General features: G+C 39.1%; 12 protein-coding genes across 21 annotated transcripts in view; 7 read left to right on the forward strand and 5 right to left on the reverse strand.

Moving 5' to 3' along the window:
- Positions 1-3,680: 3,680 nt before the first annotated feature.
- cotl1 (coactosin-like F-actin binding protein 1) lies at positions 3,681-9,161 on the reverse strand. The gene is made up of 4 exons (XM_066685161.1): positions 8,753-9,161; positions 8,380-8,462; positions 5,419-5,576; positions 3,681-4,645 (listed from the first exon to the last, which is right to left on the reverse strand). Exons 1-4 carry the CDS (start codon positions 8,827-8,829, stop codon positions 4,535-4,537), a joined length of 429 nt encoding a protein of 142 aa, XP_066541258.1. The 5' UTR covers positions 8,830-9,161; the 3' UTR covers positions 3,681-4,534.
- A 1,669-nt stretch (positions 9,162-10,830) lies between these two features.
- On the forward strand, positions 10,831-16,441 carry klhl36 (kelch-like family member 36). The gene is made up of 5 exons (XM_066685170.1): positions 10,831-10,959; positions 12,159-12,242; positions 12,504-13,577; positions 15,200-15,357; positions 15,459-16,441. Exons 1-5 carry the CDS (start codon positions 10,957-10,959, stop codon positions 16,039-16,041), a joined length of 1,902 nt encoding a protein of 633 aa, XP_066541267.1. The 5' UTR covers positions 10,831-10,956; the 3' UTR covers positions 16,042-16,441.
- Positions 16,442-26,140: 9,699 nt separating this feature from the next.
- On the reverse strand, positions 26,141-34,532 carry tat (tyrosine aminotransferase). The gene is made up of 12 exons (XM_066685054.1): positions 34,475-34,532; positions 33,006-33,367; positions 32,159-32,263; positions 31,910-31,977; positions 31,630-31,788; positions 30,078-30,216; positions 29,883-29,935; positions 27,721-27,873; positions 27,490-27,618; positions 27,319-27,402; positions 27,012-27,110; positions 26,141-26,870 (listed from the first exon to the last, which is right to left on the reverse strand). Exons 2-12 carry the CDS (start codon positions 33,349-33,351, stop codon positions 26,730-26,732), a joined length of 1,476 nt encoding a protein of 491 aa, XP_066541151.1. The 5' UTR covers positions 33,352-33,367; positions 34,475-34,532; the 3' UTR covers positions 26,141-26,729.
- Positions 34,533-36,035: 1,503 nt separating this feature from the next.
- Positions 36,036-41,495, reverse strand: LOC136709805 (uncharacterized). Its single transcript, XM_066685321.1, has 7 exons — positions 41,110-41,495; positions 40,259-40,482; positions 39,804-39,902; positions 39,585-39,686; positions 39,291-39,401; positions 38,755-38,863; positions 36,036-38,669 (listed from the first exon to the last, which is right to left on the reverse strand). The coding sequence occupies exons 1-7, from the start codon at positions 41,216-41,218 to the stop codon at positions 37,435-37,437; spliced, it is 1,989 nt and encodes a 662-aa protein (XP_066541418.1). The 5' UTR covers positions 41,219-41,495; the 3' UTR covers positions 36,036-37,434.
- Positions 41,496-42,081: 586 nt separating this feature from the next.
- On the forward strand, positions 42,082-43,958 carry zgc:112052 (protein C19orf12 homolog). The gene is made up of 3 exons (XM_066685031.1): positions 42,082-42,237; positions 42,741-42,938; positions 43,075-43,958. Exons 2-3 carry the CDS (start codon positions 42,779-42,781, stop codon positions 43,338-43,340), a joined length of 426 nt encoding a protein of 141 aa, XP_066541128.1. The 5' UTR covers positions 42,082-42,237; positions 42,741-42,778; the 3' UTR covers positions 43,341-43,958.
- LOC136709640 (cytochrome b-c1 complex subunit Rieske, mitochondrial-like) lies at positions 43,783-45,749 on the reverse strand. Its single transcript, XM_066685030.1, has 2 exons — positions 45,501-45,749; positions 43,783-44,460 (listed from the first exon to the last, which is right to left on the reverse strand). Exons 1-2 carry the CDS (start codon positions 45,661-45,663, stop codon positions 43,850-43,852), a joined length of 774 nt encoding a protein of 257 aa, XP_066541127.1. The 5' UTR covers positions 45,664-45,749; the 3' UTR covers positions 43,783-43,849.
- Positions 45,750-46,224: 475 nt separating this feature from the next.
- On the forward strand, positions 46,225-50,444 carry rxylt1 (ribitol xylosyltransferase 1). The gene is made up of 6 exons (XM_066685052.1): positions 46,225-46,760; positions 48,247-48,417; positions 48,658-48,760; positions 49,025-49,339; positions 49,449-49,619; positions 49,728-50,444. Exons 1-6 carry the CDS (start codon positions 46,622-46,624, stop codon positions 50,128-50,130), a joined length of 1,302 nt encoding a protein of 433 aa, XP_066541149.1. The 5' UTR covers positions 46,225-46,621; the 3' UTR covers positions 50,131-50,444.
- Positions 50,445-52,589: 2,145 nt separating this feature from the next.
- srgap1a (SLIT-ROBO Rho GTPase activating protein 1a) lies at positions 52,590-148,861 on the forward strand. 3 transcript variants are annotated; one of them, XM_066684548.1, is made up of 22 exons: positions 52,590-53,150; positions 81,180-81,375; positions 90,860-91,022; positions 97,248-97,310; positions 101,733-101,915; positions 103,253-103,381; positions 106,869-107,090; positions 107,787-107,888; positions 113,269-113,466; positions 113,628-113,712; positions 114,690-114,717; positions 118,203-118,236; positions 119,544-119,604; positions 121,037-121,114; positions 121,701-121,835; positions 127,825-127,930; positions 128,140-128,364; positions 130,408-130,487; positions 137,643-137,823; positions 139,261-139,395; positions 142,767-143,157; positions 145,832-148,861. In XM_066684548.1, exons 1-22 carry the CDS (start codon positions 53,081-53,083, stop codon positions 146,216-146,218), a joined length of 3,252 nt encoding a protein of 1,083 aa, XP_066540645.1. In that variant the 5' UTR covers positions 52,590-53,080; the 3' UTR covers positions 146,219-148,861. The 3 variants fall into 3 exon arrangements, with proteins under 3 accessions (XP_066540645.1, XP_066540647.1, XP_066540646.1); XM_066684550.1 differs by lacking the exon at positions 118,203-118,236 and adding an exon at positions 117,401-117,503 and having other exon boundaries at positions 53,081-53,150; XM_066684549.1 differs by lacking the exons at positions 52,590-53,150; positions 81,180-81,375 and adding an exon at positions 84,759-84,851.
- A 15,380-nt stretch (positions 148,862-164,241) lies between these two features.
- On the forward strand, positions 164,242-172,904 carry LOC136709489 (protein mono-ADP-ribosyltransferase PARP12-like). Its single transcript, XM_066684762.1, has 12 exons — positions 164,242-165,177; positions 166,861-166,996; positions 167,130-167,427; positions 167,553-167,654; positions 168,520-168,652; positions 168,842-169,010; positions 169,665-169,785; positions 169,892-169,988; positions 170,110-170,185; positions 171,360-171,490; positions 171,908-172,059; positions 172,315-172,904. Exons 1-12 carry the CDS (start codon positions 164,861-164,863, stop codon positions 172,593-172,595), a joined length of 2,013 nt encoding a protein of 670 aa, XP_066540859.1. The 5' UTR covers positions 164,242-164,860; the 3' UTR covers positions 172,596-172,904.
- A 1,949-nt stretch (positions 172,905-174,853) lies between these two features.
- LOC136709490 (protein mono-ADP-ribosyltransferase PARP12-like) lies at positions 174,854-182,353 on the forward strand. Its single transcript, XM_066684763.1, has 12 exons — positions 174,854-175,094; positions 176,816-176,951; positions 177,093-177,369; positions 177,796-177,897; positions 178,978-179,110; positions 179,380-179,548; positions 179,743-179,863; positions 179,980-180,076; positions 180,330-180,408; positions 180,728-180,858; positions 181,154-181,305; positions 181,408-182,353. The coding sequence occupies exons 1-12, from the start codon at positions 174,892-174,894 to the stop codon at positions 181,659-181,661; spliced, it is 1,854 nt and encodes a 617-aa protein (XP_066540860.1). The 5' UTR covers positions 174,854-174,891; the 3' UTR covers positions 181,662-182,353.
- A 6,900-nt stretch (positions 182,354-189,253) lies between these two features.
- tbxas1 (thromboxane A synthase 1 (platelet)) lies at positions 189,254-274,290 on the reverse strand. Of its 5 annotated transcripts, none has more exons than XM_066684824.1 (14): positions 274,265-274,290; positions 269,814-269,944; positions 241,396-241,489; positions 231,063-231,115; positions 226,894-226,990; positions 224,940-225,056; positions 215,923-216,011; positions 215,102-215,250; positions 214,698-214,828; positions 212,781-213,116; positions 192,398-192,486; positions 192,045-192,182; positions 191,578-191,740; positions 189,254-191,030 (listed from the first exon to the last, which is right to left on the reverse strand). In XM_066684824.1, exons 2-14 carry the CDS (start codon positions 269,912-269,914, stop codon positions 190,932-190,934), a joined length of 1,656 nt encoding a protein of 551 aa, XP_066540921.1. In that variant the 5' UTR covers positions 269,915-269,944; positions 274,265-274,290; the 3' UTR covers positions 189,254-190,931. The 5 variants fall into 5 exon arrangements, with proteins under 5 accessions (XP_066540921.1, XP_066540923.1, XP_066540920.1 ...); XM_066684826.1 differs by lacking the exon at positions 274,265-274,290 and adding an exon at positions 274,203-274,219; XM_066684823.1 differs by lacking the exon at positions 274,265-274,290 and adding an exon at positions 274,076-274,200.
- A 2,023-nt stretch (positions 274,291-276,313) lies between these two features.
- Positions 276,314-288,358, forward strand: part of hipk2 (homeodomain interacting protein kinase 2) — a 117,357-nt gene continuing 105,312 nt past the window's right edge. For all 4 annotated transcript variants that reach the window (XM_066684794.1, XM_066684795.1, XM_066684796.1 and 1 more), the window contains exon 1: positions 276,314-276,680. In XM_066684794.1, coding sequence (XP_066540891.1) covers positions 276,662-276,680 — 19 coding nt within the window. In that variant the 5' untranslated portion in view covers positions 276,314-276,661. The remainder of the gene's footprint in view (positions 276,681-288,358) is intronic.

A 288,358-nucleotide genomic window follows, 5' to 3' on the forward strand; every position in this document is an offset into this window, starting at 1 on the left:
TCTCATCATATGATTTCATTCCAGATTTTTGCTTTCTGGGCTTGATTATGCTGTCACTGATGATGAGGCCCTGGCATCTGCAGGTCGGTGACGATGTTCTTTGCGCCAATTTGGTGGTTGGTTGCAGCTCAGCTCGTTAGCGGCTAACAAAAGCTGCACTGTGCCATAGCTGGAGTGGCACACAGGAGCATTGAGAAGCAATCCATTCACATTCGCATTCTCTCCCCCAATTCATTTGGCCTGAAAAAGACCCCCCTTTGCTCGCCCCAGACCCTCCCCCTGCCTAGTTCTCCCAAAAACGTGGGTCATCCAAACAGGCTGCAGTGCTAAGTCTAAAGCAGGCTGCCCTTCAGTCCTCTCCTGAAGGCCTGGGTCTTTAAAACGTGCAATGACTTGCTTTATACAACTAGCCTTAAGCCAAAGACTTTTGCATGTAAATGCATGTGCATGTGTTTGGATGCATGCAAATTACTCATGGACAACATGGTACAAACTTCCAAGGACTGAGCATTTAAAAGTTTCTTTAAGAAGTGCATAGCCACACTGCTCTGTGTTTGGGTTCCTTTGGATTTCATGGGCAACACTGTATGCTAATCTGCACGGTGCTCAGTTCATTCATTCCTGCATTTCCTCACCAACACATTTCAGTATGAACCCAGAATTAAAAATCAATTATAAAAAAGCTGAGCAAAGTCAAAATATCAGTTACTTGCTGAAAATCAACAATGTTCAACAATACAACTAGCCAAATTACAGACAAGCAGATAAAATATCTCCTTACCACTATTAGCACACACACACACACACACATACAAAACACAACAGCAGCACATGACAGCAATGTGAGTGGGATATGAAATATTCTGGAACTGGGAGGCCTCTGGAATGCAGGAAGAATCTGAGCAGAATAGCTAGCAGGGACTTCCTTTTGAATCTTTGTGTGAACATTATGCTAAAAAGCCTTTCGAAATATGTGCTTTCTTTCAAACACACAAACAGGTTTGTCTTTCAATGCTAAGTGTGAGGTCATACAAAGTACTGGGCCAAAAAAGTCAGAGACATTGGAAAATCTAGGAATTAACACAAGAGAACAACATTACAAATAACAAAAATAACTACTTAGGATTAAGTTAATTTGATATGACACTTGCCGTACTTAAATTAAATTTGAATTAAATTAAGAACATACCAAATACAGAGAATTCTGAAATATTTGCTAAAACAAACCAACAAAAAAAAAAACATTGTACTTAAATTGGTTTGCTGTTAATAGAAGTGGAACTAAAAACTAAAAATCTAAACTTTAAAAGCATTTTAGCAGACTTAATGGTTTTTGGGGAACAGAATATGTCTTATATTCACATTACCTGTATGTAACTATCTTTTTGCAGTAAGAATAGGTCTAGCCTTAACCCTCAGGACTACTCTCAGTAACCAAAAATAAATGTTTTTGAGTTTTCAGTTTCATTTAGAGTTTTTTCATCCTGACATTTTAGATTATACCAGTGTTACGTTGTTTTTAAAAACATTTTTACAACACTCAAGCAGATCTAGATGGGGACAGAAAAGCAAACAGCAAAAATAAGCAAGATTTGGTAGGATCCTTGGAGCTGTCTGGGCATGCATCTCTCTAGCATCTCTGAAAACAAGCAAAGCGATCACAGCCAGTCTGCTTGGGTTTTATGGAGCCGAGTGTGAACACACAGCTTGTGACACAGTGAACAGAGACTAATCAAAGCCCAACAGTCAGTAATCTCATTAATACTGTCCCAGCAGGCATACAGCAACACCTGTCCTACCCTTAAACACAACAACGTTCAGCTTAAGCCACACACTGCAAACAGTGATACAATTGCTTGTTCTCATTAGTGTTCAATCAAGACACTCCAGTGAAATGTAAGAATTGAAATAATTTTCTGGGATTTTTTTTCTGTATGAAAAAATTAATTATATTTTTGGACAAATGAATGGCACATTACATACTGTGATTTTCTTGATGACTTAAAACATGCTCCAAAATGATTTAATAACATACTTGTGTTCCAGTTTAGATACATATTTTTGTTATGGACAGGATTGGTATTTAAAAAGGTATAATAATTTGCTAGTGTTACATGATCTAGTGCAGATGCTTTAATGCAGTGCAGTGTCATTGCTGCATAGCCTCCAAGCCTCTCCCATACTCAGTCCCTGTCATTGATGTTCCTAAAGTAATTTTTTTTGTTTACTTGCTCTTGCCAAGGCTTTAATGTGATATCTTAATTCAGAATAGTGGGTAAAAGTGATAAATGAACATGACTATACAATGGCATAAATAGGAATATAAGGTGCCTTGTATGATCCCCCTGCCTGTGTTAGCAGTGGCTGCATTACTGCTCCTATAGTAAGTGCTGATTAGCTGCCTCTGCTAAATCCTTTCCTTTTGCAATCTATGCTTACACTTGTCAACAAGATCTAAATGTCTCTAAACAGAACAACTCCAAACATTGGCCCCTTTTTCAGGCTTTCTTTTACATATTCCACACATTTACTCTCTCTTGTGAACAAAACTCAGTGTCATAAAAGCCTCAAGAGGCTTATAGATTAAGTAATTAGGCAGTCGAGTTCACATCTGTTGGACTAAATGGTGGACAGAGAGAACAACCAGGAGGGATTGGGGGAGGGGTGAGAGAAAAGGAGGGGGACAAAACAGCAAACAAGATATTGAGGGGAATGCAGGAGGAAAGAGGGTTAGTGGGTTGAGTGGAAGAGGAAAGCACGGGCTGTTATTGACAGATTTTGGAGTAGAGTGGCTCGGCTTGAGTCTGTGATTGGCTGTCAGACTGACAGAAGTGGTGACAATGACAGCCCATTGTACTCCCCTGGGGCAGTTATTATGTGAGCAGTTCAGTAGTATTGTGATGAGTGGCTTTCTAAGCTAAGCCAGACCCAACCAGATCCAACTGAACAAGCTCAGGATTTTCATTTTCCTTTTTCTTTTTTCATACACTTTTTACAGTATATATAATGGAGAACATTTAACTGTGGATAGCCCAGTGCAAATATTTAAACATTACTTTTCAAAAATGTTATATACAATGCTCGCCTGTACATAACTGTTTATAGGTTAGACACATTTTCAAAGCCTAACCATAAGCGTAAATGGGGTTCCAGTCATAAATAATATTTTCTAGCACAGAACTGAATTCCTCAACCTCATCAGTTTGCCTGAATTCAAAGTCCAATATTTATTTCTTCTTTTCATCCATTAATGTTCTCCCACCATGATATACATCAGTAACTGGCAATATGGATATACACTGAATTAGAGGCCAACACATACAGGACATTATTCTTGGTTTCAGAAGAGGTATTTCTATGTGATGTTAGCTACTTGGATTTTTTGTGCATTATATAACTAGCTAGAAAAATCACAATCTAGGCCAACTTCCAATATCTGCCTTAAGTTTCTCCCACATCCAAAAGCATAATCTGAAGAGAATTTTCTGTTGGGACTGTCATAGGATACAGCAGCTGAATACTCTATTTTATAATGAGATTCCCTTTAAAGAGGGAAGTACATTGAGAATTGTAAAAATGAATAATTACTTCCGTGTTTTATATTGATTTCTCTAAGAATCTGTACACTGCTCTCTGGGAAATTATTTTTTAAAAAATTCACCCACACACAACAAAAAAAATGTGATTTTTTTTTTATTCGGAAATGATTGGTTTTGTTTGTGCCCATGTCAATGTTTTTCTTTCTTGTCTCATGGTTCATCAATGACATTTGTTTCCAAAGAAATACCACATAATTTTTAAAAGTAAATAAAACCTGCTGTAAAAAACATTCTTGTTGTTTTAATTCAAATGAAAGAAATAAAAGAAAGGCTACACTCAGAGAAATGGCTGCTCCACAGCTGGGTTGAGTGATAACAACACAGTCCATCAAAATAAACTGAGGACTGGAAACTGTCTTAACCCTCTCCCCAACCTGGAGACTAAGTGAGTCACAGTGCAGTGTCTGCAAACACACACACACACACACACTCACACACTCACATACACACTTAAGAATATATCAGATGATAGCCCTCTCTCCATGGGAGATGAAGGCTGTAAACACAGTGATCTGTATTAAGGAAGTAGCCACAGAGAGTGAGATTTAAAAAGGAGGAATAAAAACCCATGGTGAGATGAAAGAAACTGCAATTGATTGTAGATGTCCAAACAAAATCCAAAAGAGCCTCTTCACATCAAAAGTTGAAATTGTCCAATTACAGTTCTACAAAACAAAGCCACCTCAGACGAAAACGAGGTCAGCACTCACAGCCCAGCTGAGATGAGAGTGAGATGATGCACAGTACAGTAGATAAATCAATCATGAACACACTGGAGAAAGGACAGAGGAGTGTATATGTATGAGTGTATAATGCATATGACTGTGCGCATGGGTGTGTTTTTGAATGTGTCTTAATAGAGATTATGTTTCCCCTTCCTTTTCCGTAGTTTTGATGGCCCCCACCCCATTCCTCTGCGTGCACCCTGCTAGAGTCTACTCCGCCTGGGCATCGTAGTTGGCACCACCAGCCTTCTTCAGCTCGTTACGTAGGTAGTCTTCATCCAACTCCCGGCTATCACTCAACATGAACTCTTTAGCAAAGTTCTGCAAGAAATAAAAGAAGCTCAGATCACAGCCTAAAAATGTTAACAAAGCTATATACTCCTAAAATTAAAGGTGCTACAAAAGGTTATTTGAGCGATGCCATTGAAGAACCACTTTTGGTTCCACAAAGAAGCATTTTTGCTAATATGTTTAAATGGGTAAAGAACCTTAAAATCAAGTGATAGATTTTGAAACCTTTAAATGTTTCTTTACACACACACATCTCTTAAAGAATCATGGTTCTATATGGAGCCAAAAGTGGATCTTCTATGGCATCACTCAATAGCTATATTTTGAAGAGTATACTTGTTAATTAGTGGCATAAATCTGCAATTTCACAGTGATTATGTTTGATTACAAATTTATTAGAAAATGACTCTAACTTTACAAAGATTCAACTAATCTGGTAGGAAATAAATGTATTTTTAAGGTTGCTCTGAATTGACTATAAACACAGTAGTAAAAAAAATAAACTGTACTAACAATATATCAATAATTTATAAAATTGGAAATAATATCATTTTTATGTTGAACATCACAATTAAGTTTAAACTGCATACAGACAATGCAGTTTAATTAGCCCCTTTGTTAGGGTGCATCAATACATGTTAACACCCCTGTTGTTCACACATGTTCTGAGGGTGAAGGCATTTGCATGTAATAACTGATGAGCTTAGAGTTAAGGTAAACAAATGAGATTGGTTTGTGCAGTGCAGGCTAAAATTCAGTATAAGTGCTGACATGAAGAGACTATGTGCATTCTCGAGACTCACCTGAACAACCTCTTTCACCAGTGTTTTGTCCGTGCTGATCTTAGCCCGCTGCAGTCCACTCACATTCTCCCCTATCCAGGTAATGAGGGTGAACTTAGCCCGTTTGCTCATGGCATCTCCCGTTGTGATCCGCACAAATCCAAACAGACGAACATCATCTGGGTGAAGAGCAGAAAGCAGATATGAAATCGGGAAACTTGGCTTATTACAAACATATAGTATATGAGTGAAGTGTTGCCAGATGTCTTTTTTGTGTGGGATAATCAGACTAATTTGTAAGAAGTATTTCTTTTTTCTTTTTCATGGCCCTTGGGGGAATAAAGTGCTGTGAAGTAAAAGCCTGTAGGGCTGCAGGTGCTAAAAATAATAATACTTTGTGTAAGTGGAGGAGGAGGCTGAGTAACTTAAGTCATAAAGAAGTGTAATAACCATGAATCCAGGCATACTTCTGGCTTTGTCGAAGAGACAAACATTTGGCCTTACACCAACCAAGTGTGGAAGGGGCAAGTATTTAGGTAAATGTAACAAATTAATTAGAGAATTAAGAGTGCAACCGTGTGCACGAAACAGTTTTGTTCCTCTTATTGCTCCTGCTAACTCTCGACTATTAGTTTCTGCTGGCAACAACTGCATTGCAGTGGCCTTGGGACACAGTTCAGGAAAAATTCAAATCCTCTCAGTCCTACAGGAGAAATCTCCGCCAACTGCTTTCCCTGACCTCTCTGGTGCCATTATTCATGACCTGCACAAAACAGCCCTGCTCAGTTTAACTCTTTACAATCCAGTATAGCTTATTTAAGACATACAGGCCAATTCATGCACAAAAAATTTAATTTAGTGCAGATAATCACAAATATATTGACTTTTTAACACATTAAATGCATTCAGCATTACTGTTCTAAATACTCTCCTATTATTACACTGTACTTACAATGAAATATAACTCTTTCACCCATGTTATCCATTACTATTATAATTTGTGTAAGGAACAGTAACAGACATGTATTGTTCTGCAACAGTAACCATAATGTTCTAAAATGTAACTGTAAGTTCATGGGATCTGTAGCTTGTAGACTATAACAATGGAAGTGAAGTCAAAAGAAAGAAGTAAAAAGTAAAAAGACTGTGTTTAACTTACAAAAATCTTAGTGTCTTGCTCTGCACTGACCTGTGTTTATAGAAAGTAATGTTCAGTCACTGCTTATAAGAACCTAACTAACTGTTCTTGCCAAGGAGAATTCCGACCTTGCTACCCTGGCACCACTTCCCTCTGCAGTATATCAGACATTAAATGTCATTGTTCATTAACTAGGTTTAATGTTAAGAAGCTTGGCTGTTAAGAAATAGGTCACTGATGTCATTTTAAATACTGCATAATACAGAGCTATCAAAATACACAGTTACATTGAATGATGTACAATTACAATGTTTACCCAACATTCTAAAAGACAACTCTCACTTTCTTCAATAAAACAAATCCAGTCTAACAGCATTTCTGGGAAACTAAATGTCTTATATGTAACCAAGAACTACAGTGAAGTTTGGTTTAAATGCTTCCTGTTGCATGATGATTAGACCTTTCCCACTTTTACTTCCTTTAAAACTGCCACCCTCTCTGATTCAGTCAGCCTGCTTACGCTGACAATGCACCAGTCTGTCCTTAGATCAACAGGGAAACTATGATGATGCAGCGAAAGGGGGGATACAAAGATTTTAACCCTTCTAAGTTCTCTGTGATGCTCAGTTGCTATGCAGATATTAGAAGGATTATAAACTTGAAAAATACAGTAATAAACAAATGCCAATATTTACCAATGCTACAACACACAACAGAAAATATGGAGTTCAGCATATACAGGTTTGATCTGTCTGACATTGGCAGATTTTCTTCTCAGTTACTGACTCCTTCCTGATCAAAGGTCTAGAAAGCAAGCTTCTACCAACTAAACAAATCAATGTCACTCAATCAGTTATGTAGGCCACTTGCGTCATTCTAGGCCAGTGTTTCCCAACTGTTCTCTGCAGTCACCCTACACTGCATGTTTTACTGTTCTCCCTGCTCTGGCACACCCAGTTAAGGCTCAGGAAGACTTTGTCAAGTAGCCGATGAGTTGAGTCTATAGTTTCAAAGCAAGTATAGCACATAAAACTGCTATTCAGGTTGGTATTGCCAGTTTTAATACAGCCAAATCATCAATAATTAACCTAAACAAGAGTCCCCACACTTGGCTGTCCTACTGGAACTTACAATTTTAGTATCTCATAGCACACAAGATTAGTTACGCAAATTTTTTTTGGTGCTCCTCTACGGCAGCGTTCATTCTGGACAAACCACACCCAGATTCAACAGCTCATTAAAGGGGGCCGGTGGAGGTAGGAGGCTGAAATCATTCTCTCTCTACACTCAGATTATGATGTCAGCCAATCATGTCATGTGAACCTAACTTGAAAGACACATGAAAGATGATCTTGTCAAGTTCCTACAAGAGTTGCACCTCCTCTTATGGCAGGAGTTCATTTTCAAGAAACTGACACAAGGCATGAACCACTGTCAAAAGAAAGCATTTTATGTCCAGGGTGCAAACACAATCCTTCATAATGAAATTAGGTCATATGAAGCTGAAGATTACAAATGATTGTCCCAACAATGAAAATAGTTTAGAGTCTACATAGGAAGTTGAGAAACTTGTGGTTGTTGGTCTGTGAAGGAATAATTTAAAACAGTGATGTGAAACTATGGTTCAAGAAGCCAGATATGGCTAATAAAACAATATACAGAGGAGTGAAGTACTGCAGGGTAACATGAGAGCACTCATTACAGTTTGGAAAGCAGTGAGGGCTTGGCAAAGATCAAATAAAGCAGGTGAAAGGAGTGCAGTTGTGGGGCTGACTTGAGCTATGTGTGAGTCTAATGTAAAGGATCTAATGGCCAGAACATGCAGCAGCAATCATAGGTCTTACCTGTACATAGACTTTTGAATTCTGCATAGTCGGTTCCGTGTCCTGCTGGAACAATCATTGAGCCCTCGTACTTAAACGCTGCCCTAGGGGCACATTCAAGCAACAGAGACATAGACGTTATTTCAGAGGCTCGTTACAAAATCGAGACCAATCAACTGTCCAGTCATTCAACCTTAAAGCAATGAAAGAAAAGGCAAGCAACAAACACAGCTCGTTTCTGTTTTCATGTGTTTGATATGAATGCTCAAATATCAAAGCAAAGTGTGGCTTGTAGCACAGAATATATGAAAAAATACTTTGTCAAGGCTAAAATACGGCTGGAAAACATTCTATGTGGATATATGGGCACTGAATAAAGGGTAAGCTCACTCACCAGTTAATGTCTGTGGTGTCATCTCGGACCAGGTTGTACGCATCCCTGCAAGCCTCTTTGTCGATCCTTGTTGCCATTTTGACGGGCGCTGAGGGAGGTATAAAGAAGATGAAGGGACAAAGAAAGAGCAGGAGGAAAGAAAGGGCTGTAACGGGTGTAACAGCTGGAAAAGGGCTGATTAAATCCCTGCAGAAACGTGCTGGACAATGGTCGTGTGGAGTGCAGGAGGGCGGAGATGCTGGCGGTGAGTGTGTGTGGGGAGTGTGTACTCTCAGCTGTGGTCTTCACGGAAAAAGACGACTCTCTCTACTCGATTCATTTCCTACTGCCGGGCTTATGGGCGTTGGTGATATTTGTCAGTCATGCCGCTATTCGAATGAATCCGGGTGCTCTCAAGCAGGGCTCTCCTCCTCCTAATGGCCAAGCAGGGGATTCTGCAAAGTTAAATCCACCCCGTTTCCATTGTCTTTTTACTGAGTGAATTTTTCTGCCATCTTGTGGATAGTGGATGCCATTATTCATGTTTCTGAGAATAGTACATGCCTCTTAATAGATAGATAGATAGATAGATAGATAGATAGATAGATAGATAGATAGTAAGTGTGTGTGTGTGATAGTAAAAACGTACAGAGCAAGTACTGGTGACAGGCCAATAGGATAACACTAAGGGGTGGGAACGATGTAATAATACGTGGGAACGAGTTAGTTGTGTGTGGAGGTTTTATTTTTTAAACCTGGTTTCATAAAACTTGATTTCTTCTGGCACATGTACATGGTGTGGTCAGGAACTGACATAAACTGTGTGAACTACGGACTCTTGTGTCAATTCAAGCTAGTGCTAGTGTTGTAATGGTCTGACAAACATATACTTGGCATGCACTGGACACTCTATTTTGGAGCATCTGTGACTGTTTCATCAATGTAAGTATAGCTGATGTTCATGTGCACAGTCATTGGCAGTAGTGGTACGTCATTGGCAGTGGTTTTAAAAGAAATTCTGATGTAATGAATATATAATAATTAAGTTATAATTTGATTTAAAATCTATGTTTATGGTTGATGCTTAGAGGCTCCAATTCTGCATGAATATCTGAAACAGAAGTGTGAACATGGAGCAAAGAAGATATTGCAGGCCATTTACTTACCATTAACTGAAAAACAAGATTTTAACTTTTTAATATGATCTTATGACTTATGATAGATTTTACATCTTACATTTAAAGTTACTTATATAAAACATTATTTTAATTATTAATAAATAATGTATCTGTGGGGATATTAATCATATGAAGAAACAATGAAATACTTCAGAATGAGTGTAAACTGCATTAACATATATTAAATTCACATTCACTATCTGTAGCTTCTTATCTAGTTCAGGTTTGCCGTGGGAGGGAGCGCCAGTCCTTCACAGGGCGACACACACACACACACACACACACACACACACACACACACACACACACACACCACACACCTATGGACACTTTTGAGTCACCAATCCACCTACCTACATGTGTTTTTGGAAAACCAAACAGACATTGGAAGAACTTCCCAGGAGCTGTGTGACTACCTGCTGTGCCACCGTGCCCCCTACATATATTAAAGAGTCATAAAGAGTTAAAAACTAGATTTTTGTTTTTAATGTCTTGATATGGTGATGCTTACCCTCATATATATATATATATATATATATATATATATATATATATATATATATATATATTAAATTAAATAAGCAATCAGTCATATATATATATATATGATAAATCATTTAGTTGAACAGAGATTGGATTTAATGTCTTTATAAATGACTACACAGGGTCTTAATTTGTCAGTAAAATCTTGTAAACAATAAATAAAAGAGACTGACAATCTTACAGTCAAGAGTATCAAATATTTTAAAGGAGCTGTATATATGCTACTGTGTTTATTTGTGCAGTGCGTACTCTACTGTTTTAACTACTTTAAGTGTCAATGTAGGCAAAGAAGATAATCATTAAGGCTTTGAGTACCATCTGTTTCCCTGGGATGACTTTTATTTTGAAACGTAGAATACCAAAAAGAGCTGTGGTGTTGTGGAAATGAGCTTCAGCTTCACAGTTCCTCGAGCTTTTTACGATCGAGACTGGACAGTAAACCCGTCCTGAGACCTTAATAACACCTCTATTAAAGAGTCATTTCACCGGCAGGAGCATGGCACGATGGTAAAGCGCCTTTTCTGCTCTCTACCTGGCTGTCATCACAAAAAGCCTAGTAATTCCTGCAGCAGTGCTCCTCATCTAGGGTCTTCTGAATGAGGAAATATTGTGTTGAAGAAGCCAAAGCTGTTTTTTCTTCCATTTCTCACTTACATCTTAAATAGAGTACGCTTGTATTGTAACTGCTGTTTAATGTGGAACGAAAATTCGGTTAGAAAGCTGGTGAATAAGACCTTTCATCCTCCTGAAATTTTCCTGACTTCAGTGCACAGCAGGCGGGCAGTTCACGTTAGTTTTCGTCGTTCATGTTACTGCCTCGCCCGTAGTTTCAGCCTTTGCTGGATATTTTACAGTTACAATGTAAAGTTAGCTTTTCTAAACAATCTGTAGACTCTGATTATTGAAGTCCGGGGTGGTATACGTGGACATAAATATCACTTTTTAATAATGATCCATATATGTCAACATACAAATGTATCAGTCTATCAATGTGTGAATAAATTCATGAACCTAATCCAGTAAAATTGTCCCAAGTCTCAAACAGAACTGTAGACAAAAGCCACCCATCGGTCATAATAAATGTATCCCATTTGACGACACATAGTTTAAAATGAAAGAGACACGCTTTAACACACACACACACAAAGTAAACATTGTTGCATTTGATATAAAAATGCACACATGCATCCAATAGCATTGTCAGCGTGGTCTCCAGAGTAAAATTAATATGTTTTTTTAAAAAGGAGGAAAACTACCTTTTAAAGGTGATAGAACCAAATCATCATCAGTGAAGAACAACAGGAAAGACCAGTCATAGGAGAAGGATTTATCTAAAAGCTTTCGTTAGCTTAGTAGCTAGATCATTATCTCTATGACTTTTGCTGCTTCCTCTGAAAGGATAAACTTGGGTCTGTGATCTGTTTAGAACTAATAAAGGAAAAAAGTATTTTTGTGATCTATTTTTAATTGTGTATTCGTTAAAATATTGGGCACGTATTGATAATTCTATATTTTAGGAAAATTATTATTTTTGTTGCTGTGTTTTGTTATTGTATTCAAAAGAGCTTTACATTGCACAATAGTTCTTAATTAAACAGAACATTTGAAAAGGATTTATCTGCATTTTTTTAAACCAATACCAACAAACCATTGAAAGCTAATTCTGATACCATCATGCCTCTCTAACATTAACTTAATTTTTCTAGATAGTTTTAGAGGGAGATGACACAATGGATGGTGGGAGGCAGGTTCGTCTTTCACGCCCACATCGTATCAGCGAATCTTCAAAGGTTTGTTTTCGTTCTATGGAGTGTCATAACTAAAATTGTCCTGGGGAACATCAAATGCAAGCATTTTTGATATAACCAAGTTTTCACTACACCTAGGCTGTGTTTTTTTTTGTTTTTGATTGCTTGAGTCAGGTGTTTGAAATGCAGGGAACAAACAAAAATATGTACTATTTGGGGCCTTCCAATAACTGGTTTGAGAAACGTTGTGTTGTGCTGCTTTGATCTTTGTTTCACCAGTCTCTCCTTTTCCACTTGTGATAGGTTTATCGATGGGCAGACCAAGCAAGCTATCTCCTGCAGGGTTTGAATGAACAAAGAGCATGTGGTCAGCTATGTGATGTGGTTTTGGTGGCTAATGAGCAACGAGTTCCTGCACATCGAGCTCTGCTTGCTGTCTCCAGTCCTTACTTCCAAGCCATGTTCACCCTTGGCATGCGAGAGGAGCGCCAATCCGAGGTGGAACTGGTGGGTGCCTCTTACCTTGGTGTGAAAGCAGTAGTGGACTTCCTTTACAGTGGTGAGCTGCCTCTGGATGGTGGAAACATTGACTATGTGCTGGAGACAGCTCACCTGCTGCAGGTTTGGCGGGCAGTGGATTTCTGCTGCCAGTACCTGGAGAAAGAGGTAAGTGAGGAGAACTACCTGTACCTGCAGGAGCTGGCCTTACTTTACAGCCTTGACAGGCTGGATGCCTTCATAGACAGCTTCATCCTTGAGCGGTTCTCCATTCTCTCCTTCACGCCTGAGTTTTTGAGAGACATACGTTTACCTAAGCTTTGTTTGTACCTGGCCAGTGAGCAGGTGCACTATGAAAGTGAGCAGGCCCTACTTCAAGCAGCCTTGCAGTGGCTTAACCAGAGGCCAGATCGCCCAGCCTTAGCCCGGCAACTTTTGTCCCACATTCGCTTTGCACTCATCCCCCCAGAGGAGCTGATGGAGCATGTCCTACCAGCTGTGCGCTCTCTGCTACCTCCAGACTCTGGTTGTGAGGCTCTGGTGGAGGAGGCTCTGGACTATCATTCCCGCATCAGTGCCCAGCCTGTGCTCCAGAAGCCTTGCTCCAAACTAAGAGGTGGGGTTGAACGTCTCCTGCTGGTTGGAGGGGAGGTGTATGAACGTGGGGAGGAGCTGAGCACAGAGGTATGTTGGCTAGATGAAGAATCAGGGACTTGGGAAGTGGAGACTCAACTTCCAGCACAGAGAAGCCACCACTGTGTGGCAGTACTGGGAGGATTCATCTTCACTGCAGGAGGAAGCTCTTCAAGAGACAATGGAGGAGGCGCAGCAAGTAACTTGCTCTACAGATATGATCCACGCAGCAACACATGGGTCAAGGTGAGCAGCCCCAGACCATTTCATATGGCCTAGTTTACGTTTGATAAGTGTATAGGAAATGTTCAGGCTTAACTAGTAGGTTACTGTAAAATCAATTTGAGGGGACTTAAGAAATCATTAGTCATTACATGGTTGGTACCTTAATTATACAACTTAGATTTGGAATGGAGCCATGAGGCTAAATGAGTCATAGGAAAAACAGTATGATAAATTATTATACCCTTGTCTCCAAAAATATTTACTCCTTAAGTATTCACTAGTAGATCTGATGTGGTCTTATAGACAAATTGGGTTTGTTTGTTTGTTTAAAAATATATATATATTTATAATATTTATAAAATATCCAGGGTTTTGCTGAATTTTTTACCCAGTTATTAATCTTTACCAACTTTGCTTGTCAGTGAGTATTGCACATAGTGCCACTATCCCTGGGATGTGCCTCCCCCCAAGATATATGAGGTCAACCTAGCACTTGATTTCAAACTGCTGCTAATGAAACACCACTGAACACACCAGAGGAGAATGCAACCTGCTCAGATATGTCACATCAGCTAATAGAGGGTATGCATTGATGTCACTATTCGGCCGGGACACTCCCCTCAGTCGGACTGAGTGGCAAAACAATCAGCAACACTTTTATATAGAACCATGAGCTCTCAGAATCCATTTGAATGCTTAAAGGGGTTTTCCACCATTAAACCATTCCTCAGATCCTTGAAAAATGTATAGTTTATGGTCCTATATAGCACATTTTTGAAAACGGTTCTGTGCAGCACAAAATAAAGTTCTGATATTGTTACAGTATGAAGTTGTAATGGTAGAAGAATCATTTTGGTGCTATTTAGAACCATTAAAAATACACTATAAATGTTTTTATTTTCCATCGGCCCTAGAAGACATTTCAAAACACTTGAAAACTTGGAGAGCTGCATTGAAGGTAGGGACAGTTCTGACAGACATGTGTACAGCAGGACCGAGAGACATGTCCTCATGCAGCAGTGTTAACATTTGTATGTGCGTCCGGAGTGAGGAGACACACCATGTACATCATTGCCAAGTCTTTTGCTTCTGTTTTTGCTAGTGTTTTGTCGCATGTAAAAAGGCAGCTCTGCATTCTTGCTGATACTATACGTAAAGTCAGTTACAAACAGCTCTCCTTTAGACATTTATTGCTTATATTAATTTTTCCTTAATTCACATCCACCCAGAGAGCAAGGCTCATTGTGTTCTCAAGCACTTCAGATATCTCACACTTGCAGTCACATTATGATAGTGCCAAACAGAGCAAGTATGTCACATTTAAAAATGCTTTTAAAAATTAAGAACAAAAGTTGTTGGTCAGTGTTTGACGGAAAGTAATTCAGAGATGAATCCTATTAAACAGGAACAAGTATATTTTATGCCGCTATTTGTCTTTACGACAGATGATACGTGTGACATAATCAGGATAAAGACATAGTTGTTTAGGTCAGCCCTACAATAAACTTACCCAAGACATTTTTCACTTCAAGTTTATCATAAAACTACATAAAAAGTGTTTGATTTCTTAAGTATGGTTTCATTGTCTAGCCTTTCCAGGAATTTGCCTCAGTTTGTAAATCTTGTTTGTTCTCTTGCTACAGGGAGCTTCTATGAACCAGAGGCGGGTGGATTTCTATCTGGGCACCATGGGGGAATGTCTGATCGCTGTTGGAGGACGCAATGATAGTGGTGCACTGTCGTCTGTAGAAGTCTACAGTCCTGTTGAGGATAACTGGGCCTATGTTGCAGGACTCCCCAGGTCATATCTCTATTCACAAACATTGTTAAAGTTAATTTAAAAGAGTATCTTTTAAATTTTCATCTGTTGTTCCTTAAATTGTTCCATATATCCCCTTTTAGATTCACATATGGTCATGCAGGAACCACGCACAAAGATATAGTGTACATCTCAGGGGGCCACGACTATCAAATAGGACCTTACAGACGTGACATGCTAAGCTACAACCCGACCACTGGTGACACGTGGATAGAACGACAGGCAATGACCTTGGCACGAGGCTGGCACTGCATGACATCACTGCAGGACAAAATCTACGTCATCGGAGGCAGTGACGACCATGAGGACAGCATGGAGCGCTTTGATGTCCTGGAAGTAGAAGCCTTTGACCCACAGACTGACCAATGGTGTCGAATAATGCCACTGAGGTATCCCAATAGTGAAGCAGCTGTAGCAGTATGGAATGGCAAGATCTATGTAATGGGAGGCTACACATGGGAGCACATGGACTTCTCTGAAAACACTCAGGTGTTTGTTCCGGAGAAGGGCCAGTGGGTGGTTGGACCCAACTTGCCTAGGTACATTGCTGGAGCCTCAGCATGCGTTTGCACTGTCCGCTCTCAAAGGTCATCAAGCACAGAGCAAAACAGGACAGGACAGAGAGAGAAAAATAAGCAAAACCTGAGTCAAGGACAAGACAGATAACTGTAGGAGATTGCCCTAGTGTTTTATAAAGTGCTAAGATGGCGGATGTGTGTATCCTCTCAACATGTAGGGCATAGCTTTAAAACCATGAGCTGGTCTGTCATCAGTATTTGAGAGCTGCTGATGGAGATGGGCTGGACTGAACTGATGCATTGAGTGGTACCTGAATTTGTTTGTTGCAATAATAGGAGTGAGACATGCATTTGCAGGCCTTAAAAATAAGAACAATGGTTTTGTTTGTAGAAATGATGTGCTGTTATATTTGTTAAGCTGCTGATGCAATTTTTAAAAGCACAATCTGAAGATGCATTTTACACTATGGGATTATGTGTAATGCTTGCCTTTGCAATTAACATTTCAGTGGACATCTTCACTATGTGGACTAACATGGGCAAATATTTTCAGTATTACATTAAAAAATTAAACATCTGAATGTGTTTTCAAAGATTTTATTCTCTTACATTTTTCGAATGTCTAAGATTATTACTGTGAAATGCAAATTTAAAGCAAAGATTATATTCCAAAATATATATTTCTTCTTTTATGCAAAAACAACAGCAGCATTTCAAAATCGCTCTGAATTGAAACAGATTCCCTCTTGTCTTAGCTGTGAAGTACTAAATAAACTTCACTTAAAAGGACAGAAAGCCTGAAGAACAGAAACACACAGTGGTTAGCTAGTAAGGAAATGTGTTTGGGACCACATTGATATAATCAAAATGAAGCTGGTACTAGAATAAGAAGCATATGCTCTTACTGATCCAAAAGGCATGCCCTCCAGTCATGATTTAGAGATCTGAGTGTTCTCATATCCTCCTCATCCAGAGGAAAGTTAAAGATCTGCATTCAGATACATTCAAAAGAGTATGGCAACTCTGTACTCTATAAAAAGTGTCATACTTTTTGAGTATCCTTGTCATTACTATTTAATTAACATGACATAGTGAAATAATCGTCTTATTTGATTTTTTTAAACCTTAATTCAGTATGCAAAAAAAAACACATTTTGCCAGTTACCATTTTCCATGCATTAAATGCAGTCTTAATCTATACAAATTTTACATTTTAAATACTGAGACTTTATTGAGATGTGTGAGTTTCACTGGGCTTAATGCTTTTGGGAATTACTGCAAAGATTTTTTCAATGTGATACCTTAACAAACTCTGCAAAACAACCAAGATTCAAGATGAAAATATCCATCCATCCATTATCCACCGCTTATCCGGGTCCGGGTCGCGGGGAAAGCAGTCGGAGCAAAGAAACCCAGACCTCCCTCTCCCCAGCCACCAACGCCAGCTCCTCCGGGGGTATACCGAGGCGTTCCCAGGCCAGTCGAGACATATAGTCTCTCCAGCGTGTTCTTGGTCTGCCCCGGGGCATCCTCCCCGTTGGACATGCCCGGAACACCTCTCCAGGAAGGCGTCCAGGAGGCATCCGAACCAGATGCCCGAACCACCTCAACTGGCTCCTCTCGACGTGGAGGAGCAGCGGCTCCACTCCGAGTCCCTCCCGGATGTCCGAGCTCCTAACCCTGTCTCTAAGGGAGAGTCCAGACATCCTGCGGAGAAAACTCATTTCAGCCGCTTGTACCCACGATCTCGTTCTTTCGGTCACTACCCAAAGCTCGTGACCATAGGTGAGGGTTGGGACGTAGATTGACCGGTAAATCGAGAGCTTTGCTTTTCTGCTCAGCTCTTTCTTCACCACAACGGACCGGTACAGAGCCTGCATTACTGCTGACGCTGCACCGATCCGCCTGTCAATCTCACGCTCCATCTTTCCCTCACTCGTGAACAAGACCCCGAGGTATTTAAACTCCTCCACTTGAGGCAGGATCTCACTTCCAACCTGGAGAGAGCACTCCACCCTTTTCCGACTGAGTATGGACTCGGACTTGGAGGTACTGATCCTCATCCCTACCGCATCACACTCGGCTGCAAACTGGTCCAGCAAGAGCTGGAGGTCCCGGCTCGATGAAGCCAACAAGACCACATCATCTGCAAAAAGCAGACATGGGATCCTGAGACCACCAAACCGGACACCCTCCGCCACTTGGCTACGCCGAGAAATTCTGTCCATAAAAATTGTGAACAGAACCGGTGACAACGGGCAGCCCTGACGGTGTCCAACTCCGACTGGAAACCAGTCGGACTTACTGCCAGCCATACGAACCAGACTCCTGCTCTGTTTGTACAGGGACTGGATAGCTCGTAACAAAGAGCCCAGTACCCCATACTCCCTGAGCACCCCCCACAGAATACCCCGAGGGACACGGTCGAATGCCTTCTCCATATCCACAAAACACATGTAGACTGGTTGAGCAAACTCCCATGCACCCTCCAGGATCCTAGCGAGGGTAAAGAGCTGGTCCTGTGTTCCACGACCGGGGCGGAATCCGCATTGTTCCTCCTGGATCCGAGGTTCAACTATCGGTCTGACTCTCTTCTCCAGTACCCCCGCATAGACCTTACCGGGGAGGCTGAGGAGTGTGATTCCCCTATAGTTGGAACACACCCTCCGATCCCCCTTTTTAAAAAGGGGAACCACCACCCCAGTCTGCCAGTCCAGAGGCACTGCCCCAGATGTCCACGCGATGTTGCAAAGACGTGTCAACCAGGACAGCCCCACAACATCCAGAGCCTTGAGGAACCCGGGGTGAACCTCATCCACCCCTGGGGCCCTACCGCCAAGGAGTTTCCCTACCACCTTGGCCACTTCAGCCCCAGTGATAGACGAGCCCCCCCCCGGGGTCCCCAAGCTCTGCTTCCTCTGCGGAAGACGTGCTGGTGGGATTGAGAAGATCCTCGAAGTATTCCTTCCACCGTCTGGTGACGTCCCCAGTCGAGGTCAACAGTTCCCCACCCCCACCATATACAGTGTTGGTGGAAAACTGCTTTCCCCTCCTGAGTCGCCTGACGGTTTGCCAGAAACTTGCCAGAACTCCTCCCACACCCGAGTTTTTGCCTTAGCGACCGCCGAGGCTGCGAGCCGCTTGGCTCCTCGGTACCTGTCGGCTGCCTCCGGAGTCCCCTGAGCCAACCATGCTCGATAGGACTCTTTCTTCAGCTTGACAGCCCCCCTCACCCGGGGTGTCCACCACCGAGTGCGGGGATTGCCACCCCGACAGGCACCGACAACCTTGCAGCCACAGCTCCGTTCAGCCGCCTCAACGATGGAGGTCCGGAACATGGCCCACTCGGACTCAATGTCACCAGCCTCCCCCGGGATGCAGTCGAAGCTCTGCCGGATGTGGGAGTTGAAGATCTTTCTGACAGGTTCCTCTGCCAAACGTTCCCAGCAAACCCTCAACACACGTTTGGGCCTGCCAGGTCTGTCCGGCATCCTTCCCCACCATCTGATCCAACACACCACAAGGTGGTGATCAGTTGACAGCTCAGCGCCTCTCTTCACCCGAGTGTCCAGAACATATGGCCGCAGGTCAGATGATACGACTATAAAATCGATCATCGAAATGCGGCCTAGGGTGTCCTGATGCCAGGTGTACTTGTGGACACCCTTATGTTCGAACATGGTGTTCGTAATGGACAAATCCAAATCCAATAACTGAACACCACTCGGGTTCAGATCAGCGGGGCCGTTCCTCCCAATCACGCCCCTCCAGGTCTCACTGTCATTACCCACGTGAGCGTTGAAGTCCCCCAGCAGAACAATGGAGTCCCCAGAATGAGTGTTCTCCAGCACTCCCTCTAGGGTCCCCAAGAAGGCATGGTACTCTGAACTGCTGTTCGGTGCATAAGCACAAACAACAGTCAGAGCCCTTTCCCCAACCCGAAGGCGCAGGGAAATTACCCTCTCGTCCACTGGGGTAAACCCCAACATACAGGCGCTAAGCCGGGGGGCTATGAGTAAGCCCACACCTACCTTACACCTCTCACCCTGGGCAACTCCAGAGTGAAAGAGCATCCAGCCCCTCTCGAGGAGATTGGTTCCAGAGCCCATACTGTGTGTCTAGGTGAGCCCAACTATATCTAGTCGGTACCTCTCAACCTCGCGCTCCAGCTCAGGCTCTTTTCCCACCAGAGAGGTTACGTTCCATGTTCCAAAAGCCAGTTTCAGTAACCGAGGATCGGAACGCCAGGGCCCCCGACCCCGACCACCACCCGATCCACAATGCACCAGACCCGGATTACTACCTCTCCCACAGGTGGTGGGCCCATGGGAGAGTGGACCCATGTATCCCCTTCGGGCTAAGCCCGGCCGGACTCCATAGGTGAAAGTCCGGCCACCAGGCGCTCACCAAGGAGCCCCTCCCCCAGGCCTGGCTCCAGGGTGAGGCCCCGGTAACCCTGCTCCGGGCAAGGGAGGCTGTGTCCTCGTTATCTTTTTCATCTGTGTCTTTATGGATCACTCTTTGTCTGGCCCATCACCTAGGACCAATTTGCCTTGGGAGACCCTACCAGGGGCTATTGCCCCCGACAACATAGCTCCTAGGCTCACGCAGGCATGCAAACCCCTCCACCACGTTAAGGTGGTGATCCAAGGAGGAGAAGATGAAAATATGACACACAAAACCACATTGTCTGCACTGTTTAAATGAGAGCAGACAATGACCTGTGCAGGAGTCTGTCTGTGTTTTGCAGCAATCTTCCCAGGGACAGCGTCTGCAAACTTTGTCTCCTCTGTGGCTGGATGAAAGAGATTAGTGAAGAGCTTCAGAGGGAATTTCACAATTCATCTACCTGTCCCTGCTCACACTCATTCTTATTGGTTGACGTGCCTGCACAGTATGATCAGTTACAGCAAAACTTTAAATGGTTTGGATTGTTGTCAGCCTGAAGTTCAGGGTCTGTTATGGTTTGGGTGAGTATTGGTGCACATTGCCTAACGCCTATGAATGTCTAAAGCATTGTGTCATGGCATTCATTTGGATGTTACAGGGCCATGTACCATTTACCTAAATGTTGTTGCAGTCCAAGTATACCCATCAAGCCATTGGTATTCCATAAATGTAATGGCCTCTTTTAAAAGAATAATGTGGAATGCCACATTGCCAAAGGTTTTCCAAGAATTGCTTGTGGAACAGGACAAACAGTTCAACATGTTTACTTGGCCTCCAAATTCCAGAGATCTCCGTCTGCTCAAGTATCTCTGGGATGTGCTGGAAAAACAAGTCTGAACCATGGGAGTTCCACCTAGCTACGTACATAAACCACAGGGGCCTTTATCTCACAGTGGAATCATGTGGCATTGTACATACATTTATTAACTATTTTTCTGCTTCATCCTGATAAGGTTCAAAGTGGGTATGGAGCCTACCTGGAAGATTTAGAGCAAGGCAGGAACACTCTTAAGTAGCCACAGTCCATCGCAGGGCATGTGGCATTATGAAATAAAAGAAGGCTTGGCACACAGTTGCAGAGCTGAAGACGTGTGTAATGTAACAATTGCCACCAGTATATTTTTAAAACTCAATCAGTTTGTATCCTGAGTCCCCAACTTAAATGTTATTTAACAGAATTAGTGATAATTATTTTCCAGTTTTTAAATGTTGCAATAATTGAATTTACAATGTGTATACCCACTAACCCCTCAAAAAGCTCTTAAGTTAAATCTTTGTTCTGTTTGCAATTTTTTTGTGTTTTCTGTCTGTGATTATTGAATTTTTGAAAACACATGCTGCTTTCTAGACCATTTCTTTTTCAGGGCCTTATTGCACAGTGGAATCATGTGGCATTGTACATAGGTTTATTCATTATTTTTCTTTTATTTGTTTGCAATGTTTTGTGTTTTCTGTCTGTGATTTTTGAATTTAGACTAAAGAAGAGCCTCATGATTCGCAATAAAGCATTTCAGTTTGATAAGGATAGGTGAAACCAGCCCAGAAGTCAAAGTCCTTTAATTGTACATATTTGCCACAGAGGTTAAAGATTAAGTGAGATCAAATAAAAAAAAGAGTGAGGTAAAAACTCCCAGCTCTTTGGATCTGTCTGGGGAGTTAAGGGGACAGTATGTTGTGAGAGCAAGTTTCTTTGACTTGCAAAATTCAGTAATATCAGATTGCACCAAGTATGGATGCATCTGCAGTAGAAAATGTAATTATTGTATTATTTTTTAGCTGATTATACTTTAGATTAGATTAGACATTAACATGGGATATTATTTTTACATGTGTTGATACTGACATGTTTCACAAAATCAAAAATTATGAATGGCGCAGCAAGTAGTGCCACAGTCACACAGCTCCAGGGACCTGGAGGTTGTGGGTTCCAGTCCCGCTCTGGGTGACTGTCCGTGAGGAGTTTGGTGTGTTTCCTCTGGGTGCTCCAGTTTCCTCCCACGGTTCAAAAAAACACGTTGGTAGGTGGATTGGTGACTCGAAAGTGTCCCTAGGTGTGTGTGTGTGTGTGTTGCACTCTGAAAGACCCACAGCGACCCTGAACTGGATAAGCAGTTACAGACAATGAATGAATGAAAAAAATATTTTTGAAAAATACTCAGTACCTAATGCAGAGCTAAATGGACTTTAGCCACAGACAGCAGCCTCCTCAGTTGTGGGATTGAGAAATTTGCCAGAAGCCTTCAGAGCTTTCATTTCTTTTACATGTGCATGAACAGAGCAGTATGCAATATTAAAGAATCTGTTTGCAAGATGTGTTATGGGTTTTTTGTTTTGTGTTTGGATTTCACAGATCATATAAACCTCATCTTCAATGTCTGTTTGTTTCCATTCTTCTGAGTAAAAAGGTCCAGGTAAACAACCAGGGTTTGTATTCTAGTGTCTTATTTGAACATGGTCACAAACCATCAGATCAATCTCTGTGATAAAGTTATCTGATACAGTGCATGCAAAAAGAACAATTAACATGATGTCTGCCCTTAAATGTAGCCCCATAAATTTCAGGAGCTCCGTCTCAGATGGGGACATGGAACCATGCAGTACACATTTGTGCAGATCCAGGACCAGTCTGTAGGGTGTCCCATTCCTCATGTTTTGCAAAAGGGACAAAGATTTGAATGTTCACCTGTAATGTTCCCCTAGTCTAGTCTATCACTTCACATTTTTTTAAGAAAAGAAGCATATAACAATATGAATGCAGTATATAACCTGTACACTGCCTGGGATGTGCATCAGATACAAGTCCAAATAATCCAGTTGCAATGAGAGATTTATTCAGACAAACAGGGATGTCCTCAGGGGCATGATAAGTGCACCACATCTAGAAAAAAGACAGATACTCGATCAGTCTGTCTGTAGAAATTTTGCGGTAATTAGTTGGTTTTCACTGGAAATCACCAAAAATCCTCTCTGCCTGACTTCATACAGCGGAAAGCATGGTACCAGATGGATGAAAGTGCTAAATGAGATATATTATTGGGTCATAGAGTTTCTATTCACCCAGTTGACACAAGGCTTGCTGTCATATATAATCAGAACCTGCAAACAAGGAGCCAAATAATTTAACAGATAAAGATCGAATATTTTTTGTTTATTATAGAATAAGATGTGTGTCTACTCTATGTTCTACTCACAATGAATTTGTCCAGGCGCCAGATGATACCTTGCTGCATCTTTGAGCCGAAGGCCCTTCCCAGCTCCACCTCATTCTGATACCCGTGGACTGTGTCCAGGTGATGATAGCCCACAGGTATTGCTGTCTCAGCTTCCATTTGACACTGCTTTGAAAGTATACTCTGAAGACAAAAATAAAGCTTCTCTAGTTTCAGTGTATATCCCGGGTGATGGAAAGAGGAACACAGTGCTGGTCAGAATCAGCATCTTTATTAACCAAATAGCATATGTACAGGAGAATTCTCTTGGTTCAGGAATCAGTACATTTAAATAAATGTAAAATTTACTTAGAAGCAGCAAAAAAAAAACAAAAAAACATGACTTTGGTATTTGAAAATGTTCTTTTTCAAATTGTAAACAAATCTAAATTGTTCAGTGCCACCGATGAGTTAAATGCAGAGTCTCAACTGTCTCTTACTTGTCTTTAGTGAATGTCAATTCAATTATCAATCAATTTTATTAACCTATAAAAGAGTCTTATTCTATTAGCAGATAAATTTAAATATTTCAACAAATATTACCTGAAAAAACAAAACTATCTTCCAGTAGAACAAGCCTAAACCTACTTTTAATAAAAATTAAAATTTCCATAAATATGCTTAAAGGGCGGCACGGTGGCACAGCAGGTAGTGTCGCAGTCACAGGGGCCTGGAGGTTGTGGGTTCGATTCCCGCTCCGGGTGACTGTCTGTGAGGAGTTTGGTGTGTTCTCCCCGTGTGCTCCGGGTGCTCCGGTTTCCTCCCACAGTCCAAAATCACACGTTGGTAGGTGGATTGGCGACTCAAAAAAGTCCGTGAGTGTGAGTGAATGTGCGTGTGTCTGTGTTGCACTGTGAAGTACTGGCGCCCCCTCCAGGGTGTATTCCCGCCTTGCGCCCAGTGATTCCAGGTAGGCTCTGGACCCACTGCGACCCTGAACTGGATAAGCGGTTACAGATAACGAATGAATGAATATAGATTATAACATTACAATCCTACTTCTGTCTTCCATATTCCCAGCCCCAACAATGACACAAAGTTGCCGTCACTGACTTGTATCTTCCTGGGATGAGCACCATTCTCATCCATGGGGTACTGATTAGTGCAATGTAAAATAAACATCAAACAAAGAAATGTCTGATTGACCCTTCCTGGGTTTTTTTTTTTTTTGTAGATCCTTCTCTCTTTCACTTTCCCTTCTCTTCTTCCCTCTTTGTGTCCTTCTTTATGCTTAACAGTTAATCATTGATTCAAATTATGCAGAAGTGGTGTGTGCATCTTATCCTATTTGTACGTGTTACCACTAATGTGAATGTATGCACTATAGCCTGTTCACAAAATTGTGGCAAGTGACCTTAACATCCAAGACCATGTGACACTGCCATTTTGTCCAGACCAATATTAAAATAAGGAAGCTACTTACTGACATGTTTCACAAAATCAAAAATTATGAATGGCGCAGCAGGTAGTGTCGCAGCCACACAGCTCCAGGGGCCTGGAGGTTGTGGGTTCGATTCCCGCTCCTGATGACTGTGAGGAGTTGGTGTGTTGTGTGTTTTCCCCGTGTCCGCGTGGGTTTCCTCTGGGTGCTCCGGTTTCCTCCCACAGTCCAAAAACACACGTTGGTAGGTGGATTGACGACTTAAAAGTGTGTGTGTGTGTGTGTCTGTGAAGGAGTGGCGCCCAATAATTCCAGGTAGGCTCTGGACCCACCGTGACCCTGAATTGGATAAGTGGATACAGATAATGAATGAATGTGTCCTAGTTTGTAAATACATTGACACCTTTTATCTTGTTTGAAACCAGAGGCATAAATATATATCCATGCCCTGTAGTGTAAATGTAATATTCATATGACTTAAAATTAAAAATATAAACTCCCTTTTTTCCTTTTTTTTACTGACCTCTGATGACAGGCAGTCACAATTGATTTGTTCACTGGAAAGGTTATTGGCCCAGATGCCAAGTTCAGTCCACTGAAAGGGTTGACAGTCTTACATAATGCTTTGTCAGCAAGTAGTCAAATGAAATGTTAGGCCCTGAAAACCGTCTTGTTGAACTTGAATAAATCAAGATATGTGACAATATGCATTATGTATGTATTTACATTTGGGTGGGACAAAAATCACAGAGGCACTCCCACTGTAATTGCATTAGCACATGTCCGATATCAGGATGTGAGTCTGGTATATGATTATTAGCAATACCGTAAACACTTAATTCTCTTATGTTTGAAATCAGTGTATGACTCTTATGTGGAAGAAATCAAACTGTCATTTTTTTGGCTTATATTTGTTAAATTATGTAGTATCAGGAAATAAGCTACATGAAGGAATTCAGCTGCTGTAATGTCAAGTGATGGCGCACTGTTCTTTACCGCGGTGTTAGAGTTTTGTTTGATTTAAATCTAACCAACCAAAATCAATGAAGGACATAAGTACTTGTGGTTGAATGCCATTCAAATCATCACAGAAATGTTCCAGCTTCTAGTGTAAGGCCTCCTTTTAAGTTACACAGTTCATCATCATTTGTGTTTAATGTAAGAATACTCTCTGTGTTCAAGAAGAGACATCATGATCAAATTGGGTTATAAACTATTTTATAGTATGTATAACAGTTTGAGTTGCATGTGCACATACAATTGAAACATGTTTATCTTTTAATTTTATCTTTTAGAAAATATCTTATTTAAATAGTTGTTACATCATGATACTGAGAAGATCTCTATATATAAAGAAATAGGAATGTACTTGAGCATGCAAATAAAGCTGCACAATCTTTTCAAATACACTGTCACCAGTCACCATAAAAACACAATGCATGCATACTTAAGGAAGTGGTCAACACCGTGGGAAACTGAACTCCAGCAGGGACACTTGTAACTGCAAGTGAATAGGTAACACTGTGCCAGCCTCTGTTGTTCATGTGTTCCATATGAAGTCAAAGCATAGATTACAATAGTTTACAATGATAAAAAAAAAGATTTACATGACAGTTTTACTAGTTCATACAAAAATATAAATATATGGTTTACATAGCATGAAGTACAACAGCAATACACAATCAAACTCTACAAAGTCCATGTCTCTTTTCTCATGCATAAAATATTGAACATTATATATCACTACGGTCCATTTGTCATTGGCTTTGGGTTGCGTTGTTGTCCTGTCATAGTCTTTCATTGGTCCAGGTCATTGCTATCTTGGCTGCGAGGTCTGTAGTGGCGCGCACAAAACTCCCTGATCCGTCCACATGCCTCTACCATCAGTTCTTCTGGAACTGTCACCACAATCCGGAAGAAATTTGGATATTCAAATGCCTGAGGAGAAAAGTATGATGGAAATCTCACTGTGTGTAATGAAGCAATAATACACATAGATACAGATAGAGTATGAATGTAAAACTACTGAGAGGAAGAGCAAAGAGAGAGAGAGAGGAATAAGAGAGAAGAGTGAGGTACCGTGGCAGGTAGACAGAATACAGATTGTTCAGTGACCAGTCGCTCTGTAAATTCCACATCATTCTGGAACTCTGGAAAGTGCTCCATTTCAATCCCAACCTAAAGTTGAATACAGATTTAAGTTATCTTCCTTATTAGGAGTTGCTGTTTGTCCCTGTGCACCAAATTGCATCAGCAAAGCTTAAAAATTAACCATAAAATAAAGGTTTGATTAGTCTCAGTGTGTTGCTGGACAAGTATTATTTAATTTTCCTCTCATACCTGCAACTCATTTTTACAATGCACCAGTAAAAAAAGTAGAGCTCACCATGAGGTACATGGCTCCAGATGGCATCACCGGATTTAGCCCAGGAACGGTGGACAGCTCTGAGTAACAAATCTCCGAGTTGGACTGGTAAATTGACACCAAGTGTTAAAAAAATTTGTTCACATTTTAATACAGCCTCCATCCTTTATCTAAAGTACTTCCTGGTCTTACCTTAAGAAAGCCAATTGTTCTCTGATAAAACTCCACTGGGGTGTTATTTAGGATGCTCTCTAGTGCCCCCTGGACCACAGTGCAGGCACCCAAAATGCGCTGGCTGAGTTTCACCAGAGCTTCATAAATCTTGGAAGTAAATAAGAAATCAGGGAATAACATTATTTGTGTGTTATACATGTTGTAAACTCATATTAATGTGAGGGCTTGGTGCAGCATCAGTCAGCATACCTCTGTTCCAAATATGTTGTTGTGATCGTGGATGAGGATCCATCCCATTCTCCATCCAGGAACAAGCCAACGTTTAGCCAGACCACCACAGGAAAGAATAGGCACATCACTGCTGAGAGGAGCCAGGGTGTGGAACTCACAACTGGGAAAGACCTGTGAAATTATTAGAACAATTAGTAACTGCCCAGCATCATCAGGAGGGGATTTTCCTGGTTTTAAAAACCTTAAGATCTCGTACTACAGAGAGCTGCAGCTCTGCTGGACAATGTTAGTATTGCCTTTTTTGTCTTTTTTGTCCAAACAACTGGCATTATTAAAAGGAAGTCAAGCATTTTTTAACCACATTTGAACCATTACGGGTTGGTTATGTAACCTTTGGTTTTCTTTTTTCTTGCTCTCGTGCATGTCTGTATTCTTGAGTGTCTTCCAAGTTTAGGAAGAGGGCGTGAGATGGGAAAATTATGCAGAAAGGAGAAGAAAGCGAAATTTACTGCTGTATCCTCTGCAGCCGTATGTCTGGCTTTCATTAGAGTTGGGGCTTCATGTTGGGTGGATGGATCCGCCTCACCTTCCATTGGTTGAGCCAGTACAATTGGCGGTGCTGGCAAATGGCCATCTCACAAGCTCATTAACAAAAATCAGCATTTCTCCAGGACAGACATGTCCTTTTACTTGAGGTTTAACCAGCAACAGGGTCTTCATGACTCTAGACATCCCCCTCCATGTTAAAACCAGCATCAATAGATGCAAAATTCAGCTCCACTGAGCTCATAAATACAGGCCACATCCTTTAACGGAGCTCCTCTCATTCTCTGCCTTCCTTCTCTCCCCATTCACATATGTGCTAATCACAAACACATGCCAGGAAAAATGCAGAGTCATTGTGATGTTGTGCATCAGGAACACAAGCTCTGAACATCACCTTGCAAATAAAAAAATACAAAAATAAAAAATAAAAAAAAGCCAAATAACCTTGTAAAGGATTAAATTAAAAGGATTTTCAAAACACAAGTTCCTGAAATATGTTTATACAACACTAAAATGACCATTGCCACAAGATGGAACATGCACAGTCATTGTAGTGTTTTCAAGATGTTTTACAGTCACATTAATTGAACTCATGCTGTCCCTGTTTACAAGGCATGAGTCCAGGATGGGAGTTAAGAAAAAAAAATACTTTATCCCTCTGGATAGTTCATTGTTTTTCTTCTGTTCACGGGTCTTCTAGGCATAGTTTGAGCTGACAAAGCCATGAAAAACCCTGATTAAATGTAAATATCAACAGCTCATACTGATTGAATGCAGTGGCCCTCTATTGGCTTTAAAGCTTTGAGATTTTAGTCACTTCTTAAAATGTTATAAAAAACAAACAATACTTATTTAACATAAAAATATATGATAGTAGACTGTGCAGATTGTGTAAAGTACAGAATTGGAAACAAGAATTGGAATCTGATTAAGTCTTCAATTAGCCCTTCTGTGCACCTTTATTAAGACATTTGCATTCTTTAATACTGCATTCTTAAGGAGGCATTCGGTGTACGTCTGGAACTTTTTCACAGGACATGAATAGTTGTGATTTCTTCATTCTCAGTGTGCGGACCCAGTGCCCTGTGCTTATCCTTCACTCGTCCTTGATGACCTGCTGCTTTGTGTGGCACGGTGTGTTGCCAACCTTCCATTCAAACACACTCTGCTCTAATCCCTCCTGTGCTGATGTGGTCTCCAGCGCTCAGCTGAGCCAGGGAAAAGCTCTCGGCACTTTTCCCTCTCTGTCACAAAGAATGTGCCTTGCTGGTATTACATGAGGCTTGTAATACCAGGACCAATTTCCACACTGGGCCAGCACCATCCAGGAACTTGCTCCCTGAGACTAACACCTTATTTAACTGCTAGTATGAAATGAATACCTGTACCTATTCCAAGGTAGTATAAATTAAAATTAAAAATATGTATTTGATTTTTATATTCAGTGGCTTCATGTCCTTGGAGTCCTCCAGTGTTAAACCCAAAAGAAAGAGGCTACTAATTCTGAAGTGAGTTTTGAGTGGTTTGCTCATTTCAAAATGCCAGCTTGATTGCTGGGTATTATTTAATATTAAATTGGAATTATCAAAATTCTGAAAGTATTCCATAGTGTCAGTCTTGCATTATTCACTCACCATGTCTCCATAGATTTCATCTGCAAGGATAGGGATGCAGTGCTTTGATGCAACTATAACAAAGAAAAACAAAGTTTAATACACACACAAACATTTATAACCCACTACAGAAAATAAAATGTAAATAAATATAAAGGAATGTATAGACTGAGCTGTAATAAAGTAAGTACATTCCCTTAGTAGCATTGCACAAACCTGCAAGAATGTTCTGCAGGTGCTCTTTGGGAAAAACAGAGCCACAGGGATTGGACGGGTTGTTGACAATCAGACACGTGGTTCGGTCATCGATCAGACTCTCCAAATGTTGCAGATCAATCTGCCAGGATTTCTCAGGCTAAAGACCCATTTCAAATCAAAAGAATAAATGTTATTTAACAAAAAAAGCCATTTGATCACAAGAACTGCAGACATATAAAGACATATATATATTGTATGGCTCTACTAAAGGTGCTATTACTCATAATTTAGCATTGACCTAGAGCAGATATCAGCATGAACGCTACCCCACAATAATATTACCCCTTTTTTTTGAATGGCTCTCACCAAATAACACTGACCTACAAAACTTTAGAATTCAGCAAACAGTGTCCACACTGTACCTTGTTTAACAAGAGTGGAAAACAACCTGTGCACATTATTTGTTTCATAATATTATTTCCACAACGTTGCTAAATATATGTTATGTCTTAACTATTAGAAAACTGCAGGATATAACTCACTTAATATTTTCATCACTGGTGTCTGATGTGTAAGCATAAATACAGTGCAGTTCATAAGAAACTTAAAAACATGGCTGTGTGTCTGTGAAGAACATTTCACTTTTTAAATGTGAAAGGATCCTATTGTTGTTCTGCTGCAGACAAAACCTTCGCCTGATGGGTTATGAAACACTAACTATTCTGTACACATTTTGAACAGTCTTATGGTACTATAGCCATATTATCTATAAAATGAAGAGAACCATTTCCAGTAGCAGTAAAACCTTGCCACCATGATACAGAAAAGAACATGCTTGTAGCATTCTTTGGATTGTGAGCACATCCACTTTTTTCACAAACCCTCTTAGATGATATTAGTGGGTTCTGTCCTTTATGGAGGTATTGGGCACTTCTATGTATTCATCTTGGGTACCATTATAAAAACTTTTTTTTAAAACTATAATCCTTTATCTACTTCTGTGATCCTTTATGGCCTACCAGTCTGTTACTCTTACAAAACACACCTATTTTTATTGTTCATAACAGTGAATTTGACAATTTAGGATCTTCACTGCACTGACACTCCCCTGCACTTTATGTTGAAAACCATTTATGTCTTTTGTGAATGAAATAATGAGGCAACAACACAGAAGGAAGTGGATCAGTGTGAAAGGTGTGTAGTATTTGTTGTATACAGACAAGTAAATTTCTTTGAATTAAAGCCTGCTTTCTGCACTGTAACCTCACAGTCAAAATCAATGTGATAAAGCACAGAGCCAAAAAACATTCCAGGTATTGACTGTACCCTACGTGTGCCTGCATGTGTGCACGTCTAGAATTATATCATAGCCATGTGACCCACTTTGGTACAATTCTGTACATTTGGACTTGGAAATCTAGTCCTGGACTATTTTCAGTTGTGATTTTCTAATGAAAAGAAGATATAGTCTAGGACTAGGCTTAATCCCTGTCTGGGAAACCACCCCACAGTATTACAACCCTACAGTTAAACTCTTGAGGATTTTGTATGTTCAGCTGAAGTTACTCACCAGCAGGTTGTAAAATTTGACCTTGATGCCCATAGAAACAGCCAGTGTTTTATAAAGAGAAAATCCAGGGCAAGGAACCAAGATGTTGTCTCCTGGGTTACACAAGGCACTAATGGCAAGCTCTATGGCCTGGCTGCAGCCACTGGTCAAGATCACATCCTGACGACATAATTACAGTGTTACTTTTCTTATTATTTAAAAAAATAGTTAGGTTTTAACTTGTTTAGCATTACTGAATACATTTCATCAGAGAGACATGAATTTGGCCTAGATGACACACCTTAGCTTCCAGTGGGGCTCCTGGTCGGCTGTAGAAGTTTGCCACAGCCTCCCTGCTCTTCAGGTAACCTAAGAATGATAATATTAAGAGATTAAATCATTTCATGTCTGAGGACTCGTTTTAAAAACTTTGTTACTAACTTTTTTTGTCTGTTGTGAGCAAAGGAACTAAAAAGTAGTTTTATTTTTTGAACTTGGAACTGAGTAAAATAATTCACAGGTAATATCTCTCTGATGGTTGTTGTCTCACCTACGGAAGGTGCATAGCCATTGTATTTGTGGGAATCTATAGCATCCTTCATCGCCTGGAGCACACTTTCATCCGTAGGCAAGTTTCCAAACACAGTTGGGTCCCCTGAGAAAAGCAAAGTTAACTGAAATGATTAAAAATGTTTACAAAAGCTAAAGAGCAAATATATTCTTAGTTTGGAGTTAAAATCAGGAGGGAATATGCTTGTATTCAATCAGTTTTACTCTATTTAATAAATTTCTTACTTTTTTAGTGCAGACTTTGATACAAATTTACAGATAATTAACATGGGACAACTAATAATATTCTTTTGCAATATTAAGGTTATAATCTGGAAAACGATGATGATCTGCTACAATAATGTACAGTACCTGACCACTTAAAACATGACAGATCAGAAACAAAGTAGGAGCAAGGAAAAAAGTATTTTACAGCAATAATACCACATTATATCAGCAGAACTAGAGCACTGTGTTTGAGGTAATAATCCTAATACTGGAAAACTAGTTAGAGGTGCAATTACTAAATAAGAATATAGTGGTAACTATGAATCAGGCATTTATTTTAGGGTCAAATACAATTTGTTACTATAATACTACAGAGGTTTGTGTAATATGAAACCAACCACAGTCCATTCAGGTTTCATTCACCTGTGTGAAATAGGCACAATGTTGGGCAGCATAGAAAAACAACAGACCTCTGATATATATCAGTCTCCCATAAAAAGCAGTTCCATGTGGTAAATTAAGTGTTTACAGTGTTACCACCAATTCCATAAGATATATGTTTAAAATGTAGTGTGTGTGTATCTGTGACTTTATTTGTGCGTGTATTCTTGTGACTGTACCGATGGATAGGGCGATCATGGGCTTGTCTGGGTTGGAGGTCAGCTTCATTCCGTCCACTATGGCTCTGATAGGGTTCAGTGTGTTTTTGGACATTTCCGAAGCTCGGACGCTCCAGCGCTGTCTGCGCGCCTTCAGTTTAGCCGGGCTCACGACGGAGCGCGCGTTCACGTGGTGCGGGGTTTTCCCGTTTAAACCGTTGCCGTCTATACCGTTAACTGTTAAACAGCTCCCGTTAATACTGTTTTTGGCCAAACCGTTCCTGTCGACACCATTTCCATTGACGGCTTCTCCGTGAACGCCTTTACCGGTTAACCTGCTGCCGTTCATTCTGATCACGTAGGACATAGTTCACACTTCACAACTGCAACATAATGCATACAAAGCACAGTAAGAAAAATCATACGTAAGTTTATAGATAATTAATGAATACAAATTTAAAAATAATACAAACCACGTGCGAAATACATGTCGCAGGTCATGTATTTCACGATAGAAGACAGTGGATTAAATTTACTCCTAACTACCAAAATGAAACTAAAATACTAAGACTAAAGTATAGTAACGGTTATCTTAGTAATGTGCCTGTTTGAAAAGTGCACTGGTTCGCTTTGGGAAGGAAAAAAAATACCCGCAGGTGAATTAATTAGTGCACATTTAAATCCTAGTTATTTTCTCTTGAAAAACTAAAAATATACTGGAGCATTCATCAATAATGTAGTCTGATTTTTTTAAAGAAATCTTCAGGGATATTTCCCCACACTTTTAAATTTCACTCTTAGAAAGTCCTTCAAGAATCTTCTTTGTTCCTCTACATTCTTCTGACCCATAATTCTGGGTTGATTTCTCGCAGTGGAGGGCGACAGAAAAGGATTTTTCAAATCAAGAGTGCAATCTGATTTTTTTCCCTCTCCCAAAGATGAATGATTTAAGTAATGTTTAGCTAGTGACATGTTTTTAAAATCTTGCATGGTTGATTGGGAATCCCACCTTGTCTTTACTTTTTCAATTAGGGACTTTCTTTTACTTATGTAAGTGAATTACTTTATATATAAGCTCATCATAATATATCTTCTGAAAATTTCACATAATAATCTAGGAATTAAGTAATTAAGGTCTCTAAGGATGAAAAGAATTAGTAGCTGCTATTACGGACATGCACAGAAGAGGTTTTAATACATTGTTTACTCATTCACAATCTCTATCACCTTCATTTTCTAGGATGTTCCATAAATTATGAGCACATCACTGGGCCATCACTTTTATAAAATCAGTAAAATACTAAAATATGCAGTCAACTGTATGAAAGAAGCACAGGACTTCACTACATGACTCACGACTGCAATAAAGAAACTACAAATGGAAATTAATAAATCACTATACAAGAGATAACAGATTTAATTAGAAGTGTCATTCATCTTCAATTGAACAAAACTGAGTGTAAACGTGTTTAATAGAACCAAATAAATACCTTTTCTAAATGGTCCAGAAGAAAGTTCACCTTCCACAGATTGGGACTAGGATGAGACACAAAGCAGTGAGATGGGGAATAGGGTCTCACCACCTTTATGTAGAGCCCCCCAGGAATGGGTGTAGAACCATGCTCTTTTCCTCATTGGTGGAGATTGAGGGCTGTTCCAAACAGCCCACTTACATCACAAACAAAAACGTCAAACCTCAAGTTTTCAAGCCAAACCCCATCATTAGGTTTAACTCTTTCCAGGTTGGGTGCATCTCAGCCAAGTATCTATCGCTTTTTTATTTAATAACTGCTCTTCCAGAGCCTGCAAACCAGTGCACACTATGCTTTCCAAACTAAAGTTGGCAGTTCATGTAATGTCTCAATTTTTGAATTATTGTTCTTTGTTTTTGGCCTAATTATTTTTTGGCATTTATTAATTTGCCTCAAATTAATAAAGAGAGTGTATATATGTATGGAAATATGATGCTGTGCTACACAATAAATTATATTGCTCACCTGTAGACTAGTAAACAATATGGATTAAGGGGTGTGTATGTGTGTGTGTGTGGAGGGGGGGGGGGGGGGGGGGAGGTGGACGACACCAAGCAAAACATCTGTCCTGCATAAGCAACACTTACGTCAGCCAAACTTTAGCAATGTTCTGGAGCAGCCAGATTGAATGACCTGCATGTAAACAGCTGTAGAGTGCAGTGCATTCAGGAGGCAATATTGATATGAAGATTAATTTAATTAAAGGATTATAGCATTAGATAATATAATGCGAGCATCCAATGACAAAGGAGAATCACATTATAATCTTTATTAGGATTTTCTAAATTTCATGAATGATCTACTATACCTCAGAGTAAATGAACACATCATTTTAAATGCCATTAATAAAAGGAAAATTCAGTATCATAGGTCATTGTTGGATTGTTGGACATGAAAAGGCCAAGTGAATGATCTGAGATTTGTAACTGAGGGGGAATCAAATGACATTATAATTCTATCATTAAGTTAAATACGAAGCCATTGAGTTGGTTTTGATGTGAATTAGTGCAATCAGAAACCACATCCTGTGGAGAAATCATCATGTGTACCAAATCACATTTCTTAGAAAGGGTTAGTGGCAGATGGTGATGATTTAGTTGTAACTGTGACAGTTATCACTTAATGTCAGAACTAAGTGAATGTAACTTGTATTTGTCAGGATTAAAAGTACGTTGACTGCCTGCATGTTCCATGATCAAAACAGCATAATTAACCTTGAGATAATGATATATGTAAATTATAAAAAATCTAAACTTCAATATAAATATTTAAAATCAGTATATTTACACAGTGTTAGTATATATGCTATTCCAGCTCCAAACATTTCCAATTTTAAGTAAAATGACACATTTTAATCACTTGAATGCAATAGTTTGGTTTTGTTTTTTCTAAAATACAAAGAGTGTTCTACAGGGCCCTCTGGTCTTTTCTATCTTTTAACTTTTAACAAACTTTTGAGAAAATAAAATACAATTATATCTAATTTAATGGAAATAGTAATTGAAAGGAAGAGCTTATAAGGAAGCAAATATATAAGAATGAACAAATGATGCAGTGCTTACATAAAGAGCATTGCATCAATTTTTAAACGCGAGAAAACAAGTTTACTTTTAAACCAGCTAAATACACATCAAAATGAATACCGCATTAGAGATCCAAGACACACAAAGAATATCCTTGAACTTTAACTCCCCCTAAACCACGCCCACCTCTCTTGCATTTTGTTCTGGAACAGTGCATTCAGAGTGATACATGTGCTAGATGGTAGTTAGTATGAATCTCAAACTGGGGGTCAGAGTGACTTTGACATATAATGGAAACTTGGTATGATATGCTTTAGTAGGTCAGAGAAAGTCACGTTTTGTCCAAGCAATCAATACCATGTGCCCTCATATAACTCAAAGTGTTCATTATCGTATATCACTGTTTGTCAAAGGAAGCATGTCAACATACAGTAAAGGTGCATTTGAACATATGGTGTGTACCATAACCTTCGACCGCAACAAACACATGTGTATATGTCACTAAACTAGCAGCCAATCAGATCTGTTGTGAATTGCACACCATTGGCCCAAAGTTTTGGTAAAGTGCCATCTAAATAAATATGCACTGCGCTGTAATTGGACATGGGTAATCAACTGGATTTTTTCAAAAGTTGTAATCACAAAAAGAGGTAGTCACAAATTAATTTCACAATAATAACACCTGCATTATCAATCAAAGTAATAAATAAGTATAATTTACATGAGGGGATTACAAATATTGCACAGTCATGTTTGCCTTAATTTTGTCTTCATTAAACACTATAGAGCAAAAACAATCTGTTTTCAGAAGACAAGATTTTAACTACTGAATTTGTTCCACTTTGCTGAACAGCATCTATTCTTCTGGGTAGTGTTACATTACAAGTTGGAACACTGCTCTAAGGTTTTGCATTCATGCACAAAAGCATTATTTAGTCTTGTACACTTGTTTGATTAGTTCTGACCACTCAGATCTCTTCAGTTCAACACACTGTTCCACTGCTCCACAGGCTAAAGCTGCATGCTTTTATGGCCTCCCCACACATTAAGCATGGTCATAATAAAATCACCAGTGATGTCCACAGTGGCCCCCATTTTATGAACAATGCTTTTCAATGTGTGTGAAATTTGAACACCTGGATCAGAAATGAAAGTACTTTAAAAGTGACTAATTAATTTGTTAGAAGGTGTAATTACAAACACTGTGATATCTAGTGTATGCCTTATTTTAAAATTAAACCTGGAACTATCCATACAAATGAATATAAAGCCAAATCCAATTGATCACTTTGATCAGCTGTGTGTGGAACAGCATGCTACCTCTGGTTAATGATCAATATGAGCCTGATTTCAAACAAATTATATAACTCCACATGTCATGCATGGTAATCCCTTTTATCTGTGCTTTGACGGAATATAATCTGAATCGTCAGAGTCTTGGGTGTCCGATTCAGAGTCTGAATAGAGCCAATTTACATCAAATGATTCAGTTTCTTCCACTTCTTCCTCCTCAGATTGCTGATCTGTTATGTCACACTCCTGCTGGGTCAGTCGCTGAAGCAGCACATGAGGCTGCAGCCAGTTGCTCATTAAAAGCAAGCCCTGAGTTTCTAAGGACAGTTTCAGGTTGCCTCTCGAGATGCTTCTTGATTCAGTGATTATATCTAAATCTTGTGTTGTCTCTGGACATGGTACAGAATTAAGGTCTGGGGTGGGACTTCTTGAGGATAAAGGGTTTAATAATGAACATGATTGATGACTTAAAGAGGCTGGGGAACTTATTTGTTGGACAGAGAACACTGGTGAGGAAGACTGCTGCTGAACTGAGGGCGAAGCCCTTGGAGAAGATGAGATGCCCTGGATTGTGGAGGCTAAGGGAACACTGATTTTGTTCTCTGTAAATGAGGAGCTGGCTACGGATTTTGATAAATGTAATAAGGGTGTTTGGAGTGACAACCCTGGAGAGGAAGACTCAGAGGGTGAATCTGTTGGTGAGGATGAGGTTTGCACAAAAGACACTAATGACAGGCTGTTTTGTTGGAGTAAAAGTGGTGGAGATGGTTCTGCTGAGATGGATTCTGGATGGGATGACAGAGATATGTTTGTAGAAGAGGAGTCTTGGAGAGGAGATGCTGAGGAGTCTATCAAACTTTGAGGAGTAGAGTGGAGAATGGGAGAATGTGAAGATGGTGTACTTTCTGAATGAGCCAGAGAAAATTCCTGTTCCTGAACCTTTGGCTCTTCAGAACATTCCTGAAAGATATTCTTCATTATCTTGCTGTGTCTGGAGCAGAGATTGTCTGTTATCACCTCCTTAGCTTCCCTCTGTCCTGAAGCAAGTCCAGGCTCCTTTCTCTGAAGATGCTTCTTTTGTAACACACACAGATCTGGTTCAGTTTGACATATATCTGGCTTCTGTTTCAGCATTCCCTGTCCATCCCAATCGATCTCTGATCCTTTCTGTACATGGTAAGGTCTTTTTTCTTGATACAGCCTTGAGCCCTGGGTGCATGTATGTAATAGATCATCATCCTCTCTTCTTTCCTGAGAGAGTCTCAGAATTAGGGAGAAAGGCCCAAATACTAATCTATACTGATCTGCATCGCCACAAATAGAGTGGTTTGCTAAAGCTGTAAGAAAGAAAAATATTTAATAAACAATTATTTAATATTCCAGTTTCCTTAACTCATACTTGAGCTAGGCCAAAATAATTACCACATCTTAGAAGTGTCTTCAGAGCTGTGGACTTGGATGTAGTTTTACAAGTAAGTAATTGATGGATTAACTGCTCCCTTTCCCCCAATTTCCATGAGTGCTTTAAAACCTGGGTTCAAAAATAAAAGCGCAAATACACACACACATACACACACACACACACACACACACACACAAGAATAGAAATAAATCCTTAATCCACACATGTAGTTCTTAATAGAAAATTGCATGGATGTGTTGACAAATAATGACAATAATTTTTCAATATTTCGTGAGGTATCCCTTGTTTTTTTTTTCAAATTCCTTTTTTTTCTTGAGAGGGTTGCAGGCATCAAAATAACAATTTTATATTTAACAAATAAAAATGTTTTTTTCACTAGAAACACTGACTATATCTGTTCAGTTGTTTGTTAACTAAAGGTTTAAATGAATTAACCAATCATAGATTTCAGTTATTTTATTGCATTTTTATAAAGTGTCCCAACGTTATTTAAGTATCATTTTTGACACTGCACTTTATTGAATGCAGCTCATACCTGATCAATACGGGTGGGTTTAAGGGCTTTGTCCAGTTGTTCTAGGTAGTGTAGCAACCTCTCTTCTAATTTCAGGGCATAGCACTCCCCATACTGCTCCTCCATCAAATCCTACCAAGTACAGAGTAGTATACATAAATAAACTGTATTTTAAAAGCAATAAGAAACCTTCTATAGCATAAATATTTGTACTGTGTAAAAAAAACTATAATGGCAATAACAATGTAATATATTGATTATAGAACATAATGAGAACCATTTAAAGACGAGGAAGAGGTAGAGATGTTCACATACTCTGATATAGGTTTTGCGCATGTCTGGGTTTCTTGTCAGAGAAAGAGCAAAACTCCTAAAATCCTGCTGAGTCTTCAGCATGAGCTCCATGTGTTTGAGACTCTATAAACAACGCAAAAAAGCAGTTTGGTTACCATGAAGATAACAGAAATGGATAACATGCCTTATTCTCCATTGTCTTAGTGACCTCTATGGGGGAAGGATACACAATGCACTTACACTTCTGCGATACTGGGAAAGACTGTCTGGAAAGAACTTTATGATTTTGTCAGTGATGCTGTCCACACACTTGTCAGCCCACAGCATCCACATAATAACCTGTGATATAGTACACTTCGTCATATTAAAGTCTAGACTGCATTAAACATGAATTAATTATTTTTATTGCCACACAACGTTAGTGGTAATTTTATTGAGAGCTATAAACAACACATGGGTCTTTTTAAAAAATAAGCCTACGGAGAATTTCATGATCAATCTATACTGAGTGGAACTCAGCGCAGCACATATATGATATTTATAGTTATACTTTATAAGTTATAATTCCACAAGTAAGCTTTAGATTTTTTTATTTTTTATTTTTAAATATTTAATACCTTGGAATTAATATATTTTTGTTCAATCTACATACATAATTACACTGTTGAACCCCATGCATAATCCCAATACCTTACCAACGTCTTCAGGCCAAATATAATCTTCATGTGTTTGATGGAAGACACTATGCGAGGCAGTAATAAGTGAGTGACCTCTAGGAACTCCATCACTCTTTCGAAGTGTTTCACATCTCTGGCCCGTATCACCATCCAGGCCTCAGCTGCCACCACACGGATTATGCAAGAATCCTCAAGTTTCAGACAGCTCCAGTTACCTTCTAACCAGAGAGGGGGGCCTAAATCTTCAGAGAAAACACAGGGTTATGGATTATGAAATCCAGTGGAGGTTTAAATTTAATCTAATGGAAATTATAAGGTTTAAATGATTTGCACATCATTGCCTTCTTTTTTTTAATAAAAAAAAAAAAATCAAAACGCCAGGAGAATTTCTTATGTTACAAATCTAAGAAACCAGTCCAGTCATCTTGCATGGTGAGATTTTGACAATAAGGATACAACACCATTTTAATTTAACACTAGGTATGTTTTTGGTATCTTTGCTCATGGACTCCCCTAAAGTTGCAAAGTGTAATTCACTTGAAATTCACTTGAGTCTTGAAATGAAGGTGGAGAGGTGGTGTACCCACCTCCAAAAGTACCAAAGTGCAATATCTGCTGTGCAGACCACTAAAAAGAGGCTCTATTTTACCTATTACCGACCAGTGTAACATCACAATGATTTTGAGGCTGTAATTTTAAGGTAAAAATACTACTTACTGTATCTTTAAAGAACTGAAGAGTTACAGGTGTTTGAGAGTTCAGGAAGATGAGGACTGTACACATTTTTCCAGAAACTGTATTAAAGAGCTAAGCAGAATATGGAACAAAATACAAGTGAAATAATCATTTATTACCGGGACATTTCTCACCTTCTAACACGTCTATCATTCGTTCACTCCAAGCGAATTCAATGATCCACAGCGGTAAATCAGGAATGAGGCTGGAGCAAGTTTTCTCAGTCCACAGTTTTTCATCCATGCCTCTCGCCCACTGCTCCTCTCAAAAACTTCTTCTTTGATGGGGGGGGGGGTACCTTGGTGAGCTCAATTTAACATCGGGGGGATCTGTTCAGACATGTTCACTTCGCCGGCGATCCAAAAAAGTCACAATACATCCCATTATGAGTAAAACTGCTGTCATTTCCACAGACCTTCCCAATAAACCGTATAATAATATATTGTAATAATATTATAATTATAATAATTATTATTATATAACTTCAGAAAGGCGGTTTATTTACAAACAAATTCGGTGAACTTGGGTACATCCAGTCAGTGGAGGCTGCAAATCTTTCAGAATAAAAGTCCCAATAAAATGTTAATTTTTTTCTGAGCACTTAAAAAACATTGGGGTGGCTTCCCAGACATGGACCAAACATAGTTCTGGACTATATCCTCCTTTCAATGGAAAATCACAATTCAAAACATAGTGTAGCCCAGGACTGGATTTAATCCTTGTCTGGAAAACCACCCCATTGTGTTATATATTGCTAAGCACAAAAACATACATGAGTTAATGTATCAATGCAAATCTAAAATAGTTTAAAATATATATGGCAAGCTATCTTCAATATATCAACAATTTAATGAATAAGATCATCCCAGTAGCCACAAGGAACCGACGTGGCACCAATGAAGAGTCCGTAAAACAAAATAACAGGCATTCACCGCACAGAGCCAGGCGACTAACGGCCTGCTCAACGCCGGATTAAATTGAACAATCATGTTTCATCATAAAACCGGGATACCAAACAATAGATATAGACTTTTATTTTGGACGATTCTGGACCAGAGCCGTAATGGACACATCGCCGGTGCAGCTGACTGCTTGATGGTGACGTCACGAGCAGGCCTTGCTGGGTGCAGCTGTGTGAGGGAGAAAGCTGTGTCAGTGAGGGACAGAAACACCGCTGATCTGAGGAAAAAAGCTGAACGGAATGGATGAAATATTTCTTTTTTCCCCTCTGGTGTCTTCACAGATGAAGTCTTAATTCCGAGGTGTGTATTGATTATGGTGTGATAAAATGTGTAAAAATAATCAACTGGGCCTATAATGTGAATAGTGCTGTAGAACCTGTATAGAATATAAAAAATGCTTTACATATGCCTTGCCCAGAGATACTTGGAACTATTTTTTCTTGTTGGTTTTCTAAATTATGGATATAAATACATTATACACAGAAAACACGTCAATTTTCTGCTCATTTTGTTAATTTTTATTTTCTTCTGTTAACATTATTTTTTTAAATATATGTAGAATGCCATAAGTTGGGAGCAAACTATATTTTATTCCCAAACATTAAGCAGTACATTCGGTTTTAACTAATTAAATCACAAGTTAGTGCTGTTTTCTATGTAAATTTTTTCCCCCCACTTAAAATCAACAAAAAAAATTTTAATGGCAATTTTACCCAAACTCTTGCATGATGACGTCTATTGTTTTTTTTATTATTGTGGTGTTTGGCTCTGAATCGCTAACAGCCCACCTGTCTTTTCCTCAGAAAAAGTTAATTATCCAGGATTCTGAACATTATCCAAGATGTCCCAGCGTATTGATGATGTGATGAAGCTGTGCTGTGAACTGTCTGCAGATCAACAAGTAAAGACAGCAGTGAAACATTCAGGGAAAGGGGCACTGACAGCAGGTGGCCTGGCTTTTGCTGGTGGTTTAGTTGGGGGTCCACTTGGCATTGCAGTTGGTGAGTATTACTCATGATAGAATTAGTCATTGATTTTTTAAAAAAAATAAGTAAATAAAAAAAAACAACCCACACAGACTAAAGCATCTACAGTCCTGTTTCTTACTATAAAATGGGTCTTGTTGCCTGTTGAAAGGTGGGGCTGTTGGAGGACTTTTGGGATGCTGGATGACAAGTGGTCAGTTTAAACCACTACCTCAGATCATCATGGAAATGACACCAGACCAGCAGCAGAAACTCTACGAGGACATCATTGCCATCTTAGGGTCAATAAACTGGACTGATGTAGCCCAGTTAACTGCCATAGTGATGGGCAATTCATCACTGCAGCAGCAAGTGACTGCTGCTTTACTGAACTATGTTCACAAGGAGCTCCAAGCAGAGGTACATTACATAGACTGACAACTAATTAAAAATAAGATCAAGAACTTTTTGCCAATGTGCATACAGATTGGTACATTGACATATTACGTAAGTGGACATATAGGAAATGTGTCTTTATTTATTTTATACATTTAAAACCATGTGATATCGTATTAAGGTGTCCGTTCATCAAAAATGATGCTGCTAATAGTTCATATGGATTCTCTGATGGTGTTATTGAAATATGTTTTGTGTATGTTATGTATGAATTATGCAAAATATCACTGTTTTTATCAAGCAAGTTCTACTTTACTAGATTTCTAGTAAAGATTTCACTAGATTTCAGTTTATTTAGCATTGAACCAATTGTATTTGAAAATTACTATCTGTAGTTTCCTGGAAAATTAATGTATTCATGCAGCCTCAGAAGAGACTTAGGAAATTTGTAATGACCCAAGTACACAACAGAATTAGTTGACAGGTTTAAGAATATATTTATTATGTGTTTCGGCTAGACATACATGAGATTAATTAAAGAATGTATACATCTACCCGACAATTACTGTTTCTTCATCAGGAAACTCATAGTAAGGCACCTCCAGGTTGAGAGGTGCAGGTCCCTTTCTGATCCTGCCTGAGGCATCATAATGTGACCCATGACAAGGGCAGTAATATCCACCATATTCACCAGCATTTGCAATAGGAACACAGCCAAGGTGAGTGCACACACCAATGACAATTACCCAAGAAGGATTAAGTACTCTGTCTTTGTCATGCTGGGGGTCTCGTAGCTCCGCCAGGTCCACGTCAGCTTCTGTTGCAATCTCTTTCTCGGTTCTATGACGAACAAACAGTGGCTTGCCTCTCCACTTGAAGGTCATATTCTTTCCTTCTGGAATATCACCCAGTTTGATCTCTATTTTAGACAAGGCCAGAACATCAGCAGAAGCGCTCATTGAAGAGACAAACTGAGTCACCACTGTCTTAGCTGCATACACCCCCATCACAGCAGTGGATGCGGTCACTAAGTAAGAGAAAGCCCTCCGTGTCTCACCACTCTCTTGAGAAGACTTACTATGGTCTAACACATCATGGCGGCGATAGTCTGAGAAGTCAGGGATCTTGATGTCAGAGTGGACAAAACAACCTCCAAAATGTCCTAAAAAATGAGAATTAGAATATATGTCAACAGAATAACACATTATGTATGATCATGAATTTAATCAAGCAAAGAAGTGGAAATTTAAGAGATTAGGTAAAAAAAGACTTTGCCTTTAATGTGTCCCTGAATTTCTCAGTCTGATTCCTAAATACCAAGTTATGGATTTGTATGCATTGTTGAAATGGCTGTGGGTTTGACATTCATGAAATGTTTATGTCAGATGAGATGAGCATTTCATGTGTTTGTGAACAACATTAAACAAATTGTCTCTGTGTGTAAACTTTTATCAGTCTCTGCTAACATAATTTATACTGATTGCACAAGTGCTTCATTTTTTTTAATCATAAACTTATAAACCTGTGATTGTGCAGATTGCAGTCATTAGGGTTTTGCATTAAGGGTCATTTATTATAGAGGATACAGAAGGCTAAACACCACCAGCACAAACACAAAGCGAGGCTGCTATAAAGATGTCCATTCTAAATGAAGTGATCAGTGATCAGAAAGTCAGGTGATTGTAGTGGGTCTACTAGACTCTGCTCTGCTGACTTTTTGGTACCTGATGATGTCATAAAGCCCCATCACTAAAAGAAACTGCAGGCATTGGAAACCACAACAATGGCATCTGTATGTTAAATGTTGTTTACTCATCATGTATTTGCTTGTTGATTTGTTTCAAATATTCCCTACTCTCTAAAAGATACATATTGCAATTTATGCAGCGCTGTGCCCAGGGTAGCAATGACAGAGGCTCTATTATCTCAAGAGATCAATGAAGCATCACTGTTATTTTGAAGTTGTCATTTTAAGGTAAAGGCTACCTAGTGTTCCTTTAAGTCATCCCCTCGCCTTATGAAATCGTTCTCACGCCTTATTTTATTTTAAAGGAACGCTGCCGACATTTCTCTATAGCTTACGGATACCACTAACAACTGAACATACTTTATCCCATAGTAACCTTTGCTAGGCTGTTTGTCTGTCTGAAGTTCTTTGAATGAACTGAACCAAGTGAAAGCCGCTGGGTCTCGGTAACTCACCATTGATTTGAACCGGTTCTCCGCTACTGTTTTTTGTACGTTTCAATGCCGCATGTCCGCTCACAGCTCCGGACGCTAAAGATTTAACTTGTCTGGACAGAAGAAACTTCGTAGTATTCAGGTAAGGGGAGAGAAACCCCGGGGCACCGGCTAAGGACACCATATTCAGCAAGCTCACTATCCCGCGGTCACAGCGACCCCTCAGAGGTAGAACTGGAAGTTCATTCCTGAAAAGAGTCGGTTCTTCGATTCGACTTGGACACGGAAAGACGACGTGGAGACATTTTGAAATTAACAGCATTTTGTTCGTAGTGAATTAATCTGTTAAGTACTTCTTCCATTCAAAATACATATGTATGAATTATAATACAAATTTTCCATAGCTTTTAAATAGGATTTACTTTTTGATACCCAAATTTACAAGAAGTATGAATAATAATATATGTAAATTAAAAATATATATATTTCTAAATTGTGTTAAAGTGTCTTCAATTTTATTTCTTTTTTTTACAATTCAAATACATCAACTAATGAGTTATGTACCGAGGTTTTATAATGGAGATTATTGAAAGGAATCTAGTCTTGGAGTCGATTCTATTCCTGTTACTATAAACTAGAGTCGACTCATCGAAAAGCTCACAACCCAAAGGGGTCCTTTATTTCACAAACGGAAGCCGAGTTTGGTCAAACCGTTTAAACTTGCTCCCTGCTGCCTGAGCAGTGCATTAAACGCTTTTCTTTCACAAACAGTGCGCCGAGCAGTCAGCTGTACATCACTGTTTGAACGCTTATTGTATTATTATTTGGATTTTTTTTTTAATATTGTTTTTTATTCTACGAAGTGCAGATATTTAGCTAAGATCCGAGCACAGTACGGCTAAGCCAGATCATAAAGTTAAATCGATCAGCTATTTAGTGGGGATATGCTTGTATTACTAACTGTATTTACATAAATATTTCCAGGAGGGGAATGTTTGTGGTAACTGGGTTAGTCTACTTAGCTTTCAGTTCTGTTTCAATTTTTTATGTACAGGCAGTGAAACATGCGGCTTTTAGACATGTCTGCAGCGAGTGTTGTTGATGCGGACCGCAGCAGGATGGGCTGAGAGTGGGGTTTGAGAATGAGATTAATCCGCAGGAAGATCGCTGTGGTGTTGGTGTTGGTCTATGTGTTTTTCTCGCTCTACGCTGCGTACAGTGTCTTCTTCAGTAAGAAGGTGGTTTCCCGTGTTCATAGAGTGGTGAAGAAGGGCTCGGCAGGTGCGCCTATCTGACCGCACGTTAGAGTTAAAGATGTCTGACTGCCTTCCATTATTTAAAGGACAGCTTCACCTTTTTGATAAATATATAGACAACGAAAGCACTGTTATTCAGAATGGTTTAATATGACAAGATTTACTGCTGAATTTGGGCTCTGTTGTCACTACGTGGTTTTTTTAATTAATCACATTTGGAGTTGTATAAATACAGAAATGTAACTATTAGCTAGCTCTCCTAAATGTAAAATGTAAATGTCACTTTTGAAACTCCGAAATACCACTATAAGCAGATATTTATAAAAAGAGCAAACACTAAAGCCTGTCTCTGCAAATGATGATGGACTATGGCTCACCATTTTGATGATAGTTGGGACGCTGTATAAAATGTAATTAAACCAGAATGTAATGATTTGGATATCATTTAAACTTTAATTGAAAATAGTACAAAGACAATATTTCAAATGAGAAGGATTATCATTTTTCAAAATACATTTAGAATTTGATGCCAGTAATTTTCCAGAAAGGTTTATGGTTATATATTTTTATTAATATTGGAAAACATTGGAATCATTGGAATGTGAATGCGTGGATTCCTTGATCAAGATGAAATTTTAGATGCCATGAAAAACATGGGAAACCAGTTTAACCAAGTTTATATTTTGTGCTTCAGGCACTGTGTTTTTATAACTCATGTTGGACTAATGTAATTTGATTATTAATTTTTAAATAGTATTTTGTTTGTTTTGAGTTGGAGGAACGTTATAAATTAGGTCCTTGTTTCCCAAAAACCTCTAAGTGTTAAGATTATGTTAGCAGGGAGAGTGTTCAATGTGATGCTCTTGATAACAGAACAGTTGTAACACACTTCTACAATGTTATTATCTTAGCTCCAGTACAATAAACTGAGAAGGAAAATTTAGACATCAAATATATTTGGTTCAGTATATTAGGAGTAAATAGAAAAGTGCCTACATTAAAAATAATAATAATCCCCTGTGATCCCATGATATTTTGATTGATGTCATGGAGCTGACACTTTTTCCATGTCCAGATGTTAAATATATGTAATTTTCACAAACACACATGAGGGTTATGTAATTGAAAGTCGATTAATGTCATATAAATGCTGATATTCTGTGCAGTATCTTAATGTATCTAGAATTAGAGGCACAAAAGTGGCTTTAGATTTGTCTTGACTTGAGGAAAAGTTTGAGCTCTTCCCTTAAAACTTTGTTACAAGAAAACTCTAAGCTTGATATCTCATGATATTTACTGCATGCATGATTTGTGCTCACTCAGTTATTTTTAGCCAGTGATGTGTTCCGAATACGAGAGGAGACCTCTTTGCATGCATGAGGCTATAAAAGAGATGAGCCTGACTAGTAAAATGCAGGTATGATGTTGCATTATTATGACTAGGTGTTACTGTGCCTGCCTGCATTTTATGATCCATTTTTATGATGATTGTTTGTTTTCTTGGTTTACAGACCTCACCAAGGTAGGAGAGGAAGAATGGAACCCCTGGGAGGAGGATGAACGTGCAGACTCTATCACTGTACTGCAGAAACGCAGGGAGGCTTATAGATCATATCAGGAGCGCATTGCTAAAAGTAGGCCCAAAAGATACAAAGTTCAGATCTTAGGAAAGGCAGCTATAGGTAAGTGCCCAACTCTCTTACTGGTTGCACATTAAGGTCACTTGTGCAGCTAATGGATACTTTCAAGCAAGTTCATTCAGTGAACCAAGACAGTTGTTTTAGCGCATTCCATCAATTTTGTGAGAAAACATTGATTCAGAATGAATATTAAGATAAATATTAGATTATATCTGTGGTGTTTGTTTTGAGTTTTATCTTTAACCCATTAACACAAGCAGTTTTAATTTGTGTGTTTTTTAGGATTATATTTGTGGGAACACATTTTGGAAGGGCCTTTAAATCCTACAGATAAAACAGGTCAATGGAGAGAGGGAGAGATCCAGTCAGGGAAAATCAATTTCAGGTAAGCTGCCAGCAATTCACTTAGCAAAGGCTAACAGAAACTTGAAATGTTTCTTACCAGAAGCATTGTCCAATATTATGCTGCATTTGCCCTAATCAGCTATAAGCAGTAAGGCTCAATACTAAAATATTGACCATGAGTGTTGTTCTGTCTTCATAAACCTATTTTTATTCAGATTAAAAGCCAAAGCCTGGATTGATCTAGCATTCAAAAATCTCAGATTTGAATGCTTATTTAAATGCTTCTTCTCTCATTGTCCTACAGTTTCTACACAGGCCCAGCAGTGGTGCAGGGTCATGTTCCTTTGGACACAGACAGTGTCGTCTTGGTGTTGAATGGACGAGAGCAGCAAAAGATCTCCTACTCCATCCAGTGGCTACAGCATGTACAGGCATTAGTCCAGGCCCACACCATCTCTAGAGTGGCTGTAGTCTTACTGGGCAGTGAACAGTGTACTAACGATTGGATTAGCCCCTATCTAAAGAGACAGGGAGGATTTGTAGATCTGCTTTTCCTTGTGTATGACAGCCCCTGGGTCAACGATAAGGATGTTTTCCAGTGGCCTCTTGGAGTAGCCACGTAAGAGAATTTTTAATTATTTGGTTAGGCTTGTTTAAGCAGATCCTAGGCTCTAAATTCTGTGCTGCATTTAGACTGGCATTACAGTTTCTTTCCTTGTGCTTATCAGGTACAGACACTTTCCAGTTGTAACTCCTAACACGCAGATGGTAAGCTCTGCAAGACCCTACATCTGCAACTTCCTTGGCACAGTTTATAAGAATTCCTCTCGGGAAAGTCTCATAGGCACCCTGAAGCAAAATGGCTTGGAAAAAGAATGCCTCACAAATGCACGAGAGAAGTAAGTTTTATGCAGAAGTGATGTCCTTTAACATTATTGCAGTGCAACAAATGTTTCAGCAAGATTTATGTTCTTAAAGATGCAATGCTTATTCCTCTCCTGTGTTAGGTGGCTTCCTCAGGAGACAGCAGACACCTCCAGACAGTACCAGATGGCTTTGGCTCAGAGTGACCTGACCCTTTGTCCAGTTGGAGTCAACACAGAGTGCTACCGCATCTATGAGGCATGTGCATATGGCTCTGTACCTGTGGTGGAGGACATCCTGACACCTGGAGCCTGCGCAGATGGACGCAGCTCCCCTCTCCGTCTGCTCAAAGATGCAGGAGCGCCCTTCATCTTTCTCAAAGATTGGAAGGAGCTGCCAGCCATCTTAGAGAAGGAGAGAGTGATGAGTCAGGCAGAAAAGACAGAGAGGAGAATGAGGCTGCTGGAGTGGTACACTGGATTCCGTCAACAGATGAAGGAGAAGTTCACAGAAGTTCTGGAGGAGGCCTTTTTTAAGCTGAGCTGAGGGGTGGTCAAAATATTCATAAAACAAAAAAACATGACTCAGTCACTTTAGCCGTGCTATGTCGTATGACCAGACCCAGTGCCCTGGATTTTAGTGGACTTTGCCATGTGACCCAATCCAATGTTTATCCACATTATTTAATTAGTTAATAACACTAAAAGTACATTTAAATATGTTCAAGCTGTTTGTTAGTTGTTTACATTTTATCTGTATTTGCTGCTGTGTGGTGTTATTATGGTCCTCTTAAAATTAAGTGTTTACTGTTCATGACTGTCCCATACAATGTTTTGAATGCTTTTATTTCGTATTTGCCATGCAATAGAATAAAAATATTTTAAAATCTGGTGATATTATCTGTGTTCATATAATAAGTAATATTATGGAAACTTGTAATTTAATTGCATGAACATGACTGCTTTAAAACCACAATGTCACAATGCTAAGATATATCCTTATATCCATTTATTCACCTGACATGAAATTACCTTGCCTAGTGTTTCAACTCAGCATATTTAATGAAACGTAATACAAGACTGTCTGTCAGTACAGTGGTTATTTAAATTCAGTCATTCATTGTCTGTATCCACTTAACCCAGGTTAGGGTCGTGGTGGGTCCGGAGCCTAGCCGGAATCATTGGGTGCAAGGCATGAACACACACTGGACGGGGCGCCAGTCCTTCACAGGGCAACACACACATTCACATTGGAGTCGCCAATCCACCTACCAACGTGTTTTTGTGGGAGGAAACCCACGCAGACATGGGGAGAACACACCAAACTCCTCACAGACAGTCACCCAGAACGGGACTTGAACCCACAACCTCCAGGTCCCTGGAACTGTGTGACTTCGACTCTACCTGCTATGCCACCTTCAAGCAATATATAACCATTGTTATGTACTATTTACATAATATATAAAAAGATATCAATGAATGCAACATGGAAAACAGGCTAATGAGGGACAGAAATTTCAAAGTGATTTGAGTCTCAAAACGGTAAAACAGCCAGTTTGTCTAACATAATTTCTATTTCTAACAACTTAAGGTGCCAATCCTTTTAACTTATATGGGGCTTTTGAACTGCAGACGAGCAACAGAAATGAATGGACATTGAAGCAGGGATATATTTAATGTAATCAAATTCTAAAAATGTCATCAGTTATGATAAAGATCCCTTGTTATTTTTATGATTGCGTTATTACTTAAATTCCTATGTGTTATAGTATGTATTCCTGTAATCCATATCTGTCGTTGGTCTGCTGACATTCAATTAACAGATCAATTTTAGAATAATTTAAAAGTGCATTGTAGTGTACAGTTGAGTCCACTAGGGGTCAGACTGCTTCTGTATGAGGCTGTAGTGTAATGTGATACGTTTCCCCGCAGAAGTACTTTACTTACAGACGCTACTTACACGTTTAAGAAAGGGAGAAGACTTGGGAGTTTTAGTTTTCATTTCTAACCGAGTTTGATGTTTCTGTGTTTCTTATTTACCTGCAATCACTCGGATGATAATCGAGTTTACACACGGCCCGATTCCTATAATTGCTATGGATATGTTATTGGCTTTTAAACAAATACTAAATTTGTATTAAAGGTTCGAGGCAGATTCATTTATGAGCTGTTTTTTTTTTTGGTGTTTTCTTTCTTTTTTTTTTGAATGGTCTGGGAAGTTGTCAAGCTGTGGAGCTCTCTCTCTCTCTCTCTCTCTTCTCTCTCTCTCTCTCTCTCTCTCCCACTCACTCAATAATATTCCAAGCAGGGTTGCCAAGTTAGCTGTTATCTCTCTAAATTACGCTACATAAAGGAATTTGTAAATTAATTCCAAAGAGCAGAGAGTAAATGACGTCTGTGTGCTGCTTTGAAAACTTAAATTCCCATTCTAATCTTTAATTAAACCCCTAAAATATAGGGAAAACCATTCTCTGCATGTTGAGGACGGCTTTATGACATAAGAAACCATGGCTGTCTGAATCCGCTAGGCTCTTTGGAATGCTCAGGCATGGTTCTGATGTGAATTATATACTTTCAAGCATAAACACAGTGGACGTGTTAGCACAGTAAAACACAATGTCCACTAGAGGGAATGATATTCTCTAATGGACTATTTCATAGGTTTGTTAAAAATTACTTCAACTGACACCAGAATTATTGATTCAGAGTAAAATTTGAATGCTAAATAGGCTATTGGATGTTCTGAATGAGAAATGCTTAAACTAACCAACACACGTATACACAGTAACCTTTTCTAAATTGTACTGTTCAACTGAACTCAAATAAACACTCTGAATGTAAGATGTTGTACAGTATTAGATGTTTGTCGCTTAGAGCCTGTTTGTTTTGCTAGTGGTACCACACAGGGCTAGTTTCAGCTGGGGGTGGGCGGGGTTTAACAACAGTTTGGGCAGAAGATTTTTGGTGGACCTGGCAACCCAGTTCCCCGGCTCTGCTACACGCTGCTGTTCATCAGTCCTCAGTCCTCCACTCGGGGCTTTGAGCCATAGTTCTCCGCTCCTTTAGCGCGGACAAACCCTGAGTTCAGGCGGTTAGAGAGAGACCTGACTGCGGTGAAGTCGGGACAGACGGCGTGGGTTGCGCCGCGGCAAGGAAGAAAAACTCAGCAACATTCACTGTCTCTGCGTCGAGGAGGACATTCATTCTTATTCTCTCTCTCTCTCTCTCTCTCTCTCTCTTTCTCTTTCTTTCTGCGGCTAGAGGGTCCAACTATTTTCCCGACTTCTGTGCGGTTGGAGTGGCTTGCTCGTTCTCTTTTAGCTGGGCATTCGCTTTGGTGAAGCTTTGTTTTCTTTTCTTTTCTTTTTTTTCTTTTCTTTTCTTTCCTCTGAACTCCCGCAGGGATGTTACGGTTGTATTAGAAGTGTTCGCTGTTCTCGTCTGGACTGGACTAACTACCCACAAACTCCCAAACACACACAGCCCCGGAGCTGAAAATGTCGCATCCTCCTACAAAGTTTAAGAAGGATAAGGAGATAATCGCTGAGTACGAGAGTCAAGTCAAAGGTAAGGACAGTCTGGAGAACAGGGCTTCTTTTGGTCCAACAGAGCCTGGCTAAAGCTCTGATGGAGGAGTAAGAAGGGGGGGGGTGTTGATTTACTCACAGCAGCAGAAAGATATAGTGCTTTAACATTTTTCTGTACTTGCTTCTTAAGTTCTATCTATCTATCTATCTATCTATCTATCTATCTATCTATCTATCTAACATACAGACACAGTTACTCCATGCAGAATTGCCATGTTCACTGTCTATCCCTTTACGGAATTCATTTGTTAAACTTGGTCAAATTTGCATGCTCTAAATCTGTCAAAAAATTCTCAAAACTAATCCCCTGAACTTCTCTGTGACAGGAAATGACTTTAAGGGACCATGGGTGAAATGGACACCCATGTTTTGTAGAACTGACTCATGCGTATTATCTTTGTGTCTATAGACAGATATGTGGATACTGGTGTGCGTGGTTTATTCCTCAGACTCATCTGACAGGAATGTGTTGCCCCTATTCACAGTGATGACTAAGACCCTTTAGTAGTAATCTTACACAGTCATTCACACAGCAACTCATTAAGCATGGGTATCCAGCCGAATAATAACATAGTGGCACTTCTACTGTAGACCAGTACACAGCCGTAGGGAAGAAGCAGCACAGAAGAGGGTTGATACTAACTAGATCTAGATACTAGATACTAACTAGAATATTCAAACTAAAATGAGTGTTTTGTCAAAGTGGAGTTCATACAGTTTTAGTTAATTACATGTGGTTTGCACTACTTCTTGTATCTGCTGCATTGTCACCTTTGAACTACAGCTCATCTCTTACTTGTTCATCGTTGCTTTGGTTGTTTGATTAAACATTGATTAGCCTTAACCACAGGTTGACCTTCATTTTACACTCTGTCCATTTTATCATTTAATTTTTCCATATGCTTTGTAGTTCTAAAAGACTATAGTCCATCTGTGAGTTTGCACACTTTGTTAGCCTCCTTTCACCGTGTTCTTCAATGGTCAAGACCCCCACAGGACCACCACAGAGCTGGTATCATTTTGGAAGTGGATGATTCTCAGCAGTAAATATAGGCTGGGTTTAAATTCTGAAGAGGACAGTTGCCAGTGTCAGGTCCTAATATTATTTAAGACCTAAATCTAGGACCAGAACCTGGACTCTAGGCGAGGATTAGAATGACTTTTCTATATTGATACGTGGAACCATGCTACATTTAACAGCTAATTAGTAGCATTGGAAACCTGATGCTGTCAAAAAAATTCTTTGTCACTGTTATTTGCCTCAAAACAGGTGGTAAAATAATTCTGTTTTTTCAGCTAAAACAGTGAAGAATGTGCTGACAGAACAGTAATCAGCTGTTATTTTTGTCTATAATTTCATAATAATAATAATAATAACAAAAAAGTTCCTAGTGATCAGAAAATAATATATTGACTGTTGATTTATTGGATAACCCAGTAAGAACCCATAACGCAGTGGATTTTAATTTGAGATTGGTATGATCATTTTGTCTGTCTTGGATTTCTCTCTGTAGCTGATGGGACATTGATTTTAAGGAAGAACAAGAACAGCCAGCCAAGCGCTCTTAGAGGACGAGAGTGTATTATATTATATTGGGGCAGGACTCTAGAGCGACCCCTTCCTACCTCACTGATCTTTGTAGAGTCCATGCACCCTGCTTCATCAGCACACAGCCCTGCCTTATCAATCACGTACATTCTATAGTACATGCATGAGTACAATAGAGAGGACGAAAAGCTCAGTTTTAGTCTCTCTCTCTCTTTCTCTGTGCCCTCCTTAGTGTTTATGGACTGCAGGAAAATGGTCAGGAGAGCTGACTGAACAGTTTGCAAACTTATTCAAAAAGTTTCAAAATAGCAGTTCTGCTTGTTAGCTGCTTGTCATTCAAGACCATACCCTGTAGGAGTAACAATGCATGGTGACATTCTGATGTTGCAAGGCAAAGTTGACAGAGTGCATCAAGACAGTGTGACAAGGCATTGTGGAAAGTGGATATTCTACTAAGTGTGGAATTTTATACAATTGCATTATGTGATATGGATGTTGTGCACACTTTTAGCACCATGCAATAGCTCACAAATTATTCCTAGCTCTAGTTTTATTAGTAAAATGTGCAACACAAGGATTATGGCTACTTTTACACTTCATTCCAGTTTTGTATAAAATGTGTAAGAAAACTGAACTGTAAATGCAGCCTTGAAAAGTGAATACAGCATGAAGAATGCAGTAGTTACGCAAAGTAAAATTCTTTGGCAGTGTTTTAACATAGTGAAATATATTTTAAGCATTACACTACTGTGTACACAGTTACTTTAGTCACATCAGTGTAATCAGTGTACCTGTTTTTTTACAATGATACCCATTTAGATTTGAATCATCTTGTAATCTTTCTTAGGGCAGAGATATACAATCCACTTGTATTCTCATCTGTGCCTGATTCCAATCAAGTTTGTTCTGAACCATCGTGAAATTTAATTGTTGTAAGTTCTGAAATTTATACTCTTACTGGCATGAGACATGATTTTTCTCATATGTATCGTTTAGGTATTTTGAGTGATTGCTTTGGAGAAAGTTCTGTATGATCAACAGCTAATGATGGATCTGTGGGAAAAGTTGCAGCTGTAATTTCGGGGCATATTAACATGAGAAATATTAGAGACAGTGTTTTAAATTACTGTTACTTCAGTTCAAATATGCCATGAACACTAGTGGCTTTTAACTGTCTGGAGAAGCCTGTTCTCAAGTCTTGCTTTGCTAATTCCATACTTTCTCAGTGGAAAATTTGGCCTTTCACATTAAAATCACACTGTAATTCTTAGATCATTAGCCAGGAAGTCCTCACTTTTTTTGTTTAGTTTGGTGATTTTCCCCTGCAGCAGGTGCAGAAAGAGAGTAAACATGTCACGCAGTGCTCGGGCCAGCTGAGCAGAGTGGCCCACCGTTGTTTTCTTTTGGCTGTTCGTTTGATGTCACTTGGATGGCATTCTGTTTGTGATTGTGGGTCATGGCCCTGCTGGATGTTGACAGGGGAGCTCTCCCCCGATGCCATAAACCCTGCCCTTCTGAACTTTTTTATGCCCTTATTTCCAATAAGGGATTCAGAATGGTACTGAGAGAATCTTTCAGTTCAGCAAAAGGGATCTATTTTTTTTTATTTCTTTTTATATCTCAGGCAATTCTAATTTGGAAAGAATTAAATGACCCTTACAGTGGAAATTTTTTACCGTATTTAAAATTTTTATTTTTTCATCATACACTTAATAAGCTGCAAAAAGCCTATATTTAACTGAAAGTATTTGTTAAATACAAATGTTCTCCTATATCCACTATTTCACTTCTTCCACACTAAATTTATTTGGGGTGTTGTAGCACAGTCTGCTTTTTGATTTAGTTGAAATGCAGTTTTCAAATCGAACACAGCTCATTGTGCAAATAGAGTGCCCTTAAAGGCATAGTAATTTAACAGCCATTCATTTTAATTTTGGCTGAACATTCTCATGGACTTTATAATGACATGAAAAGGATAACATAGGATATGGTCTCCTAAACTACCAGTGCTAGAAATCCCTCAGCCTTAATTTTAGGATGACCTCATGTGTGCAAAACGTCAGTGTGTCTCTTGCCAGGGCTTTGTTTACCTGAGCTTTTTAGAGATGTTACCAGCTCCTCCTGTGGCCTGAATTGCAACAGAATAGTAAGTGTGTTGTCTAAAAATGGCTCAAGAAGAGTTGTACTGCAGTGTCTCAAATAAGGTTAGGCCATGTGTATGCATTAGTCACTGATAATATTTGTATTCTGATGTAATGTCACTTGGATTGCCTCATTCCTCTGTGCTGTGTTTGGAGCTGAAAAAAATAGCGTTTAGATCATTAGCATGGCATGTTATTCATTTGAAGTTAGATGTCATTATGTCACATCCTACAACCACTTTAGAGCACTATGAGCTGAGATGTTGCTCTGGGTTACAGAGGAGAATCAGCTGCAGTTTTGGACACACTGAATACACACTGCTTTTATGACAGCTCTGTGCAGACATTTTTACAGATGCAGCCAGTTTAGAATACAAATTGGAGTAAGGGGTCTTTTTAAGGATTTTATCAGTATATAACTGCTTGCAGTTCTCCTACAGAGAGAGATTTACTCTGTGACTTTTGTGAAATTTATTGTTTATTTGTTGCTAATCTGGCTAATACATAATAATTGCTTATTAAATAAATAATGCTCAAAACTAAAACTAAACACTGTCTTAATTTCAGACTGTGTTCTAAATCCTTTCACTAACTCAATTAGATTCAATTAGACAGACTTCACTTCATGACAGCTGTCCCACTCAATCTTTCTGTAGGGACTCTGCTCAGTGAGCTCTCTCAGTCTGACTTCATGATTTCTACACTTCCTTCTGTAGCAACTTCAGATTGTAAATCTTCACTGGTGCACACACACCTACCATCTGCTGTGGCCAGCCCCTCAGCCCTCGTACTGCATTCAAGTGCTTTTGGGGTGTTTGTTCCCTCTTGGTGGCATTGTGGAGGGCGTGGGGTTTATTGACGGGACCATCTGTAGCCACTCTCAGTCTCTAGCGTTTGATAGAATAAACTGAGCTCCTGCTTGGCTTTTCCACGCATGCTGGGCTTTTCACTCTTGCTCATTAAAGCTGCTTCCCCAATGCAAAAACCACACCAGACAGTGGGAGTGTAATTTAAGTAGAAGCTGAAGCTGCAATATTTCTCTTGGAGTCTCAACGTGTCCTTTCTCACTGTTGCAGCCACCAGTTCCAGCTGGCCTTCTGAGGTTTAGCTGTTTATGTGTTAAATAGTGGAGTGCATCTTTAAAAAGGTGACTGTAAACATCCTGGAAGGCTAGACCCTCCCCATTTCCTCCTGTTCCTTAAACAATTGGCTTCCTTTTTCCATATTTAAAGCCCAACTGACCACAGCAGTCTGTCCACAAGCTGTTGCTGTTTCAGGCAGGTAGGCCGACTGTCTGTCCTGCTGTCTGTTTTAAAGGGCTTTCCCTTGTCTTAATATATAGCATAAAGCATGGGTCACCAATATTATCCATAAAGGGCCAGTGTGGCTGCAGGTTTTCATTCCAAACAAACAGTAGCACACCCTGTATACATGTTTAGAGACTGAGACTAGCTGAGTGAACAAGTAGAATCTTGTGTGCACCTGCTTAATTCTAATGAATACCTGCAGCCACAGCAGCCCTTTGTGGATAGGTTTGGTGTCTCCTGGCAAAAAGGAACACAATCTTACAAAAATTCCCTGAAGAATTTTGACATGTTGGAAAATAAACAATTTTAACAATGAAATTGTTCTCCCCGTGTCCGTGTGGGTTCGTTCCGGGTGTTCTGGTTTCCTCCCATGGTGGATCGGTAACTCAAAAGTGTCTGTAGGTGTGAGTGTGCGTGTGTCGCCCAGTGTTGGACTGGCGCCCCCTTCAGGGTGTGTTCCTGCCTTGCGCCCACTGATTCTGGATAGGCTCTGGACCCACCGCTACCCTGTAAGCGGTTACAGACAATGAATGAATGAAATTCTAACTGGTTAGAAATCACATGTTTTATTATATTGTAAATGTTGTAAACAGTGCTGCTGACAAAGTTATTTTAACCACAAGTCTCAGGCTTTCCTGCTGAATGCTCAGACAGGTCATGGGTCTTTACTGAGCCTCACACATCATAAGAATTTTGGCATGTGTGCCTGTTTACTGAAGTACATTAAGCACACTTAATGGCAATTAATATTCAGTTACAGAATAATTACATGTTTTAAATAATGATGTAGCCCTAATTGCTACATTTTGTGACAAAATGCATGAATGAACACTTCATCCATGGATTGTGGTTGAAGATAACTCCACCTGACACAAACAGTCATATCTGTCCAACTAGATGAATGCTTTTGACTCCCTAAGCACATCACACACAGGGAATATCTGAGATTAGCCTGCCTGCTCACACTGTACTCTGTAATGAATATGACTTTTGGCAGACTCGGTGTGGCTTAATATACAGTCAGATGATGGTTGTGTTGAAATTAATTCTTATCACCTACTACTTTTGCCCTTCTACAAATTTACAGCTCACCAGTCAACATGCTGCATGCATTTTTTATGACGAATCATGACAATAATCAGATCTAGTAAGCAATTAAGCTTATGCAGACCATAATAAGCCCTCGTTGTACTCTGTTGTGATGAACTTACCTTAACTAGAACTGATTTTAGTCACTTAGACTGGAAGCAGGTGGCATTTGTAACATGTTTGTTTGATTTAAATAAGCTATCAGAAATGATCAGCTTTGATTGGCTAATTTATTCAGTCCAATCAACACCATAATGAAGAGATATAGGTGATTAATTAGTCAGTCTCTCTCTCTCTCTCTCTCTCTCTCTCTCTCTCTCTAGTTCTCACTTCCTCTTTCTCTCACAATAAGCAGCTGCTGATGGTTGTGTATGTTTCCTAGGTGACCATGCTGATTACCCCCATGTTTCTAATCTCCCCCTCAAAGCAACCAGAAAGCTGAACACAACACCTGCACTGTCCATCCCCCACAGGCCCTGACCTCTTCATGGTCTGGGTTGTGGCCACAAAATGATGAAATAGATGACGTTAGTGTCATAAGGCTGTTTCTTTTCTTTCTTTTTTCTTTTTTTTTTTATATATATAATTATTATTTTATTTTGGGGAGAAAGACTTCTCGTACCCTTTTAGCCTTCAGTGCAAGTTTGTATTCCTTGTGCACCCCTCTGTGCTCAGTGAACCAGGGTCTTGTTCCCTCAGTCTTGCGTTTGGAATTCTGCCCAGGCTACCTCTTTCTATGTCTCAGATTTAAATGAATGCCATTTCAAACAATCAACTGTTTGGCAGGCACAACGACCCGGCAGCTTTTATTGTGCTAACATGTCTGCTTTTATCAAATGGGTGGTCATATTTCATCAAGTCAACAAAGAGACAAGCCGAGAACTCTTTTGAATCCCAGAGCCATTTGCACTTATTTGCTGGTTCAACTGTGGTTTCAAATGGCAGGGTTGGACTAACCATGAAAAGAGAAGAGTAAAACCTGTAGTAGAAATGATAGCACCATTTGCTTGTTCTCTAGTGAGTGGTTAAACTTGCCATGAATCCCACAGGGATTAGACCCAACAGATATCTGAGTTGCAGATTTGTTTTCATAAAGTCTTTCTACCAGCAGGTATCCACCATATTCCAGTTGGTTTCACGTTTGAGATATTCATTTCCATTTCTAAATTTGGAATTTTAGTAGATAAAATTGTAGTAGAAGTAGATGCATGAGTACCAATGCTGGTATCGTTTTTTTTTTTTTTTTTGCCCAATACCATGTTCATTCACTCATACTCGTAATCACAAACAAGACTCAGATACCAACATCCGATACCTTGTGCCAAGTGAATATTGCTGCGCTAATGAGCAGACAACTGAAATTATCGGCGATCTGGAATTATTTCAGAAGTTTGGTAAACCTTCTTTTCCGTTCCTAGTTAACACAGCCAGCTGCAAACTATTCGGCGCGTATACTCATGCTATTATGATAAATGAATATTGGCAACCGCATTGATTTGAGAAGGTAAGCAAGGCTGTAATATGTTTAATTCAAGTGTGTGTGTATATATATGTGTGTGTGTGTGTGTGTATGTATATGTATGCATGCATGCATGATAGTGTCCTGTTCACTGTGTTTTGGGGTATAATTTGTCTGGTATGGCGACCCCCTGTCAGAACCCAAGCAAAGAAATTTTCCCTCGTGCACAGAGAGAGAGAGAGAGTTTGGGGAGCTGTCTTTACTGTCCTCGAACAAGGTGGGTTTTTCTTCACTGAAAGTGTATTTTCCTCTCAGGAAATATTTTCCCGTTTGCGAGAGCACTGTTTGTTGCCTGACGTGGTTTTTCCTCAAACGAAATCATTTTCTCCGCTTGCAAATTTGAATTGGATTCGATGCCATAGATCAGATAAATAAACACTCCCAAGTTTGGAACATTTCCCGCCATGCACCCAGAGATTCTGGATCGGCTCTTGACCAGCCGTGACCCTGAACTGGATAAGGGATAGAGACAATGAATATATGAAGGTGCAGAACTGAAAATGTTCTAACTTTTCCTGTATTACAAGCCTTCCACTCTTCCAAGCGTCTAATGGATTAATTGCAATATACAGTTCAGCACTTGGAGTATTTATTTATTTTAAATCTTATTAATCTATCTTTTTTACTCTTTCTGCTTCTTTAAATGCTTGAAGTGGTAATGCCCCAAAAATGTTTTCATGACACAAGACATAGATGACATTTTTATTTTTATTTATTTATTTATTTTTTTGTGTTTGGAAAATTGTTATTTTCCCAGTGAAATGTTTCCTTGTGAATTTGAGTACATACTATGTATAGGTTATATAGGTTATATCTGGATAATTAAAATGTAATATTGTATAATAATGAACATTTGGTGTATGGAGTCTACATTTTTAGAACAATGTCCAAATTCTGATTAATAAATTAATAAATATAGAAAAACTTATCGTGATAAAATTTTTGGCCATATTGCTCAGCTCCATCTCTTACCCAGTATATTGTTCTTGATGATGAACAATTTTCGTTCATCAACAACAAGGGATTTCTGTGCGTTCTTGGGGTGTTAGAGCAGAGGTACGAAATTCCCAACCGTTATCGCATAACGGAAACTGTCTTACCAAAGATGCACAACAATGTGCAAATGCATATCCAGAGCTTGTTGCTCATGTTACTAATTGATAGATAGATACTTTATTGATCTCAGTGAGAAATTCAGTTTATTTGTGGTGTAATGCGGGAAAATGCTAAATAAAAATGGACAGTTCCCCAAATTAACAATGAAGTTTTAATTATAACTACGCTATTACACAATGCGCCTGATTGCTTAATTCTAAGCAAGTATCAGTATCAGTACCAGCAAGTACAAAAATACACATACTCATACTCGGTTGGAAAAAAATGGCATTTATACATCTGTAGTGATAACAGTTGAATCTTTTTTTGTTTATGGTACAAAGCAATTAAAGAGAACATCTGCGATTGTAGCTAAGTGCAGTTTTCTCTGGTTGTTTACATTCCAACACTAAGTGTCTTTTAAGGTGGAATGGCGTGTTTTAAGGGTAAAAAAAAGAGTGTTTGTATGTGGATGAAGTTTATCTTGTCTGTAAGGTTTTATTTGTGGTTTGAATTACCACAGAAACTCATTTGTAACTCGAGTTGTTTAGTTTTGTTGCACTTTTTGTAATGCAGTTGGCCGGCTCCTGGATTTAGAGACATTTTTACATTAAGTGATCCTACCATGCAGTGTACGCAAGATGCTGTATTGGACACACCAGATTATGTATCTAGTAAAGGGAGAAGCAGCCCCATATTGTGCAACATGCCAAACTCAGCTTACAATAAAACATTTAATGTCGGACTGTATTGATTTTGGCCACGAGTGGCAACAGAGTCTAACTGCCATTTATAGAATTATTCAATAATAAGAAAGCATCAGCACACCTAAAATTTCTGTCAGTAATGAAACTTAAGCAATATATATGACAAACTGATGGCAGCCTCAACATATCTAAACTAAAACTGTACTTGTAAATCATTTACATCTTACTACTTTTCTTGCCATGAACATGGCGTTATACACAAATTAACTACCTAACATTTAAGTGATCCAAAACAGCAAAAGTAAGTCAATATTACCCACCTATAGAGCAATATCATCATTTCGCTTCATGCTTTTCAACGTTTGGAGTTCTCTACATTGTCTACAATTACTTCAGATGATACCAGATAGGAGAGAAAGCCTAGGATACTGAACAGAGCCAGTCTGCCTTTTCACTCCTTTATAGACAGGCTTTTTAAACACATCAGACTGGTCTCCAGCACAAAAAAAACAGACTGGAGAGCTTGCAAATTTCATAAAATTTTGATTACAAGGGATTTTTGATTACATGAATTATGCCTTTAAAACTGTCGTACAATCGTCACACCGTCTCCATTTATTAAGATGGTATATGGTATTACAGTGGGGAGGGGTGCACTGCCAGGGTGTGCTGAGCCTCATATCTGTCAGCAAAATGTTGAGTGAAGGGTATTTGGAGTGTTTGCACTGAGCTGAGCCCCACAGCACACACCAACACATGTTTTGACAATAAAATATCTGAGAGTGTGAAGTCCACTTGGTGACTGGTGATGGAGGAACTGAAAAGTTGGAAAATAAGCTAAATTAGTTACATCATAAACATATGATTGTAGTATCTAACAGTTGTATCAGTTAATTGCAGTCTTATATAACTGTGATTAGGCAGTTACATAGTTACATTATATGTGACAGGTATCAAACAGTGGTGTTGTTTCATGGTTGTCTTTTATCATTTCTTATGCTTATAAAATCTTGTAATGTCTCCTTCAGACTACATATTCTCTTCAGACCCAGCTTATATGATGGAAAGCAGATTAATCTACAGCCTTGTCACCTCTGACCCTCCTCCCTTTTTCCTACCTTGACCTTTTGAACCTTAAAGGGGGCAGGGTCCTTAGGTCCAGCATAATCAATAGCCAAAGGCCATCTTTTCAGGAAAGGCTGTCTTGAAAAGATGTCTGGGGCCAGTGCAGTGAGCAGAGGGGGAGCTGATCCTTTAGAATGCAGTTGTCAATGAAATGGCAGGTGAAAGACCTTCCTCCTCTTTGTCTGTTTTAGGCCTGATTTATTATCACTAGAGGCAAAGGCGTGGCCCTGGCCTTTATTTATGTGTGCCATACAAAGCAGTGTCACCCCTCTGTATGAGGCAGAATGTCCCCAAAGACACTGCCTTTGGCCCCACATTTGGAGAAGTGTTTGCTGTAGGTCTTGCCTATCTTTTTGTGGTCTAGTGTAGAGCTGCAGTCTTTGGCAGAGCTGTACTACGCCTTCCCCGCAAGACAAACTGGAGCTAGGGTTTGGTTTCAGCTGCAAATGTGAAGGGCACTCCCTTTTTAAAAGTGCTTTTGCCGATCCAAAATGTGCCCCATGCTCTTATCCTACTTCCATTATGTGCTCATGTGGAGGTTTTTTCAGAACCACATGATGTATTGAAAAATAAATAAAATAAAAAGCAAATCACCTATGGATCTCATGATCAGGTACTCAGACATATACTCACATACTAATTTACTCACATGCATACTCACTCATATTTAGGAATTGTACCACACGGGAAGCTGTTTCTCACATATTTAGAGACTGCTCAACATGGAAGTAATATTGGAGAATGATAAAATAAACTCTCTTCTAATCTCCTTCTAAGGATTGTTATAAGAGCCTGTTCTTTCTCTTGAAGTGTCTTCCGTGAAAAGCCATTTGTGGTATACAGACGTTGTTAAGTTATTAACAGAAGTTTCTTAATTGGTGTCGTATGTTTATGGTTCTTGTCCTTTTGTGCGGAGATCCATCTCTCCCATGGCATACTCTCTACTGCAGATGGCCCATTCAGGGATGTTTTATTGGTGGAAGTAATGGCAGGGATTTGGCATTTTTGAAGAATTCAGGATCGTTCTTAGAATGGTCCGAGAGATTCACCATGATTATATCTGAAAGTCTGAGCACTTGCTTCGAACATACTCTTTTCTTGCATTAAACTGGCAATGTAACCTCTGTATTTTCTGAACTTTCCTAATTTGTCCAGATGACAGTGATAAGCCTTTCCACATGCAAGAAATGTGTAGAGGAGCAGAATCACTCCTAACAGCACAAAGTTTTATTTCAAGAATGTTTTTAACTAAAGTTGAAGTCATATCTAGTATGTCTTAATTCTGGTGAAAGGCATTGTTTCATGTTTTAGTGCTTTCCCTGCTTTGTCATCTACTTCCTCTCAATGGAGGGTTTTGTGCGTTGTGAGCAGGAGCAGCACTAAAATGTGCAAGGCACTGGGTGTCCAAGACTGGGGTTGGAAAACACTGCAGTAGGTGATATATTTTCATTAAAGTGTTCTTCTGAAAGGCGGCACAGTGGCGCAGCAGGTAGTGTCGCAGTCACACAGCTCCAGGGGCCTGGAGGTTGTGGGTTCAATTCCCGCTCCGGGTGACTGTCTGTGAGGAGTTGGTGTGTTCTCCCTGTGTCCGCGTGGGTTTCCTCCGGGTGCTCCGGTTTCCTCCCACAGTCCAAGAACACACGTTGGTAGGTGGATTGGCGACTCAAAATTGTCCGTGTGTGTGTGTGTCTGTGTTGCCCTGTGAAGAACTGGCGCCCCCTCCAAGGTGTATTCCCGCCTTGCGCCCGATGGTTCCAGGTAGGCTCTGGACCCACTGCGATAAGCGGTTACAGATAATGAATGAATGTTCTTCTGAAATCAGCCACAGGGCGTGTAGCCTGTGAAGTGAAAATCATGGCAAGAATCACTTTTGTTCCTCATGAACATTTTTTTTATTTTTATCAGCTGATATTGTAAAGTGCTTTCATATGTGATGGGAATCTTCAGTGGCCATAGACGATGTACTACAGTTTAAATATTGTGGTCAAATTTTCGAACTGTATCAACCACCCCTTTGTTGTCCTAAATTAGGTGAATATCATATTTGCCATTACAAATAGAAAAAAGAATTAAAGCAGTATTTTTTTGTTTTGTCTAATCGCAGCAGTATTATTGTCTGTCTGTTTCTTGTGTTCCTTAAATCCATTCCCACATCCCCATGTTTTCCAGAGAGCTCAAAATAGTTGGCAGGCAGCAGGCTGACTCATTCATATGATTTGTGACTCTTGAGTTGGACAGTCCATTCAGTTGTTACTCCATTTCTTTTAGTTCCATACAGAGTTTGCTTTATTTTCCACACACCGCTTTGTAACTCATGAAGACTAGAATGTAATAGACCTGTCTGTAAAAGACAGGCCCTCTGGGTCCCAAGTGCCATTTAGAACAGTTGTCCTGATTTAAGTTTGGCTTATTGTCCCTCCCTCTGTCCTCAGTGTGTGTGTCCTGCCCATGGGTGTTGCCTCAGGCATGGACAGCTGTGGCTTTGGATGCCCTGCAGTCATTCACATGCATTATTCACTACTACTTACATCAAGTTTGATACTTATACCGCAAGTACAGCAAATGTGTTTTGGTTCTTCACCTGTGAATGTGTGAGTGAATAAGTGAGTATCATAAAACTTCCAAGATAACTTATGATGTTCTCCAGCTATTTTTCTGCTGATTTATCTGTACAGCTACACTGAGCACTGGGGCTCCAGCATAAGAAGCTGGAGCAGGATGATACAGCTTGTACCTGCCGCATCCTCCCTGCTTTTATATAGGTCTCTGTTTTTCAGGTTAGACTGAAAAAGAAGTGCGGCAACATTCTGAAGCAGCTCCCAGAAGGCCTGGCTCATTTTCGTAATGGCTTTAAGGAGCAAGGATGACTGCAACACAAGTGCCTACTCTGAACAGTTACTCAAGGACACCAGAGCAACGAGCACTGAAAATAGACAGGGCTTGACACAGAGTTCCGTGCTGGAGTGCTCTGCTCCTACTCAGATCCCTGTTGAAGCGCTGCTCCTTTTAGCTGGAAGAGTAGCTCTTGAGTAAGAAAGAGAGCAGAGTAGAGCTAAAACATGTGCAACTCAAGCTCTGCTAAGAGTTTTAGCTAAAAGAAATAGTGCACTTTTGTGAATGTAGCTTGTTTTAGATCTTTATGAGAAGCACACTTAATGGCATATCCAGATTTGTAAACTGAACTGCTGCTGGGTGAGCTCTCCTTTTTATTTTCATTGCCTAAGGATTATAAGTTTCAGGTGTCGCGCCTGTAGCAGTTAAAGTGGAATCCCAGAAGGCACCATGCCCGCAGTCTCGGTGGACCCATTCCTATCTAGGTCCAAATGTAATTGGGATGTTTTGCTCTTACAGCAGTAGAAGAAAGAAAACAATTTGAATGTTTTGCTCAAAGTATCTTGGAGAGCACTTAAGCATAGCATTTACTTTGTGTTCATGTATGGTACATTTTGTCCACCGTTGCTTGCAAATTAATACATCCTACATTTTTTTCAGCACACATCATAGAAGCCCTGTTCCCCTAGGAATTTACTAATCTGTTGGGTTTATTGATGTGTCAGTGTGCTAATGGATGGGCAACTGGCCCAATGGCCCATATGTGACCCCAGAGCTGAGGTGGGACACCCTGGTGATGAGAGAGAGGGTGGGTCTTTGTGGGTCTTGCCTATGGTATTTGCACAGATAAGGTCCTCTATTTGTAAGACATCAGTGCATTTAATTTCTTAATGCTATGTTAGCCCATTCCTCGTAAATGCATAGCACATAAATAAACTACCAAAATATATGTTAAATTTCATTGTTCTGTTCAGCTTTAGAAAGTTTATCAATAATAAATATGTTCAGCAGAGACAAGTCTGTCAGTTACTGTGCCCTAAACATTTGAGTAACGCTCAGGTGTCAGGTTTTAGAGTCTAAACTCCAAATCTGAGCAGGGTTGCCTAGTTTTCCAAGGGTCTGCAAATCCATGGGAAAGAGGAAGGAAGATGATAAGATAGTGAACATACCCTGAGGCGACAGTTGCTGAAGATAAGAGGATGCGGGTATACTGTCACTTCCTCCATATTGCTTTCCACTGTAATTACCTGGGAATCCACACTGCCTCTGTGGAGTTTTGGAGCTGAACTGGTGGGAGTTTTGGGTGGGGGATGGGCCTCCCATAACACTTTAATAGCCTACAGCCGGGGTTCTCAACTCAAGTTCTTAAACCCAGGGTCCTGCATTGTTTCCTTCTACTGTTCCCTGCCATATCAGACATGTTATAACACATGAACGATTTGATGATCCGCTAATGATTTAGATCAGGTGTGTTCGGCAAGGAATACTTTAAACTTTGCAGAGCAGTGGCTTTACAAGACTGGAATTGTCTGGCCTACAGGAAAGCCTGTCTTTATTCTCCTCTGTGTGCCCCAGTACACTGTCTCAGATTCCAGCTGTGAACTCTATACCACTATGAGGAGAGCACATCCTGTGGTTTGCAAAAAGAGATGAGTCTCAGTGGTCCGGGAATGCATTGTGACTGTAACCTTATTTGAAATGGACTCATTTCAGGTTTTCTTTCATTTTTTAAATTGTCAATATAGCAAATATTATATTATAAAAAAATATAATAATAGTATTTCATCAAACTGCACTTTTGGTATCAAACAACTGTTAGCCCTTTTGATAAGTATAAGTTAGTTTTTCCGTGGCTTATGCACTTGGGAAGGACAAAATGCGCCAGCGAGTCTGTGTTTATAGTACACTCATTGTTCTTTACAGATTTTATTTTACAAGTTCTACAGATCCATTTTCTCTAAATTGGTCTTTATTATAATGCGATATTATGCATGCAGAAGGAATTGTAATGCATATGATATTATCAGAAAAGCCCTGTAGTATTTTAATGATCACTAATTTGCCCAAATTAAGCCAAAAGAAAGACTTTTGTTTCTTTCTTGCTTACTTCCTTAGTGGGAACTTTGCTATAATAGCCTTCTCTAGCCTATCAAATATATTTGGGTGCCTCAGACTGATTGAGGTTCTTATGTCCTCAGATGGAGAGACTGCTTGTCTCTGCAGGGTGAATAATAATAAAAACACTGTAAATATTGTCATGTACCAGAAGGTGTAATGTACCTAGGTTACTCACATTGCTTATCCCATCACACAGGAGACATGGCACCACTGCTGCCTTCAAACTTTTTCAGAGCTATATCTTTGAGAAACAGTAAAACTGAAGATTTTTGACTATTACATAAGGCAACTTGGAAACTGTTTTTCAAAACATATGCTTTAAACTTTTGTGAATGTGAGTGAAAGTACTGGGTTAGCATTGGCCAAGCTGGGTGTCTTTTTCCAAATTAGATTAAAATGCATCAACACATTGTTCTTTTGAAGCTACTTAAAGAAAATGCTTACTTAATGTTTAAAATTATGCAATTCCAATAGAGAGAATATGCATATTTTATGTGGGGATTCCTTATGGATGTTAAATATCCAAAAGTTTGTTAGTACAGTTGTTTAAATACATTCCAGACATTAAAACATGCATGTTGACAAAAAAGTACAAGATTGGTTAGTGTTTGCACTTTAGAGTCTGAAAGAGAGAGAGAGATTGAGATAAGTCTGCACATCGTGGCTTGTGCTTTTGGGTATAAGGACATCTCTGAACTGCCTGTGGCTTGTCTCCCAGCTGTTCCTTTGAGATAAGAAGTTCATTCACATCAGCCTGACCTCAGTAAAGCTCTGACCGGCAAACTCTCAAACTGTACCACAGCACAAAGACAGAGCTTTTTCAGTCTTCCTTTGTTTATGTTAATCATTATACTTTTGAATGGGAAGAATCCTTCCTATTGTTTAAGTAACAGAAGAAGTAACCTGCACAGACATGCACTGAACTATCTGATTCTATTTGTGTTTGGCTTGTCACCAGCTGTCTTTACTAGGGGAAGAGCCCTTGACAGGAAACGTCTACACCATTTCATTCAATTAAAGGTATAGTTGAGGGGGAGAAAATCTCAGATGTACTTAGTTTTAGCCATAAATCAAGATGTTTCATATCCAAAATTTACATTTGTGCTGGAACCACAGGGCAAATGTAGCTAACAAAAATATTGGAAGCTTATGGCTGACATTTGCATTCCAAAACCATCTAACACTTTCATTAAAGGAATATTATGGAATAAATTATTTTTATTGTTTTTTATGTCGAACCATTATATTATTACATGTAGAGATTACAGATTAACAATTCAAAGTTCCTCTCCAACCATCAATTAAATGACAAAAAGGTCTGCTAAGTTGCATTCAGTATGCAAATATTCCCTATCTGTGTCTCCACTTACCCCCCACCAATCACCTATAGTTAGGAAGCCCTGACCCACGAAGCTAGATTGGTTCCTTAGGTTTGTAATGTATGTAGTCCCACTGTCTGAATATGTACATTTGCTTTAAGAACACAACAATTTCAAAGTGGATGCGCTCGGCCATAGGGCTGATTGCTTATTTCACTCATATGTCTTCTAATGTATAAACAACATAGACACAAACAGTTTAGAAAGGTAAAAAACCTGATTTTCACAGGTGAGTGAAGATCCATTTTTAAATGTGCTTATATTATTTCTGACATTAATTAAATGCCATCTATTAAAATAATATTGACCCCAAGATGATTTATACATACATGTTATATGGCTCTAATAGATGCGCTTTGGTTACAACGGCTTTGTAGGTCCAGTGCTAAACTACACTGTCACTGTGGTTGTCCCTTTTAGTGTCATTGTATTGGTATCAAGGATACATATTCTGTATCTTTTAATTATGTACCTTTTTACAGGTACATTTTCACTGTTTGTACCTTTATAATGACAAGAATATACCTGTACCATACCTTTTTATTTATTTATTAAATAAAACTTGAAAGAGTCAACTTGATTTATGGTAAGAACACAACTGAAATCTTTTTTCCTTAGATCTTTTTCTCTAACAGTTCAGAGTAGTGCAGTGAAATGTCCTCTAACTTCTTGCTGTCCATCATGAGTTCTCCTCCTCCTTCTACCTGCTCACTGGTTGGTGCCCTTTTTAGTTTCGCCCCGGTGAGAGACTCCTTTCCCACATCTCTTGCCCTGTGGACAGGAATTCTGTAGGCTCTCTCATTTTACCTCTCATAATGTCCCTGTTATTACTTTGAATCTCTCTCCCCCAGGCTAACATAGCATGACAGATACTCTTGCACTGCAGTATAGGTCCTGAATATAAATGCTGTCCTAGGGTAGCTGTGCTGTTTTTGACTTATTCTGCTCAAAGAGACACAGTGTGTTTTGTGTATAGGGGTGAGAAGGGACTGAAGAATATAGAGATGAGGAGGGAGACAGAGGAGGGAAATGGACTGTTCTTGAGTAGACTAGGCCTATGGTGAATGTCCTGTTGGACTGGGTAATGGCTCTCATGTGGCCTGATGGTATTCATGCACTGTTGTTTCTCCTTGAAGTCTGTAATGATGTACTGCACTGTGTGGTTTGAGGTTGCCTTTCTGGCCCACATGCTGTCCTGCTGTGCATATTTTTGGATAAATAGATGCAGATAGCGGGCTCGCATGCTATTTTTGCCCAAACTTCATACAGTGCTAGAGTGCTGTTAACTATTTGATATTATTTAGACCTTGTCAGGTCATGTGTTTTGGCAGGTTTAACCTCAATATAATATATATATATATATATATATATATATATATATATATATATATATATATATATATATATATATATATATATATAAAGCAATTGACAACAAAGTTAGGTTACTGCTTTTAAGTTACATAATGTGGAAGCAAGCCCATGGAAGCCTCCAGCACCAAGACATGAGTTGTTGCCCTGGGTTATCAAGGTGTAACTTATAAAAATAACTTATGAGGCATTTAGACAACTCTAATGAATAGACATTGCTTTCCAGCATTAAAGAACACGGTCAGGCATGATCTGATTAGACTGAATGTTGGCCAGATATTGACACCTTACTAAGGGGTCGCTAAGGACCAGAGCTTCTGCAACAGAGCACAGCAGGGATCAAGAAGTATTTAAATCCGTTCAGCTTAGTGGATGGTCTTTAGCTGGTTTAAAGAACCAGGTGCATGTCTTTTATTTAATACGCATTCATTTTTAATTTCTTTCTTGTGTTACCTGTCAGTGAAAGCTGGGAAAAAGACAATCACCAGCTCTTTAAAGGGAATACTTCAGCGAAAATTCAAAATGATTTTCGAGTTGGAAACAATATGACACTGTTCCCGTTCTCTGTGCCCTCCTGATGTGTCATTGTTGGGGATGTCAGGTTGTGCTATTCAGACCTCTTTGAGTCTCTCTCTGGGCTTGTCCATCACTGTCTGGTCAGTGGGGCAGGGAGACAGGGAGCAGGAGTCTGGCAATGACTGCTGATTCACCCTGAATCCACCACCCTGCAGTACACTGAGCAGCAGAGGAGTCGGGGAACAATGGCCATTTTTGTGATTGTCAGTAGACACAACTAGCTAAACGTGTTCAGTCTTTTTAAGTTTGTTTATTATATTGAAATGTTTATGCTTACGGTGCTCATGAATACACAACTAAGTGTATTTAAAGTTAATGATGCACTTACATTCATTCACTCATTGTCTGTGACTGCTTATCCATTTCAGGGTCGTGGTAGGTCTGTTGAAAGGGTCCCACACTACTTGTTGTTTGCTTCTTGCTCAGAATCATTTGGAGCAACATGTCATTGATTGAACATTTTGACATGCTTTGATGTGTTGAATAGAAGGCTTAATTTATTTGCCACTCAGCAACTTTGTATATATTTTAGCCGTTAACTGTATTCATTAGTCAAACAATATTTTTCTTGGAATAAAATCTTTTATATTGACGTTTTTTTCCTTCTTTTGGATTTAGCTTTTGTCATATGGACCTATTTTTGATGATTACTTATGAGAATTAATTTAGCCAGTCATCACTCCTCATATGTATCTCGTCATCACAAGTTGAGGACATACATAGATTGCCTCTTTCGTGTGTGTGACATTGAGTAAAGTATATTTGAGCTGTGCAGGTGTTTGAAGGTTTTAAGGACAGTACAGGTGTGCGTTTATTAGAACATGTTCAAGAAAATGTACAAAATGAACCAGGGCAGGTGTGTTGTGTGAATGTGTGTGTCTGTGTGCCTTGTGTGTGGTCTCTTGGTCCTGCAGGCCTCTCTAGTGTTCCCTCAAGCAATGAACACTAAATATTTTTTAAGAACTCTTCCTCACTTCAAATGTTACAAACTCTGTGGCTTTTGGAGTTGAAGGGCAGTTTCCTAAAGACCACAGAAGTGCTCTATTTGAGAGCTGCTTTTTCCTGTCCAACTCTGCGCATCTTTTTGATCTCTGTGGTGTGGTCTGGTGAATGGTTTTAAGAATGGAAGAGAACTCCTGGATTTGTTTATACAGCATGCAGGCTTTTAAATACTGTGGGGGAAAACCCCAGCTAATTACAGGAGAACTGTCAGTTTGTCTCTACAGTGTAGTTGAGCTCATATCTTCTGCCCTGGACATGTCTTAGCAGGCTCTGTCCTCTGTGCGGCCAGTAAGCAGTCTACTGTAGAATGAAATCTGATATACAGCTCCGTAATCCCACTCTTCTCACTGACAAAGAAAATAAAGGAACCAAGCCAAGAAAACAAATACAGAGAATCCTCTTTGAGAAAACAGCATGTGTTTCTATGGCACTTTTTTGAATTTTTGTAGGCCGGCTTGTGTGTGTTGAGTTAAAACTCTTTGGTTTTCCATTAATAGTATGCTAGTCATGAACTTGGGATTTGTCATCATGTAAATAGAAGGGTGTTATGATTTCAATAAAGTATCGAAAACAAAAATACTGGTAGGAGTGTATGATGATAAACTTTTTAAAAAAATGTATTTCAATTGTATACATTTACAACCTGTAAATATGTGTATTGCTACATTAATTTATGGAATAATTCAATCAATGGAATCACTGTTGGAAAAACTACTGGTTTATCCAAGAAATGTCTTACTTTTTACAACCACTGGACCTCTCTGAGACACACAGAGGTATAATCTGTAATGGCTGATTGGAGCAGATAAGCCAAGCTACTGTATACCATATTTTAAGCCGACCGTAATTTTACCCTACACCCCATTAAGCAGTCTTGCCTTGTGCTCCCTCTTTTACCTTTCATTGGCTCAGGAGTGGAAGGCTTAGCCCTCTCCAGCACAAACAGACCCAGTGGATATCACAGAGCAGCTGAATAAACACCTTCTCTTTTGCAGTTTGCTTACTTCTCCCATGTCTCGTGCTTCTATGACTCTGCTCCTTTATTTGGCTTGGATTTGACTGATGACCCTTTTGGGCCACTGTAATTTTATGCAGTGATTGATGCTTCAAACATCTGCCTGGACTACTGCTGTATTTTATATTGTAGCCACTTGACAGCTGGCCAGTATGCCTGTGGAACTGTGATAAATGAATCAAAATTAACAAACAATCATTACTTTTTACCTGTGGTAACTGTTTACATTAAGAACCTTTCTAAGCTATTTCATTGTTCTAGAGGACAATCTCCAATAAACTTTATTTGGAAAATGAACCAGAGAAACAAATTACTCACAATTCAGTTTTTATTGCTGTGTGTGTGTGTGTGTGCATGCATGGGTGTGTGTGTGTCTACAGACGTCTCAGGAAATGGTAATGAGCTAATAGCTGTGCACAACCCCCAAAATCCCTGCCCTCCTGATGTGCCTGAAGTAGGCTAGCACTCAAACAAACAAAAACAATTTTATCAGACCCACTTTGTTCTGAAAGGAAGTGTATGTTTATAAAAAGAAACTGGACTGCAGAGTTATTTTTGTCTACAGAATATTAAAGATGACAAGAAACAGACTTTAGTTTTGAAATTTTTAGAATATGTCACATTTACTTGCAGTGTTTTGCTGAATGTGTTGAAAAAGAAGTTGAATAGAGGCTGCTGCAGTATATCACCAGATCTTTGTTTGAGGCTTGTGGTGTGACACTGTTGTCTTGTCCTGTTTGTAACACTTACATATGATAACTGTTTCCATTTCCTAGTGACAACCCAGAAAGGGCCATGACTGCACTGTTTTTGATTTAGAAATGGCTTGTGATAGCCACGAAGCTGTCAATAGCATGAAAGTGCTGTTTGATATTATGGAAAATGACCACATTAAGAAACTAGAAAGTTTTTTCCTACTCTATATTTTTCTTCATTTTTTGTTCTCTGTAATTGATGTAATGTCAGAATGGCCCCACCCACTCACACATTTTTAGACCAGCTGATTTGTCATAATATGTGGCCTGAGTAAATAGGTTACAATAATTAAAAAAGGCTTAAACATATGTTTTCAGATGGAAGCTGCTAAAATGTGTGCCTTCCTAACAATACAGAAATAAATGGAGAATTTCTTATTTCAGGTAATTCAGTCCCAATTTTTTTTGTGCTGTAAATGTTCAGGTGTAGGCATTGGCAGAAATGTATATTAAATATTGGTTAACAAATTCCATATTGGTGCATTTCTACTGTCCACTCTGTTGTTTCCAGTGTAACTAGTAAGCTTTGTGCCCTTGCTGGGGCTAAATATAATTCTGTGTTTGATTTATGCCCATTTTGCATATACATGGTAATCCATAAATATTCCGGAGTTTACTGGGAGGAGCTGTATGTGTAAACGTGAACACTGGTCCCATGTGCAAATGGTGCGGGATATGTTACAGTGCAATGTGCAATGCACTCTGGGACATTTTCGGACCCGATACGCTGGAGTTTCTCTAGAAATTCTTAAGAGTTCATGTGTGAAAGAGACTTATGACTGAATCATTGTGTATTCATGTGTGTCAAAGTCACAGTGGGAAACCCATTCAACCCTTATGACACACATATGATGGTTTATTACTGTTATCACTGTTTCTAGCTTATTCAGGGAGTAATGTCCACTCCCACCTCCAACTGCAGGAAATAAACTGAGTACAAGTATCCTAAATGACAGGAACACACTATATTCCTTATGTCCCAGTGGAGGTGCTGCTAAATCAGGAGTTAACTATAAGCCCCATGTTGCATGCAGAGAGAGCCATAATGAGGAAACCCATGAGAAACCCAGCAGCAGTCTAATCTGCTGCTAGAGGTATCAGAGCAGGGTGAAGGCAGGAGGTCTGGCTGAGAAAAGCAGGGTCCAATCAGGATGCACGTGGGTGTTGGTTTCTGGCCCCTGACTGATTCGGTCACAGGTCCCCAGCTGTTCTGAACTGACCTAAAAGATGATGAAAATATATTTGACTTGTTGACTTGTGAAGCAATGTCTTGTCACACAGATTCATTCAAGATCACATTTTGGAAGACATCCTTAGAGTAATATTTTTAATAACCAGCACATTGTCCTACCACTCTAAAGACGATGAGCAGATATATAAGATAATAGTGCTGATCGATATGAGCGCAAATCAATATCATCTTATTGGTCTGTATTGTACATTTTGCTGTGATTATGATTAATCAGTGATTATTTTGTTTTTGTACTTTTGACCCTTATAATTCAGTGATGAAACTTGTACTGTAAATATACTCCAGTGTTAAATATGGGATATTTTTTCTAATGTCGCTAGGAGCTTGTTCCTCTCTTGTTTCTCCTGAGCACTTTTTATTTGGTGTGTGATTGTGCTTTTGTGCTTTTTTAATTATAGTCAAAACAATGCATGTCCAAACCACAGACGCTTTGTTTTTCTTTGGTACTAGCTGCTTGGTTGGCCTCAGCGTTTAGGTTGCTTCCATGTGGCAGATAGGGGCAGGATCACGTGACTACAGCTTGGTAGTGTGATTTTAAAAGGACAGTACATGAACACACACAGTGAGGAAATAACAGATTAAAAATAATCGATATAGACAAGATTATGTCGATTAGATGTTCTGAATGTCGATTTTGATTAATTGCCCAGCCCTATAAGATAACATACATAACTTTCAAAATAAGTTTTTAGAATTAATTTGGTATCTATTTGTAATAGAAAACATTTAACTGTCATCAATTGACAACACATGATGAGCCTCTTTATTATGAGGGATGGTGCTACAGTATGATTAGTGAATATCATCATCATCATCATCATCATCATATTAGTGAATATACAAAGTTGTTTTCTGTTCAGAAAAGCCACTGTTCTGAACCACTCAGAAGGAAGAACTCTAGACCTAAGATCTTATAAAACCATTTTCAGCATTTTCCTGACATTCTCCTGACACTACTTTTTTTTTATTATTATTATTCCTAGACTTTTTGTCTTCTCACCATAGTAAAAGCATAGATAAAGTACAGTTTTGCTTTCCTGACAAGGCACTTTTTAAATATGCAACAAATCTGCCATGAGAGGAGGAGGTGAATGTCCACTCTGGCCCCATTTCCAAGGATGAATGGTGATGTGGCAAGATTCCCTTTGTGTAGCACAGCCTTCAAAGGGATATGTCAGCTGGCGTTTAGCAGAACAAAAGGCTTTTTCTGATTCTAACCTAGGCCTCTAAATGGACCTGGTCTCGGTGGTTGGTTCTCATAGCTCACACCCCTGAGCCCCTTAAGGTCTAATCATTTTATATAATTTATTATGTTCAGTCATCGTTCAAGACACAACTACAGCTCCCCTGTGAAACGTAGCCGGTGACATTGAAATACCCTATCTGTAACATGAACTGCTTGTTTGAAAAATACAACAACAATGGTGGTAATGTTGGGTGTTTTTAACTTCAGGTTTTCATATGGTTTTTTATTATTATTATTTATTTTGGATAAAACACAGATGTTATTGCACTTCCCTTTTGTGCTATTGTCTGCCACCAATCCAAGGAACACCTGAAAATCTGCAAAACACCATGCCATAATTTTATGAGCTGCTGTTGTGGGTCAGATAAAAACAAATGTGACCGCTGCTGTATCTTGGAAATTTTACAGATGGCTAGTTTGTACCTGAGGTCTGCATTTTGTGTTGATTTACAAGCCTCTGACCTATCAGCACTCTTAATATAGTTATGTTTAGTATCTGCTTAGCTTGCTTGGTACCAGGCATGAGCTGGAACAAAAAAAAAAGTACCCACTTTCAGGGACCAGATACCAGATTTGCCTAGCGGAAAAGCAAAAAAGCTGAGCCGAACAGAGTAGGTACCATGTAGTGGAAAAGTGTCATTTGAGAATTATCTCTGCAAGCTGGCAACAGATTTGCTCACCCTACTGCACCCTTCCCCTCTCCATCAGGCTTTTGTAAGCCATTATCTTGTGTAAAGCCCATCAGTAGAGTTCTGATTGCTAACTCCAAAGACCAAGGCAGAAGGTCTGATTAGCCTGCACTGTGGTTGACTCGTCTTACAGGTCTTGTTTGTGTAGGATTAGACTGGAGCACAGGTGTTTTCGTCTGTGTCACTGTTTGAAGTGGATCACAGGGGGCTTTGATCTCTCTCTCTCTCTCTCTCTCTCTCTCTCTCTCTCTCTCACTCTCTCTCTTTCTCTCTCTCACACACACACACACACACACCCTGGAGCACTAAGGCTGTTCACAGATGTTTACCATACAGATGACCTCAGAGGTCAAGGAATTTTCTTTGTAATCACAAGAGGGTCACTTGATACCAAGAGGTGCTGAAGGAAAAGGGACCAAGAATGAACCTTATACCAGCACTTTGAAGTGGTGATTCAAAGACTGTTTTGAATTTAAAAAAAAAAAAAAAACATAAAGTTGGTCATGCCCAATTTGTTTATGTAACAATGTGCACTTACCTGTGTTTGATTTTTATTTGAAGTATGCCCTTTAACCTTTCAGCTTTCCTTGGTTATCATTGGGCACTGGTGCAGTGGTTTGATTTAAAATAAATGAAATAAAGATTAGTAGAAAGACATCTGGACAGTGTTTTGACCAAGACCAACAGAACACAGTACTTGAGGAGTTTGGTAATTAGTGGCCATTGAAGGAAATTGCTTTTCCTTATACCCTACTAAAACCAGATACAACTAATACTACCTGCATTTGAACACTTCAGTGTTTGTTCACTGCCTTTTCTTTTCAGAAAGGTTCTTCTCGTATGTTTACATTAATTTGCCTTTCTGACTTGCATACTTCCATTTAAAAAATTTTTCCCTGGCTCTGAATGTGTCTGGTGCTGGCAGCGCAAACACTGTGATAATGAAGACATGGAACATAGTTTCATTATTCAAACGATGAGAAATGGGGCTTACTTTTGGATGTCTAATATTTCAGGCATTTTTAAAATGACTAGAGTTCCCAGTTGAATGTGTCTCTGTGGTTGTAGAATTAGCCTAGCCAGAGTGGGCTCTTTTCCTCTGCTTTCACACAGAGCCTCCCACTAGGTTCCTCTGGACCATGCCTGTATTTCCACAGTTTAAATTAAACTTTGGAACCTTTGATATCTTACTGTTAATAGCTTGTGGTCAGTGTGTTTTTACACATCTGAAATTGCTGTATTAATTCAGTGGAGTTCAGATCTCAGAATTGTCAGTGATTAAAACAGTTTTTTACTTGTTTTATCAATTTTAATTTCCTAACACTATGGACAAAGTGAGGCGTGAACAAATGAAAAACTAACATTAGATAATATACAAGGTGTTAAATACTGTGCAATTTTATATTTAAAAAAACTTTTAATAAAATGTACTCAATGCTGGAGTAATTTTTACGTTTTTGTTATGTATTCTTAAAGTACTCTTTACATGTGCACTCTGCAGTCTTTGTGTACTCCTTTGTGTTCTGCTGAATGCGAGTGAGCTAGTTGCACAAGGATGGCAGAGAAACTTGCACTGATATCTACAATGGCTTGCACTGCTAAACAAAGAAAAAGGTACAGAAGTAGAGCATCACTCTGCTCATCATGCTGCTTTCTTGTAGACTTCTCCAGCTTCAATCACGCAGTATGTGTTCATCTGGTTTGAGAGAGTGGCTTTAGAAGGAGAGCTTTAAGAAGGGGGTGGGTGGGAGTTTTCTTTATTTCATTTTTTGGGTTTGATTATATAATTAAACAACTTGCTTGCACTTATAGGTTTCTACATAGTTGCCTGCTTCAGTTGTAAAGGCTAATTAGACTGGAGAACATTGAGAGAGGTCTCTGCTTTATCTATGGTACTCTAGATGCTGGTATCAGCTTAATTTTACTGATTTCATATGTATTCGAAAGCTTGTGGCAGTTACTGGTTAGGTCCTCCATGCTACTAAATTTAGCATTCATGTTAGATTACAGAAATTAGTTTGTTTAAAACCCCATTGGTATTACATCATTTTCTTTATTTTTTCTGAACATGTGTGCTTTGGGATCACCTCATTAATCTGTTTCCTCCCAGAGTAGAAATGTCAGGGCCAGATATCCCACATTATGAGAAATACATTAAACATGGCAAGGCTCCCGGGGGAGCTGTGAGAGGAAGTGCTTTTAGCATGTGGAGTTCACTGTAGAGTGCTGAGGCCTCTGCAACCTTAATGAGTTCAGTTTATGACAGGTGAGCTGTCACATGAGAGAGTGGGTTGTAGTTTGACTTATGTAAAGAAACTCTTGTTAAGTGTGCTTGTGTCTGGTAGCATTTGTCTGCCATATCACACTGGAGAAATCCACACGTGTCCTCAGCCAAGAGATGGTTAAGGCCACTGCTCTGGGTTCCTTCTGAGACTGATTAGTAGTGTACAGCATTCATCCTTTCAGTTTCAGTATTGTTCCTCCATAATGAAGTACTAGACAGCAGAGCACGTGTTACAAGGAAACACTATGTGGAGCCCTGTGAAACTGTATTATTCGCTTGTAGCTCTGTGCTCCTTTATTAACACTAAATAGTGTTTAACAGACTAGATTTATAGGTAAACAGCATTGTGCAATATGTATACATGTACATATGTAAATGTATTGTTTTCCAAGGGGAAAAAACAACTATTATTTATTAATTATTTACCTTCAGGGTTTAAATTAATATTAGCATTAGAAAAATTAGGAAACTAGAAGACTCTTGTTCCTTTTTTTTTTTTTTATCTTAGTTAAGTTTGAAGATTCTCATGATACAAGTAACCTCAAACAGAGGTGTTGAGCTCTGTGGTTGTCCAATGTTGGTCAATATTCTGCGAACACTGACATCATCAGCATTTTTTTTTTCTTGGTAACAGTGTCTTGACACCTACACATTTTCAGATAAACGGTTTTTAATTTTTAAGTGGCAGGTTGATTAATCTACAATAGCTTGTTTTGTTTATTAGCGGTTCTGCTTTTTTCTTTTCCACCATATGTATTTACACTTATAATTTTGTTGTTAAAAGTTTTCTCTGGTCCTTATGCAAGTGGGTTATTAAAAATCTGTAATAATTCCTTCGAAATATCTCTAGAAATTAAGTAACCTAATGACATTTGTAGTCTTGTTTTGTCTTATGTAACATTTGATTGTGTCTTTAGTAAAATGTTTACATTTACATTTTTGGTTGTTTTTTGTGCAGAGATTCGAGCTCAGCTGGTAGAGCAGCAGAAATGTCTGGAGCAGCAGACAGAGATGAGGGTCCAGCTTCTGCAAGACCTTCAAGATTTTTTCCGCAAGAAGTCAGAGATTGAGATGGAATATTCCCGCAACTTGGAGAAGCTCGCAGAGCGCTTTATGGCCAAAACCAGGAGCACCAAAGACCACCAACAATACAAGTAAGTACATTTATGACATAGATCAGGGGTCATTGTTTCTGTTGTGGGTGTCCAGTACAGAGCAGTTTCTGGATGTGGATTAGTTGTGGAATTGGCACTTTGATGCTAATACAGTATACCATCATATTAGAAAAAGCAGATATTTAAAAGTGCTGGCAGTATTTAACAATTATATCATAGAAATTTTTCTATCTATATAAATGCAGAAGAAATGAGCAGATTCCACCACAGCGAGAGCCATTCCCAAAACACAGTTACACCACTGTAAAATGAGTAGCAAATTTTTACTAGCAAATTCAATGATTTATTCCATTGTGGACAAAAAAACAAAACAAAAAAACAGCACCCTGCTTCACCTCTGATAGTAAACCCCACTCTGTTTCCTCTGCAAGCTATCCTGGTGAGATTAAACCCTGCTTTGTGAGTTACCTCGGTGTGATTTAAGACTAATCCCTCCCACAGGTGGCATTACTTGTACTGTTGCAATGTGCAGTAAGGTTATGCCAATATAATAAAATGTGGAATGATCAATTTATTCAAGTACAAATAACAGGCTTCCTGTCAATCTCTGCATTGCCTGGGAATGTTCATTTGAAGCCTCAAGAGGGACAGCAAGATATAATTTTGCTGGTTATCTGTTACGCATTTACTAAATGACACCTCTAGAAATTACGTTCTGATGCCACACTTCATTTCCTTTCCTGCGCTGCATGAATTGGATTTGAAAAGTGGTTTTCACTTTGGTTTGAAAAATGTATTTACTCCTTTATGAATAAATAAATGCTTGGGAATTGAAATGCAGTGCCCTGAGAGGACAAGCATGCCTACTTGGCCTTACAGCATGAACCTATATCCATATTTTAGCCATTCCTCAGGCTTCTTCAACAGGCCTTTATCTTTGTTTTGGGAAGAGGTGATTTTTTTTTCTTTTTTTTAAGAGAATAGAAAACAGAATATATTGACTAAATTATTTCATCTACCTTTCAAATATTTTACCCTAAAATTGGTAATCTTGGGAACTGTAAGTTTCTATAGAAGACCATTTTAAAGAAGGTCTATGCATTTAGTTACTTATGTGACTTTTACGCACATAAATTGAGCACAGAACAACAGATATAGCTGCTGCTTTGATTGTAGCATATTAAATTGTGTGCTTTGAAGACCAAGGTTTCTGGCAAGTGTATTCTGCCACTTCTCAGTCCATTTTTGTTCTACATTAGTCTCTGAGCGATTAGAAGACCAGACAAAGTCAATGCAGTCTTGTTTAAATAGATAGAACTTTATAGTCAGGTCAAAAACATTTTATTTCAGCATGCTAGCTACTAATCATACATTTGAATATATCACAAGGAATGTAACAATATTAATGTTGTTTAATATAAACTAATGTGCTATGTTTAAGTAATTTAAGTCTAGAGATCACCAGTTAACTAGTTTGTTTCACATCGATCATATGTTATGGGTTGTGCTAGGACGGACTCTCGCCCAAGACAGTGGACCTTCTGGAATGTTTACATGCATTTAAAGTGAGCCTGTGGTCTCATTACTCTGCCAGAGTCTGCCATCATAGAAAAGAACGGGCTCACATTTGCATAATGTTTGAACTTGTGGGAAAGGGGGCAAAAATCTGTTGAGTATTTGCCCTGTGCTTCTGTAAATAGAGCAGGCGGCTTGCTGCCGACCCAGATGAGTCCAGCAGCTGTTAGCTGAACTGGAGCAGCAGAGAGCTCAGCCACGGGGCTGTGTACTTTTTATACTGACATTGAAAACATTGACGTTGCACGCCAGCATACTTGTGAGCTCTGGGGAGCCATGGGATGCTGGTTATAGCTTACAGACCAGGGCAGTTTAAAATCACATTTTAAAAGGTTGGTGTCAGTGTTTTTAGAAATATAAAACTAGTTTAGTTTTAGATAAATTTGATACATGTATCTGTGCTCATGTGCAACAGGTTTTAAAAGCACTGCATAAAAACAACCATTCATCTTCATTTATGTAATTTCCAGTCAGAACAATACTAAATGTTTTTTATAAATATGTTGTAATAACAACATGTATGTATGTTAGATTTGTTAGATGGTTATTTATAATCATTTATTTGAATTGTAACACTTTACGTTTTAAACAAATCATAAAGTGCTACAAGATATTTTTGAGAGAAAGAACTAAATAAAATAAGTAATGAATGTACATGGAATCTTTTTCCCATTTTTGTCTGGGGTTTTGTTTTCAGAGGAGAATTGTACATTCCTCCAAAGGTCAATCTTAAGAGACGGTTGCATTTTCTGCTTCTCTTGATTCAAGTAATCCCAAATATGTTTAGTGATCATAAGGTCTGGGCTCTGAGGTGGCCAGTCAATGTTATGAGATCAGAGATAGCTTCTATTTGCAAGTGTTCTATAGTGTTCTATTTGCAAATTGTTTCCTGTTTTATCTGTTTCCTTTACTTAGGATGAATTTATTGACAGACAAATACTTGGATAATGTTAAAACTAACCTTTTCAGAATAGAAAAAGAGAATGTTTTATTTTCTATGAGGCACTATAGTGTGTGAAGAGTTTGGTTTGTTTTTGTCGTTTGGGTTTCCTCCGGGTTTTTTTTGTTTGCTTCCACAGTCACACAGAAAATACACATTTTCATATGTGAATTGGTGAACGTGTGAGATGCCCTGGGATGGACTGGAGCCCCATCCAGAGTGTTTGCCTTGCTTTGATAGGTTCAGAGTGAATTCCAAACCCTCCAAGACCCAGAACAGGATGAAGTGGTTAAAGAAAATATGTATGGATGGATGGGTATGTGTGTGTGTGGCTTGAATTATAGAATGTATTAATTTTAATTTTCATAGATGGTGTACGCTAAGCAGATAGCAGTGTGAAACACTTAGCCCTGTGTGAGGTTGCCAGTTTCACCACTTTTTCTTAAAAGACATTTAGAGATTAAGAAGTCTTGAAAATGCTGCTGTAAGCCAGGCAGTGAGAGCTAAAACCAGCTTAACACTGCTGTGGGTGAGAGGGCGAATTAGTATTAAAATGAGCGTACAGATTGTATTGTAATTAGCTGATATTTCTGCGCCAGAGAGCAGAAGTAGCTGAGGCAAAGGAAAAATTTTAAAGCTTTTACTGTAAAGATGTTACAACAGTCTATTTGACTAATCCTGGAGGCTTCTTTCTTTTACAACACATGATTTTAAAGTAAAAATAGCAAGTCTAGAGCTACTGTGGCCACACACATTCGATCCCAGTGTCTGGGGGTACAAGACTACATCTGTGTACAAAGACATGAACATACCACTCCGTAGCATGTTTAAAGGAGCAATCTGCAACATATTTACTGCACTCAGTCATATCACTCACTGCATGATCAGAGACTGAGTAAAACAAGAGAAAATACTGGCCATGTGTTTGCAAGATGCAGGCAGTTTAGGAGCAGCTAGACTACAAAAGAAATCAAGAGTTGACTAATGTTCTTCTGAACAGGTAAGCAAGACATTTTTGGGAAAAAAAACAGAAGTACAGACATCTATATCTATATTAAAGGTGTAACCAGATTAAGCTGCGTTTCTCCGTGATGTGTGTGTGTGTGTATGTTTTAAACAAATGAAGGGCTAAGCCTATTTAAGCATACCTATCTATTGCCTATTTAAGGCAGATCAGAGAATTCAAGTTTGGTAACAAACAGGGTAGATAGATGTTTTAGTGATGTACACTTGGTTGCGTTTTAAATGGATTAAATTGGAAACATCAATTGTTTCAAAAAGAGTTTTAGTTATAATACCTAGCGCTATATTTATCTTCGCATAGTGGTCTATTTAAGGTGGAATGGCGTATTTAAGTAAGAAGCTGGTGAATAATGTGGAGAAGGCTCATAAACTTGACCCATCAAAGGTTTTGAATATAAAAATTGTGAATAAAAAGCCATAATCTGTCTTTTAAAAGCACATTTATAGTCGAAGTGAAAAATCGCTATTAACACTAGCCTTATCTAGCCTAAACATTTAAGGTGGATTCAGACAGTAAATGCAGGACAGCGGTGGCTTTCAATTTTAAAAGCAGGCACTGTCTAAGGTTAAAGACGAGATTCACGATTGTAGCTGTTTCCTCATCATTTGCTAGCTCTTCAGTCTGTTTGTATGCTCAAATCTGGTGTAATGTGTTTACGAATCCCCAGTGTCTGTAAATGAGTTAAAGCAACAAACTATCTCAGTCCGGTATGCTAGTCTCTCTCTCTCTCTCTCTCTCTCTCTCTCTCTCTCTCTCTCTCTCTCTCACACACACACAATGTAGAGAATAGGTGGGTAATACTGACAAATCAAGCACTGGTAAATCAAGCAGTGAATTAAAACTGACAGATAAGTTCAACTTCAGCTATGTACAAACAACAATCATTTTTTGCCATTCCACCTTAAAAGATGCTTAGCATCTGAATGTAAACAACCAGAGAGAACTGTGTATACCTACAATCATAGACATTCCCTTTAAGATGGAAAGGAGAGTTCAAAAAGCTTGTTTGAATACTAAAATTGTTGGAAAAATTCAAAAGAAATAAAAGAATAAAGAATATAGCACCAATCTTGAAGACAATATTCTCTCTCTACTTATATATTTAGAACAAATTATGAGTTTGAGGAAGGGGTATAAGGGTTTAGAAATGCGGTTTACATAATGCTAATTAACTCCAAGTGTAAAATTTAAAGAAGCCATCCAGACATAAAACATGTTTTGGCCTGTGAACTATATTTGGGGTAAGTTGAATATTGGTTACCATATTTTAATAGATAATCATATTTGCATGAAGCAGATGTCCTACAAAGACACATGAAATCAATAGTCACCCATGTGTACTAACCTGCTCAGACCACATCAAAATCTTTCAGTCCGACTTGTTAATGTGCTCCAGATTGCGTTATGACAAATTGTAAACAATAAAATCAAAAAGACTTTGTGTTAATGGATATTTGAAAATGTTGTACTGAGTTTTACCTTCACTTTACTTCAACATCCACAGACAAATCTCAACTTGGAATTTCTGTTGTTTTTATTTGTAAATAAATGTTCATTTAAAATCAGAAGCTAAAAATAGAAGCTTAAAAAGAAGAATTAGAAGCTTAACATTTTTAATAGACTGTTTTTAAGAATATTATTATTATTATTATTAATGTATATCCTGGCTTTAATGATCACTAGAATCTATATGGAGAAAACAGTTTGAGGAAGTTGTTAGAGGAGTTTAAATTGTGTTGCCTAGTACAGCATCAACTTGGGATGTGCACTCTTGGGAGAATAGGGCTTGGTTTCATGTGAGCGCACACGTTGTGTTCATGAAGCGCTTGTCAGGTATCTAAGGTTTACACAGAGCAATGTAAACAGACAAATAGAAAAGATGCAGTCGCTTTTATAAAGCCTTTGTCCGAAATGGTTCATCTTCTTTTGTAGAACCCTGTCTCTGGATATGGAGTGTCCTGGTCTACAGAGATAAAGCCTAGCAGAATAGCTCTGTTTGCTGAACTAACACATCAAGCTCTGTTTGCTCAGGGAGGTATGCTGGGATATGGATAGCAAAGATATAATTTGTGTCCAAAGTTTTCCTCCTGCCCTTAGAGCCATCTCAGAGATATTAGAGTTGGGTCGCTGGTAACGCAGCATTTCCTGGGTCTTATTTCAGGGTTTTTGCATCAAGCCTGTGGTTATATGATGCTCTATAAGCATTTGATAAACTGTGTTTTTGCTCTATCTGCATGACTGCTGCTGAAATAACTGCCATTCCATGACCTTGCTGCAGGTTGCCAAATCCATAATTATGCAGTGTGTCCAAAGCCTTCAAAATGAAAACTTCACCCTGTCACCCAGATTCACAGTTAACTTGTTTTCCTTTCCTTTAGTTAAAGTTTGAGGGTAAATCACTGATATCAAATTTGGCCTGTTTAATTTTCTGCTGAGTCGTGATTGCTTTTGTGCAGGCCGAAGCAAAGAAGCTTTAGAAGCTCCTTGGGGAAAGCAGGAGAATGGGCTAGATAATGAAAGATCCTATCTGTTCCATTGGTGCTAAACAACAATTTTGTAACAGAAATTATTTCTGTAGTGACAATGATCTTTTTTTAGCGTTAGACTGCTAGAAAGTTTGTTGTTTTAACCTTGCAAATGTATTATTTCAGTTTAAACATTTCACCTTGTCTGTGGTAATTTTGTCATTTATTATCATGTGGTAATTTTTCTTCCAGTCCTAATCTAAGCAAACACAAAGCCGTTAGGGACAGATCATATGTTTTTTTTTTGTTTTTATTCCACCCAGCAATGGCTGTTTTGATTGCAAGCTGAGTAACTGCAGCCTGTGTTTGTTACATTACCTTTAGGGAATAAACAGAACCATGGTGGTATACAGTGACTCAGATACAAGGAGGTACACTATGCTAAATTATTATTATTAAATAACATTTTGATTCATAAAAAGGCATTTTTTCCTCACTGGGCTGATAAATCCCATGCATGGAAGTGGATGTGTCCCACCACTTACTAATGGCGTTACTAATGGCGTTTGTGATTATATGCAAAAATACATTATAGCTTATAGTTATTCACTGGAAATATTGCAGTTCTGTCTTGACTTTCTTTTTTGATGAATAGCATTTTGATGCTTCTATCCAGTTTTCTTTCTCTCAGTTTCGCTCAGTCTGACCCTTTAATGCTATGGTAATATCAAGTCAAGTCAAGTGGATTTTATTTATCCAGGTTTGTCAAAAAGGAATGTCCTGAAAATCATACCCTGGGCAAAAGTGTCAGGTCAGATTTTATGGAAAATCAACAGACTGCCCTAGTTTTTGGTTAGATTTAGCATATGAATGCTCAGTAGGGCTTGACTATCCTGGCCATGTGAAAGGGGCTAGTGTGTTGTGTTTCCTATGATTGTGTGTGGTATGAGCCTCTGAAGGGTCACTGAGGGTCTGTGCGGTCAAGCCTGTGGGGGTAAGGCAGCATGGCTGGGGCAGCAGGTAGTCCCTTTAGGGAATGCAGCTGCTGCTGAAGTCTCTTGGCCGCAGTGCAAGGGGAGAGACCCCTCCCCCCTGTCAGTGTGGGTTTAAGCTATGCATTCTTAATGAGCTGCCTTCGTTAATGCTTTCTCTGTCATTCCAATGATTGTTTTATTTGGCAAGTTTTCTCTGACCCTGTTCTCAGCAGTTTTGGAGTTAAATTCCATTCTCTTCAACAGTTGGAACAGCACTATATGAATATGGTTGGGATGTCCTGCTGATATTTCCTTTTCTCCATGTCTCTTAAGATACATACGAGGATAAAAAGAGCGACTTGTACACCACAACTTTGCTGTGACTTGGAACATGCAGAGCACTGCTGTTAATTTTCTAATGTGTTTTACCCGCACTCTTTTACAAGTGCTTAAATATTGACTCTCTGATGTATAGAGTTAAGACACACTGTTATTTGTTTATGAAATGTAGTGAGGGAGACAGCACTAATTTCACTGGAATTCACTGAATGGGCAGTTTTTGGTGGTGAATTAATTTTGCACATGACTGTAGTTATCAGGTTAACCTTGGGTTAAACTAAGGAGAGAACTTTGTTTCATTGTGCCTAATTGCTGGTTCCATATTTAGATGTTGTTCATTATAGTATTTTATAGCCAATGTCATCTCTGTCTTATTATTAAAATCAGTTAATCAACACTGAGCTGTTCAGAGCCAGTCACTGGATAGCAGTAGTTTGCTTTTGTATCACTATGTCTTTTGAGGACATGGCATAAGGCAAATATTTGGCAGGATTTCATCTCAGTCATGTGTTCACTTTAGCCAACCCAGCAGTGTCACTCAGCTATGCTGAGTTCCATACATTACTCAGTGTGAATGAGAGAAAACAGACTGTGTGCTCAGGAGACTGACGCAGTCTTACAGAGGGATTTATGTTTGCTGCAGTGTGACAGGGCACGCCCAGGCTGCCATAACTCCCTCTGCAATCTCAAATCCTCCTGCCATGCAGCGTTCATATTGCCAGCCTTGCTGAGCTTTTAGCTCAATTAGATTATCCATTTGATCCAGTCTGGCATGACTTATCCTCCAATCCTGGCTTTTTAGTCCTGCCATTTACTCTGAAGAATGCTTCTTCTCATCTCTGGAGCTTTCTATACAATGAATTGCCCAAATGCACACATCATAGACTCATATTTACCACTTGAGTTATCTAAAGGGTTTTGCACTATTTTTTCGTTTAAAGAAAGAGAACTCCAAAAACAACAGCACTCCCTAACTGGACAATCCAAGATGCCTCCGTACTTGTCAAGTCAGAGAGCAATTATAGGAAGTGGGATTTAAGATGGTGCCAAGGTTGCATCATCTCATGATTTAAATCCCAGTGAGAACGTACTTAGTATATGTGTGGAGATGTAAAGTACAACTATTATACATGGGCTTCATTTTGATTACAAATGTGTGATTATCACATTTAAGAGCTGTTTTTTCACTAGCAGTGCATTAGGTCAATTCATTTGAGGTTTGATTCCAGTTCCTGTTTTTGAGGAATAGTGTAGTGTTGCCAAATGCTTAAATATTTGAGCTCAGAAATTCTGGATCCAAGACCTTGTCCCTCTCTTTCTTTATGCAGCCTGTGTGGATGTCCGTTTGGTTCAGGGTCGGGGATGTGAGGTGACAGCCACTCTACTGTTTTGTTGATGCCTGCCTGTTTTGCAAATTGAGCTAAAGTGAGATGTTCTGAAAACGAGCCTCAATATGTTTCCTGCCTCTCCAGGCCCAGGCTGTCAGCTGATATTATACTGTAATTTCAAACACAACTGACACATTAGTTACTTGACACGTCACTCATTACATGTAATTATAAAGTAAAATTCCATGAAGTAAAAGTAACATTACTACTATTTCTGATTCTATTGGTGATTTATGTTTTTTCTGAGGTGCCGTGGTACTTTTTTGTTAAACAGGCAGCCTGGCTTGACTATACTGACATGCTTAAGGCCTATAGTGTGGATCTACCTAAAGAAAACAACTAAAATATCACTGATCATAACCAAAAACAAAACAAACATACAAAAATTACCAGCCACTTATGCTTAGTGTATGCTTAAGTATCCCATAGCAGAGTTGACTGCTTTGAGTTCAATGCTATTAAAACTTTATTGGTACTGATGATGCTAAGTTATATGTAGGTTTTTTTTTTGTTTTGTTACATTTTGATGATCCTTTTGCAAGCAGCTGTTTAGGACCTGATAACATAAACATTTTCAGACTCTGTCCAGACTTTAGTGTGTATGTTAGAGTGCTCCCTGATTCTTGGTTCTTGAAGCTTTCCCTGTTAAAGAACTTGCTGATGGTTGATATGTGAGGAATTTTTCCATGCCTTGATCTCCGATACAGATGCACAGGTGGATCTGTCAGAAAGCAACAGAGAGCAAACAAGCCACAGCCTTTCATAACGCTCCAGTATACTTGAACTGACTCTCTCTCTCTATCTCTCTCGCTATGTAGAAAAGACCAGAACCTCCTGTCTCCAGTGAACTGCTGGTATCTGCTATTGAATCAGGTGCGGCGGGAGAGTAAAGACCATGCCACTTTAAGTGATATCTACCTGAACAATGTCATCATGCGCTTCATGCAGATCAGCGAGGACTCTACACGTCTGCTGAAGAAGGTAAGAGCTGCTGTACTCCTCTTTCCTCCTTCACTATGCCACATTAGAAAGCAATGGATCATGCACATAATATAGCTTTTCAAATAAACCTAATAGCTTTTAAAACTGGCCACATTACCCTAATAGTAATCAATTAGCCAAGATATTTCATATCCAAAGTCCACTTCTTTAGATTTACAATGCCTGGAGATGCTAACATGTAAAAACACTCGACTATGGCATCATATTCCAAGTGGTTACAATTTTCAAACATTTTTACAAAAGAAAACAAGTATATTTTATAGCTGTGAAGTGTAGAAATAGCCATCTTGAAGATATATTATATTTGGTGAACTATTCCTAGTCTGTTTCCTGGTAATTGCTGCTGGTTAAACCAGCTCTTGCAGGAATTACATTCCCTATGATAGACTTCCTTTGCCAGTTCCTGCTTTGATTTGTATGAGTTTAAGTAATTCTTACAATATCCCTCAAATACCAGACATATGCTCTCTGCTGGTACACTCGGAGGCCTGTACTGTACAATATCAACCACTCGCGGGATAGAGCTGACCTCTCTGCAGTTAGCCCTGCTGAAACTGAATCTGGTGCCTGTTTTTTTTGTGGTACATGCATATTCTGTGCCAGTATTTTTTTTTGTAAGAGTTGCGAGGTGGGTCTGGCCATATGGCTCATTGTGGGCTATCGTCGTTCTTGTGGAGAAGCTCCCAAAGAGAAGCTCTAATCACACTCCCCTCTGGCCCATTTGATCTCTGAGGCTCTCTGGCCGAAGCAGCGTGGCCCTGTTTTCAATGCAGACCACAAACCAGGGACAACTCCCAGACAGATCATGTGTTCTCGTATGGCAGAGTCACACGAGCTGACCGCAGCACTAAATTACAAGGCTTGAGCATTGGAGGGAGATGGTTATTTTCAAGTAAGGATCACTGAGGGGTTTCTCAGGCACACTTGGCCATGAGGCCCTGAGACAGTGAAAGAGAAGCTTTGTTCTTTGGGATGGAAAAGTGAGAATGATATAACTTGCATCTGGATTAAGGAACTGTTTGAAGGAATATGACTTTTTTTTTTTTTTAAACATTGGAAAATTTGCTTTATTAGGCTAGTAGTCAGATAGCTCATTAGTGATTCAATTTTCTCTTAATGATCGAAGACTACAAGGTAATCTCTGTAATTTTGACTTGGAGGCCCTGTAGTTTATATTATAATTTTTATAATCTTTTAGTTTGAATTATTTCCCCAGATGGGCAAATAATTGTTTTTCAACACAACCCGATGTCTGTAGTCCTGATGTGAGCAGCAGAGGTCTGGTCTACTCTTACTGTAGCCCTGTGAAATGAGGAGAAGGTGCTTATTACTGCGTGGGATGTTGAAGGGCCTACTATGACAAAAGAGCAGATGTTCAGTGTGTTGCACAGCTGTTTTTAACATTGTCTGTGCCTAATACTGTAGTTTAATATTTGGACATTTACAGAGACATGTACATTTACAGAGAAGCTCATGAGACATGACTCGAACCTGCCATATGAGAACGTTTGTTTGCTTTGTTGATTGTAAAGCTAAGTCGCCTTTAATTCACAACATTTGTCTTTTTCTTGCCTACATTCGCTCCTTTTCCTTCACTCATTTTTCTTTTCCTTTTACTTTGAGAAATTCTCTTGTTTTTCTTTGTAAAGGATGTCTAGTAAAAAGTTATGATATTATTATTATTATTATTATATAGTTGAATAATATCCAGTGTATTATTATTGCTGTTGTGTTTCTTGTGCAGTTAGGGTTCCTATATTTATTCATCTATTTACCATAGGATTACTATGAGATTGAGGTAAATATTATTAATTAATTAATTAGTTTTTATCAATCTATGTATTTAAAGTGCCCTTAACCACTAACATTTTTAACTGCACTATGAGACAACATTGTTTGTTGTAGACTTTCCGTAGACTGATATACAGTCTTTGCCGAAAATGTTGGCAGCCCTAAAATATTTCCAAAAATTAAGCATTTCTTCCAGAAAGTTATTGCAATTACACATGTTTATTTCCTTTGTGCGTATGGAACAACCCAAAAAACAGAGGTAAAATAAGCCAAAATTGATATAATTTCATACAAAACTCATAAAAGGGGCCGGGCAACCTCACCCATCTTTCAGTGACCTCTCTCTCTCTCTCTCTCTCTCTCTCTCTCTCTGTTATGACAGCAGAGCAGGGTTAAAAGTTCTGTGGCCTGTAATCAACCCTCAACACTGCCTTTGATCACAACATTTTCAGTAATGAGTCACAAACATAGATCCCTGCTGTCACCTCTGCCACATACACAGTCGGTTTCTCCCTCTCTCTGTCTCTCCCTTGCTTTCTCTCTCGCTCTCTTTCCTTCTATCCCTCATGTGTACACACACACACACACACACAGTTTACTGACACACATTGTTAATGTGTTGCTGTTAAGGTATTACTATTTAGTATTATACTGTCTATATGTAGTATTCCTTAATTCAACCTCAAATGGAGCTTGGCAGTAAAGCAATGGGCGCTCACTGCAAATATTGGTTTCCAGTGCGGAATTCCTTCATGGTTAGACTGGTTTTATTACATTCATTTTATTTTAATTATTTATTTGACTGGCTTTTTCCATACTGGCAGGTTATTTATGGAAGCAGTGGTGTAGTGGCAACTGAAGGTGGATTTATTAATTCATCTTTTTTTAGCCCTACAACCTCAGTGAAAATTGAAAGTTACTTTGGGTGTAGTAGTATTCAGTAATGGCCTTCCAACAAAAAAATCCTTAGTTTTTAATTAGCTTTGTTCTAAGCATGTGCTTTAGCACAGTAATAACATGCATGGTTATCAAGAGCTTGGAAAGTCTAAGCAAAACACATTTTTATCAAAGAACATTTACAGCAGATATTGCATCATTGATAACATTTAAACCAGGTCCTGAACCTTTTTATTTTTTGTTTTGTTTTTTAATTTACAGATATTGCTTTAGTTATTTTATTGCGTTTAAGATTTCAACTAACTATATTATGTCTGCCTGTGGTTGAATAGTTTTAGGAGCCCATCACATAATTTGCAGCTTAACAATTCACTTAAGTGCTATTTGGATGTGAGTTTTACCTGTGGATGTGGGATCAAGTAATTATTACCTCAGTGGTTTTAATTCCATTCAAATAAACCTTTTCCACAGTGAGTGTTCCCATTTCTGGAAATTCTTGAGCATTTTATCTAGTGTAAAACAAGCAGTAAAAATAAACCCAGGTCATATTAATCCTGTCTGAATTGACGTGTGGGTGAATGTTCTGACATATCCTGCGGAAAATGAGTTTAGCTGGCTTTCACGAGAAATGGAGGAGCTGGAGGAAGTGTTTAGTGATGAAATATAAAGTATGAGGAGAAGTTCAGCTGCTGAGCTACGCGTCACACTCAAATCCACAAAATGACCTAAAGTATCACTCGGAGAGAAGTTTTTTGTAGTTGTATTTAGGTTTTGTGCACAGTTGCAGCCTACAGGCATGTTGTGATCATTTTAAGTTGCCATTGAACTATTTATAATAATATTAGCTTTAATAACTATGTGAAGGATTAGTACCGACTTTTGCTATCTTCTTGCCATTTTATAATTTGAAGGACTAGAAGGTCATTGAAGGTTGTATATATTTTTTTAGATGGCTGTTCTCCCAGCAGCAATGACAGTCTAAATCGCCAGTAGCACTGTTGTGTATGGTACATGCTGTGTGACAGCAATGTGTGAATAAAGTAGCCACTCCCATGTCTGTTATATTCAAGATTTCTTATCCAGTGTGAATCCACCATAAATATTACTGACATCCTGTAGTAAAATTATATTACCCCAGCTCCCCAGGTAAAACATATCCTGTCTGTATAGGGCTTTAGTCAGTATCCCAACAGTAAACAACAGGAGGTCTCAGTGTCCCCTCCTGTTCTCCTAGCTCCGGCTCAATGGCCAGAATGCATGACCGCTCCTTAAATAGGCTTAGCCACTTTAGCCCTCTGTGCATGTGAGTGTGGAAGTCAGTGTGTGTTATTAGCTGTAAACGGGTGTGAGAGGGGCAGACATGGGCAGGTAAACACCTGATCTGAGGTCAGCCCCAGGGAAAGGCTGATTACAAAGCAGCCATTGGCACAAACCTGTGATTACTGTCCCTGCACCTGTTTGCGGCCGCATGCCTAAACCCTGCCCATGCCTAGTCACTGCAAGGAAGTGTTGGGGTTTACCACAGCCGATTGTATGGCTCTGTCATTGTTTGGCTACACACACCTGCTAGTAATTTATAGTACATGAGAAGCTACATGTGAGATGTGCAGGGTGTTTATTTGGATTAGAGCAGATCTCAATCTCTATCTGACACATGCTGGCTGTTACAACTGTTCAAATGTTCAAGACTGTTCTCAACAACAACAACAAAAAAGGTAGCACACCATCCGTTTTGCCTTTCTTTTAGTTTGCTAATGTAATGGTATTAGGGAAAATAATGTGCAATCATGCTTTATGATCATTGAAGAATAGTGCAATTAAATCTGACCCCTGCATTTTACCCATTCATGGCAGTGAAAACCCACGCATTCAAACAAGTGATTAGGGGCAGTGAACACAGCGGGCAGTCACCCTTGGTGCCCAGTAAGCATTTAGGGGGTTAGGTGCCATGCTCAAGGACACTTCAGCTGTTGGTTTTCCAAATTTTTGCTATGTTTTGCAACCAGCAAATTAGCAGCAACTTATTAACGTATACAAAGGTTTTTTTCTTATTTACACTTGGAAAAACAATAAAACATGAAGTTTGACAAGGTGAGTCTGAAATTTAACATCCTTTGGAATGTTTGAAACCATTGACTTATAATTTGAAGTCAATAATTAGAAATTATAGGTTTGATCCAAATGCATGATACAAAGTAATCTTTTATGATATATGTGTTTAATAGGGTTTTAATGTTCACTATTTCTGAATGCATTAAAAAAATCACTCAAAATCCCTGAACAATATTTTATACTGTTATGAACTCTTACTATGGCCACCTATTGTGTGTGTGAATGCCATTTCTGCACAGTGGAGGATTGTTCCTGGGAGGCTTGATTAATTGTTAACAGGCCACAAGCTTTAAGTGTTTACTGTGTTTTCACCAGTGTCACGACAAGATATGTCTATAGCTGTAGGGAGCAGATTGGCTTGCTGACTCTTTGACTGACTGATTGCTGGAAAAGGCCATCAGAATCAGATTAGTGGAGGTATGATTGGGTTAGTGAGAGATTAGAGTAGCCTGAAAGATGGCAAGCCTTCTCTACAGTGCTACTCATTCACATGAGTTGCTGCACTATGTAACATATATTTAAACTTAAAGCTTAGAGGGATTATGCTATGTTATTGAAATGCAATTTAAAAGTAGTTTACTCAGGTGTCGTATATCGGTATAGTCTGAACCCACTGTAAACAATGGATAAACCATGAACTTAACTTTATTCAGTTATCTGTGGTGCTGGCGTTGAATTCAGCCACAGCAACGCTGGAACTGAGCAACCCAGCAAAGCCCTTGAACCAGTGTTCTTTTAGTGCAAAAGGCCTAAAAGGAAGCATGTGTTTGCCATCACATGCATGTTTGTGCTGCAATGTGTTTGGGAGCAAAATTGTCTTGTGCTCTTCTCGATAGTGACTTTTTAATTGATTTTGTGCTTGAGGCACGCTGATAGCTGTGGTACATATTTTCCTTCTGTCTGTAATATTTTGGTTCTCTCAAAATATACTCTATTTAAAAATAATATATTTTGTATTGTGAGTTCCAGTTTGTAGCAGCAAACAAATAAAGCATTTGTTTTTCTTCAAACATAATGAGTGGTAACAAATACAAAATCATCACACTATTTGTTATCTTTACACTGTAGGTAAACATGAATACACATGTATTGGTACTGTTTGTTGTATTTGGGTTGATTCTGGTTTGGTGCTGTGTAAACTGCTTGACTGTTTTAACAGGCCGTTGTTTGTATTTTTACACACTCTCAAACAGAAACTTTAACACATACACACACACACACACACACACACACACACCATGTTGAGAGCTTTGTCTTATTTGATTTGACAGGATGAGGCAGATGTGTCAAACCTGTAAGTTTTTGTGAACCTGGTAGATAATGGCTGCTTTTATCTCTCTCTCTCTCTCTCTCTCTCTCTCTCTGTCTCTCTCTCTCTGTCTCTCTCTCTCTGTCTCTCTCTAGAGTAAAGAAATTGCCTTTCAGCTGCAAGAGGATCTGATGAAAGTCCTCAATGAGCTCTACACAGTGAGTACTTCAATCATTTCCAGTGCTCTTTTGCTAAATGCGTTTCTGTAACATCCGCCCATACTGTGTATCTATGTCTGTCAGTAAATACATGGCAGGTTTTCAAAAAAATACATCAGTTTTAAATAACTCAAACTGCCAAGGAACACTCTCTCTCTCTCTCTCTCTCTCTCTCTCTCTCTCTCTCTCTCTCTCTCTCATCACTATATCAGTGTGGACAATGCTTATGTAAAGATTTAAGACCCCATAGTTTGTTCCTAAAGTTTTCATGAATACTTGTTTGATGCTAGCAACCTCCTTTTAGCTAGGTTTCATCAGGGTTTTAATGGGTTATGTATTTACAACAGTACCTAGCACTGGCATAGAAGCCCAACCGTATGTTTTCACTACATTTCTAATTTTGATGTATGTTTACTTTACAGCAGCCTCTCTATGCTGCTATTATAGTTTAGGCATTCATTATTATATCCTCCCATCTAGCTCTGCCCTCAGGCAACAGCAGCCATGAGCTCCATGTCTTAATAAGTGCCCCCTCTACCCCTCTGTAAAGGGACCAGACCACTGCAGGCTTTCCAGGCTCACATGCTCTGACCTTGCTAGAGCATTGTGCTTCGACCAGTGATCAATAGTTAATTCCTCTGCTTTAATTGTGGACATCTGGCCTGCTGGGAATGCACTGAACGCTCTCGTCTCTTTCACATCAATTCAGCTCTGCTAACATGCTAATGTGCACTATACTGCCCGAGGCTATCATATAAGAAAAGACAGGCTGTTCTTTTTTGTGTGCATATAAAGTATTTGCAGTGTTTAGTACAGTAAATGACTAACATGATTTTGATTATCTTAGCATTAGTCAAATGTTCATCCATCTCTCTGAGTGCAATATTTAATATGGCTGCAACTAACAGCTATTTCAATAATTGATTAATCAGTCCATTATTATACTGAATAATCAATAAATGTATGCCCAGTGGTTGGGATTTCATTTGCACTATTATGGGGGGAAAGGCCAATTGGCCATAAGACTGTCAATGATTAACATGAAATGTTTACCATTGTTTGAATTGCCTTCAGTGTATGTGTTTATTTGAAGTCATTAAAATGTTGTTCACATTCAAACAAGCTATATTAATTCCTGAAATAAATGTTAGAGAAGATATAATGCAATTGTTAGAATATGACTTTTACTAATTACTGTTTCCATAATTGATTAATCACTCCACTATGATATTGATTAGTCAATAAAAAGTACTGCCTGAAAAGAGTAACCCTTTCCTTTTAATTATACCACTAGAGAAATGACACCTGGAACCCTGCTTCTTTGATATTTGACTATAAAACTTAGTCAGAGACTGGTTTATACGGCTACTGTTGGTGTCACGTGACCTGCAATATTTTGTTGAGATCCAGAATTATATACTGACTAACACAGACTTTGAGGATTGTATCAGTGCTGTCTTTCCACCATTTATATCTAATTGATCTTTGAATGAATGCTAAGGTTTAAATGTCAGAGTCCTTTACCTGCAGTCGTGGATTAAAACACAAATTCTTCAGTAAAATTCCAGCTCAGAGATGACCAGCAGCCAGGAAAGTCCAGCTGTGAATCACAGGCACATACTCAACAGGAAATGATACAGCTGATGAGCAGAGCTGATAAAGTGCTTCCTGTGGCCTCGCAGCATTTGATATTGTTCATCGGTCCTTGAGCGGCTGGCTGCATGCTCTGCATGTCATCCTGTGGTGTATAAGGTCTCTCCTTTTTTCTACTCTCCATACTCTGTGTCACTGCAGCTGCCATATACAAAGCCTATTTCCAGAAAATATGGGACGCTGTGCAAAATATCAATAAAAAAACACAATGCAATGATGGGTAAATCCTTTAAACCCTATATTAAAAAATAAAAAATATTTTTCAAAAGCAATTAACTTTCTAAAATTCTCTATTTGTAATATTGTCTTTGTATTATTTTCAAAAATATATAGGGCTTAAATTATTTACACATTATTGCCTTTAATTTTTATTTACATTTTGCACAACTGGACAAGAGCAAGCATCCATTGCCTGAGTTCTACATCGGTCTGGGTGGATTGTTTGCATTTGCATTCACCATACAGTGACTACAGAGTTTTACAAAGACATCACATGGCATGACATAATTTAAGCCTGTGTAAGAGTGTATCATCTTCTCTTGACCTGATTTAGCCTTTCTGTGAGGAATCTTCCCCCATGATAGTTGCATCAGAAACCCCACTCAATCAAGGCCACAGCTAGTAAAATAACAGGTTTTGTGTGCTGCCAAAATGGCTCATTCTAAAACTAGAAATATAAACACAGTTCCAGCCCAGTAAATGAAGAGTGAGGTCCATGGTTTGGTCAGCCATCTTAACCACAGTTCTAATTATACTGCTCTGGACAAGAGAAGGAGCCAGGATGGCCCAATGAAACCCTGTTCATGCTCCATATATCTACTGACCGTATTTGTTTTGGTGGCCGTCTTGTAGACATAAGGGAAGGGGAAGGCCTTACAGTACCATCTATTTTGAGTACAGTCATTCAATACAGTTGTCATGGCCTGGACTGACCTGCGTGAGGCTTTGTGAGTTTTGTGATCTGAAGTCAGGTAAATTGTCAGCAGACGCCTTGTCAGCAGAGCCCAGTTACAATTCACGGAATCTAAAATACATGGCTAAACCTTCATTCATCCTTTAAAATATCTCATTTTTTTCTTAGAATCCAAATAATTTTTTTTTCTTCATGTAGCACATGCGAGGAATGTCTTGGCAAAACTTGGTGGCACTCAAACATACAGTTTGACTTATAACATATTTACAACTCTGAAATATTTACAGTATTCTGGGAAATAAGATATGAACCAAAGACATAGCACACAAATAGAAATAAATAGAGGCAAATGTGTGTTTTGTAAGCAGCATAAAATAAACCTTACAGTGTGATATGCTTAATAAGTACAAGGATATGTACAAGATGCTTTTGGAACAGAGAGGACTTTCAGGCAGTATATATTATAATTTCCTTGAAATATGATTCAACATTTTTATTCAACATGCATTGTGGCTTTTTGTACTTAACCACACCCACTGTCGTTCATTTTTTCCACTTCATTTAAATTGAGTAAAAAAAAGGCATAATTAGCTTCTTTTTACATGCTTTGTGCGCTGTGAGTCATATCCTAATGCATGTTATTGAAGTCATGCTAGCGTTACTAATAGCCCACTAACAATAACAATGACTCAAGCAATGGGAAACCATTTTAACAACATGCTCTGCATGCTCATAGTTCCTTAATGACTTTTATGATAAGCATGTAGAATTTGATTCTGTATTTTAGACCCTTTTATATATTCTCTGTTTAAAGTTTTAATTTTGAATTTCATAAAGCTGCATCCTTGGGTATATAAGTGTGATTTAAATGAAATATGCGGTGTGAATAGCTTATTCATATTTTAATGTCTTATTTATTAACAGGGTCTTCAATCACACCCCATTAGCAGTTAGCTTAACTCCCTCATAACACATAATGCTACCAACACTGGGAGGGTGAGGACAAGCATGAGCTTCCTGCAATTCTAATGTAATGTCACTGAGCAGCCAATGCCCTAGAGGAGAATACAGTTACATCAGCTCACAGACGCCTGTGCTGGCTGGCACCGTTCTGTGTGATGAGGGAAGGGAGTGGGCTGTCCAACCCACCCAGAAAGCGAAGCCTATTGTGTTCTCCTACTTCTGGCCTCAGATGGTAGAGGCATCACCATGAATCAAACAGCAATCTCCCAGTGTTGGGGCCAACACTTGGATCACTGGGTCACTCAGGAAATGCTTTACTTATTTTTAATTACCTTCTTTATACACTGAGATCCTGTAGACATAAGAGTCCACAGTCTGTCAGGTCACACCGGATTAGTGACATATTGAATACTTTCAGCTCCAAATCCAGACTGGGATGCTGTGGCCAAGGGTTAACAAACAACTCTTCTGTGGCCCATTACATTTCTATTGCTGCTCATCCGACTGGAGCAAGAAATGAGGATGTCAGTCTATGGGCATACTTAAATTCACATTTATAGCAGAATTTCATGGAAAGTCTACCCTCTCTTACAATTGTGACAATAGTGATGACACCCTAATGACAATGTGTGGGCTTACAATCTTAAATTTTTTAAGCATGTAGGATGTCACACATGATGCCAGTGTTTTGTAAAACAAAAGTTTCATAAGAATTTTAAGAAAAAAATTCAATCTAAAGCTACAGAGGTAACTTGTAAACATACAGTTGTGATGTAATATTGCACAAATATATGCTCATGAGAGGTACACTTCATTATCGTAAATGATACCATATTAGAAACAGTTTTTTTCTGTTATGACTGGTATTGATCTTTGAACTGTGTGCCCCACAGGTGATGAAAACTTACCACATGTACCACACAGAGAGCATCAGTGCAGAGAGCAAACTGAAGGAGTTTGAGAAGCAGGAGGAGAGACAGATCAGCCGCTCAGGAGATCCGGTCTTCAACATAAGGCTGGAGGACAAGCCCCAGAGACGCAGCTCCGTCAAGAAGATTGAGAAGATGAAAGAGAAGGTACTGACGCCATGCCTCTTTCTAGAGATTTCCCTCAAGCAGCCCTGCTGAACCAAGTCCCTGCAACCTTTCAGCACAAGAATATTAATGGCAGTTTACATTGAATATATATATATATATATATATATATATATATATATATATATATATATATATATATATATATATATATATATATATATATATATATATATATATATATATATATATATATATATATATATAAAGTTTATTTATTTATTTATTTATTTTTAACATGGATTTGTTTGAGCCTTTGTAGGAGGGTAACTCTCTGTAATAATGAGAATACTTGTGCTAAAACATGTTGAGAAATACTTGTTTATAGCCATGTTTTAATAAATGCTTAAAGTTAAGTCAGGTACTAGTTTTGGGTGATTAATGTTTTTTTTAATCACAAACCATTATAATTAATTTCAGACATACTGAATGTTGTGCCATCACTCCAGAGAATGCTTTTCCATGGCTCCATAGCCTGGGATATTTATAGCTCTCTAGATTGGTACTGAGTCTGTTGACCCTTAAACTTGCTTGTAGATTTTTTTTCTTTAAAAAATTGTTTTTTAAAGAATCAATAAATAAACACTTTTATGTCTTAGTAATCAGTTTGACTTATTCATCTTGGCATTAATTATTCTCTTTCTCAGATAAACACAGTGGCTGACTCAGATGAATGCCAGTGTTACTTTTTTGGCGAGTTAGACCGTTTAAGAATGTCATCCCAGCTTTTCATGTGAACTTGTTTTAGACAGACAGGGTCACGTCGGTGAGGCCATACCTTATGTTCTCAACTGGCCTGTTTTCTGTTAAGACCTGTGACAAGTGGTTTTGCAGCTGTGGGAAGAAACATTTTTCCCACTTTGACGCTTCCTGGAATGTAGGACTGAAGTCTGTGGAGTTGTTAAAATATGCGCGTCAGGATGAGTCACTGTCTGTTGGTCAGTTACATGACTAACGTCTTTTGTAGTGTCAAGTGACAGAGAATAAACAGCAGCAGCCAGCCAACTATCTAGGATGAGTTGTTTGTTTACTGTGTAATCTTTGCACTTTTGTCCCAATTAGGGTTATTTTTGTCTCTTGTTTGTTGTCTCTCTGATCTTGCTGTGTTTTTAGGTTGAAGATAGTTTTTATATTTACATATGATGCCTTTGTTGTGTATTTTTGGACATCAGTTTTTGCCAGTCATCTTGCAAGCAATATTAAAAAGTGAAGCATTTGCATGGACATGAAAGCATGATGATGTGTCTAGAATTATTATTCTCATTATAAACTCTTTGCTTACATTCTTTTTTTTTCTCTCTTCTTTTCTCTCCAATCAGAGGCAGGCCAAGTACTCTGAGAACAAACTGAAGTCAATCAAAGCCCGCAATGAGTACCTACTGACGCTGGAAGCTACTAACTCCTCCGTCTTCAAGTATTATATCCATGACTTGCCTGATTTAATAGATGTAAGTACTAGAGAAATGCCACCATGGTTATAGATTCATTTTACGACAAGTAGAATGTTTATAAATGTGGTTGCATGACTCCAGGTCTTTTGCGAATGACAGGAAAATCAGTGTTGCTGCCTCATTTGCAGTCTGTTGGATTAAATCTATATTTTCTACTTTGCTTTTACACTCACTTTGATCTCAGGGAACATATATCCTCAAAAGCAGTCACATCTGTCAGACTGTGCTTAAAAATAAGCTCTTAAGACTTCAAAGGCAAAGGCCTTCAGACAGACTCAGAGAAATCGTCCCAAACACATTGCACAAAGTTGGACTTTGTTTAAAAATTTTGTGCAACATTATTGAGGAACAGTCTGTCAAGCCTTTTAAAGAGATATTTTATACTTCTGCCTGAGGGAAATGGGTTGAAAAGCATGTGTCTCAGATGAGGAAAAGAGAAGGTGAGAGAGTTCAGTTTTGGGAACAGACAGCACTCCAGGAAGTAAAGAAAGGAAACAGGCTTGCTGTGGTCATGTGGGTGGATACTGACCCCCCTATTTATGTCTGTCATTGTTCTTCTCTGCTGTGTGAGATCAGGGTATAATTAAGCTGGTGGATTGTTCTCAGAGCTGCAGTGACAATGACGTGTTGAGGGTGTTAGTGTGTGTTTTGCCGGTATCTGTGGATCAGACACAGCAGTGCTACTGGAGTTTATAAACACCTTAGTGTCAATGCAAGACTAAGATAGTCCACCAACCAAAACCATCCACTACCCAAAATTTCACCTGCTCTGTTGTGGTCCCATGGGTTTCCTGATCATTGAAGAATAGGGCTAGGGGCAATAGATGGAATACAATCTTTAATTGTAGAACTTCATGTACATATACTGTCAGTGGACAGAGTGTACCAACAATGAAGTGGTAGTAATATTATGGCTGATCTTTGTATATTTTGAGAGGTATGCATATATTTTTCTGTGCTGATTTATATTACAAAACGTATCGATATTTAATTTAAAAGATCAGTAGCTTTGTGTTTTCATCTGAAGTATGCATACTCATATTTGTGTGTGAAGTATGATTCTGTAGTTCTTGAAGCCTTGAAGCCAAGTTTTTGTGAATTACTTTAGCATCTCTTATAGGTCACATAAAATCCCGCATAATGTCTCCCACCCCCAAAAGAAACCTTTGTGTTCCCATTGTTGGAGCCCAGTAAATGTCCAGTATTTTGGCAATAGAATGCTACATGTCAAAGGTTTGGAGACTCTTCAAATTCAAATATATCATCATTCTTGCTTGCTTCAGATTTACCTGTTAAATAGAAGGCTGCTCTGTCCATCTGGTCAAAGCTAAAGCAGAAAGTGACAAAAGACTTGCCTTTAGAAAGATTCCAGACTTCACACATTTTAGCCTTTTGTCATCAGCAGGTTAGCAGCATAGTTTTAAATCGCCCCATTATATAGGCAAAGCCTACATTATTTACTTAGGGACAGTTTAAAATGAACAAAAATGAAAGATGATCAAAGGATTAGCAAATATGAATTTTATGTAAACGCTTTCAAATTTAGTCATGTATCTTAAGATTTAAGAAGGGTTTTTCCAAACTATCGCCGTGTGTTCACTTATTCAGGAAGGCAAGGTATCCTTAAACTGTAAGAGTATTTTTTCACAAGGAAATGTCATATTTCACTGCAGAATTCTTTGTAGAGTAATGTTCCTGCCTGCTGAATTCAAACTGCTTCTCTGATGAAGATGGACAGTGTGACCTTGCCTCTGCATCACAATATGACCACAGATTGAGCCCTGTCTTCCTGCCACCGCCTGGGCAGCCTCTACCAATCTCAGGATGGGTTCTTGCTCTTTACTGCAAGCGCCTCTTAGACTTGAGGTCTCATCTAAGTGAAAGAGGGAGGGAGAGAGGGAATGGACAGAGGCTTTAAGGAGTGAGAGTAGATTAAATTCAGCCCTCAGCCCTGAGGGGAAGAGTCTGCACTGTTCCATGTCAGCATGCACTCAAAAAGCACATCAGCAACTGATCCCATTTTCTCTCTTTCTTTCTCTCTCTCTCTCTCTCTCTCTCTCTCTCTCTCTCACTCACTAACACTAACCATCTAGAGTCGTTCTTTCAGAGTGTATTCAGTGATGGAGTCTGCTGGCACAGCTCAGTGGGAGCTCAGAGAGAATAGTTTTGTTGTTCTTAACGCTGAATTATTATACTTTATGAAAATGCATTTTGACAAAGTCCAATACTGAAATCACAACTGCATTTAAATATTTTTATTACATTATTTAGTATTTCATTGGCAAATTTTCACCTAATGATTTTGCTAACTGACTGTTTTACTGATTTCCATGGTTAAGCCTGGGTCACATTTAAATAAGTATGTATTTTATCATAACATTCATATAAATGTATTTACTAATAAAACACATGAACAAAATATAGTTAAATGGAATTTTAAATCTTATAAAAACAGTTGACAGGTCACCCTTAATCATTTTGTGTCTACTTGACTCTATCTGAATCTAAGACAAAATATGAACATTATCTTACAAAGCCTGTAACACTTACCCAACGTCTAAAATCGAATCAGTTTTCAAGGCCAAATAAAGTCGTAGCACACAGGGAGCCGTCACTGCAGATTAGGTCACCTATTCCTGATGAGGGACCTGAGGACTTTCAGGGCCATGGAGCTGATAGAGAGCATGTCAGACTGCCCTGGTCTGCCTGTGCCTAATGTAAAAAGAATGTCCAAATACTGTCCTTAGATGAACTCAATGGGTATAGCTTGATAACTGGTGTTGTGCGATAATAGCTTGAGCAAATACGAAATCTTACTTTTAATCCACTAGCTCCCAACATGTTTTTACGATAAAAAGTAATATTAATAATAATTAAAAAAAAAAGCTTGGGACAATTTGCACAATGTTTCATTGGTATATTTCCTCCCTAATTAAACAGGAGGATAAATATATAACTCATGCTTCATCAGTGAAACCAGGCAATAAGTGTGTCACATAGATCAACACAGTTGGAAAACACCAAATATGCTCTTCTATTATGTTTACCTACAGGCCTATGCATGGCCTAGCATGTGTGCTGAGTAATGTGGTCATCCTACCATTGTATAGTGTGTGTAGCCAGTCAAACCTGCAAAATTTTATGATAGGGCCAACATTAACTATTTATTTAGTTATTTATTTATTTTAACTGAACCATTTATTTATGTTTTATTGTAATACATGTTTCATGGTGACAAAACTGCACCAAGATGATAGTATCATGGGGAGTGTTTGTGCTTTAAATGCCATCTGATGAATGAAAGGTATTACAGAAATGTGCAGATAATTAGCACACATTAAATATGAGGGCTCTTTGAAGACAGGCTGTGTGAATGAGTGGGATTAAATAGCCTGTATCATCTTTGTGTGTGTGTGTGTGTGTGTGTGTGTGTGTGTGTGTGTGTGTGTGTGTGTGTGTGTGTGTGTGTGTGTCTTCTGTGCAGTGCTGTGATCTAGGCTATCATGCCTCTCTAAACCGGGCATTGAGGACGTACCTTTCAGCTGAGTACAACCTGGAGACATCTCGTCATGAGGGACTGGACATTATCGAGAATGCTGTAGATAGTCTGGACCCTCGCAGTGACCGCCAGCGCTTTATGGAGATGTATCCTACGGCCTTCTGTCCTCCATTCAAATTTGAGTTTCAACCACACATGGGAGATGAGGTTTGAGGATACTCTTGCAGCTTGCCCTTCCCACCCTTCCCACTTATACTGTGCAAAATACACAGCTACCTCCTGGAATCCTTGATACATTTTAGTATTATTTGGACAGTGTAAATTATGAAGGGAACATGGTTTCTTATTCACATTGGCTTACTCTTCAAATTTCACATAATTTTAGTAGTTGGTTTTATATGACTATATATATTAACCACAGAGATTTTTTCTGTACTTTTGGCTTTGCTTACAGTATCACAGTAGAGAAAGCATGCTAATTAGGTGTTGGATTAGATGTGGTTAGAGTGTTTTCATTTCCCAGTTTTAATATGTCTCAGCCACCAGAGCAACATTTACGAAGAGAGTGAGGAGCTTTCTCACCCTCAAGGTGTTTTTTTTATTGCTACTTTATAGAATTTTGCTCACTAATTGGCCACTTTGTCACTGATACCATGTCTCTGTAAAGTTTATAACAGTTGCTTTGTGGGGCTGGAGTCTGTCAGTAAAAGTAAATGGAATAGAAACGTGTTTGCCATTTTAATGCGACCATGATGATTTTTCCAGGGGCGGTTTGTCCTTTCCCTGTGGAGAAAATAGGGAAGAAATTTGTTTGTGATTTGGGGGTTGCTTCCAGCTGTCCAAGCTGGAGATTTGAGGGAGAGGGAGAGTTAGGACCCTGATGTGTTGATCTTGTTCTTTCAGGTATGTCAGATCACAGCACAGCCCCCTGTCCAGGCTGAGCTTGTGCTCCGGTTCCAGCAGCTACAGTCCCGCCTGGCCACACTGAAGATTGAAAATGAGGAGGTGAGCCAGAGTTGTCGTACCTCAGCTTTTGTGGTTCATTTTAGTCTTGATTAGGAATTGATATGTTAAATTATTTGTATAATTAAATAAAGTAAAGAATGTGTATTAATTAAATAGTGGAATAAATAAACATATTTGGATTAGCTTTCAATACACAATTACAGAGAATATCAGGACACAGCTGATGTTTTATGTTGTGTCAATTTACGTACCTTGGACAATGATAATGGCATTTTGAATTGCATTATAAATCACACACAAACACAACAATAAATCACTAAATCTACTTAAATTACATACACAAAACTGTGTAGCTACACTTTTGCTGCATCCGATTTATTACTGTGAGTGATTACATTATGAAGCTCTTGTTGAGATATCAATGCCAAGTCCTTGAAGACACACCATGTCCCTTTCTTTGGCATTAGAATGAGACAGCATTGCAGTAGATTTGTGTGCCTAATTGAATTGCCAAGAGCTAATTGTAGAAGAAGCCCTGGCGGAGGATAGCGGTGTCCTCACTGCAGCATTTTCTGCTGTCCCCTAGATAACCCCAGTGACGCAGGAGAAAGCTTCTCTCAATCATCCTTTCTTTTTTTCCAAAATCTGTCTGCTCCCCCCCACCCACCCCCCAACCACTGTCTGAATCTCCAATCCCAGGGCTGCTACATCTGAATTGGCCTTCAGACTACTGCTGATAAGTGCACACCTGCTGAATTGAAAGTCTAGTGGTCAGGAAAAATGGCAGCACTTTTCTTGTGCTGTAATCACAGACAGTGATCTGCCCTCTTTCTACACTTATCTCCATTCCTTCATTCTACCACTCCCTATTCCCTCACTTTTTTTTTGTGCTTATGTACAGAAGGCCAAACAGAGAGTTTGTTGTGCACAGTAAGAGTGCGCGGAAGAAGCAAGAATGACTGATGGAAAGCTCAGATTTATCCTTCAGTTGGCAGGAAAACTAGATCAATATCTCAGCATTCTTTCATTTGCAAAGCCATGGTGGTCTTTTAAATACTCTTCCTTGTATGTGTTTTTATGGCATGTTACCACATAAACATGCACAATAGTTCATGCCAGGGATTGCTGAATGTGCCTTAAAACTGGTCTTTATTAGAGCTGGTAAAATATAAAAATAAATGAATGAAGTAAGCTGTAATGTAATTACATTCATTTTCTCATATATTTAACAAATGCTGGTTGTGTTAGAAATGGTGATGATGCTCATGACACTCTTACAATATTACTATCTATTATATAAACAATATTACTATCTATTATATAAATATCATAATATTGCCCACCCCTGCTCTCGATTGTTTTGAGAGTTGTGACATTACATTCTTGGCAGTCTTGGACCGCTGAGCTGTACTGCTGGGCCTCATGGCCTGAGCTGCTTTCAGTACTTGTGCGGTGACCAGAGCTCTGTCCAGGATGAAAAGCCAAAAGGGAAGAACTGTAGGGGGCCATGGTCCTTCAGTGACCAGTGTGGCTGAAGCACACGATGCAAGGATATGAGGTCAGGGTACTTCCTGGAGTGCTGAAAATGCTGAGAGTATCATATGAGCACTGGTCAAGAACAATTGTAGTCGTCAGGAGAAGAGCACCCGTGTATCCTGGATGCAGCGCAAAGTATACTCTGGCTGAAACGTTCTCTTCTCTTGCTTTTGAACTGAGTTGGTGCAGCTGTTTCCTAGAGGCCACAGAACATTACAGTCCACAAAAAGATAGAGAAACTGATGAATACTTTATTAGCTTTCCTGACAGTCTCCATATACAACTCACCCAGAGACATGCCTCAACATCAGTAGAAAGTCCCTTAGCAGACTCTATCTTAATCCCATTCTCAGTTCCTCTTGCTTTCAGTTTATATTTTTTTCCATCCCACAGAGATAGTAATTTAATGAAGTACATAATGTTTGCTGTCGAGATGAGATATCAGTGAAATGAATGCATGCTTTACATCTCTTGCTCCCTCTCTCTTTCTTTTAGCTTCTTGTTCCCACCCTCCCTCCTTCGGATTTTCTAATAGATATTCTCTCAGCGTTCCTCACTGAAACCACAGCAGTCCAATCCGTCGCTCTCTGTGGGAAGTATCTGTTTGTTTTGCCGGAGATAAACCTCAGGGAGGCACATCAAAGCAGAGTAGATGTGTGCCCTGAGCCTACTGCCGTGTGAAATCACTGATTGCTGATAGCTTGTCTAACAGTTAGCCTTCTGCTGTTAAACGGACTGCTACTCCCCTTAGCACCAGCACTCATCATAACACTGCAAATAAGAGGCTCTCTGCTCATCTGCTTTTTTTTTCAGGGCTTTAGTTTTCACATCAAATAAACTTTAAAAAAGCCCTTGTGTAAATGCTGCAATCTTGATGTCAACTGTGCCGGTATTGGAATGAATAATACATCAAATCTAATGGTTTTTAAGTAGAGACAGTTCGTCTTATTTGTGTAAGGTCAATGCAGTTCAGGCAGTTGGAGTGTGATCTTAGCTAACTAAAAAAATACAGCAACACAGGATGGCAGTAATAGTCCTAAAATCTTAAAGAAGTAGTTTGTGAAATATCAAATTTTCACAAGTTTTCTTTTAACCCATGCAAGACATTTGTGGACTAATGAGGCTTATGTAGCTAACCATTACTCTGATCAAATGATCACTAATGAAGAGTGTGCAAATGTATACCTAAATTCATCACATATGTGTCTCAGACTTAATCAGATATAGTTAGACATTTGTACAAACATTTCCTTAAGAGTGATTTCAGCTACTTTAATGTGCATCTATTTCTGGCACAAGGTTGAATAATGTAGTAGAATGGAGTAGCTCTCTGAAATGGGAACTCTCTCTTCCAGAATTTAAAAAATGATCATTAAATATTGGGACAGACAACATACAATAATCATGTACTTAATATAATTTCTTGATGAGTGGTTGTTATTAGTACTTTATTTAATAAATTAATTTTACCCCAAAAAGTAAAGGAGACGTCCTAAATTTAATTGTCTGGTTTCTAATATTTCATTCTCACAGTTATAATTTATCATACATTTTTAATAAAAACAACTGTTATTGTAATTTACAGCTAATTTGTAAACACACCACATAATATTCAGGAAGAACTGAGAGAAATATGCACAGATACATCATTTCCTTGGGATTTAATTTTTCCCTTAGGCTATTTGGTTTTAATAACTGATTGTTAACATTATTGTGCTTTGAGAGGCTGTTTTCACATGCTTGTAAAAACATGCCAGAACGTCTTCATCCCCTTCATCAGCTTAAATGCCTTTTTTCTCTTCTCAAATGGTCTTGCATGAGAGGCACTGCTGGAGGCTCTGCGTTCCTCAGAGGGTTCAGTTACATGGGATGTGATTGATTGAGTTTAAAAATCACCTTTTATAGTGGCTTTGCAAGTCTCTTCCATTTGACACTCTTGATATATGTGAAACAGATTGATTTCCCTTTTTCTAGTGTTTTTTTCCTCCCTGTTTTGGCTTGCTGAGATTTGCCCTTGGTTCTGGGCTGTTTGAAGCTTGCCCTCGAAACCACATCCATTCAGATTGTGTATACAAACAGGTGTGGCATCGCTTTACAGGAGACAGTTTCTGAAACTCTTGCTGGAAGCTGAAAGACAGAGGAGTCTGAGACATGCGAATGACTTCCAGCTGGAACAAAGGCAAATGAGTCATCCGGGTCTAAATATGTCAGTTTATGAGACAGCTCTGATCCATGGTTTTTGAGATAGGACTAGGCTACTGGTCTCCATTAGTTTTGAGGTCATCCTCCATTGATTCACACTGGAGGCAAAGGCTTTAGGGTGTGGTTCAGTCTGGCCCTCGGGGCTAATGAGGGGCATGAGCTCACTGTGTGTACTGGATCTTTTTTTCTTTTTAAGGATGGCCCATAAAAACCCACAATGATAGTCATAAAGGTTTGTTTTTTTTACACAGCACATGTATATACATACACATTGTGTCTCAAACCAAGGAATCAGAAAAGTTAACAGGAAACTGTCCTAACACCCTTCCCCACAGCTTATGTCTAAAATCGAATCCTTGTGGGTGATTCTTTACTTTTTCTTCAGAGGTTGGTTTATTAAGCATTGATCACAGTGAACGTTAGTACTATTTTCATGGGAAAAAAATCAAAATAAAATAAAAGAATTTATTACTCAGGTAGTGAGTAATTTCACTTTGTGCCCAGTTCCTCTAGGTGATCCTTAACTCTGCAGATTTACCAAGTTTGGAAGCATGAGCCCAACAGAGCACATTGTTATCTTCCCGCTTTCTATCTCATTTGGACATTAGCTGCAAAGCACCTCTTGGTTCTGGTTTAAAATTCATACACTCCCACATTTACTCTTTTACTACAAAGTTCTTTGTTTCAGTGGCACGGAGCGTTCTTGTTTTCAGCGGAGTGACTAATTTATATTAGGCCCCTGGCATTTGAAATCCAAATGTTGTCCCGTAATTTTTAACACCATTTGAAAAAGGTAGTTAAACTTTTCATGTCACAATACAGTTTGGAGGGAGAGGGATGCATTGCACTACAGTAGTCATACTCAGTAGGTGGTCTCCACTCCAGGTCTGGGCCTAAATGCACTTTATTACAGATCTACAGCAAAACATCAGATAGTCTCAGTATCAGATAATCTCTCCTCACAATCTACATTTTGTCTTATCTTGTGGTCTGATCATGAACTTGTAAACCTATTTCCATAACAAAAGTGACATCACTCAGCAGGCAGTAGTTGGTCGACTACCTGCTGGTGGGCTAGTTGGTAGGCTAATATCTCATCCTAAAACTAAATGTTGTTATTGTTGTTTTTTAAGCCAGAACTGGTAGTGGAAATGTAGAGATCTTTGGAGGACTAATGCCAGCCCTGATCTGTAAAGCTCTCCCTAATGGGATGCTCAGAAACAGCCCTTGACATTTATAAGCTTATGGAAATGTTGTATGGCTAGCAGAGTAGTAGCTATGGAAATGAATTCTAAAAGCTTGAATACATAACATCCCTCCCTGGCTTCCTGCTCTCCATTCTCTCCAACTGCTGCAGATTGATTGCTGTGGTCTGGTGTCTTGTTCGAGGTCTGATGCATTTGTCACAGTGAATATGGCATGTAGGGACAGTTGGAGAGGAGAGTGGGTTACTGCATATTCTTGCAGTGTGTGTGAGATTTTTTTTTTCTCTCTTGTGTTTACACATTTGTTATGACATAGAGGTTTTGACACCACATTCTTGAACACATTTAGATGTTTTCTTATCAGCTGCATTGATCCTGAATATTAATAATTTTATTATTATTATTATTATTATTTATGTTGTCAGTCAGGTTTTCTTTTAGCGCTTTTACTCAGCCTAACTTTTGATTTCTCATAGATAAAGAAGACCTCTGAGGCCACTCTAACCACCATCCAGGACATGGTGACAATTGAGGACTATGACGTCTCAGAGTGTTTCCACCACAGTCGGTCCACAGAGTCCGTCAAGTCCACCGTGTCTGAGACATACCTCAGCAAACCCAGCATTGCCAAGAGACGTGCAAACCAGCAGGAGACAGAGCAGTTCTACTTTATGGTGAGGAAGAGTACTCCAGTACTCTTACTTATTTAATTCACATTTTTCATAGATTATTAGCATTATTAGGCAGTCAACACAACGTTTTCATTGTTGCCATGTGGTCTCTCCATTGTTTACTTCACTTCGTGTTTTTTTTTTGTTTTTGTTTTTTTTTTCAGAAATTCCGTGAGTTTCTAGAGGGCAGCAACCTCATTGCCAAGCTTCAAGCCAAACATGACCTTCTGAAGAGGGCACTTGGAGAAGGTAATCATCACAGCAAATTTGGACAAAGAGAACAATAGAAAATATTACAATAAATAAATAAATAAATTAAGAAAATATATATTATAAAAGAAATAGAAATTATATTGCTAATAATGGGGAATAAATCATTGAAAAAATACATCAGTAAAAATAATAGAAAATACAAATACAACAATCATAAAATTTCAATCTGAATTGAGCAAAAGGTGAAATATATATTTGAAGCTACTATTTAAAGTTACTTTAAAAAATATATGAGAAATAGGATGGCATTCCAAAACTAAAACTAACCTCGTTGCATCTTCTGCACAAAAGGCTATGCATTCTCAACCAAGAATTAGTCCTGTCTGCTATAATGTGCAAAATAAAACTTGTCAAATAAAATACCCTGATCAGATTTCTGTACAATAAGTTGTTTACCCACTTGAATGGCCCTCTAGCACACAGTTATCCACACACTCCTGGCAGGTCTAGAGCTGTGCTGCAGATCATTCTGCCCTGAAGCGCATCACAGATCCAGTGTAAACAGACAGCTGCACGCTGCCCACTGATGTGGGCTGCATGGGTGGGCTGTCAGTGGAGTGGATATGTTCAATTCCTGCTGTCCAGCCCCAGCCTGTCTGCCTTCATAGTGGTCAGTCAGGCTCTGGAGGTCATACTCTCCACAGGGCTGGCCCTGCAGCTCACTGCTGAGTAATGCCCGTCCTGTCAGGAGATAGCTGCTTTAAACCTGACAGTTAAATAGCTTCTGAGAGGGCTGAAGAAAGTTTGAAGTTGTAAAACTATCTTGAACTTTAAAGTCCGCAAAGTGTGGATGAATGTATGCATTTACCCAGGTTTTTGCCAAATGACATGCTTTATTGAGCATGCATTTGGCACAGTCATTCTTGCACATAATACACACTTTTTGTCTCTCTTTTTTGCTCTCTGTTTGTCTCTCTGTCCCTGTATTTCTCTTACCCTGTCCTTTTGTGTAGGTCACCGAGCAGAGTACATGACCACAAGGTAAACTCTTTTTGTCCCTTAATCAATGTCTTTTTTTTTTCAGCTAAGAATGGATTGAAGCTCAGAAATCATGAATTTTTTCAGTAGAATGCTTTTCAAAAGAGCATATTGTTTTCCATTTTCCCCCATTAAAATTATTGACTTTCATCCCCTTGTACCTTAAAAAAATGTGTTATGAATTTTATTAATGTATGCTGTTGTTCGTTTTGACAATATAAGGGCACACAATGCAATAGTGGAAGCATTGAAGGAAGGGCCAAAGACATCATTATACTGTTGCTATCCAATTAAAACGTGTATTTCCCAAAATAGTAATTTTATAGGAGAAGGAAAAAATATTACATATTTCAAGGCAAATCAACATAAACAGATTTTATTCCAAGTAATTTTGGAGCAGTTCTATTTGTCCATTCGTCATGAAAGTCTCACACAATGTGAAGGACTGCTGCAGTGTTCAGTTGATGTAGTAACCTAAAAATCCACAAAAATGGCAATACATGCTTTTAATTGGAAACTGACAATTAGCATGTTTGCTTTGAAAAGTTTACCTTAAAAATGTAGTAAGTTGAGCAGAATTTTTCCCTTGTCTTTTAATTTGGCCTAGACCTAGTATGGCAGTATTCTGGTCCCTATTGTTTCCTTCTTCAATCCTGTATTGTGCTGCACAACCAGAACTCTTTATATTTGACTTCACTCAGAGAAAAAGCAAAACCCTTCAGGCCCACAGCAGATGAAAATGCTCTCTCACCTGCTGCGGTATAGACATGGCAGCATTGTTTTAGACACTGAAGGTGACACACTAATGTGGTTCTGAAAGAGCTGACTGAATGTTATTCACTCTAAAGAAAAAACTTTCTGCTTTGATGAACACTTGTTTTGCCTTTGTGCCACCTTTTATGGGTGTCCAGGAAATTCTGAAAGTTCTGGCTTGTGTTGGTCTAGCAGAAAAATAAGGAAGCTTCAGGATGTTTGTTACCATCTCTAGGGAAATATTAACAGTAGGTCTTAGCACACATTTGCAATAATCTAACAGTCTTATAGTTGGGATGATATTCACTGAATTTTCTATGTGCTTTAAGTGTGAGGTATAAGCACACAGTTTATACAGTGCTAATAACTATTTATGTATCATTAAGTTGGATTGGAAGTGCCAACTTACGGTTCTTCGTTCTCAGTATTATTATTCTCTTTATGATATTTGGACTGATACTCCTCTTAGGGTTTTCAAGGTAGAGACATTACACAGGATTGTAGGACCTATAGCCAATTATGTTGCTTTTTGGAGCAATCTGACAGATTTCGCAATACGAGCTTCCACAGTGGGAATTTTCCAATAGGAATGCATTGGCAAAATGTCAAACTCTTCTAACTCTGCCAGTTTTTAAGCTACAGCCACAATATTCCACATGGTGACACCTGAGCACCCTAGGACCAGTCACATCAAGTTTCAGACAGATCGCACTGTTCTGTCTCTTTTATCCCTTGTTCAATACCCCTCTATTCATTTAAATGGGGAAAGCTAGAGTGGGTGATTTCATAATGCCACAGTATCTCAGATATCTTTCTGAATTGGCCTTTTCTTCTAAAATCCTTACACTTTCACTTCGAGACTTCATTTAAACTATTCATGATAGAAAGGTTTGCCCATTCTAACACCTATAAATAAGAACTCAAGATTTTTAAGGTGGAACATGAAATTACACCAACAGATTATTGAATGAGGCAGTCTAAATATAATATGAGATTATTTGAAGTAGTCATTAATTAATTTGGAAGGCTTTTAGGGTGTCACTATGTGGTCATTTATTCAATGTGGCATATAAGGTGTGTTTTAAGGTGTCACTAGGTGGTGTTTTTTTAATGTGGCTCTTTAAGATGGTAGTCTAATGTGGCCGTTTATTTAAGGTGGAAATTAAAATTACAGCAGCTGTTTATTGAATGTGATGGTTTAAATATAATGGGAGGTGTCAGAATTTAATGTGGTAATTTATTCAAAGTGGAACGGTCTTTGTTAAAAGGTGGCATTTTATAGAAATATATTGGAACTTTTTAAGATGTATTTTAAAGTGGTGGATTTAATATTCTACAGCTGTAACTTAAATTGTTAACAAGCAGATTATAAACTAATGTTGTGTTTTCCAAGCCAACTTCACGGTTTGCTTTACAAATTTCCCCCCTTCTAGTTACTTTTGTTGTGTTGTTGTTTATTTGTTTGTTTGTTTTTGGCCGGTGTATTTTTATCCTGTACTAAAGGCCTTGTGTGAATACAGCACAGCTCCCTTCAGCACTGCTGCCTCTCCCCAGCACCAAGCTTTCGTGCCTGGGGCTTTCCTCTCACACATGATGGCTCTTGCTGGTCCCAGTGGGCTTGATATTTTCATGGCCTTTTATGTGTGGTGGAAGTGAGGTATACAGGTGATCAGTGGGTGCAGTTCACTGAGCTGGGCTGTGTCCAGCTCTGCACGAGTCCTCCTGCTATTAGCAGCCTTATAAAGGGCCAGTCCACACATAATATTAACGACTTTTGTGACTTGCTCCTGAAGAGTGGGAAGTAAACGCTTTGAGTGTCAGAATGATGTGAGTGTCAGAATTTAATTTTGTGAACACTTTGTCTTTGTTTTTATATGATTGATATGATCCTCTGTTATAATTGTATATGTGTAAACTTCTCTCCATGTCCCAGGCCTCCAAATCTTCCTCCTAAACCCTATGGCACTCGGAGGCCCAGACCTCGTTCAGTTTTTAATGTTAAGCTATTTAATGGCAATATGGAGGCATTTATTAAGGTACTAAAATGTAGCAGTTCAAGCAACACATGCTGACTGTGGTCTGTGTCATAATGATTCTCAGCGACCTGCTTTAGCCTCAACTTTTTCCGGAGATCATTATGGTCTGTCCATTTAGCACATTCAGAGTCCTCTGACATGGGAGAAACATGTGGCTTTGTGATTGGCATTTTTTGTAGGCTCCAGCTGATGTTTTGTTTGTAATAAAAAATATTAGAAGCTAAAGCATATGACAGAATTAAGTATAAAATATGAGCAAGCTGAAATTATTTGTTTAAACAGAACATTTCTATTAAGTGCATTCACCATGGTGACAGTGCTATATGTCATGAAAATTCTCCACTCAAACAGCACTGTCAGCTTTTAATTTCATTGTTAAAATTGTTTCATCAAGAGGTTCTGACAACTATTAGTTTTGACAGTTTCTGCTCAATATGTGCTCATTGAAAATTATGTTGTATATTTTCATTTTCAGTGCATACACAATCCACAGCAGATCGTTATTAGACAACCAGTCTAACCCTTGAGTTCTCCCTTTGTGAAGCTGACTCTTCTGGTGCCTTTGGCAGACTGATAATAGCTTTGTAGGCTGATGTTGGTGGCTTTATAGTGCTGGGACCAGATAACTGGGATTTTGCTTCATTCTGTCACTCTTTCTTTCTCTTTTCTCTATGTTCATGCTCTCTCTTTCACTCATAGCCGTGGACGGCGGAACTCTCACACTCGGCATCAGGTAGAAACTCTGTCATGCTTTGATCGGCTCACACTGTGTGTCTGTCTAAACCAAAATCCTATTGCCCTGCCCTGCCCTGCCCACTATTGTGTCCAGCATGTTTGTGTTAATAATGAGAGAAGAGTTCCATTGCTTTTTTAGACTCCGATATCTAATTCACAAAGATTGTAATATTTTTAATATTAGCATTAGCAAAAACTAGACTGAGGTTTATACTAAGCTTTGCTATTTTTTTATTCGTCACTTCAAAAGATAACAAATCAATACGTTAATGTGAGACTTTCTATAAGTTCATCTATCATGAAAACCTGGAAAATGGAGGCACATGATTTCCTTGATCAGTGATAATTAATATTTCAGTTAGTAGTAGTTAATTACTTGATAATAATGTTTACTTCATGTATTGACACTGAATTTTAAACTGTGTAAATCTGAACAAATATACCCTATAGATAGTAATTACAATTACCGGTAACATGCTTCTTGATTTTCTGACAGTTCTCTGGCTAAGAGTAGCTGGTAAATTCAGTATACAGAGACTGCTCTCTGGTACTGCAGCAGTGTGCAGGCCGAGCACATTCCCTGAGTTAAAAGCAGATCACAGCATTATTAAAAGCATGTAAGAGAAAACCTAGCCAAACCCAGAACAAACAGCCCTGGCTTCAGCCAAAAGGCAATCTGATCACAGGATTCCCACAGCTCACACTGAGCTAAACAGCATGCTGCAGTGCTCTGCACGTCTAACATTGATGTCTTCAAGACTTGTTAGCGTAGCTTTTGTGTCTTCTTGATTTGTTTATCCCAAGCTATTACCATGCACAATGAGGCAAAGGATTAGATATGTCCCTTCATTATATTCCCCCACACGTTACAGACAAAAGTTTATTCTGAGCTAAACAAAATTGTTCCCACATGGAGTCTTCTCTCAATAACTAACAGTCAAAACACACCGTTTTCATTATAGTTTAACCCTTAGAAGTCTAGGGTTATTGCTGTCATACACTTAAATATGTTTTTGTAATTATTAAGTTAATTAAACAGTAATGTAAACAGTTATATTAGCATTCGTTAATATCTGATAATACAAAAATATCGGGGGATTAAACTCTTCCATGTAATTCAAAGCATCCTAATATATTCAGTGTTCTGCTTACAAAGGAAAATATAGTATGATTTATAATTCACAGAATCTTTTATTGTTGAAGTGATAACTGTGACTTCTAAAGGGTAGGGGGCATGCAAAATCTTGTGTTTTATGTTCAAAACAATACTTGCAGACATTTCATCACTTTGTTCTTATTTTAAAGGACTCTGGACAAGCGATTCCAAGAGTGGTAGAGAGCTGCATCCGATTCATCAATCTTTATGGTAATATGTATTCCACTGGTATATTTTCACATACTCACAATACATATAATTACAAGGAGTGAACAGGAGACTGTTGTCAGTACAGCCCAGAATAACTCATGGGGGAAGTTTACTAGTGCTTCTGTTCCGCTGTCTCTTTTCTTACCAGTTTAAGCTAACTTCCACCTGTCTTTTTCCTGGCCTAAACTGCTCACTCCAGCCTAGCTGTGGGCTCAGGACCAGCCATTGTCTGCATGTTACTATTAGCTGTGACTTTCTTTTTTTTTTTTCAGTTCAGCACTTTTGACTTTGTTGCATCCCAGGCTATAGTCAAAAAAAAAGGTGTTATGTTCCTATCTGTACCACACAAGAGTCGAGAGGAATAATTCATATACCAAAGTACCACCATACAACAAAAGTTCAGGGTCCATTCCAGCAGACAATTTTGGTTTGGAAAGAAAATCCAATCTGATCTGAACCTTTAAAAGATAAAGCCTTAAATGTCACAGAATTTCATCTTGCAAATATGAATTTGGCATGGTTTCCCTGAGAGGGATTAAGTGTAGACCTGGACTATATCTTCCTTTCAATGGAAAATCACACATCAAAATGCTATGTAGTCTAGAACTAGGCTAAATCCCAAATTCACTTTGCACAAATTTGTAGTGATATTACTGGGATTTTCTCTGTTATTTTCCTATTGGAACAAAACTTTGTATATGAAAAGGAGGAGAAAATATTTGTAACTTTGAAAAATGAGCCAAAATTTAAACATAAAGATAAAAATGACGTTTACATTTGATATGCAGTGTTTATCAGTAGACTGCGCTTGTTGAATACACCTATACTTTTTAGTTTAAGATGGACATGATTACTAGTTTATTCAAGCAGTTTAAGTATGAAACTTTGAGATTGCCGTCTTAACTAAATTGTTTAAAATATGAACAGCTTATTTCAAATCTATGTGTTATAGCTCAGATACCAGGTTTTAGTATCTATCTCAGGATACCATTATGTAATATTGCATCATAGTCAAGTAACATATTGATGTATGCGTTCTCTGTTGAGGGCAATGCGGTAATGCATTATTTCTCTGTGTGTGGCCATCTTATAGGAGAGACGTCCGGGATGATGTTTCTAATTAATCTGTGCCGACCCTGGACTATGCTTCTTATTAAAAGCTAATCCAGGCCCTAGGACGCTTTTGTTGAAGTTGATTGCAGCCTCCCTCTCCCTCTCATTAATTATCTTTGATTAGGGAAAGGGAGCTTTTCTAAAGCAGATGACTGGCCTTTTCAGTTTGCATTTCATGCTTCTGCCTGAGAGCTGGCTTGTCTTTTCAGCCAATTTGAATGGGCATCTGGACTAGACTGTGTGTGGCATTTAGTTTTCACTTTTCTTCTCTCTCTCTCCATCCACACTCATTCACTGTGTCTCTCTTTCCTTACCACAGGCCTTCAGCATCAGGGAATATTTCGTGTGTCAGGCTCTCAAGTTGAAGTCAATGATATTAAGAACTCATTTGAGAGAGGTGAGTGCTAAAATGTTGTCACAGTGTTGAGCTCATGGCTCTGTGTGCTAACATTACTAACACATATAGTTACTTTGTTATATAAGCCTAGTGGGTCTTATCAGTCATGACTCATATTCTGAGTTCATACTGTGAGTGAAGCTTACAGCAACTGCTCAACCTAGTGTATAATTTCCTGCCTTTTCTGCAGTCATTGTTATTTGGTTATTTACTGCTTCATTGTGACAGAGAAAGCATGTACGAACACTCAATATTTTGTACCACAAGTCTGATAACTTTACAGTAAATTTTAATGTAATTTAGTATAAGAAGATTATAATCCCATCATTCCCAAACAATTGTTTAATGTTGTTTAGTTTAGTCTTCTCTTTATTCCATTTGTCTTGCCTGTGTTTGTTTTGTTTTGCTTCTGTTTTTGTAATAAAGTATTCCTTGCGTTTATGTCCACCTCCTTGTCTTCTCCTGCCCAACCGTGACATGGCATTAGACACTTGCTCGAAGAACCATGTCTCCTATACAATGTAACATATTTGATTAGATATGTACTGCATATACATCATACTTTCATAATATAACATTTCCCCAGGTAACGACCCATTGACAGATGATGAGAATAACCACGATATTAACTCTGTAGCGGGGGTCCTTAAGCTGTACTTTCGTGGTCTGGAGAATCCCCTCTTTCCAAAGGAGAGATTTAATGACCTTATCTCCTGTGTCAGTAAGTACATTCTTTAATCTTTAGCTATGTTTAGATTCAATTTTAAGTCACTTGTCAACTTTTACTGAATTCAGTCATGTCTATCTGGGTTTAATATGGTTTTGATTGGCACATTGATTTACACAGAGAAACTATTCCAAATTTTAATGTGTGTTTGTTTTGAATGTCAGTGAGAGCATCTACACATTTTAATTTTACATGTTTGTACCTATAGAAACTGCATGATAGTGTGGTATGTCTAGTATTTGTTGGCTTTTTGGCAACGTTTTGACACATTTTTGTCTGTGTGTCCAGATGTTTTGTGTATGGTGTGTTTTGCTCTATATTATGTGTGCCTCCTATGCTTCATGCATAGTTATCTGTTTTAAAGGGTTTCATTCATTCCAATGGAAGGTCAGGATGTTGTGTGCTGTGCTTATGTTCTCACAATGAAGACTCACAGTAGATAAAGAGCAGGCAGTCATTAGCTCTTCACTAGTTGAGTAACAGTGGGTTTCTTCTGTGTAATTCCTGAAGCTTTCCTTCAATACTGGCTGTTTCATACACCCTGCTCTGTACAGCAGTGTGTCCAGCCATGCCATGACGCTTCCCAGCATCAGGCAGGCTTTGTCCTAGAGTGAATAGTACATTGTTAACTTTCTCGTTTAAAGGGACATAGTGATTGCTATACATCAGCGTGATCAGAGAGGCCTTACTGTGTGCTCATTGATTTGGCCATTACTTAGTATAATGGAAAACCATGTTGTGATGGAAAGTAACATTATTGGACAAGTGGGAGTGAAAGGCTATTGGGGGAAGAGGGTGGAGCAGTTTGTGTGTTGTACTTCGTTAGGACAAATTTTTCTTAGTCTGGAAAAGCTAAGGGGAAAAAGCAAGTTTTCTCAGAATTTTAAACTCAAAAACCTAAGTAAATATAGTGTTTTTTAAACATGAAATTGTATTATTGTTAATTTTATCTTGGTGATGTTAAGAGTAATATGTAGGATTAGGCTAAGAAATTAATTCTGGTTATGTATAAATGTTTTATATATATATTTACAAAAACTTAACATAGTGTAAGCCCACACTTACTGCTCAGATAATCAGTTTTAAACAATTTGACTAGGTGACTTTTCCATTGTACCACATAGTGACAGTATATAAACACTAATGTGCGTGTGTGTGTGTGTTTCTGAGGCAGCATGCATGCTGTAACGTAGTATGAGTGTGCATGCTGGTCAGTCAGTGTGACTGATGGGAATTCCCTGCTGTTTACATTCCCCTCTACTGCCCCACTACTTTCACAGTGTGTGCCTCAACACTGCTTACCATACAGTCCTCCCTCAAAGTTTAATTTTCAGTCTCAATAATGGTGCATATAGTGTTGCTCATAGTGGACCAAACAAATGAATGTTAAAAAATCTCACATTCTTTCTATTTTTAGTGTTAAAACCCTCATATAATTGGGGACGAAGCTGTGTTCAGAATTAACCAATCATGTTCAGACTTCTGTTAAATAGTAGTTGGCAGTCACCTGGCATCAATAAAAATGACTCTGTTTAATGGCTGTTTAATTCAGCTGATCTAATAGGAATTTGTTGACGTTTACTTAGTTGGACCTTACAGCCAAATCCACACAGAGCTTACAAAAAAATTAGAGGGATCTCATTCTTGAAAGTTTTCAGTCAGGAGAATGGTACAAAAATTTTCATGGTATTAGATATACCATTGGACACAGTGAAGATGGTCATCAACAGATGGAAAAAAGTATGGCTCAAAAATGACTTTACCAAGAACTCATTAAACCTCCAAATTTGATGAAAACTGGGCGCATACAGCTCTTGTGTACTACACGTGAAAACAATCACCTGTATTTTTCAAAGGTCAGGGCTGTGGAGTAGAGTGGCAAGAGGAAAGCCATTTCTTACCAAAAACATCCAAGCCTGGGTATGTTTTGCTAATACATACCTCATGCTTCTCAAAGCATGTGGGAAAATGTGTTATGGTCTGATGAGGCCAAGGTTAAACTATTAGGCCATAATTCTAGAAGGAAATTTTGTGCAAATACAACACTGCCCATCACCCAAAGAACACCATATCCACAGTGAAGCATGGTGATGGTAGCAGGATTCTTTAGTTTATGTGTGTGCATATTTAACTGTAAACCATAAAACCATAACCGAAAATACTTACATTTGTTTTTCAGGTTCATTGTACAGATTATATGTCACATTAAACATTGAAAGATTTCTGAACTGATCAACTTGTTCACATTTTTCTTGAATCACAAAATCCAGGCATTTTAACATGGTAGACTCTTTATATCCCCTGTATTGTCCTTGTAAGTTGTCCTTTACATTGTGGTAAAATGTTAACCAATAGCAATAGTCCAAAATGTAATAATATCATACCTTTTAAAAATCAAGGAAGTGTTAACATTTGCTAATAACAACACATTTACCAAATATATTGTGGTCTGTTGCACTTTAAGATAATGTAATTTTATCAGTGAATTTCTTTGTGTGTTTCAATTATTTTTCACATACAACTGTGTGTTGTATTCCGTTGAATGTTCACAGTCCACTATATTTATACATAGTCTGAGTTGGTATTGTTTTTTTCTGTGGTGCAAAAAAACTCTTGGCTCAAGACATGCAGCTTGCCTAACTCTAAAATCTGAACAGTGACAGGCATGTCCTGTGCCTTTATACAGTGCTTCCTGGGTGGCTGGGTCGCAGCTTTAGAAGAGCAGTTAGGTGCTTCTGTAATACAAAATAAAATGCCTGGCGTATTCCAAAAATCTCAAGCATCAGTCAGCATGGAAGGAGCCTTTTTGTATCACAGTGACATGGCTATTTTTAGCTGCTGTGACTGGAAGAAAAGATCTGCTCAGACAGAAATACATGAGCACAGATCCCATCTCTCTGTGTGTGTGGGTGGGGCAGTTTCAGTGTCTGGTAATGGCCAAATGTTTTTCAGGATTGGATCAGAAAACTGAACCCTCTACATGCTTTTAATCTGGCAATTTAACATCACAGTTCCACTGTATTGCACAGAGAAGAGGTTGAGAAATAAACTCTGAGGAGAGATGTTGAATAGAGTAGTGAAATACCCTGAGGAATATTGCCTAGATTTGTTCATAGATATTGCGGCTGCCAGTCTGAGTTCACATAGGCACTGGTATAAATAATGAAGTTCATTATGTTCCAGGCCTTGCCTCATTTCCTGCTCTGTTAATCAACTTTATTAAGGCCATGGAAGAGGTGCAGAAACACTTCCTTAAAAAGAGTATTTGTGTAGCCTTGATTGGCTGGACCATGGGATAACAAGACTGCTACAGTGAGTGATATACTACATAACCTATACACCACTCCAGTTTGCAGAACATATATCCATACACATACATTATACATTAAATATGAAAAGCTAAATTCCAGTTGGACACGTTTTATAGTATTGAACTGTAGATGGGATTTTGTTTCTTCCATGTATATAATCAGTTCCAAATGCAGATTTATCAATGCAGTCTGACTCCACTCAGCCCCACAAGAAAACACACATTCACATGAGTTTAGTTATTAAAATTAGGAGTAAAGTTTAAATGTAAAACAAAGTCTGAACATTGTAAATAATTTGATAAATCATGTGAATACTGCTTTAACCTTCACTGTGGTGTCCAGTTGATGATGACCATGGCATAAATCCCAACTACAAATCAGTGGCTGATTATCAAGGATCAGGCACATTATTTATAGCCGGTGTGGTGGCCATCAGTGAGTGGGCACATTCAGATGGAGAAGTGGCATTAGATATGCAGTGCTGCTAAGTGCCGTGGCTGACACGTTTTAGCACAAGGACGAGACTGAATAATCATCTGTGAATGTCACCATAATAGGACAGACTGAGAGTGTGACTCCAGCAGGGTTCTGTCTTTATTCCTTCATTTTTATAGAGCATATTATTGGGTGGGTCTTCTTTGTTGTTCTGTTGAGAAAGCAGGGTTTGAATAGTTATCTACAACAGAATCACTATGAAGAACAATGTATAGATCAGGGTATAACTTTTCAAAAAGTCTAGATTGGTATATAACTTAAGGAAAAGTCTTTCAGAACTGTGTATTGTTAATTATTTTGTGTCAATTTTATATTCTTGGGCAAATTCCTGGGCCATACCATGTGCCCCATATACAAACTATACATACAGCAACAATTTTTTTATTATCTGCCTAGCGCCCAGTGATTCTGGGTAGGCTCCGGAGCCAGCATGACCCAGCATTGGATAAATGGTTACAGACAATGAATGAATGAATGTCTCATTGTTCTAATGCAGCAAAAACAAATGTCTGAAAATATACTTTGATGTTTCCATTTTTGTTTATTACGGGCAAGGCAAGTTTGCAAATAGTGTACCATTCATACTCAATGGCAATTCAAATACTTCACAGAAACAGTAAAAGGGGCAGTACAGAAATATAGAAACAGTAAAAACAATAAAAGTATTAAAGCTAAAAAATGTAATTGACAGTAAACTCTACTATTTTACACCTAAACACATGCCATATTTAAGAAGAAAACTGCAGATCCTTGTATCTTTATGGCACAGGATGTAAATTCTGGTTTCTGTGTGTTAAAAAACTTGGCAGTAGACCTAAACGAATGCCAGCAAAGAGGGTGCAAAAAGTAAATCTATTTTGAGGAGTCAATAATATAAATGTACAAACAATTTGTTCTTTACAAAGTCCTGTTGTAATGCTCTAGCACAGTGTTTTCCAACCCTGGTCCTGGAGGCAATCTGCCCTGCATATTTTAGGGGTTTCCCCATATTAACACACCCACAGGAATGCTGAAAGAACTTGTTCATTAACTGGTGAGGTGAATAAGGTGTGTTGGAAAAAGGGAAAAAATAAGTGTGCAGGGATGGGTGCACTAGGACCAGTGTTGAGGAACATTGCTCTTGTTAAATGCTATTAGACACAGGCTAGCAAACTAGCCACTAGCTGCCATCCTAGTCATGATACAATACAATAAACCATCATACAATTTGATGCAATACAATATTTTTTGGGGGCTGCACGGTGGCGCAGCAGGTAGTGTCGCAGTCACACAGCTCCAGGGATCTGGAGATTGTGGGTTCGAGTCCCGCTCTGGGTGACTGTCTGTGAGGAGTTTGGTGTGTTCTCCCCGTGTCCGCATGGGTTTCCTCCGGGTGCTCCGGTTTCCTCCCAAAGTCCAAAACACACGTTGGTAGGTGGATTGGCGACTCAAAAGCGTCCGTAGTGTCAGAGTGTGTGAGTGAATGTGTGAGTGAATGTGTGAGTGTGTGTGTTGCCCTGTGAAGGACTGGTGCTCCCTCCAGGGTGTATTCCCACCTTGTGCCCATCGCGACCCTGAACTGGATAACCGGTTACAGACCATGAATGAATATATTGTGTTTTTATATATCTACCTGACACTTGTGCTTTTAAAGTACTTCTAGATTTATAATAGGTGATGATGTATTAAATGTATGAAAGGCCTGCATTAGTTGGTGCATGATTATCAGCACTACTGGTATATATGACAGGTATGCGCTTAAATGTTGTTGCTGATGACTCATGTAACACCTCCACACTCAAAGCTTCCAGATTAGAAATGTAAAGTGCTGCCACAGGCTTAGCTTTAAACTGTCATGCCATGTTGCGTGGAACTAAAACCCAAAAAACTCAGTCTTCTGAGTCAGGCTTGATTGGAGATTCAAACTCCTCTAAAGCCCTGAACTTGACTCTCAGCTTGGATTTTAGGCTTGCTTTTTTTTCTTTTTTTCCCTCCTCTTCCTCCCCTCAAGCTCTTCAACTCTAAGAATTTGAGGGTTTGCTTTGACTGTGCTGTGTCTGACTGAATACATATCTTATACTTTTACTATCCATTGCTTTGTTGTTTTTGAATCACTTCCCATTTACATTCTCTCTCTCTCTCTCTCTCTCTCTCTCTCTCTCTCTCTCTCTCTCTCTCTCTCTCTCTCTCTCTCTCAGGAATAGATAACTTATATGAGAGAGCGCTGTACATTCGAAAGATCCTCCTGACAGTTCCCAGATCTGTTCTCATTGTCATGCGCTACCTGTTTGCATTCCTGAACCAGTAAGTTTGAACATATATTTATGCATAAAATGGTGAACCATATCAGTAGGACCACTGACACATGAAACCTGTAACACTGATTATCTCATAAGAAATGAATTGCACATTGGAATATTGGAACCCTTATGTGGTCTGATGACTCATTTCAAACTCTCTGGGACTGTAGTATGTGTACATCATGGGGTCTTTTTCTTGCTGTGTTCTTGCAGTCTGTCCCAGTACAGTGATGAGAATATGATGGACCCCTACAACTTGGCCATCTGCTTTGGCCCCACCCTCATGCCCACTCCGGACATACAGGACCAGGTGTCGTGCCAGGCTCATGTCAATGAGGTCATCAAAACCATCATCATCCACCATGAGACCATCTTCCCTGACTCCAAAGAGCTGGACGGCCCTGTGTATGAAAAATGCATGGCTGGAGGAGACTACTGGTGAGAGACATGCCTTATGAGATAAAGCAGGATTGGGTTGGGTAATTACTGATGTGTTAGCACAGTTTTGTCCGGACAAGTGAGAGATTAGAGCACAGAGTTGCCGGGAAGCAGGGCTTGGACCACCTAAATTCTCCTGACTGAAAATATGTGCTTAAAAGATCTGAGTATGAGCCTATTCCCTTGATCATTTGTGCTACAGCTTTAAGTACATAAGTAATACGCTTTAAGTAATAGCATATTTTTTCACAGTAATTTGCCACCGCTCAGAGTTAGGGATAGGATGAAGAAAATTAGTTACACACAGCATATAACTACATCATATTTAGCTTCAAGATAATAATAATTTATTATTGCTTATGAACAAATTCATTTACCCCTTTTCACAGTCATGAAATTAAATTTGATTGAAGAATTTTCATTTAAACATGTCAGCATACTACTGCACATTTCTAAACCTTATTTGAAAGTTGTACTATTTTTTGTAGAAAGAAAGCTAATTTTGTACACTGGTTGTCTTTGTGGAGAGATTTGCATTGCTCTCACACATTCATTTCACTCATTTTTGCTCAGTAGCATCTCAACACAGTCGCATTTCACAACTACAGTTATAAATATAAAATATATAGGCAATTGTAATTTAGAATGATCACTATGTTGCATGCAAAACGAGACTTTCCAGATTTAAAAGACTTTTGATTGTCATCTATGTGTTGCTGTAGTAATTATAGTTATAATGTCTATGAATTGTATTCCAGATTTTAAATATTTAGCAGATGTTGAATGTATCTCAGGGTAATGTGAATTTAAGTTTTGTGTGAATGTGGGGATGTGGCTCAGCAGGGTCTGTTCCGGCTCTGGTGTCAGTATATGGATAATTAGATTAAATGATGAGGAGTCTGTAGTGAGAGATTTTTGACTGGACAGGAGAGTTTTTGTTGTGAATGGTTCAAACGTCTGGCTGAGCTGAGGTGAGACAGACCCAAACCGTCATGGAAATTACAGTCATTAAGGTGAGGAAAGCTAGCCAAAAAAGAGATGGTAATTCCTCTGTGCTCCTGAAAGAGAAATGGAGGAGAAGAATGAACATCATCTGCCAGGTCATACAGCTGTGTGTGTGTGTGTGTGAGACAGCGCGCGCAAGAAGGAGATTTGCTTTAGCTTGAAGATGAATTTCTGGGGAACAGAGTGTTTTCTCTAAGATGACAAAAAATTCCACCATCTCTTCTCTCTCTTTCTGAGTCTGGTTTTGCAGTCTCTTTTTGCCTTTGTTCTCTGTCTGTGACCATGTGACCATATGTGTAGTCAGACTAAACAAATCTGTCAGAAGGCAGATGTCAGTTATTCCTTATACACATATATAGATTTGCAGAAATGTGGTACACCAATTTGGGATCTTTTCTCTGATGTCATGCTATGTGGCTTGTATTGCTGAGTTCAAATTGTCACTGTGTGGCAGTGATGTTTGGATACGTGGAGTGTGTGTGTGTGTCTGTTTGCCAACACTGCGTCTCTGACAGCACCCTGACAGCAGCCTCCAGAATGCTAATAACAGCCTCCTTTAAGCAGCAGGATGAGAGAATTAGTTTACACAGAGGAAAACCTAGATGAGAAGGCAAACCTATGAACAGCTGATTTGATGACCTTTATTCTTACCTCAGGCATCTTAAAGTCTAAACCAGAATGCTGATTTATAAATTGCACTTGAATTTGATCTTAAATTTGTTACTGAATTAAGTCATCTGCACATGCATGCAAAGTTATCATCCAAGTGCATGAATTGCACACTGTAATAGCTACAGAACATTGGTGTGCTGGTGCCATGACAGATTGGAAATAAAATATAAAATATTATAATATAATAATATAATTAATATAATAATATAATAAAAAATTGGAAATAAATGAAGCCTTAGAACTAGAGAATGATATTTTTGGGCTAGTTTCATATGAAGTGTGTATGGTTCAATTGGTGTGTTTTTGTCATAGTAGTTGGCATTTCTGTCTTGGCATGAGTCTTCAGTGCTGTTGTGTCCTCTGCAGTGAGAGTCCCTACAGTGAACATGGAGTACTAGAAGAGGTGGATCAGGATGGAGGAGCAGAGATTCACACCAGCGAGGATGGTCAGTGTGCTTTAAGTTTCTAATCAAATACAATATTAAACAAATATCAGATTCATATAATATGTAGGAAGACATCAAATGTGTGTTTTCAGTATTAGTGGTGATCCCCCATTCCAATATAAGCCAACATATTTCTATTCTAATCAGCAAAAGAGCATCACTATTATTAATGTTCGTGTTCATCTTAGAAACAAAACTCTGAAAAGCTCCCTTGAGCTCTAGTGCTATATTAAGATTCTGGGAGCATGCTGCTGTGATCACGAGCTGGAAAGCACCTCAGAAATTCCAGCTCTCCCCTGGAACTCTGGAACATAGTGTGAATGCTTACGGTTGGGTTCATGTTGATTCTTGTTTTTTATGCTGAGAAATGCTCAATGTTGAATTTAATACTTTTTGTTGATAGCATGTGGTAGAGTCTGAATACTTTTAGTATCCACAGTTCACATTTACTGGCATCTGTAGCCAAGTCCATTTTTCATTGCTCTTAATGAAATGACTTGGCAATGGGGACAAGGAACTTGGGCCAGGCCAGCTTTGGTCATCCTTTCATATTCTAATCCCCCTGAGAGGAGAGAAACACAAGTACTGGGAAACAGAGTAACTTGTTCAAGCTCAAGTGTCCTCACAAAATATTGTGCAAAAATAAATTTTTTCTTCATGAGCAGATTCTGTGGTGGTGTTCATAGGGATGTCTTATATATTCTTTTTTTTTTTTTTTTTTTTTTTTTAAGTTTTATGTGCAGTTTAAGCATTACAATTCCCCTGTCTAGAAGGTCTGTTTGTAATTTTATTGTTTTGTGATTTTGAAAACCATCATACATACCCATAACTGCAAATTCAGTCTATAGCCTTTTAGTCTTTCCCCATTAATACTGAAGTTTGAAGGACTGTTTCTAGTTTTTGATTTAGGCATTATTATAGAGCAACCAGTAATGTCAGAGGTTATTTACATATATTTTTTATGGTTTAGTAATGAATAAAGCTTATGATATCTAGGGAATAAAGATTGATTGGAAAGGTGGACATGTACAGATAAGCTTCAACAGATTTTGATCCATAAACATCACATAAATTTCATGAGATGACTGTGGCGATAATAAAATAGTCATGTTTCCTGTCTTTTCCTCTGAAACTGAACTCCACTCATATGGGAACAGAAAGAAGTCAACTTTTGTTTTTTCTTAAGGCTCTTCAAACAGATCATGTGTGGTCACTGTTGGGTTCCTTAAACTTTGATGTTTTAACCATGAATTTATTATGAGTTCAAAAGGGTGTTTGAATTTTCCAAACTTCCACACTGAAGCAAAATTTTTTCTTTGAAAAGCAGAGATGAAGCTATTACATACATTTCAGTTACCTTCCAATTTATTTCCCAGTGGGAATCAAAACAAGTGTTTTACATGAATGAGCCTGAAGACAACTTTGATACAGGTCATGAACTAAAGATGAGCACGGGAATTTCTTTACAGTAATCTTTCGCTACTTTGCGGTTCATCTTTCGCAGATTCGCTACTTCGTGGGTTTTTTCAAGGGGGCTTTTTTTATTATTTACATGTATTAGACTAGGCCTGTAGGTGACAAAATATATCATTTACAAGTATTTCTTACGTACAGTACATGTATTGTTCATGTCCACATCTGAGTGAGATTTACTTACGCTAAGTCACAGCTTAGGAATTACTCTATTAAAGAAACTGGTAGGATATCACATGTAGTTCCAGCTGAAAAACATTATAGAATGACTGTTTAATGTAAAGGGTGGGTTTTTAACAGTAACAGAGAGGGTTTTAAAAGTCCAAATACTCGTTAAATACATAAAAATATATCTTTCCTCTACTTCGCGGAAATTCGTTTTTCGCGGGTGGTCTTGGAACGCATCCCCCGCGAAAAACGATGGATCACCGTATACTGACATCTGAATGTATCAAAAATTGTATTTGGACATTCGGCACAGAATTTCATTTGTAAGGTTTTTCAAATGTTTCACAATACCACAACAAAAATAATGAAATTATTAAAATATTTCCCTTTTGCTTTAAAATAGAAGACTCCAGACTCCTGTGAACTTGTATTCTCATGCCAGGGTGTATGTAGACCCCTTGATGGGAAAATTGCAGGAAGTTCACACAAGTTGTTCTAAACTTGATCCATGTCAGGCGCCAGTGTCCATACCAAACACCCCATCTTAATCATCTGTTTAATTAGTGATTCTCCAAACACTGCCAAAAAAATTAATCCCATTTCCATGGCAACTGAAACAGAATCCAGACTTTATTTACCCCTGCTTTGTTCTGATGATGCAAAATACAAGCCAGTCATTTATACTCATCAGTCATAAACAGATCCTTAGCAGCATGCAGACGAATTGTTCTCTTCTGTGTTCCCCTCACTGCACATTCAAACCCTGTGATTCATATGTATCCATTCAGACTCCATGATTCGAATCTGTTTATTTGTCTAGTCATCAGGACCCACAGAAACTTCTGATTTGCTGCATTTTCCACATGTTACCACAGATGTAGGCTATCACTTACTGGCACCATTCATCACTAGCCTACAAAAGTCTGAAATCTCCGCTGCCATGGTTTTGTTCTAAGTATTTCAGCCTTGGTGGGGTGATTATGAGGTAGAGGGTGGTCATCCTGGCACTCAAACTCAGTTGAACCCTACTGATTGCTTTGCCTCATCAACCTCTTTTAAGTTCTTATCCATTTACGCACAAACTACCAACCGTGGAACAGTACGCCATTCATAATGAGATGCTGGGGGCGGATTACTGCTATTACTGACCGATAATCATCTACCTCAAAAGAATATATGGAGTTTGTCACTCCATGATCATTGTCATTCTAGAACTTTTCCCCATCGGGCAGTTACAGTTGGCTGCAGATCAGTGACTTGGATCCTGAACCTTAGATCACCGTCTCACATCTGCCTTGGTCATGAGAGCGTTAGTTACTCTGTATGGGCATTGTCTGTCTGAGAAATTTAATAACTCTGCATGCTAGTCATTCTCCATGTATTTTATTGTTCTAACTGAGATGAAATTCATTTTAAGCAATGCCAACCCCTACAGAGCAGTCAGAGCTATTTGCTCATACAGGGGAAATGGAATGTACAGAGACGGCTATTAGAGAGGAAAAGCACACTTATGGGGGGGGGATCTCAGCATCTGAGTGGAGAGGTAAGAGTAAGGAAGATGGATGGGCCCAGAAATAAGGGAAGAAAAAACAAAAAAGCATGAGCTGTGCATTTTTATTTTAGATGAAGTCAGTCAGTGCATTTCGTGGAAAGAAACGACATGTTTACTGAACATGTAATAAATAGAATTAAAGGGAACATATTAAGGAAAAAAAAAACGGTTTAGTGTTTTAGCTCATTAATCTGGGGATCCGGAGTTCTGTCAAACCCACAAACTAAAAGCCAGCCTGTTTATGTTATCTGCCTAAGTCTGAAATCATGGAATAACATGAATAATTTAGATTTGTTCTTGAATCTTATGTAAATAACTAGCACAGAGTTTGCCCGTCTCATCCACTGAGTGTTCCCAATCACTGCAGTGGACACTCAAGTCTATCCAGTCACGGCTCTGTACTTGCAATTATGTGAGAGTGCATGTGAGAAGAGGGTAAATAGAGCAAAAGAGACAGACGAAATGCAGAGAACTTGGTGTATTTTTTAAATATGACCTCATCTGTATATTGTGAAACAAGGGGAATAATATGTCCCCTTCATTTGTACTGAGTACTAATAAACTGGAATAAACTGGTTTATGCATTTATATAAAATAAGTACAATGTAGTATTACGTATGTAGTAATATTAGCAAGTGCAATCTGTATTAAGATGTAGTGTTGGACTTGACCCACCTGTTTTCTTCATAGTGGTCAATGCACCCATGCCCCCAAGTCACAGTTCAACAATCTTTGGCATTGATGTACAGTTACAGTTCACAGTGCACGGCCTGTTTGAAGCTCTCAGTGAGTGTGAGAGAGCTGGAAACGTTAAAGCTGTGTGTCATTAGTTTCACTACATAACATGAGTCACTGGTTCTCCTCTAGATCACCAGTGAGCCCATATGACAGAGTGTGTTTAACTGGAGGATGTGATGGGTGCAGTGGAGCAGGTACTACACATTATCAATGGCTGGAAGAAATCACTGTGTCATGCTCTTTGTATCCCTCATTAAAGCTGTTCATACTTTTGGAATTATACTGTGGAATGTAGAATCTCCTGTATGGAAATTTCCATTAATTAAATGGAAGGTATGTTTCTACATTTCTTTAGTTATTCTTAAGTGGCCTTGAGATAGAGAATCTTATGCCTAGACCAGCGTTGCCAAAGTTAAACATGTAAGTATTATTTCATCTGTAAAACGTTCTCTTAAAAATGCCATATTACTAACCAGTTAGAGGGTTATGTCCATGTGCATTAAGTACCCCCTCAAAATATAGTAAAGCTCGAGCTGTGTGTCTGCTGAGAGAGAGAGAGAGAGAGAGAGAGAGAGAGAGAGAGAGAGAGAGAGAATGTAAATGGGAAGTGATTCAAAAACAACAAAGCAATGGATAGTAAAAGTATAAGATATGTATGACAACAAAAGCCAAGTGTCTCTAACGAATAAGGTAAGATTAGCAATAATCTTATATTAGTTCAAAATACTCCAAGGTTCAGGATGATTGTGAAATTTAACTAATATTGGGAAGATTATGATTATGTTGACGTATTATATGGATATTTTGTTGCTTCTGATCTACAGGCAGCTAGTATGCACTGTGTGGAAATTGTTTAAACATCTCAAGAGTATTTAGACAGTGTTGTTGATGTAATCTTTAATAAAACTTCAAGCTCTTTTGTATTTAAAGTTCCGCTCTTGCAAATTGTGAAATAAAAATTATTCATCTCTCAGCCATATTCCCAGTAAGTCCCATCAGTTAAATTAAGGTCCGCAACCCCAGGCTAGAGGGAGGGTGCAGCCATTCTTCCAGAATGTTCTGTGCTTCAGCTCCCCTGGCACTTTGTTGTGTGTGTTTAGCATTAATGATTGTGTCCTTCTGTATATATGTGTGTGTGCATGCAGACCTCCACCTGAAGGACTGCCTCTGTTTTTGTTTGTGTACTGTGTGGAGAAGCCAGCTGAGGACACTCAATGAATGTGTGTGTACATCAGACAGAGGTCCAGATAAAAACACAGACAGATGAGACAGAGACTGGAACATGGGACTACATTGAACCCCCACCTCCATCACCTTCATTACGAGAGTGCCTGGCCTGTCATTAGGCCTATTAATTGAGACAGACCAAATTCCTGCTCATCACATGACCCATTGACTATGCAATCTAACTGTCACCCCTGAGACGGAGACAAAGAGAAAGGCATGCCCTTCTTCTCGTTCGCATCAATGATGTATTAATTCAGTGGGCCCAACATGGGGCCTCATAAACATGATTATGAACAGCATAAAAAATAAATCTAATCACATAACATTCCTACATGTATTTATTTTTAAGCCATGACGTCCATAAAAGCTACTTAAAACATCTGTCATGTCAGATTTTAAGTTTTGAAGATACTCTGGCTCTTGTTGAAAGTAAAATTAAGGCTGTATATATGAATATTAGTGGGGGGGTTTTAATCTTTTGCAACAAAAACAAATATCTTCACATATTAAAAGTATATTTATATGTCAGAAAAATTATGTTGGTGTAATTTTAGGCTTGTTTATGTATATATATTTTATTCATCATAAATGGCTTGCACAAAATGCTGTGGGAGTCTTAAATATAATAATGAACTTAAGTTTTATGACAGTGATTCTGTATAAGAGCAATTATGTATTTAATTGCTCCTCTTCTTGTTTTTGTTTCTGCACACCTGTTTCCATGGTGTGCAGTGTGTATGTAGCAGCAGTGGAGTCAGTGCCCAGGGACCCCCTGTCTGACTTAATGGGGTTTGGGAGATAAAGGAGCGGCAGCTATTTTTAGCCCTGCTTTTCACTTGCCCAGCTCTCATTGGCTGTGCTTCTTCACTGCTGTACACCTAAGACTCTGCTTTTGCTTTCTTGTCTGTATTTTTTTGCGTTTGTGTTATTCAAATTTGGTTTTACAGAAACATTATTTTTCACTTATAAGTGACTTTATTCGCCATATCTTGATCCAGCTGTAGATATATGGTAGGTTGTGCAGAAAAACACAAATGATTTGATGATCTACTGTTTATCTGTGGAGCTGTGTGATGCATTGGGTTTAAGTGTCGTCTCTGAGAGCTCCTGATCGCAGCCAGGACACGATGCTAATGTGACAGCTCAGGATGGGAACAGTCAGTGCTGCCAGGACTGCTGCTACTTTACATGCATTGAAGCCCTCTGTCGTTGTTATGTCCTTACATAAAGAGGGTCACCACAGCAAAACCTGGAACTGAGGCTAGTTATTGAACTTAGAAATATCACTGCATTCAGACACTATTATTCATACACGGATTACTAACAGTCCACTATTCACATTCCATGTTCTACACCAAGGCAGCGCAGCCCCCTGTGTCTGGTGACATGAACTGTATGGATTTATTCCACGTGGGTTCTATAAATATCCGCTCCAGAGCTTGGATGGTTCTGCCTGTTGCCCCTTCAGGGATTATGTGCAGTTTGTCGCTACCACTGAAATCAGTGGATGCACACATGCATGCAGGCCATAGATTCTTCCCAGGATGAAAAGTCTAGGTACAAAATTTGCTTCCAAATATTCGCTCTTATGCTACAGTTTGTTTTTATTTTCTTTATTCTGTTAATGGTATCACTTTAAAGACAACTTTATATCAAAGTCTTTTGATTTTATTTTTCAAATCCACAAAGGAGACCTCATTCAAACATTAACCTTATACTTACCCTATCCCTCAGTTTCTTTCTTAACTACGACCCTATATAGAAAATGAAACCTTGTGTTATAGGTTGTTTTCATTTATTTATGTTATGAATATTTATTCTGTGATGCTTACACATTATAAACTATCATGGAACCAATATGTGGGTGTAAGTTGAAGTGTGAAATTACAAAGGTGGCCTTGGCGTTTAAGAGTTTAAATGTTAGAGCCTCTGTAATACATCAATATAAAGTAGATTAAAATATTTTTTTATGTCTGTGCCCTATATCTTCTATGCAGAGGGTGAGCCCATAGAAGCTATTGCCAAATTCGACTATGTGGGCCGTTCGGCCCGTGAGCTCTCCTTTAAGAAGGGGGCATCTCTCTTGCTTTACCAGCGGGCTTCAGAAGACTGGTGGGAGGGCAGACACAATGGAATTGACGGCCTGGTGCCTCACCAGTACATCGTCGTTCAGGATATGTGAGTATGAGGCACAGAGCATGCCATTGCTCAAAGTCTGAAAAGTGTTCAGTGCTTAAGATCTGGTCCTTTCCTATAACTGGACAGTGGAGTTGGGGCATCTTTTACATCTAATTCTTCACATATTTGTCTATATCATGATTTCAGTCTGTTTTGCAACTATTTAAGAATTACATTGATATTAACGCCCACATAGTTCAGTTTTGAAATCATGTCATAAATGAAAGAGGAGAAATTCAGGGTTCTGTCTAGACAGTGAATCTATATTATTGTCTGGTGTCCTCTATATTTATATCCGTAACTGAGCTTTAAAGTATGACGTTCAAGGAGAAATAGAATCTTGGTGAGTGCTAATCGTAGTTAAACTCTCGGTGATTATTCAGAGCTTAGTCTTCTGCTCTTTAATTACAACACTGCAGTTTACTCCACTCTTAACTCTTCCTTAAACAAATCCCGCTGCCTTGACAACTGCTGCCCTAGCAGCCTTTGTCCCATAATCAACAGATCAGTTCTTCCACTGAGTAGAAGCAAAATTGACTCTTATTATCTCTATATTTACTGTATCACCGTATTGCTTGTAATCCAGGCAAAGGGCAGAGAAACGTCAGATACAGGGAAAAGCAATCCCATCATTTTTATGTGTGTGTTCATCAATAATTCATGGCATAGCTCTCAGCTGCTGGGTGTGTTCTTAGATAATGGAGGTGAGGCTGAGAGAATTTACAGGCCAGGCTAGGGTGGGCTGGAGGCAGATGATGTCAGGCACTCTGTCCTGTAATGAGCTACATTTAGAAGGATAGGAAGTCTGTGGGATAGCTCCCACACAGGATTTCCTCCATAAGCATGGAGCCAGGAATACACTGATATGAAGAACAGATACATCTGACACGATGCCATTACTGATGTAGTGCACTGAAAAACTCATTAGACAGCAGAATCTGGTGAATTAAGTGCAAGTCACGATTTATCTCACTGATGCTACCATACTGGTTATGTGTGGTATATAGACATATGTTAAGCTGTGTTTTAGTAATAGATAATAAATTTGAATCCACACACAGTCCAGTGGCTTTGTAATGCAGACTGCAATGCTTTCTTTCACTTCACATTAAAATCTAAACATTGGGTTGCACATTGTATTTGATTAACATTACTGTATATTTTAAATGCAGTTTTATTTTAACATAATCATTGTTTACAGCATAAAATATATTTTTTTCATGAAGAATGCATCCATCCAAATTCCTTGTTATGCTAACAGTTTTCCCTTATCCACTACAATCACAAACTCAGAGACATAATGTTTTCATTTATTTGTATATTTCAAACTTTTGTTCCATTTACTTTATCTGCCTGGAATCAGCACATCATATGTTACAAGTATGAATAACCATAGTGAGTAAACAGGGTTTTGTTCTCCTGTGGTTTGTGACTCAGGGACGATGCCTTCTCGGACACTTTGAGTCAGAAGGCAGACAGTGAGGCCAGCAGTGGGCATGGAGGAGATGAAAAGTGCTCCAACAGAGATTTGGGTTCTCCTGCAGATAGAGTGCCTGATGTTTATATTAGCAGGTGAGATAACATTACACAGCCAACGTTAATGCTCAGTTATTATATTAATTTCCGTTCATCTTCATGTGAAAGCACAGTGTAATATTAGACAAGAATACACGGCCTGAACAATCTCCATAGAAAATCATCATCAGTAGGATGAGAAGTAATTGCACATGAGCACATGGTTACAGTACCCAGTGCCAAGTGTCAGCTTGTGGACTGCAAAGCTGTGGAATAAAATCACTAGTGTTTTTGTGGCTGAATGTAATCAAATCCTCATAGCAATTATTCAAACTTTTTGAAGAAATGTTATATACAGTGTGTGCAAAAAGGCAGACATTATGGAGTTGTGGCCCCCTGTGACAAAAGGTATAGCTTTTAGCATAAAGTCACAGTATGGCATTGTTATTTTACCAATAAACATACATCTTCCAACATATCCCTTAGTCATAGTTCAGACTTAGCCTGCACTATTTAAAATTTTCTTTAAACAAATATGTTCTTGCAGACTTAACTGTAAGCATTGGTGGTATTTAAATCTTGGTCAAATTAAGTTAAAGTAAAAATGATTTGTATGTTAGCATACTCCAGTGTGTACAATATAAAACAGACAAAAGACATGAATCTGGTTTTTATGTTAAAGTAATTTCTGTGACTAATAGGCAGTAGTTACTTGTATGAAAGCTGTTACGCATAGACATGTAGTGACATCATACAATTATCTGACTTTTACAGTGTGCAATAATTTTTCAAGTATATTAAATATGAGAAATTAAAAAAAATGCTTTTACTTCTGGAAAATAAGCAAAGGTACTCATTTAAAATTTTGAGTAAAGTACAAATATTATATACTAGGATACATGTTCATTTATTAAATTACATATGATTTAGTATTTTTCAACCCTTCCAATAATGCCTTTACTGATTACAATGTTAATATTATAATCTTAGTTCATTGTGTCAAATATCAAAAACACACAAATGGTAGAGGTGGCTCAGCATGTGCATACTCTCATCTCACTTCCATCTTCCATTTAATTCACCATTAACTGATTGCTATCAGTCATGACATGTCAGGAATCGAACATAATAAGGGTAAATTGAATGGCAGCAAGCTCATGACTCACGGTGAGAACATGATTCTTCCTGTACATTTGACTATAACTCAGCTGGGTGCATATTTACCACGTTATTTATATGCACTTCTTGTTAGTGTTTATTCTTTCAAATGATTATGTTTACAGAAACCTCTCACACATGGCTTTCATTTCGTCTTCTAACCTACAGTGTGCCTCTCTCTCCCATCTGTGACATGCAGTAGTGTCTCCACACTCCTAAATCATTCATTGCATTTGTCTTTATTTAGACATCCTTCTCCTTCCATGAGTACGGTTAAAAACATACTACCTTCAGGAAAGCGAGAGCTTTTTGTTTGATGCAATAAATTGCAGTAAACAGAATGCTAAAATAAGTATTCAAGTCTTAAAATATGATTTTCTGGTGATCTCCTAAAAAGATCTGTCAAAGCTGTTCCTTGTAGAGAAGAAGCTTATTTGTTAGACGTGGTATAGTTAGTTATATTTTAGTTTAGTAACAGAACTTAGAACACCACTTAAGCATTGCATTACAATATTCATATGTTTCTGCTGTATGTAGATCACAGTTTTATAGTTGTTATAGTATGTTTCATTGATTTGATTTGAAGCTGTTATTGTTGTTTTTCACCTCATGAGATAAAGAATTAAATTGCTTTTTAGTCTCTAAATGAATCAGTTTATGCACAATTCATGTCACACCCTGCCCCACCCCAATCCCCCATAATGCTGACACATGTCAGTGTAATGGTTGCTTCTTTACGTGTGGGGTCACTTTATAAACCACCAGCTTAATTTAACACTCATAGTGAAATCAAAGTAATTCATTTATGCATCTTCTGTATGAGCTTGATCCTGGTTAGTGTGCGGCCATAGCCTATCCAGAACAGTTGTGTGCAAGGCAGGAGCACAACCTGGATAGGGCACCAGTCCATTGCAAAGTAGCAATTTAATTCATTTCTATTTTTTTCCATAAAGCACTTTTTTACAGCTGTTGTCACAAACCAGCTTTACAGAATTCATTGCCCTAGCCCCAAATGAGAAAGTTGAGGTGACGCTGGCAAAGAAAGACTCAGAATAAGATGAGGATCCTAGAAAGGATCCAGGATTCAAAATGGTGACCCATCTTCGTCTAGTGGACACTGGAGCAAAATAAAATAATAAAAGAAAAAGTTTCTCCTTTTCCAAAACAGTGCCAAAGGAGTGTTTTACTGTAGTGTAGAGCACACTCTACTGGTCAAATAACACACTACACATTGCTGCCGTCAAATGGAGAGGGGTATCTCTGCAGGCCGGAGGCACCTCCAAGTGGAAGGGGCAACCTAACTCTAAACCTATCCACGACCCTAATCATAGCCTCCCAATTGCTGGTATCTGCTTACTTCCTGTGTATGCTCCCACATGCTGCTCTCCGGCCCGTATTTCCCACCCACTTGCTGGTCTCTGGCCTGCAGAGATATGTAGTTGTGGTCAAATGTGGAAATGCATGTATATTGAGAGGGCAGCACGGTGGTGCAACAGGTAGCGTCACTGTAACAGCTCCAGGATCCTGGGGTTGTGGGTTTGAGCCCTGCTTCTGGTCACCGTCTGTGAGGAGCTTGGTGTGTTCGCCCCGTGTCCGCGTGGGTTTCCGAAAAACACATGTTGTTAGGTAGATTGGCGACTCTATAATGTCCATGGGAGTGAGTGTGTGAGTGAGTGTCGCCCTGTGAAGGACTGGCACCCCCTCCAGGGTGTTCCCACCTTGCGCCCAGTGATTCTGGGTAGGCTCCGGACCCACAGTGACCCTGAACTGGATAAGCGCTTACAGACAATGAATGAATGTATATCCATGAGATATCCAAACCTTCCTATTTGACTTTATGTAGTAGTGTATATAGTCAGTATTGCTAGGTTCACCTCTGTATCTGTTGTATATTTAACATTTAAACTGCAACTAGACTAGTGACTTATACTAGTGAATATTTTTAGCAGATTAACCTGTTAACAGTTTGCTGTTGAAATCTAGTTTTGCTGCTAAAATGTCAGAATGATGATGAAAACATGAACAATTCTCACTGCGTGAGCTAAAGAGAAACATATGTTGAAGGCCAGACTGTTTTTAATTATATACAAAGAGCTATATTTGAAAGGTAAGAGATTATAATGTAGCTTGCTTAGGAACTTGCACTGGCCATTCTTCTACAGTTTGATTAATTTTAAATCTTTATAACTTACCAACTCATGAATTTGTATGGGTCAGTTCAGTTCAGTGAAGTTAATGTTATTCTTCAAATTTTCCTCCTGCTCTCTCAGCCGTCACAGGAAGCGGAGTGACCCCCCAACCCGTAGACCCCCGGCACGACCCAGTGATGCCCACTGCATGGTCCACCCCTCCCAGAGTCATGGCAGCCATGGTAGCCACGGTAGCCATGGAAGCCACAGTAGCCATGGTAACCCGGACCTGGGATCCCCCGTGCTGGGTCACTACAGTCCACGAGAGCTGCTGCGTAGCCGAGGTCCTGTGCCCATGGACAGCCCTGAGAGACGTCGGCGTGTGGGCCATGGCAGTTTGACCAACATCAGCCGTCATGAGTCCCTGAAAAAGATGGAGAGCCCCCCAATTCGCCGCTCTACATCTTCGGGCCAGTACACAGGCTTCTCAGAGCCTCACGGCAAGGGTCTAGACCCTGAGAGCATCGCACAGGTCAGCGGGAGGCGAGCGACGACGCCACTCACACCATGCTCTGCAGGCCCTGCCCTGTAACATAGTCAGTGACTGCCTCCTGTTACTAATGATTCACTGCTCCAACACACACACATAGACACACAGGCGTATTTAGATCTCACATAAATACACAATACAAACCCCAGCCACTTATGGGATATGTTCTAGGCATCACAGATGGTTATGCACACGTACAAAACGGCAGGTTGTATCAGCATGGTTTCTACTCAGTTACAGATTACATTATCCATCAAAGACATTATCTAATCACATTAGCCCTGTCTCCTAAGTTGATGGTATTGGTTTCTTATGTTCATGATGTAAGAAATTCTAGCTGTCTGAAATGCCTGGCTGGCTGAAATTCCAGTTTCTCAAAGTTATTTTCTGGTTCTTACAGTAACAGCTGTTATATGTTTACAAAATTTCAGTTAACCATTAGATCAGGTTTTTCATGGGATGATTGTGAGTCTTGAAACATCTTGTGCTACTGGCTCTTAATCCACATAGCATTTAACACAATCAGATCTACTGTGGATTGGGATAGTTACTTGTGCATTTCCTTTGATAGCAAAAATATATACAATCTTGTGTGTGTGCTGCAAATGCACATGTGGAGCAGCCACTGCGAGACAGGCAATATGGGGCCTGGAGTTTGTCGAGTAATACTGTATAATTAGCTCAGATTCTTGCTGGGCTCTTATTAGCATATCAGTAATAAGAAAGAGTGATTGTGCTGATGATGCTGAGCTTCAGTAGAAGGCTGTGCAGTACGCTAATGACAACATTTGAGTTCACACAGAGGACATTCGCTGAATCCATTACTTGACTGTCAGCTGGGAGCTCTTCACATTTTTTTTTCCTGACATCTCTATGTATTAGAGCAGTCTGAGGAAATGTGGAATCATTATATTGCAGTCTGATTTGTGGTAGTCTGCAGGCTGACAAGCATGATGGGTATAAAGTATTTTTCGTCTCTTTGCCCATCATTGCCGTTTTCTCTCCCTCTCTCTCTCTCTCTCTCTCTGTCTCTAATCCTTGTTATTTACTAATATTATTACTTTATTTAAGTAATGTTTTATTGTGCATGGTAAGATTGCAACTAGTGGTATGACCTCATGAATTGTATCATTTTATGCATCTCTGGGGTTCATATAAATATTACATAATCACCTGATCACAAATGTTTGATTGATGGTTGCTTTCCAGTGTTCTTAGCTGTTCTTCAGGACAGTTGAAGAAAGCCAGGCAAATAAATGAGAACTGTCCTGGGGTTAGAAAAACTACTAAACATCTAACTTTTCATGCATTTTTTAAAATGCAATTAATTATGTGATTTGTAAATTCTTCTAAACTCTTTGTATGTAACCGATAAAAGGACAAAAGTTTTCTCTAACAAACCTGATTGGGTTTTGTAAACATAAACAAATTTAGAATCTGTTGCCTGCAACACACTCAGTCAAAGCAGGGGACTAGAAAGGGTATAGAATGAGCATTCGCCAAATGCTTCATCTTTACAAGTGAAAATAGGTAATTGCTCATTACCTTATGGCAAAATGTTTCATGAAAAATTAAAAAGGAAATCTGTGTATATGTAAAGCTACCATTGACACAGAGGCTTATATTTTTGTTTTGGAGGGACGTATGCTGCCATCAAGACTGTCTTATCCCAGATACATCATATCTGTTTTAGCAGGACAATGTCAGCCCTTTTTACAACACACAGTTTACAACAGTGTGGCTTTATAGACATATATTACATGTACTTGAGTGACTTGCCTACAGTCAGATCTGTTTCCTTTTGAAAATGTATGGCGCATCATGAAGAGGAGAATCAGACAACGGTTACCACAGAGAGTTGCGCAGCTCAAGTCTTGTATACAGCAAGAATGTGCAAAGATTCCACTTGAAAAATTGTAACTATTAAAGATTAAAACTAAAGATACTATTATACGTTTATATGTGTGTATTTTACATTTAACAAATAGAATAAATTCTTTGTCCAATTGTCTGTTAAAGCAACACTAGGTAATATATTACCTTAAAATTACAGTTACATTATTATAGCATTATTATAGTGATACTTCAGCTTATCCAGATGTATGTAGGATGAGAAGTAACAGGTTAACAATAAAAAAAAAAAAAAAAATGTGCCAACAGGACAAAAATGCTTAAAAGAGAACAAGATGCACAAAACCAGAAATGTGACCCAATTTAAATGGTAATCATCATTTTAAACTTGAGCATATAATATACACATTCAGTAAATCAACATCACTGTACAAATTCACATCATGAGAGTCTGTTTCTCTTTTAAATACCAGACTGAACCCGACACACCTCAAAGACATGGTTTGTCTCTATAACTTGTAAACAACTCGTATATTAATGATACTTAAATATGCATTTATACCTATTTTTCCTCTTTTCTTTGTAGTTACCAAAAATACTATGTAATAGATGCTAAATATATTGTATATTTCAATATTCTACATTAAAAAAAAAATCTAAAAACAATTATTGCCATATTGCCCAACTAATTAATTAACTAATTAATAAATGTTTGTGCAGTTTTATATGTTCCAGTGTCAAATACAGTGTATGTCATCCAATACACTAGTAAGTTTTCTGACTGGATGTAATCATCTCTCCGTAGGATATCGAGGAGACTATGAACACAGCTCTGAATGAACTTCGGGAGCTGGAGAGGCAAAGCTCAGCAAAGCACGCTCCTGATGTTGTGCTGGACACCCTGGAGCAGGTGAAGAATGCTCCCACGCCGGCCAGCTCCAGCGAGTCTCTGAGCCAGCTGCCTGCTCTGCTGTTGCGTCCGCCAGCTGCGGACCTGCCCATGCGCCGCTCCACCAGCTCCTCCAGTGACACTATGAGCACCTTTAAGCCCACCTCCACCCCACGCATGGGAGTTCAGCTCAAGCCTCCTGCTCTCCGGCCAAAACCCATGGTTATGCTCCCCAAAACTGGCTCGGCCCAGAAGCCAGCACCTCCACCCCACGATCCCCTGGACAAATCCTGCACCATGTGAGCAACGGGAAATGAGGAAATGCAGTGGGAGCAGTACTTCAGTGGGCTTTAATGCCACTGAACATCTTTTGGCTTTCATTTATGGTTATTCAACTCTGTAATATTCCTTGCATATTCTGCAGGATGACTGATCCAAGTCCTGAAATATCAGATTGTGCTCCAGATTTGACTCTCTCCTAGCAGTAATCGGTATGAGCCAGAGGACTCATCTCACCCAGGAGCTAAGAATTCCAGCTGAAAACAATACAGGGAGCGAGTTGTTTACATAGTAGTGTAAGGTATTATCCATGTGCTATAGATAAAGTACTGGTCGATTATAAACTGTAACAAGGACAGCTGTGCCTGAGCATGGACAAATGGAGAATTAAACTTGACTATAGATACATATTTACCTGGTTGAAGGGTTGTAATTTTTCTCAACATTCTAGATGTGATCTGTCCTGCTGTTCAGTCTACAACAATAAACAGAGGCATTCTTAATTCTGATATAAATCAGGTGCTGTATGTAGGAAGCAGTTCTGGTGATCTGCACCTGAGAGCATTTTGCATGTACATAGAACATGTTAAGGTCTCCTGTAATTCTGTGTGTGAGTAGGTTAAGAAAAAATGATTTAAAGAAAGCAACAAATCACAAAGGCTTCCTGTGTGGTTAGGATAACCCAATTTTGGTAGTTAGTTTTTATCCACTAGAGGACTGCTAAATGTGAATAATACAGAAACAAAGCAGGGTCTGTTGTTTCTCTGTTTACAGCCTTTGGATTATGGGATATGTACTTTCTATGTTAGGAATGGACCTGAGCCTGCAGCTGATGAGTTAATAAGCAGTGAATGTGGTTTACTAGTAATAGAGCAGCACTGCCACATGAAAAGCTATCCCTGTCTCTGACAGTGTTTTAAAAAGGCTGCTATTTCTTCATTCTGAAAGGCAGTTGGCTTTTTTGGGCCAAAGTGTAATGGTGTGTGCAGGGCTTTACTTTGGAATATTATATTTTTGATAGTAATCATAGTAATATTATGTATATGTGCAGTTACCATCCATGAAGTTTAAATAACCATTATTTGCCTAATAAAATAGATGTTTCTTACTTTATTATGTACAGTCCTTATTGCAAAGACTTAGATTATATAATTAGAGAAAAAAAATAACAAGAGCTAAAATGCTTTGCTTTTTCAAAAGCTTTTAACCACAATCACACCAATCCTGAACTATTTTCTGGTTAGAAACACATAAATCTACAATTCCTATTAAATAATGGTTAGGAACAGTTTGAGGTTAGATGCGACAAGCTTTAATAAATAACTCCATGCACTGCTCTTAGAGATGGTACAAATTTCACTATTCAAAATGCGTAAATCACATTCTCTCACTTAAAACCTCTTAACTGTAGAGTGTCGATTCCAACACTTTTTTTTTTTCTTAGATGTCATATGCAAATAGTTTTTTAAATCTTGAAATCTCAAGGCAATATTTCTGTAGTTTCACCAAACAAAGGAATGATGCCAATAGCCATGGACTCACTGACTGTTACTGTAAAATTTACATGTTTTCAACATGCTACTAGCTGTGTGTCTGCTTTAGGAACTAATCGGGTTCATGTGACCAACTGCCTAATGTGTTGAACTGCAATGGCTGTTAATAACTCTCATGGCATTTTGTAAATTCACTTATGCATTGTATTTGGGGAAATATTTTTCAAATATGAGGCACACTATAATTTGTAGTGCCCTTTTGATAATTTAATTGTTTCCAGGTATATCTAAATCAGATAAAAATATTACCAAACCATTAATCGTATCAAAGTGGTTAGATAAATCAAAGCAGCCATTTGTAATTAGAAATGTGTTTCCTTTGCACATAATTTGCCGTACATTCTATAAATAATATTTATGGCCTTTTTCAAACTATTTATGCAGTTAAAAATAAACAAATGAGATAAAAAGCATAGGTTGAGCTTATATGGGTCTGAATGGTGTGTGTGTGCGTGTTTGTGTTTGACTGATAACCAAAAAACATGCCCATATAGAAATTTAGGTTTATATTCAAGTAAAAAAGTCTGTTACTGATGCAATGTTATGAGCTAGACTTCAAGGAAAATAAAAGTAATAACTTTCATAATGTATATTAAACAATTATTTTGCCTTTTAAATGACTAACTGTTGAATTGTAACATTTTAATATACTTTTTTTTTTCTTTTTTTTTTTTAAGTAGGTGTACTGAAGACAAAAAAAATGCTTTATTAGATTGATTATTTGTGTCAGGGCTTCATATGGACCTGGAAAAATATTTAGCCCTACACAGCTGTGCACAGTAGCAGAATCTTCCCCTGATTGCTGTTCTGTCAGTGTGTCCATGTAAATCTGTTGTATGGACTTGTGAAAGTGCCTTTAAAAGCTGTTTTAGAGGAACTTCAAGCCAGCATCATCTGTGATGTTGCGTTAGTTTTTCAGACCCAGTGTGTTACATAGGACAAGACAGTGAATGCATAATTAATCAGAAAGAATGATCAAATAAATGTACTGCTTATTAATTGTGACACCGCACTTTTATGTATAGGACTGTATATTTGGCATGTAACATTCTAACCAATGGTAGAGTTCTGTGGGAGCGCTGCTCCCTGGACTGTCTTTCTAATAAATAACTTAGTTTGGTCAGTCAGATGTTGTCCTGTAGCATCATTTATGAAGCTCATGTCTCATTTCCCTATTATATACAACTCTGAAGCAAAAGCCTCTGTTCACAGGGGTTTATTGACAGTTTTATATATGGAAAATGTTGACGTTTAGCAGGACACTGTTTCCCCATTGAGTGTCATTTTGTGCTTGCAAATTTACTATTTCCCTCTTTTCCAAAGGAAAACACATTTTCATGCAATTCACAAACAGTTTTGTCCATTACACAATTAATTTAAATGTATTAGATCATTTTTACAAAATGTTTGTATTAAGATCTATTTTTGCATAGAGGCCTGTTTTGCATATAGTCCTATTATCAGCAAGTCTCAGTCCGCTGTCTCAATATCCTGGTATGGCTGCCAGTTCTAATTAAGAATGTTATTAGACTAATTAGTTGTTAGGAAATACTTTTACTATTTCGTACAGCTGCTAAAACAGTATACTAATAAGGGACCTTAAATGAGAGCATGACAGTCTAGGTTAGTTTAGTATCTGAAGCATCAGCAGTTATTGGCTTGCTTACAGGCTCAAAATTACCAGACAGAAGCTTTCTTTAGAGACCCGTCAGTGTATTGTGTTAAGATGGTACTCAATGCGAGATATTGCAAAGAAACTGAAAACATCTTACCATGCTGTTAACTACTACCTTCACAGAGTAGCAAAAATTGCCTCTAATAAGGACAGAAAAAGGAGTGGGAGGCACTGATGCACAACTGTGCAAGAAGATAAATACCTTAAAGTGTGCAGTTTGAGACAAAGATGCCTCACTGGTCAACAACTGACAGCTGCACTAAATGGAACCCGTCAAGCCCCAGTGTCAGCATCAACAGTGAAGAAGCGACTTTAGGATGCTGTACCTCATGGCAGAATTGCGAAGAAAAAGTCATACCTCAGACTGGCCAATAAAAAGAGAAGACTACGATGGGTTCTAGAGAAAAGACACTGGAAAGAAGGTGTTGTGTATAGATGAGTTCAAGTTTCAGGACTTTGGATCGAACAGAAGAACATTTATGAGGCACAGAAACAATAAAAAGATGCAAGTCCAATGCTTAATGCCATTTGTCAAGCATGGTGGATGCTCTGGAGGTGGTAAAATAGGAGATTTATATAGTGTTAAAGAGACTTTAAAGAAGGAAGGCTACCACAAGATTTTTCGAAGCCATGCCATACCTGGATCTGAACCCTACTGAGCTGTTGTGGGAGCAGCTTGACCGTTTGGTACAGAGGAAGACTGCATCAAGTTAATCCATGTTTTGGGAGATGCTCCGGGAAGAATGTGGAAGAATCTCATCAGATTACCTCGAAAAATTGACAGCTAGAATGCCTAGGGTCAGCCAGGCTGTAATTGCTGCAAAAAGTGGCTTTTTGGTAAAGGCAATATTTGAAGTACACAGTAATCTTTTCCATTAAACTTCAATATTTATTACTCTGACAATGTCTGCATACCCTGTTTATTTGTTATATTTCCTAATCTCATGTTTTCATTATAAACAAGAACATTTCACAGTTTTTTTAAAACCTTTGAACAGTAGTGTGCATTTGTGTCCTTTTGCATGATATCATACCCTTTTTATGATATGAGAAGTTTAAATTTTAGAGAAGGTGTTGGCCAATCAACTCACTGCTGCTTTATAGAAATACAATATTTATGATAAATTTCAGTCTGGGTTTCGTAAGTGGCACTCTACAGAGATCTCTCTCCTGAGGGTCTCTAATAATTTGTTAATGATGGCTGTAATTATTGCAAATGATTATTCAGTGTTAGTATTACTTGACCTTAGCTCTGCGCTTGATATGGTAGTCGATCATATACTGATAAATATGTTACGTGACTGGGTGGGCATATCTGGCATAGCACTGGATTGGTTTACATCTTATCTCACTGAGAGAAGTTTCACTGTTGCTGATTTTGTGTCTGAGTCTACACCATTATCCTGTGGGGTTCCGCAGGGTTCTGTTTTGGGACCATTTTTGTTTAGTTTGTATATATGTTGTCTTTGGGGCAGATTATAAATATCTTTAATGTTGCTTATCATTTATATACTGATGATATTCAGCTTTATTTCTCATTTAAATCTTGTGAGGTGCATAATTTATGTAGGCTTAAAGCTATCACAGAATGGACATCAAATAATTTTTTGCAGCTTAAAAAGGTAGGTATTTAATTTATTTTTAAAAGTCCACAGAATCAACCGATATTAAAAAAAGGGGACAATGTGTTCCACAACTTAGGAGCAATAAACTCAAATGTTCGATCTCCAGGAGTCTTTAAGCGAGAACGTGGAACAGACAATAAATTTAAATTACTCGGCCTAAGAGAACATTCTGATAAGTAACGAGTGAAGCAGATCAACCACATACAGCGGAGCCTGACCATGTAAAGTTCTGTAAGTAAGTGTAAGAATTTTAAACTGAATCCTATACTTAACAGGTTGCTAGTGTAAAGATATTAACAAAGGGGTTACATGAGATCGTCCGTTTGATTTAGTAACTAATCTTGCTGCCGCATTCTCAACCACCTGCCAGTCACGAGCACACATACTAAGTGAAGAGAAAAGACCATTACAATAATCAATACGAGATTAAATAAATACATGTATAATCATCTCTATTTCTGCATTTAAAACTACAGATCTCAATTTACTTATTTTTCAAGTGGAAAAAACAAGATCTCTCCAGCTGCTTAACGTGCGTCAAACAATAAAGACTGATCAAATATAACACCCAAATTACACAGGCTAGTGTGGACAGGAGGAGAAAGAAGCCCAAGATTTTGTTTAATCATTGGGGAAACCTTTTCAGGAGCTACAATCAAGACTTCAGTCTGTTCTTAATTAGGCAGGCATTTGGATAATTGGACAAGGCAGCAATGTTATTTATTTATTTATTTATTGTATTTCATATTGTGTCATGTCTTTGTAAAGCACTTTGTGGCTTGTGTCTGTGAAAAGTGCTGTATAAATAATTTTTAATAATATCACACAGGGTGATACACACTCACACACTTTGGAGTCACCAATCCACCTACTAATGTGTGTTTTTGGACCGTGAGAGGAAACTGGAGCACCCGGAGGAAACCCATGTGGACACGGAGAGAACACACCAACTCCTCACAGACAGTAACCCGTAGCAGGACTTGAACCCACAACCTCTAGGTCCCTGGAGCTGTGTGACTGCGACACTACCTGCTGCCCCACTATTCCACCCAACTTTTATTTATTGTTATAAAAAACATAAGCCATAAATAAAAGAACCTTACCTAGCCAAATAAACTAAACTAAAGTAAAGAACCTCCTTAGCTGATAATTAACATATGAAAAAGGACTACAAATACAATGGCATTAAACATTACTTCCTAAATACTAAATTATTTTATTTTTAAATACTAAATTAAATTAATTTATTTTTTATTCATTCTCTGTACGCTCTTATCCAATTCAGGGTCGCAGTGGGTGGAGTCATTGGGCGCAAGGCGGGAATACACCCTGGAGGTTCTGGAGGAAACCCACGCAGACACAGGGAGAACACACCAAACTCCTCACTGGCAGTCACCCAGAGCAAGAATCGAACCCATAACCTCCAGGCCCCTGGAGCTGTGTGACTGCAACACTACCTGCTGCGCCACCGTGCCACCCCTAAATTTTTTTAATATTTACTAATATATACGTTAGATATTTACACCAGCAAACAAATCAAAATGGGTCAATATGCCATAGACATTATCAGGAGCAAATGTCAAAACACATTAAGAAACAAACGAGACAACAGCCACAAGTCAGCAGCTTAGGTGTTTGTTTAGAACCCTAATCTGATAGAACAAGGGTGATTCTGGAAATCTGGAGGTGGAATTGGCCTCATTTGGGGATAAAGGCTCTAGATGGTAGGAGGAGCAATCAGGAGGGAGGAAGCCTCTGAGGAGATAGGCTGACAGCTGCACCTGAAACACACAGCCCAAGCAATAAAATACACAATAAAATACAGCCCTAGCAAACGAATACGGTTGACATGAGTCAAATTTGGTTGTCCTTAGAACAAAGAATGCTTGGGTTTGATTTATAACACATTCACATTCTAATGTGTGTCCATTTGATAGTATCTACGATGTGATATATTTTGTCTTAGATTAAACTTAAAACTAGGTATGACATACTTTTTTCAAAAGACAAAATAAACAAAAAAAATGAAAACAAGTTACTTTCTACATTCAAAAAACAATATTTATCAATTCCAGAGGAGGATTTCTTCAACATTTTCTAGCGCTCCATTCTGTTTGCATACTAGAAACAAATCTGGTGAGTTTTCAAAGACCTGTGTCAGTAACAGTGAGTACCCCCAATGTGTCAGTGAAGGTTTAACTATATTAAATGTGCCATATCCACATGTATCATTTATAAAATAAAATAAATAAAAAAAACCCTGAATATACATATATGTATTTTCAGTAAAAATGCATTGATTTTGGCCTCTTTCTGAGGGGACTCTTACTCTAAAATAGAAGTTGCAGGAAGGGCATAGAGCTGTTTTTTTTAGCCCTAAGTTAATCATACTCAGCCAGCTTCTTAAGCTTATCCGAAAACTATCTGTAGTACTATTTTTCTGTCTTGATATCAAGCTGTTTGGGACACTGCCATTGTTAGACCTGTTCAGCGTTATTGCAAGCCCAGACCCACCCTCATTCAAATTTCATGTGTGGGAGAAGTTCGGCGAGGACATGTAAAATGACTTTCAGGTTGGCTCCAAGAAGATTCTGGCAAACCGTCAGTCGGCTCTGGAGAGGAAAGCAGTTTTCCACTAACATCGTATATGGTGGGAGTTGTTGACCGTGACTGGGGAAGTCACTGAGCTGTGGAAAGAATACTTGCAGGATCTTCTCAATTCCACTGGCATGTCTTTTACAGGAGCAGCAGAGTTTGAGGACCCCGGGGAGGGCTTGTCCATCACCTTCTTAAAAAGGAGAAATCTACCAAAACTGCTATCTCTGAAAAAATAACTTACAGAAGAAAATACCTTAACTTTCAAATGGAAGTGAATGTGAAAAGATTTTATACCAAGTAATTTGAGCATTTCTATTAATCTATTTATCATGACCATCTCACATGATACGAATCACAGCTGAATGGGGAATGCATGTTTTAATTGGACACCGACAAGATCTCAATGAATTAAGCTGTAAATCAGGTGCTACAAATATACATCAGATTTACAACTTGAACATAATTGATTCTTCCCTGACCTGTAATAGAGAATAGAGCCTGTGTCATTGCTAAACTGGCACAGAACAGACTGGAGCACAGAAACTGCGCTAAATTTGGTGGGCAGGTCCTGTTAATGAGAATGCTGTAAAAGTGAATTACACTTGGCAACTGCAGGGGGGAACCCAGGAGAAAAATACTAATTCTTACCTAGTGTACCTTTAAACTCCTCCAAATTTTAATACAAGCTTTTGTACAATTTGTGTATGCTGGAATAAAATCACATCGAGGGCCATAGAGTAAGACCAAACAGCATTACATTACACATAAAGTGCACATTTTAATAAGGAATTTATGATTTATCACAATGTAGTAAGACACCGTGGCACAGCAGGTAGTGTCGCAGTCACACAACTCCAGGGACCTGGAGGTCATGGGTTCAAGTCCTGCTCCAGGTGACTGTCTGTGAGGAGTTTGGTGTGTTCTCCCTGTGTCCATGTGTGTTTTCTTTGGGGGCTTTGGTTTCCACTCAGAGTCCAAAAAACACACGTTGGTAGGTGAGCTGGTAACTCAAAAGTGTCCATAGATGTGAGTGTGTCGCACTGCGAAGAACTGGCGCCCCCTCCAGGATGTGTTCCTGCCTTGCGCCCAATGTTTCTGGGTAGGCTCCCCACCCACCACAACCCTGAACTGGATAAGACCATGAATGAACAATGTAGTAACCAGAGACAAAAAGAACCTCTGAGATTCATAAAAGGAACCACTGAAAGCTTTAGCAGTAGGTGGCTTTGGACAGTTTAGTCCACACAGTCATAGAGACTTTAATCCCTCTAAACCATAGTTCAATTAAAATAGCCCTTTATTCTATTTTAATTAAACTGGGGACAGAGCTATTAATGAGCTCACTGCTTAGGTGTTGCCCTTGGGAACCTTTTACAGAGGGCATCAGGACCAATGATTTCCCTGCTGCTCTTCCTGTCTGTGACTTTAAAGGAAATGCCCCCGTGGCCCAGGCTGCTCTTCGTTTTGCTTTATTCCCAGCGCTGATTGAAAAGAATGCTATTACTTCTGCCCAAGTCTCCAAGGATCATTAAAACATACAAACAGGTGGTAAAAAGAATATTAGCACAGCTTTTTAATCACATTTATTTTCTTTTTATGGCATAGGTTTTTTTTTTTTTTTTTTTTATGATTAATCACAATTTGCTGTGATTAATAATGATTAATCTCACTGTCCCTTCTTAAGACTAAAACTAATAAATATTTAAATGTAAATAAGTTGTTCGATATAAGATCAACACAATTTAATTATAAACAGGAGTGTACAAATGTAGTGACACTGATGTGGTTGTTATGTGTACTGCACTGGTACAAGTGGATCATACAGCAGGCCACTCACTCTACCCTGTTAGACACACCTACCTTGTTGGTCTACCTTGTAAAATCAGAGAGTGTAGTTCATTTGTTGCTACACAGTTTGTGTGGGTCGTTCTCTAGTCCTTCATCAGTGGACATAGGATGCTGTCAGCTGGATATTATTGGTTGGACTTCAGTTAAGCAGTGACACAGAGGGCTTTGAAAACTAATAACGCTGCTATTGAAAATGTCTCTCAACCAATCAGTCTGGGTGGCTAGAACTAACAATTGTTTGACTGCAATTATACCCCACTTCCCAGCTCCTAGGGCTGGCCCCGAATATTCGGATATTTGTTCACTGGATAGGTATTCAATTTATAATTTTGAGAATCGAATATTAGTTTGTTTTTTAATATATGTGGCGATAAATGCAGCACTCCCCTCCACATGTATTCAGCCTTGTCAACATAAAAGCCTTGAAAGAAGCCTAAAACATCCTAACATCCTAACCGCTACAGCAACCTACTTGCAAACGAAGCATGGGAAAGCTACAGTTCACTTTGTCAGCTTTACACCTCAATTTAGAACACCTCCAAGAAGTTCTGGCTTATTTGTGTACACTCTGTGCCCTTAGTGGCACTGTGTAGCGCACGAGTTATTGAACGACTCAGTGAGCGGAGCCGTGCTGGGAGCAGCAGTGCAGCCTTCATTTTAAAGCGAGTGCTGAGCTCTGATTTTTTGAACAATTGCTGGCCCCAAGTTCTCAGGTTTTCAGATATTTATTCATTGGGTATGTATTCGGTTTATAATTTTGAGATTCTGATATTTTCAGATCAATGTGATTATCAATAAAGGCAATGCTCTGTGGAGTGAATTTTGTGTCAAAAGTTTTACAAAAGCAAAAATAAATCTGAAAGCAAAATTCTTAGAATGAAGAGCAAAGTATATACTGTGAATGCAAAACAGAAAGAAATATATTAAAAGTATATTTTTTAAAAATACTTGGTTACTTTTTTACTCTTTCAGTTATTTGATACTGATTTTCGTTTGTATTTTGCCAGTCTTTCATTATTTTTGTTCTGAAACAAATTTTACATGTGGGAGGATCTTAGAGGAAGGCGTTCACCTTGAATCTCCATTGGTCACTGGTGGGTTCTTTGAAACCACCTCTGGGACCTAGCTACGCCCACCCCACCTGCTTTCAAGCCTTTTCAAACATGGCAGAATGAGCTTTTCTCAAAAAAAATGACTGTAGTCACTCCTCTTTCGGAGCAAATTTCTGAATGCAGAGCAAAGTTCCACCGTACCTGTCTCTGTGACTAAATGACTCACGTAATGAATGTACCCCATATTATGTGTAACTGCATGACATCATTACATAAACACGTCAGAATCTCACAATAATCACAATATTGACATTTTTTATATAGTTTAAAAAAACTTTTTGCAATATTATTGCACACAGTACAATACGGCAAAGCCCTAGATGTTAGTGGATTATTTGGAGTGAGACTGTAGCAGCTGAATATTGGACATACTGAAGAGGGCTGATGATTTAATTTAAAATGCCAGTGAGAAGGGTGTTGCAGTAGTCCAGTGGTCATGATGAAAATGGGGTGAGGGCAAGCACTGAATAACCTCAAACACACACACACACAAACACATACACACATACACAAAAACCCTAAAAAATCTAAAGACTTAAGGCCTCAGCTACTTTTGGAAACAACATTCGCTTAGCTTCGGCACAAAATATGACGTAATTTAGGAGAAAACTTGCGGTGGCTTCTCTCGCCTTGTGGTGCACATTGAAACTAGGCAAACTTCACGGCATAAACGCCACGCGATAAAGCTTTTCATTGGTCAGTACAAAAGAGGCATGTTACAACACAAACATGGACAACGTTGAGGAGCAATTCTCAGAACATCTGCAGTAGAGGAGAGTACACAACCGCAGAATTTATGCGATTTGCAAAGATCGTGAATGCACCCAACCCTCACAAATTTTGTTTTTAATAGAAGTATGCTGAGGCCTGTGGTGAAGAATATAAGTGTTTAGAATTGAAATCTAACAGAGCATTTGCAATCAGAAAGTAGTTTATTAACTTTAAGGTGGTCAACACACAATAGCACAGAGTACTATGTGAATGTGGACAAAGAAGATGTTTTCACAGAGGGTTTATAAAGGTAGTTTATACGTCATAAGCATAAGATAATCACTCTAAGTTTCTGCAAGCTTAGTTTCCTTAGAGACGTCCCAGTTTGACAAACAAGATGAAGGACAAAATGTTTTGTTCTGATAAAGCACTGACCTCGAACTGACCTGACATACACTTAGTTTCTGAGTTCTGTTGACGATTAGAAATGAATATACAGACAAAATAAGCAGACAAGGTCTTTAACAGAGACATATAAAAAATTTCCATTACAAGGCCTTTAGGGGAAATAAACATTGGTTGACATTACAGCAAGGACCGTTTCCCATTAACTAACATAAGGGAAGCACAAATTCTGAGATTGTTGCTAGATATTGTGATTCAAAAGGCCACAGCCTGATGCAGTGAAAGACATGTTGACAACTGAGACAGAAGACCAGGTGGATTACATTTAACTTGAGAGGACAAAACAAAACCATTCCCCTGAGAGATTTAAAGGCCACATGCTCCTTAGCATCTTGTGATCCTGCCAATACAAGCAGTAATATAATCCTGTTTTTATATTTTAAACTTGGATGGGTCCTCATCTTGCTCATGCTGAACATTTTTCCTCTCCAAAATTATATGTTACATGTCCCCTTCTTTGGGCAAAATGGGCAGTAAGTTTCAAATCAATGTCTGTTCCATTATTTAAAGTGAGGCACAGAAAGAAAAAGAGGGATAGATTGATAGAATTGAGGAATGTGGAGATTAGGGGATGTAATGAGGGCTTCAGATCTCCATGATCACAACAGACTGACAACGTGGTAAGCTTTTCCCTGCCCATTGGTTCAGTCTGTAAAATGAAAGTATGAGTAATGATTCTCTCCAACAGAGAACTTGCATACTCTCAAACACACTTCCTTACATCTGGCTGATCAATAAATTATGACGCCATGACATTCTCCCTCTTCACTTCTAATCACAGCAGACCAGCCAAATTAACTTCAGGTCTTACAGAACACAGAGGAAACACAACACGCATAAACACTGTTAAGAGTCCCAAAATATCATGTAGAAATCTGCCTGAGAAAGAAAGAAAGACTATTCATGGATTGCAGCCACGTGACTTATTTATTTATTTTGGCATGGGCGACATATTGGGGACAGATTTTCTAGTTTCAGAGCACAGCACTAGTGTAAACAGGAAATATGGATAAACTTCTCATTCACAGCTCCTCTCCTTGTGCTGGAGAGAGATTTACAACACTAAAAAGCACAGACACACCACCTCTTCGAATCAGGGGCATAAAAGAAAGAATCAGAAAAAGAAACTTGGAAAAAGTCTATTAGGATTATTATCTGAGATATGCACTGTGTAGGGAATATGGTGCTGGAGTTCCTCTGACAGGAACAGAGCTGTTTACAAACATGACACAAATAAATGGGTATGGGATCCATACTTAATTTTCTCATTTTAACATCTTTAAATTATAGAGCTAACCCAATGATATAAGTATTTTAAATATTTGAATTATATTTGGTATTTGATAAACATGTGAGCTGGTAAAATATTCAAATTTGAAAAATTCTGATTAAAAAAATCAGTCCCATAAATTCAAATTTCTAAGGAAAAGTAAACTCCCACAGAGACTGAACTCAGCATTAACCAATCACAGCGCCCTCTTCTCACAGCAGCCAATCAGAGCTGTCTTGCCCTGTCCCGATTCAAAGCCTGAGCCCTGGCCGTCCTTGAAGTGTTCACTTTCATTATGTTGTGTAAGTGTGAGCAAACAGGGCACAAGTGTTCAAGTGATGAAGTGATGAAGTGACTTCGTCCCTTTGTGTCCACGGTTTAAACACGGTTCACTTCTGTGTTCTGCTGAGCTCCGCTCAACATTAGGGTTTTACTAGACGCTCAGACAAAATTATGTTGAAAGTTTATTTCTTCCATATCACCCAACACACTTCTCACTTATTGCCTTTCTGATGAGTGCAGCACAGTTTTCTGTTTAATTTTACCTAAAGACAGGGGAAATCTCTGCATTATTATCAAATCAAATCAAATTTATTTATATAGCGCTTTTCACAACTGATGTTGTCACAAAGCAGCTTCACAGAATTCCAGTAAGACAAGATTTGACATGAAATGTAAAGACAAATGTAAAACCCTCAAGTGAGCAAGCCAGGGGCGACAGTGGCAAGGAAAAACTCCCCCAGCTGAGGAAGAAACCTTGGGAGGAACCAAGGCTCACAAGGGGTGACCCATCCTCCTCTGGTCAATCTACTGGTGATGATAGTTAGTAGTCCATGAGAACTTCAGTGTAGGGACAGCTTCAAGGCACTTGGTGGTTGCTGGAGCGTGGGCAGCTGGTCTGAAGCGTGGAGGAGGATCTCGACAGTCATCCATCAGTGTCCAGACAGACAGGTGGGCAGTCGTTTACTCGGAAAGATGTAAAGGGATGGAATTAGTTTTGAACTGTTTTGTGTTTGTAAAGTAGAAAATATGAAAATTTCCAGAGTGTGGCTAATGACTCCGGCAGATCTGACTATGACAGCATTAACTAAAAGGAGAGAACCAGAAGGACACACAGACACGGGAGCATCCTGAAACACTGGCATCCCTCCGCTCCACCGTCAACAAACCTGAGTGATCGCGAGAAGCGGCGGGACGACAGCACCAGCGTCTCAGTATACTATACATTATTAAAGCCATGACACCAGAGAGTGAGTGGTTTGATCATGTAACAGTTGTGGACACTTAACTTGTTTACAGTAGAAAAATCTCTAATCACGACAGGAACAATTTTTCAATGGTGACAGTTAACATTACTAAACAAATACATTCATATATTATTAATCGGTATATGGCGTTGATAAATTAAAAGGGCATTACTGGGAGCTATTTATGAAGAAATACATTTCTGTATAAACTTCTGATTATATATATATGCAGATGAACTGGTCAGAATGCTGTAAATGGTAATCTTCTGTCCCTTTACAGAAGTGTATGATTGCCGGTATTACACCAAATTCTGTGACGGTTGAGTTCTGCGACCCTAGAGGGAGCTACTTCATAGCCTTAGGGAGTAGTGATGGGAATTTCGGCTCATTTTGGGGAGCCGGCTCTTTTGACGGCTCTTTCGGTTACTAAATGGCTCTTTGTTTTACCACCTATTTCCACTGGTACAGAACAATATTACCTACATTTTACATGACTATATGGACAAACTATTATTGTTCAATATTAAAAATAATAAATAGTGTTTGTAATGGCCAATTGTTTTTATGGCTGTCTTGTAATAACTCACTGATTGCACTCACACATTCAATTGTATAAATAACTGGATTTTTATTTAAACACCTTAATAAAAAATCGCTTGTAAACTCTGAAATATAGCCAATGGAACCCAAAAGGTAGGTATTACAAAATAGCTTGTTAAATTAAATAGTCATCGATTTCTGGGTAATAAAATAAACAAATACTCTGCAAAGTGCAAAACAGCAGCATTCAATGGAAGTAATTAAAACAACCACAACTGTCGACAAACATTTAACTGATTTAACATTTTCTTCAACTATTTTTTGGAAGGCAGATTGGCATTTGGGAAAACCAAGTGTCTCAGCTTGGAGGGGTTGATTCGTTTTTTTCTCTCTGTTAATATCTGCCCAGTTTTTGAAAAGATCCTTTCAGAGGGTACTGATGTCGCTACAATACACAGTCGCCCTGCCATCACCTTGACTAGCCGTGGGTAAACTGAGGCCTTTGAATGGCCTTCTTTTGCTTGTTCTTCTCTGATTGGTTGAATGACAAGCCTTAGAAAAAAATGGCTCGGTCTTAGACGGGAACCGGCTCTCATCGTTCACTTTAAAGAGCCGGCTCTTTGAACCGATTCGTTCGCGACATCACTATTAGGGAGTCATAATTTCTGACAGCTGCCGTCAGAATTTGTGACCCCCACTGAGTCTCCATTTAAACCTTATAAACATTCCGATTTAAGTTCATTTAGTTGTCAAAAATTGTGACTCCAAATGTGGACATAAAGCAGCGCCATCTAGGGTCACAGAATCTGGTTTAACACCGGTATTTAAGGTAGAATGGAAAACAAGCCAGCCCCCAAGACGCCAACTTAACATTTTCAAAACATAACTTAAAGAAAGCCCTCAGGCTTATTACACAGCCTGTTTGAGTCTGTTACATTGGGTACTTGATTCACTTATATGAAAAAGAAACACTCATAACCAAACCACGGCTACCGTCGAGGTGGCAAAGTTAGCTAATATAACAAAATGCCAGGCCAAATTGCCATAAACAACACATTGTTTATGTTGTGCCTACAGGTTGATCAGAACGATACATTTTGAGTTAGATGAACTATCATTACAACTGAGTTCTATTCCCAACTCACTATTTCAAGTATAATCAACTACTTAGATTTTTTACAGTGCATGTGTTCTTTAGCTTGTTATCCAACTAAAAAAAAAAAAATTGCTGATATGCTGATAATAATTATATTAGTGTAGACCAATAGAACTGTTCAAAAGTTTGGCATAGACCTAACTTTGTGTTTAAGTTTAAATGTTTAAATGTATCTGCAGGAAACAGTAATTATTAGGCATTTTATATGTTTATATAAGGTTAATTGCACTACATAACCACAGTGACTGATTTTTATATATTTATTTATTTTTGTCATATTTGTTCATATGTAGGTTTCACTGGAAAATTGGACCAGACAATGGAATGTGTTCTGGAACCCAAGACAAGTTAGGTATTACCAGTCTTTGTATTTTCTCTAAATATACATGCTGACATTATCAAGAACATATGATGATAAATAAACATAAATGGACACAGACAGCAAGTTAACAGGGCTAAATGTTACTAATCAAGTTATTGCTAGTCTAAGGGTTGTTCTTATTTGTTGTTGTAACTTTTTATAATGTACTGGATAAGATAACTTCTATCTGTAAACACTCTTAATGTATGAACAAATGTTCTCTTTCTCACCCTGCAGATAATCCTGAGAGAGCATCTCACCTTGCTGCTGGAGGGTTATGGGTTGACATTACTTCTCCGATATAGAACAAAGCTGAGGTTATTTATTGCCAAATTTTCTTGAAAAGTTAGCACATTATATTTTCCCTTTACATACACATATATGATGAATGCAATATTACAAGACATAATCCTTATGTTTAGTTGATAAACATGAATCTGTTTAAAAAGGTATATTCTAAATCATTCTTTAAAACGTCTAAACCAAAACTCATACTTTTGGATACAATAGCCCCAAGAATAGAACAAATAGATCACATGGTTTTGCAGTGTTTTTTCCTGATGGAGCTCATAACAAATGCAGCGACCAATAAATTCTTCACTTGTAATTTTCAAACTACATAATTTTAAATCCAACAGTTAACATAAAATAATGAAAGAACAGGAGAATGTTTGAGTTTTGAATTACAATGGTACATTACACACACACAAAAAAAACTTTAAAACACTTGTACATCTAATAAATACATTCTGATGTAGCAGGCAGAATGTCAGTCTAACCTGTAAGTTATTAAATAAAATGACCAAATTTATGACAAACGTCTCAAAACATTCAAATTGTAAAATTAAAATTTCCAGAAACACTGAGACCTTAGAAAAACTCCAGAACTGTTTTAAATATAATGTTTTTAAAAATAACTCAAAAATACTTTTGGCATGCAATTTATTTTAACATTTTAGATGATAATTTTACCATTTATTTTATAGGTATCATAATGATTTTATTAAGGAACAAGGCTACGCATTTTGATCTGAAATGTCGGTGTGCGGATTTACTCTGACATTACTTTATTATTTTTCTGAGATTCACAGGCAAGCGGACATTTACTCTTGTATAAAGTCATAAACTGCACACTGACTACTTGAATGTCAAAATCTGCAATATACCTTCAAGAAAGCTTTGTGTTTTAACGGCCTCAAATGGCTTGGGTAGACTGGAACAAAGCTTTATATGAACTGTTAAATAAAAATAAATACTTAATAAAACTGTTTGTTTACTTTGCAGGTGGAGCATACAGAGACCCACTAAAAAGTTTGGATTTTTGACTTCATTTAAATTTGATGATGATAATAATAATAAACATTTTTAAATTAATTGATCTTGCACTGATTTTGCCTCAGTATGTCATTATCATAGCAGGTGAGTTTTATCATTATTGAATTAGAACACCATAGAAAATCAGAGTGATTTGGAGAAAGGTTTTGTATTTTTTAATAAATGGGAATGTTAAAAGGGGGAATAAAAAAACTACATACTGAGAAAAATTAATGGAATATTAAAGGACCAGCCTTGCGCCCAATGATTCCAGATAGGCTCTGGACCCACCGTGACCCTGAACTGGATAAGCAGTTACAGAAAATGCAAAGGCAAATTCACCTTGAGGGAAAATTCTAGTGCAATGTTCCCAACAACCAAAATAGAACATTATGGTAACATTGTTAGAACGTTCCAAGACAATGATCCTAGAATGTCAAATTATTGGTGTAAATAAGGTTGAGGTAATGTTCCCTGAATGTTTTTGTAACTTAAAAAAAAACATTCTGAGCATGTTAAAGAGACTGGACAAATTCACATTGAGAGAATATTCCAAAGTTCCCAACAACCAAAATAGAACATTATGGGAAAATTCTAAGAACATAATTTTGGAACGTTAGGGGAACGCTGTGAGAATGTAATTTGTTTAGCTTTTAGAACCCTGCTGAAAGGGTCAGAAAGTTCCTCCCCAGAGATCCTTCTAAACGGACACTCTCCATCTATGACCTCTTGCCCTACACTCATCTCACACAGACACTACCAGCCTTATGTCCCTGACATAAATATGCATAAGATGCAAATACATAATGAACCCTCCATGATAAAGGGATCTAACACGTAATTCTGACAAGAATCAGAACTGTAGATCTCTTAAACTATATTTTAGAGCTCCATAAAATAATTAGAGGTATCTGTAAAACTATTAGGACTAGTCAGAACTATAACTGTTGATATCACAGTCGAAATGATTACTAGTTCTATTTCAGGACATGTATCCCTGGTCATTTTAGGCCATATGCCTTCGGGTTGCAGATTCCCCAACTCCTCCCCTCCAAAACCGAACCTCGCCCCTTTTCCTTCAGGGTGTGGAGGTTTCAGTTTCGTTTGTGAGGAAAAAGGACGTCAGAAGAAGGAGTTAATAGTGAACTTTACCTGTGTAGATCCACTGTAGAATCGTACGCAGTCAAGGCCATGTCTCACTCTCTGTCCACGTTTATTTACCAGGCAGTTTGCCAGAATGCGGCTAGTTTAGAGTTTAAAAGTCTTGACCAGATTTTACGTCAAAGTTTGAATGTGGCGGATGAAGTCCTTCTGGAAGTTCTCACCGACTGCGACAAGTTCGTCATTGTCGAAGGTAAAGAGAAGACTGGAGACAGGCTTTTGAAACCCGACAGTGTAATTCTCGCTAAAACCTCACTCCGAATTTGCCGGACTCCTGTTGGTCAGTGTGTGGACTGTCGGGATCTACATCTCTGCAGATATTTTGTGTGTGGAAACTGCAGATTTGGGTGAGTATGAGTTCATTATTTCCACAAATTTTAACCAGATAACAGCCCAGAGTCAAGGCTAACCATAAGAAGTACAAACAAGAGAAAGTCCTTTATCAGGATAACTCTTCCCATCCAGACAACATAGTCCAGGTGAAGCATGTTGGTAACACTTTATATTAAGGGTACGTGAACTGACAGTAAATAAAGGCATTACCGCATCAGTAAATAGTTAAGCATTAAACAGGAACAAATTATAAGTCATGCATTTATAAATGTAAAGTTAATTTAATAAACATTAACTAATGCATGTATGAATATTAAGGTAATACATTTTTATTCAGTGTATGTATATATCAGAAATTAACATGAGTTATGTTATAGTCACAATCCCCAATATAGTCAGTCCCCAGGATTGGCAGGAACATCCATAGCAACCACTACCAGAAACGTTCTCCTCTGTGACAATCATCATAGCAATCTCAAGCTACAGCAATCTCTGAGCTACCCCTTTCCAAAAATGCTGAAAAGAAAGGCAGAAAATAGGAGCTTTTTGGACAGCTGCGTGTGGAACTATGTCAGTTTCTGGAAAGCAAAGGGAAGGACACAACAGCGCTCCGGGACCAAAAGTTTCTTTGTGAGCTGGCCTTTCTGTGTGACATCTCGATGCGCTGAACATGCAGCTTCAGGCGCTGGGGTGCATCATCACAGACATGTACGCTGCAGTCAGGGCCTTCAAAACTAAACTGTGCCTGTGGGTGAATCAAATGCTGCAAGGAAACCTTGGCCATTTTCCCTGCTGCCAAATCATAAAAATGCAGATCTCTACCACAGTGTTCCCATGCGCACAGTTTGCTCAGTGTACTCAGCGCTGAGTTTAGCCGGCGATTTGCCGACTTCAAAGTCCAGAAATGTTGGATTGAACTGCTCAGTAATCCCTTCGCAGTTGATGTGAAAACTGCACAAACCAACCTCCAAATTGAGCTGATTGACCTCCAGTGTAATGACACGTTGAGGTCAAAATATGATGCTGTGGGTGCCACACAGTTTCTTCAGTTCATCCCTGACGCAATGCCTCAGCTCCGCACCCAAGCTGCTCAGATGCTCTCCATGTTCGTCAGCACTTATCTATGTGAGCAGATTTTCTCCTCGATGAAGATGACCAAAACATCTCACAGGACACGTCTGACTGATGAACACCTTCACGCGATACTGAGGATTTCCTCAGCTCAGAGCCTGAGCCCAGACATTGATGGACTTGCATCCAAGAAGAGATGCCAGGTGTCTGGCTTGGGCACATCAGATTAGATCACTGTATATCAAACTGAGCGATAAGTTTGACCTTTTCTTTATGCATATGTTTCTTGCTACTTCAAGGCATGAATGGTTGAATGCTTGATTGATTTATTACTGTTATATTATTTTTACATTTATTAACCTGTTGAAAAGGTTTATTTTGATATTTAATGTTAAAGCAAAACATGTTTGGACCATATTAAAAGGTTTATTTGTTCAATGTTGGCCCGCGATTTTATTCAAGTTTAAAATTTTGTGTATGCCCATTGTGTATTTGAGTTTGACACCCCTGCCCTAGATTAACCAGTTAGTAGTCTGACTCTTAGCCTCTATGATGAACTGTGCATTACTAACAGAGCATACAGGTGTAACCCGATAAGCTAAACTTACTGTTCTCTTCAATTTCAGAGCGAAATGCAAGAATGGCCATGTGACAGATTCTCCTCATAACTCTGTTCTCCTGAACAGAGAAGCGCTCCAGAACATTGGGAAGTCAGATCTTTTTCAGTTGTTGCTGCAGAATGACCCGTACTTATTGCCAGAGGTAAGATTTATTTATAACTGACTGTAAACAGAGTGGTGCTCATGTGTCCAACATCAGTATTTGAAATATTCAGGTCATGTTTCAAGGAGTCCAAGTTCTTTTCTAATTCAGGTCATCTTTATTATGGTTTTAGGTATGCTCCCATTATAATAAAGGGAGTGGAGAACATGGCAACTGTAAATATGAGAAGTCCTGCACCAGCCTGCACATCTGTCAGCACTTCCTGCAGGACGATTGCAGATTTGGAGCTGATTGCAAGAGGGCTCATTCATTTGATGCCACCGCTATGAAAATCCTGAATGGAAGAGGACTCAGCCCAGAAAATATTAACAACTTTTGCAAGATTTATAAACACAAATTTCTGATCTCTTCTTACAAATTAGAAGTGGTTGTTTTTCCTCTGAAAGAGAAACCTGCTGTTCCCAGTACAGGTCAGACATAGCTCAGACACTGGAGATAACACTGACAGCTTTAGTCTTCAGCTTGGCACACATTCCCTTTCCTTGTCCTCTCTAATATTAATGATTATATTTCTTTATCTTTTTATTTTCTCCAGCTGCAAGTGAATGTTCAAGGCAGAGCTCCAGTAGACCAGTGAGTGAAATAGACTCAAATGAGATCTGTCTCTTTTTCATCCGCAGAGGATGCAGTTTTAAAGGTAAACTATGGCAAACATCATATGATCTGAGAGGAATAAAAGACAAACATTATTTATATTTTCAGAAACTAGGTGTAGTACACACAATGGAATGTCAGGCATCATGCGTATATTATATGTGTAACTGACATTACGACATTGAAGAGCACATGCTGTAGAAAGTTTGGACTTTGGTCTTACTACTAGAACTTGTATTAAACATACTGAATTGGAACTTTAAGACACTACACTGAAACTATGACACTTTGGGTGTGCAACCCACATCTCACCTTATACTACAGCAAAAACAAAGACTATTTTCTATCGCAGATCTGTATAGAAGCCACAAGGTCTGGCAAAGGTCAAACATGGATTGTTTATGATACAAATTTGAATCTTACCATGATCTTATTACACTTATCGTCAGTATTCTGATTTGTGTTTGCAAGGAATCTTTTACTCGATACCCAGGAATCAATTATTTAATGGTTTAATTTTAAATCTATAATTCAACTTTCTGTCTTCACAATTTTAAAATGGTCTTTTTAAAAAATGTTTACAGAATATAACTCATCTCTTGTACGTTTTGTATTAGAGGATATGACTAAAATATTCAGGACAGTTGAATTATTAGTGTAAACCAACTAAGTTGGTAAACAAACCATTAAAAAAAAATGTTAGATCACAATCCTGATTTAAAGAAACAAAAACATTTGAGTCACAGTACCAACAGAAAACACATTTAGTAAAACCTTCAGTAAAAAGAGGTTGTTAATGTTGGTTCAGGTAAAGATATACTTGACTGTAGCTATTATATATATATATATATATATACACATACACACACACCTTTTTTAGCATTTTCTGGTGTTTTTTTTTTTTTCAGATAAATGCATCCGTGTTCATTACCACCTGCCCTATAAATGGCAAGTTTTAGAAAAGGATGGAAAGACATGGAAAGACTTGCACAATGGAGAGGAAATTGAGAAGTCTTTTTGTAACCCAGCTAATGATGTGAGGTATTTCATTAGCTGTTGATGTGATCTTTCACATGGAGGAGTTTTGATGTTTAATATTATTGTTGTTGTTGATGATGATGTTATTATTAATAATAATACCAACACATCAAGACAGCTAAACACTGATGTCTTTAAAAAATAATTAAATATATTAATAATTGAAATATTAACTTGAGTTAAATTCCTCAGTCCAGGGCCTCAGTCAGTGATTTTTGCCTCAATGACCTGTGGACGGGCAGTGGTTCGTCGTCTGTCAACAGCATCTTCTGTCACCAAACCTCCAAACTTTATCCTGACCACTAAGTGGCACTGGTACTGGAAGAATGACCAAGGAGTGTGGACCGAATATGGCCAAGGCGTGAGTAGCGTTAATTATGGTTCTCAGCTGGTTCAGTGTTGGCCAGTTTGAATATGCCTTTCACTTAATCTGAACAATGGCTTCTTTGGCTTGCTTGTCTACATAGCCAAGAATGAACCAGCCTCTCCCTAGCTTATGGCAATGGTCAAGATTCGGAATGCACCTGGAGCCCTTTGAGCTTCAAGTACAGCTCGACGTCATCTGCTCTCAAGCAGGTGACTCCTTTCAAGACTCTTTTCATTCCTGGTGCCCAGATGGTGGAATGAAATTCCACTAGCTGTCCAAACAGCAGACTCTATTTCTGACCCACTTAGTTGAGCACTAATCTAAGTGCTCACCGTAACAGACTGTTTTTACATTTATACTGCACTGAACTCCTTTCTTTCAAGGTACCACCAATGACTAGTTTTCCCTTCTAGGTTTGAGCACTGACTAGATTGTATTTTGTATTACACTTACTTTGTTTTGTTCTTTCTAGTTATCAGCACTGGCCTTTGTTCAGACAAGCATCTGAGCTCAGAGGGAATTTGGACCCTAACCTATTTGTACTAGCTAGGATACACACTCTGTCTGAACACTAAGCACTTTTGTGAGTCGCTCTAGATAAGAGCGTTTGCTAAATGCTGTAAATGTAATTTATATATTTGTCTGTAGATGGATACAGAGCATGCAACACCTCTCACTTCTGAGACGTTGGAGAACATTTACCATGCTGAACCTCACAGTGAAATTCCTGTCAGTTCTGAGAAACATAAATATATAATCTCCCTAAAAGGTACTCTATTTGAATAATGTATAAATTAGCTCTATTACCGTCCTTCATTACCTGTATTATGTTCCCTGCTTTGCATTGTTTTCATTATTTTATTTTTCATATACAGATATGTACCAGCAAAACATTCTCTACAAAACCAGGAGAGAGATCAGGAGAAGGCCACAATTTGTTTCTGCTCTCGAGGTTGAGAGAAATCTGAAATGGTAGTCAACAATAACAACTGAAATGACAAAATATTGTGGACTGGCATATTCACAAATGTGCAATTTTATTTCGCAAGCTAATAATATTCTTACACACTTTTCTCTTGTATTGTCACATTAGTGAAAAGTCCAGTTCTTCCACCGTAGCAGTTCCTGCTCATTGGAATAGAGAGGCGCTGCCTGACTTCTCTTTCAAGGTACCTCTCCCTCAGTCACATAATTTTGTAATCAGTTCCATACAAAACAGTGGTGTATAGATTTGATACATTTTTTCTTATATATTAATACTAATAGGTGTGGTTGAATATACGCAGGTGGTGCAACAGGTAGTGTCACTGTTGCACAGCTCCAGAGTTGTGGGTTTGAGCCCTGCTCTGGGTCACTTTCTATGATGTGTTTGATGTGTTCTCCCTGTGTCCCCGTGGGTTTATTCCGAGTGGTCCTGTTTCCTCCCACAGGCCTTTGTTAGGTGGACTGGCTACTCAAAAATGTTCATAGGTAGAGAGTGTGAGTGAATGTGTGTTGCCCCCCTACAGGTGTGTCTCCAGTGATTCTGGGTAGGCTTCAGACTCACTGTGAACTGGATAAGCAGATACTGATAATTAATGAATGAGTAAATGAATATACTCTGGTCAGCCATAATGTTTTGACTACCTCTTTATTTCTACTCTCTATTCTCCGTCCATTGTACTGTCCATTCTCCACTGACCTTGACACTGATGTGGTGGTGGTGGGGTTGTTATGTTGTGGGTGTGGTACGAGTAGATCAGACTCAGCAGTGCTACTGGAGTTTTTAAAGCCCTCAGTGTCACTACTGGACTGAGAATACCACCAAATAAAAATATCCAGCAAGTAGCATCCTGTGGATGGCGTCCTGTGTCCACTATGAAGGACTAGAGGACTACCAACACAAACTGCAGCAATATATGAGCTACTGTATCTGATTTTACATACAAGGTGGACCAATGAGTTAGATGTGTTTACAGGGTGGACAGTGAATGGACAAAAGTGTTCAAAATTGTAGAATTACAAAGTGCCCATTTCTCAGTGGAGCTCAGAGAATGGACAGTGTCTCTATTTTTGTTTATGGGAGTATTCAAGTTTATAAAAGGACAATATCTCAAACCAAGCTTTGTTTTACAATGCTGCAATATAGCATCCTAGTCACATACTCATGTTATCCACAAACCAGCGTCAAGTGTTTTTATGGAGTATTATATGGAATATTACTGGCCAGTTTGTTTGAATTAAAAGACGATTCATTGACCAAAGTCTTTGAAAGGTTTTGCTTAATGAATTTTTTTTTTTTTATTAGTAAGACATTGTATTTGTATTAGTAAGACAAAACATAATTCAAACTTTGTTTGTTAGTTGGTTGACTTGTCTAAGACTGATGCTGAATTCCTCATGGTGGAGAAGTTGTTCAAACAGACCATGCCCAACCACACCATCCTTGGCATTCAGAGAAACCAGAACAGTTCTCTGTGGAAGGTATTCCAATGGTAAGTTCAGTATCTATGTGTAAATGTCTAAAAGTTCAATGTCAAATACCTGAATGTCTAGTCATATTGCTTTGTCATAAAAACTTTCCTAAGTCACTTGCATTATGAGTTATCATTGTTTCTGAGCAGTTATGTTTACAACATATTGTACTGTATAACACACATATTATAGAGCATTTCATTTAATAATGGTTAACATAAAATAATTAGAAAATCGGAGATGTCTATAACACACAAATCCTAAACTTACACTCAGTTTTCCAGGGAATATGGGAACATTCTTAGTTCAAGATTTAGCTGTGAAATACAACAAATAGCACCATGTGTTTTTTATATAGTATTTGTTTAGTGCAAGGCTTACCTGAATATTCTGCTCCTCAAAGCTATGTTAAATTCAAATGCATATTTTCTTTTCAGGCAGAAAGAGCAGATGAAGCAGAGGAATGGAGAGAGAGATGTGGATGAAAGACTCTTGTTCCATGGCACTAATCCATCTCTCATAGAGGCTATCTGTGAGCAGAACTTTGATTGGAGGGTCTGCGGACTTCATGCCACGTTATACGGCAAAGGTAGGAGTACGTTATTCTATGATTTCTGTCAAATCAATGCTAAATGACAGACAGTGGTAATACAATAAATATAAATTTTACCCATTTTACAATTATTTAAATTAATCAGTGACGTGTATTGTGTAAACACAATGTATACGATGAACTCCTGTAAACACTAATGTGCAAGATGATATTTTGTTACAGCTCGAAATTTGTCACTTTTATTTTGATTTTTTTTTCACACTATGACATGGTTTTTTGCTCCTTACTCAGGGAGTTATTTTGCCAGAGATGCTTCCTACTCCGATAATTACATTAACTCTTCAAACAACTTCAAAAAGATGTTTGTGGCACGAGTTCTGGTGGGTCACTACACCTGCGGCCACCAAACCTTTGTCCGTCCACCTGCTAAAACACCAGGAAAAGGCTTTTACGACAGTTGCGTTGATAGCAAAAATAATCCAAGCATTTTTGTTGTTTTTGAGAAGTACCAGATCTACCCTGAGTTCATCATTGAGTATGGTCCAGAGGTGTCAAGATGTTTGATTTCATGAGTGTATGTTAAGTCTGATGTTTTATGAAGTATAGATCAGTGTACTTTAAGTTAGTAAAGCATTTGTAGTTACATAATATAATACACAAACACACAGAGTTTTACGTTTGATGATAAATAATAATGAATCTTTAACATTCACTAGGTTTAATTGATCATGTTGATGATGATGATGATAATGAAGGTTAATTTAAATTAGTGTTGTTATTATTATTATTATTAGTAGTAGTAGTAGTAGTAGTAGTAATATTAATGCACTTTCTTTCTGATCTTGTTTTTCTTTACTTGCTCTTAATAGATTTTTATTGCTTCTGATTATACTGTAGCACTTTGAGATTTCCTTGAAATGTAAAGTGCATTATAAATAAAATGTATTATTATTATTATTATTATTATTATTATTATTATTATTATTATTATTATTATTATTAACTGATCAGGAGGAGCCTCAGTGCCTGAAATAAATTTGATTTCTAGTAACACTAGCACTACATATGTACATCAATCCAATGTCAAACATTTTAGTTCAGGTGTCCTTTCAAATTGCTACTAGAAAATATTTGATTCCAGCTGTAAATAAACAGATAACTTTGCTGGTGCTCCAGATGTTTAAAACTGTAAAGAACAGTGAGGAAATTTTAACTCCTGTTTATGTGTGTTTAAAGTTACTCACTCTTGAAGATAATGCTTATATCTCCCTCTATAAGCTACATGTGTGCTGGTCTATGCACTGATTGTTCATATTTTCTCATTAAACAGATGATCTTTCACCTCTTTACACCACCAAGGGCTGCCAATATGTTAATATACTAGACAAAAATGCTGTTGCAATGAACATATGCAAACATTAGATTAAAAAAAACTTTGTTTTGCCACAGTTAGTATGATAATTTGTGACTGGATTTGTTTTATGCATTCATTTAGAGAAATTACATCTCATCCACACCCAAAACAAGCTAAATATTGTTTAAAGTCACAATTTAAAGTAAACGTCTTAAATGCTGGTGTTTATGCAGGAGAAGCTGGAGAGCTTGTTCAACTCCACAAGTGTTTGTGCAGCACAGAAACGTTCTGTTTTGAATCTGTGGGAGGAGCCTGTTACTATAGCTGTGAGTTTAGTATTACTTTCTCTGACAACCAACTTGGAGAACAAAGCATTGTATAAAGAACTGGAAAGATTTTCTGTATTATGTTGCTAAGTATATTCCATATGTGCGTGTACATCAAACAACACTGAAAGACGGCAAACATCATTCATTTAGTTAATTTGCAGTTAGAAAATCCATAGGTGGGCCTATATGTTTTGAAGAGATTAGACATGAAATAATATTGGGTTGACCTGCGAGATGGGACGCAGCCATACTGCAAACAAGCAACCTTGTATTAGTTGCACCTAAAAGATCACAGTGAAGAATGGTGCCAACCCCAAAACAGTCCTAGGTTGACCTGCAAGGCATGCTGGGAGCTACCCCAGCCACAGCATAATACACAATGAAGGAAATAGTCAAAGGTAAATGAGCTAAAGAAAGAAATCTCTAGAACTTGAGCATTGATGTTTTTAAAACTGTTGGTTTAAAAATACAGTCACAAACATTCTGGTGGCCGGGGATTTCTGTCATAAGCCGAACCAATCATCAGCATACAGGGTGGGGTTTTTGATATGCAAGCGATTGGTTCGGTGCCAAGTGTTAAGAGTCAGTGATTAATTGTATACTCAGGTCTCCATGCATTGAATGAAATCAGAGGTTTAAGCTGCAGCAACCTTATCGCTTATATATTTTCCTTCTAATAAATCTAAGCAAGTCATTTTGATGGACAGAGGCTAATTTATAAGGGTTTAAAAAGAGAACCCACCCATAAAACATAGACCAGTAAACCTGTGACCATTAGATGAACACGACTTTAAGCTTTTTAAGTGACTCCCACTTAAGATCTGAAGGTAATCCACAATTGTTTCTATCCATCGCTCAGTGGTTGAGGCTGTGGGTCTGAAAAGATGTGAAGTTCTGAAGACGCTGTTTTTGGGACAAGGAAATAGAACGAAAAAAAAATAGTCCAGATCTTTAAATACGGCCGAGCTTTCTGACTTTTGTGCAGTCCTTTTGTATTAAGAAAAACACTGGTTTTAAGATGTAACTGTGTAAATGAAAAATGAAAAGCAGAGGTAGACTGATGTGATAAGGGCTCAAAATGAAAAACAGCGCCACTAAGCGTCAACATGAAAGAGTTTTTATAGTTTCGGTTTCTGGGAAACGAAAATAGATCAGCAGTCAGGAAGTTCGTCTGTAGTTTGGAGAATGGCGAGGCTGGAGAAGGATTTCTCGGGGCTGATGGCACGGATGTCCGAGTGTAGGCTCGAGCTGGAGCCGGGTCGGGGCTCTCCGCCGCTGCTATCCGCTGTCACCCCGCTGCGAGTCTGCGGCAAATCCGAGTCTGACTGCGGAGACTGCGGGCAACTGCACATCTGCAGATACCTTGTGTGCGGAAACTGCAAGTTCGGGTAAGAAACCGGCCCATTTTTATTATTGTATAACAGAGTAGTTCACTGATATTCCTGCTGCCAGACAAAGATATTGATGTATAGTTACATTTAAATTAAATTAAAAACTAAATCAAATCAAATAATGACAGTGACTAAGCACTGCCTGTTAACTGAGTGTATACTCCATTATCAACATGACATATATGTGGCTTAAAATATATTGGTCATCGGTTGATGTCACCTGCATGTTGTCCTGCTATTTCTCAGAAGGTAGAAAGAAATGTGTTAATTGGACTCCTCTTTTCAACCATTTCCCAAAAGATGAGCTCATCAGTCTGACCCTACTCCTTCTCCAGGGGAATGGTGTGGTGTTCCCCATTTGGGGGAATCAGTCTGACTCACACAAAATTATTCGGTATATGATTTCAATCCAATAAATATATAGTAAAATTCAGCAAATATTTTCCAACCAAGAAACAAAAAGCCTAACAGAGCTTCTGAAGGAGCACTGAAGGGAGGAGTGCATTTGCACATCAATAGTCAATCAATCAATCAAATTTTATTTATATAGCGCTATTCACAACAAAAAGTCATCACAAAGCAGCTTTACAGAGATCCAGGTCCAAGACTCATACGGGGAACCCATCCTCCTCGGGTCGACACCGGAGACACAACAGAGAACAGAAGTAAAAGTGAACTGATGACAGATGAAGGGGTTATAGTAATGTGAATGTAGAATATTAATGATATACGAGTCTGAGGAAGGAGGAGGTGATCAGTGATTCTGTGAGAGTTAAAAGTAGACGCAGAGTTAATTTGAGATAAAACAGCATGACCAAGCATGATAGTGTAGATGAGACAAGGCCAGGATCTTGTACAGGACACACAGGGCCTGGACCAAGGCAACACCTGGAGAGCAGCAGGACATCTTAAAGCATGAGAGAGACAGAAAGAAAACCAGACAAAGGGAAAAAATAAAATTAAAGAGGTTAGTAGGTTCATGTTAAAGAACAGGCAAAATTGCTTCCACGGGTCAGGCAAGAGAACCCAGCAACAGACAGCGTGTTGGTGGTTACCAGAAAGCTAACTAAAAACGCTGTAGCTATGGTAGTATATGATATGAAAACCAGCTCGAACACCAATAGAGAAGGAGTAACCTGAAAGTGAGTGATTAACCTAAAGCTTGTTTGAAAAGGTAGGTTTTTAATCTGGATTTAAAGATTGAGAGTGTGTCTGAGCCCCAAACAGTAACCGGAGGCTATTCCAGAGTTGAGGAGCTTTGTGAGAAAAGGCTCTTCCTCCTGCAGTGTTTTTCTTAATGCGAGGAACTAAGAGTAGATGGGCGTCCTGTGAACGTGACGGGCGATACAGTATGAGGAGTTCAGTAAGATACTGCGGGCCTAAACCATTTAGGGATTTATAAGCTAAGAGAAGTATTTTATTGTCAATGTGAAATTTTACGGGTAGTCAGTGTAGGGACGAGAGAACTGGGGTCATATGGTCGAATTTTCTAGCTCTAGTGAGCACCCTGGCTGCTGCATTTTGAACTAACTGAAGCTTGAATAGTAATTCTCCAGAATTCTCTGCTTTTTATTTTAAAATGCCTGTAGAAAAAGATGTTCTCCATACTTTTTACACTTTCATTCAATTCTGTTCCTTTAGCTTAATGTGTTTCCTGCAGTGGCTATCTCTGATTGTTTTTATTATTCTGAGCTTGACCTCTGCTGTGTCACATCCAGATCTAAATGCAAAAACTCCCATGATTTGAAGTCACCACATAATTCTTCACTCCTGAGGAAAAATAATCTTCATGGCCTTAGAGATACACAATTGTTCCAACTTCTGCTGCAAAATGACCCTTCACTTCTTCCCGAGGTGATACTAGCTTGTTTTTTGAGTGATATTAATGACCTTTTACCTATGAATACACACATCACCACACTAATGATCATATAATTAGATGTGCAGAAATGATCATGAGTTAATATATCATTTATCACCTTGTGCTGTTCTAAGGTGTGCTCCCACTATAACAAAGGCAACGGAGAACATGGCAGTTGTAAATATGAGACATCCTGCACCAGCCTGCACCTCTGCCTGCACTTTCTACAGGACGACTGCAAATTTGGAGCTGCCTGTAAGCGAGCACATTCACTTGATTCCACAGCCATGAAAATGCTAAATGGAAGAGGATTCAGCCAAGAGAATATTCACAACCTTCATAAAATATACAAGAATAAGTTTCTGCTCGCTGGGAAGAATGACAAACCTGCGCCTAAAGGACCAGAGAAAGGTAAGGCAGATTGCAGATATCAGAAAATATTTGCTCCTATGAAACAGATTAGCAAAGGTATAAGTAACAGCTGGGACCAGTGAAAGGTCTAGCACTGGGCTTTTAGCTTATGGTTAAATAAATGTGACTGTGCAAAGTATTCAGATAGAGACTTGTGTTAAAAGTAGAGTCAGGTGCGCTCTTGTTGACTGAAGGGAAAAAATATGTCCCCAAAATTTGACACTTCTGCAGTAACTGTTTACCCCTAAAAATACATCTGGTGTATTAGCACCACATGCTCACGATTTATCTCAGGTTGTCCTAAGGTAGTCCCAGAGGAGTGGATCATTATGATCTGTGTGTTCTCCCCTCTTTTTTCTTATATTCTATTCTTCATCTTCTATTTCCTAATTTCTTCCTATCTGCCCATCCTCTCCTCTCTTCTAGTTAGCAAACAGGCCAAAAGGCTGCATTCCAGCAACTCAGTGAGTGAAGCTGACCGTAATGAAATCTGCCTATTTTTTGTTCGCAAAGGATGCAGTTTCAAAGGTAAAAATACCATATTTCAACAACTATTACAATTCTTAGTTTTTTTCTGAATGGATAAAATATTATAGTGAAATCTGCCGCTCTTTTCTCAAAACAGTAACCACACACCCACAAACCCACACCTGCAGCTACATTCACAAAGCCTCAAAGCAACTCAAAACTATTTTCTTTTGTGCAAAATCACTGATGTTAGATGATACACAAAATCATTCAATACATTAATACTCCACTGCAACAATTACACACTACATAAAGCAAAGAAAAACACTACACACTTGGCAGGACAAAAAAACTATTAGAAATGTTGTATAACAACCTATATTTAACCCTATATATTTATGTTTACTAGAATTCCTTCATAAAAAAGAATCATATTTTAGTTATTGATTGATTTATATTTGTAGGTCTATTATGCAACGTCAGTCATCCATTCTTTATTAGACTAAACCCAGCTTCTTCCAAAGGCCAACTCTATGGATTCCAGTCTCATGATCTGCTTTGCATACCACACAGTGAATGTATTTGTATAAAGTGTAACTGTTCTGCACATCTATTGATATTGTGGTTTATCCACACATTGCAAGTTGTACTAAAGGGGTACTTGGTGGGTTTGTTTTACCCATATAGGCTTTTACTGCATGGGTTTGTTAATCCCTGTTGATCCCTTAGTATGTCTATTGTCTTCAACGCACAGTTGTATCAGTTTTATTTCCTGAAGTCAAACTATTATTCTTACTGACTACATCAATAATAAGAATCCCATTTTGTTGTGACAACATGCTATTCTCCACCCTCACATAGCCATTTTTTCAGTTCTAAACATAGAGGGAATTCTCAAGTATTAGTTTTACATACTGTTAATCTTCTACTCCTCCTCCTTTCCCATTTGTAGGACAGCAATGCACAGAGCCTGTATAATTTTACAGCACTGAACTCTGACTTTCTCATTCCAAACACCATAACTGATTTCCCTCTCTGACTCTGAACATCACTGTATCCACGTTTGCTAATGTCTTGCTTAAGCAGTCACATTTTATTAGAAAACTAGCATCTTTTCTTGATTCTAAATGTCTATGTTAGAGAAATGTGTCCGCGTTCACCACAATCTGCCTTACAAATGGGAGCTTTTGGCTAAGGATGGAGTTACATGGATGCCCTTGCCTTATGAAGAGCACACAGAGAAAGCCTACTGTAACCCAGCCAATGATATGAGGTATTTCTTAGAACAATATTAGTTCTAAGACTTTAATATGACTTTAATATACCATGCCTACATGATTTGTCCTATAACTTTTCATATGGAAATATTTGTTATATAGTTCTTCTTGTCTTTCGTCTTATCTTTTTATTGACATTTATGAACAAACACATTCTCTTACAATTTAACAGGCTCTGCCTTTAAGGATAATTTATGTAAATAATCCTCGTTGTTATTGGCCTGTCTGCAGCCAATAAAGGGTTATGTTGTGTACTTGATCACAGCTCTGGACCTCAGCCAGTGAATTTTGACAAAATGACATGTGGAGGGTCAGCAGTTCGCCGACTTTCTACAGCATCCTCTGTTACCAAACCTCCACACTTTGTCTTGACCACTGAGTGGCTCTGGTACTGGAAGAATGAGCAAGGATCTTGGACTGAATATGGATATGGGGTAAGTCCAATTAATGTCTACATTTTCTACTGGGAGTGTAAGTATTAATTTTACACACACATTCACACACACACATACCCCTACACATATGTATATAGAGTTTCATCAAACATGGTCATAACTGTATATCTCAGCAACATTTCATACATTTGGAATTAGTCTTAATTAAATATTGTCGTATATTTCATAAACAGGATGATGCGCTAAATGTGTCACCACTCAATTCAAAAGCCTTGGAAAATCTGTACCTTGCTGAAATTGAAACTGAAATACCATTCAGTGTGGGGAATCATGACTATGTGCTCAACCTGAAAGGTAATGTAATATGTTTTGATTTATATAAATTATAAATATATATCATTTTCTATAAATTATAATCAATTAGAATGTATTATATACACTTTAAAATAATATCAACTTTCAATTTCCAGATATGTATCAGCAGAACCTAAGATACAAGACCGTACGACAGGTCAGGAGAAGGCCTCGATTTGTTTCAGCTCAAGATGTTAAGAGTAAATTGAAAAGGTAGCGTCTACTTAATATTTTCACAATAGTAATTCATGTTCACACTATTCCTGGGATGTAATTAACCTGTGAAATTTTCAAGGGTTACAGAAAATTTAAGTAGCTAAAAAACCTTAAGCTGGTTATATTATTTTGCTTTCTGTTCATTATATTAGTTTTTATTAATGTCTGTAAAAAATTGTGCTGCAATACATTCTGGAAAATTGTGCTGCAACACATACTTGAAGCTAATAATAATAAACACTATCCTCAGTGATTCCCAGGCAAACTCCAGTTCTTCTGAGGACGTACCTGCCCACTGGGATACCTGCACACCGGGATTCACCTACCAGGTACAAGTACAATCATAGCAAATTATACATAAAACATCACATCTGTAAAAGCAAACTGTCTTAGTGTAAAACTATAACATAGTGCAGTGTTCCAATGGGACAACACTGATGAAAGCAGTGCAATACAAATAATGGAGCTGCAACAAAAAAGTGGAGCTCCCCATCCAAAGCTTATTACCTTCAGTAATTTCAGGTTATTCTCAAATTCAACAAGCAAATAACTGAAGCTGGGATTTTGTATTTGATCTTAAGCATGTATGTGTTTGAAACACATTAAAACACATACATTAAAACTGTAAATGTTAATTTGTCCTTTCAGATTATTAATCTGTCAAATACTGCACCTGAATACAAAAGAGTGAGCTTACTGTTTAAACATACAATGCCCACAAGCACAATTCACAACATCAGGAGAGTGCAGAATCCTTCTCTGTGGAAGGTCTTTCAGTGGTAAGTACATTTCTAAATTCTTTCAGTGATCCCTTTTATGGGGAGGACAGATGCTGTAGAATTAACAATGCTCATATAAAGACTTGTTATAACATTATATGGGAAAAAGGTGTATGTTATTCCATTTTAAATACTTTTTTATATCCTTTACTTAAAAAAAAAAACTCAACAAACATAAGTGCATATTACTGCTGTGTATATAAAACTATGTACCTCAGTTTTTGTTTTTCTTTTGTAAAAACAATGCAATGAAACCTGGAGCTAAAGGAATATTTTTTCTGGCACTCTTCAATAGGCAGAAACAACAGATGAAGGAGAGGAATGGAGGGAGTGAAGTGGATGAGCGTTACCTCTTCCATGGCACTGACCAGTCTTTAATAGAGGCCATCTGTGAGCACAACTTTGACTGGAGGGTCTGTGGAGTACATGGCACACTTTATGGGAAAGGTAGAGTGCTGTTTTGATGCTTAATGTTAGTTAAATATGACAGTAAACTCAGCTCTGACATTTTACACATTTTCTGTGACACATTTTTAATCTTCTGCACAGGAAGTTACTTTGCCAGAGATGCCAAATATTCGGACAGATATGCGAAATCCAGAGGTAACTCTAAGACCATCTTTGTTGCCCTCGTGCTCGTGGGGGAATTCATCAAGGGTAACAGCAGCTACGTCCGACCCCCACAGAAAAAGAGCAAAAAGGCCTTTTATGACAGCTGCGTGGACAATGAGGCCAACCCTGCTATCTTTGTGGTCTTTGAGAAGTACCAGATTTATCCTGAGTACATAATTGACTACACTTAAGATTCAACATGTGTACAACATCCCTGTCAGAACAAAGCCTTGTATCTCCAAATTTTATATTACACTGTTTATAAGCTGCCTATTACACTGTTTATATGTTACATGATTATGGCCAAGCAAAATGGTCCAAAATCATTATGGTTGTTGGTGGGTATGGTGGTACAATTCTTGGATTCTTTTGCAGTAATATCATTAATACATAAGAACATTTTTCCCTTTTCCTGAAACTGTACCATTTTGGAGATACAAGGTTTTGTGCCAAAACTGGAGATATGCTCTTATGGGGAAATGATGACATAAGTATGACTAACCCTACCCTCATTTATAATGTATGTTTTATGTGAAAACTACACTTTTTAATAGAGGGTTTTTGTGGTTACTAGAGGGTCACTAGACCTCTATAAAACAAAACAAAAACAAAAAAGAAAAACTAAAACAAAAAAGCAAAAATAAAAAACACTTTGTCCTCTGTAATACAGCACATTGTTGCTACACTCTGGTTATTGGTACCATTACTGTTCCGTTTTAAGCCATATTACAAGCTTTAAGTAGTGGGAGAACAGTCTCTACTAGTTCTGGTGTTGACTTTGACCTGTAATATTATTAAACATGATTTATTCTTGTTCTTCTGAGAAATGAGAAATTTTAATCCTGTAACCATTACTACTTCATGGCCTCTGAACAAAATAAATGATCTAACAAATCATTTGTAAAATATCTTTCTTTATAGTAACTTAATCTAAGTCTGGCCTCAATAATGCAGTTCAACTTACCATTAGTTACACTGGTTAGCGGCCATTTTTCTGGACACCTCATTTCTAACCATTTTTCCAGGGTTTTAAAAATGAATTTATTTAAATAATGTAAGACTTGTGGTAGCCTCTCTCAGTTTGGGAATCAACCTGAAGTATAAGCTGTGCTGTGTAAAAGTGAAACTCATTCATTCATTATCTGTAACTGCTTATTCAGTTCAGGGTCACAGCGAGTCCAGAGCCTACCTGGAATCATTGGGTGCTAGGCGGGAGGGGGGGTGCCAGCCCTTCACAGGGCAACACACACTCCACCTACCAACGTGTGTTTTTGGACTGTGGGAGGAAACCGGAGCACCCGGTGGAAACCCATGCACTCAGGGAGAACACACTAAACTCACAGACAGTCACCTGGAGCGGGAAACGAACCCACAACCTCCAGGTCCCTGGAGCTGTGTGACTGCGACACACCTGCTGCTACTAAAGTTCAAAATGCATGTATTTACTGAATGTAGTCCAATTACAGCTTCGTCACTAGTCTTCGAGACTAGTGTTTTGTGAGAATATTATACAATTGTCTAATATAGTGTGACATTCCCACACAAGATACTGGGGCACATTTTTTAATACAGTGAGTCTTTAAAAGTGTGACCTAGGGATGGGTGGTATTCACATTTTTCATACCGATATACAGTCTCAATTTTATCACGGTATACGGTATTACCGTGGGGAGGGTGTGGGTTTGTAAGGGGTTGCACTGTCAAGCCGCACTGAGCCTTTTATCTGTGAGCACAAAGTCGAGTGAAGGGTTTTCTGAGTGTTTGTGCTGTGCAGTTTAGCTCAGCTCAGCCCAACAGTGCACACACATGTTGACGATAAAGAAATCAGTTTCTCGGAGAAGGAGAAAAGTTAAAAAATAAGTAAAGTAAGACGGTTCTACACTGCTAAGAAGTAGAGCTGACCAGCCAACTGACACTTGGTTTAGCACACCACAGCACATAATATACCAGCGAACTGAGGCTCAAAACACACATAATTAAAGGATGAATCCTCATAAACCTGTGAGGACAAAGTCCAATGAAGAGTCTTCTGAGTATTTTGTTTTCACCCTTCTTCGTCTCTTAAGCCACACTCACAACTGCGGATGGTTACTCCCCTCCCTGAGGCTCACTTAAATGCACAAAAATGTTTCACCATTTTCTTAAAGACACAACAGAAATTTGACACAGCACACACGTCATAAATACTGATCTAATTTTGAGAATCTGTCCAAATGTTTAAATATCGTGGTATATGGTATTATCATATTACCACCCAACCATAGTATGACCACACTGAGCACTGACCACACAATATTACTTGTTATAATACTTGATACTGATCTCATCTAATGTTTTTCAACTTACATCTGTCCTCATAATCAGTATGAAACGGGGAGAGTAGAGTAGGGGCTCTGCTGCAGCATAATTGATAACCACTGCTTAAATGTGAATTTAATTCCACCTACAACATGTTTTATCATGTTAAGTCTTCACCACAGTGTCACAGGCTATTTTTATTCCTGTATAAAATCATCATGGCCTGTTGGGCTCATGGGCTTGATTAGGGTGACCAGGCATTCTCTTTTTGCTGGACATGTCCTCATTTCAGGACCTAAAACATGCGTCCGGCCGGGATTTCCAAATCGTCAAAAATGTCCAGGATTTTGCCGTCCACAATCCCCCACCCCGGTTCCAATTTCTACAATAAATCCTAATCCCTTCCTTGAAGTGTGCAATTCTATGAATCATCTAATCATTTATTAACATCTGGTTGATAAAATATGGTGCTTGCTTTTAGTAAAATTTAAAAAACACAGTTAAAATGTAAACTCGTCAGTTTCTGTCATGATCATGAGTTTTTTTAATACAGGGCTTCAGTTTTGTAGTTTGGAATGGACAGAAAATAAGCTTCAATGATAATAAAATCTAAATAAATTACAAATTTTTGTTTAGGGCCAAATGTTAAATGAAAAAGAATCTGTCCAAAAAGGCATTTGTTATCTATCTTGTTAAAGAATATCTCATGTATTAAAGATCAGCAGCATATTTGCATGGTTATGGAAGCATTTGTCCACTTTTTGGGCTCAGGCCCGTGCTGCCAACCTGTCCCATGTGTCCTCTTTTTTGAAAACCAAAATATGGTCACCCTAGCTTAATAAGAGTTTTTACATCCGCAATATGTAGTGTGCTCCTTTTAAATTCATTAATTAATTTATTCATTAATTGTCTGTAAGCGCTTATCCAGCTCAGGGTCGCAGTGGGTCTGGAGCCTACCTGGATTCACTGAGTGCAAGGCGAGAACACACCCTTGACGGGATGCCAGTCTGTGTGACTACGACACTATCTGCTGCACCACTATATCACTCTTCCTTATAAATCTATCCATCCATTATCTGTAACCGCTTATCCAGTTCAGGGGCACGGTGGGTCAGTCTAAATGCAAGAAACCCAAGCATGTGTACAGGATGGCGTCAGACCCACTTCTTAATTTCTCAGGAAATGAGTATGATTTATATCTCTGGGCACTACAACCACTTGTATATAAAGAGAACATACTGAAATATGCAGATTGTTGCACTTTCTACAACAGATCAACGTAGAACAACTCATCTGTGGTTTATTCTTGTAAAGATGGGTAGAGAATGTTAAAGAATGATGAAGTACTTAAATAAAACACTGATGGATTTCAAACAATCTTAATTATTTTTAAACAGGCCACTTTCAGTAAGGAAAACAGCTTACATTCAATTCTACATTTTAGGCCTTCGCAATTAGCCTCTGATTCCTCTTTTGTGTTCATTTCTTTGTGCTTTCACACTGTACTTGTCTGCACTCCAAGATTGCAGAAATTCCTTTCCGGTCACTTTAAGCTGTGCAAGGCAAAACCCTGTCATCTACATCCTGACAGTAGATAAAGGAAGCTATTTTTGTAACTTCTGTGAAGTAGTGCCTACTTATGCAACTTTCACAGAACAAACTCATTGTTTAATGGCAATAGACAGGTTTTGTTTTGTTGTTGTTGTTTTCATATAAACATAAACACATTGCACTGTTAGCCGAGATAAGTTGATTGTACTTAAAGAGTTTGAGGTAAGCAAGTGATTGCTCTAAAATATTTAAGTAATGCATACTGGAGACAATTAATTAATTTGAGTAAAATTAACTTCAATTACAAATGAATTTGAAGTGAACATTTGAGCTGAAAAAATTTAAATCTGAATAGTTTATACTGAAAATCTGCTGTATAATCAACAAAACTGAAGTTTAAAAATTACATTTTTTTAAATACTGTTTAAATTTAATATTCATTCATTCATTATCTGTAACCGCGTATCCAGTTCAGGATCACGATGGGCCTCCCTGGAATCATTGAGTGAAATACCCCCTGGAGGTACACTCACACATTCGGTATTATATATTTTCCCATCAAAAATTATTTATAAGTGCATTAAAAAATGTTTTATTTAAAATTAAATCACAGCAACAAAACAGTATTTTGCATAAAATAAACTTTATTCCAATCTAAAATGTGGCAAATATGTAAAATTGGACAGGAAGAGAGGAGAGGAAACTGGAGAAGAAAAAACAAACAAACACAAAAAAGATACATGACCACTCCCCACCCCACATCACATTACAATCTTTATGCATTCTGAGGCAAAAGTAATGTGAAATGTACATAAGTGTTTTTAACACCCGGTTATTTTCTCTCAAATTACATTGCATTCTGTTCTACAGAAAGAGAGGAATATTTGTGGGAATTACTGGGTAAAATAAAAGAACACAATGTAAGTCCAGGAGATGAAATGATGCGTATGAAATCAACACAACTTTAAAATGTAGAATTATAACAGAATAACTTACAATTATGTTCCCTAACTGAAGGGTAGTGAACATATACCTTTGAGGGTACCATTACAGTGGCAGAAAAAGTAAGCACCACGTTGAGTTTACTGACAATGTAGCAGCAGAACAGTCTGTGTATGTGCACTTTTACAATGATCAGAAATGTTTCATACAAAACAAGATCATTCTTCAGTTTCTGAAACTTTGGTGTTTCTCATGCTCTACATGTCCAACGCAAAAAAAGAGGCACCTTGGCTGAGGTAGGTTGGTAAGTTCATCAATTTTAAGACTGCCTTCAAGGATGATCTTAGAAGGGTGGTTTTGGGCCAATGACCAAAATTCTATAGAGAGTGAGAGACAGAAAAAAGTGTTGAATGTCAATTACAATTTTCTAATAAATATAGACAGAAAGACAGAGATCTATAGGTAAATAGTTAGCTGTAGAAGAACAGATAGATAGAAAGGTGTAGCTAGACAGTCAGATGTAAAGGGACAGACATAAAGAAAAAATAGTCACAGAGCTCCTTACGAAGAACTTAGGAGCCTTGAGAGGACTTCCAATCATGTATCTATGGCTGTTAGCTCAGGGTTCTGGAAGAAGGTGCACACGCTTGAGATCATTTGGGTTTTATCATTATGTTCCTGATGCTATCAAGGAAAAGGCTCAATCCTTGTGCTCTCTTCACACAGGGAAAAGAATGGTATTTGCATTTCCGATACATTTTTCTGTAAGGCTGGTAATGTCTGATATTAACTCTAAAGGCCCATTACATTTAACGAAGTAAAGGACACTGTTAACCTCGGCCAAACCACTATGAACAGCACAGATTAAGAAAATATAAGTTAATTACTTATATATATAGAATACTGTGTCTGGTTTGCAGTTGTACACAAAACACCTTTACGCATTGTATTGACTCTTAAATTCATACACTGTAATTCATTTTCTAACATAAGATAAGCATAAAATACAAAAAAATAAAAATAAAAATTTCAGATACTTAGTTATAGAAAATAACTCACCAATTTCCAGAATGTGAAAAAGAGCTGGAGGGAAAAAAAGGCATCTTGTTTAACTTGTTTAACAGCTGTAATTCTGTAGCTCTTCTCTGGAGGACAGAAGAAATGAAAACAATGTCCAGTGTAGATAAGCCCCATAAAAAGGCATTTGTCCAAGGAAAAAGAAGTAAAATGCAGAAAACATCTAATCTTACTGTGTAAAAACAAGAAAAAGGCTTCCAAACTTGTACAAGATTTTCCAAAGAACAAGCCAAGACTAGACTTTGAACTGACCAATGAAAATCTAGCAAAGTGCAATAGGGGTGTGGTCGCAGCTAAAAATTTATATTTTAGGTTCACTCAAATTAAAAATATTAGTGCACTCAGTTGTTGTCTCAGAATAGGAGAACATTATAAAATATTTTAAGTAATGCAATAAAATATTTTCTTTTAAGTAGTGGTTACTCAAACTGTTTGCAAAGAAACAAATTATGGGTTAACAGTAGCCAAAGATTTAACATATTATTCACCATGAATTGCCTTAAAGTATAAATGCATTTTATATTTTTAGATTTCAGACAATTCTTGGTAGCCTGTGAATGAAACCAAAACGGAATTCATTAATTCATTATGTGTAACCACTTATCCAGTTCAAGGTCACAGTGGGTCCGGAGCCCACCTGGAGTCATTGGGCACAAGGCAGGAGTACACCATGGGGGAATGTGTACACACACACAGACACACATTCACTCACGTGGACACGGGGAGAACACAGCAAATGAGCGGGACTTGAACCCACAGCCTCCAGGTCCTTGGAGCTGTGTGACTGCAACACTACCTGCTGTGCCAAAGAAATTCTCTATTGTTTAAAAAATAAATAAATAAAAAAAGGACACATACACATCTGCATAACTCTTAATGTGTGTCCCAGCTAATGAATAGACTATGGTGCCCAGCCTCACTGTCACTTTATCTCAGTGATATATTAGGGATGTCCATTTGGGCAGCAGTGGCCTAATGTTTAGACAAGTGGGTTTAGTACTGGAAGGTCGCTGGTTTTGATTCCACTGCTGGGGTGGAACAGCACTGTCCTCTTCCCTCAATCCATGGCTGAGGTGCCCTTGAGCAATTGTTCCCCCAACTGGTCCCCAGGTGCCAGGAATGGCTGTCCGCTGTCCCGGGTGTGTTTATTGCCCCTGGTGAAATAGCGTGTGTGTGTTCACTGCCACAGATGGGTAACGTACAATGTCAAATCTTTTTTTTTTTTTTTTGACAAGACAAAATAGCCCCAATAAATCCATCCATCCATTATCTGTAACCGCTTATCCAATTTTTTAGGGTCGCGGGGGGTCCAGAGCCTACCTGGAATCATCGGGCGCAAGGCGGGAATACACCCTGGAGGGGACGCCAGTCCTTCACAGGTCGCCCCAATAAATACTAGTGGTAATTGTTCAGTGTTATTCATTCAGAATATAACTTCGTCCAGATAAACACCTAAATGTGGAGTTACAGCTGTGTTAATTTCCAAGTTAAAATGCAAATTCTTACACATTCTTACTTGCAGACTTTACAAAAATGTTTTTACAAATACATTCTGGCAGAGGCAGACATTTTTGCCAGAGACCTGCTGTGAAACATGCAGTTCCTTCTCAGTTGTTACTCAAATTATCAGTTCAAATGTGGGAAGTTGCAAAGCTCAAGACTTCAGTCACCAATAAAACCCTAGAGATTGTTTAACGTAATCACAGTAAAATATGGACTACAGCTCAGATCACAAAGTCACGAGTATAAACCTTCCTTACATGGTATTAAGAAAGATGTGAACGACACATGTGAACTGTACTCAAATATTGCAACTGAAGGAAGGTATCAGCAAAATAAAATGATATAATATTCTTTAAAAGAAAATTAAAATGTACCAATTACTATTCACATTTTAATAGCATGTAAAAAGCAGTGGTTAAATAACAAAGCCGTAAATGATCCAGACATTAGATGATCCTGAGGAAAAATCATCCCAGCTTCGCCTTCAGAATTTATTCACATTAACATATAGAATGGCTTTTCTCATTGCATTATTATCCTTTTATTAAAACAGTCCAGCATCAAAAATGTAAATTTTCTCTCACATAGGATTTGGTGTTAAATACTATTTGAGTCTTTGACTGATTTTAGAAAATGTATTTAACAGTAGATAAAGCCAGAACAGTTGAAAGTCTGAAAAATACATTTTCTTTAAAGACTGTTTTCCCCTATGTTTTTTACTATTCCCTGTATTTAAAAACATTACCACTTTATGCAAAATGGTCCAGAAATCAGGTAATATATTCAAAATCATAACTGTAATCACACAGAAGATTTTAAATGCAGCAAGAGACATGAACAGAGGAAGGGATGTGGACGAGCGTTCCTGGTTCTGTAGCTCTGAGGCTAGCATTAAAGCCTTATTAAAGACAGTAATGTACAGTGTTATTTTCAGCAGAACTAAGCCCAGATCAATATGAGTAAATCTGATTTCAGAAGAAGAGGCTACACAGCAGTGCAATACATTCATTCTTTCATTCATTCAATGTCTATAACCGCTTATCCAGTTCAGAGTCGTGGTGGACCTGGAGCCTACCTGGAATCATTGGGCGCAAGGCGCCAGTCCTTCACAGGGCGACACACACTCGCACATTCACTCATACACTCACACCTATTCAGTAGCCAATCCACCTATCAATGTGTGTTTTTAGACTGTAGGAGAAAACCGGAGCACCCGGAGGAAACCCACTCGGACATGGGGAGAACACACCAAACTCCTCACAGACACCTGGAGCTGTGTGACCGCAACACTACATGCAGCACCACTACTGTGCCACCCAGTACATTACATTATGTTACAAAACATTATATCTCCATATATACAAATTCGAAGCAAACAAAAAGATGCCTGCTGGGCATTTTAGCTGTTTTAGAAATCCTGGCTGGACACATTTTTTAGCTTCATGAATGATAAAATATCCTGGAGAAAAGAAAGTGTATGTATGGTCACCCTAGACTAGTTACACATTATACTTTTCCTAATTACTGTAGTGTGGTATTCCTACCTGAACTGAGAATCAAACCCTAGCTTCCTATGTGGTTTGCTTGTTTTATAGTAGTCGTGTTAGTAATGATCCATTTTTGAGGCTCTGAAAAATATTCCTTACACGAATTGAGTCACACAGTGTCCTTGTAGGATGTCCTTTGAGCTTCAGAGACACAGAACAATCAGAAAGCTCTGCAACAGAATGAAATCCAAATCCTGCATCTCCCCGGAGCACTTTAAAAAGTGGTGATCTTCTGCATAAGGAGGTGTGTTTACACATTTTTCTTACTTCCCATATTAAACATATAGGCCTACTGTACACTGTCAGAGAAAGGTACTCTATAGGTGCATTTCTTTCGCTACAGGTACAAACCGCGTAAATGTATTCTCAAAAGCACAGGTGTTGCAGTCCAGTTGTGTCCTTATCTCCACTCTAACACAGCACAGTAATCATTCTGTAACAATTTTACATATCTGCATTAAAAGGCATATAGCAAACAAGTTATACAAATCAGATTATTATTGTCCTAATTATAACATAATAAAGGAACTTGCAGAGTAGAGCCTACGGTGATTCGTTATCCAAATGGTCTCTCTTGGAAATTTTAACAAAGATGCCATTCTTGGGTCCCAAGGTGGTATTGGACTTTAATTCAAGAGGAACCTACAAGGCAAAAGTAAGTGACACTGAGTGAAAATATTGTTCTATGTCTGAAGCATTATGCCTGCTCTTCATTAATATAGTAGTTCATCATTTGATTCTGTTTATATATATTCTATTTCTGTAGTTATGTATAGTACACACCCACACACCGATATATAAAAATATGCACTCTCTTATATATCTTGTTCTCAATATATCTCTTTATATATTGATATTTTAGTTTTTTAGTGATTGTAGTTGGTTGGTTTAGAATAGTGAATGCTTTGATAAATTAATTACTGCAAATTTTAAATGTAAAATGTACAGTCTGCGTTTATTCCATTTGTATTTAATTCTTACTCTACTACACATTATATCATTAAAATCTGCTTATTGCCTGTTCTTTGGATGATGTGGTAATGAGAAGAATTTAGCTAGTGTACATCTGCCACAGTATGAGTACATGTGTCTACAGAAGACCTTTAGAACTGTGGCTGAGTGTAAGCAGGTAATTTTCAGCATCACATTAATCATATTAAACATTTGCAAACGTTTTAAATCCTCATACCTTAGTGTCCTCACAGGCCACCACATTAAATCTCTTGAAAATGTTGACCAAAGCCATCTTTATCTCCAGCTGGGCAAGTCTCATGCCCACACAGCTGCGAGGCCCGGCTCCAAATGGCAGATACACAAAGGGGTGACGGCTGGCCTTGGCTTCAGGGGTGAACCTGAGACAGAGAAGAGATATCAGCCTGCAGCCACAACCACAGCTAGGGCACAGGCGCCAGATAGAGTCCTGTTTACTCAGGTCTTTAGACAGTCCTTGATTTAGAACCTTGAAAATCTTGCATCCAAAAACATATTGTAGATGAAGTAGTTTTGTCAATTTCTTGTATTTTACTTTGTGCATAGACCTGCAGCTGGAAGGCAAAGAGCAGAATATCTTTGGGTCATGTGATGTCTGTGCGTCATCATTCCTAACATCCCACACATGAAATAAATCACTGAAATGAAGACACTAAGACCTCTTACCTTTCCGGCATGAATTTCTCTGGTTCAGGCCAATACTGTGCATCATGGTGAAGGAAGCTTGCAGGAATCACTAGTGTCGCTCCTTTAGGCAGAAACTGTCCATTCACCACACAGTCCTCTTCAACATCTCGGGCAAATCTGGAAGAAAGAACAAAAAAGCAACATGAGAACACCAATGACTTTTCAGAACAATGGAATATACTTAATATATGTTTCTCAAAGTGATGGTTATTGTTATTGGTTCCTAAATGACTGTTGGTAGAGGGGGCGTATAATGTTATGCACTTACAGAGGAAGGAAAAAATCAATATGGCTATGTGGATAAAATTGGCATGTGGATGTTGAAGTCCTACCTGAATCCGGGTGGGTAGAGTCTCAGAGCCTCACACACCACCATGTCCAAATATTTCAGCTCCTGAACATTGTTGTAATCTGGTGAGTCCTACAAGCAGAAGCAGTAAAAGTTATTGCTTTAATACAATGTACAAAACACAATATAATTACATCATTTTTGATTTCCACTTTATTTTGTTTCAAAATGTCTACGTAAATTCAGTTGTTTATATGTAAACAATGAGAAATTCATACTGGTATAGTTCAGAAAATAGGTACCAGGCATGTCAATAATGAAAATATATTGTATTACTATATACTATAAATCCTTACACACACATCTTCTGTGTTTTTATATGCTGATGTTTATAAGACAGCGGTAAATTTACAATAATAATAAGGCTGTCTGTGGTTCTATTTTGCATTAGAAACCATGCATGTTTCACACTACATTAATGCTTTTTAAATGCCTAAATCTTATTTCTAGTATGGATTGTTTCACATTAAAGCATGAGAAATTGCTTGGTTTATATCTTCAACATTTAACTATGGAGAAATTTTTAACAACTTATGGAAATGCCCTTTAAATAAAGGTTCCTCATTAGCAAACAATTGAACTGCTATCAGGCTGTATGTAACAGCACAGAGCACTTTGCTTATAATGTTAACGTATGCAACATCTGCTGCATATATTTAGCTGCATATAATTAAAATTAGCATACTCCACATCTTTAACATTTTACTGCATATACCAATGATAATTATTATGCATCTCATCGCTGCAGGCGGATCCTTGCTCATGCTAAGTCTGAATGTGTTTTGTGTTTTACAGCATGTTACTCTCAGACTAAATGTTCAGTCTGAATGCCTTTGATTGTTCTTGATATTGACACTTAAAGTGTTTTGTGTTTACAATGACTAGTCCAACTGACAATCGCATACTTGGTTTTGAATCACACTTAAAAAAAATGATCAGCAGGTAACGTACCATATCAGCTGACTGATGTTCCCTGAGCTGTAGCTGAATTCTCTTTATTTTCTATAATTGGTATTTCTGTTTGTAGCTGTGTTTGCCAAACACAAATCTGATCAGATTTCTTTTGTGTTCAATACACTGCAGTAGTAAGTAGAATATCCAGCAGGGGGCAACATTGTAACATAATTCAAGGTCCCTCCGGGAAGAAAGGTCACTTCATGTAAATATCCCATTGAGATGGACTCCTACAGTTCATCAAATCATAAGCTGAAACATGATCCAATGGCTGCATAACTAACTGTTTGCACGAGTGCTCCTAGCCTTGTATATATAAATATATTTCTAAATATTTCATATTTTTACTCAAACAGGGTAGTTGGTCTGCTAGGCCATATACGCTTATACACACACTCAATCAGTGTACGGTTTTGTGGATATGAGGGTCAGGGACTATAGCCTCCAGCCCCCCCACCTCCCCCATCAGTGTCTGGCTGACAGAGCATGTGGGTAGAATAAATGGCCGGTGTGGTAGAAATGACTGCACTAACCCACTGAAGGCAGCAGCCGGAGGGGCCAAAGGATCAGTGAGGGAGAGCGAGGCAAGGCTGCCTCACCAGACAAAACCTCCACACGCACCCTCGCTGTCTGCCTGCACTGTCACTTCTCGTTGGCAGCTGCACTGATACCACAACAGAGTGACATGTCCTTAATGAAAGGCTCTGTGCAGAGGCTGAGGATGGAAGCACGCAAAGTGTAAGATCTGCTTTTCAATAACACATTCAGGCGAAAGGCGTACTGGGACAGCGTGGAGTTAAATGTTTATTGTTCAAATGCTGCCCAAGAGACTGGTATAGAGTATAATGGTTGCTACTGTAATAAGTCACAGTACTGCTTTTCACACAGTGATCTAGGGTTTGGCTCCCAGTTTGGGCAGGAAGGTTAAGCTATAGTAAGTATATTTGGGCAAGACTCCTAACACTGCGCTAGCCTTTCTCTGTAACACACACACGAAAAAAAACTAAGCGTATCTGCACATTGTTTATTCCTTCATTTTCTGTAACCGCTTATCCAGTTCAGGGTCGCGGTGGGTCCAGAGCCTACCCGGAATCACTGGGCGCAAGGCAGGAATACACACTGGAGGGGGCGCCAGTTCTTCACAGGGCAACACACACACACACACACACACACATACACATTCCCTCACACACTCACAGACACTTTTTGAGTTGCCAATCCACCTGCCAACGTGTTTTTGGACTGTGAGAGGAAACCAGAGCAGCCGGAGGATACCCACATGGACACAGGGAGAACACACCTCACAGACAGTCACCTGGAGCGGGACTTGAACCCACAACCTCCTGGTCCCTGGAGCTGTGTGACTGTGACACTTGTTGCACAACCGTGCCACCCTTCTGCCCGTTGCAACAAATGTAAAATAGATTCTACTAAAATAACACAAAAACATTTTATCATAGCCTTGAAACTAAGAACATTCTTAGTCTTGGATGAGAAATGGTTGGGCTCCTGTCTTTAGTTCAGCTGCAGATAAACATAACTGTTACTATCTCGACAAATCTGAGCACAGTGTGAGACTTCACTGAGATCGCTACTAAAACCCAAGAGGAGACATGAGATAACAGAGGTCATTTTCTCTGGAGACATATCTGAGCAACTAGAGAATAAATCAAAAGCATCCTTTGTCCTTCCATCTGATTTTATTTCTGTCAAGGAGAAACTAAACGAGACCACTTTCTTGTTTTTTTTTTCTTTTCTACTAGTTGAAGGCAGTCTTTAAGAGAGACTAGAACTAATGTGAACTCTGTCAATAACTGAGCCCATCATAGCATTAGCCGTGACCTATCCTGTCATTCAGAGTCCATCATTTCAGGGCCATATTCATAAATCTAGTTTCCAGTCTTTTGAGAGAAGAAACTGTGTAGTTAATTCTGTGGCATGTCTGACACTGCACATGTGCAAAAAGCCCTACTCAAAATGGTTCTGGAGGCAGCACTGCCCTCAAGGTTACAAACTAACAGGTGGGGATGAATGTGATAGGGTGGAGATTTTCAAATGCCTCAGAGGCAGCTAATCACTTCCTTCCCTGCCTGTTGGCTGGTAAACTATTATGTTCCTTCTGCCTCCAGAACCGCCTTGAGCAGTGATTTTGCACATGGGCTAGGACTCTCTGGCCCATTTATTCTCATATACAAACTTTTAGCTGAGGCCTCTTTTGGGGGTCATAAGGCCCAGTCATGTGCAAACTTCAGAGATTATCTTCTTCACTAATTCTTCACTAATTATTCCATTTCAAGTGATATTCCTGAGAAGCTTAAATATAAGATAAACCACTTGCACTAAGATTTTAAAAAAGGGGTTTCCAAGAAATGGAAAAATTCTAAAAATTGGACAAGACCTAAAACATCTTAAGTCTTTGATCTTTCATCTTTATGGGTGTTCCTGACCATTTTCCACAGTGGGAACACAGCTCAAAATGGGTCTGAAAAATGTGTAGTTGTCAAGAAGCCTTAGCTGAGAAAAAGAAGAAAATTTTCTAATCAAACAAAGAAGCTGCTAGTGTTCTCAGAACAAAAGACTGGTCACAGCAGAGACCTGATCTTAGCATTGGTAGTCTCTGATATATGCACAGTATTATACATAGACTGTTAGCAGCTATTTGATCTCTTTCACATTCCAAAAATGACTTCACTTAAACACAGCCATTACATCTAAGACTTCACATCATGCAAATGATGAAAGCATATAATATGATTATTGAACCTATTTCTATTTTTACTGCTATGGAGTGATGTTATCAAGTGTTCCCACAGTGACAGGAAATGTTACCTGAAGCAAATGATCTACCACTACAGACACTCTAACAACAATCCCACAGTGAGCAATAGGAAATGTACTGCCTACATTTTAGATTTTTTTTTGTAGTGTGGGTAAATGTGCTCTGATCTGTTTGAGTAACCTGTCCAAAGTCCCCTCAGTGACATTGAGCTTGTGTTCAGGTCCAGACAGAGCGAACACAAAGCCAAACAGAAAACAGACAGAACAACATCTGGCTGCATCCACAGCAGAGGGCAGATAGGGAATATTTCCGGTCTAATAAGTGTGCTGGGCTCTGTTTGGAATTACATCCCTGCCCAGTGTGAAGCCACACTAGAATAACAGAAGTTTGTGGACCGGCACTAAGCTGGTAATGGAGGGCCCGGCGAGGCTGGGGGGCTACCATCACTGAGCTGTGGGCCATGAGAGCCCAGAGGACCTTGCTCAAGCTCAGAAAAGCAGAGCTTCAAAGGCAGTGCAAGTCATTTAAAACATGACTCACTTACATATAAATATATTATACATAATCAAAGCATTACGTTGACTTTATAAATACACTACACTTTCAAAGGTCCATGTGGATTATATAAATATCCTGTACATATTCAAAGCATTATGTTGATTATTAGCCCTCTACAGGCGAGTAGTGAAGGGAATAAGAGATGGGATCATATTTCCATAATGCTGTGGCTCATGAGGCTTTCCCTCATTCCCCACTTTTAGCAAACAGATGCACTGTAGGAGACAGTCCTCGAATATTAAAAAAACTTCACTAATGAATACATTTTTTTAGAAAAAGCCTGATAAAAATCCTACTGGATATATCTGTATCACATTTACGAATTGTGCTTTGGAGAACTATTAAATAATACGGTAATACCATTTCATAAAGGGAAAATGAACATATTTACACCAGTTAAAAAACCAAGAAACTTTGCAGTGTGGTCTCTTTCAGGAGCCCCAGCATCCAATCACAAAGACAAAAGACTTCATCGGTACAGCACGAAACCTTGACAAAAGATGCTGCGACCTAAAAATAGGACCCGAATATTGCATTCAAATTTATTGCTGAGGGAAAAAAGGGCCTTGCTATGTTCAAAGAAGCACCCGGCAAAAATAGCTCATTTTCTGTGCATATTTCTGAGCCCCTTGGTATTAATATCAGCCTCTTTTCAGCAAATGAGATTCATTTTGCCTGCGTGTGAGGCATAAGCTGGGCTTACAGCGGAGGCCCGTATCACCAGCCTGCCTCCTCACGTCTGCCTTCCTTTCTTATTTACGTCTCCATTCATTCACATCAGGGCCCACTGGGAGCAACAGACAAACAACCAATTACTCTTTACATTTTAAAGGTATAAACCTCGGTTATGGCTGGTGTGTGCGACTGCTGGTTTCAGTGTGGTTGTGTGAGTGTGCCTGAGTGTGTGTGTGTGTAAATGAGTGTAAGAGAGAGTGAAAGAGAAAGAGAGAGAGAGAGAGAGGGAGAGAGAGAGAGAGTGTGTATGAATGTGCACATCTTCTGTTTTCCTGTCACAGTGGATGACCATAGCATATTTTACATTAAACCTTCATTCCCTATTGCATTACCACACTACCAGCCCTGGCTATTTATACTGGATTGCCACATTTAAATAAGGGCCCCTAAGTGCTATTGAGAAGCCTGCATTAGATACAGCAAGTGCCAGGCAGCTAGCAGGGCCCTTGCCTTATCTCCTCTGTGCCGTAGGGTTTCCATAGAAACTGTTATTTATGGTTATTGATAGTGATGGAGGCATACATGTTCAAACAAGACATGCCTCAAGGGTGCTGTTAATGCACAAATGCAGTTAGCGTCAGTGCGCATTGTCTTCTAACAGCATGGAACAGCATGGAAAGCAGCGAAGGCTTCTCTCTCTCTCTCTCTCTCTCTCTCTCTCTCTGTCTCTTCCTCTCTTATTGCTTACTCTCTCTCTCTACCTCCATCCTCTCTCTTTCACTCTCTCATTTACTCCTTACACTGACGCTTTCTATTTTACTCCTCTCTCTCTCTCTCTCTCTCTCTCTCTCTCTCTCTCTCTCTCTCTCTCTCTCTCTCTCTCTCAGGAGCCAGGGAGATCAGAGAACAGAGACAGAGTATCAGCAGCAGCTGTGTCACATCTCTGTGTGACCTCACATGGCCAGCAAACTGACCAGGCTTTCAAAACCATTCTGAGACAAGTGGCTGCTTTTGAAAACAGTCAGTGCTACAGTCCTGTGAGATATACATTAGAGATTGTTCCTGTCTACATTCGGGACGTTCTTTCACTCCAGAACAATATAATCAGATGTATGGCTTAATAAATACATCCATCACACAAAAGTCAAACTCCATAACATGCCCAGCCCTGGCTCCCTTCAGTCTCTTCTGTCCGATCGTTTCCATGGCCAAATGGCTAATTAGAAAGGTTAATTGCAAGGAGTGTCACAGGCATTGACTGTGCTCTTATCATCTGGAGACAGGCCCGGAATAAAGACTGACAGCAAGCTGGATGACTGATACGGTGCTGGCCAAGGCTCAAGCCATAGAAGAAGAAAACAATGGGACAATTACTTACAAACAGCTAATTAAAATCACCTGGCTGGAAAATCAATGTTCTGTCTTGGCCTGAAGTGGTGACAGAATTTCTATTCGTGCCAACCCATGCTGCACATGTGTGATGGGAATATGACAGGAGACGGGTAATGGTCCAGTCAGTCAGAACTTGGAAGGTTCAAATTTCCGATAAGAGGAAAATCCACTCCGGCCGATAAGTCCCCACTTCAGCCACATGTCAGACTTTCAGTGCCATTTACATAACACTTCAGTGTCTTTATGTTGTGATTCTCTGCTTTTTTATAGTTTATAGCTATTTAAGCAAGAGATAATTGCACATTGTAAGCATGTGAACATATAGATGCACTCTAATAGCCATACCTCTGTGTTATTATGTATGAATTACATGTCAAATCTATTGATAAAGTTTCTGAGACAAAAGATGCGTGAGACAATTATCAGCGTGACAATGAAAGAACAAAGAGAGCTCAGGTTACAAAGGTAGAAAGGTATAAAACACCTCCACTGCAATTCTTTTCACAGTTGTGAATCTAGAAAACACTTGGTCAGAAAGGGAAGAAAGGCCAGACGTACAACGTATTTTCACAGCAGAAATTACCATTTCAATCGCGCAAAGAGAGAGAGCGAGCTCAGTTGATCCCATTTGCACACACCTATGCACACTCGCTCACACACCTGCAAAGACAGTGCCAGGAAGTGGTCACATTGCAAAAAAAGCGCTTTTCATGTGCACAGCTTATGACTCTGACTCTGAGATCACACTCATGCAAGAGAAAACAAAGCAAAGCTAGGGCTTTCTGAAATACAGGAGGGTAAAGCAAACAATAACTAAGCCACATGGGGTGGACACAAATCTAACACATTTTTCTTGCAATAACACTTCCAACAAACAGTTCCTGGAATCTCAGGAGCAGTAAGTCAAATTTAGCTGGGGAGGCTTTGTGCCTCTTTAAAATGTTGTATTATTTGAAGCCGGGCTGAATGAGATGGGCAGCACTGCTCTGCTTTATTTCAGCTGAGTGTTTAGAGAAGGTTTAGAGAGGTTTACAGTGAAATGGCTGAACTTTGGAGTGGGTGGGGAAGATGTCCTCCTTATCCGATTCTCATGCTACTCTCTGTTATCACCCTCATCCATCCAAATCCGTGAGGAATGCTCCCTCGACATGTTTCCATCATGGCCGTATGGCGAGTTAGGCCGTGTACTCCAGCCCTGACTCCAGCAATGTATCTGAGTCTCATTATAGTCTTCATATGGTCCCTCTGTGTGTCAGTGATAGAGCCATTAAAGCAGCCAGCGCACACTCTGCATTTAGCACTTACTGCTACTCCGAGCACCTTTTATTCAATTTAGCCTGATGTGCTGGAGAATAGTGCCGTAATGGACATTCAAATGACAGGTCATAAGGCTCCCTGCAGTGAAAGCAATTATGTAGGTTTTGCCGTAATGATAATAACATGCTACTGGTGAGCACTGCGAAAATGGCTATTACAGTCAATGTAACTTCATGCCAGACCACTAACATTTGCCAGGCTTCTAGTAAGACTGCCTAAATCTACTTAACACAAAAAAACTAACTTTAAAAAGCTTCCATAAACACCACAGAGACCGTATGCTTTTCAGGTGCATTGTTGGTAATCGTCAAGTGTTAATTAGACATGAGCTGCATGTGAGAAAAGACAAGTTATTTAATATCCGAGCATTCCAAGACTATACTTTCTACAATATATGTCCTTGATGCTGAGCCATATATTCTCTGTTATATATGCGTGGTAAACCAAATATTTAAATGTATTCCTTCTATGCTGTATAATGGATCTGCACTAGAAAATGAAAAGATTCCTCTCTCAGTATTAGGAACTAAATTAAACTGCATACAGTGCCGTGTAATAGTCAGGGACCAGCCTTCATTGATTAAATTTCCAGACAGCACAGCAATTAAATACATGTATTCATTTTCCAGAATTACATTCATTTTACATTTACACAAAACTAGAGAGAGTATTTCTTGTATAACTGGTATCATCAGATAATACATAACAGAGCAAGAGATTACGATTCCATCTTTGAAAAATATCCCTTCTGAATTCTCTGAAAAGCAGAAAGCAGGTCGCCTGAACAGAATGTCATTGTAATAACAGCCAAGCGTGGACAAAAAGTAATTTAATATTTAATTGCTGAGGGTTTTGTTGAATCCTGTGTTTACGTTATGTTTTCTGCTATCGTTTATTGACAATGAAAAATGAAGACCTGTTTTTAATGGCCATTTTGCCTGGAAATAAATGAAAGGTTGTGTCTGGCTTTTGTGCTGTATGTCTGTGCGATGAGAGATGTTGTTCGATAGCATACAAACAGTCACACACGCTCACACAAACACGTACATGCACAGCCTCATATTTTATGAGCTGCCACGAGAAAGGCTGTATGTTTATATGTTATCTAACATCTGTTCTGATAAAAACACAACAGCCTTGCAGGAAAGGCAGGCGCAGGTAAATAATGCAGCAGATTTTCTGAGGAAAAATACAAAGGCCACCACTGATGCAGCAGCAAAATGTAGCTAATCTGCATACCACCCAGGAGTGTGAGCAATAGGGGTGGGGTAACAATATCTGGAGTGTGACAGCTGTTGATGTTTGAGACACATCAGTCAGAAAAGGCATGGCTGAATTACAGAGGCCTTGTGTATGGAGGTTTAAGTAAAGGAGTGTCCTGTCCCTGGGGCGCTAGCATTTTCATGGGGCCTTCCACAGTGGCAGCAGCATTTTGATGACTCCATCTGCTCCGGTCCATTAGTGGAGCCAAGGAAACGGAAATGGCCAGAGTACAAACCCCAAACAACAAACAAGGGAGCTGTTTTTTTTTTTTTGTCATTCTCCAATATCAATATTGTAACAGAAAAGCTAAAGCATCTGCTGTAAAAAAAACTTTTCCCCTAACTCTCAGACAAAAGACTGTCTTACAGAAGGAAGCCCGGGGTCAGGTATCCTTGCCAGGAGCTTAGTGCAGTGATCTGTGCCTGTGTGTAAAGACATGTCTTGGAGTGAAACGGTAAGCAAAGCCATTGTGGAAATACAGAAAGGTAGAATGATCAAAACACAGATGAATGCTGGCTTAGGTCTGGGCTAAAAAATAAAAGCCTCCTATCCACTATGAACAGAGTAAAAGCACTACAGTGAAATACAGCCTCTTGCCACTCAATAACCAAGCGCAATTAGTGTTGTTGTGCAACAAGGGAAAAGCGCTACTACAGTGGGATCTGAGGAAATGAGAGAAAATTGGGGCAAGAAACACCAAATGGAGAGAAAATTGGATAGAAATAAAAAAAGAATGATAGAACAAGAAGTCTACTGTATTAAGCATGGCATGTGTAAAAGAGAATATTACATATAATGTATATAGCATTATGCAAACATCACAGCTCACTCATTTAATTTCAGCTCAACATTTTCAGTGTCATGAAGAAGACTAACTAAAGACTAATACAAATTAATTGTTTCAGTGTTCAGCTTGTTTCCATTCTTTTCATCTCTTTATTTCTTCAGTTTGTCAAAGAAAGTACAATCATAGTTTGTTGGTTATATTTTCTGCTTTTCACAGTCCCAAGCAATATTTGTCTATTTTTCTTTCCAAGTAACCATTTACTAACAGGCAATGGTCGTTATTTTATTTTATATTGAAAAGAAAAACAACTATAGAACAGCACGTCTACACTACATTACCCATGATATCTGTAAAATCTAACAAATATAACATATAACATATAATGTTTGGGTAGAGTGATATATGATATGATATATGAACCATTCATTCATTCATTTATCGTCTGTAACCACTTGTCCAGTTCAGGGTCGCGGTTGGTCTGGAGCCTACCCGGAATCATTGGGCACAAGGTAGGAACACACCCTGGAGGGGACACCAGTCCTTCACAGGGCAACACACACACACACATTCAATCACACCTACAGACACTATGAGTTGCCAATCCACCTACCACATATATATATATATCAGGTATATATTAATGCCATTTTCACCAGCTCCTCTGAAACACTCAAGACTGTTCAGCCTGTTCACACACTCAGGAGTGATTTCTGTGAATGGTTAGAGAGCTCATTTCCTGAATAGCTCTGATACAATAAGCAATATGATTATCTGTGCATACGAGCCAATACTGTCAACAATAATGATGGATAAACAATACTATATAGTGTAGCCCTAATCATAATCAAACAAGCTATAATTTCTCAGCTATTATGCACTCTCAACATCAATACTCATTAACAGCTCTGACCCAGGCGTGTTAAAATCCAGTCACAGGGATTTGCTTTTTACAATGCATTTCATCTCTCAACTGACATAGAAAACATCAGAATGTGTATTCTTACTGTTTACATCCTGCCCTGCTTTCTGGAAAAAAGACGAAGAGAGAAAGTGAGAGAAAAACACAGAGAAAAACAGAGAAAGAGAAAGTGAGAAGGAGGGATGGAGAAACAGAAAAGACATAAGTAGAGAGAGAAAGAGAGTCTGTTTTCTTGGATCAGTGCTCTCTGTCTTTCACTCTTTCCGGGAAACGCTTCTCCATCTCCTCTGTGTTGTCTTTACATCATAGCGTGACAAGCATCCCAGAGCAGAGGAGAGAGTCACTACACAGCATTAGAACAGACACACACACACACAGACACACACACACACACACACACACACACACATCAGCCATAACATTAAAATGTCCTCTTTGTCTCCTGCTCTGTGGTGGTTCAGTTTTGGTCCTGATCACTGAAGAACTTGGTAAAACGGGGCAATCAAAGACAACAGATGGACTGTAGTCTGTTATTGTGAAAAATATTAAGTGCACCTATCCTTTCCTCTCTGTTTCCATCCTTGTCATTATTAGCTCCACTAACCATTTATTTAGTTTTTTTTCTGACTTTTTATGTCAGCATTAACTCCTTTATGTAAATAGCACTCTAATTCTCTTAGCATCAGCTCAGATGTATTCTCTGGGTAGGATGACAGAGCACTTTTCTCTGCATGAGAACCTTCTGAGAACCTCTGCTAAATACCATAAATGTACTTGCAAATTCATTCTCAGTCCACTCATGCACATATGGGAGTGGAGCCAATACCATTGACAATGAGTGTAGGAACAAGGAGGTCACTTAATAGTTTTGGCTGAATGGTGTATATGCATTCATAAACGTACGCGCACACACACTCATACACAAAGACAAACACAGTTGTGACACATTTGAAAGCAAAAAAAGTATAAAAGTATATATGAGGGGCTCTTCAAATCTTCTTTCATCTGTTTGAGAAACTGCAAAGACGGACACCTCCATAAAGGTCATGCACTATTTCACGGTGCCAATCTACTCTTAACATTCAATGCAATGCCTTAATCCTCTCCAACTTTCCCCCTCTCTCTCTTTCATCTTTTCTTAGCCTAAACCAACACTTCCGTGACACTTTGATGAGATGCACAGAGCCGCTTCACTGTCTTTCTCCCACGGTGCTTCTGCTCTCCTAATCAAACAGTGTCCAGACTTTACAGCACTGACCCCAGGGGTTCAGGGCTCCGTACCCACCAGAAAAGCACAGAGCCTTCATCTGAGCTAAAGCCCCAGAGCCTGCACACATCCCCTCCGTCTCTCTCTCACTCTCACTTTTTTCTCAGTCTCTGTCTCTATTCCACTGTCCCTCTCTTTCACTCTGGAATAATCAAGCAAATGGAATGGTTTCACAAAGAGAAAGGATCGGTTGAATACTGAACATTCACACTCCTATTGAAAAAAGTTAACTTTTCTCACTGTAACCTAAGAACACCCAGGAATTTAGCTTTTCACAATTCAGAATTGATCCGCTGCTCATGGAAAATCCCATAGAACACCAGCAATTCAATGCTGGTGTAAATATGAAACACTAAAGACCAAACAAAATAGCAAATGGCCAGTTCTTGGAAGAAAAAAATCTTGTTTTGTTGAAGGATGTTTTGTTGGTGGGATCACAATGCCTGAATGCAGTGAAGGGGATCCTGTACTGAATAAATGGCGAAATGGTGCCATTCTTTTGATGAGACGTCAAACTATGTTTCTGAGTCTCAGGCGATAAAACATTCCTTTGAGCATTGCCTTGAAAATAGTGTGGTGTTTCCTCAGTATCCTGCAAAATCTACCATAGTGACCACCTCTGGTCTCCTAATCACCCCTTCTTCAAACACTGGCTCAGCCATTCTCACTCGACCTAATAGCTGATGTGTGGTGAGTGTAATGGCATGTATTCGCTGCATCCAAGTGGATGGTGCACATGGGTGGTGAAAATGTGTCATGGCAGATTTAGTTCAGTATTATAACTGTGTATTAATGTTAATTTTACACTGAGTATGGTGGTACCCTCAAGGGCACGGTTATATCAATGTTATGTATCAGGGTCCTGAGCATGTAGCCCACAACTACAGTGGAGTAGTAAGCTTCTCTTACAACAGCAACCACCTAAAGCCTAAGACAAGCAGCCTCTATGAGTCTGTGTCCTTAACATTCATTTGAAGGCTGTGGAATTGTTCTGGAGAAGCTACAAGACAAATAAGAACAATATGTATGGGAACCGACAGCTCCGATGGCGTGACTGGTGCGGGATCAAAGACAGTGTTATTGAATTTAGCGCTGAAGATGCAGGGGTCTTTATTCAGGCTTGAGTGATATGAGTGAGGGGAGATGAGCGAGGGAAAGAGCCCCCCGGAGGCTCAGCCTCACAGGCACAGCACCAATGAATTATTCACACACAGGAAAGCCAGGCTACTTCACTGCACACACACTCCCTCACTTTCTCTCACTCTCTATTTAGCTCTAACTCACCACGCACCCCCCTGACGGCCACCCTTAGTTGCTGCCTGTGCTTCTTTCACCTCTTCATTCTGTCTTCTCTTCCTGTGCTTCCGCTTTTCCTGTCTGTTTTGCACCTCCCCTGGCTCCGCTGTTTGTGTCACGTTTGCGGTTTCGTTCCCTTATGCTTAATGTCATGCTGTCGCTATCTCTTTCCATTTCTCTCTCTCTCTCTCTCTCTCTCTCTCTCTCTCTCTCTCTCTCTCTCTCTCTCTCTCTCTCTCCCTGATGGAGTGTTCAAAACAACTGTCATGCTCTCTTCTCTGTATATATTACATTTCCTTCCTTTATATTTCACTTCCTCTCATCTGCCCCTCAACATAAACCTCCATATTTTGCAGCTCCTGTCAAATTTTACTGTCCTGTTATAGTCGTCCTTCTGTTTTTCCTTCACCTGCTTGCTGAGCTCTAAGAGGGGGTAACCCTGTCAATCAAACGTCAGGACAGTGCCATTCCTACTGATTACATGTCCAGATTGTTTATCTGTCCACTTATTCTTCTCATATTCTCTGTTGTTTTGGGTCTTCTTCACCTTTATACAGTTGAACTGGAAATGAGGTAAGATAACATATCCTGACAGGAAATTTCAGAATTGATTGAGTAGTTACAGATAACAGATGGATGAAGAAATGCCGAAGGTCATTGTTTTCTCGTACTGATAATGTAACACGCATGAGGAGACGGTGTTGATGCACTGTAGTAAAGAATGCATCAGCAACAGTCCGTCACCTTAGTGATCCATCACAAGTCCAAGAACTCATCATAAAACCTCAAAATAAGATGTTCTAAACCTTGTACAGTACTGTGCAAAAAGCTGAGACCAACCTTCACTTATGTACATTAGAGTAAGGTCAAGAAAACAGCAGTAAATACATTAAACACTGAAAACCTTACACACAATACTGAAGCAAGAGCGGAGTGCAAATGTCTGTGGAGGGAGGTCTGTGAGGTGAGAATCTTACACGCTGTTTATCTGACTTTGTTGGTGATTTCCACGGTTGTGTCTGTCACATTTATATGTTTGTGGATTGACTGATTTAAATCCTGTTTAGCATCTCTAACACTTCATCATGTTTGTGGATCATCTTCATGGCCCTTTTCACTGGTAAAAAATGCATGAAGGATTTCCTGACTTAATACTGTATATGCAGTCTACATTAAATAATTAAACTGTGCTCTCAATATGAAAGTTGGTACAGTTGGATGTGTGTGTATGTGTGTGTGTGTGTGTGTGTGTGTGTGTTTGTGTGTGTTTGTGTTTGACTTCTTGACCAATTCCATTCATCTATCTCTTCCTGTCTCTGCAGTGGTTTAGTGCACTGATGGTTCTAAAAAAAGAACTCTGTCCATCTTCTTATTCTTCAACACAACTCCCAACCACCCCCCCCCCCTCCTCTCAACATTTGTATCTGAAAAAGAAGGAGAGACTGAAAATGTGTAATTTTGCAGTGTGGCTCGGCCTCCCGCCCTCGTCTCCCACCTCTGGCTGACTCATTAGGTGACGCTCCGCTTCATCTGGCTCTGCTATTTATGCAGATAAAAAAGGCAAATTAATGACAGACCCCCTGGGGAGCTCTGCCGCAGCCCGGGAAGAGAAAATGAGAGGCTAGACCAGCAGCCAGCCACACACTCCTTCAGGCAGTAAGGCATTTACATGTTTGCCACTTAAACCATCCAGTGGTAAAAATGCAGCTCGGTGGGGCTGGGAGACAGCTCTGAGTCAGTGACACTGCTACAACAGAAATAGAAAAAGAAGGGCTCAGAATCTGTCAGGCTTGGTATTTATCTGTCTATTTTGGAATCTAACATCTACCGCCAAGTAAAGCTTACGACTGCTTAACAACTTCTGAACAAATTAACTTCGGATTCATGGGCAATGGCTCTTTCATTGTAGGGGATCGTCCATGGAATTCATGTTGTTAGATCAGAGCAAACATTAAGTCTATTGCTTTCTAGTATAATAATAATAATAATAATAATAATAATAATAATGTACCTTGTTATTAATCAGGTTGTAAACAACTTAAAGATAAATAATAATAATTTGTAGATTATTATTTAAGATAGTATAGAAAAGGCAAGTGACCTGTTTGCCCTTTAGTGAATATGCTAAGACTTCAGGATGTGAATTTTGTCATTTCATATGTTAATGTAAACCACATTATCATTGAAAAGACATTCTGTTAGTGGATAATTCATTATACCTGGTGGTTAAATGGTTAAACTTAAAAGATATGTCAAGATCTAAATTTTAGAAGTATAGATAGATGTGGGTTCACTATTTGGCAAACAACATGTCACAATTCCTTGTATTATAACTGATTATTAATGGCTTTGAAGGTGTTTACAACCTAATTAATAACCACTGATAAACAGATTTTAAAGTATTTATAAACCCTTACAAGGGTAGTCTTTTTGAAGTAGTTTTGTGTAATCTATTGTTCGTAATTATTAGGGCAATTTATCTGTTGTTGTCAGCTGCTCTTCTGTATTAATGTAGTCCTGGAGGGACTGTATTTCATTGTACACTCAACACATCTGCAGTGAGAAGGACAGATAGCAAAGTTGACTTTGACTTTGAAATAATAGACTACACGGACAGATCTGTTACTGCACAATAGGTTAACACAATACCTAAAGCTGTCACAGTTACATGACTAAATTTAATAACTCCATTAAAAATCTCCATCTTTGTAAAGGGCCAATTATTCGCTACCAGTTAGCATGCTGATAATGCTTATGATACATTCCCTCACATTTATTTTTTTTTTGAGCAATTTTCACTACATCTCTTCTACAAAGCAGCTGTCCTCTCTCATGTAAACACAGGTCCAGTGCTATGATTGAAAATGAAAGTTTTAGTTACACAAGCTTGTTCGGAAGGCAGAAAGGAAAATTATTGGTTTAGAGGTTTGTGTAACTAACTCTCACATCCGTGCTGTGATTGGACTGTGATTGGATGTTCTCAGACTTAGAGAATAGAGGCAGACTACACAAAACTGATTGGTTGGTTTAATTCTACAGTTTGAGATAAGGAAAAACAATGGAACTGATAGGCATATCCTTACATTACATATGTGTGTGGTTATCATTTAAACTAATAAAAACTGTCAACAACTGGGTAAGCTTAAAGTTTTAAAGTGGTTTCAATGCATCTATGTTTTGGTACAAAGGCAGCCCTCTGTTCTGCTGATCAGGAGAGTGACATTTGAAAAGCTTTCAGTGTTGATGCATTCAGTTTGAGCACAGCGAGATGCATTTACCAAATAAGCTGAAAGGCCCTTTGCTCCTCTCTGAGCTAAATTTGAGAGTGGTGCCAAGCACTGCAGGTCCAGTCGGGGGGAGACTGACCTTCAGATCCACTGTAGTCTGATGTCTCGCAGACTAATGCCCAGCTGCTCGTAAAGTCAGAGCTCATGGCTTTAAGTTCATGTTTGTGTGTGTGTGTGTGTGTGTGTGTGTGTGTAGTCACATGCCCAGAAAATACTAGTTTATAAATTTAGTGTTGCTTTTACCAGATATATCTTAAATAATATGAGTGAAAAATGAGAGAAAGTTTTACTACAAAAACAACATTTATGAAAGCACTATATTATAAACTCTTCAAAGGAAAGGTTTATTATTAGCTATTAAATCGAATGTATGATCCTTTGAAAATTGCTTTAACAAAGGAACGTCTGCAATAGACATCTGAAATCGTGTCATAAAGAGTTCAGTAAACAGAGGGATTATTTATTTACCATGGTTCCTCCAGGACCATGTTACAACATAGCGCAAGTGCAAGTAATACAATAATTCTGTAGTTGGAATCTTGTCTATAGGGTGAAATCAGATTTTCAATGAGTAAAATGAATGTCATTGTCAAACATCATGCACTCTCTGTGGAAAGCTGATAAATCTTGCTGTATGTACACTTCTCCTATGAATGCCATTGGATTCTCTGAACCCTGAGATACAACTATTGGTACATGCAAGCTAACACTGTATTGCAGTGAAATGACATCAAAATTCTGGCAACTTCACTAAAATAACTCCAGTAAAATTTCAAGATTTGCTAACTCAAGTAGTCATATATTAGTCATATATTAGCTGGCACTGTTATATAGTAGAGCTGAAATTTATTAGTAGATATATTTACTTATATTCAAAATCAATATGAGGATTTGTGACATGTGTCTATGTATCACAGTGGTGCAGCAGGTAGTATCACTGTCACACAGCTCCAGGGTTGTAAGGTTGGGTGTCCTAGTCCTGCACTGGGGGACTGTCTGTGAGGAGTTGGTGTGTTCTCCCCGTGTCCGCGTGAGTTTCCTCCAGGTGCTCCGGTTTCCTCCCACAGTCCAAAAACACATGTTGGTAGGTGGATTGGCGACTGAAAAGTGTCCATAGGTGTGAGTGAATGTGTGAATGTGTGTCCCCTTTAGAGTGTGATCCCACCTTACACCAAGTGATTCCAGTAGGCACCGGATCCACCACGACCCTGAACTGATTAAGCACTTACAGACAATAAATTATTCATTCATTCATTATCTGTAACCGCTTATCCAATTCAGGGTCGCAGTGGGTCCAGAGCCTACCTGGAATCATTGGGCGCAAGGTGGGAATACACCCTGGAGGGGGCGCCAGTCCTTCACAGGGCAACACACATACGCACACACACGGACACTTTTGAGTCGCCAATCCACCTACCAACATGTGTAGGTGGAATCGAACCCACAACCTCCAGGCCCCTGGAGCTGTGTGACTGCGACACTACCTGCTGTGCCACCGTGCCGCCCGACAATGAATCAATGAATTAATTATTCTATTTAGTTCTTATATGGGTATGACGCCTGTTACTTAATGGCACCTGACTTCAAAAGTATATTGTATCGCTATAACAAACATTTTAGGCATCTTCAGCATTACAAATTTAGTCAAATTACAGAAGCGTCTATACTTCTTTGATTTGCTCTTTTGCTACTCACATATATTTAACAGCTAAAGCACAGGGATCATGAATGTATTTTATTAAGAAAACCATTTAACGGATAACATGATGCTGAAATCAGTGTCAAATACATGTTAGAACATAGAGAAATCAAGTGTTATAAAGGTTTGATTTTTTAGGCCTGCCCTGAGTGAATCAAATGAGCAAAAACTAATAGATTTAATGTTACAATTGCCATGCTACAGAAGAAAAAAAAGGAGGCACTTGAGATAGATTTAAAAGCTGCTAGCTAGGCTATGTATTTACTTTCTACCAAAGATGAACGATGCCCAAAAAGCTTCAGAGAGGGTTTACATTTCAAACACTCCCTGCTGCTTGAAAAAAAAAGAAAAGGTAAAAAGACCCTGACTTCCTGAGCAGGGCTAAATGAAGCATGTGAGTGTCAATGGGAGCGAGTGAATAAGATGAAAGGGAAGAAAGGGACTCATTGAGATTGACTAGCCCTGCTGTTTGATCTGAGCGGCTGGCTGGCCTTGGCTGCAGGTATTAAGATTCAGCCGATGCAGGCGCATGTTTAACAAGGCCTGGTTTATGTGCTGGCCATTACAGCAGTGTTTTGGGAAAAAGAAAGTGATGGGAGTTAGAGCAGTGACTGTAGAATAGCAGCAGTGCAGCTAACCGAGTAGCTCCAGTCAGAAGTGCTAAATGAAATCTCTGTAAAACACTCCGCTCCCTCATTTCTCTTCACAAGCTGTTTATCTGAGCACAGAGACATGTTGCCTGCCCCCTCCCTCTCTTTTTAATCAAAGATTTCATCAAAACTGCATTACGCAAAACCTCTGCCAGTGTTTTGTTTATCCAAAGCACTGGCTTTGGAACGTTAGACTGTAGGGTAATGTGACCTCGGTGAAGATAACTGAAAATACACTTTGAAAAAAAAGTATGTGGGTCAGCAGCAGAAGCCACCTTTATTCCACCTAACAGCATGCACTATTAGGTATGTTTTCTAACCCTTACAGCTCTCTATACAACACCCCCACACACACATACACACACACACACAGACACACAACCCCAGTAACCCCATCATCCACCCTCTTAGAGTTTTCTCTGGGTCCATAGATAGTAGGATTCAGCCAGGATTCTTTTTCCATTCCCTATTCCTCGTTACACACATAAGCCAAAGCAGCAGATATGTATATAATACTGCAAAATCCCGTGCTATATTTATGAGTGGAGCTCAATACTCACAGCTGAGTACACCTAGCAGAACAAATCTTACTTTTCACAATGTGCTGGTAGCTCTGAATTTTTTATTTGTTTGTCTGCCATGCACTATTTGCCCTGGAGATAGAGGACAATGGATAGTAACAGGGTAGAATGCAACAGCAAATCCAACACAGGCCCCATACAATGTACATTACGCAAACACATTGACACACACACACAGACACACACACACATAAGAGTACTGCACACTGTTCAGGAATGAAGAGATACACATCAGCTCCAAATGCCACCCTCCTTTAGAAATCCAACTTCTTATCTGCAATTCTGGAATCAATAGAGGGTGTAGTAAACAGAGCCCAACTCCACTGGATCAGGAAGAAAACAGAAATGATACCTCTTTTTCTTTTCTGATGCCAAAACTGATACTCAAACCTTGAATATTGGATGATACAAATACCAATTTGACATCTGAAGCACTCTATCTAAATAAACCAGCCTCATCAAACCACTCTTCTCTCCAACAAAGAATAAAAATAGAGCATAGAGCACATTATTGATACAACCCTAGATTTACAATTTACTGACACAAAACAAGTTCTCCAGTCAAACCTAAAGTCTCACATGTGGGATGTTCAGACACTTTCTCCTCAAGAGTAGCGTGTTCACCCAGGGTATAGTAAGATGTATTAGCATGTGTGTGTTCAATGTATATGTTGTGTTATTTATATATTAACTATACTATTATTAATTGTTATAATTAATTATTATTAATAAAGACGTGATTAAATAGCAGAACAGACCTTTTAAATGTTGGTAAAATTTTAGATGAGCTTTGTCTTTTTTCCTCCAATATTAATCTGGTGTTTTCGCCTGGAATCAGCTATATATAGAAAACTATAATGGGTGCCATCTTAAAATAAATAAATAAATAAAATATACACCAAATAACATCTGGTGCTGTGTGTCATAGTGTCTCTCACTCACATGTTTGGCGTAGAAGTCGTCCACTTCTCTCTGAAGCTGAACCTGGCTCTCTGGGTGGATGGCCAGCAGGTAGCAGACAAATGCCAGAGTGTTACTGCTGGTCTCATAGCCAGCCAGAAGGAAGATGAAGGCCTGTCCTATGATTTCATCCTCCGTCATCATCCTCTTCTGCTGGGGTCGTCTTGAGGGCTCATCGTGGTGATGTTCTTCTTCAGCTGTTTGAGGCTGGGCATTGGCCTGCTCATCTGCATGGCTGACTACATCAAAATGCTCTAGAGATACACACTCTTTGCTACTCCTAACATCCAGCATCAGCTGCAGGAAGTCCCGTCGTCGCTGTGAAGACCCAGAGATGAAAGGTCAAGGTAGGGTGTCTAAAGGATGTATACTAAAATACTAAACACTAAGCCAAATATAGAACTTTAATATTAGAGGTGCAAGTGTATATTTATAAGTATGTAAGTATGTGGTTTTGCACATTGCACCTTCGAGGCACTCTCTCCTTCACATTTAGGCTTTGGAAAGAAGCATTTAAATAAGTGCTGTCCAGAATTTAGACTAGTGCTGTCACTGCTGTCCAAAGAAAACCAAAATAGTAACTTTATAGGAGAAAGAAAAAAACATATTTAACCTTTAATAGAAGTCAATGAAAAAAGTAATTTTGGAAGATTTCATAAAATTTTTACACAATATAAAGGACAGATGCAGCTTTCAAACGATGTAGTAAAAAAATGGAGATATGCAATTTATTCAGCAGCACAAATGCTGTGACCCAGCCACAGGCTCATGGGTGGCTGTGGCTCACTGATGTGTGAGGAGAGTGAAAGTTGCCCCGTCTGGCTGGATGTCAGAGAACAACAACTGCAGCACAAATTACAAAAAAAAAAAACAACATAAAGAAAAAGAAAAAAAGTTATAAGCATCCCAATTTGTGGGGAACTCTAATGTAGAATTGGACAAGATGGCCTAGCCTTGGCTCCCTTTGCGCATCAATGATGCCCATTCAACAGTTGTCCTTTCTTGGACCTATTTTTGTAGGTACCAATCACTGCCTGTGGGAACACCCCACAAGACCTGCTGTTTGAAGATGCTCTGAGCATAACAATTTGGCCTTGTCAAGTCACTCAGCTCCTGCTTGCAACACTGTTCACTTGCTGCCTAAATAATCCCATCCCTAAGAGGTGCCACAGAAAGTAGACAATTAATAACTGCATTTTCATGCACTATATAATTCTTTCTTAATCCATTTAAGAGAGCTAGATTTTAGCTCAATAATCTGATTTCTCATTGCATGTATAATCATACCCAGATTCCATTCTGATTTCCCTGTCTGCGCATTCTCACAAATGTAATCAGAGTGTAGAGCCATCTCAGACACAGAAGATGTTCTCTAATTGTTCTGTATATGAAAATTCATAAAGTACCACTCGCCCCCACCACTCCTCACAGAGTCCAACAGCTTGGGTCTGTAACGGAAGGAACGATGATGTGTCTGAGAACAGACACTAACTTAAATAATTTGCCTTCTTCTCGAGTAGAGAACGTGTAAAGAAAGTTGTGAGAAGGGCAGCACTGCATAATATTAGAAATCATAAAAATATAAGATCCATATTTGCAGGTAAAGTGGGTCCATGTTTACAAAAAGCAGCAGCAGGACGTTTGTCATGGATTTCTGTGATATTATTGGCTGTTGCAAAGCAGAAATCAGATTATTGCCAGAGTCATGTAAAGTGTGAGTTTTCCCAAGTGCATGTAAACACACTCAATGTTAATCTTGCCGCCTGTAAATGGTTTTAATCCTGTGGCTGACCAGTGTAGCATGTCAAATATAGCATGTGAATGTTAGACATGCATTCATTAATATTGCAAGTGCATAGTTAAGGACAATTTTTCAATTCATTCAAGGTTGTGCTCTACCTGATTGGCTGGCAACTCGTCCCTCTGTTTTATGATTTTCTGAATGCAGCTGATGAAGAATCTGTTCATCTCACGGCGGGGTTTATTGGGTATCAGGGCACCGAGGGGTCCGATCAGAAATGGGAAGGCCACTAGGAGCACAATTGACAATCATGAAGTCTTTCTTTCCCCAATATACTTAAGTCATAAACACAAGGACAAAGGCATGTTTAAATGAGATCTCGTTCTCCAGTCCTCTACAATAAATGTGCTATGTCTTTATACTTCATTAAAGTTCATTTCTTATTATCATTTATGAGAGCGCCTCATGAGAGCTGAACTCCCCAGTAATACAATTAAAAAGGAGATCATTCATTTCTAGATGGGCACCGTAGGTCTGTGGTTAATGTGAGAGTATGACATACTGAAGATGAACATGATGGGCCTGAAGAAGGTGGAGGAGAAAAATTTGGAGGCATTGTGGACAAAGGGGTCATTAGGGTCATTCTGAGAGTCCACCTGGGTACCGAACGCCACACTCGCAATCACGTCCATAGTGAAGCAACCAAAACACCTGCAGGAAAATAGGAAGAAGAGTCACCACTACAGTAGCAGTCAGAAGTGTGGACACACTCACAGGAAGCTTTCTACCTTTTTGTTGTTATTTATACATTTTTCTGCATTTTAGTAGTGGAATCAAAACGGTTAAAATGATTATTATATATCATGAGAAAGTGTTTAAAAAATGATAATTAATATCTTTAAAACAGCCTTTCGGTCTTGATAAAGATTTGCCACTGTCTTTAGCCAATTCAAGCTTTAAAAACACACAGACATCGGCTGTTTCTCAATACCTAGAACACAAAGAATGGACCTGTGTTCTCTAGAACTATGTTCTTGAGCAGTCTCTTCACAAGAAAATATTTTTGATGCCACAATGAATTCTGGGAATTTCAAGTTGTTCTTGTTGGTAAGTCATGAACCAATGCATCTTTGTTATTTTGGGCAAATCAAGAACATTATCCAGGTACTTGAAATGTTTTTGCATTTGCTTTCTTGAGTATTGGAATGTGACGTGACTTCAGCAGTAGAAGATGACGTCAAACACAAGAACATACTTTATCCCCTGCAAGATTATAAATATGGGATGCTCTGGTTAAGTGCCTCTGCCTTATGCCATAAATGTAAAATGTAAATGCAATTCAGAACACATGCCACACACACAAACTCCTACATACACATGCACCTGTGAATGTCAAAGCTCTTTCCAGACTCTGCGTAAGCCTCCAGGTTATTCAATAATGTTTCAGTGGCCGTATTGATTAGAGGAACCATCTGCGAGGAAACAGATACACACGGATATCAGCATTCAGAAACAGCAAGTTTTTATCCAGAAAGATCCTTTTAAACCTGTCAGTCACTAATGTTTATAGTTTCTTTAAAATGAAAAATAAAACTTAAAATAAATGTATACATTATCTTTGTGTTTATGAAGTGAATTAATTTGTCAAAAGTCCAGACCTATTCACTTTGATGATTCAAGAAAGTTAGTTCCCATCATGTATAATCTCTAAAGGGGGTTATTACAAGATTTTGTTAATTGTATTCTATCAATTTTATCATATTCACAGATCAACTTATGACCCCTTGTATCTACACTCATCGTCCATTTCATCAGTTCCACTAACCACAGAGGAGCACTTCTACAATTATGCAATGTAACTGTAGTCCATCTGCATACTTTGTTAGCCCCCTTTCTTTCTGTTCTTCAGTGGTCTCACATGACTACTACAGCATGACCAACACGAACTACGCTGCAGCAGATTAGTTACTTGCTCTGACAAGGTCAACCAACAAGGTGGGTATGACTGAGAGTGAACTGTGAGTGGACAGTGAGTGAGTATTTAAACTGAGAATGATCCACCACCCAAATAATACCTTCTCTTAGCTTGAGCACATATAGTAAGAGAAGCGAATCAAACGCCTAATGAATTTAGAAACAAGGAGGTTATTTTATGCCTGTATACAAAGAGTTTTCTAAAGTTTTATAAATTCAGTCATTTCTATTTATTTTGTTCCTTGTGTAATTAGGTCTAATATTTCAACTGATTTTTATCAACTTTTATTGATGTTATTTCTCAACTCTCAGACATTTAATCATGAATACATTCTCTCCAAACCACTTTCTAAGAAGGTATACTTTCTGTCTGAGCCTTTCTAGCTAGAAAATATCACAATAACCCCCAAAGCTGAGAAAAAATTGGGATTAAATGGCTTACAATAATTTAAGAATAACTCAACCAGTTTGCATAGGAATCTATATAGTTATGAAATAATAAAGCTTTAATAAGCCTGTGATTTCAAGGGGTTAAAACAAAATGAGGCTTTCTTCATTAAAGAGAGGTACACAGCTGGTGACTGAAACATTCCAACACAGAAGCCCCTGCTGAAAGATTTAGACTGAGCCTGAGATGAAAAGTGTGGGTGGCATGAGATCTGCATTGAGTGAAGAAATCCCTTAACCTGCGAGGAGAGCGTGGGTGATGCCACTATGAAGTGATGAATTAATTAAAATCCAGTTTAACTCTGCTTGATTTTGGAGGTCATCACCGAGGGGAAAGACTTGATGGATCAAAGCCATGTTAATGAACTCATTACCTAATTGCCTTTTATATGTTTAAAGAGCACATACCATGGCTGTACAAGGAAACCATGTATCTCAATTTTTTTTCATTCTTCTTCATCATTTGTGCATAGTAATGCTCTTTACAATGTGAGAAAACATCACAATAAATGGTCCAATAGAAACGGTCCATTACATTCCGTTGCATTACATTTTAAGAATGTTTTGGCCTTTACGTTAAGTTAGATTTAAAGTTAATAATGTTAAAAGTTCGACTCTCACAGGGGTTCTAACATTGGCTCTTTCATCAGGTGACTGTCTGTTCAATCCATGGTGATACCTCAGCCAGCCGGTGGTGCGAATCCTGGAGAGCACAAGTGGCTTAGTTCTTAGGGGGAGTGGGGTGACCTCCTCCCTTATCACACAGTACGGTGCCAACAAGCACTTCATCTCTCAGCTGTTGTGACAGACATGGGCTGTGGACACTCTCCTGTTTTTGAGTCCAGCGATGGTGCATTAGTGGCAGTGTGAAGAGACAGTTGCTGGCATCATGTGTCTCAGAGAAAGTATGTCATGGTGTTGGTAGCATGGTGTGTGATGGGGAAGCTTAGCTAATGAGGTTGAAATGAAGATGAGTAATGACTGGGAGAGAAATCTATTAAAAATAACTGGGGTATATAAACAATAACTAAAAGTTAGAAATTGCTTTACATCAACATTTAAGAATATTTATTGGCTTATTCTGCAGTGTTACGTTTTTGGAATGTGAAGAAATGCTGCTCCATGCAGCTGATTTTAGAAATATGTTTGTGTGTGTGTGTGTGTGTGTGTGTGTGTGTCTTTGTGCAGTGAGCTAGAGGCTGATGATGTGAAGGTGGAGCTGGATGACACAGCGAGCTCCAGTCAGGTCACGCTACTGTGGACACCAGATCCGGCAAGCTTCTAAACCCCTTACCACTTCCTCCTTTCTCTCTCACTCTCTCTCTCTCTCTCTTTCTCTCTCTCTCTCTCTCTGTACTGGAGCTCTCCCCTTAGATGACCATGACTGCAACTGTGATAAGCCTCCATCTCAAAGCAGACCTCTGCCTATTGATCCTGCCTGCTGAGGAAGAGAGAGATGAGGATGCAAGCAAAAGAGGTAGAAAAAAAGAATAAAAAAAACAGAGAGGGAAAAGACAGAGAGGTCCCAGAAGAAAGGCAAGTGAGTGTGTGTTTGTGCATGTGTGTGTGTGTGTGTGTGAGAGAGAGAGAGAGAGAGGAAATAAGATAAAAGAAATGGAGAGAGAAAAAGTGTTTGAGACAATGTATGAAGTACTGAGTGAGAGAGAGAGAGAGAGAGAGAGAGAGAGAGAGAGAGAGAAAGAGAGAGAGAGAGCACAAGATGTCCTGTCTGAGCTCTGTGGTCTTTTGTGGGGCACTGAAGCACAGCAGACTGACAAATCCAGAATATACGCAGCACAGCCAGACTGACCTCAGCCCACAGCCCACTGACTCTGAACCAGGAGCAGACTAATTCCTGACCTTCACCTGCTCCTTCCTCACACCGACCCACACCCAGCCTTCCTGCTGATTTAATCAACAGCTTTTCAGACAATAGGTGTTTTCAGACACAATCTCTAAACATGATGCTGTCTTTCACCGATATTGAGCTCTTCATATGGAAAGCGATGTGTATGTTCAGTTTTGTGTTTAATCATTTGCATTCCCCTAATTTTATTACTTCAATATCCACTGAATATTTGATCACTTGTATAAAATATTGAATTTAATTTTAAAACTATATTTTAAAATAAACTGCAGGTTTAGCAAGCGCAAGACTGAACTTGCACGCCACTGCTCTAAAGGGGCAAATTAATTAATTCATTCATTTTCTGTGACCACTTCATCCTGTTGTGTATGGTCATGGTGTATCCAGAGCCTACCCAGAATCATCAGGCACAAGGCACAATGTAAAGTCTAATGTTAAAAGTCATTACTTGGACTGAGTGAATCTGACATATATATATTTAAAAGGTTACACTCAGTGTACAAATTCATTCATTCATTCTCTGTAACTCTTATCCAGTTCAGGGTCACGATGGGTCCGGAGCCTACCCGGAATCACTGGACGCAAGGCAGGAATACACCGTAGAAAGGGGGCACCTGTCCTTCACAGGGCAAGACGCACTCACACATTCACTCACACACTCAGACCTAGTGGGAGACAGTGGGAGGAAACCTGGAATCCTCAGAGGAAACCTGTGTAGACACAGGGAGAACACACTCCTCACAGACAGTGACTTGAAACAGGGATTTACCTCAGGACGCAGAGATCCTGCAGTTGTGTGATTGTCAGAATACCTGCAGCACCACCTCAGAGCAAAATATCCTCTACTGAAATGTAAACATTTTTAAACATTTTAATCATGCTATAAGGATAAGGATAAATAAAATTGGAACAAAATTCCCTGAAAAAAAAAATTTTTAATTCCACTGACAGCCATTTCAAGTTACCATTTTTTAGATGAAGATCCAGACAGTGACGTGTTGGTTCAAAGGAAGCAATTGTTAATGTGATGAAATGATCAGTAATAAGGAAATAATTCTGGTGTATTTTGCAGTGGGTCAGGTTTACCATACAGGGTGAGTGTGTGCATGCCTGTGGTGTGATGGAGTGAATGTGTGTGAGTGAGAGCAAATGGGCGCTGGGCTCAAAGGCAGATGAAGAAGACTAGAGAGGCTGATGGAGGATGACAGGAGCAGTGTCCTCTGTCTCTTCCTGCAGCTCCAACACAACTAATGAAAATCAATACAGGCGACAACACCCCCCCCCCCACACACACACGTCTGAATACGCTAAAGTCATCTGGGTTAAACATTAAGAATGCAGCCAAGTGTCTGGCATAAAAATAGCACCCATCTTTCCACATGTACACATTACGATATAATAGTTCCTAACAAGTACCTCGCTTGAATGAATCTAGGAAAACTCTTGGTGACATTTTACTGAAGGGAAGCATTCAAAAACTACACAATGTCTATATAAACCTTCTTTATTTATGAAATGATTATTATCATCTTTGCACAGCAACACAACAAAGTTTTGCCTCCACATTAAACCCACCTGTTGTAGTTTATACAAAGCCATCCCAGAACTCAGAAACAGTTGGGAGTTAACTATTTTGTGCAAGGGCACCTCAGCCATGTGTGTTGAGGGAGGAGACAGTCCTGATCTTCTAATTTTCCTACTAGCTGAGGCGAACCAACCAGCAATCCAGGTCACTCCTCAGTTCACAACTACTTCTATTTCTACTCTTTTGAAGGTTACAGTTAAGTTTAGGATAAAGGTTATAGATAGATTTACCCTGCGTTCATACAAACAAAGTGTTAAGGTGATTTACTGTAAATAGACGGCAGCAATCACTGATAACAAACATAGCTGTCTCATACTGACCATGCTGACAGTGACATCCCATGCTTAATCCATAGGGTTTAATATGATGTTGGCCCACCCTTTGTAGCTAGCTTCAACTTTTGTGGGAAGGCTTTCCACAAGGTTTAGGAATGTGTTTATGGGAATTTTTGACCATTATTCTAGATGCACATTTGTGAGGTTATACACTGATGTTGGACGAGAAGGCCTCGCTCGCAGTATCTGCTCTAATTAATCCCAAAGGTGTTCTATTGGGTTGAAGTCAGGACTCTGTGCAGGCAAGTCAGGTTCTTCCACAGCATCCACACATTTATGGACCTTGCTTTGTGCACTGGTGTGCAGTCATGTTGGAACAGGAAGGGGCCATTCCCAACTTCATTCATTCATTCATTATCTGTAACCGCTTATCCAATCCAGGGTCGCAGTGGGTCCAGAGCCTACCTGGAATCATTGGGCGCAAGGCGGGAATACACCCTGGAGGGGGCGCCAGTCCTTCACAGGGCAACACAGGCACACACACACATTCACTCACACCTACGGACACTTTGAGTCGCCAATCCACCTGCAACGTTTTTGGACTGTGGGAGGAAACCGGAGCACCCGGAGGAAACCCAGGCGGACACGGGGAGAACACACCAAACTCCTCACAGTCACCCGGAGCTGGAATCGCACCCACAACCTCCAGGCCCCTGGAGCTGTGTGACTGCGACACTACCTGCTGCGCCACCGTGCCGCGCCATTCCCAACTTATTTCTACAAAGTTAGGGGCATGAAATTGTCCAAAATTTCTTGATATGCTGAAGCATTAAAAGTACATTTTACTGGAGCGAAGGGGCCAAGCCCAACTCCTGAAAAAAAAAACCACACAATAATTTACCCTCCTCCACCAAAATTTACACTTGGCAGCCAGATAAACACCATTCTCTTAGACTTGAATGCCGCTACTTGGCCAGAGAAATCCATTCCAGGAATCTTTCTAAACACTACTTGAACTAATCTGAAGGCCACATGAAGTTTAGAGGTCTGATTCTGCAGAAGGTTGGTGACCTTTGCACACTATGTACCTTAGCATCTGCTGACCCCACTCTGTAATTGTGCATAGCCTACCATTTTGTGGCTGAGTTGCTGTTGTTCCCAATTGCTTCCACTTTAGTTTAAGTACCACTGACTGTTGACTGTGGAGTATTAGGCAGAGAGGCAATTTCATGACTGGGCTGCACAGGTGGTATCCTATCATGGTATCATGCTGGAATTCACTGAGAGCAACCAAAAATGTTTGTAGAAACGTTCTGCATGCCTACGTGCTTGGTTTTACAAACCTGTAGCCATGGAGGTGATTGAAACACCTGAATTCAATGATTTGGATGGTTGAGTGAATATTTTGGCAATATATTGCAGATTGATGGATAGATACACAGATAGATGAGATAGATTAGACAGCTAGCTAGAACCATGTAATCATGAAAGTGTTTCAAATGCAGAATTCACAGTACTTTAATGGGCTCAGCCTGAATGTCACTTTTACAGAATGTCAGCAGCTCACATATTCTAATATCCCAGCCTTTCCACTGGGTTTTATCATTATTCAACTGACTCATGCCTATTTCCATTTTCAGCTGCATTGTGAGGTTAGTTCTAAAAGTGAAAAACAGAAGGAGAAAAGAACTATTCTCAGTGTGCTGTAATTAAGTTAACAAACGTTTCTTAAGTGCCAGAGCCCAAAAGCAGGGTTTGGTGCTGACAATAAAGATGTTTATGAGCTCCTAAAATATTTATAACTGTGTCAGCATGTAGCCAGTATTTCACTCTCCCATGTTAAACTTGAGCCGCTGCTCAGTGTGATGATGCTTGTGGTTTTCTCGCGCTTGATGTCACCAAAAGCTGAATTTAGCCTAATATGATGTCATTGTCTTACCATGTTTAATGAGTCAGATAGAGACTAATCATTGAAATCTCTCTCCCAGCACACATCTTTGACTTCTGGCAAATATATTTACCATTTCACACGTATTAGGAAACTAATTTATATAACACAAACAGTCCTATGCTCGTGCACACCCAACCCTAATTCTCTCTGTCTGTAGGAAGAGACTAATCTGAGGGGCTTGGCAGGGGACAATAGAGGGTCTTTGCTAGACTAAAACACTCAGAGTTGATTAGGTTTTCTGGTAAAGCTCCTCATGCGAGCAGGCAGGGAGTAGAGCGAGCAGTTAATGCTCTGCTGGGAGGCGTGATGAGAATATGATGGAGAACAGCTACCAGCCTTTATCCAGTTCTGTTTCACTTAGAACAACTAAAGCCACTGTGTTATTCACCAAAGCTACTGCCCTTACTTAAATAATATTTCTGTAAATATGATTTGATCTGTCTAACTGACCAGCTCACTGATTGATTTGCACATTAGCTGACCAAATCACTACCTGACCCTTTGACCAAATTACTGAGATACTCACTGACAGCCTGACTGACCAGTTGCCTTAAAAACTGGCTGGCAAATAAAACAGCTGACTGTTCATTCATTTATTCATTCATTCATCCTAACATTCCTCAATCCATACATACCTCCAATCATCCATTTTAAACGTGTGTTTTTCTTACAGAAATGCTGTTTTATTTTCTTCCCGTTTCATTGTCTCTTTTCACTTGTACCATTGGTATTGTTCAATTTCTTTATCTCTTTTTTAATCTTGCTGGATCAAGAGCATTCCACCTACATTTCTCTTCCAATGGACGCACTGTCATTCTTTCTATTGGATCTTAAGCAACAGAACAATAATGAGGAGCAGGGTGCCACTGAGTGGCCTCTCTCTCTGTGATCTGTCCTTTTCAATCTTTGAGCTGCTGTACTAGTGTTCAGAGAGCAAATCACCATTGTCAGATAAAAAAACCACCCATCTTCACCTTTTCAGTTTTTTTTCTCTTGACAGCATTAGAAGATGCCAGCTACACTTTAAATGAAGTGTTACTCGACTATTGGTTCAGTAGAAAAAGCCCAGTAATTTGGAAGAAAACATTATTAAAAAGATCTGAAGATGTTGCGGTTAACCAAAGCAAGATGGCATTTCATATTTCAGCTGAAAGGGCAGATTTTATCCCTCTGATCATATGTCTAAATATTTGTAGACAATTTGTAAAATACTATAAGGTGCATCCATTGTGGACCCGTGGACAGAGACACTGAGGAGAACACACAGTTCATATAATCTCCATAGAATAGCACTGAACAAAAGATAAGGTGACTATGCGTGGGGGAAGAGAGTGATGAAGTATTGTTGAGCTGTGTAACAGTGATATGCCACCACTCAGTACATTTAGGAAGACTCAGATTAGCATTTTTGATAAAGAACTTATCATCCCACATCAGCCCCTGACCTCACAAATGTTCTTATATAGGGTCAAATACTCACTCAGTGTCCAGTTTTTCAATATCCTGTAACAAGCCTTCCCAGAATGGTGCACATTCCCATGAAAAGTTATCATTTCAGAGATGAAAAATTTTCTTACAACTGCATGATATACTGACAAATATATTTAAACAGCTGCTGTCATCTTCTGGCCAGCAATGTCTGGGTTTAACAGGACACGGCAAAGGTCAGTGTGAAAAGACACATGATTATCAGACTGATAAAAGGGGGACCAAATGGCTCTACACCACATATCGTTCTCTCATGCAGAACAGAGTACTTCAGTGTGGGCTAATGCTTCTGTTGTGATCTGGTCCAGAATTTCGCACCAGAAGCTTATTTCCAATAGAACACATGCTGCTCAAAGCCAGAACAGAAGATGGATGTGCATTCCACTCCACTGATGCACTTCTCACTTCAAACACACCAGATGTGCAAAGGAGAATGTGAAAGATACTATGAGCTATTCAGACATCAGTGTGTCTCTATGTGTGTGTGTCTGTATGTGTGTGTGTGTTGGGGAGTGCAACAAATAGATGTTCATCTGACCTCTTATAATTGTCACAACAATCTTCATTGAGCCTGTATAACTCTGGTGTGGATACTGCAGATCAAAAGATTGAAGGTCAGGCTACCTCCTAGAGGGTCTTCAGAGTTATGAGGAACTAGGCTTTTGTTCGGGACCAACAATCTGATTCTGCTAATCACATTCTTACCTGCAGTTCCACACTCTTTGAACAAGAGTCTCTTCTGATCAGATTTCACACATCACAGATTTCAATAAGGAAGAGCAGTGAGGAAACAAAGGGAGGAAGCGAGCTCACCTCTTTCATCTTTGCTGCACTGAAGGAGGGCGTGAGGATGCTTCGCACTCGTTTCCATCTCTCGTCCCTCAGCAGCAGCAGACTCTCCGTCATGGGCTTAGTAGCCAACCTGATATTCTGAAGAAAGAGAACTAAAACTGTAACCTACAAAACACAGTTCAACCAGCAATGGAGTGGGTAATAACCATGATCATATACTTATACTTAATGGGGAGGTTTCCCAGACAGGGATTAAGCCTAGTCTTGAACTACATCCTCCTTTCTAGGGAAAGTCACATTTCAAAGTCTTGTGTAGTCCAGGACTAGGCTTAACCACCCCAAAACTGTCTGGGCAACCACCCCAAAACAAGCTTAAATGATGGTTGATAAAAAAGGGTGATATTAATGTTATATGGATTTACACACTCTGCAAAAAAGTTTTATTTCAATTTTAAATGATATAAAATTAAATGATTCCAGGAATTACTCAATTTACTTAATTTAAAGTAAACTCAAATGTGTTTAGCACAAATGTAAACATACAAAAGCTAATTTAATTAATTAGTTAGGGTTAGGAATCATGCTAGCAAGATAACTTCAGTAACAAATGCATTTGAAGAGTTTTGGAAGCTGTAAAGAAATGCAAGGCTCTAGAGATGCTCCTATAATCAAGAATTCAGATTAAACAATGCATCAGTGATCTGAACGTTGCAATACTCTTGTCCTGCTTTTGTACAGTACCTTTGCACCATGGAAACACATGTCCTTGTGCCTTTCAGAGGTGTGATGAAGATGAAGTGACCCAAAGGCTAGTCCAAATGAGCAGAGTAAAACCCACTTTATCATGACCTCTATAATCCATTACAGAATCTCTTTGACACTAAAGGGATTGCTCCACGGGGGTTCTGTCTGAAGCTTGTTCTTTTAAGAGTGAACTTTAATTCCCCTGCACTAATGGCTCAGCCTGACTTCATATGGTTAATTAAAGCAATTGTCCATCTGTTAGACTGCACCAATGACGGCCAGGTCTGCTGCGTGAGAGTGAGACTGGACATCTTGTTAAGACAGCCAAACCTGAAGAGTGGAGCTGAATGCTGCTTCAGCTCTGTTTATTAGATTAGGAGTGTGTGTGTGTGTTTGTGTTTAAAGATGGCAATGTACAGTATTTATTTTTGTGAACAGAAGTCAACGAGTGGTGTTTGTTTCTGGGCTGCCATGGTGATCCACTTTATGAGTTTTCTCCCGCTGTCTGTCACAGATGGTGTGTGTATTGTAAGCTGCTCTGTAAAACTTGTGCACACGTTCATAAACACGCACACACACATACAGCAAATTTCACCACACTGACCAATGTCCCACACCGCAGCCCTGTGTGGGTCACTGGCTGAGATATGGCATTTACAAACGACTGGCTTTTTAAACATGGGAAAAAAAGCAGGCTCTAGGTGCTGCACACAGTCTCAGTATTGATTTGGTCCCGCTGTCATCACTCCCCTTTGGCATTACCCAGCAGCCCCTGCTCACCAGACCTGGCCCTTGTGCTTTGATAAATAAGTCATGTGATCATTACTGGTGACCTCAGCGGCCGTGCAGTGCTTTAACTTTGGCCTCACTGGAGCCTCTCACTGTATACACATTCCAATTTGGTCCTTCCCTACATTGCAGGACTTATGTAGACATTCAATAATCTCTATAAAAAACATGAAACAAAATGGGACAATCTGTAGCATCACAATACCACATCACCATGTTTCATGTTACATCATTCAATACCACTGGGATGAATATCTGATACCTCTACAATTCTTCCAAAAACATGTTCCAATGTTTCTGTTACTGCTGAAAATAGGTCCCTATATGTATATATGTTATAAATGCCAGTAATTAGGTAATAAGAGATAGGTGTACCCTGAAGAAGCTGTGTGTTGTGTTTAACATGTGTCTGTGTGTGACTATTAGTACTAATATCACTCACCATTCTGTTGGGGAACTTGGGGAACTCCTTTACCATGACCTGCCTAAGAAAGTCTGGGTCAGCTACCACAATAAATGGTCGCCTGCCTAGATAATAACTAAGAATAAAAGAAAAACACACACACACACACACACACACACACACACACACACACACACACAATAAATGAAAAGGAAATAGAGCTCAATTAATTATTATTGCCCTAACAAAAGACAAGAAAATAACACATTACTTAGAGACTGTCTCTCTCTCTGATTCTATGCTGAGCTGTGGTTCATTCATTATCAACAAAGTTGCAAACATTATTGTGTGTGTGTGTGTGTGTATATGTGTGTGTTCTGGGATATTCTTGTCTCCCTACATGGAAACTTGTGCTTATTAACTGGCTTTTTTTTTAATGAGAATGAGATTCGCAGGAAAAAGTAGATAATTGGACATCTTTATTAAGCAGTGATAATTGGATACAAAACCTTACAGGCAAAAACTGAAACAGTGGAATAGGACTATGCAATCTTCAGAAGCTCCCCTTAATGCGGATGCTAAAGTTTACATTAGATTGCTACTCACTAGACTTTCATTGTGAGAAAGCGTATGAGCCACATCCTTATTAGGCCAGAAGGACATAAACACTAAAGTGGTTTGCAGTTTGTCTATAAATGCACCTGTTTTAATGGTCTGATAGTAGTCTTAAAGTGTGTTCTTTAGAGACTATGAATCTCTTTGGTACACAGATGCCCAGTGGCCAAGATGCCATGGCCGTGTTCCCAGAAGCCCTGCAATCTGTGGCGATGCTTTTCTTTTTTTTTTTCCACACTGGGAAGGAAGCCTCTTTAAGAATGCTTGCAGCCTCTGGTCTGTGGCCAGACATTTCAAGATATTTCCAACCAATGGTAGGTGAAGAAATGAGTTAGGGTAAAAATGTGTTACTGCTAAACCAAAATTGACAGAAAAATCTCCATCCTATTTGGTCGGCACAGTCTGAGCGGTTTTGTTAATGCGATAACTATAAGGTATGATGACTTGGGAGGTTATATAAGTGGATCTAAAAGTGCTGAACCGTTAAAGATATATAAATCTGAGCAGTTTTATACTCTTTTTATAATAAAGGCCTCTCAAAAGGTTCCTTGAGTAATACCATACTTGAAAACAACATCTAACCAATGCAAGGGTTCTCCATAGAACCTTCACATTATGTAAAGGTTCTTTAAACTTTAAAAAGATTAACTTTCACACATACTCTTTACAACAATGGTTCTTTAAGGAACTACTGACTGAAATGTTTAAGTCCAAACCAAGTGGTTCTATTATTACACATTGTACCCCATCTGTTTCTCTGCATAATTTTTTTTAGCCCCCTTTCACTCTGTGTTTACTTCATCCTTCAGCATCCTTCAGGAACCACACAGGACCACCTCAGAGCAGGTAGTATTTGGCTGGTGGATCATTCCCAGCACTGCAGTGACACTGACAAGGTGATGGTGTGTTTAGTGTGTTTTGTGTTGGTACAGAGTGGATCAGACAGCAGTGACCCTAGAGATTTATACATGGTGTCCAGTCAGTGTCCACCCACCAGACACTCCTATTCGATGGTCCACCTTGTAAATGTGAAGTCAGAGACAGTAGCTCAACTATAGCTGCACAGTTTGTTTGTCGTCCTTTATTCCTTCATCAGTGACAAATGAAGCTGCCCACAAGATGCTGTTGGCTGTATGTTTTTTGTTAGTGGACTGTTCTCTGTCCAGCAGTGACACTGTGCAATATAAAAACTTCAGCAGCACTGCTGTGTCTGATCCACTTGTACTGGCACAACATCCATAACACATCATCACAATGTCAGTATCACTGCAGTGCTGAGAATGATCCACAACCCAAATCATACCTCCTTTGTGGTGGTCTGGTAGGAATCCAGAACCCTGTGGAATGGGGGCTAACAAAGTATGCAGAGAAACAGATTGATAACAATCTGTAATTGTAGAACCACAAAGATCTCCTGTATGGTCAGTGAAGCTGGAAAAAGAAGGTAGGTGTTCCTAATCCAGTGATTAAGTGTATAAGCATATGTATGTCAAAAAAACCACAAAAAAGAGAGAAAGCTCTATGGTTAGAGTAAGTTGTGTGGTTCTAGAAGTGCTGAAAGTTCTGTAAGACTTCCCTCTATTAACCTCAGCTTCTGATGACTGATAATCGTGTCCTGGAAGCTGACAAGTGCATAACTCAGAGCACAGAACAGTGATATATATTTCAAAGGCTTTGATTTTTTGGGAGCAGTCTTGGGCTGTTGGATTACACTAATTGAAAGCTATAGTAATGTCTTTTGACATATATCCACACGTTTCCGACTTAGTCACCACCACCCTCCTCTTTTCCGGCCCAAGTACTCAATCCTGCCCCCACCCCTCCTTCTCAGATCCCGCGCTTGGCTCCAACTGAACACAGTACGTCTTGTGCCTCTCTCCTTCCTTTGATCTTCATGCAGCAGGCAGCAGTATCAAACAGCAGCTAATCTCACTGCCCATCGCACAGGGCACAGCTAAATCAAAACACACTACAAGCTCTGCAAGCGGCTATCACTGCGTAATTACAAAAAAGTCCAGGAAAGTACATGAAGGCCTGTTAGTGAACATAAAGTAAGGAACACTGTGTCCAGACAGGCATATGAGCAACTGGCTGGATGACTATAAGCCCATTTATCAATCCCAAGCCAGTGTACACGAGAAATAAAAGAAAAACAGTTGGAAAGAGGATGTTGAAAAATTTATTAAGGTATTCTGGGGTTGAAAAAGCAGGGATGAAAGAGATGGAACAGACGTGAGGCCATCCGTATGGATATCAGTGCCACATTCCGGGCCAGTAGCCTCAAGGTCCATATAAAAGTTTGGTGCAGTGGCTCCAGAAATTGTAAGAAACAAGAGCAGTTTGGAGAAAATGGGCCACTTGCCTGCAGCTAGTATTGGCTGTACTCACTTGAAAGCTGAAGGAGGAGTTAGAGAAATCACAAGAATAAAGTAGTTTAAAGAGACTAAAAGAGACACAAACTGCCAAATAAAATATTTAGTTGTGATATTGGATTCTTTCAACTAGGGTATTATACAGAAGAATGAAAAATCAGTATCCTGCTGAATTCTATGTTTAGCCACAATCTCTCAAACACGATCAAATCTGGAGCATGATGAATTCCTTCAAAACTTTCTGCAAATGGCTTGAAAGATACATTAAAAAAAATAATAAATAAACAAAATCCACTTACCTTATAAAATCTAAATTAGGAATGAATTTAGTAAAATCTTATAGATATCTTATAAACAACATTAGACAAGTTTTAATATTTTAAAACATAGAATTGACTAATAGGGCGGCACAGTGGCGCAGCAGGTAGTGTCTATCTGTTGGTGTTGGTGTGTTCTCCCAGTGTCCGCTTGGGTTTCCTCCGGGTGCTCCGGTTTCCTCCCACAGTCCAAAAACACACGTTGGTAGGTGGATTGGCGACTCAAAAGTGTCCGTAGGTGTACGTGAATGTGTGTGTTGCCCTTTGAAGGACTGGCGCCCCCTTCAGGGTGTATTCCTGCCTTACGCCCAATGATTCCACATTGGCTCTTGACCCACTGCGACCCTGAACTGGAAAAGCAGTTACAGATAATGAATGAATAAATTGAATAATACTTTTTAATGCAGCGACAAAAAAACGTGTAGATTTGCTAAACATTCTACCTGCAGTATCAAATTTGGTTTTATAAACTCAGATGAGCATAAATTGCCAAAACCTTTTGAAACGTGTTTTATATACTAAATACTCATATTCAGATTTTTAATAAAATGTTTATTCACTCATATCTTGCTTCAATGCAAACTGCAAAATGCACTGGAGGGGTATAAATCCACCTGGGCACTGGCTCTAACAGGGATGAAGAAACAGAAGGAAGTGTCTTTTTGATCCAGAAGTAACTGTACATCAGCATTGGACACCTGTGTCTTAATGCCACAAAATCCTAATGTAAATGTTCCAATATGTCGTGTAAAAGCTTCGTAACAGAGTAGAATCTGTAAATGAGTAACATGTCAGAGGAAATGCTGAAGAAGCAGGTGTCCACCTTCATGAATGCTGATGATGTTTATGTTATGACAATTGCCTGTGATCTGTGGTTAGCATACTGTGTTCTGGACAGACTTACCCACATACTCTGCCATACTGGTTGATCAGGTCTTTTTGGGCATCTAAGAAGCCCTGCAAAAAATAAACCACACGAATGTTAAAACTGTGAGTGAAGTCATTTTATTGTGTTTATATAACCACAAAGAAAAATGCACTAGGATTGATGAAACTTGGGTGTGTGTGAGAGCCTGAGAATGTGTATTAGTTTGTGTTTGTGCAGTGTGTGTTAGTAATGTTAAAGCTGCCGCCCAGCTTGGCTGTTTCTTATATGTGATTGTGACAGCTGACTGACAGCTTAATAACTCTTAGAGCACAGTCCTTGAAAAACAAAGCTAAGTTCACTGTGTGTTAAGGTGTGCTTGTTTTCATATATTATCCAGAAACTCAGAGACAGCTGGGTAACCTACAATGTCAGGCCAGACAAAATGCCTTTTATGTTACAAAAACTGAAAGGGAAGAATATTTATTTTATGATATTGAGTTTATTAATCAATGCATTAATTAAAATGGAAAGCAAAAATAATCATACGAAATCAAATAATCATATGCAAACACTGCTCCCAGCTCTGACACCATATATATATATATATATATATATATATAACTGGATTTAAAAAGCATTTAAACCAAGCCATTAGTTAAAAAAGTAGGTTAAGTCATACTTACTGGGGACATATTACGTTCACAAGTTAACCCTGTCTCCTAGAGTCTTAATGAAATACAAGTGACATGTCTTGGACATAATACCACAAGGATCAAGCATTACAGCACTGTTCCCACCCAAACAATACAGTTAATAAGCCACAGCTCACCACACCCCAAAGCATGCAGCAGTGAGAAGACCACATTCAAAAGCTCAGAGTTGATCTTATTTATCTGCCCTGGGTGCTCTCATGTGAAAACAGGTTTGATGTTGTGAATGGAGCCAGTACAATTCCTGAGATTCCCTCTAATAATTAACAGACTAAACACTAATACATTTAAAATTACATAAAAGGCATACAAACACTCAATAATTAAGATACATGCGAGACCACATGAAAAGTGTATCTTGTCTTAATCACATCTGGTATATGCATGCTGGAGTGTGCTACTGCTTTAGTAGTTAAATAGTACCACAGCACTTTCATTTGATCATGAGACGATATACAGGAGACTGAATTCAAGCTTTATTTCTCTTTTCTTTATCCGCAGTATTGAAAGCTGTGTCTTCTCCTCAAGGTCGAACCTTGTTCTACAATAACATAACGTATTGTACAAGATCCTGCCCCACCTTTCCTGCACTGCTGAGGTTAGTGATGAAAAAGATTACAGTAGAACTACACAGAATAAATTGCATTGAAAGAAATGGAAATAAAAAAGAGACAAAAAAAAGAATAGAGAAGAAAAGTAAGAGACAAAAAAAGAGACAGAGGAGGTACAGCAAGAGAGTGAGAGAGAGAGGGAGGGGAGACAGAGATGGAGCAGTGAGAGAGGAAAAGAAAGAGCGAGAGAGCTGATGAACATTAATTCCTTTTGTTCTCAGTGGGTGGGCACTTTTGTAAAGATTAGCATATTCACAAATATTCATGTGCCACGATAGTAATTACTCTAGTGTTGTCTCGCTGTTTAATCAGCTTTTATCAATTGCCTGCTGTCACATGACACTGCTCACCTCTTTGTGCCAAGGTCAATGTATGCTCTTTAATAATTCAGATTTCATCATTGCTTAGACAGGTCACAGTAAGCAGCTCGGTACACTGTGTTGTACACTGTGTTGAAATTTGTAAAAAGGGAATTAAAATATAAAAGCATTCAATAACATTAAAAACTTTCAAGTAAACTAGGGCTCACAAAACTGTCATTTGACCTTTAAAGGCTTCTGATCAAATTCCATATTCCACACTTATCCCAAGGGTGGAACAATAACGTCTGACACTGCAAATGATAAAGCACACGCAAACATCTGTGCAGCCATATTGAGAGAACTGCCATTGTAAAGTGGGTTTAAAAAGGGATCTGACAGGTGTTAGCTGAGGAGGAGGACTGCAGATAAAGCAGATGAGAGAGAACAGTGAGAATGGTCAGGCTTGAAAACTGTGGGCAGCCACTAGGGGTCAGTGCAGAGCAGATAGTGGACTGAAAGTGCAAGACGCTCGAGATGATTTCTGAAAAGTGTTTACTCCACATCATTTCTCACATTACTATTACTGCAGTGCCATATTTACATAGTCAAAAACAAACAAAAATTTCTAAATTGTCTTCAATTACTTCTGATGTGGGAGAAAATTGGCCTTTTTTTCGACGGCAGTCTGTATTTAAATCAGTTGTTATGAAGATATAAAGATATTACTTCTTCTGAAAATGATAATTTATTAAGGCCACATGATTTGACACCAGGATCTTGTTGTACTTGTATTTTCAGTGAACAACAATGTACCTGTGCAGTATCTTTTCTTTTGACAATGTTACTTTAAATAAAGGTAGTATTTGATTTTGTTTGTGCATAAGATCAGTACTCTGAAAAGTGAATAAACACTCATCTCACACAAATGCTCTCTCTTTCTCTCTCTCACACACACACAGCTGATTTTGTATGCATGGTGGTCTTTGATTCACCATCTCACAGCTAATGAAGGAGTGGACAGAGCTGGCATCATGCCCTCAGCCCTCCCCTTCTCTGCCTGCAGATGCCAGCCAATGCCATTCCTACGGTCTCCCTGGTGGGCATTAGGCAGTGATGTGTGTGTGTGTCCATTCCTCGGCGAGTATTAAGCAGTGGGGAGTGCCCTTTTGTCCTGATCTCTTCTCCTCGAGCCTTTCATTACTGGTCTGTCATTTGGAAGAACAGCAGTTCAGTGCACGTGTGTCTCCCAGTGTGTGCATTGTACGTGTGAGAATATTAGTCCATGTATACAAGATTAGACTTCAGCACTGGGATACATCTAGAGAGTTAAATATGTACTTTCAAAAGTATTTTTTCAGCAACATTCATTTTTACATGAAGACCACCTGCCTAGTATCTGCTTATAAAGGTAAAAAGTGTAAAAAAAATGTAAAAGTGACATCCACATTATTGTGCAAATCCAATACCTGACAGAAGAGTACTGTTCAGAGCATCACACACCTTTCAGTGGCTGATCTTTCCACAGTGCATCTCTTTTGCAAGTAAACCCTGCACACCTGGCTGATGGGTTAGCATACAAACTGACCATAAACAGCAGGGTACACTGCACTGGGCACAACGGCACATTCTTCCTGTAACCACCCTTAAAAATTATAGTGTGGACCAGACGGAATTGATGCAATGATGAGACTTAAGTGCCCAACACCCTGTCATCAGTTAATGGTTTGTCCTCAGCCCACTGTCTGTAGGCTCTCACCCCTGCTGACCAGGAGTACCCTACAAGCCTCTCTGGTTTAAAGCCAAATAATTCTGCCATAATGATTTGACCCTGGTCACAGGCTTGCAGTTTGTCCCATCTGCCCATTTCTACTGTATTTCTACACATCAACTACAAGCGCTAACTCTTTGTTAACAATCTGTTATATCTCAGACATGTGCCATATTTATGAAATGGTCAGTAAACAAACGACAGGAAGGTCGCCATTTAATTATCATTGTTCTTTGTACATATATAAAATGGTTATTACATTAAAGCCCACATAATCCTTATCATCCTAATGAGAGTGAATCTTAGGGGCAAACTTTAACGTGGACAAAATACATGGGCAAACTGGACCCTTGGAAATGTATATAGTGTGTGTTCCTCGGCTAGAGATGGACAGAATCCAGTGCAGCATGGCTAAACTCAAATGAATAGGTCGCTCCCTGCAGTGTGCCACAGGCCTAATTGTGGATTCATCACAGATGGAGAAGATCAATAACGCAGGCCTGACTGAAGCAGACAGGCTGCTTTCGAAAGTTTGTCCTATTGGAATTCTCTTTAAAAAGATTAGCCATTTTCAGTTGTTTGGCTAGCGCACTGTCCGTCCTTGATGTTCAAAAGCTTTTCTTATGCTGTTCATCTTACTAATGGCTTCTTATGTCTGTGAGTGGCAGGGGGGGAAGACTTTGACAGTTACAGTGCATGGACCCTCATTAAACATGCAAGACAGGATAACAGGAGAGAGCCATGGAGCGAGAGAGAGAGAGAGAGAGAAAGAGAGAGAGATAGCAAGGTGTGTATGTCTGTGCTTGCTGTACGCATGTGTGTGTGTGTGTGTGTATATGTATGTGAACAAGAGAGAGAGAGAGAGAGAGAGATAGCAAGGTGTGTATGTCTGTGCTTGCTGTACGCATGTGTGTGTGTGTGTGTGTATATGTATGTGAACAAGAGAGAGAGAGAGAGAGAGAGAGAGAGAGAGAGAGAGAGAGAGAGAGAGTTTGTGAGACTGTAGGGGGATGCTCGGAGCTCTAAATGCGTCTAATATCACCTCCGTGAGTGTTGTATTTCGTAATGGAGCATATCTTGCTAATGTGCTGTTGAGAGTTGGGAGTGCAAGTGAGAAGACACACAGAGTCAGGGAAAGAGATAGAGATTGAGATAGACAGAGCATTGGTAATGACAGAATGAGCACTCACCAACCTTCGCAACATGTCTCACTTCATCCACTCGTCTCTCTCTCCATCCAGCAGTCTGTTTCATTCTCTCAGTCAGGCTGTGTTTTATTTCTCTTCCCTCTCATATCTCTCACAGACATTCAGTCATTTAGCTGACACTATAGCTCAAATATGATTAATATTATCCAACTGTACAGATGGATTCTCCAGACTAACTTCAATTAGAGGAGCACATGACGTGTACACTGATAAGCATAAAGCAAAGGGAAATAGAGTTGCCACAAGATATTCCACCACTAGGTGAAATAGAGTGGCAAATGGAGGTTAGCCCACCAAAATGGAGTGAGGTTCAACATGTGGTGCATCATGCAAAGGCAGGTTCTGCTCCAGGGCCTAATGGTGTGGCGTATAGGGTGTACACAAGTATGCACCTGAGGTCTTGAAGAATTTGTGGAGGTCATGGTCATAGTTTGAAAGAAAGGGATCATTCCAAAAGAGTGGAGAAGAGCAGGCGGTATCCATATCCCTATAGGTGCCTACATGATGACCCATGAAGAGTTAGTGATGCAGTGGGTGGGCTGGGGTCAATGAGTAACCGTAGTTGTTAAGGGTAGCTGGTTGCTGATTAGATCATAAATGGCCACAGCAACCTTAGGGGGTAGCTGTAGGATTGGAACAATAGAAATTATGTGGCTGTTGGTAGGATGAGAGTGGGGTGGGCCCTATGTGAATCTTATCTTGTGTATGATTATAAAAAAAAATCTGGGTTTTGACCTCATGACTTATACAATAACGTCAGTTCTCTGAAAACATAAATCCCACTCACATCCCTGTCATATTTCAATCAAACCTTTGTGGGAGGGGCTTAGTAAGAATGATAGTAGATGAGAGCCACATCTCTATGAAGTGGAATATTGCATGGAGATAACTGTGCATGCCCATCAGCACACTGCCCAAGTGCTTTTCAGCCTGGCAGGTATACTCTTTAAAATATAAAGGCCACAAATGTTTCTGTGGAGTGCATTCATAGAACAAATGATTGTGGTTCTCTAAAGAGCCTTTCAATTCAGTGCTTTCGTGCATTCAGATTTACCCTTTAGCTTGATCTGCCACCATCAAAAATCTCTACCAAACTGAATATTTATAGGATAGTGCATACTTCTTCTAAGACAGGAAGTGTCACTAGACTGTTCAACATGCTTTGAGGAGAACACGCCTCCGATGGCCTCACATGCCACAGAGCTTGTGTACTGTCAATCTGATAATGTTCAATACCACAGGATCAAAATAATGTCAACAGCTGCTTGATTTACAATATGCATCCACCATGTTATACATATCTGGATAAGTAAGACATATGCGATGTTTTAGCAGAACTAAACTGTGCCGTCCATGCAATACAATTATACAATACTTACTGATTTATAATGCACAAGTTTTATGCAGTGTCATGTTTTATGTAATACTACCTGTGTTGAGGCACAGACACAAAAGCCTAAGAATTATGCTCAGTGTTTTCTAAGCCAATTCTCAACACTGTATTGATATCTGATAGAATTCCCCATGTGCTCCCCCTCACTGGTTTTTGGTTCACCTCATTTCTAAAACCCTGGATTCAAATTGAGAAACATGTGCATCACCAGGGATCAAATTGGCTTAAAGCATCACAGCAGCATAATAAGCATAAATTGAAAGAACTGGAGGCGGCGCGATGGTGCAGCAGGTAGTGTCGCAGTCACACAGCTCCAGGGGCCTGGAGGTTGTGGGTTCGATTTCCGCTCCAGGTGATTGTCTGTGAGGAGTTGTGTTCTCCCCGTGTCCGCGTGGGTTTCCTCCGGGTGCTGCAGTTTCCTCCCACAGTCCAGAAAAAACCACACGTTGGTAGGTGGATTGGCGAAAAAAGTGTCCATAGGTGTGAGTGTGTGAGTGAATGTGTGTGTGTGTCTGTGTTGCCCTGTGAAGGACTGGCGCCCCCCTCCAGGGTGTATTCCCGCCTTGCGCCCAATGATTCCAGGTAGGCTCTGGACCCACCGCGACCCTGAATTGGATAAGCGGTTACAGATAATGAATGAATGATTGAATGAATGAATTAAAGAACTGGTATAGAACGGGCACTTCAGAATAAAATAAAAATAAAACAAACAAATTACAAGTTCTGACATCATGCAAATTCTATCAAACGCAAATCTTTTTTTTAAACACACACCTGCATACTTATGTCTGTCTTCTTTGCAGAATTTATTCCTCTCTTTTATACCACATTCCAAGTTTGCTTCTGTAACACTGGAAATACTGTCACCTGATACTTGGAGTGGTATTGTGTTCATTCTCTATGTTATTAACACACACATGCTCACTCTCTCTATAATTCTCTCTCTATCTCTCTTTCTCTCACAAACACACACCCACGCGCACACACACACACACACACACAGACACAGATTTGTTTCCTCCCTCAATATCTTCCCAACACGTGCGCACACACACACGTCTTGGCTCTGAGGATGGCCTCTAGAACTGGGTCAGAGGATTCTGCGAGAGCAAGACTCTAGAGACTGTTTGTGAGCTGAAGTCTGCTGACATGTGCTGAAAAAAATGCACACACTCACTCACACACACACACACACACACACACACACACACACACACACACACACACACAGAGGACTTATTATTCTATTTACCCGATGAGTGATACATAGATGCTCAATAATTGTGCAAGACAAATCACAGTGCACATATTCATCACTAGCAAATCAAAATAATAGTCTCTGCTTCAACAGATTCAACAGCAATTCATAAGAACCATGGCAGGAGGAAATAAGGGATAGATGGATGGATGGATGGATGGATGGATATAAGGAAAAGAAATGTCAAAAGTAAATTATTAAAAGACAGGGGTTTACTTAACTGAAATCGTAGAGAAAGCAAGCCCTCTAACTACTGTGCCAGACTTGAAGTACTAAAACGTATTTAAAGCTTTCTTCTTGGAGAGAGGGAAGAAAATAAAGCTTCACTCTTGTTAAAGATCTGACAAATTTCACAGTTTGTGTATCCTTCCTCTGTTAGAAGACAACTCAACATTCTGTAAGGATGGGTCACAATCAACAAGCTCTTACTTAGAAATGATATTAGACACCAAAACAAGAACGTGATAAAACAATGGAGCAGATCCTGTGCCTCAGAACAATGAACAGGCCAGCCCAGAGTGCCGGGCACAATACGATTGGGGTTATTGGATTGTGAGGAGAAAATACACCCAGCATGTGAGGTGTGGAAAACAGCCTTGAAGATTTCTCTTGAAGCAAGTCTCCAAAATCAAATGTTATAATAAAGGAAAAGGATTGACAGATAAAATGCTATACACACTAGATATAGATTTAGTTGTTCTTCTGTGGGGAGTTTGATGTGTTCTCCCCTGTCCGAGTGGGTTTCCACCAGGTGCTTTGGTTACCTCCCACAGTCCAAAGACACACGTTGGTAGGTGGATGGGCAAAACAAAAGTGTCCGTAGGTGTGGGTGTGTGCGTCAATGTGTGTGTTTGTGTGTGTGTCACCCTATGAATGACTGGCGTGTGTTTCTGCCTTTCCCAGTGATTCCGGGTAGGCTCCGCGACCCTGAACTGGATAAGCGGTTACTGACACTGAATGAGTGAATGAATGTTCTTCTGTGTAACTGTTATGCTCTTGCCCTGTCTTCTGCTTTCTTGCTTTGTGTTATGATGTCCCCGATGTGTATGCTGTTCCCTGTGTTGTTTCATTCCTGTCTCCACCATAACATCAGTGTTTCCACCTGTGCCTCCCCTATGGTCCTGTCCTCTGGTTATCTCTCCCAGGTGTTCCTTGTCTGTGCTCCTTGTAAGGTTTCAGTGTTCCCTTGTTGGGTCTTGTGTGTGGACGTGCATTATTTATATGTCCACAGCGGCTCACAGTTTGGTTTTGTTCCAGGCATTCCAGTTTGTGTTTCCAGTGTCCTGCTCATGTTTATTTTCTGATTATATGTTGTTTCGCTCTAAATAGAAGTATTCTTATTGTGGATGTTCACGTCCTTCTTCACCATAACACTAATATAATGTTGAATCTATGTTTAAATATATAATAAATTCAAAACCCTTATAATTAGAGCCAGTTTTGACAAGAAATGAAATAAACAAATGGTGGCCTGGTCTGTGGTAATTGGACAGTACTGTGGACAGACAAACAGATAGGCAATTACATTGTAAAGTAATCACATGGAAACACAGAACAACAGAAAAACAGATGACCCGATGGGCACATTTAAATAGCCACACCAATAAAGCTTGTCTTGTGTGAACTGACAGGCAGATATAAGGAAGAAAGAGGAGAAAAAACAGTGCACGAAGTGGCAATCCTGTCAAAACAGAGCGATAGAAAGATACAAAGATGTGAGAGCCATAAACGACAAGCCGTCCAGCCCACCATGGCTGCCTGACAGAAACATATTGATCTGTGAATGTAATCAGGGCCAGGGCTGCACAGGAGCAGCAGAACTCTGCTTCAGACATAATTCCTCTAAGTCTAAGTAAGGATTAGGCCTGGGCTAAACTAAAGACTAAAGTCTGGGTGAGTCTTAACCCTTAGAAGTTGTAGTTGTAGCTAACGCCCCCCCCCAAAAAAAGAAAAAAAATCATGTTAGAATTTGATGTTATTTCTTACCTAAACTTTCAGCTCTTTGACAAAAAACTGTAACACTTGCAGTAAGTGTTTTTACTCTTCTAGTGACTACACTACACTAGACCCTGGAACACTGCTGCAAAAATTTGATTGCATTCAGCCTCAAGAGCTTGGTGAGGTCAGTTACTGATGTTCAAGAACTTAAATGCCACCTTTGCCAGCCCAGAGTTACTGGATGGAGCTCCATCTCTTAAAATAACACTGATGCTTTGGGCAGAGTGAAATTAGGCTATTATTCAGCTGAAAATAATTTATATTTATTAATTATAGTAAATATATTTAATACAACATATAATATTTGGATCAGGACTGGCTGACATTTCTCTTTTGAAGAGGTTATGAAAGCCACCAGAAAAGCGTTTCAAAGCCATCTACAAAAGGCAGCCATCTCAGCTAATGAACACAGCAAATATGCAGTGTTATCTCAGGTAAAACCACATTCAGGATGTCACTGTGCATGTTGACGCCTGCACAAATGGGTTTTTGTAGATGTGCTTGATTACAACATGCTGCATTAAAGCCTTGTCTGTTCTCTCCTCTCTATTACTAATCAACTCATCTCCACTGGACATCATGCATCAGTGTGTAAATGCATCCACATGGTGTAGTGGCTGTAGCACGTTAAAGGCTTGAATAATCAAAGCTGCCTCTTTATTATTCAAACACTTCTGCAGGGAAGGAAAAGCATAAAGGCCAGCATAAAGCTAATGTATTAGTTCAGTAATACTGAACCCACCCACTCGTCCGCCTTTTTACATATTCATCCTGCAAGTAAAGCAATTAAGCTAAGAGTAATCTATTTGGAAATCACATGGCATTAGAAGTCATTATGTCTGAGCCATCTTTAATGAACAAATTTAATGAAGTGAGGTTACTGTAGATTCTAGGCTGACGAGGCTGTGTGTGGTGTATATTTGTGTGTGTGTGTGTGTTTGTGTGTGCGTATGTGTGTGTTTGTGAAGTTGAGCATGGATATAAATACATTAACAGAATAAACAACATTTTGTACTGCCTCTGGAGTACAAAAGGCATTCTTATTGTGTATTGGATCTGGAGTAGGTGTCACATGGCAACATCTTTTTGAAAGATGTGAAATGAATCAGAAGCAGCCTTACATGCCGAAACAGCATCATGTTCCCAAAGAATGGGACAGGCTTGGGGTGTCTGATCCCACATCTCTGCAGCACGGAGAATGGGTAGATTGAATACCTGTGAGAGAGAGAGAGAGAGAGAGAGAGAGAGAGAGAGAGAGAGAGAGAGAGAGAGAGAGAGAGAGAGAGAAAGAGAGAGAGAGAATTAGCCTGCGCAGCACAGGCAATGTGACACTGATTAAAAAAAAAAAGAAAGAAAGAAAGAAACAGAGGAAGAATGTGAGAGCGAGACACTGAGATAGAGAGTATGGAAAAAAGAGAAAATAAAGTGAGAAAGGGCACAAAAGAGAGACAGAGAGTAAGAAAGGGAGTATGGCAGTCAGAGAGAATGACATCAGAGTTGACCAAACACAAAGATCCCTATCCAAGAAATGTAGAGGGAGCAAGAAACTGATCAGCTCAAAGAACAAAAACAGACACAAAAAACAGTGTAATCCAAATAATAAAGATGCAGCAGTGTTGCAGCTGATATTAAATGCTCTAATGGCATGGATTTCTGTTGAAGCAGCACCTCACACAAACAGCCCAGCATCGTTATGACACATGAAGGATCGGTGAGCACAGGGGAACGGTGCGTTTCCCTCATGTCTGAAAGTGGAGGACTGCATTATGCATGAGCACAGCTTCTGCTGACACACCAGTCCTTGAAAACCAACATTTTTTACAGCAACACTTTGAAGTTGAGTTGTAGGAGACGACAGGTCAATGAGCACGCTGTTTGCACCAACTTGAGAAGTTTGGAATGAGCCTTCATTAAGCAATCGGCCAAGTTAACTTTAACTATGGTGGAAAAGTGTTTATTTAAGACTCTGAAGATTGCCACTTGTCCAGCACTTTACAGCTCATTTAAGTGCATTAATAGGGGAGTTTTACCTTTTTCACTGCAGTGACAGCTTGTACTCTTTTGGCAAAGCCTTATACTGAATATTGGGATGTATCTGTGAGGATCTGATGTTATTAAAATGTCCGTTAATGATACTGAATGATTATTTCTGCACCCTATATACCACTCCAACTCACCCCAATGGTACAAGATGTTCCATCACTTCAGAGAACGCAGTGACACTGTTCCACAGTTCAGTACTGGGGACTTTACACCCTTAAACCCAATGCATGGCACTGCATATGATGACCCTAGGTTAGTGTACTTTCCAATGGAGACAGTGTTCCCCAGAAATAGGCTACACTTTGGCAGTGAACAGAGGTTTATGGGCACCCAACCAAGTATATTTCCACCCAGCAAATATAAGTGGAGCACTTTCTACTGATGTAACCATGACTCAAATTTGGTGGCTACACCCTTGAATCTCCCAAACAGTAAATTAAATTAAATGTTAAGTAAATAAATAAATCTGACCCAATTTATTGGTCCCTTGGTCATATATTTTTGACACAATATAAACAGTAGGTAAAAATGAACAAAATTAACAAAAATGGAGATACAGCAACAATATTAAATAACTTTGTTTCTTTGCAGAAGTCACTCATTTTTATTCAGTTCAGTGTTTGCTCTGCCAGAGGCTAAACAGCTCTACATTCCACATTTATAATTAAGAGACGGTAGACAGACCTTATTTAGAATCTACTACATTACATCCCTTAGAATAAAGACACATAAAGACACAAATACACTGAATGATCACTGTGTTAGAAACACCCACGTTGTATTTACACTCATTTTCCCTTTTATCAGCTCCACTGACCTTACAGGAGAACTGTAGTCTGTCTGTTTCTATGCATAATTTTCTATCCCTGTTTCAGCCTGTTCTTAAATGGTAAGGACCACCGCAGGACCACCACAGAGCAGGTATGATGTCCTGGTGATGTGTTAGTGTGTGTGCTGTGTTAGTAAGAGTTCATCAAAGTAGAATTCTTTAAGCCTGCAGTGTCACTGCTGGACTGAGAATAGTCCATCAACCAAAAAAACATCCAGCCAACATCGTCCTGTGGGCAGCATCCTGTGTCCACTGATGAAGGACCAGAGGATGACCAACACAAACTGTGCAGCAACAGATGAGCTATTGTTCATGACTTGACATCTACAAGGTGAAACAATGAGGCAGGTGTATGTAACAAAGTGGACAGTGAATGGACACAGTTTTTTAAAAGACTCTTGCAGCGCTGCTGTGTCTGATCCACTCCATGTCCCTGACCATGGAGAAGCAGGGTGAAATGGGGAAGAAGGAATGCAGAGAAGCAGGTGGACTACTGTCTGTAATTGTAGAACTTCAAAGTGCTCCTGTATGGTCAGTGGAGTTGATAAAATTAACAATAAATATAGATACAATCCTATCCTATGATCTTTTAATGTATAATCAAACAGCTGTGCATCATCACTGGGTCAGACAATTGTAGACAGAACTAAGAAGTCTACACAAACCATCTGTAAACATATAGTTCCTGATAGAGCTTCCCTGACAACGACACATTGTATTTGCAAGCCTCCCTCAACACCAAAGAGTACTTCAAATCAGTGATTATATAAGATGTGACTCCCATATCAGTAAAAGAGTCTTTCAGATGATCATATGCAGAGTGAAGTTAATTTTCCATTATGTTTTGCAAGAAAGCAAATGCAATGTTAGGAGTCATGCCCCAAAAAAACAAACAAACAAACAAACAAAAAACCTCTTACTGGAACAGTGTGGTGTTCCTGCCTGAGCTGGAATTCAAACCCCAGCTTTCTGTGTGCAATGATACCCACACTAAACCAATCACAAATGAACCTGTGCAGTAGTTTAACCTTAAACCTGATCCTTGAAAAGGATCAGGATGTATATTAGCTGTGATTCAGAAAAACACTAAAGTTAATTTGATCAAAAAAGCTCCAAAATTCCTGTAATAATAATAATAATAATAATAATAATAATAATAATAATAATAATAAAAATAATAAATCCAAGGGTATTTTCCCCAATCTCCATCTCTGCTGGAGTTCATTATCATATTAATTGTCAGAATCAGGAGAGGGGGTTTTTCAGCACTGGAGAAAAGCTGAAAACAGTAACTCATTTTATGACACCTCCTTAATTACTCTGCAGCACAAGGTGTCGTAACAGACTCCTGTGCTAACGAATGAGGATGAATCACTGGTTCAAGCTGCCCGTGTTTGGATTCATACTTTTTTTTTTCTCAACAGCACAGATATATTCACCATCGGCTGCTAGACACCGCCAAATATACCACTGACAGACAGCCCCAGTCATTCAGCTTGTAATTGCTTTCAAGCCAATGTAGGAATCCTGACAGAGCTGTCTAGCCAGACATTCAGATTGCAGTCAGAATAGGGGAAGAGTGAGAGGGGGTGTGAGGGTCTGTCAGCAGAAATAGGGTCAAAGTTGTTTGGGGTTTGTAGACATTGTTTTGGAATATTGGAAAAATGCTTGCTCTGACTACACTGAAGCTCCATTAAAATTCTCCTTAGGGAAAATGTGAGTTGGTAGGCATCTAACGATGGCACGCTGTGCCACATAATTGTCTGAACTATGACATAGCCTGGAGCAGCAGGTGGTCCTGGAAAAACGGGGTATGTGGAATGTAGCTACAGTGAAAATAAAATGATCCTTTGCTGCATGATCTTTGATAAAACTGCATGCCTAGGTGAAATGTAGACAACGTGACTGAGCTATTAGTTCTAATGCATGTTTAGATCTTTAGGTATTTTTGAAACAGAAAGAATGGGAGGAAAAGAAACAGAACAGGTAGAAGAAAAGAGAGCCTAAAAAAGGCAGAAACAAAGAAACAAAATGTCTTTGATGCGAAGCACCGAAGAGAAGCACCTCATGGAGCAGATCCTTAACAAGAGTGAATATAGGAATAGCATTTTTTGGAGCAATTCCTAGAACTGTGCTTTTGAGTACGTATGTGAGCATATATGTAACAAGCAGAGGTGGGCAGAGTAGCCAAAAATTGTTCTCAAATAAGAGTACTGTTTCTTTAGAATAAAAACTACAAGTAAAAAAGTAGTCACCCAATTAATTACTTGAGTAAGAGTATAAAAGACCTAAGTGAAAAAACTGCTCAAGTACTAAGTAGCCTCTTTGTTTAATAATTAGGACATCAAATAATAGCCCTGAATGAACAAAAATATAAAACAACAATGAACAAATTCAGAGCCAAAATCTCTTAAACAATAACTTAATAACAAAAGATTACAAAGAATAACTAGAAGAAGAACAAGAAGGCAGTCTGCACATAACACTGTTGTCGCAGCCATTGTTCTTCTGTGCTCTTTTCTGCGTCTGTATGCCACATTTTGTGTGTGGTCATGTGACAGCTTGGCTCATTTGTGAAATTGGTGATTGGTGAAACTGAGTCAAATGGCGCTACTAGCTACATTTGATTGGTGAGACACATGCATGTGACAGAGTCTCTGATGGAAGAACTATTACAGGTGGGGAGGTTAGTGGATCCAAGCGCAGGGCAGAATGAGATTTTTTGATATATGTTAAAATAAAATTGTTTGTTTGTTTGTTTTTATTAGTTGATAAGCATAGAATCAATACTTAGCTCAACTCATGTTGTGCTTATGCAACTGTGGTGAAGTATGTGTCAGACAGGATTTAAACCCCCAGCCCTGTACTCAGCAGAAAGTGCGGGGATATGGGTGGAAAAATTACCTCAAAAGAGGTGTAAGAAAAAAGGTGGGGAAAAGGACAAAGAAAACACCACTCTTGGTGTGTATAAATAAAAGACTTTCTGAAATACAAAAAGGCCAATTTAAAACACCCAAATCAAAATGTACTGTGTACAGCTCAGCCCTTGTCTCCTTCCTTTTATTTCTGATTTACTTGTTTGGTTTTCTCGTCCTTAATAAATTCTATGTTTCTGCATTTGTGTCCGCCTCTGTCAGTCCACCCACCGTTACAAAAACAAAGACAAAGAGATCGCACATTGGACAGATCAATAAAAATAAATAGCGAGTAGCTAGCAGAATGTAGCTCAATGTAGGGAGTAAAAGTACTGCTTCTTCTTCACAAATATACTCAAGTAAAAGTATGCTGCATTACAACCACCCTTATAAGTACAATTTATCAAAAAAATTACTCAAGTAAACGTAATAGAGCAACGTAATGTGTTACTACCCACCTCCGGTTACAAGTTACAAGTCAGTGCTATTAAGTGCTTCGCACCTAAAAAGTGGTCAAGAGGGGATCTGGTAAAGCAGGGTGGTGGTTAAGATAAATGAACATAAGCTATTTTAGAAAAGAATATTTTGCTGCTCGTTCTTTAATTAACAAATAAAGTGAGAACACAGCTACCTTCCATGCTTGGGAAGGCACAGCACACTACACCAGTAATAGTGCATGGACAAAACTCCTGATATTGCATTCACCTCCAAACTCAGTCTGGATAAGAATTTCCAATTCTTTTTATGCAAACATGATATGCATTAGCATTTTCAACTCAAGATTGTACAAGTGCAATTTTAAAGTGCAGTAATGGCAGAACTCAAAATATCTCCCACTTTCATGACCTCTCCAGTCTAAACTCTCCTGAGGCTCAATCCCCTGAGGCTCAATCTCCTGTACACACTCTTGGTCTGAGTTGCTTCACCATTCTGATGTGATTAGCATGTAGTGAGAGGGGGCTCTGTACATATGAAGTGACCTCACTGAATGAGCAATGGTTGCAAGATATTCAGAGCTGGCTAAGTCCAGTGTGTGTGTGTGTGTGTGTGTGTGTGTGTGTGTGTGTGTGTGTGTGTGTGTGAGTGAGTGTGAGTGTTAGAGAAAGAGAGAGAGGGAGAAAGAGAGAGAGAGAGACTGAGAGTGGCACTTCTGACTGAGTCACTATGTTGTTTTACTGGGAAGAGGAAAGAGAGGGGTCAGCCAGTGTTCTCATTAGCCCTGCAGAACAAGTGCCATGGAGAGAGTGAAAGAGAGGGAAAAGAGAAAGAAAGGAAAAGAGAGAGTTGGGGTGACCAATTGAGAGCAAGAAAAAGAAAGAGAAAGAAAAGAGAAAAAAGTAGAGAAAGTGAAGTAGTAGGCAGTGAAAGAGAAAGTAACAGAAATGTAGATGTCAAGAGTGAGAAAAGATACTGACAGGATGAAAGAAAGAAAGAAAGAAAGAAAGAAAGAAAGAAAGAAAGAAAGAAAGAAAGAAATACATACTAAGAACTGTGTAGAAAAGAGTAAAAGAGAAAAACAAAAAGTGAAAGAAAAAACTGCATGAGAGAGCAGAAAGAAACAAGGAAATGAGAATAGAAAGAAAGAAAGAAACAGCATGGAACAGATAAATGCAAACGATAAAGACACAAAGAGCTGCAGAAAGACAGAGCAGAGTGAGGGCAGTGACGCACAGAGAGCAATGTCACTGGATGTCAGGACAGAGGCCAGAGAGAGGCAGGACACTCTGTACTAGTAGCAGACTGCAGAATAATAAGAGCAGCATCTGAAGCCTTTCATAGCATCAGCTCCACTGCTATCTCTCTCACACACACACACTCACACACACACACACACACACACACACACACACACACTCAAACACATGATGTGATCTCTCAGCAGGATTAACAAGGAGACAAGCATTGGCATTCTCGAGTGGTTTCACTATGAGTAAATGGCCCCAGTGTATTTGTGAATAAGTGATTTTGAACTGAGCTACTGAGATGAACCCTTGAAAATAGCTGCACTGCTGACAGAGATACAGTGTTGAACATCCTGATAAGGTGCTAAAACCACACACACCAATGCCATGCAGCGTAATGATTATATTTTCTATTCAGACACTTAAAACCATATGTAAAAAAAGAATTTAAAGACACCCTTCCTTCTCTTTCAATAGTCTGTGAAGCATTGGGCCAATGATAAAACACTCTAAATATATATTCTTTAACCATTTAAATGCTGCTAGGGGACACTAAACCTGGAGTGAAGGCACTTTTAATCTTGGTGCAGTTACAGCTGACACTGAATCATTTGCCGTAGCCCTTTTTTATATGCTGCTGTAACACGTTCTCACATTTGATGCCCACCTGTATATCGTCATGCTGTCTTGTCTTGTTAGTGTCAGGTGTAGTTCTTCTCCTGTGAGTTTATTGTGATTTGTTTTATTGTCTGGTTTTATTTTATACAATACTGTGTACATGCATTTTATACAGGTCCCGTGAAATGTGTCATCTGTTGTACCACAGGCCTGAAGAACAACATTCCACGCCAATGTACACAAGTTAAATAGACGAATGACAACAAAGATCACTTCACTTTGTTGATTGCATGTTTAAACACTCATTCGTTCCTGGTTGAGAGTATGCTGTGCACGTTTGGCTGCCGCTTCTCGCCAGTGTGTGTGTGGATTGGGTGTCGAATGGAATGCTGTTCTGAGCAGTGTTGATTGTAAAGCGTCCTTGGTAACTACAAAGAAGCTATATAAGTGTAATAATAAATAAAATAAATAGATAAACGTAATATTCATATTACTACTATACTGTACCAATGGACTGGTACATGGGCAGCATGTTGTTGCTACAGATAGTGTCACTGCCACACAGGTCCTCACAGATCCTCACAGATCCTGGGGTCTGCAGTTTGGTCATGTTTCCAGGTTGACTCTGGACCCACTGTGACCCTGAACAGGATGAAGAGGTTACAGATAATAAATGACTGAATGCGAAATTGATTTCAAAATTGCTTACTTACTATATAAAACAATATTATTTTCAAAAACGGGAAAATTTGTCAGGGACTGGGCCATTAAGTACAACCAGCTGTAAGAAGCGTTTGCTCTAATGTTCAAGAACATCCACTGCCTACAGAGCTTATTTTTCTAAAGTCAGTAAGGACACAGTGTTACGTGGTACGGTGTGTACGAGAGGGAACAGGTTTTTGAACATTTTTACTTGCCAAGGGGAACAGTTCTAATGTGGCATTATTCTTCCTGTTTCCTCGGCTTTGATGCAGTTTGTGCACTCATAAATAATACAGTGAGAGGCTGGCAGGTTGCCTGCTACGACACAGGCATGGCGAGAACACACACACACATACACACACTTACGAATAATGTCTGGAAAATACCATGCAGAATATGTTGTATTTCATACTATAATATGTTTCCCAGAAGGCAACAACATACAACCTGCGAATTCTCAGCGAACAGCTCCTGGAGCACTCAGCCATCCACATCGATCGCAGCAGATATTAAAGCAGTGGCTTTAATTGTTCAGAGCTGTTTTTAGGGCCGCTCTTCATCATCTGTGACACATCTTAGGCCTTTTCTATTGTTAAGTGCCTCATAAAAATGGATGTCAATGACAGCATACTGATTCAGAAGGGATTAGTCTGTCTGAAAGCATAACTCATGGATACAAACAAACGTATGAAATAATAATGATAAAAACGAACATTCAAATGCATTTTGACTTTAGCGAACACAAACCTTTGCAAGAAAGAGTATTGCTTTATGCTCTGTCCCTCATACGCACACATACACATGCCCCACAGAGAGAAATGAGCTGTGTGCCGTCACAGTCACATGCACACGGACATGCCAGCTCCCCTCTCTGGAGTTTGCTGATGGGGCTGTGTGGGCCTGGGAGGGCTCCAGCCTGAGAAGGAGAGAGAGAGAGCGAGAGAGACAGAGAGAGAGAGCTCCCCCCCACCCGTGGAGCTGAAGCAGGACCTCCGTCTGGATCAGGGGTCTTGGCGGTCATGCTGCATTAGTGAGTTGAAACTATGCGCTTATCTGAGGGAACAGAGAGCTGTTCTGATTGATCAGCTGCAGGAGCGCAGAGATAGAGAGAGACTGCAGGCCAGCATTATGTGGAGCAACCTGGAGCTATGAGGCCACTAGCACAGAGTAAAGACTGCTGCAAACATGCGGAGACAGGGAAAAAGCAAAAGCACATTCAGATATGCCACAACCAGCCAACTCACAAAACATCCACCTGACACCTTTAGCTACATTAGACACTCAGCGAAGGTTTGGACACCAAAAGGCCTAAAGCGGTCAAAAATGGCACAGCAAGTACCACTTCCACACTGACTCCATCTGTGGCCTTGGTTTATGAGATGAGAAATACATTCATAAAAGGCAGCACAGAGGTGGAAGTAAATATAATTCTAATTAAAAATGAAAAAATGAATGGAACTCTTTAACTTGGATCAGCCTGTTATTAATAATCTTAGATAGGATGTTAGATACTATGACATGTTTAGTTTATTTTACATATGCTTTTTATTCATTGTCAGCATTTATATAATTTTGGGGGGGCTTCAGTTCTCAGACCACCATTCTCTGAAAATCGAGGACTTTCTTCTGTAATTCATTCATTTATTGTCTGTAACCGCTCATTCAGTTCAAGGTCGTGGTGGGTCCCGGAATCATTGGGCACAAGGCATGAACACACCCTGGAGGGGGCGCCAGTCCTTCACAGGGCGACTCACACATTCACTCACACACTCGCACCCACGGACACTTAGGTGTTGCCAATCCACCTACCAATGTGTGGTTGCGGACTGTGGGAGGAAACTGGAGCACCCGGAGGAAACCCACGCGGACACAGGGAGAACACACCATAGTCCTTACAGACAGTCACCCAGAGCGGGACTTGAACCCACAACTTCCAGTTACCTGGAGCCCGTTTGCATTGTTTCACTAGCAAGGAAAGCCCTAGTTAATTACACATGTTTGTTCTCCACTGGTATTAAACAAAGAATATTATGCATTATTTGTAAGTATATATATTTAACAACCTTAAAAAAGTGAATTTTTTTCAGTATTTTGATTAATAAAAACAAAAAGCTGCACCAATTGTTTTCACATTCTGACCAAATCTGCATACACAGATAATCCATGGTGTATGAAGGTGCAAAACCATTTAACATGTTTAAAACAAAATAGCAGAGCTATGAAATATATCCTAAATGAGACTTGAAGCCAGTATAATGATGCCAGGATTGGTATGATATGTATTCCCTTATGTGTTGCATGTAGTACCCTAGCTGCCACATTAATGCAAACATAAAACAAAAACTGAGAGAAGGAACCCATCGTCAACCCGCACGACCACAAAACTGAGCAGGAGATAAACCAAGGTCCTTCAGTTCCTTGGAAGAGGGACCCATGGGTGTCCAATGGATGTAGCTAAGTTTTGGCAAGAGGAATATACAGACCTTGAAGATGAAAGGTGATTATGCTGGCACTTTACTGGAAACTCTTATCTGCAAGGACTTACTAACTCTCTTCTCACAAGCTTGCTGTATGATGATAATAGTAGAACCGAAAAAATGGCCATGGAGGTGCCTCCAGCTGAACAGAAAATCTGAACAGTCATGTTCTTTGCATAGACATGTTGCAATGTGTTGCATCACGATCGGTGCAGGCATAGGCAGAAATCAGTCACAATGTAGACGCTGTCTGATCAACAGGAAACTGACATGGACACCACCTTCCCCAGCTCACACTACTATTCCATGGCCATGGATGTACCATGTAGGGCCTTCAGAAAAAGCAGCTGGAGCTGAAGATCTTGGTCACTAAACGAGATGTTGCTGGACCTAGAGGAGAGTTTTGGGACAGCAGGTGTCTAGTCTTCTCACCCAGTGGACTGACTGAAGGCAAATGAGATAATGTACTTTCATTATTGACCACTAAATATAGCACTGACTATATGTTTGACAGAGACATGGTAGCTACCAGGATATGTAGGAAATGCTGTGACTCTCACTTTTATATCACCATATCCCGCCATAACGGGAACTGCTGGTGCTGTCACACTGGCATGCTAACTATCAGCCCCTGAAGCTTTTGCTTGGGCAACTATGGCAGAAAACCAATCTTCGTCATCAGAATGGAATTTGTGGCATGGCCACAAAGCCATCTCTAAATTCCTGCATTAGTGCATCATATCACACTCCTGCAGTTCGTCAGAAAACTAAACATATTGCTGACACACCAGCTGGGGCTCCCAGTAAGGGGTCATGACCAAACAGACTAGCTTGCTGTGCTAAATTACATCTAAGACCCTTTAGACAGAAAAATGAGCATAGTGCTCATAGGGGTCCGGTGAGGCTGATGTTGTCTGGGCATGTTAAAGCCCAAGGCACTAGCCATATGTAGACTAAGTAGTCAGGTGCCAGGTAGTTAATGAGATTAGAGGGAGCCAAACTGTTTTTCCCCACAAAAGAACCCTTCCTTAGACTGAATAACGCTTATTAATGTGAGATGTGAGAGTGGACCAGAGAGAAACAGGGCCTTTGTCTACCACATTTCACACCGTTTTTCAACATCAAGATCCTCACATGACCACAGAGCAAATTATTTGGGCGATGGATTGTTCACGGCACGGCAATGGCATTGATGTAATGGTGTAGTGTGTATTGGTGGGCTATTCTCAATAAAGCAGTGACACTGAGGGGTTTAAAAAAAAGCATTTCAGTGGAACTGCTGTCTGAGCCACTTATAAAGAACTATGAGTGTAGAAACAAGTATATGGCTTTAATGTTAAGGCCAATCTGTGTATATACCAGTGCTTCTATATTAATACAAATTCTTGAAAAAGTGCTAATCTATGTTCATGTTCACAATCATCACATGATTTCAAAAATCATTAAAACCAGGGTTTCCACTGAAACAAGAACAAGGTCCTAGCATAGGGAATGGATGGCAGTTTGTTTGTAGCCCACTGGGTCAGTAATATACTGGGAGCGACCCCACAGAATCATATTTAATCTGGGTAAATGAGAAACCTGCTTAACATCCCACACAAATCCTCCCTGTAATCTGAGTGAGAAACACAGGAGAGATAGTGTCACTAAGCAGCTGTGCACACAGTGCTGTAAAGCATAATGCATGCTTAGAGCTATGCATTACTGCCATTCTGGATGCTCACGTTATTAATCACCCGCACACGGAACAACACACCCCAAAGCAATGAGCCACAGCCTCCACTCTCTGTGCCATTAATATTAACCTTGATTAAACAATGGCCTCACAGAGTAACACACATACCAACATTTATATACTGATATTGAACATAACCTCTTATCTCCAAATTGACAACTTTACAGAAGATGCGAAAAACATTTTGTCATAAATCAACTTCTTTTCGCAACACCTGATGGGCATTTCTATTGGTTCATTCACCATGACATTTACAGCTGTTATTTAAGAAATATTATTCATTCATTCATTCATTCATTATCTGTAACCGCTTATCCTGTTCAGGGTCATGGTGGGTCCGGATTCCTACCTGGAATCATTGGACGCAAGGCAGGAACATACACACACACACATTCACTCACACACTCACATATACGGACACATTTGAGGCACCAACCTACCTACCAACAAGTGTTTTTGGACTGTGGGAGGAAACCGGAGCACCCGGAGTTCTGGTACAACTGGATCAGACACAGTAGTGCTACTGGAGTTTTTAAACACTGTATCCACTCACTGTCCACACTGTTAGAAAGTAGTTTGTATTATCGCTACACCGTTTGTTGGTCGCCATCTGCCGCCCACATACATAGATTTTTATGGATATTTTTGTTGGTGGACTATTTTCAGTCCAGCAGCAACACTGAGGTGATAAAAATCTCCAGCAGTACTGCTGTGTCTAATCCACTCATACCATCACAACACACAATAACATACCACCACCACACCAGTGTTACTGCAGCTCTAAGACTGATCCACCACACATATCATACCTTCTCTGTGATGGTCCTGACCATTGAAGAACAGGGTGAAGTTTGCAAAGCAACAAATGGACTACAGTCTGTAACTGTAAAACTACAAAGTGCTCCTGTACGGAGACTGACAGTGAGTGTAGAAACAAGGAGGTGGTAGAGAGAGAGACAGAAAGAGAGAGAGAGAGAGAGAGAGAGAGAGAGAGAAAGAAAGATACAGCTCCCACACTGACAGTATGTTTATTTAACTATACACTACTCCAGACGTGAACTCTGCTCCAGTACACACTGCTGTAATTTAAAGCTACAAATTACCATGTTGGATGAATTCAGTGGTCTCAGGTAAACAGTAATTACACATGGGCATACACCCCGTCCCCCCACACACATTCGTCATGTATGCATATACACATCATGGCAAGTTTAAATTCCAGCTTCATACTAAAGAACCTCAGTATGGAGGGGGGATAAAAAAAAAGAGTTTAGTGCTAAGTGCATGTGGGCTGCATGCTATCTCTGCACTAGATGTCTGGTTAGCTTTATAGCAACATCCTTCGGCATGCACTTGCTCTGAAAAGTGTGGCTTTGAATTCAGAAGAAGAGAACGACGAAGAGGAAAAAAGCATATCAGAAGGAAAGAGAACATGTTCTGTCACTGGCTCACTGTGCAGCTGGAGTGCACCAAGTGTACAGGTGCATGCGTATAGTCAGCTGTAAGACAACAATAACAAAAATAGAGGTGATGCAGACTTGCGAATGGCCCTGCTTTGACATCCCCTAGGTCTATGTTAGTCATATGAATCCCTCTAGTTCTATAACACCTCTCTAAATCCCAGGCCTGCTCTCCTGAGCCTCCACACAGCAAAAACACTCTGCTATTTCCAGCCTTCAGCAGGGACCACACAGAGCTGTCTGCCTCTCTCCATCAGAGAGAGAGAGAGAGAGAGAGAGAGATGGCTGGGTTAAAGAAAGAAATAAAGTGTTAGAGAATGTGTGAGAAACAGTGGTAAATAAATTGGGAGATTGGGTGTAGGGAAAACGATGAGAAAGAGTGGATGTAGATAGATAAATAGATAGACAGATAGATAGATAGACAGATAAGTAAAGACTGGAAAAGAATCTTTAAAATAGAGAACAGGGGTTTGTAATGTTAAGTCCAGGACTGCACGTTGAGAACTGAGATTTCCCTCACATGAGAGCACTATCCAACTTGATCTTATTAAAGACAGAAAGATCCAGAATGGAGAGGAATTTCTGAAAGCTATTCCCTCACAGTTAAAGGTGATAAAGTCATATCACAGCACACATTTTTCCAGACTTTCCATCTGTATGTGAAGCTGGGAAGTGTATCAGTGGTGCTGAGATATATGTGGCAGTGGTGTGTTAGTTGACCACAAATAAATATCATTTTACCTCAAATAAGATTAATTGAAGATATTTCTGTCCATATAGTTCATTGCCATGGCATGTACTGTAAATATAATCAAGTATTAAAGCTGGCATATTTTTTTTCTATTCTTGCTTGGGGCTGCTCAAGTTGCTCGGTTTGCCTCTGTGTATAGGTTCTCCTACATGGTGCTTCCATATGGCGGATGGGATGGGGCAGAATCAACTGAAAATATGCTTGTAAATTTTAAAGGAAAAGTACATGAATATACAGGGTGGAACATATGAATAAATTTATAAAAAAAATGATTGATTATATTGATATAGGCAAGATTATGTGGATTAGATTGCCCAGCCCTACGTATCAGTGTCGTAGCAGTGATGTTCCAGCAGCCCGGCCCTGCAAACCCAGTCAAGAGCTTGGCAGGAGAGCGGGGCTGATTATCACTCACCGCATTTACCGTCATGCATTTTGAGACTCAATCAACAGCTCGCTCGTATTCAGCTCATCAGTAACACAAGAGGTGTGAAGATAACTGAGCTGTGTGTCTTGATGAGGCTCCAGTCCCCATTAACTATGCTGCAGCAGTCCTGGGCTCAGATCTGAGCTCCCTCTCTGTGACGGTGGGTTTCAGGGAAATTGAACAGGTTAAAATATTCAGATTTATTACAAGCCCAATGCTAAGGAAAAGGCTGGGTGTGTAGCAGGTTCTCAGGGATGTGGGAGCCCTTGATATGATTAACATCTGTGATGGATGGGCTGTCCAAGAAGCCCCAATTAAACAATAACTGTTCCAATGACAAAGAAAGTCAATCTGGCCACACAAATGCTAGGCTGCCAAGTCAGCTGTCCACAGCTTGATACAATCACCATCAGCTGGCCTACAGCTACAGCATGTGCTGGCAAGGAAAGAAGGCAGAGAAAGTCAGAGAATGTTTCTATGAGCTCCTGATTAGGGATTCCATTTCTCACAAAAGTATCATATACCAGGTCCACAATGTGTACACATACCTTAAAATTAATGGATGGATTCATTAGAATTAGTGAACTCATTCCTAAAAAGCTGAAATAAACCATTCACAAGCATATATAACCATTATTTTCCTTTGTACTGGTACATGGAGTATACCCATGAATATCTAAAAGAAAGAAATGTAATGTATATATCAGTGGTGGCTCCTGTCAAATCTCTTAGGTGGGGCAATGGTTGCAATGACTGCTTTTCACTGTTTAAATCAGAGCCAGCCATCCAGATAATTGACATATTGCATTCTACAATCTAATCAGGGAACTACCTTGACACGTCACCCAATTTAAGAGTTTTATTTCTCTGGTCACCTCACATACAAATACCACCAGTAACCACTAGCTTTCTCTTTTTTTGAAAGTAATCAGTGCCCTATTTACTACTATATAATGCGCTATATTAATAGGAATGTAGGGAATAGAATTTGGGGAAATTTGGAACAGGTTATGTATGACAAAACAATTCAAATGATGACAAAAACAAATGAGAGTATATGTTAGCAATCTGAGGAGATTTATGGTTAAATTGCCCAAAAAAAGGCAGGACTGTATGGAACTAAACCTAACGCCGAGTAGACTGTGATAGTCAGAAGTGGGACAGACCGTCTGGCAGAGTTTGGTTAATACTGTGTTAGAATGAGAGAGAAAAAAAAAACTTTCCCTCCCTTTCCCTTTTGGTTCTTTGACCCATCGTTCTAAAGAACAAACTGCCCATGCTGTATATTGTTGCTGTCCAAAGAAAAAGATGTATCTCAAAAATAACAACTTTACTGGAGAAAAAAAAGAGAAGAGAATCAGTGGAAGTCAATGTAACAAGATTTCATCCCAAGTAATTTTGGTCACGTATGTGGAAATGTGTCTTGCGCCCAGTGATTTAGAGTAGGCTTTGGACCAATTTAACCCAACAAACACTGGGCGCAAGGTGGCACCCTGGAGGGGCCGCAAGTCCACAACAGGGTGACACACACACACACCTATGGACACTTTTGAGTCGCCAATCCACATACCAATGCGTTTTTGGACTGTGAGAGAAAACTTCCATCCATCCATCCATCCGTTATCTGTAACCGCTTATCCAGTTCAGGGTCACGGGGGGTCCAGAGCCTACCTGTAATCATTGGGCTCAAGGCAGGAATACACCCTGGAGGGGGCGCCAGTCCTTCACAGGGCAACACACAGATTCACTCACACACTCACACCTACGGACACTTTTGAGTCGCCAATCCACCTACCAACGTGTTTTTGGACTGTGAGAGAAAACTTGAGCACCTGAAAGAAACCCACACAGACACAGGAAGAACACACCAAACTTCTCACAGACAGTCATCCGGAGTAAGGCTCGAACCCACAACCACAGGAACCTAAAAGGGGTTTGAGAGTGACATCACCTGTTGCGCTATCAGTGGTTCCCAAACACTGTTTGCAGTGTTCCCCTTTTGTACATAAAAATATTTTTGAGTCACCCCACTCCGATAAACATCTTTTGCTACCAAACTACCCTGTAATTAATACCAAACTGCAACTTCCTAATGAACAAAATAATATAACATGACAAATCACATTTACAGTGTAATTATTACAAGTGACATGCATTGCATTTCATTTATTTACCTTGCAATAGCCCCTCTGCTCCCCAGCTCCACTCTGGGAACCACTGCTTTATTAAATGACTGAATTCAGCTACTTCAAGATGCATCCATTATTGAGACAGACATTCAAATTTGCACACACTGTTTATAAGCATATAATCTTCATAGAAATGCTGCACGTGAGCTTAAGGTTACCATGCTTAAAGCTAAGTGTCATGCAGAGGGGTATAATACCCCCCAGAATGGGGCTGTGGAGTAGTGAAATTAAGTTGTCTGCAGGGATAGAGCACGATCCTTGTTGCCTTTGCGACAAGTTCGGAGAGGATTTGGTAATTCAGAACTAATCACCTAACATCAGACCTGACCCTCATTAATGTTCTCATAGTTTAATGACATAAAATCCTCACAGAAATGTTGCAACGTTAATTGTAAAACCTTCCCGAAGCTGTTGCTGCAACAAAGGAGAACAAACTACCTATTAATATCCTTCATTTTAGAATTTATGATAATGAACCATGAGATTATTATAATGAACTACCTACTCAATTTACCAAAGCTTATAGTTAATACAGACTGTGTGCTATTTATCACTTGGCAGCAAGGTTGCCACTGTTTATACTCAGAGAGAGAGAAGAGTTTTTCTAATCTATTTATTCATTTCAGGCAGAAAAAATAATATTTGTTAATGTCTGCTCTATTTCATTAATCTTAATCATTTTTACTCCAAAGAAAATAAAAACCCAAACAAAGTCATTTCAGGAAAACTGATGCATAAACAGAAGTTCTGTAAATCTGACACTCATCAAAGTGTAATAACAACCAGTTCTGCCTAAATAATGTCTTGCTGTTTTCTGACTTTTCAAATCATGCACTGAAACTCTCTGAGCTGTGCAATCCTTTGATTACTGAAGCTGCTCATTACTTTGTGCAGGCTGCAGCACAAATGTCACAGTGAAAGTAAAAATTTTAAAATCATACATTTCGAAAACAAGCAGGATATGCCGAGTGAAATTAAAGAGAAACTGTACAGTATTGAACCGCTCTCAAATGCACTCAATATGAATCCCAAGTTCAGTTCATCCCTGTAGCTCCAGACTAGTGCGTTGCCACAGAAATGGAAAATTGAAATATCTAAAGGTCTCATTTTCTCATAAATATTACTTCATAATTTAATGTTATATTAAACAATCCTGTACGTTACTGACAAATGAAAGTTTTCAGCTCAAATTACAATGTCTCAGAAAACAAATAGCTTTTTAACAACCAAATGAAAGATCTAGAAACAAAATTTAAGGGGAAAAGGTTGTTTCTTCATCCTGCTGAAAATGGATTTTCATATAAAGTACAAAGCATATAATACAAAGTTATTTTGCTGTAGTTGCTGTTTAAGTGTTTTGTGATTGTGCCTGTGTTCACAAAGAATGTTCTGAGACTACTATCTATCTGTCTATTTTAAAGCTTGGAGGTCTGGAGAAATGTTATCTCTGAAGCATGCTTGAATCTACAGGAAGGTTAACATGGGTGGCTGCCCATAACTTATACTGACATTCTAATAATAATAATACATTTTATTTGTAATGCACTTTACATTTCAAAGAAACCTCAAAGTGCTATTTTTATTCTTGTTAAGAAACATTTTTTAAAGCATTCAGTTTGCTTTCAGCACACCAGACTAGTCTAATCATAATCACTAGTCATGCCATATATGCTGTAAGCTTGAGTAATAAGATTGAGTACATATGATGTGTGTTATAGAGAGAATGCTGTTTTCATGGTTGGTCATCATGACTGTTATGCACAGAGTCACCACAGCATTTACCCTATCCCTGCTCTGATGTTCATAAATATGCACCTTATGCATCCAACCATGCCAAAAAGGATATCAAAATCAGATGGAGGGAGGTTTAATCCTATGTGTTTCAGAGCTTATAGACCTACTCTCCACTCTGTGCTTGCTGAGAGTGGTTTAGTGGTTTTACTGTGTAATTTATGATGATTGAATTTTATTTTTCTCTAAAAAAGCATCCAGAAATAACACAGTTTCCTGACCCAAAACCAAGAGGACAAGAGTGGGGGTGAGACAGAGACACAGAGAGAGAGAGAGAGAGAGAGAGAGAGAGAGAGAGAGTGTCAGGAAAAGAAAGGGACCCTGTTCTCTGCTTGACCACATCTGACCTGATATCATATCGGAGTGCATGACCTTCTGAAGACGTGCCAGTTGTTCAAACAGCGAGAGTGGAAAGACAGATGGACTCTCCTCTGTTTCTCAGATTTTATGAGCAGATCTGTGTGAATATGTCATCCTCTCCACCCTGTCGTGCCAGTAGAGAGATTCAGGGACTGGCACAGGGCCCTGGTCCACAGTTTGCCTTGTCAGTGATTAGCACATATTCAAAATATTCTCACATTTCATAGAAGGGGAATTCTCAAGTCCACAAAGAGTAAGCTGTATTCTGAGCATTGTAGTAGCACCATGCCAGCGCGGAAACCAGTAAGCAGCACAGGAAATGACACAGCTTAGATTATACCAAAGTCCAGCTTCAGCAATCTGCCTTGTATCACAAAGGAGCTCAGCTGGCTGTACAGCACATTCTTTAGCACTGCCAAATCAACTGACCTAAATTATGGCTTATCATATCCGAGATTAGGATAATATTTATATATATATCTACAAGACTTTAGAGTGTGCCTGTGTGAATTTTCTGCCCATTCATCCAGAAGGGCATTTGTGAGGTCAGATACTGGCGGTGGATGAGAGGGCCTGGTTGATATGGAGTAAAATTACTGTCAAAAATAAATGTGTGCATGCTCATATACTTTCGTACATAAATATTTAATTTGTAAAATTAAAAGTCTGTTTTGTGTGTGTTTTGTACGGATACGACTTCCCAAACTCTTTGACTCTCTGTGGACGCGCATGTATAATCAGTTTGTGTGAAATTAAAGACTTGTATGTATACTGTGTTTTAACATTATAATTTAACATGAGGTGGTGGGTTGCATTTTATTTTAAATGGATTATAAAATCATCTTTACATTAAATTTCATGAAATTGAATATGGTTTGTCTTCTCATAGAATTTTAATTATATTTAATGAACATGGGAATGTTTCTATTATCTGGCATTGTAATTCAACCACAGAAAAATACATTATATGTTGTATTTTAGATCATTATTTTTTTTAGATTATTATTTTTTTAAGATTATTATTTTTTAAGATTATTATTATTATTATTATTATTTCAATGCACATAAGCTTCATATTGCACAAGCAGGAAAAATCACAACAAAACAAAAAAACAATAAAAACAAATGACCAAAATAAAATTAACTACAATTCAAATGATGTAACTTTTAAAAAATGTGTCCTTTTCATGAATATAGTTATCAGCTAAAATAAAAGTTTATAATTCTACACACTGGTGGTTCTAGACTTTCTTCATGAGAACATTCTTCATGTTCTTCACTTCACAAATTTCATACTCTGTAAGACAGATTCAATATGAAGGTCTCATATAAAAGCTGGAACTATCCTCTTTCCATCGGAGCAGAATTATTATGTAAAATGTGGACAACTAATGAGGAATCTGCTTCAAATATAAAACACAAAAATAAAACACAGAAATATGAAAGGCAATGGAAATTAATAATCTGTACAAAAATAAATGTCACGTAAAAGTTATAAATCATTCATCAAATCAATGGGCTGGTTCTTGGGATTTTGAACTGACAAAGTATTACTCAGTGAAGTGTTCAGATTTATAATATATATGTAATCCTTGAAACTAACAAGCTCTGATCTGTCTGTTTAACTCTCCTTGTTCCACTATATTCATCAGTTACCTCATGAAAATAAAATAAAACATAGAGATGGGGCTTTAATATGCAAATACACTTCAATCCAGGTAAATACCATATAATCGTAAAATAACATATATTGAGCATAAGGGGACACCATAAGCTTTCATCTGACACCTCTTCCACCAGTTCAAAACAAGACGCAGCAGACTACGCATGTGCACTATATCGAATCGATTGGCCTTCTGCTCTATGCATCTTGCCTGTGAATCCAGTGACGTATTTTTGAGTGTTTTCTCACTTTCCAATTCCTGTCCGTAATCTAGAAGTTGTATGCGTAAGTCTTTATAATCTTATGTTTTTGAAGTTGTATTCATACAAAACACACACAAAACAGACTTTTGTATACAAATTAAATATTTATGTATGAAAGTATGACAGTATATGAGCATGCACACATTTATTTTTGACAGTAAACTTACTCCATAGGTTGGCAGTGTCTATTGTAGTTCACCCCAAAGTTGTGCAGTGTGGGTGAGTTCAAGCTTTTTGTGGATTAGTCAAGTTCTTCCAAACTAAACTCAACCAAACATGCCTTTATGGATTTTGCTTTGTGTACTGTGTTACATTTGGGTCCAGGTCCGGACACAACAGGGGAAAAAACAAGAGCAAAGAGAAACTAGGCAAGCCTAGTTTAGCCGGACCACCATTAGCCATATAGCCATTGTCACAGAGATTTTTCTGGCATTTCAAAAACAGGAAAGCCCAAAATACATACCCTTGTCTTTGGAAGGTCTGAAGAAACTTTGGTGCTTCATACCAATGTCTTTGTTTACAACAATGACAAATAACATCGAAGTATGAAAATAGTTTATCTTGTCAGTCGCTTACAGTGTGTGTATAATCATGGAAAGCCTGTTATTTTGTGTTCATAAAAAGCTACAAAACTGAAGCACTGTGTTGAGATGACAATAAAGCAACTTGTTTACCAGAAAGCAACAAGATAACATTTTAGTTTTTGAACATTTCTAAAACCAAGAATGTTAACAATTTATCAACCAAGTAATCTATTCTTGATAAAGTAACAGGACATCGCTGGAACTAGATATTTATGTACTGATTTACATTTCTAGAAGACTGATAAAATGGTGCTGTAACAAATTCATAGCCCCATTTATTTTGAGTAACACCTCGCTCTGGTGTTCTGACTTTAATTAACCTGAAGATTTTGCCTGTTTTTGTGTAAAGTTAAACAAAAAGCTCAGCAGATGTAATTTACTCGTCAGAAAGTTAGTAATGGTGAGTTGTCTCCATGTATTTGTGCCGTTATAGGGACAGACAAGATGACTTTCTGTTTGTTAAATATATAAATATATAGTAACAAACAAAAGGCTGTGTCACAGACACATTCTCCAAACATAAAGAAGAGACTATGATAAATATTACCTCAACAACGTTCAACACATTTCTGTTCGAGGCTCCAGTAAAACACTGAGCTGCTCATCGAGGTGATGGTGGACTTACAGCACTGAAGCGGCGCATGTTCCAATTCACCTCTCAACTCTCTGACACAGTCCCAAAAAGAGTACTTGTCCAGGGAAAGATGACCTCTGGTCACCGTCGAACAGTTCCAAATTCAGTTCATGAATCCTAATGTGAAATATGGCTGAACTAACAACAGACGTTGTAGTGGTGCCACCTTAAGTTCTATAATTACTACTCGCGCATGCGCGTTTCATCATTAGTTTTCAGTCAGTCAGTCAGTCAGTCAGTAAGCACATATGCCTCTTCTTGGCTGGCCCGGACGGGGGTCTGGCAAAAAGGAAAGAAATAACTAAATAAAATGAGACAACTGTACCGTACTCACATTTATGTGCTTTTTTAGCAGCGTGTTTAAATTTCAGGAGCTGACAAGACCAAATTAACACACACACACCAAAAAAACAATACTAGCTAGAGAAAGTGGAGAACATCTACCTTACCTTCAGAAAAAACCTAAAGTCATGCTGGAACAGAAAAGTGCCTTCTCCCACAAAGTCTTTGGTGATGTAATGCTTACATGCAGCTGATCAGCTTTGTAAACCCATGCTGTGAAGCTTGTGATGTTTTTGTGCTGATATTAATGCCAGAGGAGGTTTGGAACTCTAATGTCGTTGAGTCAGCTGAGCCTTAACAACTTTTATTCACTGCACACCTCAGTGCTCAATGACACCCCTCTGTAAATTTATGTTGCCTGCCACTTGGTGGCTGAGTTGCTGTGGTTCCTAAATGCTTCCAATCTTCAATAACACCACTCAGAGGTGCTTGATTTGATTTGATTTTAATAAAATAATTTCTCATGAAACATGAGTTATATTTCCACTGATTTTTAAAACTCAATCTTTTCACAAATACACGTGGACATTTTAACTGTAATAGCCTGTAGATGGCATTCTATGGTCTGTGGTCATCTGCATATCCAACATTTCTTCTACATTAAAAGTATAAAAAGATAGTCTGTATCTCTTTCCTAAAGCAACATTTTTTTACTCTTCTGATTTGTGGGAACACTAATGGGGTAACACCAGATGATTAGTTCTGCATCACAAAATCCATTAGTATGCATCCCAAAGGTATTGGATGGAGCCCCATCACTCCAGAGAATACAATTCTATCATTTGGAGCCCATTGCTAAGTGTCTTATAACATTGTAGATAAAGATTGGGTATGGTGACATTAAACTCCTGTTTAGCTGCTCCAGAGCTTCTCATTTCATTGCATGCTTTTCTATGAAATGTGTATGTGTTAATGCTGTATGCCAAGGTTTGAGAATCCTAGTCATATCATATATTATTCATGATTCTATATGAAAAAAAATCTTAAACATCAACTGCAGAAAAAGTAAATTTTACTGCACAATTTAATAAACATACACTAATATTTGCGGAGAAATTTGATGTTTGTTTTTTTTTCTGTAGAGGGCAAATTGAGCTTTTCAATAAAAAAAAAATAAATAAATAAAATAATAAAAACCCACAATAATGTAATTTGACCAGGGGTGTGAAAACATTTGTACATGACTGTATATTCACACACATCCCAGCAATCTGAAAAAGAATGTATCTGCTGCTCCACAGGAGAGGGACATGTGCCAGGGAAACACTGTACGCTTCGGGGAAGTGTGCATTTTCTTCACTTGAATGGAGTAAAGGAGAACTCTGCTTTACAGCTGGAAGTTGTACAGAGGCATCTGCACTCCCATGTCAGTCAGAAAGTTTTCTGCCGTAACAGTTTATAGTTTAGAAGTGCGCAGCATGAAACATGTTTGACAAGCGTGGTTTCAAGGACACCAGGCTTATATTTTACAGTGCAGTGAAGTTTCAAACCCGGAGACTAATCCTCTAATGTGGCTTATTTCTGCCCTGGAGGCAGGCCAAAACAGCCTATCGACACTGCCTTTCCTAAAGCTTGTCTTTTTTAACCTCAGTGTCATGGTTGCCTTCATGAGCGAGGGTTACATCCTCTGATATAAATCTTAATTTGCAAGATGACAGCGTAAGAGGCCCTTACATAAGCAACCTCCTTCAGTCCAATGTGAATGGTAGCTGTGCCTTTGCCAGCGGACAGGAATTTACATGTTCCAAACAACCAAGTGTGTGCAAAGCTGTAACAGGACCATTTTTTTCCTGTGAGCCTAACTCCAGAAATATGTAACATCAAACACTGTAACTCTCATAAACAGGATTTAATCTCACAGTGATCTCCTCACTATTTCACTTGAAGTTTTCATGATTTTTTCTGATAAATATTCTAAGCTCTGATATTTTTAAAAATGTTATTCATCTGAAAGTTAAATATACCCCCTTTTAAGCTGTGCTTTATATGTGCTTTATACTAAAAGACCTCCCTGATGGTAATCACAGTTGTCTTGCATTTAGGAAGTCTTAAGATGTTCTTTCTCCATGTCGTTAAATATTTAAAGGCTTGAAATGGTGTTATGCAAACTAAAAAGCAGCACACAGAGTAACCACTGCTTCTCTGATCATCAGTGCCGAACTAGCCACTTAAAATGCAGAAGGTAATGAGCAAAAGGCGAATGAAAAGTAAATCAATTCAACACTGTTACCCAGTTAGGGGTAAAAGAGTTCATAGTTCTTAATTATGAGAGAGAGAGAGAGAGAGAGAGAGAGAGAGAGAGAGAGAGAGAGAGGGAAACTTCCTTCCCCTAATTGGCTGAGCTATTAAAGAACAGGTTGTTCCTCATTTATGACTGAGCCAAAATGACTGTGATTTTTCCTCATGGTTACTGTAGCTGGGTTCTAAGACCTTGGATGCTATGTAGCAGTGTTTAATGAAGGCTCCTTGTCTCCCAGAGTTTGCTGTGTCATCTTTCGGAATGGAGTTGGCACAAAATTTGATGGAGGAAATATGTATGTAATATGGTTTAGTGTTTGATGGAAAGTATGGAGTTGATATAGTGTAGCAGCTCACATTGCTGCTCACCATGAGACAGAGTTCAATACTCATCCTGAGCAAGTGCACCACACTAAGCCGATAAGAATCCAGGTGCAAAACTTCTAACACTGCTTTAGCCAAAAGTCATGACATGATTTAGGATGCAAATGGCTTTGGATAAGATCTGTCAAACACCATGAATGCAAATGTGCTGTTGATGTGAATGACAGCAAGCTTGCAGTCAAATCACTAATGGAAAAGATGTGATATTACAGACAAAATATAACTTTGCTGGTAATTAACAGCTATCCTGCAACAAAACTCTTGAGGGCAGGTACATTCCACACCCTGAATTTAATTTACACACCCTTAAATAGAACTAAAGGGATAGCTAACTGTAAATTTCAACATGAATTAAATTAATTATTTTTATTTTAAACACATGTAGTGTACAAGGAATTTCATCTGCCAGTATTTCTACTGAATTTTCAGAGTCAATGATTCCAAGCGACAGAAGAGTGTGAAGGATACTCTGATTACATCATCAGAAACAGTCATTATGGAGGTTACATTTTCTGCCGAATTTGAGGAATGCTTCTGACTAGAAAAGACTTCTGTGACATAGTGGCCTAGAAATTCAGCTCACATTGACCACAGCCTAACTTTTGGGTCACAGCTGTGACCACATTTTGTGTTGCTACAATAAATGTGCTTGATAATCAAAAGAGGTACTATATAAAAGGCAAAGACAAGTTTAATGAAATTCCAGTCCAAATAACCATTACAAATGACCCATTTTTCAGAATTGTGATTCAGGTCATTTAACATTTTTCTGAATTTATGAACAGATTTAATATAAGATCATTCACTTACATAAGGAAGAGGCAGGGAAATAGACAAAACTGGTCTAAAATGGGACTCTTGAAAACCTTACAATCCCAGAGGACAGCAATATTTCTCCATGTGGTAAACTGTAATAAACTTTTGATCTTTGTAGTAAAAATAAATGCAAGTCACAAAACTATAAGAGAATGCATTACAAAGAATCTAAGAATTCTCTGACTGATATTCTCTGACTGAAGAGAACATATAGAGTCTCTGGATCTGGACCTCTGTAGATCTGACTATGGATCTAAGTGTCTTAGAAATACAACTGCCCTGCATAAGCAACTCACTCACTGACTAGAACCATTCAGCTGGAGTATTGCAGCATTACAGGGTGCATCACAGGTGACTGAGAAACCTAAAATTATGGTAAAATAAATCTATGACCTATTGTCCAGCCCTGTGTTTTACTAAAGTATTTTGCTACAAACAGCACAGTGTAACCATCTCTATGACCTTACAGTCCTGCGTTCCAGTGTGTGCAGCTCGTATTCTCATTATAAAATCAATTAATCATTAGCAGACCTCGGAGTAGACCTGGTCATTACTGCAAATATAAAAGCTGCAATCATTTCTCTACACTAAGTCTAAGGGAAAAGCTTAGGTCCTACATTACTATAATCTTAGCTGAGTCTTCTATGGCACTGTTTACACTTGCCAGTACAATGCAACACTTATCTATATACAGCCATTTTCACATTTAAAGTGTAAACATGTCTGTTAATTGAGTTCTCCTGATGTAAAAGCAGTTGAGCATGTGTTGATATAGAATCTGTACATGTGTAAAATACAGCCAGCTTGACTGCATTCACAGTCTAACCTCACATAAGCTCCACCCACAGCTTTCTGCATTGTTTCCATTTCTCTTGTTAAGTTATTTAAAGCGGTTAAGATTTATATTTCTGCTCCTGGACACCCCCTAGAGTTGCAGAGTGTAATTCAATTTTACAGCACTCTATTGAAATCAAGTGGAGGAGTGGTTTTCTGCTTGACTCCAAAAGTTACATAGTGCAGTTTCTGCAGTGCTGAACCTAGGGTAGCAATGACAAAGGTGCTATTTTCCCTATTACAGGCCAGTGGGGCATTACAAATATTTTGAAGTTGTAATTTCAGTGTTGCTTTAAACTGTATATTCAGCAGTTTGTCTAATCAGTGTGAAAGGAAAAAAAAAAGTTTGTTTTTTCTTTTGACAACATAATTTTTCTTCCCTAGACATGAGTCAGAATTTTTAAATATTTGAAAAGTCCTGAAAAATTAAAAATAATCAAAAAGCAATGTTGGATTACATGCAAATTAGCTGTCCTTTAACATTATATGTTCTCATATTGAGAACTTGTATGATATTCTGAACTCAACACTCCACCAGAGGGCTTTAGTTTAGGGTCACAGTGGGTGTGCAAGGTAGGAACACACCCTGGGCAGGGTGCCAGTCAATCACAGGGCACCACACACTCACCCAGTTATTCATAAATTCACACATGTGAACAATTTAGCATATCCAATTAACCAGTGGAAACTGAAGCACCTAGAGAAAACCCACACAGTCATTAGGAGAATACAGCATAAGCCTTGGGGAAAGGGCCCATAAATCCAGGACCCTGAAGCTGTCCCAACCCAAGCTATTAAAAAAAGCTTTTAATTATATGTATATATTTTTCCACCAATAAAATAGACATCATTAAACAATGTTATGATCTCTTTATTTTGTATATTGCTGTCTATATTAATTTTTTAAATTCTCACTTTTCCTACCACGGCAAAACTTGGTATTTCAGGAATTGCTGTTTCGCAGATTTAAAATCCACACGACTTCATTACTCCTAAACCATCCTAAAACAAATTTAGCATCAGCCTAGCGCTATTTTTACCATGTTCAAAACCACTGGGCAGCATGCTCCTCTTATTTTATTCTTTGGCATTAGGTTTACTACATTACATAACATCACTGACATGTCTGCTATCATAGCTTCTTGGTCCAAACATGTCTTTACTGAACTGAAATTAGCCATTTACATATGTTAGCTAAAAAAAACATACATGTGAATTTGGTTCCATTCTAGTTTTTTGTGGGTTGGTGCTGTGCTGCTGTGACACACTATATCCATTTTATATCTGGAGTGCCACATATTGTAAAACATTCTGTCATGTTTTCTTTCCCGGCTTCTGTCTTTGCCACAAATGGCTTCTTCATATGATGCAACCAAACGACAGAAACCATATTGCCCTTGTGTCTAAATGGATTAAGATGAGATAAGAGAAGACGATACTTTACTGACCCCAAAGGAAACTGCAGATTGAAAGCTGATGCAACTGAAGCATGTATAAACATTAAATTGTGTTGTTTTTTTTTCAAGCACAAGACACGTCAAAAATTATAATCCCAATGTTACACAGCATATGCATCAGAAGGATATTTTAATGTCCCCTTGAGTATAAAGTGCAGTGTAATCCTTTGGAATGAACAAACGTGCAAACATTACACTGGACTAAATGATGCATCAGCCATTAATGTCAGGGCTCATGCCCATGCTCATTAATGTCTGGTTGTGTCTATGGTGCTACAGAATTTTGTGATGAAATTATAATGTGCAAGGTTTTAGCAACAGAGCAAGACTAAGCCCTTTACTCACCAGTACAAAAGAACAAGGAAGAGCAGGAAAAGTCCCAGTGAGACAGAGAATCCACTGGCCTCAACTCCAAACAGCTTTAGCATTCCTGTGGCCACATCCATAACCTCGCCTGAATATAATCCACAGGAAACCTGCCAAAGAGAATCCATTGTGGTTTGTGTATTAAACTTGTACACTCTGGGGAAAAAAAGGTATGGTAGAGGTACATTATTGGTCACTAAAGGTACAAAGGTGTAAATATATTTTTAAAGGTACAACAGTGGTTTCAAATTCCAGTTTTGTTCCTTAAAGGTACATCATAGTCTCTTCTCCAGGAAGAGAGCTGAATATTTGTAATCTTTAATTACAGAACAGTATTAAATAACGCAACATAAAATGGGGCATATGAAATCATCACAATTTTTAAACCTACAATTATAATAAAGTAAAGTACAGTTATGTTCCCAAGCATGTACCACACAGTTTTTCTGACACTGTAGTAAAGCAGAAACATTAATACAAATCATGCAGAGTCACTTACAGATGACTGACTCCAACAAAAATGTCAGGGGATCAACAGATTAATCTGTCTTGCTCCTATTTACAAATGTAAAATATAATTATACTGTGTTTGTCAGTTATGACAGGTCCAACTAACCCTCAGCACTGGCTTTCCTTTGACAATGTCCTACAATCACTGGTGCCACTTTCATTTAAAACTGTGAATGGTTAACCAGAGGAAAATACCAGTCACGGCCCCAAACAATATGCTCCAAACTACAAAAAGACTTTTCTTTCCACACTGTCACGAGCAGAACACAAAAAGAGAGCAGATATCAATAAGAACATTTTGTGTGACACTGGGACCTTCAAGAACAATGCATGCCAATGCACTCTTAAGCCTTGTTTCAAAAAAATATCTCAAGATCAAACTGTCTTAACCAAGGCACACTTAGAAAACTTAGTGCTGATAGTTATTTTTTAGTTATATTTTAGCACCACTGCTAAAGGGCCATAATTAAGTCATTAACTAAGACCTGCTGCTCAATAAATGTGCTGAATCATTAAGTGTTATTCACTATTATGACATGTCTGTATACAGTACATAGTCATAAGAATAAGGAAGACCTCTGTGGGGTTTAAATAAATGATTGTTTCTATTATAAACTTACTTGATCTCAAGGATGGAAAGAGTTTGAGAGTTAAGTACTCTTGACGTTCCTTCACCAACCATATGCCCTTACCACTGCATACAGTAAAAAGAGTTCCTTTGGGCAAAGCCTTAGAAGAATCAAATTTGTGAAATGTGAAATTTTGTTTTCATAAAGAATCTTTCAATTTTATTCTCTGAAAAACATTTATGTTAAGTTATATTAAGGTTGTTTAACTTTACAAAAGTTTGTCAGTCCCACACACTTCACATAAACTTTTTTCTTCAAAGTTTTTCTTCAATTAATATAACCAAGCAGTTTAAACGTTTCTAAAGTTGGTATCAAAGCTGTTTTTCCCTCGGATTGACTTCAAGGAACCCGGTTTGAGAGTGAACCCTGTTTGGGAAGAACTCTGACAGCTCATAGAGCTGTGGAAATGTGTTCTCGGGACTGATGGAAATCCCGGGATAAGCTGGTGTTGAGTTTGTGATCCAGAACTAATCGTCCAACATAAGAACCTGATCTTGATAGTGCAAATATATCCTAAAAGAAATGTTATAAAATTTAGTGTAAAATCTTCGTATAAATGCAGAGGCTGTTTCAGCTGAACAGAGGGAACACACCTCTATTAATAGAAGAAATATTGGACAAGCAGATGTCCAGAGATCCCTTTCTTTTTTATATAATATATGTTATCAGTATCATTATATATGATGTACCCTGATAAGCCACAAAATTAAAACCATTGAACTGTGAATTGATTAACATTATCTCATTACTGTGGCTAATGTCAAGGAATGATCCTCCAGCCAAATTATTGTAGTCCTAACCAGAATATTAATAAATAAATAATAATAATAATAAAATAATAAAAGGGGACTAACAAAGTATGCACAGCAACATATATACTCCATTGTGTAATTGTAGAACTACAAAGTGCACTTGGTTTGTAGGCAGAACACAAAGTTCAAGATCATGTAATTGATTATAGAACAATGTGTATTATGTACACTGACATAGATGTAGATGTGAACTTTGACAGACCTGTGTTTTCATAAATAACATAAATCAAATTAAAGGGAAGATAAGTACATAGTAAAGATTACATAGTAAATAACTTTGTCATGATTGACGTCAGGTCTTGTATAACCAGGACTTTTTATTCTTCAGATGAATGTGAGATAAAGTGCTAAACTTCCTTTGTCATACATTTCTTGTTTGAATTGAATTAAATCATTGATCACTAGGTACAGCTCATAAATGGCCTAATACCCACTTATAAAACAAACAGATTACCAAAGACATGAGTATTACACTATGTTCAAAAGCTTGGGGTCACTACTTCTAGTTAATGAACTCAGTTAGGTTAACGTACTACCATAGCTGACAGTAACAGCAGTAAATAACAACAAAATGTCTTACTAGGGAGACTGCAAAGCATAATAGACCCCACCCCCTTGACTACCCACTGATGCATGGGGTGTGGTGGGTGCCACAATATAAATGAATACATAATTAAAAAGTATAAAGCTTATTAATTAATAACGTAAAACTATAATACCTAGCAAGTAAAATGCAGCAAAATGGGGAGATACATCCTCTTTGGCTGTGTTTATACTTGTCAAATTTGGCTGGATTAAAAAGAACGCTAGTGAGATTTGAGAGTGAGTGTGTGAATAAGTGTGAACACTTCCTTTGAATTTCTGGTACACACCAAACAAGTGGAGAAAAGAGAGAGCGGGTGAGTGGGTGCAGTCTCAGTCTATTTCTAATCGAACTCTGGTACCATTCATTTTAGGCACAAACCAAAGGCATCTCTAAATGAATCAGACACAGGACATGATGTCACAATATATGATACTAACTACACTGTCAGAGATCAGAAAGCTTTGAATGCAAATAATGAGCAGGTTTAACATTGGTTTAACTCTTAAATCCATGTTACCAACTTTTGCTGTGTCTCCAGCTGGCAATATTACAGCCAGTTATATACAGCCCTGATAAGTAATGCATTGTGCTGAACACTGGCTTGAAAATGTGCATCATAAATGCATCATATTTAACTTTTTTTTTAACTTATTTTGGTAGGATTATAAATTTGTTGATGTGAACCCTAACCAAACCAGGATTAAAATGAAACTGTGTATAAATTTCTTTTTTTGGTCTGAACCTTACACCCTTAGTATTTGGATATCAGGGTGAATGTGGTTGATGTTCCGGTACCGTAGGTCATTCTAATCTATAGGTTTTTAGATAAATGCTAATTTAATTGTAAGCAACATTAGGTTTCTCAGGTTTGCCATTACTCACTTTGCCACTCTGCTTACTGCCTTACATATGCCTCACACCTGACATATGTAAAAGTTATTTAGAAGTTACTAACGCCTTAAAATTGGCTTAAATGTTGCATGTTTTCCTTCATATAATATGCACAAATCTGTGAAAATACCATTAGTCTCTTAGCTTCTATCTCCACCAGCCTCTCTGCCACAAGCCTGCAACTAAGTTTCACCACCAGGTTAATTGACAGGATTGGTTACATATAGGTTTGGGACTTAAGAAACCCTGGCTGTCTGAATCCAACTGTTTGAGGTAAGAACACTGTGGTTTCAAAGCAGAAATGTTCGGTCATGGAATAAACTGCTTTGGTTTTTTGATACAAGATAACAAGATAAAGAAAACTTGATTTTCACTTGGGGGTATATTCAACTAAACATATAAAGCCCAGAAGCCAGTATGTTTACTACTTTTTGGAAGAATAGCGCCCAAATAAATGGCTAGATTTGTATTATAGATATTGCAATATCTGGTTACTTTCGCCTATATTGTAAATGAGTCTGTAAGCTACTGCAAACAAACAAAGTAGCTATCACCTCGCATTAAAACCAGAATTTGTTCATTTACATTACATCTAAGATACTGAATTATGCATATATTTTGAATATGGGTGGAATCCCCCTTTATGCCGACTGAACCGCAGGATCAAGCTCTCATATCTCTACAACTCGCGTTATCAATTGGAGATATTTTACAGGTTAAGAGTAAGTTAGGTCTAAAACTACATTAAAATTAATTCAGTACCTTAGCTTTTGTATATATACTACCTTAAACTCAGAGTCTCGCGGTACTCACGAGCAACAGACACATTCAGTGCATCCAGAAACCAGTTTATGTAACAGCTAGGACAAACAGGTTAAATTCGTTAAATGATCCTGCCCTCCGCCCAGTCCGAGCCCACAAACGAAGACCGAGCTCTTACATTTTCTCTGTGTAAACAGCAACGGATATTGCTATAGAAACTTTACATCACTTAGCACCTACCTCTTTCCCTGCGAGCTCACGGCTCTTTTTGTTGACAGTGACGTGTTCATGGGAAATGTAGTTTTAACGAGTTACAATTGAACTACATTTCAACGCGTACTGGGACCAGAGAGAGAGAGAGAGAGAGAGAGAGAGAGAAATAAAATGTCTGAAATCAAGCTTGTTCTTTTTTTCTTTTTTCATGCCAAATATATGGATGTGCTATTTACAGTAAAGGATTATATAAAACTTAATTTACAATAAACAGCCTGTGAAGAGCTTATGACTTATTATTAGTTTATTAACGTTTATTACCTGATGCTTGCTAGTGGGCCAATATTCTTGTACACTGTTAAAATTCACTGGTTAATAAATTTGTGTTTTCCATCATTTTAAGGATTATACATGTCTACTTTTGCTGCTTATTTGCAACAAATGTGGAAAAAAGTGTGTATTTTGAATACTCTTTAATTGAACAGACAATTAAGAAAAGCTTTACAAAGGCATGGAAAAGCCCCCAGCCCAGCTCTCTACAGAATTTTAAAATGCAAATGCCACTATTGCCCTTTAATTTATGGGTTTACCTGCTTAATATTTTATCATTGGGTTTTCCATAATGATCCTAGGGTTGTACCTAATTTTAGACATTTTAATAATATGTATTCAAACATACTAAATGATCACTGGATTAATATATACCTGGCATCAACACTCACTGTCCATTTTACCAGCACCAATATATACAGTGCTTTCACAGACTGTATTCCACCTTTTCGGCATACTTCACTCTGCTCTTCAATAGTCAGGACCCCCAGCAGGACCACCACAGAGCAGGTATGACACTGCCAGGTGTGTTAGTGTGTGTTGTGCTTGTACCAGTGGGTAAGATACAGCAGCGCTTCTGGATAGAAACTCCACATAAAGCCATTTGTTTACATGTTTACATTTTAAATTAGATTACATTTCAGTTTGTTTAGCAATTCCCATATTTACTTGTGTTGAATAAAATCTCTGTCGTGTATAGTTCATATGTAAACTATAGATCTGTGTTATTTTTTATAAGAACACATTGTAATGTTTCATTTAAGGTGGAATCGCGCTGTAGATTTTTTGGTGGTAAATGACGGATTACTCCTGTCTGTGTCAGTAATCCGACTCCGTCCCACTTCACTCTGAGAGAATCCGGCGCACTGATTGGACGAGCTCAATCAGACATGCGCTACAGAGCCCAGAATTATCCAAGCACGACATTTCTGGAGTTGAAAAAAAGCACCTGGAAATTTTCCCTCGAAATTATTTATGGCACAAAGTTATTTTTTAAAGGTAATTTATATCTACAGCTGCACAACATTATTTTAATATGTACAAAATATAGACAATATACAGTGTACTCTTCTGTAACAGGGAGCACAGTAATAAGTAAGACTTTTGTGCAATTGACATGTATAAAGGATTGGCGGTCACATTAATCCTGGAGTGTAAGGAGGACAACAAACAACTAGCAGTATTATTGTAACAATTACACAAATATAAATAGGCATAACTAAATATGCAATTATACATTGACTACAAGCTTTACTGATTCTAGGGATTTCTTCAGAAGATTCTGGGTCATTCCAGATAACTTCAAGCACAGTGCTCTATTAAAAACACGGACAAATTGTAGCACTTCACTTCCACTGTACCACATTAAATTAGTCGCATATATATATATATATATAAGAGAGAGAGAGAGAGAGAGAGAGAGATTATATTTCAAGCAATAATTACAATAATGATAATATCAAATATATTACGAATGTTATGCAAGATGTATATTACATTATATGAAAAATAATTTGTATTTTATTTTTGATGTAATTTAAATTTATTGAATGTGTTTTTAATGGGGGACCGTGGTTGTCTGCGATCGATGAGATAGTCATTTGATTAGCTGGGAGGCTAGGCTAAACTCGCTCTGCTCTCACCATTGCAACTTTGCAGCCGCTCCTCTCTCTCTCTCTCTCTCTCTCTCTCTCAGACACACACACACACACACACACACGCTCACTCACGCACGCACACTCACAGAGACGGAGTCATGCTCACGGTGGACTGAGAGCGAGCTGCTGCTGGGCTCCGAGTCTGAGCCGGAGAAGTGCTCCCGGTCCCGGTCCAGGTCCCGGTCCGTTAGCGTTAAGGGTGACGGATGCAGAGAGTTGAGACCACGGCTGTGAATTGCTCCGTGGAGCGGCGCTGAAGCTGCGGCTGTGGATGTGATTATTCTCTGCTCTTGTTCTCTTCTCCCCGATGAACTGGGCTCGGAATGCAGGAGACAGCGGCGATTCTGTCCGCGGCGCAAGATGGCAGGTTTTTATTGAGTTCTGAACTGAAACATCTCTTCATATTTTGCGATGAATAACAGAAGCCCTTGCACCGATGGCCCCTGTATACGAAGGTAAGGAATGTTTTCGGTGGAGTGAGAGTCTAAGGGGAAGACATATGCCTATCATTTGGAGCTCTGAACTGTTAATGCACTTGAAGCAGAAGAAGGGGAATTCGGGGGTTTCTTCTTAACGGGTTTCTCCTTTGGCGGAGACGGACAGACTGATCAGGTTTCGCGGATACTGATGTTGAAAGCTGGCCCTTTTTTGTGGACGGTTGGATTTGTCAGTTGTTTGGTTTATGGCGAATTGCAGTTAGCTTTTAAATCCACTAAGGTACTGTTTGCGTTTCTTATTTTCTGTTGCTGTTGTTGTTGTTTTTGAATACGCGAAGTATATTTGGGTATCTGAGGTAAAGTCAGACGGGAGATAAACTGGCGAGAGAGTGCCGTAAGTGGAGCTGCTTCAGTCGATAAATGAAGCCCACAGCGGACTGTGTCTTACAGGAACGAGGTTTCTTCGTTTCTAGACGTTTCAGAAATGACTTGAGTTTATTCATACATATGTGTGGGGTTTTCTGCGTCAGGTCAGAATTGTTAAGTGGCTTCATGTGCAGCCAGTGTCCTACTGCAGCGCCGGGATCTGGGTGACTAATCCCAGGCAAAGGCTACACAGTGTTTAAGCGGCTCAGGGCTCTGCTCTACCCCTTTATTAGTTAAATGCATGGGTTCCGTGGCTCTCTCTGTGCGCTATTGATCCAATAGGGCTGAGCTGTTCGTACATACTGAGGCATAATTCATAAACCCGCTCTTTTAACACAATCCGGACCACTGAGGTAGCTTAAGGTAAATGTAAGGTTGTTTCAGACTCGTTTAGAAAACGTATACAGAGATTTTAAGATAACCTAAAGTAAACTTGGATTTAGCAGCCACATATTACAAAGCTTTTTTGTCTTTCTCAGACAGTGAATACAGTCAAACACACTTCCCAGAGAAAGAGGAAATATAAGCACAAATAAACGAATATATAAGACCTGTAATCTTTACGTAAATACCCTGGAATTGCCCCTAAGTGTTGATATTTTTTGTTGTCAGTTAAAGATGGGAAGCTTAATTGATTCCCCTCACTCCCTCTGCTGGTGACGAACAGAAGAGACCTGGAAGACCCAGAAGACCCAGGAGAGCTCTCCAGTTTTCTGCCCTTTCCCTTTTATATTCCTTTATCTCTCATCAGGAACGTTTCACCCATGTCCTCATGTCTCCATTCAAATCCTTCAAACCCAGAGAAATCATCTCCATCGCTTGCACTCAGCTTGCCTTTCATGGCACTGATGTATAATTAAAGCACATCTGCGCTGTAGGGTGCCGGCGTGTTGGACGCCGAAGCCTGATGCAATAGAATGATAGACTGATTAGAAGTCACTGCTTCGAATCAGAAAACAATAAAGGTCTTGCAGGCCATCACCCTCTGACATGCATCACAGCTATCAGCGAACAAGTGAGCCTACAGTGGGGAGAGAGAGAGAGAGAGAAAGAGAGAGAGAGAGAGAACAGTGGAGTCATAAGTAAAACCCACTGGACTCATTTTACATAAGAAATGATGAGCAGGGTTCAGCTGCAGGAACTGCCTGGGTGGTAAAGTTGGCTGAAAGTAAAAGAGGACTTAAACTGAAATTAGACACCTCACTTACAGGTAATTAGATGAAATGGCAGAATGGTTCTTCATTGCGGGAACACAGGGAGTGGAACTCAGTTTTACCAGTTCTCTGAACAAACAAGTCATGGGGATAGGTGCAAGTCTTTAAATTTAATTTTATATAATGAGCTTAATTATGTTTTTACGATTTGTATTATCTATAATTGGAACCCTTCAGTTTAAAAGTGACACTCAGTGATGAGTGTGTTTAGTTTCTGTTTTGACACAATGCTTCAGTATATTTTTCTGGTAATACTATAAATAGGGACATAAAGCTTTGCCTTGTCTACTGTTGGGATAAATGCCTTGTAAAACTTGTATTGATATTTAGTGTTCTTGAGATCTCCCTGTATGCTGTAGTAGGTTATGAGGTAAACAGATGGTGAACTGAAGCTTATTACAAACTACACTTATGGTGAGCTAAATGTTATGCCAAACTCTTCTGATCATGAGTTAATATTGGTTTTGGGATGGTAATTGATTTATTATGTGCCTGTTCAACTTATTCAGCATGTGCCACATTACATTGAATGTAGCATGAAAACCTATTGAATGTGAGCTACAATGACATTCTTGCCAATAAAACTTGTTGTAAATATGCATCTCACATGTAAAGACCACTAAACAGGACTTTAAAACTCTCTGTGTACTTTTGTTAACACGTGGGATAAGACTTTGCTGCCTTAATTAAAAGTGAAGCAACGTTTCTGGCTTTTGTCGTATTTGTATATAAATGGTTGTCAGGCAGCCTAAAGTAATATGTAGTATTTAGTTTTGGGTTGTTTGTAGTGCTTTTTCAAACATAGATTGTTTGTTTCCAGAAGGGTCTGCTCATTTGTGCCTAGTGTTAGATTTATTTAGTTTCTCCGCTTTTGTCTTTTTTAAGACAGCTGTTGCTAAATGGCCTTGGTTTTAAATTAAAGACCACCGATGTAGGTGTTTTTTTGTGCTTGTCTATAGTTTAAATGCCTTGTCATCTATCTTCAGCATAGAGGTTTGTGTTGAGATTTGTGGTGGAGAATCCAGTGTTGTGGCTCCTGTAGAGCAGTCAGACCAGTAATCATGGGCCTTAGTAGCCCAGGAGCATGACCTCATAACCCATACTGGCATGTTGATGTATGTGTTTTAGGAGCAGGATCAGGATCACTTGTCTTAAACTGTAGAAAATGTAGATGTCAGCAGGTCTGACAACTGAATGCAAAGCATTGAGCTTTTTGTAGTGGGCAGAAAGAACTATGTCCAAAACTGCCTTTAAAGGTCTATACATTTGCCTGAAGTTTCTTCTGAAATCAAGGGGACTTGATAAGGGGTTAGTGGCCCTGTGGTTGATCAACTGCCTCTGGAACCTTCTTGAAAGTGTTTCAAATATTGGAACATAGCTATGAGAATTTGATTGCATTCAGCCTCATAAGTATTAGTGAGGTCATTGATCTCTTCTGAGTGCACAGTTGCACTCCCCCACAGCCCAATACTGGGGAGTTTACTCCCCTCTGGCCCACAACTGACATCGGTCATGGTGTCCTTAGGCTCAATGTGGCAAGGGCGTCTGACAAGAGAAGTTACTATGAACATTAATAATGCACCATGTCACATACTTATCAATGTGAACAAATGAACAAATCCAAGTTAAAACAGTATAAAACAACAGTTTGAGGTCCCTGTAATACTGTTATATGTAGTGATCCTCAGTTTCCGGTAGAGTGTATAGGGAACAGTGAGATATGCTATTGGTCTGTGGTTCTCTGAAAAACTGATTCATTGAATTGATTTGATACCAACATCATTTCACCATGAATAATATATGTTGCATCAACACGAGCTGAAAAGACAACAAAAGTGTTTCGTGTTACATATATTCGGCTCTAACTGTGTTGCTGTCGTATATTTAATTCATGTGGAAAAGATATATATGTGACTGAAGTAAATTCAGTGCTTTGTTTTTTCTGGGTTGTTTTCAACCAAAAGGGTCTTTGTACTTTGTGATGTGTGGTTTGCAGTGGTGTGTGGATTACGACAGGGCGGTTGGTTCATTCTGTTCTAATAATTGAGCATTATACAAGGACTGTTTTAGAAATACTCTGTTCCCCTCAGCTCGGCCTTGCTTTTGGCTTCACTCCTGTTCTCTTTGGTAATCTTTCTTGTCACAGACTTCGGAAACCCCCTCTCAGCTGTCTTGGGCTGTTGTTTTGGGCCTTTCAAATGAAATCACCTCAGCTGACATCAACTGACACTCGAGGCACGTCCAAGGCCTTCGCTTGAGTTACCCTTTGTTGGAGAAGAGCAGGAAAATCCCGGAGGTTTTGAGGTTGTTATCATGAATTTGTAGCCTTTCCATCCTGCCTGTGAGGAAACACTGTCTTAAGACTGTAGGAAAACACAGTAGCTTCTGCAGCATAGACCATTCTTTATATCTGCTTACATATCTAATAGAGCATGACTGCCTTTATCATTTTTTCTTTTTCTTTTTTTCTTTTTTTTTTTTGAAGTGCTGGAGCTTAATGAACATCAGCGAGTGATCTTTGCAGAACTCCTTAAAGGCATTTTTGCTGTAGTAAATGGGCGCTATGGCTGCAGCGAGTGTGATTAGGCTGTCCACATCTCACTTTATGCCCCTTTGAAGGCTGAAGGATATCTGAGCCTTCAGATGTTTAAGGGGAAATGGCTCACAGGTGTGTGTGTGTGTGTGTGTGCTGTGGCGAGCAGATGGGGGGCTGTATCTTACCGACAGTCCCCCAGAAGCCAGGGGGAGAGCAGACTTTTAGCCCACACCTCTGAATACCACTGTCTTCCATAACAGGATGTCGCTCAGCAAAAGGCCTGCAGGCCATGAGACGCATTTGCATGAATGTGAGTGGCACGGTAGATGCTGTATTGTTTTGTACTACATTTCTAATTAAAAACAGTGCTGTACACTGCAGCAAGCCATCATATTATAACTCCAATTCACATGGCTTGTTCTAGTTAGTAATTGAGGGATGTATTATAGACCGTAATCCAGATTAGGAAAACAGAAACCTGTTTGCAGATTAACTGACAAATATTTGCCCACACCGACCTTTGAGTCATACCTAGCACATCCCACCTTGTGCACTTTATTTTTTTGCAGGCAAGGCAGACACCCCTGGTGCAGCACAGTTCAGCATTGCTCTGCAGTCATGCAGAAAGACAAAAGGATCCGGCCGGCCTCAAGCTTTCTTTCTGTGTGTTTTCCTTTTTTTTCTTTTAACCCTTAAACCCTTAATGGTCTGTTTTGTCAGAGTTTACATTTTACATAACTTTCATGTTAGCTCCATTATTAATAATGCATGAATAAATAACAAGCCTGAGCTGATGGTTCCAAGCAGGTTTTTGGGGTTCCTGGCACTTTACACACTACTCTACACACTACACACTCCTCTGTCATTGTAAAAGTGTTATGTATCCACTGGTCAGCAGTCCTTTTCCTGGACATGAGCCTTCAACCCAGATCTTACCTGATCCAGCTTATGAGGGATACCTGTAGATAACAATTAGCTGGATCAGCGGTGCTGGATTAACCTCTTAAACACTTGGGGCCTTTATGTGGGCTCAGGCTTCAGTTGAGTTTGTCATAACTACATAACCTCTACATTAAGCCCCTTTCACACGGGCTCGGTAACCCAGAACATTTCAGAGTGCAGGGTGTGTGAATTGGAACGTCTGGAATAGTTGAAGCGGACGTTACGCGGGATTTATCCCGCCAGCCCCTTGTACAAAGTCTAGGTAATATTCGTGTGAGCCCATGTCTGAATAGATCAGGAGATGTTCTGGAGAATGCACAATGAATTCATACCATGCCTTCTGCACACGCTGAACAGACGCTGCCTCATGCCTGAACAAATAAAACAGTTCTAACGGAAAGCTCATAATAATAAAAACAAGCGCTCTATAGGATCAAAGCATTTATAAAACCTGAAATACTAAAAATCATGCATGTTATTTCACACCTAGTTAAAGTTAAACTCTGCAGGGCGATAGGTGCCCAGGAGCATAGTTGTTGACCACTGCTCTGTCCTGTGGTCTTGTATTAAAAAGTTATGTAGCCAGACTGGGCTACATATGAAGTGTTTTTTAGAGAAGTGGGCAAGTGTGGCTCTGAGAACACAGAACTGAGTGCTGCTAAGAAAGATGAGGAAAGGTAAAGCAAGCATGAAAGCCTTCTTTTAAGACGACCACAAACGGCTCTTTTTTTTAAGGTAATTCCTCCAGGTCTGGCAGTTGTGCTTTTTTTCAGTCCAGGGTGGGGGTCCGCACTGGCATGTTCTCTTTGATCAGATATGAGAGGATGGGTTCATGCTGGGGTCTCTCTCCGCCGCATTGTTCCGACCAGCCGGGGGAAATGAAAGGGGGCTTTGCTGCAGCCGGATTTGTTGGGCTATAATCACATGGCAATTACTTCTTCATGAAGGGCACCATTCATTCTGCCTTCACACCTATAGTTACTGCCACCAGGACTCATATCAGGAGCCACTGACTGATGGAATGTAAACAGCACGGTGCAACACACAATCCCTGCTTCGTACAAAAGGGTCGCTGTTAATGGTAGTAAAATGCTCGGCATTGAGATGCTCCGAGGAATGCCCCTGTTCTTTTTCCACATCTGTAGCTCCTGTTGTAAAATACTTGGATTATCCCCTTAAAAACTTTGGCTAGTCTAGACATTCCTTCCTCAAACTCTGTATAACAGAATTGATGTCCTTATTCCATAGTAGTTAAGTAGATAAAACTTATCAACTACTTTTCTCATTTTCCATGACATGTCTGTAATGTCAAGGCTGATGTTTTCTAACTCTAAAGTCAACATTGGTTTTATGTGCTAAATTCCAAACTACTCAAACGGGTTCAGTTGAGACCTTGTGCAGCGCGTAACAGTGATGGCAGTGTAAGTGTCACGCAGCTCCGCGGTCGTGGGCTCCCAGGGGTTGTGGGTTCAATCCACGTCTCAGGTCACAGTTTGCGAAAATTTTGGTGGGTTTCCTCCAGGTGCTCCGGTTTCTTCCTACAGTCAAAAAAACACACGCTGGTAGGTGGATTGGCTATTCAATATTGTCCATAGGCGTGATTGACTGTGTCATGCCATGTGATGGGCTGGTGCCCTGTCCAGGGTGTATTATTGCTTTGCATCCAAAGACTCCCGGCAGGCTTCACACCCACCTTGATTCTTTACAGGATGAAGTGCTTAGAGAATATGAATAAAAAAGTGTTGCTGCCCAAACAAATCTCGATAAGACAGCTGTTTTTGAAAAACAATTTGAGAAAAGTAGGATTAATTAATGGATTATCCATTAAATTATATTCAAAGTTTAGAAAAAAGGTTAAAGGTTTTGTTTCTGGCAGCTGCGACTTAAAACATTTGAACCGATCTAAACAGTCATGATTGCACTAAATTATAATGTATTGTATATGTATGTGTAATCCATTTGATATCCTACTGTGCCATTACACAAGGAACTATGTAATTACATTTGTGTAGGATAGCAACATTACAGGAAAGTTGTTTTTTTGCTTTGGAGTGCACTCTGTTCCTCAGCTGCATGCTTATGAGCGCTAATGTGGCTGATCAGCAAAGATTTTGCCCATTTGCTTACAGACAGCTTGATGTGCAGATTTTGTGCCTGGGGATGGCTTGCGCGTATATGTGTGTGTGTGTGTGTGTGTGCAGGCGCATGTGCGTATGTGTGCAGACGATGGGATGGAAATGATGGCTGGACTGGCTCACGAGGCTCTTCAGTGCATCCTCCCCCTCTTAGCTCCATACCATGCCAGCTTGTTGGGAGCGCTTTGTCCATGCCCTAAATCCTATTGTTTTACACAACATCCCTCTGGCTTAAGCCATTTGGCCAGGCACCATCAGAACAGCCATGTTGCTTTATCAGGGCATAATTTAATATTAAGACTACGACGTGTCAGATTAATCTCAAATACGGGCTGCGCTGGAATATCTTTCACTTTCACCTATTACTGCACTGAAAGATGTACTTAAACCCGAAAGTTCAGTTAAAGCCTCGGGGGAAGGAAAAGACGGCCTTTTAAAACACATCTCTTTTGCCTGCTCAATGGGATAACTGTTCACACTATGAAGGAGACACCCCTCTGAGTGGGAGAGCAGTGTGGAGGATATACGGAGTGTAAGAGTGTGTATATCAGCAGAAAAGATGAAAAGAGCATGCTGCAGAGATGGAGAATGTGATAATGTAGGTAGACTTTAAAAATGGGACTCCTGCACTATAAAAATAAAATAACGGTTCTTTGCTTGGGAGTATGTTTTTAGGGAAACACTGTGGATACAATTATAGGTTTGTAATTTAGATTTGAATTGGATCCTCATATAATTGTAGTTAAACTTATCTTTACCGGCAGATTGTCTGATCATTCTCTTTGTAATAAAACACGCAGTTCTCGTATTAGAATGTTTGTGTTATGAGATCTTGTTCTGTTCTGAAACAAACAGGTGTAGATGAATTTGACTTGTTTTCTCAGTAATAATTGGGACAGTGCTTTCTGTTCATTTAATGGTTTAGGCTCTGTTGCTTTCATATCCTTAAATACGGAATGACCATTTAGCAAAGCCATCTTAAGGTTCTCCCAATCATTGTTACATGATCATAAAGTTAAAATCACAAAGAGCATCAGCCAATATTAGTATCAGCCAGCTCTGCCTTAGACATGGTGAAGCACCAGGATTTATTTTTGTAATGTGGAATTAGGCTATATATAATTCTAATATTTCACTCAAGGTTTGTGGAAATGTTTGCCTGGACTCATTTCACTTCATCTAACCTAATTTCCTCTTACACTAATTAGTTCAGCATGCACCAGTAGCTTAAAGAAGAGTGGTATAAATTGGTCAAGGCTTATTCCTTTCCAGTCACCAAATTTATTTTATTCCAAAGGATGTCAAAGCTCCTCTTCCCTTGGCCCTGTGATGTATACGCACTAGGTTGGTTGTTTGTTTGTGTGTGTGTGAGTGTGAGCAGCAGACAGTGCTGAAGGTAAAGCTCTCTCCACACAAACAGTATCCGCAGGGTGTGGGGGGGGTTCTTTTCCTCTCGGTCAACCAGGCTGAGAGTTGGGCCCTTCACAGATGGTTGCAGGTAGCGTGACACGCTTGGCTGATAACCAAAGGACTTCAAAGCTCCAGACGGACAGAGCAGAGAAGAGTGGAGTGGAGCACAGCACAACGGTCTGTCTGCCCCATTTCTCTTGTGTGCCAGGAGGAGAGAGTGCAGCAGAAAGAGAGAGGGTTGGAGAGAGAGAGGACAACAATGCTTTAGCTGACTGGAACAGTCCAAAGAGCTGGACATGCATGGAGCCTCTCACCCTCGCACTGTGGCTGTATGACCTATGGCAGTATATTGTATGGTAATCATTATTGCAACATTAGTTTGCAACACACATCACTGAATGATACAACTTTCTAATGAGCCTCTGACCCTATAAAGAGCTCCAGGGACTTGGAGGTTGTGGGTTCAAGTCCCACTCCGGTGAGGAATTTGCTGTTCTCCCCGTGTCCGGATGGGTTTCCTCCGGGTGCTCTGGTTTCCTCCCACAGTCCAAAACCACACGTTGGTAGGTGGATTGGTGACTCAAAAGTGTTCATAGGTGTGTGTTTGTGTGTGTGTCGCCCTGTGAAGGACTGACACCCCCTCCAGAGTGTTCCTGCCTTGCGCCCATTGATTCCGGGTAGGCTCCGGACCCCCCGCGACTGGATAATCACTTACAGACAATGAACAAATGAATGGATTGCAGTTAATTATGTACAAATTCAATGTATATATGTCAAGATGTGTTTGCAAATTGATTTTGATCCTTGCTTATTTTTTATTTTTTTTTATTTTATTTAAAAGTATTTTTTCCATACAGATTTTGTTGTTAGAACATCGATGCATCAACAATGTATTTTGTTTGTTCTCTCCCTACTCTGATTGTGTCTCAGTGTTAATGTTTTAAATATATGACACCTCCTCTTCCAGGAATTGTTTTCTCTCTCTGTTTTATGTAGAAATATATTAAATATGGGGTCATTAATATCACAAGTCTCTTCACTGACAGTGGTAAAGCATATCACTTTTGCAAAACATGGCAATAGAACTGTAATATGATATTTTGCCCTGTGCAACACACACCAGGATCTGCACAAAAAGGACGCGTCGTCACTCTGCTTTCTCTGTTGAGTCCCTGCAGCAGACGAACCTAAAATCTCACTCACCTGAGTTTGACAGCTCTGGAGTGGTACACTAGAAACATAGCAGAGTGCAGGAAAACAATCTGCTCCCCTTTGTAGGCCATTGTTGCTATAAATGAACGTGTTGTGTGAGCAGTGGAGGGTACGAGAGATGATGGTTCAGGGGAAATATGCTGGTGTGTGCTGGTGTATGAAGTAGGGCGAGACTTTTCGCTCTTCATTACGATGCCTCTGGCACTCTTCTCCCTGACCGCACACTGAACTGACCCATCATTCAACAGACATGACAGACAAAGAGGGAGAGAAAGAAAAGAGGGAGCGGAAAAGGAGGGGTGGGGGTACTTTTCCCTTTTCGTGGCCCGTACTGGGTGTGTGCACCAGAACTTAATAATTGATTGTGTTGACTGATGGAGGTGGGTGTAAATATCTAACCGAATATAGCCTGTGTGTGTGCGTTGTGTGTTGTGCCCCCTAACTGTTCGCGTAGATACAGTTCCTCACTGCATCTGGCTTCATGTGGTATAGCAGCTGTAGGATCACTCAAACACAAACAACAAAAGAAAGCACCCCCCGTCTCTCTCTTTCTCTTTCTCTTTCTCTCTCTCTTTCTCTTTCTCTCTCTCTCTCTCTTTCTCTAACTTTCTCATAGAATTCAGTTGCAATGCAAGATAACTTTAGGATATTGAACTTCAGGTAAATAAATAAACATCCTCTGTCATTGTTATCCTTCCCCTCTTTCTTCATTTCACCATCTATCTTCCCCTCCACCAAGTCTGTTTCACATCACTTGCTCTCTTTCACTCTCTCTCTCTTTCACTCTCTCTCTCTCCCAACAACTGTCTCTCTGCTTTTCTTCACTCTCAATTCCTCCATCCCTCTCTCTTTCACCTCTCCCTCTCTCTCTCTCTCTCTCTCTCTCTCTCTGAGAAAGGGCATGTGTTGACCTTTCATTACAAAAGCCTGGCCTTTGCTGTCTCAGGGTTTGTTTGTTTTTTTTTACCTGGCAGACAGGAGTGGTGTGTGAGCAGGAGAGAGTGAGGGATCTGGAGGGTGAAGGATCAGGCAGTGTGTATACATATGTGTATTTGTATGTAACTGAAATCTGCAGGCATTCTTTCGTCACTTGTGTTCTCCAGTCTCGGTGCCAGTAAGTGGAGTTCTGACTGAGAGAGCGATTCCGGAAGCAGATTTAAAAGTCTAAACATTTAGTCCTGCAGGCTTTTTCCACTTAGTGTCTCTGATTCCACTAAATTAAAAGGTCATTTAGGAGTTGAAATATCAGTTATGCTACATACAAGCTACAAGCACGCTACCACTGACGTGCAATGAAATGACATTGCACAAAATCTGCTAATAACTAGTATTGCATCATAAAACCAGATCCTCAAACTATGCTTTACTTCCATTTTTTACAAAGCCTGGTGGTATGTGGGTGTGTACTTTTGGTGAGATTGCAAGTTGTGCGTTGTCAGTTCAGAGTTAAGTAGTATTTGTATTTTGAGTCCTGACTCACCTAGAGAAACTTTTGCATGGTATATACAAAATACATGGTATTTTTGCTCATGGGCTCTCCTTATATTGGCAGAGTGTTATTTATATTTACAGCACTGTCCTAAATTCAAGTGGAAGGGGGCGGGGAGGTAGGTTCCCCTCCGCCAAACATTACATGGTGCAGTTTCTGCAGTGATGAGCCCAGAGCAGCTATGGCAGAAGCTTATTTCTCCCTATTACAGGTCAGTGGAGCATCTCAATGATATTGTAGCTGTAATTGTAAGATACATAATGCTACCTTTTGTTCTTTTTAAACTGTAGTACACATAATATTGGATTTTAAACTGTTTACAAGTGAGTACA

This window comes from Hoplias malabaricus, chromosome 11, assembly GCF_029633855.1.
Source record: "Hoplias malabaricus isolate fHopMal1 chromosome 11, fHopMal1.hap1, whole genome shotgun sequence".
In the NCBI taxonomy this organism is placed as follows: domain Eukaryota; kingdom Metazoa; phylum Chordata; class Actinopteri; order Characiformes; family Erythrinidae; genus Hoplias; species Hoplias malabaricus.

Coding starts and splice junctions, on each gene's coding strand:
- cotl1 (XM_066685161.1), bottom strand. CDS start 8,829: ATGGCAACAAGGATCGACAAAGAGGCTTGCAGGGATGCGTACAACCTG. Junction 8,463..8,752: donor GACACCACAGACATTAACTG/GTGAGTGAGCTT, acceptor ATGTGCCCCTAG/GGCAGCGTTTAAGTACGAGG. Junction 4,646..5,418: donor TGGTGAAAGAGGTTGTTCAG/GTGAGTCTCGAG, acceptor TATTTCTTGCAG/AACTTTGCTAAAGAGTTCAT.
- klhl36 (XM_066685170.1), top strand. Junction 12,243..12,503: donor GTATCAGCGAATCTTCAAAG/GTTTGTTTTCGT, acceptor CACTTGTGATAG/GTTTATCGATGGGCAGACCA. Junction 15,358..15,458: donor TATGTTGCAGGACTCCCCAG/GTCATATCTCTA, acceptor ATCCCCTTTTAG/ATTCACATATGGTCATGCAG.
- tat (XM_066685054.1), bottom strand. CDS start 33,351: ATGTCCTACGTGATCAGAATGAACGGCAGCAGGTTAACCGGTAAAGGC. Junction 31,978..32,158: donor TGGCTATGCACCTTCCGTAG/GTGAGACAACAA, acceptor TATCATTCTTAG/GTTACCTGAAGAGCAGGGAG. Junction 27,403..27,489: donor GAACAATTGGCTTTCTTAAG/GTAAGACCAGGA, acceptor TCAATTTACCAG/TCCAACTCGGAGATTTGTTA.
- LOC136709805 (XM_066685321.1), bottom strand. CDS start 41,218: ATGGATGAAAAACTGTGGACTGAGAAAACTTGCTCCAGCCTCATTCCT. Junction 40,483..41,109: donor AATGATAGACGTGTTAGAAG/GTGAGAAATGTC, acceptor TTTTCTCTGAAG/ATTTAGGCCCCCCTCTCTGG. Junction 38,670..38,754: donor GAAGACACTTCTAAGATGTG/GTAATTATTTTG, acceptor TCTTTCTTACAG/CTTTAGCAAACCACTCTATT.
- zgc:112052 (XM_066685031.1), top strand. CDS start 42,779: ATGTCCCAGCGTATTGATGATGTGATGAAGCTGTGCTGTGAACTGTCT. Junction 42,939..43,074: donor TCCACTTGGCATTGCAGTTG/GTGAGTATTACT, acceptor GCCTGTTGAAAG/GTGGGGCTGTTGGAGGACTT.
- LOC136709640 (XM_066685030.1), bottom strand. CDS start 45,663: ATGGTGTCCTTAGCCGGTGCCCCGGGGTTTCTCTCCCCTTACCTGAAT. Junction 44,461..45,500: donor AGAACCGGTTCAAATCAATG/GTGAGTTACCGA, acceptor CTCATTTTTTAG/GACATTTTGGAGGTTGTTTT.
- rxylt1 (XM_066685052.1), top strand. CDS start 46,622: ATGAGATTAATCCGCAGGAAGATCGCTGTGGTGTTGGTGTTGGTCTAT. Junction 49,340..49,448: donor TGGCCTCTTGGAGTAGCCAC/GTAAGAGAATTT, acceptor TGTGCTTATCAG/GTACAGACACTTTCCAGTTG. Junction 49,620..49,727: donor CTCACAAATGCACGAGAGAA/GTAAGTTTTATG, acceptor CTCCTGTGTTAG/GTGGCTTCCTCAGGAGACAG.
- srgap1a (XM_066684550.1), top strand. CDS start 53,081: ATGTCGCATCCTCCTACAAAGTTTAAGAAGGATAAGGAGATAATCGCT. Junction 113,467..113,627: donor CAGAGCAGTTCTACTTTATG/GTGAGGAAGAGT, acceptor TTTTTTTTTCAG/AAATTCCGTGAGTTTCTAGA. Junction 117,504..119,543: donor ATATGGAGGCATTTATTAAG/GTACTAAAATGT, acceptor CTTATTTTAAAG/GACTCTGGACAAGCGATTCC.
- LOC136709489 (XM_066684762.1), top strand. CDS start 164,861: ATGTCTCACTCTCTGTCCACGTTTATTTACCAGGCAGTTTGCCAGAAT. Junction 167,655..168,519: donor CAGAGGATGCAGTTTTAAAG/GTAAACTATGGC, acceptor TTTTTTTTTCAG/ATAAATGCATCCGTGTTCAT. Junction 172,060..172,314: donor TGCCACGTTATACGGCAAAG/GTAGGAGTACGT, acceptor CTCCTTACTCAG/GGAGTTATTTTGCCAGAGAT.
- LOC136709490 (XM_066684763.1), top strand. CDS start 174,892: ATGGCGAGGCTGGAGAAGGATTTCTCGGGGCTGATGGCACGGATGTCC. Junction 180,409..180,727: donor CACCGGGATTCACCTACCAG/GTACAAGTACAA, acceptor TTGTCCTTTCAG/ATTATTAATCTGTCAAATAC. Junction 181,306..181,407: donor TGGCACACTTTATGGGAAAG/GTAGAGTGCTGT, acceptor TCTTCTGCACAG/GAAGTTACTTTGCCAGAGAT.
- tbxas1 (XM_066684823.1), bottom strand. Junction 241,490..269,813: donor TTCCTTGTTCTTTTGTACTG/GTGAGTAAAGGG, acceptor TCTCTCTCACAG/GTATTCAATCTACCCATTCT. Junction 214,829..215,101: donor GCCCATCATGTTCATCTTCA/GTATGTCATACT, acceptor TTGTGCTCCTAG/TGGCCTTCCCATTTCTGATC.